Genomic DNA, 288358 nt, shown 5'->3' with positions numbered 1-288358 from the left:
TTGCCCTCAGGGGGCCGGGTGGGTATGGTCAGGGTGGGCGTGGCCTACTGGGTGGGCGTGGCTAGAGTGTGTATGGCCTACTGGGTGGGCGTGGCCAGCTCTACATCGTTGGCATCAAGGGTGCCTATGGGGGCCTGGGCAGGAGTGGGACAGATCTGAGGGTCTCTGGCAGAAGGAGGGTCTCTGGGCCAGGGCCAAGGCAGTGGAGGCCGTTCCCTCACTGTTTCCAGGATGGCTTCGTGGGCCACATGAAACCACTTCGCAGGCCGGATCCGGCCCCCCGGCCTTGTGTTTGACATGTCTGACCTATACCATCTCAGACAGGTGAATGTTCAGTCTCTTCTTAAAAATCTCCAGTGATGGGGTGCCCACGATTTCTGGGGGTAAGCTGTTCCACTGGTTGATTGTCCTCACCGTCAGGAAGTTTCTCCTTAATTCCAGGTTGCTTCTCTCTTTGATCAGTTTCCAACCGATGTTTCTCATCCTTCTCTCTGGTGCTCTGGTGAACAACCTGGCCCCCTCTGTCTTGTGGCAGCCCCTCAGATACTGGAACACTGCTATCATGTCTCCCGTATTTCTTCTTTTCTTTAGACTAGCCAAACCCAAGTCCCACAGCCGTTCTTCGTATGTTTTAGTCTCCAGGCCTTGGATCATCTTAGTTGCTCTTCCCTGATTTTTTTCCCAAACTCTCAGTGTCTTTTGTGTGATATGGTGACCAAACCTGGCTGTAGTATTCCAGGTGGGATCTCACTAGGGTTTTATAAAGTGGTACAAGGAAACAACAGCCAATGATTCAACACCCCAGTGAAGAACAAAAAAAGCCACACACAACCAGGTGCCACGCACAGAATAGCCAAAGCATAAGCTCTACTAGAGAGAGGTTCCCTGAGTATGGGCTGGTGACTGACACAGATTGGATCCTGCAACATTATCTCGGGACCCGTATATCTGCCTTTATTTGTGTATTCAAACCTTCCATCATTTTGAAGTCTTATTCCTGCAAATGTTACACTCTACTTCATTCTGACATCTGCTTCCAAAGCTTCAGAAGAACATCTTTCTAGAACTGGGGTCTTCAAACTTGGCCCTTTTATGACTTGTGGACCTCAACTCCCAGAATTCCTCAGCCAGCATGCCTGGCTGAGGAATTCTGGGAGTTGAAGTCCACAAGTCATAAAAGGGCCAAGTTTGAAGACCCCAATTCTAGAGTGACACCTTTACAATCTTTGACTGAGCCCTAGGTCTGTATAAAATTACAATCTCCCAGGCGGGGGTGGGGGGAGGACGTGTTGGTTTAACACAGACTGACATGATACTGCTATGTATGATGTTTGGAGATTGGCTGGCTGCAAGCTTGCAAACTGCTACATTCCTGATTGTGTATATAAACTGTTCTTTACTGCTGACTAAACAGATTCATGACTAATTATTTCTGATTTTCTCCTCGGAAGTGATCTGCCTGTTTTACATTCATCTGTCGCTGAAACTGCCTGTTGGAAAAGGAACACACTATCCTGGCACGAGGCTGCCCATCGTGGTTTTAATGATGAACATAAAGTATGCATTTATCAGGAAGTAAACAGTTAGGGATTTAAATGACTGCAATTCTGTGCAGGAAATCTGATTTATGAAGCAACTACAGCATTTCAAAGCTATTTGAGCGCACTAATGTATCTTTCTCTTAAATTCCCTTTCAAGGTTAGTTGGGAGCATTTGGTTAACCTTGGATGACCCCAACAATCTGAATCTTGAATCACATGAGAAAGCAGCAAACAAGGAATGGCATGTAAAAGGATTTTAGTACAGATGTTACAACTTAGCAAGGGATGATTAATTCTGTGCAGTAGTTATTGCTTTTACTATAAGCCCAATTAATGCAAGCATAATGATTTCCTAGTTCTGAGTCTACAACAAGGTTTGAATGATAGGAACGCCACGTTTTTAAGTATCGTGAAGCAGCAAATTTTAACTTCACTGTGGAAAAGGAACGTAGAGATGATCGTGGAAAGGAAGGAATAAATTGTTATGGCAGCTCAGCTCCCTAATACAGGCATTCCTTGATTGACGATCACAAATGAGTCCAACATTTCTGTTGCTAAACGAGAAATGTTAAGTGAGTTTTGCCCCATTATCTGATGTTTCTTGCCACAGTTGTTCAAGTGGATCACTCCAGTTGTTCAGTTAGTAACACAGTTGTGAAGTAAATCTGGCTTTCCCATTTGTTGGTTGGAAGGTCGCAAAAGGGGAGCCACATGACCCCGGGACAATGCAACCGTCATAAATACGAGTTAGTTGCCAAGCATCTGAATTTTGATCACAACAACAACAACTTTATTGATTAGCCCTTGGGCCATATCAAAGTGCAAAGTTTCAGCAACAAACTGTCACGAATTTTGATCACGTGAACACGGGGAAGCTGCAAAGCTCATAAGTGTGTAAAACGGCCATTTCCGTGCCCTTGTAACTTCAAGCAGTCACTAAATGACTGCTTGTAAGCCAAGGACTACCTGTAAGTAAAAAAGTGGAAGAGGGACATTAAAACTACCATCACCTTGTCTAGTACAAGTTTGGGCAGAGAAAAAAATGTTCAAGATTTTGTTATTACACCCTCCAGCCATAAGATAGAATTTCTGGAATCCCCGCATTTCTGTCTGTTGGCCTATTTTGAAGAGTTGACAGCTGTGAAGTCTAAGCAGCCTGAGACGGGCATATTGTGAAGATTTCTGATGAACATCCATCTGTTTTGCCCCTCATTTCCAGGTCGCCATTCCGGTCCTGAGAAGGTTTAATAAGAAGATGGATTTCAGCACCGTTCATATCCTGGACCACTCTCAGAATTTGGGGCAGCTGAAGTCCAAATCTGTTGAGCATCAAACTGCCACCTCTTGAAGTAGAAAAAGCTCTGATGCACGAGGAATGGCAAAGGAAAATAGGCAGTGTGCCTGTACGATACAAAGCTTTCGTAAACTCCAGAAAAAGTAAGAAAAACATAAAAATTAAGTAAAACCTTCATTTTACTGGGGCACACCACAGTTAAGCTGTTGAACCGAGGCTGGAGAAAGCCCAGATCAAAACCAACATGTAACAAAATAACAGCGTTGGAAGGAACTTTGGAGGTCTTCTAGTCCAGCCCCCTGCTTAATCAGAAGACCCTGTATCATTTCAGACAAATGGTTGTCCAATCTTTTCTTGAAAGCTGCCAGCATGGGAGCACCCACAACTTCTGAAGGCAAATTGTTCCACGAATTAATTGTTCTAACTGTCAGGAAATTTCTCCTTAGTTCTATTTTTTACTGACTAACTTTGAGATAACGAAGACTCATCAGTTCGCTGATTGATAGCAAGCTAGTCGGGGAATGCTGGGAGTTGTCCACATTCTAGGGAATTCTGAGGAGTTGAAGTGCAGACATGTTAAAGTGGCCAAGTTTGAGAACCATGGGTTAAGAGTGTTCCTCTCTCATAATGACAGTTTAAATCCTACCCCAATCTGGCTTCTCCATGCTATTGATGAAAGATGCTCAGAAAGTCTGCCTTTCAGTCAAATTTGTTATGTGGGTTCCTTGGTGCTCTCTGAACTTGGTGGCTTTCTTGCAGACATTTCACTACCCAAACTAAGTAAGATCATCATCATCATCATCAGATTGTGTTACCTAGTTTGCATTGATGATGTTACCTAGTTGGGTAATGAAATGTCTGCAAGAAAACCACCAAGCTCAGAGAGTACCAAGGATCCCAGAGTCGTCGTTGTCTTCTTCCTCCTCCTCCTCCTCCTCCTCCTCCTCCTCCTCCTCCTCCTCCTCCTCCTCCTCCAACTGCCTTCTAGCACTGATGATGCTACCTAGTTGGGTAATGAAATGTCTGCAAGAAAACAACCAAGCTCAGAGAACACTAAGAAGTCCACAGTCGTCCTCCTCCTCCTCCTCCCTTCTAGCACTGATGATGTTATCAAGTTGGATCATGAAATGTCTGCAAGAACACCACCAAGCTCAGAGAGCACCCAGGACCCCACAGTTCAACTCTGAGCTGCAAATATTCTCCTTTCTTGGTAAAAATGATTAGTCAGGAAAAGGGCTACCAGATTCCTTCTCAAGGATCACTTTGGAACTACACAGAATTGTGGATTGTTCTCAGTCTAATTTTAGGCTTATGTAGCAAAGCTCTCTGTGAAAAGCTCAAGCCAAATCCGCAAGCTGAAATGTAGGCCATCTCACACTATCACAAGCAGAGGAAGTAACAGCAGGAGGGAGACACTACAATGCGGAGCCAAAAAAGTCTTGCCTGCAGCTGTAAAGTCTCCATTTCCTATGGTTGTAGCCCATGAAGGTTGACATCAAGGTTGCAGTTTAGGACGGTCAAACCCAACCACTCAATACTTTCCTCTCCTCAGCAGGTTTGGAAATGTTTTGCCCGAGAAAGGGTATCGCCCCAATCTATATTTTTATTCTGATATTAATTCATTTCATTCAAGCTTTAGGAAGTGTCTGTGGCAGGGTGATAAGATGGTGACTCAGCCACTTAGAATAAAATTAGCCCTGCTTTTCTTTCCTGGTTCTTCTCATACAGGGTGCCAATTGTAAAAAAAGAAAAAGGGAAGAAAAAGAAAAAAGTGTAGGCTTTGGGGAACCTGGATTCTTAGATGTTTTAACTTTCCAAAAGTTTGAAGAGGAGGAGGGGGAGGGGAAGGGGGAAGAATGATGAAGGAGGAGGAGAAGACAAAGGAGGAGGAGGAGGAGGAGGAGGAGGAGGAGGAGGAGGAGGAGGAGGAGGAGGAAGAGGAGGAGGAGGAGAAGAAGAAGAAGAAGAAGAAGAAGAAGAAGAAGAAGAAGAGGAGGAGGAGGAGGAGGAGGAGGAGGAGGAGGAGGAGGAGGAGGAGGAGAAGAGGAGGAGGAGGAGGAGGAGGAGGAGAAGGAGAATATCAGAATACCAGACAACAAGAGAGAATACAGCAGGAGGAGGAGGAGGAGGAGGAGGAGGAGGAGGAGGAAGAGGAAGAGGAGGAGGAGGAGGAGGAGAAAAAGAAGAAGAAGAAGAAGAAGAAGAAGAAGAAGAAGAAGAAGAAGAAGAAGAAGAAGAAGAAGAACAACAACAACAACAACAACAACAACAACAACAACAACAACAACAATTACGGACTGGATGATGGGAATTGGAAGGATGTATATTCCTTGCAAACAGCTGGTCATTTGCCTTCTTTTAGAGAGTCATTGAGGCCACTTGGAGGTTTATCTGTGTCCTCAGTCCACACCCATTTGCACTACTCAGGTGATCTTCCACTCCCCGCCACTAGTCAGAGCTGAAGAAGTTTCTTGGATGAGAAGTGAAATGTCTTCAAAGGAAAAACAAGAAAGTCCAGTTGCCTCCTGAAAAAGCACCTTCGGGAGTTCATTCGGTGACCGTTCAAAGATACAACAGCATTGAAAAAAATGACTTATGACCATTTTTCACACTTTATGACCATTGCACCATCCCCCTGGTCACGTGATCAAAATTCAAAGAGTTGGCAACTGACTCACATTTATGACGGTCGCAGTGCCCCGGGGTCATGTGATCCCCTTTTGTAACCTTCTGACGAGCAAAGTCAATGGGGAAGCCAGATTCACTTAACAACCATGTTACTAACTTCACAACTGCAGTGATTCACTTAACAACTGTGGCAAGAAAGGTCATAAAATGGGGCAAAATTAATTTTGAAAGTCTTAAAATGGGGCAAAACAAATGTCTCGCTTAACAACAACAAGTTTGGACTCAGTTATGGTCATTACGTCAAGGATTATATATATATATATATATATATATATATATATATATATATATATATATATATATATATATATATATATATATATATAAGGGACGCGGTGGCTCAGTGGGTTAGGACGCTGAGCTTGTCGATCGGAAGGTCGGCAGTTTGGCGGGTCGAATCCCGAGTGCCGCGTAACAGAGTGAGCGCCTGTTACTCGTCCCAGCTTCTGCCAACCTAGCAGTTCGAAAGCACGTAAAAATGCAAGTAGAAAAATAGGAACCACTCCGGTGGGAAGGTAACAGCGTTCCGTGCGCCTTTGGCGTCTAGTCATGCCGGCCACATGACCACGGAGATGTCCTCGGACAAGCGCTGGCTCTTCGGCTTTGAAACGGAGATGAGCACCGGCCCCTAGAGTCGGAAACGACTAGCACGCATGTGCGGGGGAACCTTTACCTTTACCTTTTATATATATATATATATATATTGCAGATGATACCACTCTAATGGCAGAAAGTGAAGAGGAACTGAAGAGTCTCTTGTTGCGAGTGAAGAAGGAGAGTGCAAAACTTGGGTTGAAACTAAACATTAAGAAAACCAAGATCATGGCATCCGGCCCTCTCAATTCCTGGCAAATAGATGGGCAAGAAATGGAGGTAGTGACAGATTTCATTTTCCTGGGCTCCAAGATCACTGCAGATGGGGACTGTAGCCAAGAAATTGAAAGACGCTTGCTCCTCGGGAGGAAAGCCATGGCAAATCTAGACAGCACACTAAAAAGCAGAGACATCACCCTGTCAACAAAAGTGCGTATAGTCAAGGCTATGGTCTTCCCAGTTGCAATGTATGGCTGTGAAAGTTGGTCCATAAGAAAGGCTGAGCGCCAAAGAATTGAGGCCTTTGAACTCTGGTGCTGGAGAAGACTCCTGCGAGTCCCTTGGACTGCAAGGCGATCAAACCGGTCAGTCCTAGAGGAGATCAACCCTGACTGCTCTTTAGAAGGCCAGATCCTGAAGCTAAAACTCAAATACTTTGGCCACCTAATGAGAAAGAAGGACTCACTGGAGAAGAGCCTAATGCTGGGAAAGATTGAGGGCAATAGAAAAAGGGGACGACAGAGAATGAGGTGGCTGGATGGACTCACTGAAGCAGGAGGCGTGAGCTTAAATGGACTCCAGAAGATGGTAGAGGACAGGAAAACCTGGAGGAACATTGTCCATAGGGTTGTGATGGGTCGGACACGACTTTGCAACTAACAACAACAACATATACACACACACACACACGCACACGCACACACACACAAATACGTCTTTGGCTGCAACTAAAATATCAGATAATATTTTAGCCGGTAGTCTTCTCTTTCTCTTCAGATACAATATGCCTGACTGTAAATGTGAGGGTTTTGCTACAAGTGAAAAGGCCAACGAATGTGGTAATTATCTGTTTACAATTCCAGAATCAGTGCTGTAAAGCAGAATCAAGTTGTTTAGTCTGCAGGATTATATATTACAAAGAGCAGCACGGAGATATTATCCCATCCAATTTGTACTGTACTTGTACTTTTATGAAACAAACATTCAGACCTTAAAGGATAACACAAAGAAGAAGAAGAAAATTAAAGATGTGTCAGTGAAAAATACAACCTCGTGGAGCAATGTAGATCTTTTAATCATCCACATACCTTATCAGTCTAAATCAATATCTGTGCTGCCAGGATAATAATCTACTATGGGGAAAAAATTATTAACATAGGCAAGGTAGAGCAAACAGATTTGATTGAATGTATCACTGTTGGAAGATCTGCAGAGCAACTAAGATAATCCAAGGCCTGGAGACTAAAACGTATGAAGAATGGCTGCAGGACTTGGGCTTGGCTAGTCTAAAGAAAAGAAGAAACAGGGGTGACATGATAGCAGTGTTCCAGTATCTCAGGGGCTACCACCAAGAAGAGGGGGGTCACATTATTCTCCAAAGCACCAGACGAGAAACAATGGTTGGAAACTGATCAAAGAAAGAAGCAACCTGGAATTAAGGAGAAACTTCCTGACAGTGTGGACAATTAACCAGTGGAACAGCTTGCCACCAGTAATCGTGGGCGCTCCATCACTGGAGGTTTTTAAGAAGAGACTGGATATTCACTTGTCTGAGATGGTATAGGTTCTCCTGCTTGAGTGGTGGGGGCTGGACTAGAAGACCTCCAAGGTCCCTTCCAGCTCTATTCTATTCTAATTTTTTGTCGCTGTGTGAAGTAATTTCCTATGCTATTATAGACCACAATCCTCTTTTGATAACCCTGGAGAGAATGCATGTTACACATTCTACAGCTTGTCCTCAAACTGACGACCTGAATTGGGGCTGGAATTCCAGTTGTAAGTCATTGTGGTCATAAGTCAAAGCAATATATGACCAGAGTTACTGTTACCTACCACTTTTTACAGAAGTTGTTAAGTCAATCTTGCGGTGTTAAGTCCAAATCTACTCTCCTAAAATGGGCGTGTTGATGTTTTTTTGTGTTTTTTTGGCCACTAAACAACTCGTTATAAGCAGAGGACCTGCTGTATTTTGCTCTTTAACCATGAAATAATGAACTGGCACCAAACAATATATTCAGTCCTTAAGTCATTACACTCCAGCTAAGTCATAATTGACAGAGAATAATAGCATCTCTCTTCATGTCTCATGTTCTCCATATACACTTTTAATTCTTTTATATAGCTGCAAATTAAGAACTCCTCAGCGGACACCTCACCAACAAATACCTTTTAAATTACCAATTAGCTATAAACTTCTCTTCCCCAAAATTATACTGAGCTCAGTCATTTTTCTTCTAAATTTCTCTGCCTCCACATACAGTATGTGCACATATATTAAAAGCTCATCTTAATAGATTAATTAGGAGTAAAGTAGAGTATAGTTCCCAAAAGACTTCTGAATCAGATATGTCATCCCAGCCATGCAAATGATACAAAGGGAGACAAATGATGAGTTTTGAGTTATTTGCATAACTGTGCCATTATGCAAATGAGGACCTTCCCTTAATGACATTATTACACAAAATCACAGTAGAATTAGTTCTGTTGCATGTGAAATTCATTTTGATCAAGGTCCAATCTCGTGAGCGTTCCCTACCCTGTATCTGAAATAATTTTTTTTCCCTGGACCTTGCTAAGGTTTATTAAACAAATTAAAATGAACAATAAAACCTGCAATATAAAACCCAGAAAAATTGTATTTCAAGCTAGCATATTATCCTGCCCCAACGCATTTCAGAAAGGTGGCTACTAAAAGGGGGGGGGGAGAACCATGATATTTTAAAGCTTTTATAGACTTTGAGTTTCCTGCAGATTAGGTATAAATTTATTTATTATCTCACCTTTATTATTTTTATAAGGAACTCAAGGTGGTGAATATATACCTAATAGTCCTCCCAAGCCAAATAGACTTTGCTGCCATATTTGTACAGCTAGTCCTTGACTTACAACAGTTCGTTCAGTGTTTGTGGAGATTCTCGCAACTGGACTTTCTTGTTTTTAGAATAGAATAGAGCTGGGAGGGACCTTGGAGGTCTTCTAGTCCAACCTTTTGCTCCAGAAAGAGACCTAATGCCATTTCAGACATATGGCTGTCCAATTTCTTCTTAAAAAGCTCCAGTGATGAAGCGCCCATGATTTTTGGAGGCAAGTTGTTCCACTGGTTAATTGTCCTCACTGTCAGGAAATTTCTCCTTAATTCCAGGTTGCTTCTCTGATGAATTGTTCTGACAGGAAATTTCTCAGTTCTAGCTTGGATCTCTCCTTGATTAGTTTCCATCCATTTCTTCTTGTCCTGTCCTCAAGAGGTTTAGGGTAACATACGAGGATTGTCTCAGTTTTTCTCACAATTATCGAACCAAATATGTTCGGTAGTGAAAGAGTGACTGGCCCAAGGCCAACCAGTGGGCTTCTCTAGCACATGGTGGGCTGGAGTGTGGATCATCTGGTCCTATTCTCATTTTAACCCCTACCCCACAGTGGTTCACCTATCTGATACCTCTTCTGTAGCTTTCATTGGGGGATATTTGTCCACTCTGGCTACATGCATGTGTACCTCCCATCTTAAAAATGATTTATGTGCAAAGGACCTAAAAACAGCCCAGAGGGTTAAATATTAAAACCTGGAGGTTATGAGAGAAAGGTCCAGATGCTGTTTGCTCATAACAAACATTCTCTTCAAATACAAGCAAATTTATCAAGGGCTTTCAGATTATGTTCCTCAGCCTTGTAAGCACCTTTCATGAACTTTTAAACTTAACAAAAACAAACAACCTTCAAACCAACACAACTGTGGGAAGGAGGGAGGGAGGGAGGGAGGGAGAGAGACAGAGAGACAGACAGAAAGATTGAGAGAGAGAAAGAAAAGAAAGGAGAAAGAGAGAAAGAATGAAAGAGAAAGAAAGAAAGTTTGAGAGAGATAGAAAGAAAAGAAAGGAAAGATAGAAAGGAAGGAAGGATGGAAGGTAGGAAGGAAGGAAGGAAGGAAGGAAGGAAGGAAGGAAGGAAGGAAGGAAGGAAGGAAGGAAGGAAGGAAGGAAAAGAGAAAGAAAGACTAAGAGAGAGAAAGAAAGATTGAAAGAAAGAAAGAGAAAGAGAAAGAAAGAAAGAAAGAAAGAAAGAAAGAAAGAAAGAAAGAAAGAAAGAAAGAAAGAAAGAAAGAAAGAAAGAAAGAAAGTAAGAAAGAGGAAGGAAGGAAGGAAGGAAGGAAGGAAGGAAGGAAGGAAGGAAGGAAGGAAGGAAAAAGAAAGAAAGAAAGAAAGAAAGACTAAGAGAGAGAAAGAAAGATTGAGAGAGAGAGAAAGAAAGAAAGAAAGAAAGAAAGAAAGAAAGAAAGAAAGAAAGAAAGAAAGAAAGAAAGAAAGAAAATGAAAGTTAAGCAAACTCTTTGCTCCTAAGGTGTCCAGAATCTAAACACATACATCATAATACAACTTGACTGTTATGCATATTAACTCCGAAAAAAGGGCCATCAGTGTCTTATGGGCCTCATCTTGGTAACTGAACATAGAAAAATTTCCTGAATTAGAATTGCCAAACAGATCTGAAACCATAAAAAAGGGGTTTTTTTTGAAAGCATTTGGGGACACGTGTAACAATCTACATTTTTCATCACAGCCCATTAACTAGCCTCCCTCTGTTAAAGCAAATGCCACCTACTATTATTATGAAAGAAGACACAAACCCAAAGTGTCAGGAACATCCCCAACGGTCTCTTTAGCTAGTCTTTCTCTGTAATTTCAGAGGAAAACAAGTCACAGCGCAAACAATTAAAACTGTTCAAAAGAGCTCCAGGCTTGAAAAGCACTCAATGACATGTTTTGTCTTTTGTCTTTTTTTTAAAAAAAAATTTCAAATAAAATCTTCGGAGAAAGTCTTTGTTCCCAAAACTGCATCTGAACCACTGCAAAACGAAGAGTTTTCCATAATACTTTTCACATATTCCACTTTTTATTAAAGGTATTTCCATAAGATAAAAACAATTCAAATTCTAGAGAATAAAGCAAAGAAAGGGCAACAGTGAATCGACAATGAAAGGAAAGAGAAACGAGAGAGAGAAAGAAGGAAAAAGATTATACAGCAACTCCTCACCATGGAGCCCAAAATTTATGTTGCTAAGCAATAAAGTGTTTAAGTGAGTTTTGCCCTATTTCTTGCCACAGTTGTTAAGTGAATCACTGCAGTTCTTAAGTTAGTAACCGGGTTGTTAAGTGAATCTGGCTTCCCCATTGATTTTGCTTGTCCGAAGGCCGCCAAAGGGGATCACGTGACCCTGGGACATTTTGACCGTCATAAATATGAGTCGGTTGCCAAGAGTCTGAAGGCTGAGCACCAAAGGATTGATGCTTTCAAATTGTGGTGCTGGAGGACAACCCCTTGGACTGCAAGGAGATCAAATCAATCAATCCTAAAGGAAATCAACCATGACTCTCCTTTGAAAGGGACCGTTCCTGAACCTGAAGCCCAAGGACTTTGGCCACCTAATCAGAACAGAGGAAGAAGAACTCCTTGTAAAAGTCCCTCATGTTGGGAAAGATAAAAGGCCAAAGGAGAAGGAGACGGCAGAGGAGGAGATGGTTTAGACAGCATCCTCAATTCAATGAATGTAAAACTGGGCAACACCAGGAGATTGTAGAAGACAAGGGTGCCTGGCAAGGTCCATGGAGAGATGAAGAGAAGTACACAACTCAGTGACTGAACAACAGCAAACAAGGATGGCACCGTTCTCAAATCTATCTGGCCACTCAACATATTAGGTTTCCACGCTCAAAACCTCTTCCACGTGAATGCCCAAATAATTTCTTCCGTTAAATGAATCCAAATCACGTGAAGTCTTAGTAACCACTTTATAAAGCCTTAGTAAGGCCACTCCTGGAATACTGCATCCAGTTTTGGTCACCACATTACAAAAAAAGATATTGAGACTCTGGGGAAAAAAGTGCAGAGAAGCACAACTAAGACGATGAAAGGCCCGGAGACTAAAACATATGAAGAACGGTTGCAGGAACTGGGTTTGGCTAGTCTAGAGGAAAGAAGGAATAGGGGGTGGGGGGGAAGGGACATGATAGCAGTCTTCCAGTATTTCAGGAGCTGCCACAAAGAAGAGCGGGGTCAACTTATTCTCCAAAGCACCTGGAAGCAGGACAAGAAACAATGGATGAAAACTAATCAAGGAGAAGACCTACCTAGAACTAAGGAGAAATTTCCTGACAGTGAGAACAATTAATCAATGGAAAAACTTGCCTCCAGAAGTTGTGGGTGTCTCATCCTTGGAGGTATTTAAGAAAAGACTGGACAGGCACCTGTCTGAAATGGTCTAGGGCAGGGATCTTCAAACTTGGCCCTTTTATGACTTGTGGACTTCAACTCCCAGAATTCCTCATGCCACAGGAACAAGAACAACTCCAAACACAAAAGTCCAAGAAGTTATAAAAACCCACAACTCCCAGCTCCACGTGGTCAGCCACCCCATAAACAAGCTGCTATCACTAACGTTTCTGGCAATTCAATAAACAAGAACCTTCTTTCCTAAAGCAGTCTCCATTTTTTTTATTCTCGGCTTGGACTGGATCCTGATGAAGATTTTTTTTCTTTCAACACCTCTCTTAATGCAACCTGGGATTGCATTGGCTTTTTTGGCTGCTGCCGTACGCTGTTGGCTCATTCTGGCTGAGGAATTCTGGGAGTTGAAGTCCACGAGTCATAAAAGGAGGGCCAAGTTTGAAGACCCCTGGTCTAGGGCAGTGTTCCCCAGCCTTTTGTGCACCACAGACTGGTTCCCTGGAAAGAAATTTTTCTGTGGACTGGAAGGGGTGTGGTTTCATATGCTACCTGCCTTTCACGCATGGGGCTTTGCTTGTTTGCACGGCCCTGTTTGTGGCATGCTGTGGCCTGCTACCGGTCCACGGACTGGGGGTTGGGGACACCTGCTGTAAGGTCTCCTTGAGCGGGGGGTTGGACTAGAAGACCTCTAAGGTCCCTTCCATCTCTATTCTGTTCGATGAATGCCATGAACGCTAACTCTACCTTCCAACTGCATTGTCTGACATGAGCGAAACTGCGTAAATAAAGAAGAACTTACATAAAAAGAGACCTATAAATGATTCCTGTTTACTTCTCTAAAACGGAGCAGTCGTTTCGTGAGTGGGCAGTGATTTTAAGAGAGCGCCCACAATCTGTTCTGAAAAATCTTCAATCGGGCCTCTCAGCCTCCACTAATACTAGCGTTGCCACAAAAAAAAAATTAAGAACTTCTCCGGGAATTTAAGACAGAAGCTCTTGAGATTCTCAAAAAAAAAAAAACTCCAAAAAACTAAACCCATACTTGAGCAGTTTCTCTGGGTGGTGCTAGATATTAATAGCACATTTTTTTTAAAGATAGTAAATTGCACCTCCCCACACCCACCGCCTCTTTGAAATCGTGCTATTCTTCACAAAGATTTTACTCTCCTTGGAAAAGTTGATGAAAAGGTGTTGGGAGACAGACCATCCCTGCGGAATACAACCTCGGATCAGTTTTGCAGCGACGCGACTCAAAATACCAGAGCTGGCAATGATATTTTTTCCCCCACATTGGGTTTTTGCATTATTTTTAATTTGGAGAGAGGAGAAAGAGAACACCCCCACCCCCAGACCATCATTAAAAACCTCCGATGTAAGGAATGACCCATATATGGTAACGTAATGAATGAACCTTTATTGTCAAAGTACTACCATGTATACATTGAGATTGGCTGAGCCTCCCTTCATGCCCCCCCCCACAACTCACAGTGACAACAAATGTAGCAGTTTTATTTATTTGTATCCTGCCTTCAAGGTCCCTTCCAACATCATCATCATCATCATCATCATCATCATTATATAAAACTTTTATTCATAAAACATGAATCTCAGTCAACTGAACACTCAAATTGACTGGCGCTGATGGTTGACACAGGTTGCTGTCAGCATCCTAGGTATCAACCAGGTATCTCCTTAAAATGTAAGATGTTCTGAGTAGCGCAGTTTTTTTGTAGCTTTGCTGGAGTTATTGCAGGAAGCTGCAGTTTCTTGATGTATTTTGCAAAGTTTTTGGACATAGTTCCCAGTATCCCGATGACAATGGGTATCACACGTTTCATCCATAATCGCGGAGTTTCGATGGCCAGGTCACGGTATTTCGTAATTTTATCCAGTTCTTTTTCTTCGACTCTGGCATCTCCCGGTACAGCGATATCAATCAACTGTACGCTTCGGTTCTCTATGACTGCGATATTTGGCGTGTTGTGTTCCAAATGGCGATCTGTCTGTATGCGGAAGTCCCACAAGATCTTCACCCTCTCATTCTCGACAACTTTTTCCACCCTATGTTCCCACAACTTTTCGGACACAGGCAAGTCATATTTTTTACACAATGCCCAGTGGATTAGTTTACTAACTCGGTCATGTCTAGCTTTGTAATCAGTTTGCGCGATTTTGCTGCACTCACATATTAAAATGTGAAACAGTTTCAGCTTTGTCATTGCAAATTATTATTTGATGATGATGATGATAATGATGATGATGTAGCTGTGCAATTTTGGAACAAGGAAAGGCAGGCACCATTTCCTGACTTCACTTGAGTCAGCAGAACTTTTTAGGATGTCCGACTGGGGGAAAGAAACTCACAGGACTGGGTGCTAGAAGTCTTTTTTTTTTTTTTTTTTTTGCAAATGGAGTAAGATGGAGTGGGCAGTGAGCATAGAGGCGTGAAAAGCCCTCGCGACAAGAAAAAGAAATTATCCATGCAAATGTCACTGCTGAATCAGCTGAAGACCAGGAATCAGAAGCGCCCGATCTTTGAAGGAAAGGAAATCAGAAAAAGGCTGAGATGGGAGCGGGGGGAGTTAAATAAAGGACAAATTAGCGTAGGTAGGCCCCATTTTAAGGCCTTTCAGAAGGAGTCTTGCCCCATTTTACGAGCTTTCTTGCCACAGTTGTTAAGTGAATCACTGCCACAGTGGTGAATTTGGCTTCCCTATTGACTTTGCTCGTCAAAAGGTCGCAAAAGGGGATCATGTGACTAACACACACACACACACACACACACACACACGGGACAATACAACCGTCATGAATACATGCCAGTTGCTAAGCCTCCCAATTTTGATCAGGTGACCGTGGGTCGTAAGTGTGAAAAACAGGCATAAGTCAGGGGTTTTTTTCCCCCAGTACCACTGTATCTTTAAACAGACATTAAATGAATGATTGTAAGTAGAGGATATCTATAAGGCAGAATGGGAAAGCCATATAAACCAACTTTTATCAGTTGTCACATCAAGGCCTCCCTCATAACAAGGACAGAAACACATGTTTTTATGGTCTGGGAATAAAAGAGACGGAGAGAAACCCTTAAAATAAGATTAGCCTCGAGAGAATTTGACATTCTCCAAGTTCATTTAGAACAGGAAGTTAAAAATGTAGAACTGAAACTAGAAGCAAGTCTCTTGGTTTTTTTGGGTGGGGAAACAAACACCAAAAATTGATGTACCCACCTCAAAAGAGGACAGATGCTATGGTGCTTCTTTCTGTTTACAAATAATAATTAATTAAAGGGAGAGAAAATATTAAATGTGCCCTTGGCCATATTCCAGGGGCATGTTCCATGGCCAACAAGGCTGTTTGTTGGGAAAACAGAAGAAGGAAAGAGCATTAGGTAACAGTGACAGTTTGTAACAGTAATAGAGTTGGATGGGACCTTCGAGGTCATCTAGTCCAATCCCCCTGATTTTGCAGAAGACCTATGCTATTTCTGATAGATGGCTGTCCAGTCTCTTCTTAAAAACCTCCAGTATTGGGGCATCTACAATTTCTGAAGGCAATTTGTTCCACTGGTTAATTGATCTCACTGTTAGGAATTTTCCCCCTAGTTCTAGGTTGCTTCTCTCCTTGATGAGTTTCCATCCATTGCTTCTCGTCCTGCCTTCAGGTGCTTTGGTGGGCACGTTGACCCCCTCTTCTTTGTGGCAACTGCTTAGATAAAGTATTGGAAGACTGCTATCATGTCAACCCTGGTCTTTCTTTTCACTAGACTAAAAGGTAAAGGTAAAGGTTCTCCCGCACATGCGTGCTAGTCGTTTCCAACTCTAGGGGCCGGTGCTTATCTCCGTTTCAAAGCCGAAGAGCCAGCGCTTGTCCGAGGACGTCTCCGTGGTCATGTGGCTGGCATGACTAGATGCCAAAGGCGCACGAAATGCTGTTACCTTCCCACCGTAGCGGTCCCTATTTTTCTACTTGCATTTTTTACATGCTTTCAAACTGCTAGGTTGGCAGAAGCTGGGATGAGTTAACAGGCGCTCACTCTGTTACGCGGCACTCGGGATTCAACCCGCCAAACTGCCGACCATCTGATTGACCAGCTCAACATCCTAACCCACTGAGCCACCGCCTTCACTAGACTTGTTGTTGTTGTTAGTTGCGAAGTCGTGTCCGACCCATCGCGGCCCTATGGACAATGTTCCTCCAGGCCTCCCTGTCCTCTACCATCTTCTGGAGTCCATTTAAGCTCACGCCTACTGCTTCAGTGACTCCATCCAGCCACCTCATTCTCTGTCGTCCCCTTCTTCTATTGCCCTCAATCTTTCCCAGCATTAGGCTCTTCTCCAGTGAGTCCTTCCTTCTCATTAGGTGGCCAAAGTATTTGAGTTTTAGCTTCAGGATCTGGCCTTCTAAAGAGCAGTCAGGGTTGATCTCCTCTAGGACTGACCGGTTTGATCGCCTTGCAGTCCAAGGGACTCGCAGGAGTCTTCTCCAGCACCATAGTTCAAAGGCCTCCATTCTTTGGCGCTCAGCCTTTCTTATGGTCCAACTTTCACAGCCATACATTGCAACTGGGAAGACCATGGCCTTGACTATACGCACTTTTGTTGACAGGGTGATGTCTCTGCTTTTTAGTGTGCTGTCTAGATTTGCCATGGCTTTCCTCCCCAGGAAGACATACACAATTCCTGCAACCGTTCTTTGTATGTTTTAGCTCCTAGGTCCCGAATCATTTTTGTTGCTCTTCCCCGAAGTTTTTCCAAAGTCTCAACATCTTTTTTGTATTAGGGTGGTTAAAACTGGATGCAGTATTCTAAATCGAGGTCTTACCAAGGCTTTGTAGAACGGTACAAGTACTTCATTCTATCCCGCTCTAGGAAGACAGCCCCCTCCTCCAGAGAAAGAAATATTTTGGGGGGATACTAAAAGGCAGAAACCTCTCCCTCTTCCCCAGCCAGAAACTCAGCAGGCCAGCTCTGTAGAAATGCAGCTCTGATAATCCTTTCAGAAAGACAGGAGCCAAGAAGCTTAGAGCTGATGGGATTAGAAAGACAAAAATCCTTAGAACCAACAAACCCTCACCCCAAAAATTCCAACACAGCACACAGCCGTCAGCCACAGCCCCAGGGAAGCAGAACGTGATCTTTAGGACATAATAGGATTAACCCACCGCCATCAGGATACCAAAAGGGCACACTGAACCTCAGGTCAAAGTTCATGCCACAGGAACAAGAACAACTCCAAACACAAAAGTCCAAGAAGGTATAAAAACCCACCACTCCCAGCTCCACGTGGTCAGCCACCCCATAAACAAGCTGCTATTGCTAACGTTTCTGGCAATTCAATAAACAAGAACCTTCTTTCCTAAAGCAGTCTCCATTTTTTTTATTCCCGGCTTGGACTGGATCCTGATGAAGATTTTTTTCTTTCAACACCTCTCTTAATGCAACCTGGGATTGCATTGGCTTTTTTGGCTGCTGCCGTACGCTGTTGGCTCATTCTGGCTGTTGGCTCATTCACTGTTTTGAGTTACTTATTAAAAATAATAAAGGCGGAATAAAATTCTTAAAACAAAGTTTGAAGAGCTATGCACCTAAACAAGGACGGAAGCCTCGAGTTACAACCTTGGAAAATCAACTCTAATTGTTCTCATGAAGCTCAGCATCTACTTCCAGCTTCTCTTTTAACTGTTTCAAAAAGCACGCAGATAGTTTGATGCAAATCAGAAACTAGGATGTGGTACGTCTCTCTTTAAAAAAAAAAGGAAATCAATTGTAAAGCAGTACAAGTTTTGCATTCGGAAGACATGCGCTGAAAAAACCTCTAAACAACCCTTTGCAAATTCATTTTCCTGGACTTGGAGCACTTCCTGTCCTGTGTGGGACATGAAAATCTTGTTTTTATTGCACAACCACACTTCCCCTTCTGCAGAATTTTAGAAGGGGAACGAGGGGACAGCCTCTTCCATTTGTCAACCTCTCTGTCCTTTCCCACACAAGTCCCCTGTAGTTTTCTTTCCAAGGAACATCCATTATGCTGGAAAACCCTGTGCGTGATTTATTTGCGTGCAAAACCCCTGCACTCAGAAGCCTTCTTAAGGGCAGAAGAACACAGCAATGAGTTCTACCAAAGACCTTCGAACAAAGCGGGGGTCATCATATTAATTGAGCCGGAGGTGAGCCCATGGAGGACAAAAAGCAGTCAGAAATCTAGAGATTTTGCCCATGCTTACAATTTCCCCTTTGTAAATTCTGTTTCCATTTTTTTCCCTTCCAACTATGCTTGGAGACAAGTCAAATATGGATATGGGAAAAGCGGTCAATGGCATTTTCAGAGGAGAAAAGAGAAAACCAAAAACATCAAAGCAGGAGTGTGGGGAGTGCAGTCACATAACCCTAGTAGTTGCATCATATATGTGATTGTTGAAGGGGAGGGCAAGGTAGGAGAAGGAATGGTAAAAACTGGGGGCGGAGTCAAAAGAGGCATCAGCCTAGAATCCTTATGTAGCCACAAGCAAACTAAGTCCAATTGCCCATGAATTCAGCAAACTGAAAGCAGGTGTCTGACCATTAGCTGAGAAGATTCCTGTGTGTAAGCTTTTAGCATTAGAATAGAATAGAATAGAGCTGGAAGGGACCTTGAAGGTCTTCCATGCTACGTTCCACCCCCGCTTAAGCAGGAGAACCTACACTGTCTCAGACAGGTGATTGTCTAGTCTCTTCTTAAAAATCTCCAGTGATGGAGCGTCCACGATTTCTGGAGGCGGGCTGTTCCCCTGGCTGATTGTCCTCACTGTCAGGAAGTTCCTCCTTAAATTAAATCAGTTTAATTGGACCTTCATGCATGAACCTGTTCTTTCCTGCCTGATAGCAATGTGCGCGTGTGCGCACACACACACACACACACACACACACACACACACAGGTCAAACTTTAATTGCAGAGTTGCAGCAACCTCTGTGACTTTTCTGATGTCTCCCCTATCAGAATGCCCTGAATTTTGTTCCCTTGAATTCTTTCTTAGCCAACACATGCTTCTTAATCCAGGGTTTATTTCAACACTGGAAAAGCTTCATGTCAGATCTTATCCTGGCAAAGAAGAGGGAATGGAATAACCTGGGAAATGTTGCAACTTATGGTAGAAACCAACGTCCCCCACGCCAAGTCTCTCTGCCCCAAACAGAAACCAGGTCTGCAGAAATGCAGATGTGATAATCATGTCAGAAAGATTGGAGTCAGGAAGCTGGGTTTAGGAAGACAAAGATCCCTAGAATCAACAATCCCTCACACCAAAAAATCCAACAGTCATCAGCCACAGCTCCAGAGAAGCAGGATAAGACCTTTGGGACATAATAGGATTAACCCACCACCATCAGAATACCAGAAAGGCACACTCAGACTCAGGCCAAAGTTCATGCCACAGGAAGAACTCCACACAAAAGCTCAAGAAGGTATAAAACCCCACCATTCCCAGCTACATGTGGTCAGCTTTCCCACAGCCATCTTTCCATCTGGCTCTCCTCTTCAATAAACTGCAGCCTTGTTTCTAAAGCAGTCTCCATTTTGTTTATTCCCGGCTTGGACTGGACCCTGATGAAGGTTTTTCCTTCAACAGTTCACTTTATGACTGCTGCGTTTGCTTAACAACCACCACTATCAAAGTTGCAAAATTGGGCAGGGTCGTATGGCGACACCCCCTCCCCCCCCCCGTTACGGCCACCATGACCTACAGCCAAAATTGCAGGCTCAATTATAGTCGTAAGTCGAGGAGCGTCCTTTTCCTTTGTTAAGTGACCACTGCCGATGTGATTCATCGCTACTATCTCCTGTCAAGTTCTTATAAAGCCAGGCTAAACTGATTTTTCCAGTTCTTCTGAAAAACTCCTTATGCAAAGCATTGGGGCAAGAAAGCAGGAAAAAAAACCCCACACACAACAAAGCTGACTCTGATAAATTCTTCTGGCAAGAAGGTGTCTGTCACAAAGACTTTTATTTTTTTTTATCAAGGTAACAAAACAAGAAGCTGGAGATTGAAGACAACCAAACAATGTCAGGGGAGGCCTAGAAGCCGTAGTCATCGTTAATCAGCAAGCAGACAGGCAGACAGGAACAGTGAACAAAAATGAAACTGCAAAACGGAGTTAAGCAGCGCTAAAGAGAAAATTATATTTACAATCGCCGCTGGTTGCTTCTCTCTATAATTTCCTTGCCAGCGTTATCCCAGTGACTTCAGCTTCCCCACCGTTTGGGGGGAAAATTGTTCAGCAGGAAACTATATAGACTGAAAAGGAGTAAATTTCCTTGGGGGGAAAAAACGAACTAGACAAGCTTAGCAATTTTCAGCAGTTTGAACTTCAAATCCCAGAATTCTCCAACCACCATTTGGACTGCCCTATTCCAGACACAGGTAATCCTTGACTTATGACCACAGCTGAGTCCAACATTTATGTGGCTAAGTGGGACACTTGTTAAGTGAGTTTTGCCCCATTTTATAAACTTTCTTGCCACGATTGCTAAGGGAATCACTGCAGTTGTTAAGTTAGTTAAGAGCCAGGGTAGCGTAGTGGTTAGAATGCAGGATTGCAGGCTAATTCTGCCAACTGCCAGCAGTTCGATCCTGACTGGCTCAAGGTTGACTCAGCCTTCCATCCTTCCAAGGTTGGCAAAATGTGGACTCAGATTGTTGGGGGGTGCATAGGCTGACTCTGTAAAGCACACAGAGAGGGCTACAAAGCACTATGAAGCGGTATATAAGTCTAAGTGCTATTTCTATCCTTCCTTCCTTCCTTCCTTCCTTCCTTCCTTCCTTCCTTCCTTCCTTCCTTCCTTCCTTCCTTCCTTCCTTCCATTGTATGCAGTGGTTAGAAGGCAGCATTGCAGGCTGACTCACTGCCCACTGCCAGGAGTTCAATCCTGACCGGCTCAAACTTGACTCAGCCTTCCATTCTTCCGAGGTCGCTTAAAGGAGGACCCAGATTGTTGGGGGCAAAATGCTGACTCTGTGTAACCACTTAGAGAGGGCTGTAAAGTAAGTCTAAGTGCTATTGCTATTGCTAGTTACATAGTTGTTAAGTGAATCTGGCTTCCCCATTGACCTTGTCAGAAGGTCACCGAAGGGGTTCACACGACCTCCAGGGACACTGAAACTGTCATAAATATGAGTCAGTAGCCAAGCATCTGAATTTTGATCTCGTGACCATGGGGATGGCTGCGATGACTGTGCATGTGAAAATTGGTCACTTTTTCAGTGTCGTTGAAACTTTGAGTGGTCACTAAACAAACCGTTGTAAGTCAAGGACGGCCTGTATCGCATAGAATTCAGGGGGAAAAAACCCACACAAACCTTTGGGCACCAGGGACCGGTTCCATGGAGGGAGGTTTTCATGTGGAACGGAGGAGGCGTGGTTTTGTGTTCTGCCTGAATCCTGAGGATGGGGCTTTGCTTGTTTGCGCGGCCCGGTTTCTGGCGTGCTGCGGACTGGTCCACAACCCGGGGTTTGGAGACCCCTGGATTGTTGTTGTTAGTTGCGCAGTCTTGTCTGACCCATCGTGACCCCATGGACAACGTTCCTCCAGGCCTTCCTGTCCTCTACCGTCTTCTGGAGACCATTTAAGATCACGCCTACTGCTTCAGTGACTCCATCCAGCCACCTTGTTCTCTGTCGTCCCCTTCTTCTCTTGCCCTCAACCTTTCCCAGCATTAGGCTCTTCTCCAGTGAGTCCTTCCTTCTCATTAAGTGGCCAAAATCAGGGGTAGGCAACCTCGGCTCTTTTATGACTCATGGACTTCAACTCCCAGAATTCCTGAGTCAGCCGAGGTTGCCTACCCCTGTATTAGATGGTAGTAAAGACCCCTGGAAAATTCCTACTCGTTGCTGACATCTAGTGGTGACTGAGATTTCTGCAGCCCGGACTTCTAACCTCCATTACAGCCCACAGTTCTAACCTCCATTACAGCCCACAAAGGGGAGAAGAAGGAAGGAAGGATGATCACAGCCAGAGAAAGGCAGATCTCTAAGTCAGAGGTCCCTGGTGGCAATCTCCCCTTATTAATCTAAGCAACATCATCCTTGAACAAGGCAGCCGTTGACCCATGGAGATTAGTTAAAAATAGTCAGCCAGCCTTGGAGAAAGCCTCTCTAAACCCTTTATGCAACTGAAGATAAAACTCTGACCTAGATGGCCAGACCCGTAAACTACTAAGTATATAATTCAGCCGAGCTTGTCTTCATCTGTTAAAGAAACCTGGCAAATTGCAATCGGTGACTTCTGGCAAGAAATCCCGGTAATAAAGGATAATAAAGGATTCTGTACATTTTCCCCAGGTGACAAGGAACGGCATGCTTCTGCAAAGCGTCGGTTATGAATTTACTGCCTAATCTCTGGGAGACTCGCAAGATTCTTCCAAATCCAAAGTTTAAAATGAAGAAGGTTGTGCAGTTATACTAGTAGCATAGCATACTGAACAAGAGAATAATAATAATAATAATAATAATAATAATAATAATAATAATAATAATAAGAAGAAGAAGAAGAAGAAGAAGAAGAAGAAGAAGAAGAAGAAGAAGAAGAAGAAGAAGAAGAAGAAGAAGAAGAAGAAGAAGAAGAAGAAGAAGAAGAAGAAGAAGAAGAAGACCCCAGGCAGCAATTCAGTAACCCAAGTTAAAAATGTATGTGAGAACAACTAGAAGATGCTGAAACATCAATTTACCAATAAAGGAGAATATTTGTAGCTCAGGATTGAACTGAGGGGTCCTCGGTGCTCTTTGAGCTTGGTGGTTTTCTTACAGACATTTCATGACCCAAGTAGGTAACCTCATCAGTGCTAGAAGGGAGTGGGGTTTGGTCATTTCTAGCACTGATGAGGTTACCTAGTTGGGTCATGAAACGTCTGCAAGAAAACAACCAACATCAATTTAACACGATGGGGACACCGGTGTTATTTCTGAACGTCTAATGACTTAGAAGGCATCCCAACTGTCACCTTCGCAGACAATATAAATGTCAGTGACCTCATTTGCATAACATCTCTACGTTGACATCCCTACAATGAGAATTTCATAACTTGTGTCCAAAATCCATTCATGGTGCCTACACAATGTAACTAGTTGAGTGGCTTCTGACCAGCACATATATATTCGTTTGTCTACTCTAATAAAAAGAAGGACTAAGGGTGACATGATAGCAGCCTTCTAATGTTTGAGGGGCTGCCCCAAGGAAGAGGGAGTCGAGCTATTCTCCAAAGCACCTGAAGGCAGGAAAAGAAGCAAGGGATGGAAACCAATCAAGGAGAGAAGCAACCTGGAACCAAGGAGAAATTTCCTGACAGTGAGAACAATTAACCAGTGGAACAACCTGCCTCCAGAAGCTGTGAATGCTCCAACACTGGAGGTTTTTAAGAAGAGACTGGACAGCCACCAGTCTGAAATGGTATAGGGTCTCCTGCTCAACCAGGGGGTTGGACTAGAAGACCTCCAAGGTCCCTCCCAACTCTGTTATTCTGTTATTCTGTTATTCTGTTATTCTGTTATTCTGTTATTCTGTTATTCTGTTATTTTGTCATTTTGTTATTCTGTTATTCCGTTATCCTTCCTTCCTTCCTTCCTTCCTTCCTTCCTTCCTTCCTTCCTTCCTTCCTTCCTTCCTTCCTTCCTTCCTTATCACTGGAGGCTTTTAAGAAGAGAGTGGACAACCACTTGTCTGAAATAGCATAGGGCTTCCTGCCTGAGTAGGGGGTTGGACTAGAAGACCTCCAAGGTCCCTTCCAACTCTTATTATTCTGTTATTTTTCTCACCATATAAAGAAGTTGGCCCAGAACCTATACAAACGATAATCAGCCCCTTCAAGCTTGCTTTTTGCTTGCCTCTACACACCCAGCTCATAAAATATTTCCATATTGTCCTCTTTCTGCTGGATTAAGTGCTGTATGCTCAGCCCAGATGCAAATGTATTCTAGCAGATTTATTTGAATGGAAAATATTTCCAAATAGAGTCCGTTGCGTATTTTGAATGTCGGCTTATAGAGCTCCAGTTTTAATTCTACCAAGGTAAAAATGCCCCTCTCCGTCAAGCATTGCCTGCTCTATATTATACCGTTAGCCCTCACAAGAGTTTGTTTAGTGACCATTCAAAGTCACAGAAGCACTGAAGAAAAGTAACCTATGACCGTTTTTTGCACACTTACAACTGTTGCAGCATCCTCACAGTCACATGATCAAAATTCAGACGCTTGGCAACTGACTCATATTTATGACGGTTGCCGTGTCCCGGGGTCACAGGACCCCCTTTTGCGACCTTCTGACAAGCAAGGTCACTTAACGACCGTGTGACTAACTTAACCACTGTAACGATTCACTTAACAAGTGTGGCAAGAAAGGGTTGTAAAATGGGGCAAAACGCACTTAACTAATGCCTCACTTACCAAAAGAAATTTGGGGTTCTGCTGTGGTCGTAAGCTGAGGACTGCCTGTACGGTTTTGAGAGAAACAAGCTTTGGAATTATCACCCAAGGTTTGCACAGATTCTCTCTGCCTTCGGTGTTCGGTGTTAAAAACGTATTTCCTGAAGTAATTAATGTCCCTAAAAATGCTAAGGCATAAACAATTCCAACTGCGTAGCATTTTGTTCGACTCAGATTATTCTGTGACAGCAACACACCACCCCAAGCAAATTTTTCAGCGCGCTGCTTACAAACCCCATGCACGGTTAATTTCACTTGTTCTCACTTTACCTTTAATCTGCTTTTCACAACCCTCCCATCAGATTTCAAAACTGCCCTTCTCTTTCAGTACATTGTGACGGGTCCAGTGTACAACCACGTCCATGCAACTGTTGTGATTCAGGGTCAGCCTGTGGGTTCGGCATTTGGGTCGGACGATTCAGAGGAGGAGGAGGAGGGGAGTGTTGGAGAGGTTGCTGAGGGGGTTGGAGAGCTTGCTGATGAGAGCCCTCAGCCAGGCCCCTCCCACCTGGTCACGACGCAGACCCAGCTGTGTGAGCCTGACAGCGTGGATGAAGATGACCCACAGCTGGCCCTGTTCAAGGACGCCCGACGCAGGAGGCAGTCAATCAGGAGTAAACAGAGGAAAGCAATGGGGCACCTCGGAAGGAGGCAGAGAGAAGCCACGCCCTGAACTGTATAAAAGGGGAATGCGTGGGAGGGCTGGTTTGCTGAAGGCTACCGCTTGAATAGCTCCTGTTTCATGGTTCGTTTCTTGTTCTGTTTGCTTTGGTGTCCATAAATTTGGCAGGCTTAGTTCCAGCCTCTTGCCTTCTTGTAAAAGGGGTTGTCCCTGCCTTTTCTGCAGGGCCGGTAGCAGGCTGGTACAGAACAGCAACTAGCTTCAAAATGAGAGTGTCTGTGCGCTGATGCCACCGTTATATTTTGGCGTTTATCTGATGTTATCCCATACGGGTAATCCTCAACTTAACAGCCTCCAGCTGGGTGATTTTGAGCCAGTCCCTCTCTCTCTCAGCATAACCCACCTCATAGGGTTGTTGTAGGGAAAACAGGAGAAGGAAGGGCCATTACGTTTGTTCACCACTTTATTGGTAGAAAAAAATATTTGTCCCCCTTGTGCCATCACTCTGCTGAACACCTGATTCTTACAGAACTATCATGTCTAATATTTTTTAATTTTTAATAATAATAAGAGCTGGAAGGGACCTTGGAGGTCATCTAGTCCAACCCCCTGCTCAGGCAGGAAACCCTATACCATTTCGGACAAATGGCTGTCCAGTCTCTTCTTAAAAACTTCCAGTGTTGGAGCAAGTATATTTACCCATGTTGTATGGCTGTTTTACTATCATCTTTCTTATCTTCTTTACCACCCTCTCTTATTGGCATTATTATGATTATTACTACTCTTGTTTCTTTCATGTACACTGAGAGCTTCAGCACTGGAGATTTATTATATTATTATTATTTCTTTTTTTAAAAAAAAATCATACACTTTGCATTTCCACTGGAGCAATTGGACCTTTCGAACTGCAATTCCCAGCATGCTTAGAAAGCGTGACCGAACGGTGGTATAGATCCGGGGTCTCCAACCTTTGGCAACTTTACAACTTGTGGACTTCAACTCCCAGAATTCCTCAGCCAGCTACATATAACTGGCTGAGGAATTCTGGGAGCTGAAGTCCACAAGTCGTAAAGTTGCCAAGGCTGGAGACCCCTGGCATAGAACCTAGAACTTTGCCTTCCCCTGGACAATAAATTGCAATAATTTCTTTCTCAAGGCTGATGGTTTGGATATTAAATTAATCATACTTCACGTGTGCCGCCCCCAGCTTCTCTGAACAAGAGGGGGTTACACACTCAACCCACAAGAAATGATCATCAGCTAATCTAGGAAACAGACTGATTGTTTAACGGCAGTGTTGAAGATTGCCAGGAGGTCCTCCCATAATCAGATCTTTTCAGATCTTCTGCGGCTGTTTTGGCAAGTCTAGGAAGAGAAGGGAACATATTTCTTTGCCTCCGTTATTTGCAGTTGTCTAGATAACAACAACAACAACAACAACAACAACAACAAGAGGACGTCTCGGTTGATGTATCTGCAGACAAAGGACATCTGTTTCCATTACTTTCCACTCCAGCTTTTATCGTGCTGGATGGGACACACATGGATCTTGTCATCCAGCACCTGTGGCCTGCCAGCTCAGATGACTGAGTCTTGTGTAGCATCATAGCACACCATGCCATGCAAGCCACAGGCCCTGTCTGCCCCTGACAGCTGGAACTCTGTTTGAAGGCAACCCAAATGGTATCTTGGCAACAGCCTCCATTCTGAACATTACTAAATGCTGCAAGAATTGGTGGACCTCATTTATGACCAGACTCTAAATTCTCAAGAATTTAGGCTCAACCCAGCCACCCACACCAGGCTTCAAAAAGGAGCTTCGCTATGGAATGTCTTGTCACTTGATCTGATTGTACTTATCTAGTTTGTCAACATCATGTTCCAATTAAGCAACAGCTAGGAGGTGGAGACGGTCTCTGTTACAATCCCCAACAGAGAGGAGAGAGAAGAAGACACGATGAAGGTCACAGAGCTGACGTAAAGGCAGACTAGAAAGGGCTACCAAGCCGGGATGCCTTTTTCTGCAAGGATTTTCAAATTTAGGAGACGCTTCCCACAAATTTGCCAAGTCAAATAATCCAGGTGTATAAACTGGCGTCTTCTAGATGCACAATTTATACAGTCGGTGGTAGATTATGCTGCTGATATCCAAACATCTGCCAGCTGTCATTTTTCAGAATGTTTCTAAGGAAAGCTGTCAGTTTATTTATTCGTTTTAAGTTATTTTAATTTTAAGTCATTTTAATCCATTTTATTCAGCTGGTCATCTCAGGGCAAGCAATTCTGGGTGGCGTACACAAAAGTTGATCCGGTTGTTAAAACCTTGATCTTAAGCCCCAAAGGTGCTTTTTTTCCAAAAAGGCAACTGGACTATGTTTTTTCCTTGAGGAAGAAGATGTTTCGCTTCTCGTCCCAGAAGCTTCCTCAGTTCTCTTAGATAAGAAGAACTCGATTAGAAATGAAACATCTTTCTCAAGGAAAAAACATCGCCTTTTGAAAAAAAAACAACTTTGAGACAACCCTGACTTGGATGACTGAGAATCTCCACAGACACTGACCTTAAGTCTTAAGTCACAAGCTTAGACTTAACCTGGAAGAGAGGTTACGTAGGTTTGCCCTCTGTTAATCTGCAGATTATTCAGAGGAAATGCTTTGGACCTTGCAAAAGACCTCTCTGATAGTCGTGGAAAAAGACTTCTAAAATAAAATTTCTGGAGAGTTTATTTCTAAGATTGAGCACTGGCCTTACCTATAAAGAACCCCTTCTATTCTATGGCAGTGAGAAGGTGATATATATGTCACGACATGCTCTACTAAGGGTGTCATGGTCTGACTATGGAGTCAACCTATTCTCCAAAGCACCTGAAGGCAGGGCAAGAAGCAACTGACAGAAACTAATCAAGGATTTAGAATTGAATGGAATGGAATGGAATAGAATAGAATAGAATAGAATAGAATAGAATAGAATAGAATAGAATGGAATGGAATAGAATGGAATAGAATAGAATAGAATAGAATAGAATAGAATAGAATAGAATAGAATAGAATAGAATAGAATAGAATAGAATAGAATAGAATAGAATAGAATAGAATAGAATAGAATAGAATAGAATAGAATAGAATAGAAGCTGGAAGGGACCTTGGAGGTCTTCTAGTCTAGCCCCCTGCTCAAGCAGGAGAACCTATACCATCTCGGAGAAGTGATTGTCTAGTCTCTTCTTAAAAATCTCCAGTGTTCCAGTGCCCATGATTTTGTTTGGTTGTTTTACCAGTCTGCATTTTATTCTCTATGATAAAACAATAAACTTATAAAAAATGGAAACTAATCAAGGAGAGAAGCAACCTGGAACTAAGGAGAAATTTCCTGACACTGAGGAGAATTAACCAGTGGAATGGCTTGCCTCCAGAAGTTGTGGGGGCTCCAACACTGGAGGCTTTTAACAAGGGATTGGACAGTCATTTGTCTGCAATGGTCTAGGCAGGTCTCCCGCTTGAGCGGGGGGTTGGACTAGAAGACCTCCAAGGTCCCTCCCAATTCTGTTATTCCATTATTCACCCATATGGAGGCACTTTGAGTTGTAAGCTGAGAACTACTTGAGTACAATATGGGCAATTGAAGGCTGCAAGATCCAAGTTTGATTCCATTTTTTTCAGCATAAGGAGGAAGCAACTGAAGTCTTCTGTGAAAGAGGGAGGAGCAGTTTGTTCCTCTTGGCTTTGTCTGAGGTGTGCTTTGGAGGTGGGGAATGGCTGCTAGGTCTTGTATTCTCTCAAATATTGTTCATCTACTCCAGGGGTCTTCAAACGTGGCCCTTTTATGACTTGTGGACTTCAAGTCCCAGAATTCCTCAGCCAGCGTGCCTGGCTGAGGAATTCTGGGAGTTGAAGTCCACAAGTCATAAAAGGGCCAAGTATGAAGACCTCTGATCTACTGACTCACTTACATCTGCTCTTACCAGCTCTTAGTCTCACCCACCTACTGTGTCTCTGCCCCCTGAGTTGTCTCCGCTGGGTCTGATGAGGTTGGTTGAAGCAGCTGCTCAACGTCAGCCGTTTCCACCCCTCCCAAAAACCTGCCTGGCATCTAGGACATTTAGATGCTGTCAAGATTCCCTTCCTCGGCAACCATTTTCAACTCTGCAGGCGGGCCTCACTGCTGCATTAAAATCCAGTCCCATTTCTGCTTCCAACCGTTTTCAAGGATGAAGAGTTTTGCGTGTGCACTGAAGAGCTGCGAATGTTCTAAGTGACCAGACGTGACCTCCTCTCTCATCCTCGGAGGTGACAAAATCAACGGGTGAGCCTTTCTCAACTTGAAGACAAGCAGAGCCTGCGAAGGGCAACGCAAAAACCAAGGCATTGAAAATTCCTTTCTTCTGCCTCTTGTGTCTACAAGGTGGGGGCTGGTTTTTACTTAGCGTGTGAAACCACCTTTTCACCATGACTGCCAGAAAGGCGAGCCTTTGGGTCCATAGATAATTTAGTCATAATGGGAGAACCTCAGAATAGAGCTGGATGGGGCCTTGGAGGTCTTCTAGCAGTACAAACCCCTGCTCAAGCAGGAGACCCTATCCCATTTCAGACAAGTGGCTGTCCAGTCTCTTCTTAAAAACCTCCAGTGTTGGAGCACCCACAACTTCTGGAGGCAAGTTGTTCCACTGGTTGATTGTTAACAGAATTAACAGAATAATACAGTTGGAAGGGACCTTGGAGGTCTTCTAGTCCAACGTCTTGCTCAAGCAGGAGACCCTATACCATCCTGGACAAATAGCTGTTCAGTCTCTTCTTAAAAGCCTCCAGTGATGGAGCATCTACAACTTTCTGGAGGAAAGTTGTTCCACTGGTTAATGGTCCTCACTGTTAGGAAGTTTCTCCTTAATTCCAGGTTGCTTCTCTCCTTGATTGGTTTCCATCCATTGTTTCTTGTCTTGCTTTCTGGCGTTGTGGAAAATAATAACTTCAAAACTGTTTATCTATTACTCAGGAGGAAGCTCAAATATGCCACTAAGCGCAGGGTGGTAGGGTCCTGATGGACCATTCCAACCATTTGGAAAGATCAACACTGAGAAAGAAAGTTAAGGGAGAGGATCAAAAGACTAGAAGACCTCCGAGGTCCCTTCCAACTCTGTTATTCTATATTCTGAGTGGGAGTTGGACTAAAAGACCTCCAAGGTCCCTTTCAACTCTGTTATTCTGTTAAAATCACATTTATACATGAGAGGAGGGAGGGAACATGCTGAGTTGGGATACAAGAAAAAGTGGAATCCAATTCTCACAAACACATCATCAACCTGTTTAGAAATCAAAGCTGGAACCTTGGTTGGACTGTCTACCATCAGGAAAGATGAAGCTGGTTTATGCATGGCTTATTTCCCATCACACAAAGGAAACAAAGAATAAACTTGGATTGTTCAACAGGGTGCAGAACCTGCTAGGTCAAATACTGGATTGGCTCACAAGCTAATAGTTTTTGGAACATCATGTCCGACGTTCCCAACCACAGCCTTGTGCGGTAGGATACTTGGTGCCTCCTACCAATGAGTAAGCCAAATCACACCAAATAAACTTACTGAATTAAGTGGGACCAAAAATAAATACTTTAATCCCATTACAAGTAAATGCCAGACTATGATATGCAAGCTTTAAACTGGACGTGAAAAATTATCTCACCCCAAGTGTTGTTTAATTCCTGGAAAGCAATTAAGATTAAAATTCACATGACTTGTTACACTGAGGTGTGTTTTTTTTAAGATCGTTCTAAGGTTTGAGTTCAGGCATATTAAGTTTAATCTTAATGAAGATTAATTAATGAATCTTTAATTAAGTCTACGTTTGGCGCACCAGTGGAAAAACACACGAGAATTTTAAATCTGCTATCACGGGAATAAACTCCGACAAATAGTGGGACTTATGTGTGATCAAAGCCACGTAGCAGTTATCTATTGCATTTATATCACTTTAAATAATCCCTGCCATAAATACAGGCTGTCCTCGACTTACAACAATTCATTTAGTGGCCGTTCAAAGTGATAACAGCACTGAAAAAAGTGACAGCACCATTTTTCACACTTACGACCATTGCACCATCCCCAGGGTCACGTGATCAAAATTCAGACACTTAGCAACTGACTCGTACTTATGACGGTTGCAGAGTCCAGCTGTTATGGCATCACTTTTTCTGAATTCTGATTAGCAAAGTCAAGGGGGAAGCCTAATTCAGTTAACAGCTGTGTTACTAACTTAACAACTGCACTGATTCACTTAACGGCTGTGGCAAGAAAGGTCATAAAATGGAGCAAAATTCACTTAACAATTGGCTGGCTTAGCCACAGAAATTTGGGGGTCCCTTGTGGTCGTAAGTTGAGGACTACCTGTATAACTCTTTTAAAAGAGCCCGTCATTCTCATAGGCCAAGGGTAGGCAACCTTGGCTCTTTTATGACTCATGGACTTCAACTCCCAGAATTCCTGAGTCAGACTCAGGAATTCTGGGAGTTGAAGTCCACGAGTCATAAAAGAGCCAAGGTTGCCTACCCGTGTCATAGGCGTATATGAAAGTGATCACACTTAGACAAACCTTTTATTTGTGCCAGTTAACACACCCACAGAGAGGAAAAAATAGAATTTATAACATTCACCCTGTCAATTTGGGACTGCCAACTTGGGTGGGAAGCCAACCTTGGTGCTTTCCCCTTCTACAAAACTGTGAGGATCACAAGTCAAGGTTTTCAGTCATGTCTGAAATACTGACGAGTTATTTTTAATGCCGAAATGCTTCCCGATCTAAGCCTCAACCTCAACCTATCCTGGCTCCCCCGTATCTCATGGTTATTTCTTATAAAGCGTTTCCGCCACATTTTCACTTAATGAGCAGTCTGAAAGATGATTGACATTAAAACCAATTAACAGTTTAATACCCTTGAAACTTCTTTGACGCGGGACAAAAGGTGGGACACTTTTCTTATTGTACTCTTTCGCGTACGGTATAATAATGTTAATCATTTCAGCTGTACCTTCCCGCCAGCATCATATTTATCCACCTATGATTGCACAATATTGTGCTGTGATATAAATGTTGGCTTTCTCGTTAAAACCACTTCTGCTTTCTCTTCCGGCATTTCTGCTTTCTCTTTAACTTCGAGAAAACTAAAATAGAGGGGAGGGGGAGAAGGGGGGAGAAAAGATTTCATGTCTCCTAAAACAGGATCCTTATTCTTGTTTTTAACTGCCATCTACTTTAAAACTGGCTTTCTTCTAAGATCGCCTATGACAAAGTCGCTTAGGTCCGACTTGGATGGCTATGTAAATTTGCTAAATTTTATTTTTATTTTATTTTTTTTTATTTTAATTCCATTTATATCCCGCCCTTCTCCGAAGACTCAGGGCGGCTTGCAAGCTTAGCAGTAGCCTTCATTCTATGTATATGCCTGCTTATTAGGGCTTTCACACACACCCCAGCGGCATTATTACAAAGTCAGCTTAATTGCCCCCAACAATCTGGGTCCTCATTTTACCTACCTCGGAAGGATGGAAGGCTGAGTCAACCTTGAGCCTGGTGGGATGCGAACCTGCACTAATTGCAGGCAGCTGGTGTTACTTAAGGAGGCATTAGCCCACTGCTCCACCAAGGCTCTAAATACATAAATAAATAAATAATTTTGCTGTCCCTACTCACTCAAGGACATGGGATTTTCTGATGCAAGGGCTAAGAACCTCTGACTCTGCTTAAGCAGTTTTGTTTGTTTTAAAAAAAAACACAATACGTTATTGAAATTATTTCCATCTTTGGAATATTTATTTCCCATATGCAAACTGACTACGGATAGTCCTCAACTTACAACTGTTCATTTAGTGACTGTTCAAAGTTACAACAGCACTGAAAAAAGTGACACTTTTTAAAACGTTTTTCACCCTTAGGACCGTTGTAGCCTCCCCATGGTACCTAGAACTAAGGGGAAATTTGCTGACAGTGAGGACAATTAACCAGTGGAACAACCTGCCTCCAGAAATTGTGGGTGCTCCATCACTGGAGGTTTTTAAGAAGAGACTGGACAACCCCATTGTCTGAAATGGTACAAGGGGTTGGACTAGAAGACCTCCAAAGTAGCTTGCCACTCTGTTATTCTGTATTTTGTATGCCAGGGCTTTTCAACCTTTTCACCCATTGTACCACTTTTAGGATAGGGCAACATCCGAGTACCACTAGTCGCCTAGCAAGGTGTCGAAAACTTGAGGACCCCCCCAAAAAAAGTGATAAAGTACAGGTAGTCCTCGACTTACAACAGTTCGCTTAGTGACTGTTTGAAGTTACAATGGCACTGAAAAAAGTGCCCCCCCAAGCCACAGCTGAGCAAGACACTTGCCTGCCCGCCTGGCGGCGCTCTTCCTCCTGTCCGAGGTTTTCATTGTTGTGAGCATTTCTGTTGAGGATTGGCAGCAGGGGTGTGTGGGGGGGGGGTGTTTGGTTTTTATCCCCCTCCCCATCTGCTGGGTGGTTGCAGCAGGTTTTGGTCACTTCACGTGACCCTGGGACACTGTGACCGTCATAAATATGAATCAGTTGCCAAGCATCTGAATGTAAATCACAAGATCCTGGAGATGCTGCAACATTCCAGCTGATCGGCGCTTCTTCTGGGCTCAGCAGAAGAACCGGAATCAGCGCAGAGCTCCATCTGGAGCCTGGCGCTGATCCTGGTGCTTCCGCTGAGCCCTGACAGCCCCGAAGAAGCACTGATCCTGGCGCTTCCGCTGAGCCCTGACAGCCCCGAAGAAGCACTGATCCTGGCGCTTCCGCTGAGCCCTGACAGCCCTGAAGAAGCACTGATCCTGGCGCTTCCGCTGAGCCCTGACAGCCCCGAAGAAGCGCTGATCCTGGCGCTTCCGCTGAGCCCTGACAACCCTGAAGAAGCGCTGATCCTGGCGCTTCCGCTGAGCCCTGACAGCCCTGAAGAAGCACTGATCCTGGCGCTTCCGCTGAGCCCTGACAGCCCTGAAGAAGCACTGATCCTGGCGCTTCCGCTGAGCCCTGACAGCCCCGAAGAAGCACTGATCCTGGCGCTTCCGCTGAGCCCTGACAGCCCTGCAGCTCCAGCCGTCTCTCGCTCAGGCTCATGCGGTGCTGCCACCGGTTCAGCTCATTCCCCTCCCCCGCTACCACTTTTCTACGATGGTCGCGTACCACCTGCCAGGTGCCAATGGACCACAGGTGGTACCCGTACCACTGCTTGAGAAGCCATGTTGTATGCGATCAAAATTCAAATGCTTGGCAACTGACTCGTATTTATGACGGCTGCAGTGTCCCTGAGTCTATACAGCTACTTTCCCGGTGGAACAATGTTTTTGTGCACTTGGAAAGTGAATGCATGAAGAATCAAGCCAACAGACATATTAAGCTATTCCTTTTTATATCTTCACAAGCTTTCTCCAAAGCGTTTGCACGAGCTATTTAGCCGTGACTGGTGCAACATGACAGTGATTGGCTTATCCGACATCTGAACTCCTGTTCCATGAACCAGAAATGGTCGTGTTTATTTACATTTTTTTAAAAAAGTGGGGCCTTTAGAGAACTGTAGCACTTGGACTGAATGAACATTGGAATTTATTATTTGGATGCAGTGGCGTAGCGTGGGGGGTGCAGGGGGGGCGGGCCGCACCGGGCGCAACATCTGGGGGGGGCGCGCTCGCACTGAGCTGCTCAGGGAGCCCCAAGGGCTGCACAGAGTCGGCTTGGCTCCGCTCTCGAGCTGCTCTTTCTTGCAAAGCGAAACGAGTCCGGCAGGTGAGATGGGCGGCCACATAAACTGAATAAAATAAATAGAAGCGCCCAACTCTCCGCCCAGGCTCAGGCCAACCGCAAGCGCCCCGCAGGCGCCCCGGCAGGCTTGGCCGAGCGAAGACGGACCCGCCGGCCGGCTGGCCTAGCTTCGTGCGCATGCGTGGCTTTATTTAGCGGGGCTCACGTGCGAGCTTGAATGCAGCGGCTCTTGCAGGTCGGAGCCCCGCCCAGCCGCCCTCGAGAGGGACCCGGAAGCATCCCGCATGCGCGCGACTCTTCTTGGAAAGTCTACGCCGCTGCAGGGTGCGTCTTTTCGGCGGTGCCATGACGTCACTTGCCTTGCCCCGGGTGCTGACAACCCACGCTACGCCACTGTTTGGATGGCTTAGAAGAGAAGGGGATAAATGGATTGAAACTGAGAAGGAGGTTTGGCTGTTCTGTACGAAGTTCTTAGATTTCTCAACCAAATGGGGAAAAAAATGCAACCAGGGAAATACATAAACCCCTGAACCATGAAACTAATCCCGAATAGTAACAGTAATAGTAATCCCCAGCTTACAATCATTCATCTATTGCCCGTTCAAAGTTACAACGGCACTGATAAAAGCGGCTTATGACCGTTTTTCACACTTATGACCATTGCAGCATCCCCAGGGTCACGTGATCAAAATTTGGAAGCTTGGCAACTGATGTGCACTTATGACGGTTGCAGCGTCCTGGAGTTATGTGATTCCCACCCCACTTCTGATCAGCACAATCAATGGAGGAAACCGTTCATTTTACAACCGTGTCGCTAACTTAAGAACTAGAGTGATTCGCTTAATGACTGCGGCCAGAAAGGTCTCAAAATGGGGCAAAAGTCATTTAACAACCGTCTCACTTAACAAAAGAAATCTGGAGCTCAGTAACGGTCGTTCAGTCGAGGACCACCTGTGTAGGAGAGCTGGAAGCTAGCATAGTTTGGGAGCAGGTACATCACACATGCCACCTGTTCTGTACCAGCCTGCTACCGGCCCTGCAGAAAAGGCAGGGACAACCCCTTTACAAGAAGGCAAGAGGCTGGAACTAAGCCTGCCAAATTTATGGACACAAAACAGAGCAAACAGAGCAAAACAAAACACGAACCATGAAACAGGAGCTATTCAAACGGTTGCCTTCAGCAAACCAGCCCTCCCACACATTCCCCATTTAAACAGTTCAAGGCGTGGCTTCTCTCTGCCTCCTTCCGAGGTGCCCCATTGCCTTCCTCTGTTTACTCCTGATTGACTGCCTCCTGCGTCGGGCGTCCTTGAACAGGGCCAGCTGTGGGTCATCTTCATCCACGCTGTCAGGCTCACACAGCTGGGTCTGCGTTGTAACCAGATGGGAGGGGCCTGGCTGAGGGCTTTGAGAAGCCTCAGGGCTGTCCTCTGCAGGCTCTCCAACACCCCCCTCCTCCTCCTCTGAATCGTCCGACCCAACTGCCGGACCCACAGGCTGACCCTGAATCACAACACCACCTCTTTGATATATAAAACCTGATTTGTGTGATATCCCTGTCAATATTCAGAAAGAGCATCACTCTGCAAGCGGAACAGATCCCTGTACGTTTTCCAAAAGCCCAGGAATACAACATGCTATGAAACAGCCCTGATTAGCAATCCTGCCAAACACATTTTGAGCATTTTGTAAAGGCTCAAAATTGTTCTCTTTTTCTTGACAGTCTATAAGAAATCAAGAGGTCAACGTAGCAATTCGGTCTCATACAGCAATTCAAAGAGGAAAACAATACAGCATTTTGAGCCTTTAAATCAGCATAATGGAACTTTTTAGACTCGGATAGTCTTTCTTTGATGGATGTTGGATGTCTTGAAATGTGACAAGGGGGCTTCAGTGGGAGACAAGAGTTCCTAGGAGAAGTTCACCGTTCACAGTTCCCTCAGGAAAGTGTGTGTCTTCCTCCGGCAAGAACACAACTAGGAGCAATATATTCTGACGATATATTCCGCTATCATACAACAGAATTTGAAGTCTCCTAAAGGTAGTGCTCAAGGGTCGCGGTGGCTCAGTGGGTTAGGACGCTGAGCTTGTCGATCAGAAGGTCGGCAGTTTGGCGGGTCGAATCCCAAGTGCCGCATAGCAGAGTGAGCGCCTGTTACTCGTCCCAGCTTCTGCCAACCTAGCAGTTCAAAAGCACGTAAAAATGCAAGTAGAAAAATAGGGACCACTACGGTGGGAAGGTAACAGCGTTCTGTGCGCCTTTGGCGTCTAGTCATGCCGGCCACATGACCACGGAGACGTCCTCGGACAAGCGCTGGCTCTTCGGCTTTGAAACGGAGATGAGCACCGGCCCCTAGAGTCGGAAACGACTAGCACGCATGTGCGGGGGAACCTTTACCTTTACCTTTAAAGGTAGTGCTCGCCTTACAACAGTTCATTTAGTGACCCTTCAAAAGTTACAAGAGCACTGAAAAAAGTGAGTCCCGGTCATTTTTCACAGTTGCCACCTTTGTAGCATCCCCGTGGTCACGTGAGCAAAATTCAGATGCTTGACAACCAACTCATCCTTTGACTGTTGCTCTTTCCCAAGGTCCCGTCATCCCCTTTAGCGACCTTTTGACAAGCAAAATCTACGGGAAAGCCTGACCAGTTACCAACTTATCAGCCACAGTGTTTCACTGAACAACTGTGGCCGGAAAGGTTGTAAAATGGAGCAGAATTCACTTAAATGTTTCACTTAAGAACAGAAATTTGGGGCTCAGTCGTGTTCCTAAGACGAGAACTACCTGCACGGGAAAGCTTCATGAATGACTCTTTTGGCGTCTCCAGATCTGCAATCGTGTCGTCAGCGCACTTTTTCTCTAACGCACTGCAAACTAAGGCGCTCGTTCCACAATGCAAATTGGTGTGATTGTGAGCTAAACTGTAGAACTCTCTAACTCTCCTCGCACAGATGATCTAACCTAGTTGGGTAATGAAACATCGGCAAGCAAACAGCCAAGCTCAGAACGCATCAAGGACACCAATAGTTGTGTTGTTTTAATCATGCTGTTTAGAACAAGCTTTAATAACCTGATTAAAATATGCATATATATCAAGGGCTCAGTGGGTTAGGACGCTGAGCTTGTCGATCAGAAGGTCGGCAGTTTGGTGGGTCGAATCCCAAGTGCCGCGTAGCAGAGTGAGCGCCTGTTACTCGTCCCAGCTTTTGCCAACCTAGCAGTTCGAAAGCACGTAAAAATGCAAGTAGAAAAATAGGGACCACTACGGTGGGAAGGTAACAGCGTTCCGTGCGCCTTTGGCGTCTAGTCATGCCGGCCACATGACCACGGAGACGTCCTCGGACAAGCGCTGGCTCTTCGGCTTTGAAATGGAGATGAGCACCAGCCCCTAGAGTCGGAAACGACTAGCACACATGTGCGGGGGAACCTTTACCTTTACCTATATATCAAGTATGAAGTTCAGCTATTCATAAAAAGCAAACCTACTCCTTTCTAGTACTGATGATGTTACCTAATTTGGTAACGAAACATCGGCAAGCAAACAACCAAGCTCAGAATGCATCAAGGACAACCAATAGTTGTGTTGTTTTAATCATGACCTTTAGAACAAGCGTTAATAACCTGCTTAAAATATATATTTATAAAGTATGAAGTTCAGCTATCCATAAGAGCAAACCCCACTCCCTTCTAGCACTGTTGATGTTACCTAATTTGGCAATGAAACGTCGGCAAGCAAACAAACAACCAAGCTCAGAAAGCATCAAAGGTTCCATGGTGGAAGCTACTTACAACCCTCTGATGTCACTCACTCTTGGGTTTAGTAGGGAGGTAACATGGATTCAGCTTCTCGTGTCAGGTTCAAATTTACAAGGAACTGAAAGAACCCAGGGAGAGCAAGCAATGTTTGCTTTTTTCCACTGGCTGGGGAATTCTGGGAGTTGTAGTCCACCTGTCTTAAAAGTTGACGAGTTCGAGATGCTCTGTTCCTCAACTTCAGTGTTTCTGAAGTTATCCCATAAGCCTCAGTGACACATACATGTAACCTCAACTGAGGACTATAGTTGAGCCTAGAATTATGGTCAAAAGTTGTTATGGTCATCGGTCAAGGCGTCATAGGACCCAATTCAAAAGAGAGAGAGAGAAAAAAAATGTGTTTTGTAAGTAAACACAGGAACTGCCAGGTAGGCAGAAAATATCAACTTGGAAAACTACTCGGCAAAAGAAGAAGGCTAGAGACTAATTCAAGAGATTTGACTCGCCCTACCAGATGGAGCATTACATGAGCAAACACTTGTTTAAAGTAAAGGTAAAGGTTCCCCCGCACATGCGTACTAGTCGTTTCTGACTCTAGGGGCCGGTGCTCATCTCCGTTTCAAAGCCGAAGAGCCAGCGCTTGTCCGAGGACGTCTCCGTGGTCATGTGGCCGGCATGACTAGACGCCAAAGGCGCACGGAACGCTGTTACCTTCCCACCGTAGTGGTCCCTATTTTTCTACTTGCATTTTTATGTGCTTTCGAACTGCTAGGTTGGCAGAAGCTGGGACGAGTAACAGGCGTTCACTCTGTTACGCGGCACTCGGGATTCGACCCGCCAAACTGCCGACCTTCTGATCAACAAGCTCAACGTCCTAACCCACTGAGCCACCGCGTCCCCAAAACACTTGTTTAAACGTGGTTAAAAGTACAGAGAACTTTGAACATTAAAGAGGGATAATAGATTTAACCAGTATAGTATGCTTTACAACATATGAAATGTAAAAATATTGGGATGATGTCATTTTTATAAACATAAGTGAAATATAAGCTGATCAAAAAGGATGTTATTCGCAGATGCTATAAGACAGATAAGAAATACCGTACTTTTAGAACGTATGAAATATGAAAATATTGGGGTGGTGTGCTTAAATGGAAAAATTTGGATCTTTAGATGACCAACACTGAGAAAATCTTGATTGATCAGAATGGATTGAATATAAAGGGGAAATTAAGCTTAATATAAAAACTACGAAAATAGGATGCACGGTGAACTAATGAGATGATTTCTATAAGAATAATATAAGCTGATAAAAAAAAGATGTTATACCAAGATGTTACCATTAACTGCACAAACATGAAAAGGGGTTTATATTTATTCATTTATACTTTGAAAATATGAAGAATTATATCTGTTTAAGGTTGAAGAAGGAGAATACAATTGGGAGAAGGGAAGATCAAAGAAATATATTATTAATTAACATACTAATTATGGAATTATCAAAATCAATCATTATTGACTATTATTGTCTTTTTTTCCAAATATATAAGCCACGACAACACGCTGTACACCAGGCACTGGGGATTGTTATTGTAAAAAACCAATAAAATATTTGACAGAGAGAGAGAGAGAGAGAGATCATCAGATATTAAAGCAGCAAAAAGCAAGGCCTGCTTTTGAAAGTTCCTTCAACAAAGTTCCCCATAGGAAACTCATTCCATGATCAATATTTAATCTCCAGCCTTCGGATAAATCACTTTTATTTCAAACACCTCCGAAAGAAGGGCCAAAAACTGTCCAGCTGAGAGAGATGAACAAGAAAAATGGTGATCATTTGGCCACTAACTGGAAAAACTATTAATGTTTTCTTAAAAGCACTAAACAAGTCTATAAAGGTCAAATTTCAGAGTAAAGATGCACCATCAGATATACTAAACATACAGATAACCCTAAATTACAACCTAAATCAGGGGTCTTCAAACTTGGCCCTTTTATGACTTGTGGACTTCAACTCCCAGAATTCCACAGCCAGAGTGCCTGGCTGAGGAATTCTGGGAGTTGAAGTCCACAAGTCATAAAAGGGCCAAGTTTGAAGACCCCTGATCTAAATTGAGCCCCTGCTGGTCTATGACAATTCACTAAGGCCAGCTCAGCACAGCCAACTCGCCGCGGGCCAAGGTATTGTGGGGCAACTGCCCCCCCGGGTCCAAGAGTTACACTAATATCAAAGAAATGGTAGAATAGAACCATTAAAGAAAGGATGCAAAAGGAGGGACAGAACGAAACGTGAACGATAAAAAAATTAAAATATTTTTATTTATTTATTTTAAATAATTATGTTGAATTGTTAAATTGTCCTGGGTGAGTTGTCGCAAACTTCAGCAGCAGGATCTCGGGATTTTAAAACAATGTAAACTAAACTTGGAAGTCAAAAACTATCTCTCGCAGGCGTTAGCAAATCACGCAGAAACTGTTTTTATTTAAAGGCTGAGAAGCTTCCTCAAAACTAAGCTTGCCCAAGTCCTATTTCATGCGTTTACTCAGTAAAAGGATAGATAATATACCCAGAATTGTGCAAACGCCAAAACCCATCCCTGCTACGAATTCACCAAACGGCCTTGAGGCAGCCCTTCTTATCCGTCAAGAGTTAGCCTACCTCCATCTTATGAAAACAGCAGTACGCGTAAGGGTACGAAAGAGGGGTCAAAAAAGTCAAGATGGCAGCCACAACCGCAGAACCAAAGCCGGGCCCCATTCTGCGTCAGTGAATTGCATGATTGTAGCCACCATCTTGATATTTTTTCCACCATCTTGGTTTCCACCCACCCCCAATCCACTTGTGGATGACTTCAGTAAGCATCTATCTTGCAGGAATGCTCTAGGAAACGGCTGGATTTTATTTATGGAATGGTAAAGATGATCGTCCCTGCAACATACAGTAAATAGCCACAGGGATATGGTTGAGTAAACTTTGAGACTTATGCTTGTGCTTTCAGTAAGATTAATTGAAATCTGCAGCACAGGACTGTGAGGTCCTCGGTGCTCTCTGAGCAAAATTGTTTTCTCACAGACATTTCATTACCCAACTACGTAACATCATCAATGTAAGAAGACATTAGGGTTTGCTCTCTGTTTAAATATACGTGGTTTGCCCTGTCAGAGTGTTCTTGGGGGTTCCTTGATTAAGAACTACCCCTAACCCTAATACTAACCCTTCATTAGGAGGTAACACCACCCCCCCAGCAATCAATAGCCAGATAAGCAGGGATTAACACCAGGATTAATACCAGATCAACAATCAAGAAGTAAACAATAGCCCAATCAAGGAACTCAACTCAACTTAACTCAAACAAATAATCAAACAATAAACAACAGCATAATCAGTATAAACAAAACAATATCAAGAAGAAATATTCTACCAACGATGATAGGGTAAACCACTGCATATAAACAGAGAGCCACATACACACACTCCTGATGATATTACCTAGTTGGGTCATGGAACGTCTGCAAGGAAACCACCAAGCTCAGAGAGCACCAAAGAACCCATACTCCTCCTCCTCCTCCATTATCTCCTCCACAACCCACCTCCCTTCCAGCACCAATGACGTTACCTAGTTGGGTCATGAAATGTCTGCAAGAAACCCACCAAGCTCAGAGAATACCAAGGATCCCACAGTCCTTCTCCTCCTCCTTCTCCTCCTCCTCCACTCTGCAAACCCCCTTCTTTTTTCTAACACTGATGATGGTACCTAGTTGGGTAGTGAAATGTCTGCAAGAAACCCCCCAACCTCAGAAAGCACCAAGGACCCTACAGTCCAATTTCCTCCTCCTCCTCCTCCTCCTCCTCCTCCTCTTTCTCCACTCACCCCACTCCCTATAATACTGATGATGCTACCCAGTTAGGTAGTGAAACGTCTGCAAGAAAACCACCAACCTCAGAGAGCACCAAGGACCCCACAGTCCAATTTCCTCCTTCTCCTCCTCCTTCTCCTCTTCCTCTTCCTCCTCTTCCTCTTCCTCCTCTTCCTCCTCCACTCACCCCCCTCACTTCTAACACTGATGATGCTACCCAGTTAGGTAGTGAAACGTCTGCAAGAAAACCACCAACCTCAGAGAGCACCAAGGACCCCACAGTCCAACTTCCTCCTTCTCCTCCTCCTCCTCCTCCTCCTCCACTCACCCCACTCCCTTTTACCACTGATGATGCTACCTAGTTGGGTAGTGAAACGTCTGCAAAAAAACCACCAACCTCAGAGAGCACCAAGGACCCTACAGTCCAAATTCCTCCTCCTCCTCTTCCTCCTCCTCCTCCTCCTCCTCCTCCACTAACCCCACTCCCTTCTAACACTGATGATGCTACCTAATTGGGTAGTGAAACATCTGCAAGAAAACCACCAAGCTCAGAGAACACCAAGGGCCCCCACAGCATAACACTGAGCTACAAATATTCTCTTCTATAAGTACAAGACTGTATAGAAGGACTTTTCTGAATCCTTGAAAACCTGGCATTAGTTGAAAAAAACAAAAGGAAATGTGTGAATAATGAAACAATATTCATGTCGGTTTTCATTCAGGACCAAACTGTACTTTTATTAGTCTAGGGAGAGAGACGTGCCTTGCAGTGAGGCTCATATTTTATGCTATCAAGTCTTCTAGAAGCAATTTTGTTGGAAGCAAATGACTGAATAGTGATTGCTGATGAATAACATTGTCCGGTTTTATGACAGGGAAAGCAGCAGAAACGAAATGAAGTGTTTGTGTTGTCTGGGCTGCAAATGGGTTTTGTGAAGAGCCTGCATGAATAATTGTTTTAAGCAACAATGATACACAGTCAGCAGTGGAGGAATCTTCTAAAGCTGGGCGATTCTATTTTTTTTTAATGTGGTCCCTTCACTCGGCTTGCAACAATGAAGGAGTGACTGGAGAAACTTTTCAATGGGTTACATTTGGCTGGAGTGACAAAGCATCCAGGCCTGATCTTGTTGAGTGCAATTTCAATCAAGCAGTCGGGTTTAAGTTTCCTTCCTGCGTAACTTGTACTCAATATCCATGTTAAAAAAAATAATGGCTTTTCACGCTGGTGTGGTGTCCGTCCAGGAATTGCACCTCCCTTGTGTTCTGCAGATAAATCAAGTTCACACGTGCACCATTTTTCTCCTTTGGTGCCTCTTAGTTTTAAGTATATTCTTACTCAACGTTCTGTGAGAAGTTAGCCCCCCAGAGAAGGAAATATTAAAAGGGCAGAAAAATATATTTCCTCAAAGGATCTTAAAGAGGCATGCCCAGTTTTCTTAATAGCCCCAAGTCTCCCTCCCCCAAGCAGAAACCAGCTCTGTAGAAATGCAGATGTAAACCCTCCAGGAAGGTTGGATGCCCCCAGCTAGAAGATTAAGAAGACAAAGACACCTATAATCTACATACCCCACCCAAAGTCTAAAACAAAGGGGCACAGGTCAGAATACATGACACAGGAAATACAAAGCCTCAAAATAAGGAACAGGAAACAACTCCAAACAAAAGGCTCCAGAGGGTATAAAAACCCACTCCCTACATGTGCTCACCCTTTTTTAATTCCAGAGCCATATTTCTGTCTGGCTCTCCTCTTCAATAAACTGTAACCTTCTTTCTAAAGCAGTCGCCATGTTGTTTATTCCCGGCTTGGACTGAACCATGACGAAGACTTTTCCTTCAGCCGTTTAAAAGCATCCACTCAACTGTTGGCCGTCCTGAGCTAGGGTTGTGCCATGCTTCAGGTTTGAAGGTTAAAAAAAAGTATTTTAAAGCACTCGAGGACAGACGCTCAGCCCCTCCCAGTCACTCCTTAATCAAAACCCAACTTTTCTCAAAAAAACAATGCAGGGGCTTTAAGGATTTACCAGACAGACGCTAGAAGAACACTCCGCAGGGCCAAAGCTCAATCTTCTGATCTCAAATCCAATTCTGCAAAGTCTTCTCACCCGATTTATTGCTTATAACTTCCTTCCTTTTTGTTCTTTGCAGATAGATTTCCTAGTCCGTGTTCTGTGCCAGCGCAGCGAGATGATTAAAGTTATGGATTTGGCCTGCGGAAGATTTAATTTAAGCCTATCCTTAGATTGGTTCCCTTTGTGCCAGTCACTCATGCTCAGCCTTCCTCGCAGGGCTGTTCTGGAAAACAAACTGAAAAGAAACTTGAGTCCCTAAAGGAAAGCCAGCTATAATGAGGGGTAGGTAGTATTGTGTATCGGGTTCTGAAGCGTAGTGAAGACGCCAGGCAGACGAGTACAAATGAACAGTTGCTTTATTGGCAATCATAACTGTACTGAGGGGTTAGGGTGTACATGCATTCTTATATACCTTCATACAACCAATCAGATTGAACCCAACAATCCCACCACTTTGACTCCCGCCAGAACTGTTAGAGTTCAGTACAAATGCAGGGGAACTGTTAGTTCCCAATATACATGTGAATAGATGTTTCCCAAACCCCAATACATAACAGGTAGGTAGGTAGGTAGGAAGGTAGGAGGGAAGGTAGGAAGGAAGGAAGAAGGGGAGGAAGAGGGGGAGAAGGAGACGGAGGGAGGGAGGGAGGGAGGGAGGGAGGGAGGAGGAAGAGGGAGGGAGGAAGAAAGAGAAGAAAGGAGGGAGGGAGGGAGGGAGGGAGGGAGGAAGGAAGGAAGGAAGGAGAAAAAGGGAAGGAGGGAGGGAAGGAAGGAAGCAAGGAAGATGACCATCAAAATCACAAATTTAATGAGGTGAACAAAATAATCTTCGGACCAAGCTCGACTCCTGGTGCCTTTTTGGAGAAACCCATGTAGATTTCCACCAGCAATACACAAGCGGTTCTATACGGCCTTCTTCTGAGATTCTTTTTGACTTTCCAATTCAGTCTGCAGCTCCAGAGTTTCCTAGAAGCCTCTCACCCAAATGCTAACCCTACCTGATCCTGCATAACATCTGATCTCAGACGAGGCCAGGCAGACATTTCCACCTGGTCTTCAAGGGGCCGTTTCAAGTCAGGTTCTGAAAAGCTTCTGAAAACTAACTTAAGAGCCGTTGTCTGCCATTCGTCTCTCCATATGGCCAACGCGATGAACTTGAGAAGAACGAACATGTCTCTGGTGGCACCCTGGTGGGCGGACAAAGTGTCAAAAGAGGAGTTGCAGCCCTCACGATGCAAACCTTGTCTCTTTCCTATGTGCGCCATAGCAGCCCACGCATGTAGGGAAAGGCTGAAGGATAACCCGTATAATTCTTTCAGTCCCACCTTGTTTTGCTGAAGATACCTCTGAATCAATCTGGATAGCAAGAAAGAAAATGAGGCTGACTCGTTCTTCAGCGCAGCGTGATTCAGATAACCAATTTTCTTTGAAAAACTCAACTCGGTGCCAATTAAGAGACTCGGTCATCTTCAACGCTCTCTACCACGCAGAGGAGGGTCAAAGTATGAAGAGAAATATTTTTTTTGTATTCTATATTGGTAATAAATGTGACAGTCACCAAATACTTGAAGCACAATTGCCTTGTCCTTCTTTTATCATCATGCAGCACCTTCCCTCACGAAGCATTAGCTAAACTATTATTTCCCAGAGAAGATCAGGAACACACTACAGTTCTTAACCTCCTGGATAGAAAAATCTGAAAAAAATGTCCTTGAAATAAGCATAACCAGAATGAAAGGCAGATGATGAAGCTATACATCAGGGGTCTTCAAACGTGGCCCTTTTATGACTTGTGGACTTCAACTCCTAGAATTTCTTATCCAGGCACACTGGCTGAGGAATGCTGGGAGTTGAAGTCCACAAGTCATAAAAGGGCCACGTTTGAAGACCCCTGCTATACATACATACATACACATACACACTTGGTATAAGGTAAAGGTAAAGGTTCCCCCGCACACGCGTGCTAGTCATCTCCAACTCTAGGGGCCGGTGCTCATCTCCGTTTCAAAGCCAAAGAGGCAGCGCTTGTCCGAGGATGTCTCCGTGGTCATGTGGCCGGCATGACTAGCCGCCAAAGGCGCACGGAACGCTGTTACCTTTACATATACTTATATATATTTATATATACTTTATATATACCTTTATATATACTTATATACAGTATACTTATATATGTTTATACACTTGGTATAAACATAAATACACACAGAGAGAGACACGGACACACACACACACACACACATCATTTCTTCACTGGGTAGGATGGAACCAATTCTTATCCTTGTCTTCCTAAAATGATGCCTTTATCATTCTTTTGAAAGATGTCAAAAGATGAGACATCTGGGCTATTTAAGGAAGGGAATTCCACCTCTCGGGAGATGCCACAGAGAAAAAACTTGGACAGCTAAAATATTTGTGCACATGATGTACAATTTACGACCACAATTGAGCCCCACATTTTTTGTTGCTGAATGAGACATTTGTTAAGTGAGCTTGGCCCCATTTTATAATGTTTCTTCCCATCGTTGTTAAGTGAATCACTGCAGTTGTTAAGTCAGTAACCCGATTGTTAAGTGAATCTGGCTTCCCCTTATCAGAAGGTGGCAAAAGGGGATCACATGGCCCCCTGGGGCACTGCGACCGTCATAAACAGGAGTCAATTGCCAAGCATAAGAATTTTGATTACGTGACCGTGGAAATACTGCAACAGTTGTAAGTGTGAAAAAACGGTCATAAATCACTTTTTTCAGTGCCGTCGTAACTTTGAACAGTCACTAAATGAACCATCAAAATCCCTTCCCTATCTTATTACAGAGAGAAGAGGGTGCAAAGAAAAGATAAGGTTGCATAGGATAATAAAGCAGAGGATTTGTAACTCAGGGTTGAAATGAGGAGTCCTTGGTGCTCTCTGAACAGAACAGAATAGCTGAGTTGGAAGGGACCTTGGAGGTCTTCTAGTCCAACCCCCGGCTCAGGCAGGAGACCCTAAACATTTCAGACAAATGGCTGTCCCGTCTCTTTTTCAAAGCCTCCAGTGTTGGAGCACCCACAATTCCTGGAGGCAAGCCGTTCCACTGAATAATTGTTTTCACCTTAGGAGGTAATAGCACTGATGATGTTACCTAGTTTGGGTAATGAAACTTCTAAAAGAAAACAGTCAGGTTCAGAGAGCATCAAGAGCCCTCATTACACAGGATACTCCAGATAAAAAATCATTCAGCTCTCGATGCTGTGTAAACTCCTAACACAAGAGATTCTTTAAAAAGCAGATCTTAAGAGGATCCAGCACTCAGCGCAACCTTAGCTCTTTTATGACTCGTGGACTTCAACTCCCAGAATTCCTGAACCAGCTTGGCTCAGCTTGCAAACCTCTCTCTTTCCCCTCAGCACGGCTGGCTCAGGAATTCTGGGAGTTGAAGTCCACGAGTCATAAAAGAGCCAAGGTTGCCTACCCCCATTCTAGTCCAACAAAATTTAATCCAGGGGTGTCAAACTCAATTTCATTGAGGGCTGCATCAGCATTGTGGTTGCCCTCAGGGGGCCAGGTGGGTGTGGCCTGGGTGGGCATGGCCTACTGGGTGGGCGTGGCTAGAGTGCATATGGCCTACTGGGTGGGCGTGGCCAACTCTACATCGTTGGCATCAAGGGTGCCTATGGGGGCCTGGGCAGGAGTGGCACAGATCTGAGGGTCTGTGGCAGAAGGAGGGTCTCTGGGCCAGGGCCAAGGCAGTGGAGGCCGGTCCCTCACTGTTTCCAGGATGGCTTCGCGGGCCACACAAAACCACTTCGCGGGCCGGACCCGACCCCCAGGCCTTGTGTTTGACATGTCTGATTTAAGCCATTAATAATAATAATAATAATTATATATATATATATATATATATATATATATATATATATATATATATATATATATATATATATATATATATATATATATATATATAAAACGTTAGTTCTTTGATATCCCCTTGGATGCGTGTTTGTCTCTTCCCAATTCCACAAAGCTGTTTAGAAACTCAAATAGATCAAGACACACCCAAGAATTGGTTCCTATCCATGACCACACCAAATTCATCGCTGGAACATCTCCTTCCTTCGGATTAAAAACAGCTCAACAGGAACACCTACCAGATGCAGCAGCACAGATAGGCAGATCTCCAACTGCACCATCAATTGGTCAGAAAAAAATCACAAAAGAACTCAAAAGGTGGGATTTAGGTGTAGCCGTATCCAATCAGAACCGGCAGGCTGCAAAGCAAATCAGCAACCTCTGACGTTACAGGAGCAGAAATGTGTTAATTTATGGTAGTCCAAAATCAGCTGCAGCCAAGGCCTTTTAATAGCAATTGTTAGTTGGAAAAAGGTGCCATCAAACTCCCTCTGATCTTAGTCTTACAGTCATTCCACTTACAAGAATGCAAGCAAGGCACATAGGACTGTACAGCAAGGGGTTTTAACGGCAAAGGAGAGTCAACTGATATTAGAAAAAGATCTCTAACAAGAAGGGCAGTTTAAAGCGAAGGCTATAACTCGGAAGATGCTGAGACTCTACAAACAAGCAGTTACTTAATGGGAAAAAAATGCCCCTTTAGGAGAGTGAGCTCAGACTTATGACCACGAAATCCGCTTAACAACAGCCATAAAAACTGGTGAAAAAAAATTGGGTCTGCTCGTCTTAAAACCGTATTGATTTATGACTGGAATTCCACTCCCAGCTATGATCCGTTAAGTCAAGGACTACTGTAGTGCTAATAATAATGGAGTCATATAGACCAGGGGTAGGCAACCTTGGCTCTTTTATGACTCATGGACTTCAATTCCCAGAATTCCTGAGCCAGCCACACTGAGGGGAAGGGAGAGGTTTCCATGCCAAGCCATGCCAGCTCAGGAATTCTGGGAGTCATAAAAGAGCCAAGGTTGCCTACCCCTGATATAGACCAATGTTTCCTCAGCTTGGCAATTTTAAGATAGGTGAATTTCAACTTCCAGAATTTCCCAGCCAGTATGACTAGCTGAGGAATTCTGGGAATTGAAGTCCACTCATCTTCCAGTTACCCATTTTGAGAAACACTAACATAAACATTTCCTTGCTTGGCGAAATTGCAGGAGAAACTGAGGAAAAAAAAGGGAATGTGGGGGGAAAAACAAGGATTGACAAAGAGATTGACTTTTAAATCTTAGCTCGTAAAAGAGCCATTATCCCTTCAGTTAAGCAATTTGGGAGTAAGGAGTCCAGAGTCCCACACCAACAGCTTTTCAATTTTACATTGTTTTCATACTCTGTAAAAAAAAATCAAGTGCAAAATTATGTTCCTATTAAATAAACATAAAATTTAACTGTGACTGGCTGAATTCAGTTAAGTGACACTACTAGCAATAACTCAAAGTGCTAGTTACCACCTACAAAGACCTTCATGGTGTAGCTGTTTAAGGGACCTCCTCCCTCGGGTGGGGAAAGGATTCCAACCAGTGAGAATGGGCAGGACAGGTATAATTTGGGTTGTTCATTCAGACAGACAGACAGACAGACAAGACATAATAGAGATTAGATAGATAGATAGATAGATAGATAGATAGATAGATAGATAGATAGATAGATAGATAGATACATACATAGATAGATAGATAGATAGATAGATAGATAGATAGATAGATAGATAGATAGATAGATAGATAGATAGACAGACAGACAGACAGACAGACAGACAGACAGACAGACAGACAGACAGACAAGACATAATAGAGATTAGATAGATAGATAGATAGATAGATAGATAGATAGATAGATAGATAGATAGACAGACAGACAGACAGACAGACAGACAGACAGACAGACAGACAGACAGACAGACAGACAGACAAGACATAATAGAGATTAGATAGATAGATAGATAGATAGATAGATAGATAGATAGATAGATAGATAGATAGATAGATAGATAGATAGACAGACAGACAGACAGACAGACAGACAGACAGACAGACAGACAGACAGACAGACAGACAAGACATAATAGAGATAGGATAGATAGATAGATAGATAGATAGATAGATAGATAGATAGATAGATAGATAGATAGATAGATAATAGATAGATAGATAGATAGATGATAGATAGATAGATAGATAGATAGATAGATAGATAGATAGATAGATAGATAGATAGATAGATAGATAGATAGATAGATAGATAGAGTAGGTGGATGGATGGGTGGGTGGGTGGGAGGGCAGATAGATAGATAGATAGATAGATAGATAGATAGATAGATAGATAGATAGATAGATAGATAGATAGATGATAGATAGATAGATAGATAGATAGATAGATAGATAGATAGATCCCCCCCTTCGCCAATCTTTAAATCGAGTTAAAGTGTTTTAACTACATTGGGTATAAAAGACTTTCTGATAAGGGATTTTGAATAACTTTGTCTTTAAATCCATGAGGACCAAAATAAGCTTCTTATAATATGCAGTAAAAAGGTTTACATGAATTATAAATAAGTAGAGTTGGCCATTTTTAGAGGCCATTGACTTTTGCCAAGACAGCAGCTAGTTTTTGTTCTCCAAAAATGTCCCAGCATCGCAATATTTCCACAGAGAATTCTACACGGAATCAGAAAGAAATCTGCAGACGGAAACCCAGAATTTGGAGTGTTCCATGGCATGACATCGCTCATCAGCAACACCTCCATTTTCTGTCATAACCTGGGGACTACTTTCACCTCCGGACACCTCCGATTTCTTTATTTTCACATTTTCATGTCCTGACAGAAGCTGTTAAGTGGAAAGATGGCAGTCAAGATATCCAGGCTTACTTGAGCAAGGCTAAACTTGTGATTCCCCAGCACAACTGGGTGCCAAAGAAAACACACCAGGAATGTTCCCAAATTTCAGCCCAATATACGCAGAGCCCAGAGACCAAAGTATGAATGAACTTACTAGGGCTCCGATTTCTGTGTGTATAAAATGATAATCCAGCCCAAGACTTTGTTGGTATAACCATCACAAAATTTGGGGAGGGATTAAAAGAACCGTTTCATAACACTCTTCAAACAGATAATAGTTGGAAGAAAATCTTCTACGCTACATGATTATTGTCAATAACAGCATGGTGATTCCAGATATGGTCTCGGCTCTCCCTCTTTTAACAGTCGAAATGAACAGTGAAGAATAGACGTTTTAACCAACATTAACCTGGCTTGAATTCTGGGAGCTGAAGCGCAAACATCTCAAAAGTTCAGAATTGGTGCTTAAGAGCATCCAAGGTACATATAGTCCTCGACTTATGACCACAACTGAGCCTAAAATTTCTGTTGCTAAGTAAGATAGCTGTTAAGTGACTTTTGCTCCATTTTTCGATCTTTCTTGCCGCACTTGTTATGCATTGTTAAATTAGTAACATGGTGGTTAAATGAATCTACCTTCCCCCTTGACATTGCTTGTCAGAAGGTCACAAAAGGCCCCTGAACACTGCAACCGTCATAAGTACGAGTCAGTTGTCAAGCATCCAAGTTTTGATAACGTGACCCTGGGGATGCTGCAACAGTCATAAGTGTGAAAAACGGTCCAAAGTCACTTTTTTCCAGTGCCATTGTAACTTCAAACAGTCACTAAATGAACTGTTGTAAGTCAAGGACTATTTGTACATTACTGAATAGGTAGCACAGCACTTGGTCTCTGGGCTTTGTCAAACAAACTTGCCCCTAGCAATCCTGTAAGTAAGGAATCATCAGAATTCAGATCTAAAGCAAACGAAGGTCGTTCAGATGAATTGTATAAGCTCTTGCTGAAACCAGCCAGCAGTTCTTTAAAGAGTTGTATTCTTTTCTGGACTCACATGTGTAGCTGCACAAGTACAGGGAAATAAGGGTGTCAGGCACAAAAGATCAGGTCCACCCGTGAAGGTTCAATTAATCTGATTTATTGCTACTTATGCCTATGCCAGAGGTGAGCAACATTGGCTCTTTTATGACTTGTGGACTTCAAACCCCAGAATTCCTGAACCAGCCATGTTGACTCAGGAATTCTGGGAGTTGAAGTCCACAAGTCACAAAAAGAGCCAAGGTTGCCTACCCCTGTACACACAGGAATCTTCTCAACTAGCAGCCAGCACCTGGTTAGAGTCAATGGCATGCAATGGGATTTGGACGTAGTATGCTTGTGACTACATAGGTATTCTATGCAGTTTCCTCTTTTGACCCCACCCTTAGGTTCTGCCACTCCTTGCCCTACATTGGGTTTGAGTTGAGAAGAGGGCAACAGGGGAGAAGGCCCACTTCAGTTTTGATGACTGCATACATAGATCTCTTTCGCCATAACTCCCCAGCAGAAGTGAACAGATAGCCATCAAAACTACTAATGGCAGCTTGTTTTATTTTCCCCATTCCCTGCTCACCTCAGATTGAGACACACGTATAAATCCAATCAATTCTGGACAAGGGACAATCTCAGAATTAGAGATCGGATTACTTCAAAAGTTCTTCAGAAGTATTGGCCTCAAGTTTGAGCCTGCTTCTAAATTAGACAAGGGCAGGCATTTCTCCTAAAGCTCATGAGAGTTTACGAACTGTGAAGGCTGAAGTTGTCAAGACAGGAAGAAAGGATGATGGATTCAGATAAGGAGCTTGTGTAAACACAACTATCGACATCCAAGCCTGAGAACATGATGAGAAAGGGCAGGAGAAACAAACCTTGTGGTGACATGTGTTGGTTCTCACAGACATCCATACATATTGTGCACAAAACTTGGCTTTTACAGCTGATCTTATCGTTATAATAATAATACTTCAGGTAGGGTTTCATAATAATAATAAGTTGGAAGGGACCTTGGAGGTCATCTAGTCCAACCCCCTGCTCAGGCAGGAAAACCTATCCCATTTCAGGCAAATGGCTGTCCAGTCTCCTCTTAAAAACTTCCAGTGTTGGAGCATTCACCACTTCTGGAGGCAGGTTGTTCCACTGGTTAATTGTTCTAACTGTAAGGAAGTTTCTCCTTAGTTCTAGGTTGCTTCTCTCCTTGACTAGTTTCCATCCGTTGCTTCTTGTCCTGCTTTCAGGTGCTTTGGAGAATAGCTTGACTCCCTCTTCTTTGTGGCAACCCCTGAGATATTGGAAGACTGCTATCCTGTCCCCCCTCAACCTTCTCTTCGTTAAACTACACATACCCAATTCCAGCAATGGTTCTTCCTATGTTTTAGCCTCCAGTCCCCTAATCATCTTTGTTGCTCTTCTCTGTACCCTTTCTAGAGTCTCAACATCTTTTTTACATTGTGGTGACCAAAACTGGATGCAGTATTCCAGGTGTGGCCTTACCAAGGCATTGTAAAGTGGTATTAGTACTTCACGTGATCTTGATTCTATCCCTCTGTTAATGCAGCCTAGCACTGTGTTGGCTTTTTTTGGCAGCTGCAGCATAATGCTGGCTCATATTGAAGTGATTGTCTACTAGGACTCCGAGATCCCTCTCACAGTTACTACTATTGAGCAAGGTACCACCTATACTATATCTGTGCATTTGATTTTTCCTGCCTAAGTGTAGCACCTTACTTTTTTCACCATTGAATTTCATTTTGTTAGATAGCGCCCAGTATTTGAGTCTGTCCAGATCCTCCTGTATTTTAAGCCTATCTCCTGCAGTATTGGCTATTCCTGCCAGCTTGGTGTCATCTTCAGATTTGATGAGTTCCCCATCTATCCCCTCATCCAAATCGTTGATGAAGATGTTGAAGAGCACTGGGCCCAGAACAGAGCCCTGGGGCACCCCACTACACACTTCCTTCCATGTAGATGCAGTTCCATTGAGGACCACACGCTGAGTACGGCCTGTCAGCCAGCTACGAATCCATCTGGTGGTGATGCTATCTAACCCACATTTTTCTATCTTATCAAGTAGTAGGTTGTGATCTACTTTATCAAATGCCTTACTGACGTCCAAGTAAATTATATCTGCAGCATTCCTCTGGTCCACTAATTTTGTCACTTGGTCAAAGAATGCAATGAGATTTGTCTGGCATGATCTGTTTTTGACAAACCCATGTTGACTTTTAGTGATGACTTTGTTTGCATCAAGGCGTTCGCTGATTTGTTGTTTGATTATCTTTTCCAGAATCTTCCCAGGTATTGAGGTCAGGCTGATATGTCTGTAGTTTCCAGGATCTATTTTTTTCCCTTTTTTGAAGATGGGAACTACATCAGCTCTCTTCCAGTCCTCTGGTAGTTCCCCAGTGCTCCAGGATCTTTGAAAAATATAGTTCAGTGGTTCTGAGATCACGTCTGCAAGTTCCTTGAGAACTTTGGGGTGTAATCCATCTGGTCCTGGTGATTTGAACTCGTCTAGGCTGGACAGGTGCTCACTTACCATTTTATTGCCTATCTTAACTTGCGTTTCTATTCTGTTTTTTATGGCACTGGTTTTGGTAGGTTGGACTGTTTTTTCCCTTTGTGTAAAGACAGATGCAAAAAACTGAGTTAAATAGTTCTGCTTTCTCCCTGTTGCTTGTCACCTTCTTGCCATTTCCCCCCACTAATGCACCAATCATTTCCTTAACTTTTTTCTTGTTTTTTATATGTTGAAAGAAGCTTTTTTTGTTACTTTTGACTTTGGTCGCAAACCTTAGTTCATTTTGAGCCTCAGCTTCCCTCACTTAGGACTAATTCACATCTACGAGGAAGGTTACTTATCCATCTGATTTTTTTTCTTCCTAACCTCTCCATGAATGTCCCAAGGATGCTTTTTCTAAAAGGCAACTGGACTTTCTTGTTTTATGTTGATGGAGATTCTCCGTCATCCAGGTCATGGTTGTCCCAAAAGAGCTTTTTCAAGAGGCAACTGGACTTTCTTTGTTTTGTGTCCGGTGTGTGTGTGTGTGTGTGTGTGTGTGTGTGTGTGTGTGTGAAGGCTCGTTCTCCAAGCTTGTGTGTTGGTTTCCAAACATTTTTTCTTCTTCTTCTTCTTCTTCTTCTTCTTCTTCTTCTTCTTCTTCTTCTTCTTCTTCTTCTTCTTCTTCTTCTTCTTCTTCTTCTTCTTCTTCTTCTTCTTCTTCTTCCAGTGCAAATGGGTGTGGACTGAGGACACACTCCAAGTGGCCTCAATGACTCTCTAAAAGAAGGCAAATGACCAGCTGTCTGCAAGGAATATAAATCCTTCCAATTCCCATCATCCAGTCACTTCTTCTTCTTCTTCTTCTTCTTCTTCTTCTTCTTCTTCTTCTTCTTCTTCTTCTTCTTCTTCTTCTTCTTCTTCTTCTTCTTCTTCTTCTTCCTCTTCTTCTTCTTCTTCTTCTTCTTCTTCTTCTTCTTCTTCTTCTTCTTCTTTCTCTTCTTCTTCCTCTTCTTCTTCCTCTTCCTCTTCTTCTTCTTCTTCTTCTTTGCAAATGGGTGTGGACTGAGGACACAGATAAACCTCCAAGTGGCCTCAATGACTCTCTAAAAGAAGGCAAATGACCAGCTGTCTGCAAGGAATATAAATCCTTCCAATTCCCATCATCCAGTCACTACTTCTTCTTCTTCTTCTTCTTCTTCTTCTTCTTCTTCTTCTTCTTCTTCTTCTTCTTCTTCTTCTTCTTCTTCTTCTTCTTCTTCTTCTTCTTCCTCTTCTTCCTCTTCTCCTCCTCCTCCTCCTCCTCTTTCTCTTTCTCTTTCTCTTTCTCCTTCTTCAGAACTGAAGAAGCTTCTTGGATGAGAAGTGAAACATCTTCAAGGATAAGATGAAGAAAGTCCAGTTGCCTTTTGGAAAAAGCACCTTTGGGACACCCACGACCTGGATAGACTGAGAACTTCCATAGATATTCTCTTTACTCATATTACTCACTTCTTTTCTGTAACCGATCATCTTTTACAGTGGATGATTTTCTTCCTACTAATACTGTAAAACTAAATTTAACGCTACCGAATTTTCCAGCCTCCTTCCATGATCTCCTTTGGAAAAAACCAAACCAAACCAAGAGTTCTAATATTTATTTTTCCAATCCTCGGGAACAAATGCAAATACCTCAAAGAGAAGTTATAACTTTTTCGTCAGCAATTTCCCTTCTTAATTCTTTAAGAGCCATCAGATGGATACCATCTGGACTTCTCTCCCCGTTTCCTCAGTTGGTTGGTTAAGCTTGGAAAATTTATTTCTCTCCGTTCATCTGATACGTCTCCCGAAAAAAGCCAGCTAACGCAGGAGCATCTGTTCTGTATCCTCAGCCGGGAAAATAAAAATAAAGAAGCAATTCAGCTTCGGTGCCGTTTTTCTTACTTTTTGTTAAATGTCCCTTAGAGGGTTCCCATCATAAAATGGTCCAACTGCCTCCCTTATCATTTTCCCCGTTTCAATTAGTATTTTTATTTGTCTTAAGGCTGTGCGCCATATGCTATTTCATTGACCGCCTGGGGTGATCTTCCTTTATGTTCCCTTAGTGTCATAAGACTTCCAAATATTGTTGGAGGAACAACAACAACAACAACAACAACAACAACAACAACAACAACAATAATAATAATAATAATAATAATAATAATAATAATAATAATAATAATAATAGAAATAGAAAGTCGCTAAGAAAGACAAAAAAGTCTGGATAGTGGACGTGGCAGTGCCTGGAGACAGCAGAATAGACGAGAAAGAACTGGAGAAGATAACAAAATACAAAGACCTACAAATAGAAATAGAAAGACTGTGGAAAGGCAAGCAAGGGCAGTACCAATAGTAATAGGCGCCTTGGGTGCAATCCCAAAACAACCGGAGCGCCACTTGAACACCATCATCGGCATTGACAAATTCGCCATCAGTCAATTGCAAAAGGCGGCCTTACTAGGAACTGCTTCCATCCTGCGACGAGATCTGTAATACCATCAAACATCCACATCTCCTATCCCAGGTCCTTGGAAAGGACTCAATAGGTAGACAAAAATGCCAAATCCCGTCTGAACATCTGGCTGACTGTGATAAGAATAGAATAGAATAGAATAGAATAGAATAGAATAGAATAGAATAGAATAGAATAGAATAGAATAGAATAGAATAGAATAGAATAGAATAGAATAGAATAGAATAGAATAGAATAGAATAGAATAGAATAGAATAGAATAGAAAAATAGAATAGAATAGAATAGAATAGAATAGAATAGAATAGAATAGAATAGAATAGAATAGAATAGAATAGAATAGAATAGAATAGAATAGAATAGAATAGAATAGAATAGAATAGAATAGTTGGAAGGGGCCTTGGAGGTCTTCTAGTCCAATCTCTTCCCCTTCCGCGCTCAAGTAGGAGGCCTTATACCATTTCAGACAAATGGCTGTCCAGTCTCTTCTTAAAAACTTCCAGTGTTGGAGCATTCCAACTTCTGGAGGTAAAGTTATTCCACTGGTTAATTGTTCTAACTGTCAGGAAGTTTTTCCTTAGTTCTAGGTTGCTTCTCTCCTTGGTTAGTTTCCATCTGTTGCTTCTTGTCCTGCCTTCGGGCACTTTGGAGAATAGCTTGATTCCCTCTTCTTTGTGGCAGCCCCTGAAATATTGGAAGACTGCTATCATGTCCCCCCTAGTCCTTCTCTTCATTAAACTAGACATACCCAATTCCAGCAACTGCTCTTCATATGTTTCAGCCTCCAGTCCTCTGATCATCTTGGTTGCTCTTCTCTGTACTCTTGCTAGAGTCTCAACATCTTTTTTTTTTACAGCGTGGTGACCAAAACTGGATGCAGTATTCCAAGTGTGGCCTTACCAAGGCCTTGTAAAGTGGTATTAACACTTCACGTGATCTTGATTCTATCCCTATTCTTTTTATATATAGTATTTTATTAAGTGAGAGCTATTCTGACATCCTCTTATATTTCATAGATCTTGTTTTTTAAGACTCGAATAAAGGAATAGAGCAAATGTAGCCTGGGATATGGAAGTTATTTCCAAGATTTTTCTGTTTTTGTTTTTTTTCTTTCATAAGCACTTTTTTCTGCTTTCAATTTGTTTTTCCTGCACAATATAGTTTGCTACCCTGGAAATCCTGGCCTCAAAATGAAATCTCTCTCCCCCTACCCTATCATTTCCTTTACAGTCATAATATTCTTGGAGATCTAGGAATGTAAATATTTGCATCCCGAATTATAAATATTATCTCGTTTCTTTGAAGGACTTGTCTTCTAAAAATGAAATATTGCAAATAGACTTAGGTGAAATACAGACTCCGTCCTTCAGTTGTTCTACAATTTAGCCTGGGTGAAACAAATCACAACTGGAAGCACGTTTTTCAACAACAAAAATCTTTGGATTTCCCCTAACATAAGAGCCCTGGAGAAGACAGCTCCCCATTACTCACCATATTGTGACAACTTTTCCCCAAAGTTTCACAAAATCACCATGGCAATCCCAAAACTTCTAGTGACGTCATGCTAAAAGCTCAACCAAACCCAAATGAAACTGTCAGCTATTCTTAGAATCCTCAACTGTAGTTAACAATAACAAAAAAAGTACGTTCTTTGACCCTTTTTTAAAAACACATACACTTGCTTAGTCCCAGACACGGGACAAATCTTATTTCCTGTTTCAGCCTAGCCCAAGGCCATCTACAGGCAGTAGCCACAGCAATGGCAGCTCATATTTGTGTAAAATTTTTTCGCTTGCTAACAAAGAATCTCCCTTTATTCTTTGTTAGCAAGCCAAAAAAAATTATACACACAGACACATATGTACATATACATATACATATACATACATATACATATACATACATATACATATACATATACATATACATATACATATACATATACATATACATATACATATACATATACATATATATATATATATATATATATATATATATATATATATATATATATATATATACTCTTCACCAGCATTTTTGGACTAATTGCAAAAAAATGCTTACTGTCAAGTAAGCAAGAGTCATTTACAGTTACAAATTTATACACACTGCTTTGTAAGTAGGTGTTGCTCGGGTTTTCTACTACACGTAATTAGACCTAATCTTCCAGCAGTGGTGCGTGCATAAATGTGAATATCACCCTTATGCATGGCTCCACACCCACACACCACAGCAGCGCCAGTCAGGCAGGCAATTGTGAAATGTAGCATGCATTACTTAAAGGAGATCGGCTGGTTCCGACACTATCAGCTGAAAGCAGCAACTTCAATTCACCATTTGATATTTTATTGAGCCACTATTCTTCACAGATTAATTTTTGCAGACACACACACACACACACACACACACACACACCAGTTGTATGTTGACTTATGTTTAATACATTCACCAAAGGAAAAAAAATTGTATTTGGAGAATTAGATGTAGCGGACCACTACATAGATGTTGGCCAACGGATCCCAATAAAGGCAATCGAATGGTGTGTTAAATGTGGTTGGCAGGCATTCAGCAAGCGAAGCATAATTTTCAAGAAGAACCTTTTGCTATAGCCTGAAAGTTTTTCGATCCCTGTGGTTCATGTGATCAGAATTCAGACGCTTGGCAACTGACTCATCTTTATGACGGTGGCCGTGTCCCAAAGGGTCACCTCATCCCCTTTTGCGACCTTCTGACAAGCAAAGTCAATGGGGGCGAGGCAGTTTCGCTAAACAGCCGTTTGACTAATTTAACAACTGCAGTGATTTACTTAAGAACTGCCGCAAGAAAAAGTTGTAAAATGGGGCACTTAATCTATGTTTCACTTAGCAGCAGAAATTTTGGCCTCAATTGTGGTTGCAGGTCGAGGATTACCTATACCTGATGGAAAGGTTTTTGAATCTCAAAAGGGTTCCTAAGCGCAGGCACCATGAATGAAAAATCAGGCACTGATTTGAGCCGGTCCAAAAGTAATTTGACTGCATTTGTTGAGTAACTTAGAACCAACCTAGAACTCAGAAGAAATTTCCTGACAATGAGAACAAGCAACCATGGAACAGCCTGCGTCCAGAAGTTGTGGATGCTCCATCACTGGAGGCTTTTAAGAAGAGACCGGACATCCGTTTGTCTGAAATGGTACTATAGGATCTCCTGGTTGAGCAGGGGGCTGGTCTAGATGACCTCCAAGGTCCCTTCCAGCTCTGTTATTCTGTTAATGAAGGGAAATCCTGAATAAACATGTGGAGCTATTCAACTGGCAATTCTAAGCATGAAATAAGCTGCTCTATATAAATCAATAATAATAATAAAAATCTAAGGAAAATCATTAGGCTGAATTGACATACCGTACGTAATTTCATGGGATCCTTTTCAGAAATCTCAAGTAGATTTTCAAAGGAGCGAAAGAGAGAAGATGTTAACGATAAAGATCCCCTGTTACTGATGGAGTATTTGGGGAGCGTTATAAAAGCCACACGTCCTTTGGACTAGCAAGGAAATCTATTATCTCAGGATTTCCTAGGTGATTTCTGACCTAAATGCTCTTTGGGTCCTCTCTAACTTAATCTGGATTATGAGATGAACCAGGTTGCATGAGTCAACGTGATTTAAAACAGAAATTTCCTTAACTGGGGCTATCAACCAAACTTTCAACCTTCAGTCCTTGCTTTCACCCAAAAGCCTCACTGTGGTATCACAACACATCGTTAAGAACGCAAAACCTCCTCATGGCCAAGTCCTGCCTTTTGGCCACAAAGCATAATGAACAACAGGACTGACCTGGTTTTCTTTGGGACAAGCTACCACAAAGCCCATGCCTCCACTACTACTGGTCTTCAGGAGTTGCTGAGAGCCATTGCCATCGATAACAAAACCAAGAATTCTCTCCCCAAATCCAGTGCTCTCTGGGTGGTCATCTTCACCCACAATCACCTAGGAGGGCTCACCTTATGGACCAGATCAGTGAATAACAGAATAACGGCGCTGGAAGGGATCTTAGAGGTCTTCTAGTCCAACCCCGTGCTCAAGCAGGAGACTCTCTACTATTCCAGACAAGTGGCTGTCCAACGTCTTCTTAAAAGCCTCCATTGATGGAGGTCTATGGAGATTCTCAATCATCCAGCTCATGGTTGTCCCAAAGATGGCTTTGCACAAGGCAACTGTCCCTTTCTTGTTTTTCTTTGAAGACATTTTGCTTCTCATCCAAGAAGCTTCTTCAGATGGTGGGGAATGGAAGGATTTATACTCTTTGCAGACAGCTGGTCATTTGCCTTCTTTTAGAGAGCCTTCTTGGAAATGCAGAAAGGACTGTGTTGTAGACTGGAGATAGATGTTGCATCCCTCCCCCTCTGTTGAGAGAGGGCTGTTCAATTTTGACACAGATGACCTCTTTGCCTCCCCCCCCCACCCTTTCAAACCAACCATATTGCATTATTCACTATTGCTCCACACCCATTTGCACCACTTGGGGAACCCTGAGGACACAGGTAAACCTCCCAAGTGGCCTCAACGACTCTCCAAAAAAGGGGTGTCAAACTCAATTTCATTGAGGGCCGCATCAGCATTGCGGTTGCCCTCAGGGGGCCGGGTGGGTATGGCCAGGGTGGGCGTGGCCTACTGGGTGGGCGTGGCTGGAGTGCATGTGGCCTACTGAGTGGGCGTGGCCAGCTCTGCATCGTTCGCATCAAGGGTGCCTATGGGGGCCTGGGCAGGAGTGGGACAGATCTGAGGGTCTCTGGCAGAAGGAGGGTCTCTGGGCCAGGGCCAAGGCAGTGGGGGCCGTTCCCTCGCTGTTTCCAGGATGGCTTCGCGGGCCGCATGAAACCACTTCGCGGGCCAGATCTGGCCCCCGGGCCTTGTGTTTGACATGTCTGCTCCAAAAGAAGGCCAATGACCAGCTGTCTGCAAGGAGTATAAATCCTTCCATTCCCCCACCATCCGGCCAGAGCTGAAGAAGCTTCTTGGGTGAGAAGCAAAACGTCTTCAAAGAGGGGGAAAAAAGAAAGTCCTGTTGCCTCGTGAAAAAAGCACAGCTTTGGGACTCCAGTGATGTCCCAGCCTTTTTATTACAGAAGGCAGAGAGAACATCCCTGCATAATGAACACAGAGTCATCAGCCTGCCTGATTTCCAAGGAAGTGTGGCATAGTCGCCACAGCAAGACAAAACCTGTGTCTATTACACAAGCGCTGAAAGCTACAGGACCGAACTGCGCCCAAAATATGAGTAATTTAAAAACATGCCCACGTCTAATTGTGTTAGCCGAAGGGTTGGCTGTGCTACTCTACCAGTTTTTTTTCAATCCACAAAGGGTCCAGTCACACAGCAAACACGCCTCTACGTTGAATCTGAGCACAGCCAGCCCTTGACCTACAATTCATTTAGTGGCCATTCAAAGTTACGACGGCACTGAAAAAAGGGATTTATGACCGTTTTTTTTCCACACAACCGTGGCAGCACACCCACACACACCCCATGGTCACGTGATCAAAACTCAGATGCTGGGCAACTGGCCTGTACTTACGACGGTTGCAGTGTCCTGGGGTCAGGCGATCCTCTTGTGCGACCTTCGGACGAACAAAGTCAACGGGGAAGCCAGATTTATTTCACAGCCGTGTTGTTCACCGAATAACTGCGCTGATTCTCTTAACAACTCTGGCAAGAACGTTCGTGTAAGTGGGGCAAAACTCACTCTTAATAACCGTCTTGCTTAGCAACGGAAATTTGGGGCTCCGTCGTGGTCGTAAGTCGAGAACTAGCCGTCAGTAAATCGGAAACGAAAGCTGCGACAAGGGCCTAATTGGCATCACCATCCTAATCTCTGCTATTCGGAACAGGTTTCTGATCTTCCCCTGGTGAATTTCAGTCCCTTAATCCTCTAGTCGTCATATCTGGGGATTATGGGAGATGAAATCCAAGGCCTGGGGAGACTACCACGTTGGGGAAGGTCACCTAGAGAGACAATGCGTGGAAAATGTGCTCGTAGGCCACCTCATCCTCAGCCAAATTAAAATCTAAAACCAGACTAGGAATTTTCAAGTTGACTTTTCCCCAAAGCCCGGCCTTCAGAATATTTTTCCCGGCTTGATCTGAGGTTCCAATCACATCTTAGCCCTCGTGAAGCCGTGTCAGGGTGACGACGGTGCCAGTGAAAGCAGCATGTAAGCCTCCATTTTGCTAATCTTTATACCCAGGCACTATAAATAAAAGGGGAGGGGAAAACCACTCTGGCAACTAGAGTTAAGCACGGTGGATAAAAGAGATCCACTCTCTTCCTATCATTTCGGCTCTTCTTTCTATGAATAGACTCCACTCGCCTGTCAGCTTCAGCAGAGAGCATAGAAGACAATCTGTATTTACCCTTTTAAATTCCAGCTCTATAAATACGGACAGCTGACATCCCTGGATTGTATTAGCCCGCGGGTCCAAGAATCTTGTCTAGACATGTGTTCCAGCAGCAATACACCGAGTCCTCCACTTACGGCCACATTCCTGTTTGCTTAAGCGAGCAATTTGGTCAGCGAGTTTGGCCCCCAGTTTACGACTTTTCTTGCCGCAGTTGCTAAGGGAATCACTGCCGTTCTTAAATTAGTAACCTCATTATTAAGTGAATCCCGGTTCCCGCAATCGTCTTTGCTTGTCAGAAGGTCGCAAAAGGGGGATGATGTGTGAACACACACACCCCCACACACCCCCGGGACACTGCGACCGTCATAAATGCGAGTCAGTTGTGAATCATCCGAATGTGGGGGGGGGGAAAAGGTGACCCTGAGGATGCCGCAACAGTTGTGTGAAAATGGTCACAGGTCACTTTTTTTGCGATGCTATTGTAACTTCGAGCGGACACTAAGTGAAGTAAGGTGAGGACTACCTGTATTTCCACAAGAGGCTCTCCGTGCACCCCACTTGAACATCCGAATCCACTTTTATGTGACCGTTTCCAAAAGCACTTTTGGTCACCAACGCCACACGCCTTCTCTGCACAGAAATCAGGCGGGTGACAAACCAGCAGGGTCTCTCTCACGCCCACACAAAGCAACACAACGGAACACCTACTGCCCACCTGAACAATGCCTACCCACCAGGTCTGCACAAACTGAGGACAGTTCACCCAAACAGATGTGTGGGGTGTGTGTGGGGGGGCATCTTCCCAGCACAAACCCTCCCCATCCTCCGTGTGAAACAACCTTCAGAGATCTGAGTACGCAATCCGGTTCGGGGTGTCGTGGCAGAGACACCCCATCCTTTTTTTTGCCAAAGAGGGGAACCTTTGAAGCGCTTCCAAGCTCAACAACTCCGCCTAAACACCCCCCTCACACACACACCCCGTGGTGGAGTCAAAGGCTACGTTGAGCAGGTTTAAGGCCAGGAGTGGAGTCGGTCCAAGCCCTGATGGGTGGTGAAGCTTCCCAGATGCCTCCTCCATTGGCTTCATGAATAGAAGGTGAAGGATTGGGTGCGTATATAACGTTTTGCTTTGGTTTGTTGTTTTTTTACTTGTGTGTAGTGTGCCCTGTGGACAGCACTCAGATACACAATAAAGGTATTCTATTCTATTCTATTCAGCCAAAAATTTTTTTTTAAAAAAAAGGACCACATCTCCACTCCGGAGCGAAGTTGAAGCTGGGCAGTTCCCAGGTTGGGGAAATGGGGGGGTCAGAGGACGTGGGAAAGGGCGACCAGCCTCCTTCTCCCGAGTCAAGCGTCGGTGGGGTAGGGGGGGTCTCCTTCCCAGGAGGAGGAGGAGGGGGGGCGATTTTTCAATAACTCTAACCCCCCACCACTACCAACACCACCACCGGCCAATCGCTGGTCGGAACAGGGACGCCCTCCACTCCGGCCACTCCACCTCCGTGGCTCGGCCCAGGTTGGCCCCGGCGAGGGGACCCCCCCCAAGCTCAGGACCCCTCCCCACATCTCCGCCGCCTCCCCCCCCCCCCGCGCCCTCCCTCTGTCCCCAGGCCGAGAGAGAGGCTGCCCCACTTACGTGCCCAACGTCTCCTTGAACTCGAAGATGCGGCCGATGTCGGCGGCGGGCTTCTTCCAGGACGAGGCGCGCTCCTCGCCGTTCTCCTGGGCCATGGCAGCGGCGGAGCCGAGGGAGCCGGCGGGCGAGGCGAGCGCCAGCCGGGAAAAGGCGGAGGAGGAGGAGGAGGAGGAGGAGGAGGAGGAGGAGGAGGAGGAGGCGGACGGCGGCTTTTGCTTTCTCTTCTTCGGGCGCCGCTTCCTCCTGGCCCGCGACGGCGCCCCGACTTCCTGGCCGGCGCTCCGGAGCTGCTCTCCGGCTAAAGTTGGAGAGTTTCCCGATCCTTCCTTCCTTCCTTCCTTCCTTCCTTCCTCCCTTCCTCCTTTCCCTTTCTCCTCCTGTCTTCTTTGCTTCGCTTTCTCCTCCTTCCTTCCTTCCTTCTTTCCTTCCCTTTCTCCTCCGCCCTTCTTTCCTTCCTTCCTTGCTTCCCTTTCTCTTCCTTCCTTCCTTCCTTCCTTCCTTCCTTCCTTCCTTCCTTCCTTCCTTCCTTCCTTCCTTCCTTCCTTGCTTCGCTTTCTCCTCCTTCTTTCCTTCCTTCCTTGCTTCCCTTTCTCCTCCTTCCTTCCTTCCTTCCTTCCTTCCTTCCTTCCTTCCTTCCTTCCTTCCTTCCTTCCTTCCTTCCTTCCTTCCTTCCTTCCTTCCTTCGCTTTCTCCTCCGCCTTTCTTTCCTTTCTTCCCCACTTCTGCTTTTTCACGCCATCCTTCCCGCCTTGGCTTCCTCGGGTGCAAAAAAAAAAAAAAGGCGGGTGGGTTGGCGGCGAGGTGGAGAGCCGGGCCCTCTACCCACCCACCCCCACCCCCGAGGCTTGGGGAGGAAGAGGAGGAAGACGAGGAGGAGGAGGAGGAGGAGGAGGAGAAAAGAAAGGGAAAGGGAAGAGAAAGTCCGTGCCAAGCGTCGCTTTTTTTCCCCCTGCCTCCTTCCTCCTCCGCCTGGTTCCGCTTTGCAGCGAGAGTGAACTTTCCCAGGGAAGCGCGCCGAGCTCTCTCGCTGGTGTGTGTGTGTGTGTGTGTCTGTGTGTGTGTGCGTGTGTGTAGGAGAGAAAGTGAGAGCGGCGGAGGGCGATTCTCTCTCCCCCCTGCCCTCCGGCTGCTGCAGCTCCAGTTCACTAAATGGCATTTCAGGGAGACGTTTGGCGAGCGTTAGTTGTTATGGTAATAGAGGAGGGCGGAGACTGCTTCTTCTTTTCTTTTTTTTTAATCCTTTCCCCCCCCCCCCCCACTTCATCTCATCCCCGTTGCAAAGCCATCCAGGGCGATCCCGCCCCCCACCCCCACCCCCCTCGTTCCCCCTTTCGAAGCGGCCCGCCACAAATTCGCATTGCACCAGCCAGCCGGACGCGTGTGGGTCGGGGCGCTTTGGCTCCCTCCCTTCCTTCCTTCCTTCCTTCCTTCCTTCCTTCCTTCCTTCCTTCCTTCCTTCCTTCCTTCCCTTTTGTCCTTTCTTCTTCCCTCTCTTCTTCTCTTCCTTCCCTTTTTTCCTCCCTTTTTCCCCCCTTCTTCTCTTCCTCTCCCCCTTCCGCCCCCTTTTTCCCCCTCCTCCCTCCGCCTTCTTCTCTTCCGCCCTCCCTTCCCCTTTTTTCCTTTCTTCCTCCCACTCTCTTCCTCCCTCCCTTCCCTGTTTCTTCCTCCCTGCTTTCTTCTCTTCCTCCCTTCTCTTTTTTCTCCCTTCTTCCCTTCCTCTCTTCTCTTCCTCCCACCCTTCCTCCCTTCCCCTTTTTTCCTTTCTTCCTCCCTCCCTCCCTTCCCTTTTTCTTCCTCCCTCCCTCCCTTTCTCCTTTCCCTTTTTTCCTTTCTTCCTCCCTCCCACCCTTTCTTCTCTTCCTCCCTTCCCTTCCCTCCCTTCTTCTCTTCCTCCCACCCTTTCTCCCTTCCCCTTTTTTCCTTTCTTCCACCCTCCCTCCCTTCTTCTCTTCCTTCCACCCTTTCTCCTTTCCCTTTCCTGTCTTCCTCCCTCCCTCCCTCCCCTTTTTTTCCTTCCTCCCACCCTTTCTCCTTTCCCTTTTTCCCTTTCTTCCTTTCTTCCTCCCTTCTTCTCTTCCTTCCACCCTTTCTCCTTTCCCTTTCCTGTCTTCCTCCCTCCCTCCCTTCCCTTTTTTCCTTCCTCCCACCCTTTCTCCTTTCCCTTTTTTCCTTTCTTCCTCCCTCCTTTCTTCTCTTCCTTCCACCCTTTCTCCTTTCCCGTTTCCCTTTCTTTCTTCCTCCCTCCCTCCCTTTCCTTTTTCTTCCTCCCTCCCTCCTTTCTTCTCTTCCTCCCTCCCTTCCCTTTTTTCCTCCCTTCCCTCCTTCCTGCCAGTGGAGAGGCGGCAGGGCGCGAAGCGGAGCCAACCATGCGACAAGTCGGCCGGCAGTCGGGATTGCCTCGCCAGGAAGGCGACTCCGATCTGCAACCGTGCGCCCGCGGGGCAGAGCCGGCCTGGGCTCCCACTTGGCCACCGGGAGGGATTGGACGGCCGGGATAGGGATCCGTCGGCCAAGACCCTCCCCACTCCCCAGGCGAACGGAGCTGGGCTGCCCCCAAAGTCATCGAAGGAACAGCTGGGCCGCTCTCAGGCTGAAATAACTAACGTGTGTGTATGTGTGTGTGTGTGTGTGCGCGCGCGTGTTTTACAATTAATCGATAGGAGGTATCTGTGTTCCTACTCAGAGGTCCCCAAATAGAGGAGAAAATGAAGCCCCAATGATCTCAAGAGGTCCCAGACTGAGCCATTGAATAACTAATGTAGTCTTCTCTCTTCTCAGTTATGCACCACAGCTGGCTTCCCACGTGATCTTTTAACCTTGGTTAACTCCCACCCACTTCCCCCCCCTCTCCCACCAACTCTGAATCAGAAGCATAACCACAACCACACTGTTTTGCACAACCTCTTCTGCCACAGGGTGGTTGGGGCTCCAGAGCGTCCTGCAAGAAGCAGATCTGTGCCGTATGTGCTGATCTGAAGTTGTAAGTAAATCGCCTTTGCGAACTACTACGCTGTTACTCATCTTGGTTCAGTACCCATACATTTCTGGCTGGGATTAATTGTGGTTAACTGCGATGATTTTGCTGCAGCTAAGGACATAACCCCCAAAGAAGGACTGCAATGCAGCTCCTGCTCATCCCTCATACGGACAGCCTCATTTGTCTGGATTCGGCTTGGAGTACGGTTGGTGAACCATGGTTTAAAGTTGGGCAGGTGCCAGCCGTGATTCATTTAATAAAGCAGTGTTAAAGGAACACGATGAAGCCCACTGTGTAACTTTTCCGCCGCCCCACTGATCTGAGTCCATGTAATCCTCGAATTACAACACTTCGTTTAGTGACTTTTCAAAGTTACAACGGCAGTGAAAAAAGGGACTTATGACCGTTTTCCACACTGACGACCATTGCAGCCATCCCTGCACAGTCACGTGATCAAAATCCAGAGGCTTGGTAACTGACTCGTATTTACGACGGTTGCAGTGTCCCAGGCTCATGTGAATCCGGCTTGCCCCATTGACATTTAGCAGGAATCGGCTTATCGTTTTAATCAACTCTTATCATTTTTATCAACTTATCTTTGTATACCGCCCTTCTCCCGAAGGACTCAGGGCGGTTAACAGGGCATATATAAATAACAATACAAAAATTAAAAAGGAATTAAACAAGTGCCCAATTAAAAATTACAATAACAATAAAAGACCCATTAAAAACCCTAACGTTCCCCATCAGGCCAGACCAGCTAGTTCAAATAAGTGGGTCTTCAGACCGCGCCGGAAGGAGCGAAGGTCCGATGCCATCCGGAGCTCAACCGGCAGTTGGTTCCATAGCGCCGGTGCGCCCACAGAGAAGGCCCTCCCCCTGGGGGCCACCAGTCGACATTCCCTGACCGGAGGCACCCTGAGGAGGCCCTCTCTGTGGGAGCGCACAGGGCGGAGGGAAGTTGACGCCGGCAGCAGGTGGTCCTCGAGGTACCCCGGACCCATGCCATGTAAGGACTTGAAGATCATAACCAAAACCTTGAATCTCACCCGGAAGACAACTGGTAACCAATGTAGCTCAGATAAAGGGTATGACTGACTGATGAGAACATAAGAAGTTCGAAATGATCATCTCAGCCTCCCAAATTCTTTATTAGCAATTTGAATAATTTACACACACACACACACACACACACACACACACACACACACACACACATATATATATTCAATTTCCCAATCGGATTAGAAGCTCAGGGATTCCCATACAAAGACTGACCAAGCCCAGCCCTGCTTAGCTTTTGAGATGGAGCCATCCAAAGCCCTTGTGGTGCCCGTCAAAGGATTTATTCTAAATACAGGGAGTCAACTCGACTTACAACCGTTCATTTAGTGACCGTTCAAAGTTACAGCGGCACTGGAAAAAGGGACTTCTGACCATTTTTCTCGCTTACCACCTTTGCATCATCCCCACGATCACGCGATGAAAATTTAGACGCTGATTTGTACTTACGACGGTCGCAGTGTCCCGGGGTCACGTGATCCCCCTTTTGTGACCTTCTGACAAGCAAAGTCAAGGGGGAAGCCAGATTCACTTAACAACCGTGTCACTAACTTGTCAACTGCAGTGATTCGCTTAACAACTGTGGCAAGGAAGGTCGTAAAATGGGGCAAAATTCCCTTAACAAATGTCTCACTTAACAGCATAAATTTTGAACCCATGGCCACGGTGTGTGTGTGTGTGTGTGTGTGTGTGTACTGCAATGGTGTGAAAAATAGTCATAAATCCCTTTCTTCAGAGCCACTGTAACTTCAAACAGTCAATAAACAAACTGTTGAAAGTTGAGGACTACCTGTACTAATGGACATTGTTAGTCATTCAAATCTTCCAGGCTCTGGATCAAAATCCATCTTTGTAATTTACTTTCCCTGTAAATTAACTTAAAGCAGGAAGAGAAAGAGTCAAGGGGTTTCTCCAGACAGGTCAGAGGTCGGATTTGAAGCTAAGCAAATAGAAGCACCTCTTAAAGCTGAATTCACAGGAAATTATAACAGAGTTGGAAGGGACCTTAGAGGTCTTCTAGTCCAACCCCCTGCTCAGGCAGGAAACCCTGTATTGTTGCAGAAAAATAATTGTCCAATCTCTTCTTAAAAGTCTCCCGTGATGGAGCACCCACAACTTCTGAAGAATAGATTAGGGTTAGGATTAGGATTAGGATTAGGATTAGGAATAGGAATAGAATAGAATAGAATAGAATAGAATAGAATAGAATAGAATAGAATAGAATAGAATAGAATAGAATAGAATAGAATAGAATAGAATAGAATAGAATAGAATAACAGAGTTGGAAGGGACCTTGGAGGTCTTCTAGTCCAACCCCCTACTCAGGAAATACCATTTCAGACAAATGGCTGTCCAGTCTCTTCTTAAAAACTTCCAGTGTTGGAGCATTCGCAGCTTCTGGAGGCAGGTTGTTCCACTGGTTAATTGTTCCCACTGTCAGGAAATTTCTCCTTAGTTCTAGGTTGCTTCTCTCCTTGATTAGTTTCCATCCGTTACTCCTTGTTCTGTCTTCTGGTGCTTTGCAGACTAGCTTGACCCCCTCTTCTTTGTGGCAGCCCCTGAGATATTGGAATGCTGCTATCATGTCACCCCTGGTTCTTCTCTTCATTAAACTAGACCAGGGGTCTTCAAACTTGGCCCTTTTATGACTTGTGGACTTCAACTCCCAGAATTCCTCAGCCAGGCACGCTGGCTGAGGAATTCTGGGAATTGACGTCCACAAGTCATAAAAGGGCCAAGTTTGAAGACCCCTGAACTAGACATCCCGAACTCCAGCCACCGTTCTTTATATGTTTTGGTCTCCAGTCCCTAGCTTCAAGCACCCCAAACTTCAAGCAGCTTGAATTTGGCTGGTTCCAGTTTCATTATTTTCAAGATGTTCCACATTTCCCATTGTTTGGTGTCTGTAATCCCAGTTTCTGTTTGAGGAAATTGGGCTGTTGTGATTTTTTTCAAAAATTTTAAAAAAACTCAGAAACTGTGTTTATAAGTAAATTCAGTCAGATTTTGTCTGTTGTTAGCGAACACTGCCCTCTGGTGGACGCCAGCTAAGCTTTTAAAAACTTTATCTTCTTGTGCTGGGCTATTAATCAAAAGTGGGTAATAAAAATAATATTGTTGTGCCTGTATTAAAAGTCATTTGGCTATTAATATAATGCTGGGTTAAATACACCAGGGTATTAAATTGTAACATGAATGAATGAATGAATGAATGAATGAATGAATGAATGAATGAATGAATGAATGAATGAATGAATGAATGTCTTTTGCTTGGCTTTATTGATTACAATCTAAGAACCATTGAGTTATAATCAATAACTAATTAAGAGATGCCTTCACCCACCTATGCTAAGACAGAGTAATTATAAGAAAAAGGCTCCCTGTACAATTCCTGCATCCATTCCTCACTTTATTTAGCTTTTCTCTCTGCAGTTTTGAAGCCTGGTCCTTGTTTCAAAAAAATTATTACGGTCAAAGGCCAGCCTATGGTTCTTATTTATCTATATTGCATGGACAATGCCCATTTTTCTTAAAAAAGTTTTGATTGCTTGGTTTTTACCACCATCTAGATTTTTTTTTTGACTCCACTTTGAAGATAGCCCAGTACACAGGATTCCAGATGCAGACATATCACACATGTGCACGTCACGTTGGAATCTTTTCTAATCAAGGAATACATCACAGTTTTGCACTTGCATCTATCAAGGTTTTGGAAGACAGAATATTGTAACAGAAAAATAATATGAAATGTTTAAAGAAGCAGGATGGGGAAGAGCATTGATGCCTTTAAACTTTGAACTCAGGAGAAGGCTCCAGAGAATATCGTGGGCAGCCAAGAAAACAAACTAATGGGGCATCAAACAGAATAGCAGAGTTGGAAGGGCCCTTGGAGGTCTTCTAGTCCAACCCCTTGCTCTAGCAGAAAACCGTATACCATTTCAGACAAACAGCTGTCCAATCTCTTCTTAAAAACCTCCAACAACTTGGAGGCAAGTTGTTCCACTGATTAATTGTTCTGTCAAGATCTTTCTCCTAGATTGGTTCTCTCCTTATTCGGATGCTTTGATGAGTCCATACCTACCAATGTCGGAATAGGAGAAGCCATAATGTGCCCAATGAGACTCTGCAGAAGCAAAAGTCGGACTTGAAAGAGGCAGGATAGGAAGACTCCTCTGAACCTTGATGTTGGAGAAGACTCCCAAGAATACCATGGACAGCCAAGAAAACAAACTGAGGGATCATCCAACTCAGGGGTAGGCAACCTTGGCTCTTTTATGACTCGTGGACTTCAACTCCCAAAATTCCTGAGCCAACCAGGCTGAGGGAAAAGGGAGAGGTTTCCAAGCTGAGCCATGCTGGCTCAGGAATTCTGGGAGTTGAAGTCCACGAGTCATAAAACTAGGCAAACAGCCTAGTTTTAAATATCGGAAAAACCAAAGAGATCATTGTCGATTTCAGAACAGGCAGGCACAGCCACACTTCTCTGTGCATAAATGATTCACCTGTGGAGATGATTACCAGCATCAAATTCCTGGGTGTGCAGCTAACGAGTAGGCTGGCTTGGTCACTCAACAGCAAGACACTGGTGAAGCGGACACAGCAGCACCTGCATTTTCTGCGTCGCATAAGAAAAGCACTTTCTACAGAGGGATGATCGAGAGCATCCTGTCATAGGGCATCACAGTTTGGTTTGGAAGCATCCCTGCTTCAGACAGGAAGGCGGTGCAGAGAGTGGTGAGGACGGCAGAAAAGATCATTGGCAGTTCCCTCCCTTCCATCCAGGACTTAGCACACAAGCGTTGCTTGAGCAGGGTCCGCAGGCTTGTCTGGGACACTACACACTCTCTTCACAACTTGTTTTCCTTGTTATCTTCTGGGAGAAGGAGGCTCCGTGGTATCCAAAGCAGAACATCCAGATTCAGCTATAGTTTCATTCCATACAGCATTAATCTTGTGAACTCACAAGCTTCCTCCTTCCGTTATATATTCAAGATGGGCAGTATTTAATATTTATTTGTTATGTATATGTAGTGGTGTGGGTCTATACATATGTGTATATAGTATGGTTAGGTGTGTGTCATGTGTGTGTTCCACTTTGAGAACGGGCAACTAAATTTCATTTTTGATGTGTACCATTGTGCCCACAGTATAAAAAAAGACAATAAAGGTTATCTTATCTTATTGCCCAGCACACTAAAACTCCCTTTTATGACCCAGTAAATCCCTGAATTTGGGATAGAGTCAGAGCCGAGCATTTACTGGCTGGATGCTCTTCCTGATGCCTATGTGGAGTTCACAGCAGATATTTGTGCCCTAGGAAAGAAACATCTGTCACTACCAAAGATTGAACTCTCAACCTAAGAGCTGTGGTGGCACAGTGATTAGGATGCAGTACTACAGGCTGACTCTGCCAATTGCCAACAGTTCGATCCCGATGGGGCTCAAGGTTGATTAAAGCCTTCCATCCTTCCGAGGTTGGTAAAAATAGAACCCAGATTGTTTGGGGGGAATTGGCTGACTCTGTAAATCGCTTAGAGAGGGATGTAAAGCACTGTGAAGCGGTATACAAGTCTAAGTGTTATTGATACTGCTATTGCTATCTATCTATCTATCTATCTATCTATCTATCTATCTATCTATCTATCTATCTATCTATCTATCTACCTACCTACCTATCTCTGGTAGAGCAGTGGTTAGAATGCAGCATTGCAGGCTAACTCTGCCTACTTCCAGCAGTTCGATCCTGGCTGGCTCAAGGTTGACTCAGCCTTCCATCCTTCCAGAGTCAGTAGAATGAGGACCCAGATTGTTGGGGGCAAGATGCTGACTCTGTAAACCACTTAGAGAGGCCTGTAAAGCACCATGAAGCAGTATACAAGTCTAAGTGCTATTGGTACTGCTATTGCTATCTGTCTGTCTGTCTGTCTGTCTGTCTATCTATCTCTCTCTCTCTGGTGGAGCAGTGGTTAGAATGCAGCATTGCAGGAAAACTCTGCCGACTGCCAGCAGTTCGATCCTGACTGGCTCAAGGTTGACTCAGCCTTCCATCCTTCTGAGGTTGGTAAAATGAGGACCCAGATTGTTGGGGGGGGGGGGCATAGGCTGACTGTAAAACCGCTTAGAGATGGCGGTAAAGCACTGTGAAACAGTATATAAGTCTAAGTGCTCTTGCTAAGTGCTATTCCAAGTGGGAGGCAAGTGTCACAACGCTCAGTGCACTAGAGATCAAAATTCCCAGAGGTGAAGCAGACTATTTCCCTGGCCCGTCATAAGGTCTTGGTAATATTTTGTTCCCAAGACAATGAATTCTTGAGCAAAGCAGAAGAGGAGAACCCTGGAAGGTGGAATAATAACAGTGAGAGGATGGTGGTTCCCTTTCTGACAGGGATTGCCTTGCCACTGATTGCCCTCCTCTTTTTCACCCTTCAGCCTTTCCCAGCGCTAAAGCTTTCTCCAGAGAGCTGGGTCTTCACGTGATGTATCTGAAGTAGGACAATTTGAGCTTGGTCATTCGTGCCTCGAGTGAGAACTCTGGGTTGATGAGTTGGATCAGGGGTAGGCAACCTTGGCTCTTTTATGACTGGTGGACTTCAACTCACTAACCCCTCAACCTCCTTGCGTTAAGCTTACCTACAACAACCATGAAGGTAACGCAAACCTGCCAGAGAGAAGGTTGTTGGGAATATCGCAAGTGCATCCAAACAGCCCCCTCTCCAAATGCCTGCTACAAAAGGTGAGAAATGACAACTTTGTGCTTCCACTTACCCTTCCACCGAAAGACTATATCGGCACTGAGCCAATGGCAACTTGGTGCTAACCTCACCTGCGTTTCAAAGAGTGTGTTAAGAATCTCCGAGGTCCATTAACCCTTGGACAAAGAAGTGCCTGGGACACTCTTGTGAGCAATGTGTCAGCAGCACAATGGAGGTACTGAGTGTTCCTTCTGAGTCATTACAGGTGTATTGAGCTGAGATCCCGAGCTTAATCTGGGTTGATTGTCAGCCTTGCTGAGCTATTGTGGAGCAAGGAACAGTCCTAAAACTCAAGCCTCTTTGCTTAAATATACAGCCTGTGGCCTGCCCACCAGGCTGCCTGTGTAGAACTGTGTTTTATTTATCAAGCATGCTGTGTAAATTGTGAATATAACTTACAGGAGAAAAACTGCTGGGGAAAAATAAAAGGTTTCCAGAACTTTGGCAGATACTTTGGAGGAAGCTGGTGGAAGCAGCTTTTTCTCCCCCAGTCGGCCCTGCTGATAAACTAGCTTGTTTAGGCTTCAGAGCTCATTAATTAAAAAAAACAATTATTATTTATATCCCACCTTTATTGTTTTCACAAATAACTGAAGGTGGTGAACATATCCAAAAAAATATTCCCGCTATTTTCCCCACAACAACAACTGTGTGAGGTGAGTTGGGCTGGGAGAAAGTGACTGACCCAAAGCCACATAGCCGTTTTTCATGCTTCAGGCAGGACTAGAACTCACAGTCTCCTGGTGATTGGCCCAAAGTCATCCAGCTGGCTTTCATGGCTAAGCTGGGACTAGAACTCACAGTCTCCTGGTGATTGGCTTAAAGTCAGCCAGTTGGCTTTCATGCTTCAAGCAGGACTAGAACTCACAGTCTCCTGGTGATTGGCCCAAAGTCATCCAGCTGGCTTTCATGGCTAAGGTGGAACTAGAATTCACTGTCTCCTGGTGTTTGGCCTAAAGTCACCCAGCTGGCTTTCATGGCTAAGGTGGAACTAGAACTCACCATCTCCTGGTGATTAGCTTAAAGTCAGCCAGTTGGCTTTCATGGCTAAGGTGGAACTAGAATTCACTGTCTCCTGGTGTTTGGCCTAAAGTCACCCAGCTGGCTTTCATGGCTAAGGTGGAACTAGAACTCACCGTCTCCTGGTGATTAGCTTAAAGTCAGCCAGTTGGCTTTCATGCCTAAGATAGAACTAGAACTCACTGTCTCCTGGTGATTGGCCCAAAGTCACCCCACTGACTTTTATGGCTAAGCTGGGACTAGAACTCACTGTTTCCTGGTGATTGGCCCAAAGTCACCTAGCTGGCTTTCACAGTTGTTAAGTGAATCACGGCAGTTGTTAAATTAGTCCCACGGTTGTTAAGTGAATCTGGTTTTCCCATGGTCTTAGCTCATCAGAAGGTGGCAAAAGAGGGTCACATGACCATGGGACACTGCAACGGTCATAAACATGAGTCAATTCCCAAGCGTCTGAATTGTGATCACGTAACCACAGAGATGCCGCAATGGTCGTGTGAATAATGGTCCCCGAGTCACTTTCTTCAGTGTGACTTTGAACGGCCACTAAAGGAACGGTGGTAAGTCAAGGACTAGCTGTAGTTTTACAGGCTTATAATTGTCACCGGTACATGGTGATATTTCTAGTTCTCATGTTTATCCTGCAAAGGGGTGTGTGTTTGTGTGTGTGTGTGTGTGTGTGTGAACCCTGCTAGAAGACCAAGCACTGAACAAATTCACTCATTTTCCAGGCTAACTGCTGACGAAGGTCAACTACTGTAGTTCCTTTGCTCCATCTGCTTCCAACTGGACGGATTCTCACCCATGTTGCACAACCGCAGAGCAATGATAAATCACAGGCGTGACCCGAAACTCAAGAGGTATTCTCAAGGGCAAGATCTACCCGAAAAGCTATTTGCTTGCTTGCAAAGCCATCGTTCTCCTGGTAGGAGGAGGACTGCAGCTCTTTGTATTAAAATTCTAATTTCCGTTATCTCCCTATTTCCTTCTCTTCTGTGTTTGGCAAGCAGTGGAAGGACTGTTTGTCTCTTTCTTTTTTTCCCCTCACCTGAAATTAACTTGGCTGGGGCTTTTATTATTCTCACACAGGCCAGAATGCCGTTTTAACGAGAGCAGGCATTTTAATTATTTATTATTTATTATTTATTAATTTAATTTGTATACCGCCCTTCTCCCGAAGGACTCAGGGCGGTGAACAGGGCAATACATATTAAAAAACAAGATACAAAAATTAAAAACGATTAAACAAATGCCCATGAATAAGTTAAAACACATTAAAAATAGATTAAAACAAATTTATAAAACCCAACCCCATCCCATCAGGCCAGGCCAGCTTGTTCAAAAAGGTAGGTTTTGAGATCGCGCCGGAAGGAGCGGAGGTCAGGCGCCATCCGGAGCTCGACCGGAAGATGGTTCCATAAATCCGGCGCGCCCACAGAGAACGCCCTCCCCCTGGGGGCCACCAGCCGGCATTCTTTGACCGGTGGCACCCTGAGGAGGCCCTCTCTGTGGGAGCGTACTGGGCGGAGAGAAGTTGACGCCGGCCGCAGGTGCTCCCCAAGGTATTCCGGACCCATGCCATGTAGGGCTTTGTAGGTCATTACCAACACCTTGAATCTCACCCGGAAGACAACTGGAAGCCAATGCAGCTCGCGGAGCAGAGGTGTAACATGGGAGTGTCGGGAAATTAAGCACCGTAAACCTCGCCGTTCAAGGAAGGAAGGACTGCGCGATTATCAAGCTAGGAGAGCAAAACTGGCAAGCCTTTGTGAGGTTAGGGAGAAAAATGAAAGATTGCGAAGGAAGAGCCGGCATATTCGCTGGTCGTTTGGCATTGGCCTGGAAAGAAGTCTATTCTTCAGCAAAGTACATGTAGTCCTTGATTTACGACCACGCACACAACATTTCTGTTGCTAAGTGAGACAGTTGTTAAGCGTGTTTTGCTCCATTTTTTTCAACCTTTCTTGCCACAGCTATTAGGTGAATGACTGCACTGTTAGGTCATAACCTGGGGCAAAATTGAATGAACAAAACAGAAATGTTTGGCTCACTTGTGGTCATAAGTTGAGGACTACTTGCAAAATTAGTAGTATCAGCTATAAAACAGACAAGGTTCCCCCACACATGCGTGCTAGTCGTTTCCAACTCTAGGGGCCGGTGCTCATCTCCATTTCAAAGCCAAAGAGCCAGCGCTTGTCCGAGGACGTCTCCGTGGTCATGTGGCCGGCATGAATAGACACCAAAGGCGCACGGAACGCTGTTACCTTCCCACCGTAGTGGTCCCTATTTTTCTACTTGCATTTTTACATGCTTTCGAACTGCTAGGTTGGCAGAAGCTGGGATGAGTAACAGGCGCTCACTCTGTTACGCGGCACTCGGGATTTGACCCACCAAACTGCTGACCTTCTGATCGACAAGCTCAGCGTCTTAACCCACTGAGCCACCGCGTTATATTACGTATCCCCAAAACCTTTCTTCAAGCTTTAGTCCTTTCCATAAATGTCAGCTAGACTACCTACTTTGTACCTCCCAGCCCCCACTCAAATGTTAAAGGTGGTCTTGATTCCCTCCCACCCTCCAACCCCATCCCCCCAAAATAGGTTATGCCTTAGAAACGGGTCTTCAAACTTGGCCCTTTTATGACTTGTGGACCTCAACTCCCAGAATTCCTCAGCCAGGCACGCTGGCTGAGGAAGTCTGGGAGTTGCAGTCCACAAGTCATAAAAGGGCCAAATTTGAAGACCCCCTGCCTTATAATATGGAACTTGTTATGTACTGGGCTCATTAGTAATACCACGTGGGTTGCTGGAGCAGCTAACGGCTCTCCAGCAACCCAGACTACAGGTCTCCAGCACTATAATTGGCTATCCCTAGGCGGCAATGGTTGTTTCAAACCTATTGGCTGCCGCCTAGAGGCTAGACTATATATTGCGGCTACTTGCAGCCATTTGCCAGTACAGTTTCTACACGAAAATAAACTACGAGTTTCCCTGTACTCAGTTACCTCGGCTTCATTCCTGCACCAAAGAACTCGCGACTTAACAGAACTGTTCAACATCTACATGAAGCCGCTGGGTGAGGTCATTCGTGGTTTCGGGGTGGGGTATCATCAGTACGCTGATGATACCCAACTTTTTCTTTCCACCCCGAACCAACCCAGCGATGCCCTCGCCGTGATGTCCCGTTGCCTGGAGGCGGTCCAGGTCTGGATGGGGAGAAACAGGCTTCATCTCAATCCTGCCAAGACTGAGTGGCTGTGCATATCGGCATCTCGGACTAACCAGTCCACCCCACCTTTAACGATGGGGGGTGAGGTGTTACCCCCCGTTGATAGGGCTCACAACTTGGGCGTCCTCCTGGACTCACGGCTCAATTTTGAAGACCATATAGGTGCCGTGACCAGGGGGGCTTTTGCCCAGGTTCGCCTGGTGCGCCAGTTGCGACCCTACCTGGACCGAGATGCCCTACGCACAGTCACTCATGCGCTCGTGACCTCCCGTTTAGACTACTGCAACGCTCTCTACATGGGGATGCCCTTGAGCACCACTCGGAGGCTTCAATTGGTGCAGAATGCGGCCGCGCGAGTTGTGATGGGGGCTTCCCGATACTCCCATGTAACACCTCTACTCCGCGAGCTGCATTGGCTTCCGGTTGCCCTCCGGGTGAGATTCAAGGTGCTGGTAATGACCTATAAAGCCCTAAATGGCTTGGGTCCGGGATATTTGAGGGAACACCTGCTGCCGGCATCAAGTTCCCTTCGTCCTGTGCGCTCCCACAGGGAGGGCCTTCTCAGGGTACCGCCGGTAAAAGACTGCTGGCGGATAACACCCAGGGGGAGGGCCTTCTCTGTGGGTGCGCCTGCCCTCTGGAACCAGCTGCCCGTGGAGCTTAGGACTGCCCCTGACCTCCGTTCATTCCGCTGGGACCTGAAGACCTGGCTCTTCGAGCTCTCTGGCCCAGGCTGAGAATTTTTAACTGGGGTTTTTATTTTAAGGGATAATTTAATATTTTTAAATTGTTTTTTAACTTTTGTATTTTGTATTGCTGATTTTAAATTCCCTGTAAACCGCCCTGAGTCCTTCGGGAAAGGGCGGTATATAAATCTAATAAAATTAAAATTAAAATTAAATTAACTCATTTGGTGCTATCAAAATTACAAACAGCTCAGAAGCCAAAAACTGGTAACAGATGCAGGAGATGAATTCTGCACCCACCACCAGCTCAGAAGGAAAGGAAATGATGAAAGCCTGACTGATGATTAATTACCAATTAACACTTTTCTCCCAAGTAGGCCGGAGCCTTGCTGGCTGCAGGCCGTGGTGTTTTCATGCGTATTGACTTAATAATGAATTCTGCCTCCATTAACTGGGTTCGTTTGTGCTTGAGTTTTGCAGCTAGAGTTTAGTTGAATTCTGGAGGAAAGTGGGGTTCAAAAGTGCTTCATAATAATAGGAGAGAATAGAGCTGGAAGGGACCTTGGAGGTCTTCTAGTCCTGCCCCCTGCTCAAGCAGGAGAAGATATACTCTTCTTAAAAATCTCCAGTGATGGAGCGCCCACGATTTCTGACGGCAAGCTGTTCCACTAGTTGTCTTCATTGTCAGGAAGTTTCTCTTTAATTCCAGGTTGCTTCTCTCTTTGATCAGTTTCCAACCATTGTTTCTCATCCTGCCCTCTGGTGCTGTTCTGTACCAGCCTGGTGCTGTTCTGTACCGGCCCTGCAGAAAAGGCAGGGACAACCCCTTTTACAAGAAGGCAAGAGGCTGGAATTAAGCCTGCCAAATTTATTGATACAAAAACAAACAAGACACGAACCAAGAAACAGGAGCTTTTCAAGCGGTTGCCTTCAGCAAACCAGCCCTCCCACGCATTCCCCTTTTATACAGTTTAGGGCGTGGCTTCTCTCTGCCTCCTTCCGAGGTGCCCCATTGCCTTCCTCTGTTTATTCCTGATTGACTGCCTCCTGCGTCGGGCGTCCTTGAACAGGGCCAGCTGTGGGTCATCTTCATCCACGCTGTCAGGCTCACACAGCTGGGTCTCCGTCGTGACCAGGTGGGAGGGGCCTGGCTGAGGGCTCTCATCAGCAAGCTCTTCAACACCCCCCTCCTCCTCTGAGTCATCCGACCCAACTGCCGAACCCACAGGCTGACCCTGAATCACAACAGGTGCTTTGGAGAATAACGTGACCCCCTCCTCTTCTTTGTGGCAGCTCCTCAGATACTGGAACACTGCTATTATGTCTCCCCCATTTCTTCTTTTCTTTGGACTAGCCGAACCCAAGTCCCGCAGCTGTTCTTCGTATGTTTTAGTCTCCAGGCCTTGGACCGTCTTAGTTGCTCTTTTCTCTGAATTTTTTTTCCCAAACTCTCAACGGCTTTTTTGTGGTGACCAAAATAATGCTCGCAATCTCTATGAATTAGACTAAAAAATAATGGTGGGTGCAGCCGACAGATAAGCAGGGAAAAAACATCTCACAAACAAGTAGAAAACTACAGCCTAGTCAAGGAACTATCAAGAGAAAACCATATCCTCACCCACACTGGCAGGGCAAGCCAGGGTATATAGACAGGGAGCAGACCCCATATGCCCTCACACTGATGATGTTATCTAGTAGGGTCATGAAATGTCTGCACCAAGCTCAAGGAGCACCAAGGACCCCACAGTCCCCCCCCCTCCTCCTCCTCCTCCTCCTCCTCTTCTTCTTCTTCTTCTTCTTCTTCTTCTTCTTCTTCTTCTTCTTCTTCTTCTTCTTCTTCTTCTTCTTCTTCTTCTTCCTTCTAGCACTGATGATGTTACTTAGTTGGGTCATGAAACGTCTGCAAGAAAATCACCAAGCTCAGAGAGCACCAAGGACCCCACAATACCACCTCCACCACCTCCTCCTCCTCCTCTTCTTCTTCTTCTTCTTCTTCTTCTTCTTCTTCTTCTTCTTCTTCTTCTTCTTCTTCTTCTTCTTCTTCTTCTTCTTCTTCCTTCTAGCACTGATGATGTTACTTAGTTGGGTCATGAAACGTCTGCAAGAAAATCACCAAGCTCAGAGAGCACCAAGGACCCCACAATACCACCTCCACCACCTCCTCCTCCTCCTCCTCTTCTTCTTCTTCTTCTTCTTCTTCTTCTTCTTCTTCTTCTTCTTCTTCTTCTTCTTCTTCTTCTTCTTCTTCTTCTTCTTCTTCTTCTTCTTCTTCTTCTTCTTCTTCTTCTTCTTCTTCTTCTTCTTCTTCTTCTTCTTCTTCTTCCTTCTAGCACTGATGATGTTACTTAGTTGGGTCATGAAACGTCTGCAAGAAAATCACCAAGCTCAGAGAGCACCAAGGACCCCACAATACTACCTCCACCACCACCTCCTCCTCCTCTTCTTCTTCTTCTTCTTCTTCTTCTTCTTCTTCTTCTTCTTCTTCTTCTTCTTCTTCTTCTTCTTCTTCTTCTTCTTCTTCTTCTTCTTCTTCCTTCTAGCACTGATGATGTTACTTAGTTGGGTCATGAAACGTCTGCAAGAAAATCACCAAGCTCAGAGAGCACCAAGGACGCCACAGTTCAACCCTGAACTACAAATATTCTCTTCTATCAGACGTGAGAATGTTAAGATATTTTTTCAGTGAAGACATTTTTCATACAGGGTTTGGGATGAATACAAAATCTCGGGAACTATCATTGGGGTTTTTCTGTTTTTCTAGCAAGCTAATTAAAGTGGAGCCTCTTGAAGTACAGGCAGTCCTCTACTTACGACAGTTCATTTGGTGACCGTTCAACGTTACAATGGCACTAGGAAAAAAGTGACTTATGGCCGTTTTCCCCACTTACAACCATTGCAGCATCCCCATGATCCAAATTCAGACGTTTGGCAACTGACTCGTATTTATGACGATTGCAGCGTGCCAGGGTCACGTGATCCCCTTTTGCGACCTTCCAACAAGCAAAGTCATGGGGAAGCTAGATTCACTTAACGGCCTGTGGCAAGAAAAGTCATAAGATGGGGCAAAACTCACTGAACAAACATCTCACTGGGCAGCACAAATTTTGGGCTCAAGTTGTAGTCTGAAATCAAGGATTACCCAGTGTTAGCTTTCTGGCCAGATGCAACATGTTCCAAAATTTATGTAGAAGGAAAAAACCAACAACCCACAATTCCTCTCAAACCTTGAAGAGGGTTGCAGACTTCTCTCTTTAACATGCTGGCCTTGTCTTCGCATTCAGGGACAGTCACTCTAATTTCTCTCCTGGACTAAATTCAAGTTACCTTGCAAATACTCTTCTGATCTCAGCGCCAGGATCTGCAGCCCACGGAAGCATTAAGAATGGAGAAACAATCTGTTCTGCTGATTACTACCGAGTGTAAACTGCCCTCCAGGGAAATGGGTTGGAGGGGGCAGCATTAATATTTTTAAGTATCTACTTAAGTAGCTAGATAACAGATAATGTTGTGCTGCCCCTGAAGGGGTCTCACGTACTTGCAATTGTAATCGGCCTAACTAGCCACGTTTAATGAAATTGCCTTTTTCATTGGATCACGCAGTATTGTTAGTCCCAATGAACTCGGTTATGTGGCACTTTTAGATTATGGGTCGCTTCTGTGGGCTGAAGTACAGCTCAGTCTTATGTGAATTTTGCCCCCTTATGTGACTTTTCTTGCCACAGTTGTCAAGTGAATCACCGCAGTGGTTAAGTTAGGAAGGCCGTTGCTAAACGAATCGGGCTTCCCCCATTGATTTTGCTTCTCAGGATGTGGCAGAGGGATCGCGTGAGCCCAGGACTTGGCAACCGTCCTAACCAGTGTTTTTTTTGTAAAAGAAAAAGGTGCCAGAACTCACACGTCATACAACCCGCCTTGCCCATCCTACAAGGTTTCATCCGAAAAAGGTGCTGGAACTGCGTTCTGAGCATTCTATGACAAAAACAGCCCTGGTCCTATGAGTCAGTTGCCAAGCGTCTGAATTTTGATGACGTGACCATGGGGATGCTGCAGTGGTTGTGTGAAAAACAGTCATAAGTCTCTTTTTTCAGTGCCGTTGTTAACTTTAAAACGAATTGTTGTAAATCAAGGACTTTAATACCACCTTATGCCTTGATAAGACCACATTTGGAATCCTGCATCCAATTTTGTTCGCCATGATATAAAAAGGATGGCGAGACTCTGGAAAGAGTATAGAGAAGAGCAACAAGATGATCAGGGGACTGGAGGCTAAAATATACAAAGGATGATTGCAGGAACTGGGTATGTCTAGTTTAATGAAGAGAGTCTATGTTGACATCCCTACAATGAGAATTTCATAACTTGTGTCCAAAATCCATTCATGGTGCCTACACAACGCAACTAGTTGAGTGGCTTCTGACCAGCACATATATATTCGTACGTCTAGTCTAATAAAAAGAAGGACTAAGGGTGACATGATAGCAGCCTTCTAATGTTTGAGGGGCTGCCCCAAGGAAGAGGGAGTCAAGCTATTCTCCAAAGCACCCGAAGGCAGGACAAGAAGCAACGGATGGAAACTAATCAAGGAGAGAAGCAACCTGGAACTAAGGAGAAACTTCCTGACAGTGAGAACAATTAACCAGTGGAACAACCTGCCTCCAGAAGCTGTGAATGCTCCAACACTGGAAGTTTTTAAGAAGAGACTGGACAGCCATATGTCTGAAATGGTATAGGCTTTCCTGTCTGAGCAGGGGGTTGGACTAGATGACCTCCGAAGTCCCTTCCAACTTTATTATTCTATTCTATTCTATTCTATTCTATTCTATTCTATTCTATTCTATTCTATTCTATTCTATTCTATTCTATTCTATTCTATTCTATTCTCTTTCTCTATATTCTGTTCTATTCTATTCTATATTCTATTCTTTATTTCTATTCTATTCTATTCTATTCTATTCTCCATTCCATTCCAATTTCTATTCTACTATCTTTACCTACAAAGATCAAATGATACAGCCAATGGTTTTCCCTATGATAGCCTATGGATGCAGAGAGCTTGGAAAAAGAACAAAGTTTGATGATTTAATTAAGACTATAGAGCTGGCCATCTTATGCAACATAATCCTGGCTGTCTCACAAACAATTAACTCGGAAACAGGTAGCTAAATGCAGATGTTTGGCATGGTAATTGTTAATTTATTCCCAAGCCACAATTTTCCTTCTTAAAAATTTTCCACCAGCATGATGTAATTATCTCTCTCAAATCTCCCTGTGGGCACCTTAGGACCATCTTACCTTGGCTACAAAGCAGCACAGAAATCAATTTTTTTTAAAAAAAAGAGTTTCTTAGTTCAATAATAAATAATAAAGAAGATGCCTGCCCCTGCCAGAAGAACCGGGTTTAAAAAACTGACAATGCTGACATTTGCCAGAGGCAGCAGCCATTTAAATTTATTTTGATTTATGCTTCCTAACAACTGTTCCTACACGAAGGAAAGAAAGAGTTGATCGCAAGTCCTTCAGAAACACACGGGTAAGCCGCGACCGCAACGGGAGGCCAACATTTCTTTTGCTAAGGGAAACATTTGTTAAGCGAGTTTTGCCCCATTGTATGACTTTCTTGCCACGGCTGTGAGGTCAATCACTCCAGCTGCTTCTGACAAGCAAAGTCAGTGGGGAAATCCAGGTTCACTTAACAACCGAGTTACCAGCTTAACAACTGCAACGATACACTTAGCAACTGTGGCAAGACAGGTCGTGAAATGGGGCAAAACTCCCTTAGCGAATGTCTGAGTTAGCGACCTACGTAATTTTGGTCTCAACTGTGGTCGTTCAGTCGGGGGACTACCTGTGTTTGGTTTGGCCAAAGGTATTTTTAATTTCCCGTTATCACTGCAGCTGTCCCTAACCCTGAGGGAAGCGTTTCCCAAGCATTTTGGCCAGGCCGCAAATAGTATCCAGCTATTATTAAATTATATCTGAGGCCCCGGCGTTGGTCTCATTTTATCCGCAACCTTTTGTCGTTTCTTTGGCAGAAATTATAGCCTTTCTAAAGATTCACCGAGTATTATCACCCCACTATAAATATGAAGGGACGCGGTGGCTCAGTGGGTTAGGACGCTGAGCTTGTCAATCAGAAGGTCGGCAGTTTGGCGGGTCGAATCCCGAGTGCCGCGTGACACAGTGGAGCGCCTGTTAATTCATCCCAGCTTCTGCCAACCTAGCAGTTCGAAAGCACGTAAAAATGCAAGTAGAAAAATAGGGACCACTACGGTGGGAAGGTAACAGCGTTTCGTGTGCCTTTGGCATCTAGTCATGCCAGCCACATGACCACGGAGACTTCCTCGGACAAGCGCTGGCTTTGAAACAGAGATGAGCACCGGCCCCTAGAGTTGGAAACGACTAGCACGCGTGTGTGGGGGAACCTTTACCTTTTTATAAATATGAAGCCACTAAGAAACCAAAACCAAACACTCAAGAAACAAAATACACAGTGGGAGAGACCTGGGTCCCGGCGGTATAAACGATGACCTCTATTTCCCAAGCAATTTTTGCCTAGTGCGGTGAAAGCATCTTTATTCCATTAAACGACTATGCAATGTCAGCATCGCTTTTCTTCGGCGACAAAGACGTTCTTAAGTTAGAACTGCTACGGTTAAAATGCTATTTTTTGGAGTTGGCCGCCTTTCCGTTTTCCATTTCATCCTCTTCTTCATGGTTCCTCGTCGTCTGGCTGATTTCTTTTCTGGTTTAAAAAAAAAAAGAACAACACAAAAATTGGAGTGGATATGATTTATTAATAACAAGTGTACTCATTTGTTATTTCAGTTTTTCGCTTTGGCATGAAAGCCGTCTGGGTGACTTTGGGCCAATCATCAGGAGACGGTGAGTTCTAGTTCCAACTTTGGCATGAAAGGCATCTGGGTGAATTTGGGCCAATCATCAGGAGATGGCAAATTCTAGTCTGGGTGACTTTTGGCTAATCATCAGGAGATGGCGAATTCTAGTTCAGCCGTAGGCACGAATGGGTGACTTTGGGCCAATCTCCAAGAGGCTGTGAGTTCTAATCCCACTTTACGCCTGAAAGCCAGGTGGGTGACTTTGGGTCACCCCCTCTCTCTTAGCTGACCCACTTCACAAGGTTGTTGTTAAGGGGAAAATAAGAGGAAGAAGGAGCATTATATTTGCCGCCTTGAGTTACTTATAAAAATAACAAAGGTGGGACCTAAATTAATAAAGCTCAATAAATAAATAAATAAATAACCACCACCACATGAAGTGGGTTGGGCTGAGAGAACATGACTCTCCCCAAAACTGCAGAGGGACCCAGGGGTAGATCTGAACCTTCCTTCTCTTAACTCCATAATCTGAACCATGGCATCATCCTAACAGCTTGGCATAGACCAGGGGTAGCCAACCTTGGCTCTTTTATGACTCGTGGACTTCAATTCCCAGAATTCCTGAGCCAGCCATGCTGAGGGAAAAGGGAGAGGTTTCCAAGCTGAGCCATGCTGGCTCAGGAATTCTGGGAGTTGAAGTCCACAAGTCATAAAAGAGCCAAGGTTCCCTACCCCTGGCGTAGACCAAGAAATGTAACAGATTGGTGGAGACATCGGGGAAAAAAAATACAAAGCAATAGTAAAATTAAGAACCAATAATCATAGTAACCAAAATAATAATTAGAAATCAAATGATATTTTTGACCATGCCATATTTATGGACCAATGCATCGTTTATTATTTTTTTATTTTATATATACATATACATATACATACATACATACATACATACATATATATATATATATATATATATATATATATATATATATATATATATATATATATATATATATACACATATACATATATATATACACATATATACCGTATATACTTGAGTATAAGCCGAATTTTTCAGCCCACTTTTTGGGCTGAGAAATCCACTTCGGCTTATACTCCAGTGAACAAAAAAAAAAGAACTTCCACCCCGCAGTTTGGAGAGCTGCTGCTTTCATCAAACATGGACGAAGGCAGCAGCTCTCCAAACGGGCTGCGGCGGTTTGGAGAGCTGCGCGCGGAGCTCCGCCGCCACCTCTGCAAGCCTCCGCTGAGAGAATGGGGCGGTGGAAGCTTGCCACCCATTTTCTCGGCGAAGACTTCTTTCGGGGGATGCAGCCTCTGTCACCCCCTTCTCTCAGCTGGGCAGCTGAGAGAAAGGGGCGGCAGAGGCTGCATCCCCCGAAAGAAGTCTTCGCCGAGAAAATCTCAGCGCCCATTTTCTCGGCGAAGACTTCTTTCGGGGGATCCAGCCTCTGCCGCCCCCTTCTCTCAGCTGCCCGGGCAGCTGAGAGAAAGGGGCGGCAGAAGCTGCATCCCCCGAAAGAAGTCTTCGCCGAGAAAATGGGCGCTGAGACGCCTCATTCTCTCGCTCAGCGGAGACTTCTTTCGCGAGATCCAGCCTCTGCCGTGCTGCACCGAGAGAAGAGCAAGCCACCCCATTCTCTCGGCGGAGCACTCTACCGCCCCATTCTCCAGCCTCCAGCTGCTGCATTTCCCAGCCTCGGCTTATACTCGAGTCAATAACTTTTTTCAGTTTTGGGGGGTAAAATTAGGGGTCTCGGCTTATGCTCGAGTCGGCTTATACTCAAGTATATACGATATATATATGTGTGTGTGTAATTTTTTTTTATATACATATATATACACACACACACGCACACACACACACAGAATCTGCACACAACACAAACTAAATACTATAAAAAGATAAAACCCTCAATCCTAACTTTAGGGTCCTAACGTTATGGAGTCCTGTGTGACCACAGGATGACCGATCAGTTTTGGTAAAGGAACAGTTTATTATAGTAGAAAGAATTGGTAATTTTCCCGCTGTGGTCCTTTCACTAAAAAGCACCATAAAGCCTCAGTAGGGAAGCTTACAGCTTACTTGGATAACATTCCAGGCCACCTCGGCAGGCTTTAAATTTTAAATATCTATAGGTTAAATAATTAGCTCCACCCTCAAGAGGTTGTTTGCAAAATTTGTAAGCGTTTGCTGCTCTTTGATCAGAATTGGGGCTGTATAAATACACAAGACACCCTGTGTGATCGCAAGTAATGGATGTTCTTTCACAGCAAAGGTTTTAGATGGGATTTGTTTAAGGTTTTAGCCTATTCATCATGGACTAAACAACATACAAAGAGTTCAATGAAAACTTTTCCGCCAGATTTCAATCTTTGCAATTCCAAGCCTCACTTAGCCATTTTAAAAGCAAAACAGCTCAGAAAGTCAGTCAGGAGACTAAGGAAACATTCTGTGGTTTTCCATTACGCTCGATTTCCTGAAAACAAGTTTCTAAGCTCTTATCAGAGGGATACACAAACAGGTATTTTGGAGAACTGAAAATGATTTGTGAAAAGATGTGCATATCCACCCTTACTTTCTCTTTAAGATGCATCCAAAAACATAAATTTTGCAACTGTTTGAAAGGTAAGTTGTTCCTCCGAAAAAGTACTCAACTTACCTTAAAGTTAATGCAGAGATGTTCTACTTTTTTCTAAAATGCCAAGTTCTAAACGTTTAGATTGTGACAGGAACTTGCAAGGAAACTGATATAAATATATATTTCCATCACAAAGTACAAATCTTATACATTATATCAGTGTTTCTCAATCTTGGCAACTTTCAATTGGATTTCAACTCCCAGAATTACCCGGACAGTATGCTGGGAGTTGAAGTGCACGCAAGCTGACTGGGGAATTCTGGGGGTTGAAGTCCACAAAAGGTGCCAAGGATGAGAAACATTGGAATGTAGACAAGGGGAGAGAATGAGGTCTTTATCCTTCAGGATTGAGATTTCTAGAGTAGAGAAGAGAGCCGGAAGGGACCTTGGAGGTCTTCTAGTCCAGCCCCCCGCTCAAGCAGGAGAACCTATACCATCTCAGACAAGTGACTGTCTAGCCTTTTCTTAAAAACCTCCAGTGATGGAGCGCCCACGATTTCTGGAGGCAAATTTCTGTGCCACTGGTTAATTGTCCTCACTGTCAGGAAGTTTCTCCTTAATTCTAGGTTGCTTCTCTCTTTGATCAGTTTCCAACCATTGTTTCTCGTCCTTCCCTCTGGTGCTATTACAAACAATATTACAGTTGTGTTGTGGACGATGGGTTCCAATCACCTGTGACTACATGCTCATTACCTCCTTCACTGCAATGCGTTTTAAGACAACCTCTTTATATATTCCACTCAACTGTCTAGAACTTGGGTAAGGGAAAAAAAATCTAATGGTAGGTTAAGTCTGCATGTATGAACACACACTCAATGTTCTGAAAACAAGGGTTTCAACCTTTCCTGGCACAATGACTTTTTAAGGTCAAAATAAAATCCTCTGCGTAACTCTCTGCAAATCTGCTTACCAGTTTGAGCAAGTCAATTAATTTGTGAACGTCTTCTCCCGTGGAAAGATCAACAAAATCTTTGGGCAACCTGTAGCTCAGATACGGACTTGGCTGGACCGTGAGGTTGCTGTTTGTGCAACGGAATGACGGAGAGTCCTAATTTGGAACAGAAGAGCAAACCAAGAAAGATGCACTCAATTATTTCCTTTGCAAGTTTTTTTTTGGTATTCATTAGTTTAATCGATGCATTCTGAAACACTCGTGTATTGCAGCTTCTCTTAAATGGTGAACGGCTTCAAAATATCTAACAGTACTTTCATACTCTGGGGGGGGGAGAGAAAAACTGGGGATTCTGCAAAACGTGGATCGAGATCAGGATTTCCTCGGAGACCTCTAGAGATGAGAATAACTCAAGGTGCTGAAAGATTCCATCGATATTAGAGCGACTTCTTCCACACCCATTAATTGCTAGTTTGCAAGTTGGAGAAAGGAGAAGTGAATGGACGGAGGACAAGGGCCTATCCCACTGTTTCCCAGTCTCAGCAAGTTTAAGATATATGGACTTCAACTCCCAGAATTCCTCAGCTCACTCCCTTCTTGATAAGGTCACAAGACTACTCAATTAATAAACTATTCTACTCCATCGCCTGGTTGTGAGTCACAAGCCTAAAATTCTTACTGTCCATGAAGCTTTTATTCCTTTCATAGTTAATTTACAGTTACATTATAGAACTATAATTTAGACTTCATTTCCAACAAAGCAAAATTGCAGCAATGGGTATTTTTAAAAAAGTAAAATGTCCATGCCTAGCAAAATCAGGAAAGTTGGCTTAAGTGCATGTATGTATGCCTTTATGTAGATTTATATTGTACTTTTTTTTTTAATGAATCCGTTCTGTTCTCCTACCTCTTCCATGGCTGCACCTTCGGTCTGGTCATTTTTCAAACTGTTTCCGGATCTTATTTCTTCCCAGGTAAACAGTAGAGAATCCGTCACTTCCCCAAATGGATTAAAATCAATGAGCCACACTCTGCCCTGAGGGAGGGCGGTTAAGAGTCAAAATGGAACAAGCCGTAGTATGTGACAACATAAAATAAAAGACAAAATAAAATAAAAGGCAACATAAAAATGTTCAAATGCCACACGGATGCAGTTCTTTTATTTCTAAACTCTTAAGTTATTGTTCATTTGTGTTCTCAATCTGCTTTTTCACTTCTTTTATTAGAAGCTCACTAATTCTTCTTCCAGATGGACTTTAAAAAAAATCACGTTTTAGAACGTTTTTTTTCCTTCAAATGCCAGAATTTTATCATGATGAACTGCTAGGTTTCCATCTACATAAATGTGCAGAGGGGAAGGTTAGGGCAGGATTGATAACATTCAAGGCTCATTTATAACCAAGTGGCCTTAGACAATCTTCTTAGTCAAATTTAAGGTCTGTTTTAACCGTAAAACAATTGTGGAATGTCAGACCAACATCAGGATGATTTTGACAGAGCTACAGAGGGATTTCTTCAACTCTTAAACAGTGTTGCAAGATCACAAGTGTTTAAGCACTGCCATCGCTACATCTGGTGTGGACTCCAGTGAGTGAAAATGCTGGACAGACAACACTTTTTTGAAGTCCTATCTACTGGGATTTTCCGTAATCTTAAATTAAAATGAGAAAATGCTTTGGGTCCATGCCAAGAATTCTATAAAGCCAAGATTAGCTCACCATTTTTTAGCAATATGAGCCAGAAATATATGTTACTCAGCAAGAGCAGAATAAAACATTAAAGGTTTTCACTGCTGCCATTCTCTAAACACCCATTGATGTATACAGAAAGTAGAAATAAATAAATACTTTTAAGCAAATGAAGTTATACGTTCTGCCTGCTTGGAAGAAAGCAATGTTGTTAATAGCCAGATGATTCTGGATTCGCGCAAAGAATACATGACATTGCAGAATAAGGTATACAACTCATCACCAGGCATTATCATCCAATTGGTGCAAACTTTCTATTTTAACGTGTGTAAAATCATATTGAACTTGACTGTTTTTAATAGAGTGCAGGAATAAAACAAAACAAAGCAATTAAAACGATCCGAAATAAAATACAGCCTTGCCATTGAGAAAGTAATGACTTCCTTGAGTTAGGTTTAATTCTGGTAAACTATCTGGATTTATCCACGAAGCAGTGTCAACCCAATAACATAGACCAGACATGTCAAACACAAGGCCTGGGGGCCAGATCCGGCCCGCGGAGTGGTTTCATGTGGCCTGCAAAGCCATCCTGGAAAGAGTGAGGGACCGGCCACCACTGCCTTGGCCCTGGCCCAGAGACCCTCCTCCTGCCAGAGACCCTCAGATCTGTCCCACTCCTGCCCAGGCCCCCATAGGCACCCTTGATGCCAACGATGTAGAGCTGGCCACGCCCACCCAGTAGGCCATATGCACTCTAGCCACGCCCACCCAGTAGGCCACACCCACCCAGGCCACACCCACCCAGCCCCCTGAGGGCAACCGCAATGCTGATGCGGCCGTCAATGACATTGAGTTTGACACCCCTGACATAGACACAGACTAAAACGCCAATTCCATGTCAGTCTGGATTACTACTATTGTGACAGCACTTTAGATCAGGGGTCTTCAAACTTGGCCCTTTTATGACTTGTGGACTTCAACTCCCAAAATTCCTCAGACAGCTGATCTAGATAATCCAGATGGCTTATCTTCCTGGGAACTTGTGAGGGATTGTCTTAAGATGTTTTCTCAAGAGCCTTAAGATGTTTTCTCAAGAGCCTTGGTGGAGCAGTGGGCTAATGCCTCCTTAAGTAACACCAGCTGCCTGCAATTAGTGCAGGTTCGAGTCCCACCAGGCTCAAGGTTGACTCAGCCTTCCATCCTTCCGAGGTAGGTAAAATGAGGACCCAGATTGTTGGGGGCAATAAGCTGACTTTGTAGTAATGCCGCTTGGGGGTGTGTGTGTGAAAGCCCTAATAAGCAGGCATATACATAGAATGAAGGCTACCGCTAAGCTTGTAAGCCGCCCTGAGTCTTCGGAGAAGGGCGGGATATAAATGGAATTTTTTTTAAAAAAAGTTGCTTCATTTATCTGGGTACAAGCCCTGCTTATCTGACCACTGCCTTAGCAGAAATTCTTCCTCCTGTCTTCGAGGGCCTCCCTTTATTCCCTCTGTACTATGGCTTTGCTATTGATTTCTTCTGAGATGCGTTTTTGGACTGCCTGACTTTCCCCCCCCCTTCTCCTCCACTTAGTGACCAATTTTGAAGATCAGGCCAGGTTGGCTAGAGGCTGCCAATCTTTTGGGAGAAAATCAAGATCCTTAACTGCATACCTTCCCAACCACTGGCGTGGGTATAGGAAAAAAAACAACTCACTTACCATACTGTCCTTGTAGACATCAAATACAACTAAAAAGGGAGAGGAAAAAAGCATAAAGTAGGAAAAGTGAGTATCTTGGTGATGGTTAGCCATTAGATGCAAAAACTGAAAGACTCTTCATTAACAGGCTCAGTTTCAGGTCCAGAATTTGAAACAGGAATTTTCCATAGAGTTACTGATATTTTGCTTAGCTAGGGGGATAACACAAGACACAAAACATAGCGTATTTTTGACCAAAACTAAGAGATGGAAGAGAAGTAGGGGAACGAAATAATAACAATGAATGCCTTATTTTCTTTCTGATATTATTTTTTTTGCTCTCTCTCTCTCTCTCTCTCATTTTTCTGAAATGGTATAGGGTTTCCTGCCTTAGCAGGGGGTTGGACTAGATGACCTCCAAGGTCCCTTCCAACTACTACTTCTTCTTCTTCTTCTTCTTCTTCTTCTTCTTCTTCTTCTTCTTCTTCTTCTTCTTCTTCTTCTTCTTCTTCTTATTATTATTATTATTATTATTATTATTATTATTATTATTATTATTATTATTATTATTATTATTATTATTATTATTATTTTCTTCCTTGTTATGCCTTCTTTCTCGTCCTCTCCAACTGAAGGGAAGGCACAAGTATTTCCTATCAGAGGCCAAGGGATGGATGGATAGGTAACATTTTAAGAAGAAGTGTGTAAATTGAAAATGAGTAAGCAAAAAAAAAGGGGGTAAAAGCTTCAAGTAAGTTTAAAGTTATCTTTTAACTTATTTTAAATTTCTAAAACGATTTTAAATTTTAACTATCTTTAAATTAAAACTGATTACAGGCAGTCCTTGACTTAACAACTGCAACTGGGCCCAAAAATTTATATTGTCAAATGAAACGACTTTTCTTGCCGCACTTGCTAAGGGAATCACTGCAGTTGTTAAGTTAGCAACACGGTTGTTAAGTGAATCTGGCTCCCCCATGGACTATGCTAGTCAGAAGGCCGCAAAAGGGGATCACACGACCCCCCAGGATGCTGCAACGGTCATAAGTATGAGTCAGTAGCCAAGCATCTGAATTTTGATCTCGTGATCATGGGGATGCTGCAAAGGCCGTAAGTGTGAAAAACAATCATAAGTCACATTTTTCAGTGCCGTTGCAACTTTGAACCAGGGGTAGGCAACCTTGGCTCTTTTATGAGTCGTGGACTTCAACTCCCAGAATTCCTGAGCCAGCACGGCTCAGCTTGGAATCCTCTCCCTTTCCCCTCAGCGTGGCTGGCTCAGGAATTCTGGGAGTTGAAGTCCACGAGTCATAAAATGGCATAGGTCTAGGCCAGGGGTAGGCAACCTTGGCTCTTTTATGACTCGTGGACTTCAACTCCCAGAATTCCTGAGCCAGCACGGCTCAGCTTGGAATCCTCTCCCTTTCCCCTCAGCGTGGCTGGCTCAGGAATTCTGGGAGTTGAAGTCCACAAGTCATAAAATGGCATAGGTCTAGGCCAGGGGTAGGCAACCTTGGCTCTTTTATGACTCGTGGACTTCAACTCCCAGAATTCCTGAGCCAGCACGGCTCAGCTTGGAATCCTCTCCCTTTCCCCTCAGCGTGGCTGGCTCAGGAATTCTGGGAGTTGAAGTCCACGAGTCATAAAATGGCATAGGTCTAGGCCAGGGGTAGGCAACCTTGGCTCTTTTATGACTCGTGGACTTCAACTCCCAGAATTCCTGAGCCAGCACGGCTCAGCTTGGAATCCTCTCCCTTTCCCCTCAGCGTGGCTGGCTCAGGAATTCTGGGAGTTGAAGTCCACGAGTCATAACAGAGCCAAGGTTGCCTACCCCTTCATGAAACAAACTGCTGTAGGTCAAGTTCAAAGTTACAACGGCACTGAAAAATGTGACCTATGACGTTTTTTTACAGTTACGACCTTTGCAGCAGCCCCCCCCCTCAAAAAAAAAAACTTGTTCTAGATTGAGGACTACCTGTAATTTAAATTGTAAACTGTTTAAATTAAAATTACTTGCATCGTCAAAAGGTTAACCGAGTAAATCGCTCTTCTGTCTTAATAGCATAACGTCTTCTGGTTCGTTTTAATGTTAAGAAATTCTGAATGTAAATTTTACTTTTCAAAAATGAACAGGGCTTTTTTTTCCCCTCCTCCCTGAATGGAATGTAAGACCCCCTAGAATGCTTGGCCCCAGACCATTACACTTAGAACAATAGAGAATAATAAGAGTTGGTAGGGACCTCAGAGGTCTTCTAGTCCAGCCCTCTGCTCAAGCAGGAGACCCTGTACCACTTCACATAAATAGTGACTAACTTGGTGAAGCCTACCGGATTTCCTGAGTCTAGGGCTAGACACAGATAGGTTTCTCACCCGAGAATGGGGTGTCAATCAAACGTATCAAGATCTGATCTGTCTACATTTATTTGTTCAATTGGTTACATTCATTTGCTGTCTACCTTGGCCTAGGGCTGCTCTAGGCTACTCTAGAAACATGAAAGGCAGGCAAACAGAAGTAAAATAACAGAACAATAAAATAAACGATGACAAAGGAACACAATGAATATAAATACATCAATATGATAACCAATATCGTATTGGAATTTCTCCTCCCCAAATTAGGGTGGAACAGTCAGTTCCTCCTAAGGCTGATTCAATACCCTTCTCAAGGCCAAGAAGTGAACAGGAAAAAAAGAGAGCAGAGATGATGTAGCCCGTATTGTGATATTTTCCCCCCTCAAAAGCCCCTGAAGGCCGGACAAGAAGCAATGGATGGAAACTCATCAAGGAGAGAAGCAACCTAGAACTAAGGAGAAATTTCCTGAAAGTTAGAACAATTAATCAGTGGAATGGCTTCCCACCAGAGGTTACGGGTGCTCCAATAATGGAAGTTTTGAAGAAGAGATTGAACAGCCCTTTGTCTGAAATAGGGCTTCCTGCTTCAGCAGGGGGTTGGACTAGAGGACCTCCAAGGTCCCTTCCAACTTAGTTATTCTGTGATGATTTTAGCTTCTATCCTCAGCTGCTTGGGTGTCCGTGGATAAAAATAATTCCCAACTAAATGAGCTATTTACTGTATGTGGTTCGACTTCCATTCATGCTTCTGCTTTTGCAGGACTTCAGCAGAAAACAACCAGCCAAATTGGCAAGGGGCGAGTGGATAAATTGACGAAGGGCATTGCTTGAAAGAGAAGCTTGCAGTTATTAGAAAGTACCGGCCTCTTATTCAAATTAAAAGGATACTCACAATCTTCATCCAAAAACTTATACTGTATGTGTTTATTGAAAAAATCCTGTATGCATCTGCAAATCTCCTCTTTCTGTTTAGCGATGTGTTCATAGTACTGAGTGTAGTCCCGCTGAGATATCCCTGGATGAAAAATTGTATTCGTTGTAATTTTTACTACAGTGGCATTATAATAAAATTGGAATTAAAGCATAGTGAGAGAACAACGGCCCCAATGGTACTTACTGCACTGCTTTTGTTGATAAATAAATAAAAAAAAACCCTGAACCTGCTTAGATCTTATTTATTCTAATTAATTACATTTTGAAAGGCGCCAAACATTCCCCTTACAAGCATGGTAACGAATAGGCATTTCAGATTACTTGCGAAGGCAAACGAACCCTGCTAAACACAAAGTCAAAAGGAAAAACAGCCCAATTAAGGAAAAGAAGACTTTCTCCAATTAAAAAATACGGCTGGCCCTCAGCTTCGTTTAGTGACCGTTCGGAGTTACAACGGCACTGAGTGACTTATGACCGTTTTTCACACTTACGACCGTTGCAGCCTCCCCACGGTCATGTGATCAGAATCCAGTCGCTTGGCAATTAAGTCGTATTTATGATGGTTGCAGAGTCCCGGGGTCATGTGATCCCCTTTTGCAGCCTTTTGACCAGCAAAATCAATGGGGAAGCCAAATTCACTTAATAAATGTGTTGCTAACTTAATGACTGCAGTGACAGAACAACTGGTGAGGAAGGTTGTAAAATGGGGCTAAACTCACTTAAGAATTGTCTTGCTTAGCAACAGAAATTTGGGGTTCAATTGTGGTCATAAGTCTAAGACTATGATAAGGCTATGATAAAGCTAAGATGTGATAAGGCTGTGATAAGGCTGTGATAAGGCTATGATAAGGCTTTGATAAGGCTTTGATAAGGCTGTGATAAGGCTATGATAAGGCTGTGATATGGCTGTGATAAGGCTGTGATAAGGCTTTGATAAGGCTGTGATAAGGTTATGATAAAACTATAAAGACTACGGTATGATAAGACTACCTGCACCATGCTTAATTGCGTAAATGGCCCAGTTATTAATATAGTATAAAACACTAATTTTATTTCAATGAATCAAAGGATATTAAAATGCAACTTGTAACTTAATAGATAACTTCTTGATCCAATCTGGGTTGGTCACTGGAACCAATGGTGACTGACCCAGATTGGATCCTGCAACATTATCCTGGGATACATATATTCGCTTTCATTCATAACTTCTTGAATTTCATTTATCTTACAATACTGACCGCACGTCTCCATCATATGTGCATATTATTATGTGGTTGTTGTTTCTTTCATACATCTTTACTGCTGCTATCCATGTATTTCATGCCGTGTGCTAAGTAAATAAATAAGCCAGGCATATCTGGGTAGAAAATATGTTGAAGTCACCTCTGTCCTATTTGAAATCTTGATAAGTAACAATATTTTAGGACAGAAACTGCTATAAGTTAGCAGTTTCAGGGTGCAAGCTCTGCAGATATTTCAAATCAGAGGTCTTTTGACAAGACCCAGGAATGTTAGGAAAACTAAATTTCTTTCTGTTATGCCAGAAGCAACCGTGCAAACTCCAGATTTCAAAGCTGAACTAGTGAGCCGTGAGCCAAAAAAGCAGGCAACTTGTAACTTAAAAAAAAACAGATGTAGAAAAGAACATATATTAAGTCCTCAGATAATGCATAAATATTAAGATCCAATGAGATTCCAGGATGGTATTTCACGTTATTAATTTTTTGAGCTGTTTGGACCGTTGTGGGAAAAACTCGATGGAAATAAAATGATTATGACTTATTAACAGGACACGGACAAAAAGAATCATGGCCAAAATTTAATATGCAGTCTTACCTGTGAAATGCAGGAGAGTTACAATAAAAATGTCTAGAAAAGCTTTAGACACAGCAGAGGATGAATGAGCTTTTACTGATAAACTCACCAATAAGTTTGTTTTCCTTCACAAAGCACCTGAATTCTGCCCCTGGAATCAATTCACACCATTTTCGGAGGACAAGCTAAGGGAAGGGAGACAAAATTCTGATTAGCTGGCATGGAAAAAAACAACCCATTTTCATCTCAAGGGGTAATTAAGAAATTGCAAAATGTTGAAAACAAAGAAGCTCTCTTAAGGCTGACCTTGTGATCTTCAACTTCTGAAAAAACCCTTGATGAGGTCACGCATGGAATGAAGCTACCAAGCAAATGATATGAATTGTGGAATGCATTTAACTTCCACTTATTTATTTTACTAGGCTTACAGGCTGGTCTAATCTAGTAGTGAATCTGAGAGGTTTGCAATCCTATTATACTTAAGCAAAGTTAAAATTATGAGGATAACAAAACCAATAATAATGACATCAACAAACTCCCAATAATCACGGTGTGATGGGCAGTCTCCAATTTTCATCTCTCTCTCTCTCCCTCTCTCTCTCTCTCCATCCATCCATCTCTCTAGCTATTATAGCTATTCTCTCTCCATCCATCCATCTCTCTATAGCTATTCTCTCTCCATCCATCCCTCTAGCTATTATAGCTATTCTCTCTCCATCCATCCATCTCTCTATTATAGCTATTCTCTATCCATCCATCCATCTCTCTAGCTTAGCTATTCTATTCATCCATCCATTATAGCTATTCTCTTTCCATCCATCCATCCCTCTAGCTATTATAGCTATTCTCTTTCCATCCATCTTATCCATCTATACATCCCTCTAGCTATTATAGCTATCTCTATTCATCCATCCATCCATCCATCCATCTAGCTATTATAGCTATTCTCTCTCCATCCATCTTATCCATCTATACATCCCTCTAGCTATTATAGCTATCTCTATTCATCCATCCATCCATCCATCTAGCTATTATAGCTATTCTCTCTCCATCCATCCATCTCTCTAGCTATTATAGCTATTCTCTCTCTATTCATCCATCCATCTAGCTATTATAGCTATTCTCTTTCCATCCATCTTATCCATCTATACATCCCTCTAGCTATTATAGCTATCTCTATTCATCCATCCATCCATCCATCTAGCTATTATAGCTATTCTCTTTCCATCCATCTATCCATCCATCCATCTCTCTAGCTATTGTAGCTATTCTCTCTCTCCATCCATCCACCTTTCAAGCTATTATAGCTATTCTCTCTCCCCTCCATACTGGTCATCCAGAAAATCCTTCTAACTAATCCACTCCCCCAAAATCCAACGTTCCCAACTGCTCAAGATCAAACTCAAGTTGATTTTCTCTCAAATATCTTCCCTCCATTTGACCAAGTTAAAACAAAACAACAACAACAAAACAACCCACCAGATGTTTGCTTAGATGTTTTACATGGAACTAGCAAAGTCAGAGAACCGAACCGATTTGTGTGCATTTAATTTATTTTTGTCCTGTGGAACTTGACATGGAAGGGACGTTTTTGTGCTGGGTTCAAAATGCGAGCCTAAGAGGAGTAGCTGTCACTTACTTACTTCATAATCCAAAGAAGGGTCAGGGGAATCATCGTTGCAATGGATAAACCTAGAGAGGAAGAAACAGACCTGATAAGATTTGCAAATTTGTCTTTAACAGCAACAGGTACGAGCAACCCATCCTGAGAGGATCCTCAGTGACTCAACCAGCACTTGCTCACAGTGTCAATAAGTAAACAATCAAATCAGCTGATGAGAACAAACCCCACCCTCCCCTTCTAGCACTGACGATGTTCCTTAGTTCGATAATGAAACGTCTGCAAGAAAACAACCAGGCACAGAGAGTTCCTCCTCCTCACCGCAAACTCCCTTCCTTTCTACCACTGATGATGTTCCCTAGTTGGGTCATGAAATGTCTGCAAGGAAACAACCAAGCTCAGAGAGAATTAAAGACCCCCACAGTCCTACTCCTCTCCACACACTCTAAAATTGAAGATGTTATCTAGTCAGGTAATGAAAGGCTTGGAAGAAAACAACCAAGCTCAGAGAGCACCCAGGACGCCCCCACAGTTCTCCTCCTCCTCCTCTCCGCAAACCCCACTCTCTTCTAGGACTGATGAGGTTCCCTAGTTAGGTAACGAAATGTCTCAGAGAGCACCAAGGACCCCACAGTTCAAATCTCTGAGCAAACCCCCACCCTCCCTTCTAGCACTGATGATGTTCCCTAGTTGGGTCATGAAACGTCTGCAAGGAAACAACCAAGGTCAGAAAGCACCAAGGACCCCTCATTTCAACTCCGACCTACAAATATTCTTTTCCATCAGACCTACTCCATCAAGTGTCTTGCCTCTTGCAAAAACAATTTAATCGATTTATTGGCTAACATTTATAGCCCACCAAACTGCAGACACACCACAGCTGACTCTCCCTGGGGAGGAGCATCAAAACATAAATACAGGGAGGAGGGGGAAAACAGGGTCTAAGAGCTAGAGGCGATCCACAGTTGCAGATCCTAATCTCCAAATGCTCCTTTGAAGTGGAGAGGACTGGAGGGTATTTGTGATGGGTTCCCGATGAATTTATGGGGCAGAATATTACAACAGTGTGGGTCAGCTGTCCCCAAAGCCTGCTTCTTCTTGGTTCAATCTCCCTTAATTTGCTGAGGAGGCACAAAGCCATTCCTTTGTGGTCCAAGTAGAGAAGAATAGAATAGAGCTGGAAGGGACCTTGGAGGTCTTCTAGTCCAGCCCCCTGCTCAAGCAGGAGAACCTATAGTACCATCTCAGACAGGTGACTGTCTAGTCTTTTCTTAAAGATCTCCAGTGATCTCCCACGATTTCTGAAGGCAAAGCTGTTCCACTGGTTGATTGTCCTCACCGTCAGGAAGTTTCTCCTTAATTCCAGGTTGCTTCTTTATATACATTAGATTTGAAATAAACGGTAAAGGGTATCCTATTTGAGCAGGGGGTCGGACTAGAAGACCAAGATCCCTTCCAACTCTGTCATTTTGTTATTCTGTTAAATATCTTTTAAACAGTGGAAGAATAAAGACTCACACTTCTGTTCTGAACCAGCCTGCTACCGGCCTTGCAGAAAGGCAACCCCTGTACAAACGGCAGAGGCTGGAGAGCGTCTGAAGCTGGAAGGCGTCTGCCAAGATTTATTACACAAACAACAGAACAAGAAACAAAACACTGGAACTGTGATCCTCAAATGGAGCGGTTGCTTTCAGCAACCAGCCCTTCCCCAAACACTCCCTTTATTAGAGTTCAGGGCGTGGCCTCCCTGTGCCTCCTTCCGAGGAGTCCCACAGCCTTTCTCTGCTTGCTCCTGCTTGACTGCCTCCTGCGTCCTTGAACAGGGCCAGCTGTGGGTCATCATCATCCGCACTGTCGGGCTCGCACAGCTGAGAAGAGGGCCCTGGCTGGGGGCTCTGCGAAGCCTCCAAGCCATCATCAGCAAGTTCGTCTTCAACACCCTCCTCCTCCCCCTCGTCTGAGTCATCCGAGACATCCGAGCCGGCTGCCGGACCCACAGGCTGGCCCTGAATCACAACAACTTCTCAGCTTCCAATCTGGTGCTACTTAACTTGACATTGTTAAAGGGAAAACTTTGCTCTTTTTATGCTGTACAGGCAAACCTTGATTTATGACAATGGAACCCAACACGCTAAGCAAGACATTTGTTAAGCGATTTTTGCTCCATTTTACGACCTTTCCCGCCACAGTTCTTAAGTGAATCCCTGAAGTTGTTAAGTTAACAACACGGCTGTTGAGAGTGAAACTGGATTCCCCCCCCACCCCACCCCCGTTGACATTGCTTGTCAGGAGGTCACAAAAGGGGATCACGTGACCCTGGCACACTGCGACTGTCATGAATACGAGCCAGTTGCCAATTATCCGAATGTTGATCCCGTGATTGCAACGGTCGTCTGTGTGAAAAACGGTCACAAGTCCCTTTTTTTCATTGCCGTGGTGACTTCGAACGGTCACTAAACAAATGATGGTAAATTGAGGAGTATAATCTCTCCCAGTTTTCCATTTCCATCGTATTTTATTGGCGCTATTAAATTATCGAAAGTTTACCCTGTAGAATGAACAAAGCCTGTGGGCTTTTCCTTCTATCGTTTTAATCTATAAACCTATTTGAGGAACTGAATAAAGAATGAAGGCAATTTTCACCTGTTCAGCACTTTCCTTCCTTGTGCCCAATTAACATTTACCATTTTCACTTCCTGGGGTTTATTCAGCATTTAATCAATACCAAAAATAATGAATGGTTAACCGGATCAGGATGTCTGTTTATTTCAGTGCTCCATCACTGGAGATTTTTTTTTAAAGAAGAGACTGGACAGTCACTTGTCTGAAATGCCACAGGGTCTCCCTGCTTGTGCAGGGGGATGGACTAGAAGACCTCCAGGGTCCCTTTCCAGCTCTATTCTGATTGACTGAATCTCCCACTGTCTAATTTCCCATTTATAGTTTAATTTTCTTTTTGCCAGTAACCAGTGTTAACTTCCAGTTTCTGGCAAGAAAAAGAAAAAAAAAGGAAAAAAAAAACCCAGTGTGGACAATAGATTCACTTAACTTATTAAGGGTCTTCTCTTAATAACCTGCAGCTTTTGTTTTATGGCTGCCACAAAAAAATATATATGCTAAAATCAGGTCAATCACCTGGATGCCTCAACTTGTGACTATCATGCTGTAAAGCAGAAAGGCCAGAGTCCGTTACTGTCGTAAGTCAAGGACCACCTGTAGGAACGTTTTGCATTTAGGAAGAGAGACCATTTTGGGGGGATAATACCAAACCACTCAACCTAGCAAGGAAGGTTTGCCCACGCAATTGCATCTGCCAACCTGACTTTTTAACATGTCCCTCTACAAGCTGCCATGGGATAAACAGGGAAATAACCTACAGGGCAAACAACTGATAACAACAAATTCAGATTGAATCCAATTTTTCAGAGCTTGGGACACAAGAAGAAAACCTCCCTCTTCAAAGGGCAATGTTCTGTACCAGCCTGCTACCGGCCCTGCAGAAAAGGCAGGGACAACCCCTTTTACAAGAAGGCAAGAGGCTGGAATTAAGCCTGCCAAATTTATTAATACAAAAACAAACGGAACAAAACACGAACCAAGAAACAGGAGCTTTTCAAGCGGTTGCCTTCAGCAAACCAGCCCTCCCACGCATTCCCCTTTTATACAGTTCAGGGCGTGGCTTCTCTCTGCCTCCTTCTGAGGTGCCCCATTGCCTTCCTCTGTTTACTCCTGATTGACTGCCTCCTGCGTCGGGCGTCCTTGAACAGGGCCAGCTGTGGGTCATCTTCATCCACGCTGTCAGGCTCACACAGCTGGGTCTCTGTCGTGACCAGGTGGGAGGGGCCTGGCTGAGGGCTCTCATCAGCAAGATCTTCAACCCCCTCAGCAAGCTCTTCAACACCCCCCTCCTCCTCCTCTGAGTCGTCCGACCCAACTGCCGAACCCACAGGCTGACCCTGAATCACAACAGGCAAATCCATTGCCACTACTTACGGCTGAGTGAAGTCACGAGTGATGAAATCCGAACTCTTGAAAAGCAGGAAGATATCGCTGAGGCTGTTGCACTTCAGGGAATTATTCATAGCGATCCAGTAGGCATCCTAAAGAAAACAGATTTATTCCAGACACGCATTTAACGGTCTATTTCAGGCTAGTATTTCCACAGGTAAAAACACCACGAAATCGGAGCTTTGCGGTCCAATTTCCAAAAACTGCTTTGGAGTGTGCGAGAGTGCAAGCAACACTTGTGGGTGCAAGCAACACTGAAAGGAACTGTGCCTTTTTCTCTTTGTGGGAACTGGGTGATTACAGGCAGTCCTCAACTTACTACTGTTCGTTTAATGACCGTTCAAAGTCACATCACTGAAAAAGGGACTTATGACCGTTTTTCACACGTACGGCCATGACAGCCTCCCCCATCATCACGTGATCATAATTCAGACTCTTAGCAAGCAACTCATATCTATCACCGTTGCAATGTCCTGGGGTCATGTGATCCCCTTTTGCAAGTCAATGGGGAAGCCAGATTCACTTAGCGGCTGTGTTACTAATTTAATAACTGCAGTGGTTCGACTTCTGACCATTCGTTTAGCAACCATTCAGAGATACAACACTGCAAATGACTAACACCCAGCTGGCAGGAATAGCCAACACTCCAGAAGACAGGCTTAAGATACAGGAGGATCTGGACAGACTTGAACACTGGGCGCTATCTAACAAAATGAATTCAATGGTGAAAAAAGTAAGCTTCTACGTTTAGGCAAGAAAAACCAAATGCACAGGTACAATATAAGTGGTACCGTGCTCAATAGTAGTAACTGTGAGAGAGATCTCGGAGTCCTAGTGGACAATCACTTAAATATGAGCCAGCCGTGTGCTGCAGCTGCCAAAAAAGCCAACTCAGTGCTAGGCTGCATTAACAGAGGGATAGAATCCAGATCACGTGAAGTGTTACTACCACTTTACAAGGCCTTGGTAAGGCCACACTTGGAATACTGCATCCAGTTTTGGTCACCACGATGTAAAAAAGATGTTGAGACTCTGGAAAGAGTACAGAGAAGAGCAACAAAGATGATTAGGGGACTGGAGACTAAAACCTATAAGGAACAGCTGCTGGAATTGGGTATGTCTAGTTTAATGAAGAGAAGGACGAGGGGGGACATGATAGCAGTCTTCCAATATCTCAGGGGCTGCCCCTAAGAAGAGGGAGTCAAGCTATTCTCCAAAGCACCTGAAGGCAGGACAAGAAGCAATGGATGGAAACTAACCAAAGAGAGAAGCAACCTAGAACTAAGGAGAAACTTCCTGACAGTTAGAACAATTAACCAGTGGAACAACCTACCTCCAGAAGCGGTGAATGCTCCAACACTGGAAGTTTTTAAGAAGAGACTGGACAGCCATTTGTCTGAAATGGTATAGGTCGGTGGTGGCGAACCTTTGGCACGCGTCCCAGAGGCGGCTCTCAGAGCCCTCCCTGTTGGCACATGCGCCACTGCCACCAGCAGCAAGTCCATCAGGCCGTCACCGAAACCTGGAGCAGGAGCCCCGCCCAGCACAAAGGAGGTGAAGCTCGAGTAGAGGTGGTAGAGCAGAGGTCACCAACCATTGTCAATTGGTGAACTGGAAGCATTTTACATGCGTGCATGCGCACATGGGGCCGCGAGCACGCACACGCTGCAAATAGGGCAGGGCTAGTGCCTGTCTCTTGAGAAACCTATATGCAGATCAAGAAGCAACAGTGAGAACTGGACACGGAACCACTGATTGGTTCAAAATTGGGAAAGGAGTCCGGCAAGGCTGTATACTGTCGCCCTGCCTATTTAACTTATATGCAGAGCACATCATGAGAAAGGCAGGGCTAGATGAATCAAAAGTTGGAATTAAGATTGCCGGAAGAAATATCAACAACCTAAGATACGCAGATGATACCACTCTAATGGCAGAAAGTGAAGAAGAACTAAAGAGCCTCTTGTTGCGGGTGAAGAAGGAGAGTGCAAAACTTGGGTTGAAACTTAACATTAAGAAAACCAAGATCATGGCATCTGGCCCTCTCAATTCCTGGCAAATAGATGGGGAAGAAATGGAGGTAGTGACAGATTTTATTTTCCTGGGCTCCAAGATCACTGCAGATGGGGACTGTAGCCAAGAAATTAAAAGACGCTTGCTCCTGGGGAGGAAAGCCATGGCAAATCTAGACAGCACACTAAAAAGCAGAGACATCACCCTGTCAACAAAAGTGCGTATAGTCAAGGCTATGGTCTTCCCAGTTGCAATGTATGGCAGTGAAAGTTGGACCATAAGAAAGGCTGAGCGCCAAAGAATTGAGGCCTTTGAACTGTGGTGCTGGAGAAGACTCCTGCGAGTCCCTTGGACTGCAAGGCGATCAAACCGGTCAGTCCTAGAGGAGATCAACCCTGACTGCTCTTTAGAAGGCCAGATCCTGAAGCTAAAACTCAAGTACTTTGGCCACCTAATGAGAAGGAAGGACTCACTGGAGAAGAGCCTAATGCTGGGAAAGATCGAGGGCAATAGAAGAAGGGGACGACAGAGAATGAGGTGGCTGGATGGAGTCACTGAAGCAGTAGGCGTGAGCTTAAATGGACTCCAGAAGATGGTAGAGGACAGGAAGGCCTGGAGGAATGTTGTCCATAGGGTCGCGATGGGTCGGACACGACTTCGCAGCTAACAACAACAAGTGCCTGCGTGATACTCACTAGCCCTGCCCCGTTCTTGCATGGTGCAGTGCCTTGTATCTGCACCCCGTGGCGCGGCAGCAGCCATTTTGGCGCCTTGCAGCACGGTGGGCCATTTTGGCGCCCCCAGTTTTTGAGTGCCAGAGGTGGCACTCAGAGGTGCCTCCCTGCCCACCCCCCCCGAGGGCACCACAATGTTGATGCGGCCCTGGCACTTTGTGATAAATAAGTGGGTTTGGGGTTGTGGTTTGGGCACTTGGTCTCTAAAAGTTTCGCCATCACTGGTATAGGTTCTCCTGCTTGAGCAGGGGGTTGGACTAGATGACTTCCAAGGTCCCTTCCAACATCATCATCATCATCATCACCAATCCTCGCACTTATGACCGTTGCAGCATCCCCATAGTCATGGGATCAAAATTCAGACGCTTGGCAAGTGACTCATTTTTATGACGGTTGCAATGTCCCGGGGTCACGTGCAGGATTCACCTAAGAACTGCAGTGATTCGCTTAACAACCGTGGCATAGAAGGTTGCCAAACTGGGTATAATTCATTTAACAACTTCCTTGATTGGCCACAGAAATTCAGCTCATTACTGTAGTTGTTAAGTCAAAGGATTTACCTACGCTGGAAGTTCATATCTAGATTTGTCTGCAAGAGAAACAGAGCGATGTGTCCTTGTTCAAGGCTTAACAAAATTCACCCCGAGCAACTTCAGTGAAAAACAGAGAGTTCAAACGCATTAAAAAAAAAAACTAGAGGAGATTGGATTAAAATATGATGGTATTGGATTCTTTGGAAGCAGCTCTCATTACCGCTTTTGCAAGGAACAGCACTTGATGTAGTGCAATAAAGCTAACAATTTAAAGAGCAAAGAAAAAGCAACCTGCTTGTTTATAGACATTACCAAAAACTCATCAAGTGCCCACTTAGTCCTTTCAAGGCCCGATGTTATTTGTGCTCTCTCAAAATTTATTCCCCCTGAAGGCAATCAGGCTCCCATCTAAAGGAGCTTTGGACGGTACCCTTCAGGCCAAATTAATTGCCCAATTTCTTTAGAAGTCTCTGTTCTACATGGCAATAACTCATTTGGGAGGCTGTTAAAGAGGCCAAACTTTTCGGCTTGCCCCTAAAGCTCATTAATGCCGCTGAGAATGTACAAGGCTTTCTTCAAGACCAGCTGATTTATGCTTGCCTCTATGGTAAATTGAGATTGCGGCAGATTAGCGCAGCTGGGTCCTTTTGAACGACACAAGGGATAGCACCATTGTGGCATAATCCATCTGACGTTAAGTTTCTTTTAATGTGGGGCAGAGGGAGAATTTTCCCAAAGGAAAGGCCTACAGGGATAGGCAACCTTGGCTCTTTTATGACTCGTGGACTTCAATTCCCAGAATTCCTGAGCCAGCCACGCTGAGGCGAAAGGGAGAGGTTTCCATGCTGGCTCAGGAATTCTGGGAGTTGAAGTCCACTAGTCATAAAAGAGCCAAGGTTGCCTACCCCTGGCCTAGGCCTAGGCCGCTTTATGACTCGTGGACTTCAACTCCCAGAATTCCTGAGGCAGCCACGCTGAGGGGAAAGGGAGAGGTTTCCAAGCTGAGCCATGCTGGCTCAGGAATTCTGGGAGTTGAAGTCCACGAGTCCTAAAAGAGCCAAGGTTGCCTACCCCTGGCCTAGGCCTAGGCCGCTTTATGACTCGTGGACTTCAACTCCCAGAATTCCTGAGCCAGCCACGCTGAGAGGAAAGGGAGAGGTTTCCAAGCTGAGCCATGCTGGCTCAGGAATTCTGGGAGTTGAAGTCCACGAGTCATAAAAGAGCCAAGGTTGCCTAACCCTGGCCTAAAACTTTTTTTTTTCTTTTTAAAAGTCTGCTTCAAAATTCAGAACATTCTTTCCTGAGGAACTTTCTTGAACAGTTGAAATGCATCTTGTACATTTAAGCACGGGTAATCCTAGACTTACAATCACAGCTGAGCCCAAAACGTTTGCTGGTGAGGCATTTGTTAAGTGAGTTTTGCCCCATTTTACCCCCTTTCACGCCACGGATTGTTGTTAAGGGAAACACTGCGGTTGCTTAAGTTGGTAGTAAGGTTGTTAAATGAATCCAGCTTCCCCACTGACTTTGCTCGCCAGAAGGTCGCAAAAGGGGGATCACGTGACCCTGGGACCCTGCAGACCATCATAAGTACGAGTCAGTTGCCAAGCTTCTGAATTTTGATCACGTGACCCCAGGACTCTGTGACAGTCATAAATAGGAGTCAGTTGCCAAGCGTCTGAATTTTGATCATGTGACCCTGGGACGTTGTGACCGTCATAACTACGAGACAGTTGCCGAGCGCCTGAATTTTGATCATGTGACCTTGGGACGCTGTGACCGTCATAAGTATGAGTCAGTTGGCAAGCGTCTGAATTTTGATCACGTGACCCCAGGACGCTGCGACCGTCATAACTACGAGTCAGTTGCCAAGCATCTGAATTTTGATCACATGACCATGGGGAAGCTGCAATGGTCTTACGTGTGAAAATGGTCATAAGTCGCTTTTTTTCATAAGTCGCCACTGTAACTTTGAAGGGTCACTAAACAAACTGTTGGAAGTCAAGGACTATCTGTACCATCTAAAAATGAAGTCTCCTATTGGATCCTCTATCATCCCCATGAAAAATTAATATATTGATATGGACAGGCTGGTAGGTTTTTCTTCTCAAGGCCTGAATAAATCTTGACTGAGAATCTGAACAGAACTTGCAATGCAATATTTCATTCCATCTTCCTCAATTCTCAAAGACATGAGAAACGAAGTGTTCTTATATTTTCCTTCTAAAACTGCAGAAGGAATTAAATAACGTTTTTTTTAAAAAAATGCCCAGGGATGTTTACCGCCATAAAGGTCAAAACTGAAGAAGCTTCTTGGACCAGAAGTGAAATGTTTTCAAGGGAAAAAACCAAGAAAGTCCAGTTGCCTTTTGGAAAAGCATCCCTTGGGACAAGCGTCATCTGGATGACTGAGAACCTCCACAGACATAAAAGTGAAATTGAATCTTTATACCAATTTGCACTTTAATTAAATTCACATTACCCTTGGAGCACTCCAGTTAAGCTTTGGAAAAACGTTGCCTCCCAAGGAATGGATCGCCTCTTCAACTTTAAGGGAAAATTCAGGAAATTCTGGTGCCTGGAAAACCACAAAAGAGAAACGTCTCTAGAAATAAAAACTAACACAAACAGTATTCCAGGAGAAATAACTTTGTATTGCAATTGTTGTATATAAGCCAAATGTTTATAACAACCATCTCCAGAGCAAGCTCAGCAGAGATACATTAAACAATTTAGGATCTCAAGAAATACCCCCCCCACACACCCTCAATTACTTTATTTTGTAATATTTGGATTTGAAAGTTCCGGATTTTCAAATGGTTAGCAAATTGTTAACATGCAATTAATCTGACTGAGAGATCCTTGGTGCTCTCTGAGCTTGGTTGTTTTCTTGCAGACGTTTCATTGACTCAGCCTTCCATCCTTCCGAGGTAGGTAAAATGAGGACCCAGATTGTTGGGGGCAATAAGCTGACTTTGTAATAATGCCGCTTGGGGTGTGTGTGAAAGCCCTAATAAGCAGGCATATACATAGAATGAAGGCTATTGCTAAGCACATTGGTTTGTGCTTAAATTGTAAGCCGCCCTGAGTCTTCGGAGAAGGGCGGGATATAATTTTTTTTTATTTTTTTTTAAATTCCATTTATATCCCGCCCTTTTCCGAAGACTCAGGGCGGCTTACAAGCTTAGCAGTAGCCTTCATTCTGTGTATATGCCTGCTTATTAGGGCTTTCACACACACCCCAAGCGGCATTATTACAAAGTCAGCTTAATTGCCCCCAACAATCTGGGTCCTCATCTTACCTACCTCAGAAGGATGGAAGGCTGAGTCAACCTTGAGCCTGGTGGGATGCGAACCTGCACTAATTGCAGGCAGCTGGTGTTACTTAAGGAGGCATTAGCCCACTGCTCCACCAAGGCTCCTAAGAATGGGATTAAAATAAATAAAAATAAATAAAAAATTATCCAAACACCGATGATGTTATTATCCAGCACTGATGATGTTACCTAGTTGGGTATTGAAACGTCTGCAAGAAAACAACCAAACTCAAACACACACACACACCCCCATTTCAACTCAGAGCTACAAATTAACCTGATTGCTAAACAAGTCATTTTAGACATTGGATGGTGCGAGATAAGTGAATGGATTTTTCACAGTGTTCTAAATACAGTACTATTCGCTTTGATCAATACGTCTGATGTCTATTTCACATTTTCTTTTAGGTACACTTGTCTGCTTTAGGAACAAGTTGCAAGCTCCTCTTTAACTGCTAACTTAGGCAAACATTCGCGGCCCGATAAAACCCAAGGAAAAGGTTTGGCATGTGCTCTTATATAACTCAGAACTTCTTAGGGCTATTGGATCTCTCGCAATGAAAAAAATAATTGAATACGGAGGGACTTACTGTGAGCGTTGCAGTATTTTCATCATCAGACCACTGAAAAAAGGAGACCAGAAGCAAGTTTATTTTCGATGGGGAATGTGACAACTGACGGCCGCTTAATTGTGGTGCACCGATAAACGTAGTTGTGAATTAAGTTCAAATCTTCACAGAGATTCTCAAGTCAACCAGGTCCCAAAGGTGCTTTTCCCAAAAGGCAACTGGACCTTTCTTTTGTTTGTTTTTTTCCCTTGAAGATTTCGCTGCTCGTCACAGAAGCTTCTTCCATTCTGAACGGTGTGGGGAAACGGATGGATTTGTATTCCTTGAACTCATCTGGTCGTTAGCACTCTCTCTCTCTGAGCTCTCTGTGTTCAGATGACTGCAAGGAAGAATACAAATCCTCCCATTTTCTCCCCCACCGTTCCGTCAGAGCCGAAGAAGCTTCTCGGATGAGAAGCGAAACGTCTTCAAGGGGGAAAAAACCAAGAAAAGTCCTGCTGCTTTTTTGGGAAAAGCTCCTTTGGGAACAGGTTCAAAGCTCAAATCGTCTAATCCACAAATTAGGGTTTACAAATCACAAGGGCTGAGTCGAGTTCGTGCTGATCCACCCCCTTTAAAAAAGGGAGTCCCTCTCTAACAATCTACAATTTTGCAAACTGGAAGCCCTTTCGTTGCACTTCTTAATTTCAGGACAACTGGGATCGAATTCAACCTGTAGGTAGAAATTCCCAACATAAAGGGAAAAAAAACAAACAAACACCCATCTCCCTAGATATCCCAACTGAGAGTGCCTCTTCTCCTTCCTTCCTTGTGGATGCTCTGGGTCCCCTTCCGCTTGGTTGACAAAAGTTTGAAAGAGATGGCCAAAAGTCAGAACTAGCCCAGGTCAAAAACATGGAGCAATGGAAAAGAGGTAAGCTGAAGACTTCCTACTGAAAAATGGGGGCTGGTGTTTCCTATCAACCAAGACCCTCCACTTGTGTAGACAGAAACCAAATTCCACAGATCTTGCAAAAGAACTCAGATCAAATCGTTTTGGAGTCAACCTTAACTTCTAGTGACCTACAGAGACTCATCCGTGAAGTCTCATGACACATCATCATAAGAACGATTTTTCCATTGTAATCTTGTGTGATTTGTTATTTTTCCTAGTTTAGACTACAGTCTTAAGAAGTGCTGGTGATCTCCTTGCTAAGTGCTACCTGGGCCAAACTTGCTTAGCTTTCTAGATCACACAAGGTTGTTCCAGTAGGGAAGGACCAAGAGAGTGTCCGCTTGGAAAAAAAAAGTCTACCTTTTTTATAATTCAGCCATAACTTTAATACTTATGGAAAAGGTAAGGAATTCCAGAATGAGGGCTGATATATCAGAGACAAAGAACAGTTAGTGCAAGGGTCTTCAAACTTGGCCCTTTTATGACTTGTGGACTTCAACGCCCAGAATTCCTCAGCCAGGTAGACTGGCTGAGGAATTCTGGGAGTTGAAGTCTGCAAGTCATAAAGGGGCCATAGTTCCCCCATGCTGGATGAGGAATTCTGGGAGTTGAAGTCCACAAGTCATAAAAGGGCCAAGTTTGAAGACCCCTGAGTTAGAGTATCACAGTTTCTACAAACCACAGCTTCTTCTGCCTCTTCTTCATCGCCACCATCTTCTTGGGTTATTGTTTGGGGATCTTCTCTAAATAAGAAACCAGAAGGTGAAATCTTTGGATAATCAAATCCTAAAGTTTTAATTTTTATTAAGGTAGCCTTTATAAAATGTAATGTCCGAAAAACGTCTTTAAAGCAAACAATTCAGGAAAACCCCAAAAGGAAAGCGATCTTTTTGGCCAATTAATAGTATTTTTCCCCCCAATAAAAACTATGATGTTTGTATTAAGCAGGGAATTGTTATTGTAGGAAAACACTCAGTAAGATGATCTGTATGTTTGAAATTGTGGCTTCGTCAAAGCATTTGTTCGGAAGCTGTTTCTTTCTGCCAAAGAGGTGTTGTAAACTACAGGTAGTCCTCGACTTACAATCACAACTGAGCCCAACATTTATGTTGCTGAGTGAAGCAGTCGTTAAGTGAGTTTGTCCCATTTTAGGACCTTTCTGGCCACAGTTGTTAAGTGAATCACTGCAGTTGATAAGTTAGTAAAAAGTGGGTGTTAAGTGAATCTGCCTTCCTCCATTGACTTTATTTATTTATTTATTTATTTAATAAGATTTATATACCGCCCTTCTCCCGGAGGACTCAGGGCGGTGAACAGGGCAAGCATAAAAATACCAGATTAAAAAAGTTAAAAGAAGATTAAATATATGCCCACTAAAAACAATCAATACATTATTAAAACCCCAATAAAACAAACAGTAAAAAACCCACCAATCCCCCATCAGGCCAGGCCGGCTTGTTCAAATAAAAATGTTTTTAGATCGTGGCAAAAGGAGCGAAGATCGGGCGCCATCCGGAGCTCAACCGGCAACCGATTCCATAGCTCCGGGGCACCCACAGAGAAGGATCTCCCCTGGGGGCCACCAATCGACATTCTCTGATCGGTGGCACCCTGAGGAGGCCCTCTCTGTGGGAACGCACAGGGCGAAGGGAGGTTGATGCCGGCAGCAGGTGTTCCCTAAGGTACTCCGGACCCCTGCCATGTAAGGCTTTAAACACCATTACTAGTACCTTGCTTGTCAGAAGGTCACAAAAGGGGATCACGTGACCCTCGGGACACCGCAACCGTCGTAAGTATGAACCAGTTGCCAAGCGTCTAAATTTTGATCACGTGACCGCGGGGAGGCTACAACGGTCCTAAGTGTGAAAAACAGTTGTCAGTCACTTTTTTTTCAGTGCCGTTATAACTTGAAATGGTCACTAAAATGGAGGACAACCTGTACTGATGATAGGTTTAAAAACCTTTGCGCACATTCAAATGTGCACTGCAGGTTTGAAAAATACGGGATGCTTCTCTTTGCACCTTAGAGAAGAGGTCACCGACCTTTTCACGCTGGCGGCCCGGAGGAAAAGGAAGCAGCTGGAAATTTGTGCGCACGTGCACGGGGCTGCGTGCAACCACAGGGTGCTAGCGGCCCCGTTTGCGCAGGCACGCAGGAGCTACCCGTGGCCACTGGCAACCACGCGCATGTTGCAAACTGGCTGTACAACTCCCGTGTCAACGCAGCTCACATCGAATGCTTTTGCTTTGACAAGAGTTAAGAGATGCAACCGTTTTCTTCTTATGTTTTACTTTTAGAGTAGATGTTGCTGGGGTGAGGAACGTGCATGAGAGTTTAGTTAGACATAACTAACTAGCGTGAGAACCAAGGTTAATGAAATAAGAGATGGTAAGAATTGGTGGGCTGGAGAACTGGAGGGAGAGCCTGCATTTCAAACTAATTGGGGAATGTGATTTATGACTGTTAACTGGAGGAGGGAATTGTGCTTTGATACTATGTGCTCAGGGGAGGGGAAATCCAGTTTTTGGCTTCGATTGTGTTAGTGCCAATGCTATGCTACTCAAATAAAGATTCTTTAAGGTAAAGAAGGCCTCAAAGTTCTTTGAAGAGTTTCATCTGTCGGAACCATGGCATCCCGCATGCGCTAGCAGCCCTGTTTGCGCAGGCCCTAGCCCCCACGTGCATGCGCGAACGGGTCTGCGGGCGCAAGTGGGAGCAGGGGTGAGTGCGCGCACTGACCAGCCTGTCCCACGGCCCGGTGGCCAGTAGGCCACAGCCCGGTAGTGGGCCACAGCCTAGGTTGGGGACCCCTGCCTTAGAGGGGTCAGCTTCCATTTCCTCAGAGATTTATTGCGACACAACATTTGACCAGCGCTGCTTCGAAAAGAATTGTATACAGTATTCATACTTTACTCCGTCATTAAAGCCGCAAGGCTCCTCGAAAAGAAGACAGAAAAGCTGCCGCTGTATTTAGAAAGGTCAGCCGTACATCACTGTTTTAAAAATACATCTAAATCTTTAAGGGAGTTTTCTTACCTGCCAGAAACCACCAGCGTTCCGTCATCTAGCAAGTAATCCTTTACATTCTGTGGTATTGGAAGAATGACACTAATAGGGAAAAGGATTTAAAAATAAAAGTTTTAGAAACCCCGTAATTCGGAAGGCAAGGAGAGCTACTATTTTACACTTCATGCCAATATCTGCTGCGAGGGTAGTTCAGTTATACAGGTAGTGCTCGACTTAACATTTTGTTTAGTGACCGTTCAAAGTTACAACGGCCCTGAAAAAAAGTGACGTATGACCGTTTTTCCACAGTGATGACTTTTGCAGCCTCCCCATGGTCAAAATTCAGACGCTTGGCGACTGACTCATCTTTAGGATGGTCGCAGTGTCCCGGGGTCATGTGATGAGTCCTTCTGACAAGCAAAGTCAATGGGGGAAGCCAGATTCATGTAACAACCAGGTTCTAACTTATAAATGGCTGTGATACACTTTAACAACTGTGGCCAGAAAGGTCATAAAATGGGGCAAAACGCACTGAAGAAATGTCTCACTTAGCAACAGAAATTCTGGGCTCAATTGTGGTTGTAAATTGAGAACTACTTGTATTAACTGTGTTGATACTGGTAATAAATCCTCATTCCAATCCTCCCCCCCCCAAAAAAAAATTGAAAATGTGAGAGGAAAAAATAATAAAGGTGTTCAAAATGTAAAACACTACCAAAAGGGGGTTGGACTAGAAGACCTCCAAGGTCCCTTCCAACTCTGTTATTTTGTTATTCTGTTATCATTAATCACAATTTCTCACTCTTTTTTTTAAAAAGATCAGCATTTCTTTTCTTAAAGACTCAAACAACATACAGGTAGTCCTTGCTTTATGACTGCTTGCTTAGTAACTGTTCAAATTATGACAGACTGACCGGGGAGCCAATTACGACCCAGATTCAAAGTTCCAATGAATTTTGGTTGCTCGGCAACCAGGCCACATTTACAGCCATTTGAAAATGATGGCCTGTGGTCACATGACTGCATTTCATGAAAATTTTGCCCCAAATTGGCAGTTACTTTCAGTTTTCAGCAAAACCACACTCGTAACAAACCACTGGTTTCCTTAATACTATGATATTCTCATAACGGCTGCAGCATTCGCTTAACGGCTGCTGCGCGACAAGACGGTCGTGACCTACGACCGTCTTGGATATGCTCCATTATGGCCGTAAATCGAGGACTACCTGCATTAGGTGGCTAATTCTGCTTAATTCAGCTTCATTATGAGAAGGCTTCACTTCTTCCATGTTGTTTTAAGCAAAATAACAAACAAGGCCTCTAATCTGTCCCTAAAGACTGGCTGGTTCTGTCTTGCATACAGAAACCTTATATACAGACTATTAGAAACCTCTAAGGAATTCCCATAAGGTGTTTCAGCAGAGAATCCTATAGAAATAAGCCTCTGTCTGTGGACTCAGTCATCCAGGTCATGGTTGTCCCAGAAGCTTCTTCAGCTCTGAGTTCAGCTCAGCTCCTTCTATTCCCCACCATGCAGTCAGAGCTGAAGAAGCTTCTGGGAGGAGAAGCAAAAAATCTTCAAAGAAAAACAAGGAAGTCCAGTTGCCTCCTGAAAAAGCACCTTTGGGGACAAGCTTTCGATCTAATTCAAGGTAGAAATCAGTCTCGGGTACCTGCGGATTGTCTGCCTCTTGAAACGAGGATACCAGGAAGAGAACTGACAATTGAGTATCTGTTCTTTCTTCATCTTTATATTCCAAATACGGCTGGCAGTTCTGCATGAAAGAAAACAACGCAACTTAACATTTGAAGACGAGTGCAGGCAACCATTTTACCCTGTTCATTAAAGGCAGAAGGACTCAATAGTGACACTTCGTTTCTTTAACATTTTTACTAAATACTAAATATTTTACTCTGCATTGCAGGTTATCTATGGGAAGGATATATTTTAAGAAGGTCAAAGAGATAAATTGTTCTTTGTGCTGAGATTTGATTTCCCTAACTAAACAGAGAAATATCCTCAGCTTTCAGTTTTGAACATGTGTATTTAAAAATGTCAGGAATTCTTAGGCTTAAGATTCCAGCTGGGGAATTCTGGGAGTTGAAGTCCACCCTTGTTCTACAATTACAAAATGACTTGTCTCAATCCCAACCTGTCTTTCAATCCCTGCCACTATGTCAAAGCCATTCACCTAACAACTTCTTCTTCTTCTTCTTCTTCTTCTTCTTCTTCTTCTTCTTCTTCTTCTTCTTCTTCTTCTTCTTCTTCTTCTTCTTCTTCTTCTTCTTCTTCTTCTTCTTCTTCTTCTTCCCCCCTCCTCCTCCTTTCCATTCATCCCAGAATTATGGACTTCTCAAAAAACTAGGTCTTCACACAATAGGTCCAAAATATAATTTGAGCCCAGTCATTTCTGCCTTGTCAGAATTATGATTTAATGTGTTCTATGAGCCATTTGTATGAGGGGTTTTGGCTATCCATGGTTTTTCTCAGGAACCTACTCCAATATCAGTGTTCGAAAGGATCAACCCTTCTTCATTCAGACCATCATGTTGTCCCACAGATTGAGTATAAATTGGTATAAAACCCAGATTGATCAGAAGACTTCCTAGTTCTGCAAACAGATTATACCTAGTTTTTCTATGTTTAATTTTTCCAAAGCTCATCAACCTTTGACTCCTGAGGTGATACCTTAACTGGAGATTCTCCAAAGCCTCAGCTCATCTTTGGAATTATACTATTATTTCTCCAGCTTGGAGAAACACCTGAGAGAAACCTAACTAAGGACTTTCTTGGTGGCTAAATGGAGGTCAAAATAGCTCAATTTCAAAGTGGTCTTTTTTCCTGAAAGGTCTTAAAACATCTGATATGATCTGCTGCTTAGGTCAACTTTGAACATACAGATGTCACTTAGTTGTAATTTTTTTCTTGTCCATAACTGATGCACAGCCCCCAAATTCACAGGAAGACAAACAGCTATTAATGAGCATATTATTATTTTTTTGCCATTTTAATAAGCATCCTTCACATTAGTCTCAAACAATTTTCAGAACTGCCAAAAGAAATTGGCTGGTGGATTTATATCGCACAATATTAAATGTAGCGGCTCTCAGTCACATCAAAACAAGATGGGTGGCAAATAAATTTAATAATAAAATACATAAATAAGCAAGCAAGGTAAAGCACCGAGGACTATCTGAAATTATACACACATACATATATACCTATACACACACATACACAGTATATATACGTAAGGTAAAGGTTCCCCCGAACATGCGTGCTAGTCGTTTCCGACTCTAGGGGCCGGTGCTCATCTCCGTTTCAAAGCCGAAGAGCCAGCACTTGTCCGAGGACGTCTCCGTGGTCATGTGGCCGGCATGAGTAGACGCCAAAGGCGCACGGAACGCTGTTACCTTCCCACCGTAGTGGTCCCTATTTTTCTACTTGCATTTTTACGTGCTTTTGAACTGCTAGGTTGGCAGAAGCTGGGATGAGTAACAGGCGCTCACTCTGTTACGCGGCACTCGGGATTCGACCTGCCAAACTGCCGACCTTCTGATTGACAAGCTCAGCGTCCTAACCCACTGCGTCCCTCTTATATATACCTACACACATATATTTTATAATTGTGTGTGTGTGTGTGTATGTATGTATAAATTGCTTGTGTGTGTGTCCAATCATGCTTGGACAATAAAAAATTCTATTTATATACATAGTCACCATCAGCTGCTTATTCACATATAATTGGCAAACCTAACACACCCCAGCACCCAACAGCAACAAGCTCTGTAATGTAGAGACGTGTACGTAGGAACACACGTGTATCCCTATGCATTCACACACTTCCAGCAGCTTCCCCAGCCCCGCACCCGGGTTTGCTCTTCCAGCTCGCTTATTTTACCTTCTACACCATCGTCCCAGCTGCTCCTGGAGGAGCCGACCAATCAACGAGCGCAGCAGGCGGGACCTCACATATTCTCGTTTCTATTGGCTAACGGATTGTTCTTCGACTAATGAAAAGCCTGCGTGGTTAGCACTGCCCTCCAAGGAAAGCCGAAAGACTAGCTTTGTTTGGAGCTGGTAAGTGACAGGCATTTCTATTAACCAATCTGCGATTAAAAAAGGAAAATCTGTAGGAGGATCTCGGTTAGGCATGTAGAGATAAGTTTACAAGCGAAACCTCAGGCTTATTTAACACTGAATGATTTGTTTCTGTTTTGAAACAGAACAAGAACATTATTTTAAGCTTTAATTCAACCAGATCTGGACACATATCTTATTTAAGTTAAAAACCGAAATGATAATTACAATAAATAGCCTCAAGCAGACTTGAGGACGACTCTTAATTTTCCTATCTCTAGGAGCCTCGCGCTTCCAAGCGAATGAAAGTGCGGCAGGCGTCCAACATCGCTGGTAATGCGCATGCGTGACAGAATCGGTCACCTATAGGGCCCAACCATCGGACGGTCTCTGCTGGCTAATCGGGCGCGCGAGGGTTCGGCGAGCTTCCTGCTGCTTTCAGCCAATCAGCGGAGCGGAACTAAACGGAACGGCGCGGAGAGACTCTTAGGCTCCTGTCCGGGAAAACGGCGAGCAGAGAAGGGTAGAGGCGTCCTCCTGCCGCCAACCTGCGAGTATCGCAAGAGGAGGTGGCAGCTGTTGGGCTGATGGGGGGAGCAGAGAGAAATTGCGCATGTGCAGAGTGCTTGTGCTGAGCTCCTGACTTGCACTGCATGCATGTTGTTAGAGTGGGTTGCAAAGTGCAGAGTCTACTCTAACCCATATTATTCAAGCTCAGCAACTTTAAAATAAGTGGATTTCATCTCCCAGAATTCCCCAGCCAACTGGCCAGGGAATTCTGGGACTTGAAGTCCACTTAAAAGTTGCTGAGCTTGAGAAACATGGATTTCTAATGGCACTAGGTAGTTACAGTCTGGCTCATTTTCCTTTTATCTTCTATTTTGCAAAATCTACCCGCTATCTGCACTCTTTAATAATTAACAAAATAACATTCCTACCAATTAACAAAATAACATTCCCACCATCAATGTTCCTTGATCTAATTTAATTCCAGCTGGATGAAAAACACTCTTACTTCCCCAATAATCCTTCAAAATAACTATCCTCTTTATCGGTTTTAAACTTTTTACATCCAATTTTTTTTGCCAAAAGTTTTTAAATCTTTATAAAGTTTTTTCCCCCCTTTATAGTATTAAAGGAACAGGAAGCAAAGGAGAAAGGAAAAGATGGGAAGTTTTTCTTTTTCCCTTGTTTGAGACATTAATCATGCAAATGAAATGAAATGTAATTAATCCATGCATTGATCCATGAATTAATAATATAGACGTAAAAATTAGAAATTCCAAACAATACTGTGTAAAAGGAAAGTACTTCTTTTTGACTGACAAGCTTAATTAAAGTAATATTTTTAAAAATTCCATTAAAAAAGTCAGATGAACACCCACTGACAGTTTACAGCTTGGTGGCTTTAAAAAAGATTTTAAAAACAAGAAATAGAGATAAATTGGCATCTTTCCTTTAAAAACTACTTGCTCTGAACAAGCTATTTAATTTGCAGTTTGTGCTTCATACAAAGCATTAGGAAATTGCTTTTTTATTATTTAATTTGATACTAATTATATCAGTCCCTTGTAACCTATGAAATGTTGTTATCAGGTATTGTTACCTAACATATCCTGTTGATTTCGGTTGAAGTGATGTGTGGCTAATTTGGTTCAAATCAGAGCTTCTACAATCAGCAGGACTTGCAAATTTTCCACTTGCAGAAAGTGTCATTGTCTAGCAGAAATGATAAACTATCCTGATGCTTAATTTAAACCTGTAATTTATTTCTAACAGTTGTCCGTGCCAAAGATTGCCATTAAAGGTTAAACTGACCATATACCGTTGATTGATTCATCAAAAAGGACAGTCCTTTATTTCAGAAAGCTGCCCTTTCAAGGATCAATAGATTTATTTTTCAAAAAGTGAGTTTTATCCTTTGTTTTGTTCATTTAACTTATACGAGTATTACCATGTAATATATAGTCTGACTGCAGAATGTCCTTTTTAATACTTGCTTCTTAGAACTTCATAGCTTCTTATGCTTTATAGACATTTTTATTAGACTATGTCCTTTTGCAAAGTTTTTCTCGGATTTGCTCTCGAAATTTCTTCTGCGCAGTGATAGACCTAATCACCTTTTCCCCTCTATCCTTACAAACCTCTTTCAGGTTTGCCCTGTTATTCAGCTGCGTTCTTGGTGTTTTGCAAGAAAATGTGGTCACCATAGCTGTGTCATTGTCAGAAAAGATTGCTTTGCAGCATTAATGTGTGCTAAGTGAGTAATCACTTCCAATAAACAATGGCTACGCAAAAAAATAAAAATAAACCAAGGATATGAATGACCCTGCTAAACTCAAAACGTCCTAACAAACTTGTAAAATTGATATGAATCATGGGATAGTTTTCACTGATTAAATCTGGAGCATTCTGAGATTACCTTTGGCTGGAAAAACTGTGCAGGACTTTGTCCTAATGGAAGGTTATTGCACTCTCAATTGTTGTCCAAGAGAGCAGACTGTCCTCTGAAGACCTTAGTTAGTTACCTTTAGCCTGTCTAGAGTTCCAGTCGATTTTATACAGAGCTGATATTTCTGATTAACCTTGATTTGCCAATCTCCAAACCCTCTTATTTTTAATACAGGTAGTCCTCGACTTACAACCTTAATTGAGCCCAAAATTTCTATGGCTAAATGAGGCCTTTGTAAAGTGAGTTTTGCCCCGTTTTGCAACCTTTCTTGCCACAGTTGTTAAGTGAATCCCTGCAGATGATAAGTTAGTAACCCGGTTGTTAAGTGAATCTGGCTTCCCCATTGACTTTGCTTGCCAGAAAGTCGCAAAAGGGGATCACGTGACCCCAGGATGTTGCAACCGTCAGTTTGACTCTGTCTGAATTTTGATCACGTGACCATGGAGATGCTGCAAAGGTCGTAAGTGTGAAAAATGGTCAGAAGTCACCTTTTCCAGTGCTGTTGTAACTTTGAACAGTCAGTCACTCAATAAACAGTTGTACGTCGACAAGCTGTACTAGCTTTCCCTGATTGCTCATAAAAAAATATGGCATAATTTCCTGACATTCTGAAGGAAAACATGTAAGAACAATTGGGGAAGTCCTAAAATAGACATAATATATGATACATAATGATAATAAGGCAATAGAATAGAATAGAATAGAATAGAATAGAATAGAATAGAATAGAATAGAATAGAATAGAATAGAATAGAATAGAATAGGATAGGATAGGATATTGGAATATAGAATAGAATAGAATAGAATAGAATAGAATAGAATAGAATAGAATAGAATAGAATAGAATAGAATAGAATAGAATAGAATAGAATAGAATAGAACAGAGTTGGAAGGGACCTTAGAGGTCTTCTAGTCGAGCCCCCACCACTCAAGCAGGAGAATCTATACCATCTCAGACAAGTGACTGTCCAATATCTTCTCAAAAAACCTCCAGTGATGGAGCACCCACGATTTCTGGAGGCAAGCTGTTCCACTGGTTAATTGTCCTCACTGCTAGGAACTTTCTCCTTAATTCCAGGCTGCTTATGTCTTTGGTCAGTTTAGAACCATTGTTTCTTGTCCTGCCCTCTGGTACTTTGGAGAATAGTTTGACGCCCTCTTCTTTGTGGCAGCCTCTCAAATACTGGAACATTGCTATCCTGTCACCCCTATTTCTTCTTTTCTTTAGACTAGCCAAACCCAACTCCCGCAGCCGTTCTTCATTATATACAGCCCCTCTTTATATTCCATCCTCTTCCATGTCATTAAAGTACCATATGTGAAATTTTCTTTTTGAAAATAATTTAAAAACTTATCCAGTGCATGAAAAGGTCCTCATCCCTAATTTAGCAACAAGTGCACATTTGAATTTTAGGTAAATTAAGATGTTCACGACCGATGACAGAAACCCTCTTCTTAAAAATTACATCTTGCGGCTGTTAACTTCTACATACCGGTATATATATTTTTTTAAAAAAAAACCAGAATGGGAAGGGTCTCTTTTTTCAATGGATCAAACGGTGTTGAAATTCATTAACTCGTCAAACTGATTGCAATCCCAGCTTCTGATTTTGCATGTGAATTGCGCGTGTCAAAGTTCTTTGCTCTGATTTCTGACTTTAGCCACATATTTGCTTGTATCGATCCACTTCCTTTAGGATAATGACAGGATTGGGCCAAATTGGCTGACGATTTCCCCCTATCCGTCCAACCAGCATGTTCCTTACTTGACTTAAGGCTACAGTTTGTTAATGTTTGTTAATATTTGCTGAAGAGACGGTTTGTCAACTGAGCATGAAAAAGATGAATGGCCAGACGTGATGCCGAATTGACAAATATTGATTCTGGTTGGTTTGTAGAAAAGTGAACTTTGTCCTGAGGAGAAGAAACCAACATTCCTGAAAATGGAAAAAGAAGCATCGGTTGAAGCTCTAAAATCTGCCCAGGAAACCATCATCAAAGAAGAGGTATGTGGGATTTAACTGGCATCATTTTACTCCAGGGCAACTTAACTGTGATCAATGTTAGGTTCAAGAGCACCAGAGTCGTTTTGTTTCTTGATTGTTGTTTTTTGTTTTTTTACAAATGTGTTACAGATAACAACCGCAACTGAGCCCAAAATTTCTGTTGCTAAGTGAGACATTGGTTAAATGAATTTTGCCCCCTTTTATGACTTTTCTTGCCATAGTTGTTAAGTGAATCACTGTACTTATTAAATTAGCAACACGGTTGTTACGTGAAGCTGGCTTCCTTGCTCGTCAGAAAGTCGCAGAAGGGGATCACATCATTCTCCCCCCCCTCCCCCGGGACACCGGGACAGTCATAAATATGAACAAGTGACCAAGCATCTGAATTTTGATCACGTGACCCTGGGGGATGCTGCGACGGTCGTAAGTGTGAAAAACGGCCACTTTTTTCAGTGCTGTTCTAATTTTGAATTGTCACTAAATGAACTTGTAAGCCGAGGACTGCCTCTGCTTCCCCACCGTGAAATTGGCCCTTTCGATGATGCAGCAGAAATATTTCTCTACCTTCAGTTGCCTACTTTTTGTCAGAATATGAGTTTGGACCTCCGAAGATGTCTTTGTAACGCACAGTCTGGAGGTTACGAGATGAGTGGGCTCCATTGCAGAAGTCCTAATGCAAGGGTAGGCAACCTCGGCTCTTTTATGACTCATGGACTTCAACTCCCAGAATTCCTGAGCCAGCACGGCTCAGTTTGGAAACCTCTCCCTTTCCCCTCAGCCTGGCTGGCTCAGGAATTCTGGGAGTTGAAGTCCACAAGTCATAAAGCGGCCTAGGCTTAGGCCAGGGGTAGGCAACCTTGGCTCTTTTATGACTCGTGGGCTTCAACTCCCAGAATTCCTGAGCCAGCTATGCTGAGGGAAAAGGGAGAGGTTTCCAAACTGAGCCGTGCTGGCTCAGGAATTCTGGGAGTTGAAGTCCACGAGTCATAAAAGAGCCAAGGTTGCCTACACCTGGCCTAGGCCTAGCCCGCTTTATGACTTGTGGACTCCCAGAATTCCTGAGCCAGCCACGCTGAGAAAAAAGGGAGGGCTTTCCAAGCTGAGCCACGCTGGCTGAGGAATTCTGGGAGTTGAAGTCCATGAGTCATAAAAGAGCCGAGGTTGCCTACCCCTGTCCTAATGAAAGGAAACCCTGTGTGGCCTTGGCTGAAATGACTGAACATTGATGAAAGCAGCATTCTACCCATGTCAGAGAGTAACTCTTATTGAATATATGACCTCCTCCTTTGTAAGCAAGCGTAAAGATCCTTTTCAGTCCATGGCTTGGCTCGCATTGAAGACGGGATATACTTACATTAGGCGAGTTTTGGATATTAGCAATGAAGTGTCTATTGGCTTGTAAGGAATATGGGAAAGTGCTAATACAAGGATAATATTTTGTTTTATTTAGTTTGCTCTTTCTCCACAATGCTCATAATCAAATTTGTGTAGAAGAAGAGCTGTGTAACCAATGGATGGAAACTAATCTAGGAGAGAAGCAACCTAGAACTAAGGAGAAATTTCCTGACAGTGGGAACAATGAATCAGTGGAACGACTTGCCTCCAGAAGCTGTGGGTGCTCCAACACTGTTTTAAAGAAGAGTTTGGACAACCATTTGTCTGAAATGGTATAGGGTTTCCTGCTTGAGCAGGGGGTTAGACTAGAAGACCTCCAAGGTCCCTTCCAACTGTTATTCTGTACCTATCCAAATATCCTCAGGAAAATTTATCAGTGCCATATAAAAACACTGGGTGTTTTTTTTCCTCAGTAACAAATCTTCCTTACATTGTGATCTTTCGGGCTTTTTTTTTTGTCTTTTAACCTCACCCCAGGTAATTAAAAAAATTTGGGTGCCAGGATAAACCTGCTCTAACTTGAAAGACAATATTTGTAATTGTGTCCCAGCCAATTTCTGATCCTTGGTAGGCTTAATGAAAACTTTTAAATCCTTCTTCACCACAATGTTGTAAGTCCCGACCGAATTAACCAGATGATATCAAAGGTATATACTGTATATAGGTTGAGCTCCAACGTTGTACAATACGAGTCATGAAGACGTTTTGAGTTTCATGACACCATGGCGCAAACGATGCCATTTTGACACGTGCTGCTACTGATGATAATTGTGTATTTTGCAACCTTTGTGCAAATGCATGATGTCCCTTTTCCCCCTTAATTCAGCGGTCCCTGCAAGTCCTGATCATAAGCCTTACTCTCGTGTAAGTGAGCCTAAAGTTGCAGTTCCCTCCTTTGATAGATCACATGGCTTTGGACCATATGAACATAACTTATAAACGGGGTTTTTGTTGTATTTGTTCTGAGGCCAACTGGCATAATTCCTTATGCCAGTTTGCCGCAAGTAATTTTTCCTTCATTTCATGATTTGTGTGTTGTCCTTCGGATAGGAGCCCCACCATTTTTCTTGTCCTGGGCAAGGATGCATCATTTTTGAAAGTCAAGGCCTTCGTCAGAGCTTTGAACTATCATTATTTGAGCAGGGTACGGTCAAGGCAAAAAAAACCACATATGATTTACTTCACATTTAGTTAATATTATTCCTCCCCAGTTATATATTTAACATTTTGTCTGTTTATTAGAGCATATTAAAAATTATTATAGGTTACACAGTTGGATCTCTCTGGAGTTTGTTTCCTTCCAATTGAGTTGTTGTTAGCCACACATTGGTGATTTAAACCAAGATTTAATTGAGGTTTTTTTCCCCCCCAGACCATTACTCAAAGAAAATGGGTGAAGCTTGACCAAACCACTTATGTTGATCCAACAGGTCAAACAAGGTACCCATCCTAACTTTTATTCGGTCTATAAACTAAGAAGAGACTGGACAGCCACTTGTATGAAATGGTATAGGGTTTCCTGCCTGAGCAGGGGGTTGGACTAGATGACCTCCAAGGTCCCTTCCAACATTATTGTTGTTGTTATTTTTTTTGTTGTTATTATCATCTATTGGGTAAATCAGTAATTATCAGACCAATTTGTACTCAGTATCTGAGTTCCCACACTGTGCTCAACCATGGTTTGTTTAAAACATAGGTTATACCAGAAGCCACGGTGGCATGGCTCACATATAATGCTGAATGAAAGAATTTGCAGGCCACATACATGATTTAGCTTGCAGCTCCACACCACGTCATCAGGGTAACCTATCAAAACTGAGTGGCCAAATGTTTCATTTTTGGCAGCACCATATTACAGTTTCCCCTCCCCCCAAAAGTAAAAATTTAATTGTCTTAACTCCTTCAAAAATAGAGTCCTGAAGCTTTATCTTGGTGCTTCCTGTGCCTAGATAAAGTAATGGAAAATATCTAAAAAAGCTACATAAATAACTAAAAAGATAATAAATAATTAAGAGATAGATAGATAGATAGATAGATAGATAGATAGATAGATAGATAGATAGATAGATAGATAGATAGATAGATAGATAGATAGATAGATAGATAAGACAGACAGACAGACAGACAGACAGACAGACAGACAGATAATGGATGGATGGGCGGGCAGATAGATAGATTAGAAAACTTGATATAGTAAAGCAAACTTTTCAAAGAAAAAAAGCGCAATCGATTTGGTCAAAATGGCATTATCCATCACAGCTTTTGAAACTCGGGCTTTGACATTTATCTTCTTTTCCACCCTTGTATTTTTTAAAACAGAATATGGGAATCGGTTAAACGTACCACCAGAAAAGAAGGGGTTTCTGCTGATGGTAAGCCAACTTTCCTTACTACGCATGTCAAAAAAATAATAATAATCCCCTTGCCCAATAACTGCTGTATGAGCAAACTGGACAAGGTGTATTACACACGTAAGGAAGAACAAATCGGTCCTAGCACTGATGATATTGGGTAATGAAACGTCTGCAAGTAAACAACCAAGCTCAGAGAGCACCAAGGACCCCACAAAGCACCAATCAAGGCAAATGGGAACATTTACTCTGTGGACATTCCTGTTCAGTGCATACTGGTTAAATGTTAGGTTTGTGATAGACTCTACTCTCAATTCACCTGAGAAGGTTCTTCCAAGTCTTTTCCAGCATTCGGGAATGTGGAAATGGCTACTGGGGGCTAGAAACTTGAAAAAGCAGTGTTTCAAACCAAGGAAGCAATAGAGGGTACTACTGCAGTGCAATTTGACACTGTGGAGGCTGTGGTTCAAATCTACTTTCCTTTTAGAAGCCCCTTGGGCTATTCACACACACACACACACACACACACACACAGACACACACACAAACTTCTGGCTATACCTACGCCACAAGAGTGTGGGAAAGTGGGAGAACATCATCCTAAGTGGTTTTGAGTTCCTTCAACAAAAGAAGGGATACAATCCATTGTGTTTTTTTTAAAAAATGTGGATTTGTCTTGTAAATGAAAGCATATTTATTTTTGCGCTGATTTCTCCCCTTTTCACCGGGGGGGGGCTCCAGAAAGCTAACTTTTCCTGCCAACTAGGTGAAATGTAAAGAGAACAACTGGTCACCACCAAGTGACCTTTGCCAGCCAAGACCAATAAGGCGACTGCTGCACTACACAAGTTCTCCAGACATCTCGGGTTATCGATGGGTATTGAATCTTCAGCTGTTTTCATCCTTGCAGTCATGTTTTTTTTGCCTGTTTCTCCTCCCGGCTGGTAGGTGTGGCAGTTATTCCCGTGCTGCAACGAACTCTCCACTATGATTGCATTGTCCTAGTGAAACAGTTTAGGCCTCCCCTAGGAGCCTATTGCTTGGAGTTCCCTGCAGGTAGGTGATTAGACTTTCGGCTTAGTCACTGTGATGAGAACTTTCCTTTTCCATTTATTTATTTATTTATTTATTTATTTATTTATTTATTATTTTTTATTTTTTATTCATTTATTTATTTATGGGACTTATATCCCTCCCTATCTCCCGAAGGACTCAGGGCGGCTAAGAACAATAATATACAACAAATACAGAAATTAAGATAAAATTAAAATTAAAGGCCTCTGTGCAATAAATTAAAATTAAACATTAAAAATAAATTAAAAATTAAAAATAAATTAAAAATTGTAAACATAATTAAGATCCCTGTCAGTCCAGGTCAGCCAGGTGAAAAAAGGAGTGTTTTGAGGCCGCGGCGAAAGGACTGGAGATCTTAGGCCATCCGAAGCTCAGGGGGGAGCTGATTCCATAGGGCTGGCGCTCCCACAGAGAAGGCCCTTCCCCTGGGGGTCACCAGCCGACATTGTCTAGCCGACGTTACCCTGAGGAGGCCTTCTCTGTGTGAGCGTACTGGGCGATGGGAATTTGTTCCCGGCAGCAGATGGTCCTGCAAGTATCCCGGGCCTAAGCCATGTAGGGCTTTAAAGGTAAGTACCAGCACCTTAAATCTCACCCGGAGGACAACCAGTAACCAATGCAGCTCACGCAGGAGGGGTGTAATATGGGAGTATCGGAGTGCTCCCATCACTACCCGTGCAGCCGCACTCTGCACCAGCTGAAGCCTCCGGGTGGTTTTCAAGGGCAGCCCCATGTAGAGAGCATTGCAGTAGTCTATACGGGAGGTAACGAGTGCGTGGGTGACTGTGCGTAGGGCATCTCGGTCCAGAAAGGGGCACAATTGGTATATTAGGCGAATCTGGGCAAATGCCCCTCTAGCCACGACTCCAATATGATTTTCAAAACTGAGTCGTGAATCCAGGAGGACGCCCAGATTGCGTGCTCTATCAATTGGACGTAACATCTCTCCTCCTATAGTCAAAGATGGAACCTCTTGGACTAAACGAGATGACGGTACGTAGAGCCACTCAGTCTTGGCCGGGTTGAGTCGAAGCTTGTTCTTTCCCATCCAGATCTGTACCGCTTCCAGGCAACGGGACATCACATTGAGGGCATCACTGGGTTGGTTCGGGGTGGAGATGAATAGCTGGGTATCATCAGCATATTGGTGATACCTCACCTTTTCCTTCCCTTTCCTTTCCTTTTCCCCTTTCCTTTTCTTCTTTCCTTTTCCTTTTCCCCTTTCCTTTTCCCTTTTCCTTTCCTTTTCCCCTTTCCTTTTCCCTTTCCCTTTTCCTTTTCCTTTCCTTTCCCCCTTTCCTTTTCCTTTTCCCCTTTCCTTTCTTTTCCTTTTCCTTTCCTTTTCCCTTCCTTTTCCTTTTCCCCTTTCCTTTTCCTTTCCTTTCCCTTTTCCTTTTCCCCTTTCCTTTTCCCCTTTCCTTTTCCTTTCCTTTCCCTTTTCCTTTTCCCCTTTCCTTTCCCTTTTCCTTTCCCTTTTCCTTTTCCCCTTTCCTTTTCCTTTTCCCCTTTACTTTTCCTTTTCCCCTTTCCTTTTCCTTTCCTTTCCCTTTTCCTTTTCCCCTTTCCTTTTCCCCTTTCCTTTTCCTTTCCTTTCCCTTTTCCTTTTCCCCTTTCCTTTCCCTTTTCCTTTCCCTTTTCCTTTTCCCCTTTCCTTTTCCTTTTCCCCTTTACTTTTCCTTTTCCCCTTTCCTTTTCCTTTCCTTTCCCTTTTCCTTTTCCCCTTTCCTTTTCCCCTTTCCTTTCCCTTTTCCTTTCCCCTTTCCTTTTCCTTTTCCCCTTTTCCTTTTCCCCTTCCCTTCCCTTCCCTTTCCTCCTTTCCTTTTCCTTTTCCCCTTTCCTTTCCTTTCCTCTATCTTCCTTTCCTTTCCTTCTCTTCCCTTTCCCTTCCCTTCTTTCCCTTTCCCTTTCCTTTTCCTTCCCCTCCCTTCTTTTCCTTTCCTTTTCTTCCCTTCCCCTCCCCTCCCCTTCCCCTTTCCCATTCCTTTCCTTCTCTTCCCCTCCCCTTCCTTTTCCTCTCCTCCCCTCCCCTCCCCTCCCTTGCCTTTTCCTTTTCCTGCCCTGTCCTATCCTGTCCTTCCCCCCCCCCCAAGGAATGGATGCTTAGGACCGCTCTTAATGTCAGGGCTCAATCTTGCTACTTTGAGTTTGAACAAAAGTCAGGTTCCATAATTGGAAAACATTCATGTGAGTGCTGAGGCTTGGGAGAATGTTTTCACCACTTGTATATATTCCGCAGTCCCAAGAATAACAGAGATTTATTACAAGAGTATCGGTAAGGGTAATTAGCAAGTAGAGCCGGGGCAGTGCTGAATTTGCTTCGCTGGCTGCGCGTGTCTGCAACGAAGGATTGAATTCACGGGCTCCAGGTTATAGGTACTGCGTAACTGATGAAGGGGGGAAAGGCCACCTCGATTTTTGCAAGAAAGCTGCTGAGTCAGTGTCTTCCTCCTTGAGCATGGAAAAGGAAATTTGCCCTATTCTATTTAGCTAAACCAGTATGGCTGATAATTCAAACATCACAAACCATGGTTGAGGAAAGCAGCAATAAGGAATCGGGCTGAGCGGTCCGTTCGCCCCCTCATCCTAAAGGCCCTCAGCTTCAGAAAATAAATCGGGAACAGAACATTTTTATAAAGTTTCCCATGGAAGTGTTAGCAGGAGATTGTAGCTTCAGATCATTAGGATATCTAGGATAACAATCGGGAATTACAGAGCTTCCAGGTAGGCGAGAGAGGGCTGCAAACTGGGTTTCTTGCTTGGAAGGTTTTTCAGATTTTTTGTTTTCCATCTTTAGAGCCTTCTCTAAGGTTAGTAAATTCTAAAGACGAAAGCGTTGTTTGAAGCAAAGATCAGAATCGCACGAGGTAGCTGGAATAGCATCGCTGATAGCGTTTCATCATGTTGTTTCATGCTAAAATAAATAAATAGATATCAAGACATTCTTTGAGGAGCCAACATTTTTCAGGGTCTCTGGGATCACCTAGGATAGCTTGTGAGATTTCTACCATGCTTATTGTAATATTGCTAACCACACACACACACACACACCTCCATCTTGTGACACTGCACAAAATACCACCGAAGGCACCATGTAGGGGTCGGGAAAAAGTTGCCGAGCACATCTGATCAGGATCCGAGAGTCCAGATTTCCCAAGAAGGTTGTGTGTCTTCCCTTGAATAATGTGTATGTGGTAATTTTGGGACAAGAAAATCTTTCGAGGCATAAGAGGTGATGTATTTCTCTTGAAGCTAAGAAACCCCAAGTTTTCTTTAAGCTCTGGTGGTCTCGTTGTACCCCCTAAATTCTTTTTGACAGAGCTGCCTGTAAGTCAAGTTGTATATTTGCACCGCAGGTCTGATTGATAGCAATGAAACTCCCGAGACCGCTGCTTTACGGGAACTGGAAGAAGAAACAGGCTATAAAGGAGATATCCTTGAATGTTCTCCAGGTAATTTTGGGGCTTTGCCATAACTGTTGAAAAAGAAGGGGTGTCAAGGTAATAATTTAACAGCTAACCAGCTTGTATAATGTGAGATGTACGATGTAATGTAATGTAAGGTGGATGGTGCAATGATAGGAATGACTCAGCAGGGTCTGTGTCTCTTTAAGAGCCTGAATATAAAAGGGAAAGCTTTTACTGGCATGTTTCTCTCTCATCCATTTCTTGCTGTAATAGCTGTGTATGTATATTGTTTCTAGTGTATATTGTTGATAGCGTAATATAAGCCACCATTTAATACATACCATTGTGTACTGTATTTACTCCTGGGTTACCTCAGCGCAATAAGACTGTGTATGCTCTGACAAGGAAAGAACGACTTGAGGATCCTGAGCTTGGTTGTTTTCTTGCAGACGTTTCATTACCCAATGAGGTAACACCATCAGGTCCTGAGGATGTTTGGGTAATGAAACGTCTGCAAGAAAACAACCAAGCTCTGGGAGCATCAAGGACCCTCCATTTCATTCCTGAGCCACAAATACAGGTCGTCCTCGACTTACAACAGTTCATTTAGTGACCATTCGAAGTTACAACGGGATTGAAACAAGTGACTTATGACTGTTTTTCATACTTAACAACCGTTGCAGCGTCCCCAGGGTCACATGATCAAAATTCAAGACGCTTGGCAACTGACTCGTACTTACGATGGTTGCAGCATCCCAAGATCCCGTGATCACTTTTTGGTGACCTCACAAGCAAAGTCAATGGGGGAAGCCAGACTCACTTAGCAACCGTGTCACTAACTTAACAATTTCAGTGATTCCCTTAACAACTGGGGCAAGAAAAGTCATAAAATGGGGCGAAACTCCCTTAGCAAACGCCTCACTTCACCAGAAAAACGTTGGGCTCGATCGTGGTCGTAAGTCGAGGACTGCCTCTGTTCTGCTTTAAAGAATGACTTGTAACCTTTTTGTGTGGTATGTTTGAACATTCAGAGACCTTTGTAAAATCCAGGGTTTCTTTTAACAGCCACCCTCATGAGGCTCCCAATGAAAAAGAATTGGGATAACCCAAAAAATAAATAAATCATAAATAACTCACCTACAGGAAATACCATAAAACCCTGAAATAATAACAAGCAGGGCTGGATGGGGAATTCTGGGGGCTGAGGTCCACAGCTCTTAAAGTTGCCACGGCTGGACACCCCTGGCCTGTTCTGTCCCAGCCTGTGTGAGCCCTTGTTAATTCACAAGGACAAACCCCTCTTTTAACAAGTAGGCCGGAACTGCAGGAAAATTAAACCCCTTTTATTATTATTTACAGACCTGCCAAGTGTCCCAAAAGCAAAGGCAAACAAAACACGATTCAAATGGAGAATTGTCCAAAGGCAAACAAAACACGATTCAAACAGAGAATTGTCCACAGGCAAGGCAAACAGAACATGATTCCAGAAAACTTGATTCCTTCACAAACGGTTGCCTTCAGCAACCAGCACCGCCCACACCTTCCCTTTTTATTATGCAGCCCCAAGGCGTGGCTTCTTGACGCCTTCTCCTCTGCCTTTGGAGCCGCCCCATGGCCTCCCTCTGTCTAGCTCACATTGCCTGTCGGCATTTGCGAGCGCCTATGATGACTTCCAGCTGTGAGTCCTCAGAGTCTGACTCAGCTTCCCAGCACAGCTGGGACTTAGCCTGAGCATGAGTGAAGGGGCCAGGCTCCTCATCAGATTGTAAGTCCTGGAGCTCATCAGAGCCTTCCTCTGACTCTGATGGCTCTCCCTCCCCTCCTCTGATTCCCCAGACTCAGCTGCCAGGTCCGCTGGCTGGCAAGGAATCACAACCCAGCCAAAAGCTTGGCAGAAGAGCATTTTTATCTCTTCTTTTGAAAGTTAAAACAGGGGCCGTTTTTGGACCATCTTGGTAGACAGGCTATTCCATGAATCAGAGCAGACCCCACAAAAGCTTGATTCCTGGCCCCTAATTTCCTGGGCAGAGGGAGCCTGTAGCATATCTTGGGTTGAATGTGTAGGACAGCTTAATGCTGTGCTGGTCCTAAAGATCAAAAGGACCTGAACCATCTGGGATTTTTTTAAGCAATCACAAGCACTTTGAACTATCCCTGGAAGCCTAGAGCACACGAAAATGTTCTTTTCCTGAACTGTTTCCCAACCCCCATCAAATTGCCCCGTTCTGTGCCGATTGTAGTTTCAAAATGGTCTTCAGGAGTAGCCTCAAGCAAACCATGTTGCAGCAATCTAAAGGCAAGCTAGGAAGAGCACCAGTGACTTGGCTGTTCCACAACAGGCTGTCCTGATGTTCTGTCCCAGCCTGCATACATCCTTGTTACTTCACAAGGCAACCCCTCTTTTAACAGTAATCTGGAAAAATAAACCCCCCTTTTTTTATAAGTTACAGACCTTGTCCACAAACAAAACGGAGCACGAGCCAAAACAGGAAGTAACTCACTGCTGAAATAAACAGACCATTATCTCTTGACACAGAAGTTCTTTGCAAATGGTTGCCTCCAGCAACCAGCCCCGTCCACGCATTCCCTTTTTGTTACGGAACCCCCCAAGGCGTGGCTTCTCACTGCTTTCTCCTTCTCCCCTGGAGTCGTCCCATTGCTTCCCTCTGACCTACTCGTGTGACCTGTCTGCGTTTACGAGCGTCTCTGAGGTCTTCCAGCTGTGCTTCCTCCGAGTCTGACTCATCCTCCCAGCACAGCTGGCTTTCAGCTCGATCACGAGTGGAGGGGCCAGGTTCTTCCTCACTTTGTAACTCATCAGAGCCTTCCTCCGACTCTGCTGGCTCCCTAGGCCCTTCCTCCTCCTCCTCCTCCTCCTCCTCCTCCTCCTCCTCCTCCTCCTCCTCCTCCTCCTCTGATTCTCCGGACAGAGCTGTCGGGATCACAGGCTGGCACGGTATCATAACAGCTGATAGCAAAGGGGTTTCTTCCTGTCCTCTCCTTGGGTTATCCAAACAGGAGAGCTGTTGGCTCATGGACCTTCTGAGGGGTACAACCCCATTCAGGGTGAACATTTGAATTTATATGGAGCCAGGCACTTTCTTGATCAACAGCCATCCAGGGTTATAAATTGGGCAAGATGGCGAGGGTGGCATTGCCATCTAAGCTCTGACCTATTTGTCCGTGCCTCAGCGTAGCATACAAATACAAGGAGCGAGGCCTCAGTCACAATGCCTCTTGATGGTTTTGACCTCTCCTCAAGGCCTCCTCTGTCAGCATGATTTGAGTTGGTCCCTTCCAGTCCTTAAGAGTTGAAATCTCCAATGCATTTTCCTTTTTCGACCCAGGATGGAATTGCATAATTTGGTATCATCAGCACATTGATGTACCTCACTTGGAACAGTAGATGACCTGACCTGGCTGCTTCATATAATTGCTAAATAAAATGAAAGAGGTGGTGAGATCCATCATAAGAACTGGAAAATTTGACCTCACATTCTTGTTGAATAGAAGCACCCCTTAAAACTAGTAGCAGACCCATTGCACCGTAATACAGAATCCCCAGTCCTTGGCCCTCTTATGACTTGTGGACTTCAACTCCCAGAATTCATCAGCCTGCCTGCCTGCCTGGCTGAGGAATTCTGGGAGTTGAAGTCCACAAGTCATAAAAGGGCCAAGTTTGAAGACCCCTGTTGTAGGCCATCCCAAAGGATACTATGCTACTGAGAAGTCCAGCAGGATTAGAAGCAGATCTCCTGGAGAAACTCTCTCTGTTGTGACTCAGGGCCAGCCTGTGGGTCCGACAGCCGGGTCCGATGTATCGGAGGACTCAGATGTGGGGGAGGAGGGAAACGAACCGGCTGATGATGATTTGGAGGCTTTGCAGAGTCCTCAGCCGGGGACCTCTTCTCAGCTGTGTGAGCCCGAGAGTGCGGAGGATGATGACCCACAGCTGGCCCTGTTCAAGGACGCCCGACGCAGGAGGCAGACGAGCAGGGACAAACAAAGAAAGACTATGGGACTCCTCGGGAGGAGGCACAGGGAGACCACGCCCTGAGCTCTCTATAAAAGAAGTGTTTGGGGAGGGGCTGGTTGCTGAAAGCAACTTTTCCGCTTGAGAAGACAAGCTCTTGTGTTTTTGTTAACTGCGTAATTAAATCTTGGCAGAAGCCTTTTAGCCTTGGACGCTTTCCAGACTCTTCTCTTAATTAGGGGTTGCGAGGAGAGGGCTGGTTCAGAACAGTTTGCTTTCAGCCACCCACCCCTTAATACTACGATGGAGCAGCTTCTTGCCAAGAATGCCCAGCTCAACCAGCAACTCACCCTGCTGGCCACTCAGGTGGCACAACTGCAGGCTCAGGTACATGCTGCCCCCCCACCCAGGAGGAAATGTCAGTTAGCTATGCCGGATAAATTTGCTGGTAAACCAGAACTGTTTCCTGCCTTCCTGGGACAATGCCAGCTTTATATCAGCGTGAGAGCAGCTGATTTCCCCACTGACCGTGATAAGGTGGGATTCGTGTTGAGCCTTCTGTCGGGAGATGCAGCTCGTTGGGGCACGCCTCTGTTGGCACAGCCTAGCCCTTTGTTGGATAACTTTTGGGGGTTTTGTGACCATATGCGCCTCATGTACGAGGACCCGATTAAGGCGCAGACCGCCACCCGACGTCTGAAAGCTTTGAGGCAGGGTCAGCGCCCCCTACAGGCCTATATCAGCGATTTCCGGCTGCTTAGCCAGGATTCCGCCTGGAATGAGGCTGCGCTCGTGGATGCCTTTCAGGATGGCTTGTCAGAGGAGATGTTGGATGAGCTGGCCCGCGTGGACATTCCCTCAGATCTGAATGGGCTGATCCATCTTTGTCTGCGGATCGATGCCCGGCTGCAGCAGCGTAAGAGTCGCCGTGCCACCCCACAGACCCCTGCCGCCCCTGTTGTGCGTGAGCCCCCAGTCCAGAGGGAGGAGCCAATGGAGCTGGGTGCCGCCAGGTCCCGTCTATCGGTGTCGGAAATGGACAGACGACGATCGGAGGGGTTGTGTTTTTACTGTGGGGACCCTGGACATTTGGCTGCTTCTTGCCCAAAGAAGCGTCAGCGGGCGTCAGTGACCAAGCCTGCTCCGAGAAAGTCCCCTGCTTTGCTATCGGGAATACGGCCCGAGCCCGATCTAGACAGTGTGAAAGATCGGGCGACCCACAACGATCACGCCGAGCGACGCCGTTCCGACGGTGCCTGTGAACCTCCACGGCATTTGATTTTGGAGGCACGACTGATCCTTCCTGGCAAGCCAGAGGGGATTCCGGTCCATGCCTTAATTGACTCTGGGGCTACCACTAACTTTATGGATTCGGCCTTTGTGGCCAAATGGGCTGTTCCCCAGTGTCCGGTGGATCCGCCCATGCTTGTGGAGACCATCGATGGTCGAGTGCTCCTGTCCGGGCCTATCACGGCCGCCACGCAACCCGTGTGTATGGCCATCAGTACCCATGTGGAGGCCATTCAGTTTTACGTCACTTCGGATCTGCACTTCCCCGTGGTCTTGGGACTGGCGTGGCTCCGGGCGCATGATCCACAGATCTATTGGTCTCAGAACTTGGTCACCTTCCCAAGTTTGCAGTGCGTGGACCACACCCGCCATATCTGTGCCGGCCAGGTGGAGGGTTCCTCAGGGGTTTCCTTGCCTCCCGTACTGTCCGACTTTGCTGACGTGTTCAGCGAGTCAGAGGCGGACCAATTACCCCCGCACAGGCCCTACGACTGCTCCATTGACCTAGTCCCTGATGCGCCTCTCCCAGTGGGGCGTTTGTACTCCATGTCGGAGCCCGAGTTGGCCGCATTGCGGGACTTCCTGACAAAGAACTTGGCTCGTGGATTCATCCGGCCCTCGTCCTCGCCAGTGTCTGCGCCCGTGCTCTTCGTCAAAAAGAAGTCGGGCGAGTTACGGCTTTGCTGTGACTACCGGAAACTCAACGCTATCACGGTGCGTAACCGCTACCCGCTGCCCCTCATCCCCGAGCTCTTGGACCGACTCCGGGAGGCTAAGATCTTCACGAAACTGGACCTGCGTGGAGCTTACAACCTCGTCAGGGTTCGGCCGGGTGATGAGTGGAAGACAGCGTTTGGTACTCGCTATGGACATTTCGAGTACACGGTGATGCCGTTTGGCCTGACCAACGCCCCTGCTGTGTTTCAGCATTTTATGAATGACATCTTTCGGGATCTGTTGGACCAGTTTGTTGTGATTTACCTGGACGACATCCTGATTTACTCCCCGTCGCGTGAAGCGCATCATCAGCATCTCCGTCAGGTCCTGCAGCGCCTCCGGAAACATCGGCTGTTTGCCAAGTTGGAGAAGTGCCAGTTCTACCAGGTGACCATTGATTTCTTGGGCCACCGCATTTCTCCTGAGGGCATCGCCATGGATCCAAGTAAAGTTGAGTCGTTGCAGAGTTGGCAACCCCCGCGTCGCGTGAAGGATGTTCAGCGACTTCTTGGATTTGCCAACTACTATCGGACATTCATCCCTGGCTTTGCTGCCTTGACAGCCCCCCTCACCCGGCTCCTGCAGAAGAAGACTCGGTTCCAGTGGAACGCCCCCGAACAACAGGCGTTCCAAGCTTTGAAGGACGCCTTCATGAAGGAGCCCATCTTGAAGCATCCTGACCCGCAACGGCCGTTTGTCGTGGAGGCGGACGCCTCCGACATTGCCATTGGGGCCGTGTTACTCCAGGCAGCGACGCCCAACGGTACCCTTTTCCCTTGCGCGTATCACTCTCGGAAATTGAATCCCTCGGAGCGCAACTATACCATCTGGGAGAAGGAGCTGCTGGCCATCAAGGCGGCGTTCGAGGCTTGGAGGCATCATCTGGAGGGGGCGCGGCATCAAATCGAGGTCCGGACGGACCACAAGAATCTGGAAAGCCTGCAGACCGCTCGGAATTTGAACCAACGCCAGATCCGGTGGTCCCTCTTCTTTGCGAGGTTTGACTTCCGGGTGCGGTACATACCAAGCGGGCACAACCAGAGAGCGGATGCTCTGTCCAGGAAGCCCGAGTACACCCGAGTGGAAGACAAGCTTCCGCCCAGGACAGTGATCCCCGTCGAGTCTTTTGCTGCGGTACGGGAGCCGGTGGATATACGGGCTCGGATCCGGGAGGCGCAGCAGCAGGAGGCGTGGGTGGCTCAGCGGAAGGAAGAGGTGGGGCCAGATTCGCCTTGGTCGGTCACGGATGGACTCCTGTATTATCGTGACCGGCTCTATGTTCCAGGAGGGCCACTCAGGGGACTCGTCCTCAGCCAATGTCATGATAACCCGGCTGCGGGGCATTTTGGCCTGTTCAAGACTCTGAACCTGGTCTCCCGTACTTTCTGGTGGCCCCGAGTCCGACACGATGTCCAGTCTTATGTCACCTCCTGCGTCCCATGCAGGCAGGCCAAGTCAGCGACAGGGGCCCCGCCTGGTTTACTGCAGCCTTTGCCAACGCCCAAGAGACCCTGGGGGGCTGTGTCCATGGACTTTCTGACGGATCTACCCCCATCCTCCGGCTTCACGACAGTGTTTGTGGTGGTGGACATGTTGACCAAGATGGCGCACTTCATCCCCTGTCGCGGCTTACCGTCAGCTCGCGCCACTAGTCGCATGTTCATCCAACAGGTGTTCCGGCTGCACGGCCTTCCCGATAGGGTCGTCTCCGATAGGGGGGCCCAGTTTACAGCCCGCTTCTGGCAGGAGTTGATGCGGGCGTTGGACATTAAGGTTTGCCTCTCGTCCGCGCATCATCCTCAGACCGACGGGGGTACCGAGAAGGTCATCGGCATCTTAGAGCAGTATCTGCGCTGCTATGTTAACCTGCAGCAGGACAACTGGGTGGACTATTTGGCCATAGCCGAGTTTGCCTTTAATAACTCGCAACACACCTCCACGCAGATGACACCGTTCTTGGCCAACGTGGGTTATCACCCCAGGTTTTTTCCCCTTTCGCCCGTGGACTCACCGGAGCCGGCAGCGAACGAATTCATGGCGGAGTTACAGGCGATCCATCGGTTGGTGCGACGGCAGCTGGAGAAGGCCAAGGCCGACTACAAGAGGTTCGCCGATCGGTCGAGAAGGGATACGCCTCCACTATCGGTGGGGGATCGGGTCTGGCTGTCCACCAGGAACCTACCATCCACTCGGCCGGCGAGGAAGCTGGACCACCGTTACCTTGGACCGTTCCCAGTCGAGGCCGTCATCAACCCGGTCGCCTATCGTTTAACTCTGCCACGTTCCCTGCGCGTGCACCCCGTCTTCCATCGGTCCTTGTTGGTCCCCGAACAACCGGCCTGTCCACTTCGCCAAGCGGAACCTCCCCCATCAGGAACTCGTGATGGAGGCAGCACCCCCGAGTACGAGGTCGCCAGCATCAGGGATTCCCGCTGGCTGAAAGGTCGCTTCCAGTACCTGATCGAGTGGAAAGGGTACGGGCCGGAGGACTTCACATGGGAAGACGCGACCGCCGTTCATGCCCCTGCGTTGGTAACTGCTTTTCACGAACAGTTCCCATCCCGACCGCATCCGGATCGGCAGACCCGAGGGAAGGGCCCTGCGGTGCGGGATAGTGTTGTGACTCAGGGCCAGCCTGTGGGTCCGACAGCCGGGTCCGATGTATCGGAGGACTCAGATGTGGGGGAGGAGGGAAACGAACCGGCTGATGATGATTTGGAGGCTTTGCAGAGTCCTCAGCCGGGGACCTCTTCTCAGCTGTGTGAGCCCGAGAGTGCGGAGGATGATGACCCACAGCTGGCCCTGTTCAAGGACGCCCGACGCAGGAGGCAGACGAGCAGGGACAAACAAAGAAAGACTATGGGACTCCTCGGGAGGAGGCACAGGGAGACCACGCCCTGAGCTCTCTATAAAAGAAGTGTTTGGGGAGGGGCTGGTTGCTGAAAGCAACTTTTCCGCTTGAGAAGACAAGCTCTTGTGTTTTTGTTAACTGCGTAATTAAATCTTGGCAGAAGCCTTTTAGCCTTGGACGCTTTCCAGACTCTTCTCTTAATTAGGGGTTGCGAGGAGAGGGCTGGTTCAGAACACTCTCCATGCAGTTGCTAAGGGTCACCACCCACTTGATAGCATATAATTAGTCCAATTAAATCTGGGTGTTTATGTTGCTAAATCTGGAAACTGATATTGTTGACAGAAGAAAGCTGATGATTGCATGCTAGAAATGTTTAAGAGGTAGCAATAACAGTTTTCGGAATCGGAATCATAATAGAGCTGGAAGGGACCTTGGAGGTCTTCTAGTCCAACCCCCTGCTCAAGCAGGAGACCCTGTACCATTTCACATAGGTGGTTATCCAATCTCTTCTTAAAAACCTCCAGTGTTGGAGCATCTACAAGTTCTGGAGGCAAATTGTCCCACTAGTTAATTGTTCTCACTGTTGGGAAGTTTCTCCTTAATTCCTGGTTGCTCCTCTCCTTGATTAGTTTCCATCCGTTGCTTCTCGTCCTGCCTTCAGGTGCTTTGGAGAATAGCTTGACTCCTTCTTCTTTGTGGCAGCCCCTGAGATATTGGAAGGCTGCTATCATGTCCCCCCTACTCCGTATGCAAATCCTGCAACCGTTCCTCATATGTTTTGGTCTCCGGGCCTTAAATTGTCTTACCGTACTTGTTCTTCTCTGCCCTTTTTCCAAAGTCTCAGCATCTTTTTTGTAAAGTGGCCACCAAAACTGGATGCAGCATTCCAGGTGTAATCTTACTAAGGCTTTACTAGAGCAGTCCTAATGCTTCACGTGATTTTGATTCTGTGCCTCTATTTATACAACCGAGGATTGTATTTGCTGTTTTGGCTGCTGCTGTATACTGCTGGCTCCTGTTTTAAGTGATTGTCCACTAGGACTCCAAGATCTCTTACTACGTTTTGCTGATCTTCAGGATGCCTTTTAGGGAGGATATCAGTTTGAGGATCTTCATATGAGGATGTAGATGCTTGCCTTAATTAGTAACAGGTTCCGTTATTTTCACAACGGTGCTGTAAAGATTATTGACAACCACAATGATCTGATATTCAGAAAGGCAAATTCATTTTCACTTAGCCATGAAGCTCACCACGTGATCCTGGGACTGTCACGTTCTTAATAATTGAAGTTACACAAACGAATGTCGTCAGGCACAAAAGATCAAGTTCACACGTGAAGGTCCAACGAAACAGATTTATTGCTCCTCACGCCTGTGCACTGCTAGGAATCTTCTCAACTAACACTTAGCACCTGCTTGGAGTCAACTGATTTCAAGAGAGGTGGGACTTAGCTTGTGGCTACATAGGGATTCTAGGCTGAACCCTCTTTTGACTCCACCCCAAGGTTCTTGTACTCCTTCCCCTGCAAATATGCAGATAAAATAAGGGAGTGGCTATGTGTACCTTCTCAAGGACCTGTGCCAAAAATTGTGTAATTTTTTTTTTCTTCAATGGGGGCAGATCCATTCTTTTCTTTTCTGTGTAACTGAGTGTTGATGCTTTCCATAGCTTTATGCTTAGATCCCGGGCTGACAAACTGTGCGTCCCACATTGCAACCGTCACCATCAACGGAGACCTACCTGTCAATCTGAAGCCAAAACAAAAGCCCGGTGAGTGTTTTGTTAACTTCTTTCCTTTTTTCCCTTCCGACAAATTAACGTTTCCAAGGCTGAAGCTCCGTGAAGGTCCAATGGATTTTTATTAAATTTGGGGGGATGTTTATTAGAGCTCTCTAGAGCAGGGGAGTCTTCAGACTTGGCCCTTTTATGACTTGTGGACTTCAACTCCCAGAATTCCTCAGCCAGGCACTGGCTGAGGAATTCTGGGAGTTGAAGTCCACAAGTCATAAAAGGGCCAAGTCTGAAGATTCCCCCTGCTCTAGATAAAGGCCAGGCATCTTACAGTTCTCAAGGCCCTAAACATCTACAGATAACTTGATGGCAGCAGAGATACAGAATAAGCTTAATCTCTGCTGCCATCTACTGGACGATCACCTTTTTGCATTCTCGTTCAGCAGTGTTTAATGTCTTGAATCCTTTGGCGGACAGGTAGCCCTTGACTTACGACAATTTGTTTAGTGACCGTTCAGAGTTACAGTGGCACTGAAACAAGTGACTTATGACTGTTTTTCACACTTACGACCTGTTGCAGCATCCCCCGTGGTCACCTGATCAAAATTCAGATGCTCGACAACCGAATCATATTGATGACGGTCGCAGCGTCCCGTGTGTGTGTGTGTGTCACGTGATCCCCTTTTGCGACCTTCTGATGAGCAAAGTCATCAGGGGAAGCCAGATTCACTTAACAGCCGTGCTACTCACTTAACCTCTGCAGTGATTCACTTAACAACGGTGGCAAGAAAGGCCGTAAAACGGGAGAAAAACTCACTTAATAAATGTCTCACTTAGCCACAGAGATTGTGGTCGTAACTCGAGGACTAGCTGTTGAGATGATGGCATGACATCTGTGCAATGGTGAGGGTCGCAAAACTGGGATGATGGTTAAGGCTTAGTTACGATAAGTCCGCACATCTTCAAAGTTAACTTAAGGCCCTTAATTTATCTCTAGGACCCTTCGCTACGCAGCCCCCCCCCAAAAATTTTTTGATTTCACTCCTTTTAGGAATACCTGTGGGCTACAGCCTGGTGTGGGGGGGGTGGGGACACCATTATTACTTACCTACCATGAGTGACCCCCGATAGAGGCAGTTATCCTTAAACCTGCTGCAAGAAAAGGCATCAAACCATTCAGGGTTGTGTTGAGTGTCACCATTGTGCAGATAACACACAATTCGAACCCACTGAGATCTGGTTTTTGTGACATTTCTCTTCTTGTTTCTCCCCTACAGAGGAAGGAGGTACGTTACCTGCTTACGTTCATTTTGCCTGGATGATCCGAGATGAGTATTCTCAATTTCCTTTGGAATTCCAACTTCTGGGTTGGATCGGCTCTTCTTTTTTCATTCCCTAAAATCCTTCATCGTCAGATATTGTATGGGTTGTTTTTTGTTTTTTTTTTGAGGTCATGCTGCACGTTGGCCTTTGTTAGTAATTGGCACGTCCAGGCCGTCCTCAACTTAGGAGAATTCATTTAGTGACGGTGCAACAGTACTGAAAAAAGTGAGCTGTGACCGTTTTTCACCTTTACGACGGTGATCAAAATTTGGATGCTTGGCAACTGGCTCACACTTATGACGGTTGCTGTGTCCCGGGGTCACGTGATCCCCTTTTGCGACCTTCTGACAAGAAAGGTCAATAGATCAACCAGATTGACTTAACAATCGTGTTATTAACAACTTTATTTTTTTTATTTTAATTCCATTTATATCCCGCCCTTCTCCGAAGACTCAGGGCGGCTTACAAGCTTAGCAGTGATTCTGCAGTGATTCTCTTAACAACAGTGGCAAAAAGGTTGTAAAACGGGGCACAACTCACTTAACAATTGTTTTGCTTAGCAACAGAAATTTTGAGCTCAGTTGTGGTCGAGGACTACCAATATGTAGGGATCAGGGGAATGCAATTTTTTTTAAAAAAATGCTTCCAACCTAGAAATCTGTTTCTCCCTGGTTTGGGAAGATCCAGTTTCCTGCAGATGTTTTTTTTGCTTTGCTAATGAAACATCTGCAAGAAAACCACCCAGCTCAGAGAGCACCAAGTTCAACCCTGAGCTACAAATATTCTCCTTTATTGGTACTACTTCATGGAGGGGACTGAAAGAGGCCATTTGTGGTGATGGATAATGGCGCCAGCTCCATAAACTCCGCTTTTCTTCTTTTTCCCTCCTCAGAGTTTGTGGAAGTTGTTACGCTACCAAAGAACGACTTAATGCAGAGAATTGAAGGTAAGGAAGTATGGATGGAAAGCTTGTTTTGAGTTGTGGAACTGATGTTTCCTTGCAAGAATGAACCTAAAAGAGATCGGACAACCATCTGTCTGGAATGGTGTTGAGTTTCCGGCTTGAGCAGGGGGTTGGACTAGAAGACCTCCAAGGTCCCTTCCAACTCTGTTCTTCCTTCCTTCCTTCCTTCCTTCCTTCCTTCCTTCCTTCCTTCCTTCCTTCCTTCCTTCCTTCCTTCCTTCCTTCCTTCCTTCCCCATCACTGGAGGTTAGGGGGTGGGTGGGAGTTGGACTAGGGGACCTCCAAGGTCTTCTAACTCTGTTATTCTGTTATTCTACTATTCTTTTTTCCTTCCTTCCTTCCTTCCTTCCTTCCTTCCTGCCTGCCTGCCTGCCTGCCTTCCTGCCTTCCCCTCCCTTCTTTCTTTCCCTCTCTCCCTTTCTCTCCCTTTTCCTTCCTTCCTTCCTTCCTTCCTTCCTTCCTTCCTTCCTTCCTTCCTTCCTTCCTTCCTTCCTTCCTTCCTTCCTTCCTTCCTTCCTTCCTTCCTTCTTTCCTTCCTTCCTTCCCCATCACTGGAGGTTAGGGGGTGGGTGGGTGTTGGACTAGGAGACCTCCAAGGTTCCTTCCAAATCCGTTATTCTGTTATTTCTGTTAACTTCGTTAGTTATCATAGAGTTTGTATACACTGAGATTTGAATTCAGTACCTGTTGAAAGCGATAGGTTAAGTCCTTCTGAATTAATATATGGAGGAAGATTGAGGAACTTGTGGAACATTTGCTCTCTTGAGAGCCTGGGTGGGTACAAACCCTACCGTGGTGGCAATCCTTAGAAGACCTGCAGGAGAATATTTTCCATCTTTAAAAAAGGGTTTTTTGTCAAGAGTGAGAAGTGGAATATTCTCTTTAGCTTGGAACAGCCTTCACTGAATTCAGTGGGATTTTGCAGGAGGTGTGCAAAGGATTGCACTTAGCAACACCACGTGTAACCCCCACGTGTGTCACACCCTGCAAGCTCGCGATTGTTGAAATTTGAGTTCACCGCCTCCCATCGACTTGCAGAACAGGACAGAATAGGAAATTCTCAACACGTCTTCAGGCAACGAAACATCTCTGCCAAGTCCGGCTGGAGCCGCCAGAGCTTCTCAAAATAATCTGAAATGCAAATCTGGAAATGTTTCTCAACGACTGCAAACCTGTTGAGGCCGCAGCTTAGGAAAAACAGGAAAACGGTTCGATTTAGAACCAATTCGTTTAGTGACCGTTCCAAACTTACGACGACACCAAAAAAGGGGGCTCGTGACAGTTTTTCACACTTAACGGCCGTTGCAGCATCCCCACGATCATGTGGTCAAAATTAGGACTCTTGCCAACTGACTCACATTTATGACGGTCGCAGCGGCCCGGGGTCACGTGATCCGCTTGTTGTGACCTTCTGACCAGCAAAGTCAATGGAGAAGCCAGATTCACTTCACGACCGTGTGTCTAACTTAACAACCGCAGGGATTCGCTTCACAACTTTGGCGAGAAACGTCATGAAATGGGGCAAAACTCACCTAACAAATGGACACTTTGGGCTCGATTACAGTCGTAAGCTGAGGACTACCTGTTGTTTTTTTTTACAAGAACATCCTTCTCTTCCCAAACCTTGCAAGTTAATACAAGAATATTTGCATGGTCTATCTCAGGGGTCTCCAACCTTGGCAACTTTAAGACTTGTGGACTTCAAGTCCCAGAATTCCTCAGACAGCAAAGCTGGCTGAGGAATTCTGGGAGTTGAAGTCCCCAAGTCTTAAAAGTTACCAACGTTGGAGACCCCTGGTCTATCTGATGCAGTGAAGTTTCCCCATCATTTGACTGAAGGAGCTGTAGCCCCAGTGAGATCTCTTCTCTCACATCTGGGACACGTGTGTGAAAAAAATCCAGATGCATTTTTCTAGAAAGCGGACCTAATGCATACAGGCCCACATGCCTCCACAGGTAGTCCTTGACTGCCCAGCCCAATCTTTCTGTTGCTAAGTGAAACATTTGTTAAGTGAGATTGGCCCCATGTTACGACCTGCCTGGCCAGGTTTGTTAAGGGAATCACTGCAGTGGTTAAATTAGTAACCCGGTTGTTCAATGAATCTGGCTTCCCCATTGGCTTTGCTTATAAAGTCGCCCAAGGGGATCACGTGAGCCCAGGACGCTGCGACCGTCATAAATACGAGTCACCAAACGGCTGAATTTTGATCACGTCACTGTGGAGATGCTGCAACGGTCGGTAAGTGTGAAAAACGGTCGTAAAGTTACACAATTCAGTGCCGCTGACTTTGGTCATTAAACAAACTACTGTTAAGTCGAGGACCACATGAAAACCATCATCCATGGCCCTTTGAATGGAAGACCGCCCCTGGATGTCCTTTAAAGCATGTGTGTGTGTGTTTGTGTGTGTTTTCTGCAGAACTGGTGGCCGAGGAACACCTGATTGTGGATGCCAAGCTGTACGCTTACGCGCTCGCCCTGCGGCACGCGACAGACCAGCCCTTCCAGGTGCCCTTCATGAAGTTCTAAAACTCAAGCGTTCTAGACCTTCCGAGAAATTTTGCTCCGAATAATATAATCGAGCGGTTTCCTGCATTTTTTTTTTTACTTAATTCAACTTCGCTGGAATAGTTGGCAGAAAAAATAAAAAGTCTTCTTACTCTCTTTTCCAGCCTATGGTTTTTTGAACCGCCAGTTTGGTGGGTTGAGTAGCTGGCAGCCAAGACTGTGGACTGGGTCTTGTTTTGGCAAGGGCTTGGCCAACTATTGTTGTTTTTTTAATCAAAAGTGAAGCTCTTGGAACTTCCATCAAGCTTCTCTTCTCCTTAATGGGCAAAGCATGGAACCGGTCCCATCTTCCGTAAGTGGTTGATCAACCAAGAGGCAGAACTTCCAGAGCTTTGGAGAGCTGCAGGTTGTCAGAGGCTGCCCGTAATCTTCTCCCTGCTTCTAGCAAGGAATTCTGGGAGTTGAAGTCCACAAGTTTTTTTTAAAAAAAAGTTGCCAGGTTTGAGAAACCCTGGTGTGGTGGGCAATGGGTGGGTCCAAGGCTGAGGTCTTCTTCAGCCATGGAAGTTCTCAGGAGGACTTTGAGCCCATACCCTTTCCCAGCCCAGCCTACCTCACAGAATTGCTCACTGGGGGAAAACTGGAAGAAGGGGCGGTGTGTACAGGTAGTCCTTGACTTATGACCGCAATTGAGCCCAACGTTTCTGTCGCTGAGCTCCGCCCTGTTTTAAGACCTGCCTTGCCACGGTTGCTGAGTGAATCACTGCAGTTGATAAGTTAGTAAGTCGATCTGGCCTCCCCGTTGACTTTGCTCAACAGAAGGCTGCCAAAGGGGATCCTCACGTGACCCCGGGAGGCTGCGACCGTCGTAAATATGAGCCAATTGCCAAGTGCCTGCATTTTCATCAACCGGTTGTGGGGAACGTTACAACAGCGTGTGAAAAACGGTCCCTTTTTCCAGTGCCGGTGTAACTTTGGTCACTAAACACACCGTAGTTAAGTCGAGGACTATCTGTACACGCCGCCTTTTACCTCCAGGAGTGATGAGGGAAGCCATCTTGTGTAAAAAAAAAAGCAGCAAGGATGAGCTTTTAATTAAATAACTTTTAATGTCTATAATGTTTTACACGGGCTACGTTGCTGCAAAGAAGCTTGACCAAGGCTCAAGTTTCTTATCAGCCCAAACCATTCCCCCTTGAAGACCAACAATTTTGCTTGGCTGTGGGTTTTGTTTTAATTTACTTTGGAAAGGGCAGACGTGAGGGCCAAGTTTCAAGCAGCTCAGGGCCTTTCTTCCCTGCTTCCCCCCCCCAAGTCTGAAAAGACACCCCAGGCCAGGGGTAGGCAACCTTGGCTCTTTTATGACTCATGGACTTCAACTCCCAGAATTCCTGAGCCAGCACGGCTCAGCTTGGAAACCTCTCCCTTTCCCCTCAGCGTGGCTGACTCAGGAATTCTGGGAGTTGAAGTCCACGAGTCATAAAAGAGCCAAGGTTGCCTACCCCTGGCCTAGGCTGCTTTATGACTTGTGGACTTCAACTCCCAGAATTCCTGAGCCAGCCACGCTGAGGGGAAAGGGAGAGGTTTCCAAGCTGAGCCATGGTGGCTCAGGAATTCTGGGAGTTGAAGTCCACGAATCATAAAAGAGCCAAGGTTGCCTAACCCTGCCCCAGGCTCACAGCGTGACGGTCTCCAAGGGGCTGGCCCATACCTGAAGCCCCCCTCATCCAGGTTCTACCATCCCTCACTTTTCGGTGGGAGCGAAGTCACAAATGTGACGGTGGACAGGATCTCCTGCCTTGGTCTTAAGTTCTGAGTCTGGGGGCTGAGAGGCCTGCTTCAAAGAGGGCCTTAAGGTGCAAGGGAGGGAGGACGTGTGCGTGTGTGCGTTTGTTTTCTTGGAATATATAAAAGTAAATTCATGTAAAATATAGATTTCAAGGAACAAAGGGACATACGCTTTTGAAATGAGCTGAAGTGTTGCCATCTGGAGCCACCCGCAACTCTTCGCAACGGGCGCCAGATGTGTGTAGGGATCTTGAATCCCACCACGGGGTGTGCAAAAGTGTAACAAAATGGGCGCCCAACCATTCCTTCACTCGAGGCTTGGAGGAGAGACGGGTTTTCCAACGTTATAGGCCACACCAGAGAGAGAGAGAGAGATTTTTGGATTTTCTTTTTTAAACCAAGACAATGTAAACTTTGATTCTTTTAAGGCAGCCGGTTCCGAAGCTGCGCACAAGCCCATTGTGAGCAAATGGGGTGACAGAGCACTTGTTTCAAATGGAGGAAAAAAATTTTTTAAATGGCATTATTGGATTCAAGTGACGTCAAAGGAGGTCTCCCCCTTTCTCACAAGCCAGGCGATCCCGGCCCGTTTAGAAAAACAAAGCACCCACGCCTCCAACTTCGGCCTGTTCTTTGACAAAGATCTCGAAGTATTGATAAATAATGGTGACCGCAAGCAGAATGCCGGTGCCGGAGCCGATGGCGCCAAGGAAATCAGCCAGGACCGACAGAGCGCCGATGCACAAACCTCCAAAGGCAGCTGCCGTCGGGATGTACCTAAATGGAAAAGAGAAACAAAACCTGCTTTAATTCAAATCTACTCACGTTTGTGTCATTGTGCCTAGTGCTAGAAGGGAGGAGGAGGACCGTGGGGTCCTTGGTGCTCTCTGAGCTTGGTGGGTTTCTTGCAGACATTTCATGACCCAACTAGGTAACATCATCAGTGTTAGAAGGGAGTTGGGTTTGTGGAGAGGAGGAGGTGGAGGACCGTGGGGTCCTTGGTGCTCTCTGAGCTTGGTGACTGCCTTGCAGACGTTTCATTACCCAACTAGGTGACATCATCAGTGCTAGAAGGGTGTGGAGGTGGTGGTGATAGACTGTGGGGTTCTTGGTGCTCTCTGAGCTTGGTGGGTTTCTTGCAGACATTTCATGACCCAACTAGGTAACATCATCAGTGTTAGAAGGGAGTTGGGTTTGTGGAGAGGAGGAGGTGGAGGACTGTGGGGTCCTTGGTGCTCTCTGAGCTTGGTGGGTTTCTTGCAGACATTTCATGACCCAACTAGGTAACATCATCAGTGTTAGAAGAGAATGGGGTTTGCAGAGTGGAGCAGGAGGAGGAGGTGGTGGTGGATGGTAAGGTTCTTAGTGATCTCTTAATAGTCTTGGTGGAGCAGTGGGCTAATGCCTCCTTAAGTAACACCAGTTGGGTTTGTGGAGAGGAGGTGGAGGACTGTGGGGTCCTTGGTGCTCTCTGAGCTTGGTGAATGTCTTGCAGACGTTTCATTACCCAACTAAGTGATATCATCAGTGCTAGAAGGGAGAGGGGCTTGCAGGAAAAGAGGAGGACTGTGGGGTCCTTGGTACTTTCTGAGCTTGGTTGTTTTCTTGCAGACGTTTCATTAACCATCTAGGTGACATCATCAGTGCTAGAAGGGAGAGGGGTTTGCAGGAAAAGAGGAAGAGGAAGAGGAGGCAGCGGCGAAGGTGGTGATAATATCATCAGTGCTAGATGTTACCTAGTTTGGGTCATGAAACGTCTGCAAGGAAACAAGCCAGCTCAGAGAGCACCGAGGGCCCCTCAAGTTGAAATATTTCGGATCTCCTTACCGGTTTAATTCATGAACCATGGATGTATCTCGGTGGCCTCTCATTACCATCTGCTGCTCTTTCAGTTGCTTGGCGACCTACAAAAATACCCAGGTGTCAAATGGATGCCAGGCTTGGCGTCCACAAGGGAGAATCCGGGGACCCAGGTGCCAGAGAGAGTAGAAGGGATGCGGGCAGGGGGTGGGGAGAAAGAGAGAGAGAGACAGAAAACCACCTACGTCTTTTGCAGACGATCCGGATACTTCAATCCACGTTTTCGAGAAAAAGGCACAAGAGCCCAGCATAAATATAATGTACACAATCACGTGGACCGGATCCTCGAAGATGGCCCCCATGGATTCCGGCGGGGAGAGGTAATAGCAGAGACCCCCGACCGGATAGGAGCGCGCTGGGCCACCCCCGCTAACGTCCTAGAACGGAGGAAATGAAAACGTGACCCCTCTCTTTGCAGACCCCCAAAGTAAAACGCTGCGACTTTGAAGGCGATACAGGTAAGTCCTCGACTTAGGACTACCACAGAGCCCAAACTTTACGCCGCTAAGCGAGGCGCTTGTTAAGTGATGTTTGCCCCATTTTACGACCCCTTTTGCCGTGGTCGTTTTGAACCAATGCCATCGTTCAGCGAACCACGCGGTCGGTAAGCGGATCCGGGTTCCTCCATTGACGTTTGCTTGTCAGGAGGTCCCAAAAGGGGATCGCGTGGATACTGTGACCGTCATAAATGTGAGTCAGTTACTAAAAGCCCAAATCCGGATCACGTGACCACAGGGATGCTGCAATGGTCGTGTGAAAACCGGTCCTAAGTCCACTTTTTTCTGTGTAACTGTTATAACTTCGAACGGCCACTAAACAAACTGTTGTAAGTTGAGGACTACCGTTTTTATTTGTCTTCCAGCTCATAGTGGCAGGGAGTCATTGGCTGGGTCCACACCTCACCCAGCCATCCTTGGCGTGGTTCGCTTTTTCAATTTGGCAATTTTGCCTCACTTTTAACTTTCTAACTTTAGTCAATAAACAGCATTCCAGTATATATTTTATTACAGATAATCCTCGACCGTTTGTTTAGTGACTGTTCAAAGTTACGGCAGACCTGAAAAAAAAAAGAAGTGACTTATGACCATTTTCCACACTTGTGACCGCTGCAGCATCCCCAGGGTAACATGATCAAAATTCGGACGCTCGGCCACTGACTCGTATTTATAACGGTCGCAGTGTCCCAGGATCATGTGATTCCCCTCTTGGGACCTTCTGACAAGCAAAAGTCAGTGGGGGAAGCCAGACTCACTTAACAACCGTGCTGCTAACTTAAAAACCTGCAGCGATCCACTTAACCACCGTGGCAAGAAAGGTGGTAAAATGGGGGAAATCCTCACTTAACAACTGTCTCCCTCAACCAACATAAGTCTTGGGTTCAACTGTGGTCGTAAGTCGAGGACTGCCTGTGTGGTAGAGGAAGAGCTGGATACTTACCGCCCATTGCCCAAGCAGGTTGACTAAAAAGTTGCCGCTGAACCGCACGGACAACATCTGGGAAATGACGTAGAGGTTGGAGACTAAAGCGGACTGAAGGATGATGGGGATGTTGGACGTATAAAAGAGCTTGATGGGGTAGCTGCTGTACTGACCCCGGTAGCGAGCAGACTTGATCGGGAGATCCACTCGGAATCCCTGCGGGGAGAGGAGCAAAGGTGACCGCCGGCTGGCAAAGCGGATCCCTCCCTCTTCCAAAGCTGCAGAAGCTGAGGTGGTCTTCAGGACTTGGGACCCGTTTGCTTGTTCTCCTGTTACCGTTAAGCGGGACGGAGCGCGGATGGTCCCGCAACTAAGCTGCAAACTTTTACCATCAAATGTAAGAACTAGAATCCAAGGGGGGGGGGGAGAAACACTGAAATCTTGAGTAGTTTTTATCTTTCCCCAGCCAGCTACCGTTCCCTCCTGAGGATCCAGGCAACTTAAGATTTCAGATGACCAATTTCTCCAGACCTTCCAGCTTCTTTTGGCTTCGTCCTATCTATATGCTCTCTAAGGAAGAGAGATCTCGTTGACTTTTTCCTCCCACCTGCCAGTTTGACCATGAACTATTTTATTTTTATTTATTTATTTTATTACATTTATATACCGCCCTTTCCCAAAGGACTCAGGGCGGTTTACAGGGTGATTAAAAAACCAAGATACAAAAGTTAAAAACAAATTTAAAAAAAAATTTATTTGTCCCTGCATAAATAAACTAGAAAGGCAACTAAGTCAGCACACATCCAAAGCTTCTGCTTCTCCCATCTTGATGCGATATTCTGTTACTCAAAGAAACACCAAGCGCATTTTGTGCAAAGGACCGCAGCTTAGTTCTGACAAAGGTGAAATAGTGACAGAAGGAAATATCTTTAGCTCAGGGTCGAACTGTGGGGTCCCTGGTGCTCTCTCAGCTTGCTGGTTTTCAAGCACTGCCTTTGAACTGGTGCATGGCCCATTCATGGTCTCTACGCTACAGTGCAAAAATAAAAAAAGCTTGCTTATAACTGGTGTTGCTCAGCTTAAACCTGAGTGATTCTTTTGAAGACAAGTTACAATCCATCTCATGCTTAATGTTAAAATATGTAAGTGCCTCAAAAAACTGCAGTGAATATTCAGAGGCTTGATCATCTGGAAAGAGTATTACGTGGGAGCGCTTCAATTTTATCTTTGCTAGAATATCTGAAGATAACATGAATTAAAGGAGGAAAGATTGGCTTGTTAAAAAAAAAAAGAAAGCTTGGTGGTTTTCTTGCAGAGATTTCACTGACCGAACTAAGTAACATCATCAGTGCTAAAAAAAGGAGGAGGGAGGAGGAGGAGGAGGAGGAGGATTTTCTTGCAGACATTTCACTACCCAACTAGGCGACATCATCAGTGCTAGCACCAAGCTCAGAAAACACCAAGCACTCCACAAAGCTAAAACTAGAAAGAATTTTCGAATTAGAAAAATCAGAATTAGAAAGAAACCAATTTATAGCCAGGAGTGTGAATTTGGGATCGCTCTTCCTAAAGGTGACCCCTCATTTCCACATCCGAGAAAATCTAAAGGGCATTCTCTGATTTTAGGCCGGCTGAAACTTTTCACTGCATTTCCTCTGGTTGTATAAAACACCAGTCTCTTCAGCCCCCCCCCACACACACACAGGTGCAGACGTCCCTTACCTGAAAGTATATGACTACAGCAAACACAAACACAGTTGCGATCAGATTCATCAGATTGGGCAGGTTCTGGCGGTAAAAGGCTTCCCGCAGAGCGCGGACTTTGTCGGTTCGCGTGGCCAAGAGGTGGAACAAGGCAATGACGGCGCCCTCAAATTCCGTACCTAGATGGACCCAAAACCACAAACCCAGGTCACTTTGGCATATGAGGGACAACAACTTTGGCGTAGGAGCACCGCGAAAGCAGCCGAACGGAACTCATGCAGGAGTCAAAGAAAAGGAGGAATTACAGGCAGTCCTCGACTTACAGCAGTTCACTTAATGACCGAAGTTACCACGGCACTGAAAGAAGTGACTTATGACTGTTTTTCACGCTTACGACCATTGCGGCATCCCCAGGGTCATGTGATCAACATTCGGACCCTTGGCAACTGATTCACATTTATGACGGTCGCAGTGTCCCGAGATCCCCTTTTGCGACCTTCCAACCGGCAAAGTCAATGGAGGAAGCCGGATTCGCTTAATAACTGGGCCACTAACTTAACAACTACAATGATTCGCTTAACGGTGGTGGCAAGAAAAGTTGCAAAACGGGGGCAAAACTCACCTAACAACTGTTTCGCTTAGCAACAGAAACGTGGTCGTAAGTCGAGGACTTGCCTGTAACAGGGTGCTGCAATTATTCAATGATACGAATGTGGTAGGCTTAAAACGAATTGTGCTAAGGTCTTACACCAGTGGTAGGCAAAACCTGGCTCTTTTATGACCCGTGGACTTCAACCCCCAGAATTCCTGAGCCAGCATGGCTCAGCTTGGAAACCTCTCCTTTTCCCCTCAGCGTGGCTGGCTCAGGAATTCTGGGAGTTGATGTCCACGAGTCATAAAGCGGCCTAGGCCTAAGCCAGGGGTAGGCAACCTTGGCTCTTTTAGGACTCGTGGACTTCAACTCCCAGAACTCCTGAGCCAGCCACGCTGAGGGAAAAGGGAGAGGTTTCCAAGCGGAGCCATGCTGGCTCAGGAATTATGGGAGTTGAAGTCCACGGGTCATAAAAGAGCCAAGGTTGCCTAGCCCTGTCTTACACAAACTCTCTTTTTCCGAGACTTATCAAGCAAAGTTCCGTGCAAGCCAAACACTCACGAGGCTGGACATGCATGCACTCTCTCCCAGGACATTGGACAAATAATCACGACGAGCACCGAGGTACAGAAAAGGGTGTCAAGACAGGGTCTCAGGAATATTTCATGGGGGAGGCCCTAACTCCGTCCCCAATTCCTCAGCCTCATCAAGAGGAGCCCTCTAATCAACAGGAAGGGCTCCCTCCCCTTCAGCAGAGTGATGGTTTACTTGGAGAATGGTCTATATGGGAATATAGTTGAGTGACGGGGCAACGGGCAGAGAAAAGACATCTCAGGTCTCAGAAGGAACAGGGGTGTAGAAGGGAACAACCCTGGTTCCCTGGAGAATAAAAGTGAGGGGGGGGGGGAAGAGATGTTAGGTGCTTTGAGATTTCCAAGATTTAAGAGTCCGACGAGTGCAGAGAAGAGCAAAAATAAATAAATAAAAATGATTAGGGGACTGGAGGCTAAAAGACATGATGAACCGTTGCGGAAATTGGCTATGGCTAATCTAGAGAAAAGAAGGACTAGGGGGGGACATGATAGCAGCATTCCAGTATCTAAAAGGTTGCCACAGAGAAGAGGGCGGGGGGACGGTCAACCTAGTCTCCAAAGCACCTGAAGGCAGGACAAGAAGCAAGGGATGAAGATCATTAAAGAGAGAAGCAACCTCGAACTAAAAAAAAAAAGAAATTTCCTGATAGTGAGAACAGTTAATCAGTGGAACGGCTTGCCTTCAGAAGTTGTGGGCGCTCCAACGCTGGAGGCTTTTGAGAAGAGATTGGAGAGCCATTTGTCTGATAAGGTCTCCTGCTTGAACAGAGGGTTGGACTAGAAGACCTCCAAGGTCCCTTCCAACTCTTGTTGTTCTATAAACCCTGATCAGTTAGTTGGTGGAATGGCTTGTCTCCAGAAGTTGTGGGTGCTCCATCACTGGAGGAAATGTCTATGGAGATCCTCAGCCACCCAGGTCATGGTTGTCCCGAAGGTGCTTTTTCAAGAGGCAACTGGACTTTCTTGTTTTTCTTTGAAGACGTTGCGCTTCTTCAGCTTCTTGGATGAGAAACTAGACGTCTTCAAAGGAAAACAAGAAATTTCAGTTGCCTCTTGAAAAAGCTCCATCGCTGGAGGTTTTCGAAAAGAGACTGGACAACCATTTTTCTGAAATGGTATAGGGCTGGGGTAGGGGCAACCTTGGCTCTTTTATGACTTGTGGACTTCAACTCCCAGAATTCCTGAGCCAGCCATGCTGAGGGAAAAGGGAGAGGTTTCCAAGCTGAGCCGTGCTGGCTCAGGAATTCTGGGAGTTGAAGTCCACGAGTCATAAAAGAGCCAAGGTTGCCTACACCTGGCCTAGGCCTAGGCCGCTTTATGACTTGTGGACTCCCAGAATTACTGAGTCAGCCATGCTGAGGGAAAAGGGAGGGGTTTCCAAGCTGAGCCACGCTGGCTGAGGAATTCTGGGAGTTGAAGTCCACAAGTCATAAAAGAGCCAAGGTTGCCTTCTCCTGGTATAGAGTCTCCTGCTGAAGCAGGGGGCTGGACTAGAAGTCCTCTAAGGTCCCTTCCAACTCTGTTGTTTTGTTCTGTCCAGGCTTGTAAGACTGTGCAATACAGTACAACACACATAGTGTTAATATTCAGGGTTCTGGTTTCTTATCTGGACTACCTTGAATGGCTGGCAATAGTCCTAGAACATTGGACATAATAAAGCGAAGGATGCCTTCGTTCTGTCAACAAGCGCAACGACAAAAGTGCACTGGCTCTCAGAAGTCTCGGAAACAAAATACACGAAGAGAAACGAACAAGGAGGCAGAAAAAAAAATGCGCTGCACAGAAGACGCAACGACAGGAAATATATCATAAATGAGAGAAAGAGAAACTCACTCAGAGAGAGGAAGGAGCCTTAGAATTTGGACAAGCTTATCCTGAAGTTTGTAAGGTAGCTACTGAGGTCAAGATGACCGATCTAGGCCCAATTAGCACCAGGTCCGCAGCTCCAGATTTTGAAAATAATCCTGATTTTGGGGCCCAATGCTTCAGCTACCTTAAATAAAGCCAACATTTCTATACAAGCAGTCTTCAACTTACAACGGTCCATTTTAGTGACTGTTCAAAGTCACTACGTCACTGAAAAAAGTGACTTATGACCATTTTTTGTGTGTGGCATATTCACAGTCATGTGATCAAAATTTGGACACTTGACAACTCGTATTTATGACGGTTGCAGGGTCCTGGGGTCACGTGATTCCCCCTTTTGCGACCTTCTGACCAGCAAAATCAATGGGGGAAGCCGGATTCGTTTAACAACCGTGTTACTAACTTAACAACTGCAGGGATTCACTTAACAACGGTGGCAAGAAAGGTCGTAAAATGGGGCAAATCTCACTTAGCAATAAATATTTTGGGCTCAGTTGTGGTCGTAAGTTGAGGGCTGCCTGTATGGTGAAGATTACGGACATGCTTCGGATCCACCATCTGAGACGATTCATCTACAGAAGGTTTTTGGCGATTGTGATGGCTGTTGAAGCAGTTATTGTCCACTGTGCCATGGTGTTTCCTTCTGGGATGACAGCAACATGACAAAGAGACCGACAAGATAAATTAAGGGGCATTTCCAGATTTCCTATCTGGATTCTTCAGGATTCTAGAGTGTGACATGATTTAAGGTTTCCAAAATTTTTGGGTTCACGCCATCCTTAAGTGTTTCAGTAAGAGGGTTTTTTCATGACACCCCTAAGTTTGTAGTTTGTGCAGTGTCTGACAGATGTTGAGTGTCGTGTGTTATCTGGTGGTACCCTGGGATATCCCGGTTTGGGAAGTTTCTGGAATGGGGAAAGCTCCTACACCCAAATCCACCTTGCCACCTTCTGCCCAGGTACAAAGTAAAGATGGCCAACGTGTTCTCCAGATCCCTGAATTTTTTTCCCCCAACACACAGTGATCTAGACCAGGTTTTTCAAACTTTTCCAGGCTGTGGACCTTGTTTGAGGAAAAACAAAAAGTCCTGGCATTCCTGATTCGAGAGACAAAACTTTAGTGATAGAAAATGAGTTGTGTCTGAGTGATCCCTGGTGGGATTTTTTTTGACCTTAGCTTCTCATGGAACCCTCTTGAGTTCTGCTGGAAGCATTGGATCCTCTGGAACAGTTTGTAGGGTCCTCTAGAAAGCAGTTTGAGGAGTCCTCTAGAAAACGATTTGTAGAGTACTCCAAAAGCAGTTTGTAGCGTTCTCTAGAACAATTTGTAGGGTCCTCTAGAACACGGATTGTAGGGCCCTCTAAATGGTTTGTAGAGTCCCCTAGAACACACTCTGTAGAGTCCTCTAGAACAGTTTGTAGGGTCCTCTAGAACACGGATTGTAGGGCCCTCTAAATGGTTTGTAGAGTCCCCTAGAACACACTCTGTAGAGTCCTCTAGAACAGTTTGTAGGGTTCTCTAAAGGCAGTTTGTAGGGTCCCCTAGAACAGAATTTGTAGGGTCCTCTAGAACACAGGGTAGGGTCCTCTAAACGCAGTTTGTCGAGTCCCCTAGAACAGAGTTTGTAGGGTCCTCTAGAACACAGTTTGAAAAACCCAATCTAGGGCTGCCTCTCCTGTCTGATTCTAGGCCACGGCTGCTCTCCACCAAGAGGCTGACAAAGCATGCAACTGATCAAGACATCAGCTGTGAGAAATGGTACTATACCTCTGCCAGTGTTAATGGTAGTAGGGCTAAAAGCCTTCCAAACAATGGTTTCACAGATGTTGGTGGCAATGAAGAGGGAAATGCCGGATCCCAAACCATAGCCTTTTTGCAGAAGCTCATCAAGCAGCAGGACTATCAAGCCAGCAACAAACAACTGTGGGGGGGAATTCCAAGAGGTCCATAACTCTGGGCTCAAACCCCCCCCCCCGCCTCCCTTCGTACTTTGCTCAGAAGTGAAGCATACTCGCCGTCTGTGCTGCAGTGGCTGGGGGCTTTACTTGCCTTGCTAACTTTTTTTTTGGGGGGGAGGGGTAGCTACCGGTACCAAAATCCTGTGGATGCCAATAGGCCAGGGGTGGGGAACCTTGGCTCTTTTATGACTTGAGGACTTCAACTCCCAGAATTCCTGAGCCAGCCATAGCCCTTAGCTGGGCTAAGAACCGAGAAAAGTCAAATCTTGACTTGACTTGAATACTTTACTTGGCCAAGTGAGATTGGACACACACAAGGAATTTGCCTCTTGGCTTATAGCAGGGGTCTTCAAACTTGGCCCTTTGATGACTTGTGGACTTCAACTCCCAGAATTCCTCAGCCAGGCATGCTGGCTGAGGAATTCTGGGAGTTGAAGTCCACAAGTCACCAAAGGGCCAAGTTTGAAGACTCCTGTTCTAACTGGATGGAGTTTTTGCTTTTGTGGAAAAGGAAGAAAGTGGTTCATTGATATTGCAGCACCAGGCAATGCACGAATGGAAGAGAAACAGCTACAAAAAAACAAAAATATATATATCATGGATTAGAGGACCTACAACAGGGGTCTTCAAACTTGGCCCTTTGATGACTTGTGGACGCTGGCTGAGGAATTCTGGGAGTTGAAGTCCACAAGTCATCAAAGGGCCAAGTTTGAAGACCCCTGGCTTGTAGCAATAGTCACAGGTTAGCAATAGGGACAGGTCTGATTTTGTTGTTTTTCTAAGGTTGTTTTTCTAAGGTTGTTTTTTTTACCGTTTCCCATCTTTATCTCCCATCTAAGCACTAGTCAGATCTGCTTGGCTTCTGAGAACAGAGCATATCAGCCAGCAGGCCAGATATTGATAGTCAGATCAATTCTGAAAAGGTGATTCTGAAAACCAACTTTTCTTAATTCTGGCAGTTCCTTGGGAAAATAAAAAAAAAATTTTGGGGTAGGGTGGGGTGGGGGGTGGCAAAACAACTTGTTAACTATCTCTCTTTTCTAAGCGCTTTTGTTTTTGGTGGAGATCTAATCCTATTTCTTCAGTAGCACATAACAAATCGTAAATTATAGCAGAGAGAATAATTTCAAGCTACTCTTAAGGATTCCCGTAACACATCGCCATAAACAAAATTCTGATGCGTTTCTAGGTTGAGTGAATATATATTCAAAGGTTAGGTTACTTAGAAACAATTTTTATGCCACTGGTCTTTCAGCTGATACCTTCCTTACAAGTGACTTCATAAAATTTAATTTTGTATGGCCCGCGGGAGAAAACCCAATTCATTCATTCAAAAGAACAACACGGTCCTTCCGTCGTTATACTGCAAATGACAAATTGGCAACCGTTTTACAGAGAAGATTCAGGCACAGAGGTAAAACTGAGCAACTGTGTTAAATCAAATTCGAATTCAGGAAACATGACGCATATTTGAAGATGATCTGATAAACTGACTTGCCTAGAAAGTATTTTGCGGAGCAACTGAAGGAGGAAAAAAAAAATCATTCACGTGCCTTTAATAGGACGAGCAAAGCCTTCGCCTAAATGTCAACCTTCCTCACTTCCTTCAGTCTCACCAACAAGGTCACATTTGATTTGGGTATTTCATTATTTTAAGGATTAAAAGGTTAAGATCGAGCATCCCAAAGCTTCTTTTATCAAGAAATTCAGAAAAGTAGAAACGTTAAGAGTGGAGGGAGACACACGACACCTTGGTTGGGTAGGAGAACTCGACCGAGTTGAAACTTTTTTTTTCTACTTTGAAACGTGACTGGCTAGAGAAGAACAGACAATTTAAGAATGGTGCCATCCGGAGTTTGGGATATACAGGTAGTCCTTGACTTACAACAGTTCGTTTAGTGACCGTTCAGAGCAGCGGTTTTCAAACTGGGGCCTTTTATGACTGGCGGACTTCAACTCCCAGAATTCCTCAGCCAGGTATGCTGGCTGAGGAATTCTGGGAGTTGAAGTCCGCCAGTCATAAAAGGGCCAAGTTTGAAGACCCCTGGTTTAGAGTTACAAAAGCACCCAAAAAAAGTGACATGACCATTTTTCACACTTACGACCGTTGCAGCATCCCCATGGTCACGTGACCAAAACTCAAAGAGGCTTGGCAACTGACTCATATTTATGACAGTCGCAGTGTCCCAGGGTCACGTGATCCCCTTTTGCGACCTTCTGACAAGCAAAGGCAATGAGGAAGCTAGATTTATTTAACGACCTTGTTACTAACTTAACAACAGCAGTGGTTCACTTAACAACGGTAGCAAGAAAGGTCATAAAATGGGACACTTAACAAGTGTTTCGCTTAGCAACAGAAATTCTGGGCTCAATTGTGGTCGTAAGTCGAGGACTGCCTGTATTCAGTTCTTGCCTAAGCGACTGTAAATAAGACAGGGAATCAATTTGGTGTTTTGATCGGCAAGGAAAGGGCAGAATTGTCCAGCGTTTGACACTGCACCATCTTGTTCAGATTTCTTCTGGAAGACGAGAGGCTTCCTGAGGAGATTTTAGTTGCAGGGGGTCTTCAAACTAGGCCCTTTGATGACTTGTGGACTTCAACTCCCAGAATTCCTCAGCCAGACTGCCTGGCTGAGGAATTCTGGGAGTTGAAGTCCACAAGTCATCAAAGGGCCTAATTTGAAGACCCCTGTTTTAGTGAACATGGGAAATTACAGGAGGCCGTTATCGCTTATCTTCGCCCGACACCCACACTGACAGAGAAGGTGTCCATCGCTGCATGAAACGACTTGAACTCATCGCGAAGAAAACAGAAGAACCCACAACGGCTTAGTTTCACTGAAGCTTTCTGCGATGAAGGAATGTCTCCAACCTTTGGCAACTTTACGACTTGTGGACTTCAACTCAGCCATGCTGGCTGAGGAATTCTGGGAGTTGAAGTCCACAAGTCGTAAAGTTGCCAAGGTTGGAGACTCCTGCCCTAAAGGATCAACAAGCCCTCAAAAAAATAGTTAAGCCTTCCATACAGAGAAGCGTGGTAGGCCTTGCAATATGTATCTGTCGCTTTCAAACTGTCTGATCTGCCACATATGGCATTAAACCCTCCCGGCCTCATCCCACGTAGACATTGGAAGCTGCGCAAACAAGGGCCAGCAATGAAAAAATTAGTGCTATTTATGTTATTTAAGAACATACCTGAATTATAATCAGAAGACAGATCCCCGCCCCCATCTCGGAAGGATCCCCATACATCCCCGTCATGACATATACGATAGCCTGCCCAATAGTAATAATCATTCCGAACACTGAAACAAGACAACAAACAATCATGTACACATAGAAGAGAATATCTGTAGCTCAAGGTTGGTCTGTGTGGAGTCCTTGGTGCTCTCTGAGCTTGGTGGTTTCCTTGCAGATGTTTCATGACCCAACTAGGTAACATTATCGGTGCTAGAAGGGAGTGGGGTTTGTGGAGAGGAGGAGGAGAAAGGGAGGAAGAGGAGGAGGAAGAGGATTGGAGGATCCTTGGTGCTCTTTGAGCTTGGTGGTTTCCTTGCAGATGTTTCATGACCCAATTAGGTAACATCATAAGTGCTAGAAGGGAGTGGGGTTTGTGGAGAGGAGGAGGAGGAAGAGGATTGGAGGATCCTTGGTGCTCTCTGAGCTTGGTGGTTTCCTTGCAGATGTTTCATGACCCAACTAGGTAACATCATCAGTGCTAGAAGGGAGTGGGGTTTGTGGAGTAAAGGAGGAGAAAGGGATGAGGTGGCGGTGGTGGTGGTGGAGGAGGTCCTTGGTGCTAAGTTTGGTGGGTTTCTTGCAGACATTTCATGACCCAACTAGGTAAATTCATGAGTGCTAGAAAGGAATGGAGTTTGCAGAGGAGAAGGAAGAGGATTGTGCGATCCATGGTGGTTTTCGTGCAGACATTTTATCACCCAACTAGATAAAATCATCAGTTCTAGAAGGGAGGGGGACTTGTGGAGTGGAGGAGGGGGAGGAAGAGGAGGGGGAGAAGGATGTCCTTAGTCCTCTCTGAGCTTGGTGGTTTTCTTGCAGATCTTTCAAGACCCAACTAGGTAACATCATCAGTGCTAGAAGAGAATGGGGTTTGCAGAGTGGAGCAGGAGGAGGAGGTGGTGGTGGATGGTAAGGTTCTTAGTGATCTCTTAATAGTCTTGGTGGAGCAGTGGGCTAATGCCTCCTTAAGTAACACCAGCTGCCTGCAATTAGTGCAGGTTCGCATCCCACCAGGCTCAAGGTTGACTCAGCCTTCCATCCTTCCGAGGTAGGTAAAATGAGGACCCAGATTGTTGGGGGCAATTAAGCTGACTTTGTAATAATGCCACTTGGGGTGTGTGTGAAAGCCCTAATAAGCAGGCATATACATAGAATGAAGGCTACTTCTAAGCTTGTAAGCCGCCCTGAGTCTTCGGAGAAGGGCGAGATATAAATGGAATTAAAATAAAAATAAATAAAAAAAATCTCTCAGCTTGGTGTTTTCGTGCAGACCTCTCATGACCCAACTAGGTAACATCTTCAGTGCTAGAAAGGAGTGGTTTTATATTGTATATAAACAGAGAGCAAACCCTTCTCCCTTCTAGCACTGAAGACGTCACACAGTTGGATCGTGAAACGTCTGCAAGGAAACCACCCAGCTCAGAGAGCACCAATCACACGCCCACCCCCACCCCTTGCTAAAACCATGCAGGCGTAAGCAGTTAACTGCTACATTTCCCAAGGGGGGCAAAAAAATGAAAGTTCTATTAAGGAACTGAAATTAATGCTCACACTTCTGAGCACCATTGAACAGGGCCCGGTCTTTCGGCGTATCGCCCACTTCAATGATTTTGGCTCCAGCCAGGAGTTGCATAATGAGGCCCGAAGTCACAATAGGGGAGATACCCAACTCCATTAAAGTGCCTGGAGAAGTAGAATGGAAGGAAGACCAAGAAGAAGAAAACAGATCTTTAACAGCGGTGTTCTGTGTGGAAAAATTCTTAATCGTGTCCTGAAACATCCCAAGGGGCCAATTCATCGTCTCGCTTTCCAATGATGCTGTTTCTACACCGGTGTTTCTCAACCTTGGGGATGTTAAGAGGTGTGGACTTCAAATCCCAGAATTCTCCAGGCTGGGGAATTCTGGGAATTGAAGTCCACACCTCTCAACGTTGCCAAGGTTCAGACAACACTGCTCTAGATTTTGGTTCTCCTTGCTCAAGACACACATTCATGGTTACTAGACTTGAAAGATCAAATTCCACGTATTTACAACAATTTTGGGGTAACTACAGTATGCATTTTCACACAGTCGCCATTTTTATTACCAAGCATCACCTTTTGTGAGCTGCAGGTCATTTTACTTGATGCCTAGAACGGCTTGGCCAGCGTAAACGGGAACGAGGCCGAGAGGGGAAGACAGATGGGTGGGACAGCCTGTGAGTACCTTATCAATGATTGATTGCAAATTGTAAAAAAAAAAAACACAAAAAAACCCCGGCTGCATTTGTTGAGACCTTCTGAGATGACTTGAAACCTTGCGAGGTGCGTGTTCCGGGCCATTCCAAAAGGTCTCAACCAACATGGAGACCTACAGCACAGGTGGCGGTTTACCTCTGCAACGTTGGAATGTTGTTTTCCGAATCGTAAAGTGTTAATTCTTATTTTTAGGCTCCACGCTACGCTTCCTGATTGTTTACTGTTTTGTGGAAGCTGCTCAGAGCCTCAGCAATGGGACAAGCTACAAATGCTAGTAATTAAACTTTTAAGTATGGCCCTTGGCTGAAAAATTTTGCCCTCCCATAACCTCAAATCGAAGGCAGGCACCAATACACTGGAGAACCGAAGGGCAAATGAGTGTTTCCCCGCCCCCCCCACCAGAGATCTAAGCTAGTTTCCTATCATATTTGGTAGGCAAAGGAGACGGTGGCAGATGAGAACAGGAGTCAAGCCCACCAACCTCTGTTCGATGCCAGGATGACTCTCATCCAGTAGAAGGGATCTGCCGAGTCCGAGGACATTATTCCGAATAACGGTATCTACAAGAGCCATAACAATATTAAGCATGAATAAAAACAGAAGACAAAAGGTAATTTTTCAGAAAGGTGCATACAAATACGGAATCATTTCAGACAAAAAAAGTCCACACAATTTCTGATGGAGACTGTTTAAGGGTGTGTAAGTCAGTCCTTTGCGCCAAAGGAGCCCAGAATTTCAGTCGTAATTCGTCTTTGGCATCCTTAAGGACTACCTGAATTGACCATACATGCACTCCCTTGAAGAGTCTCCATCCAAAATTGCAGACTCAATTTTACAACCACTTTCAACAGCAGCGTCTACGCAAATCACAGTGGTTAAGCAAACCGGGTGGTGGTTAAAACGGGTACGTTCTTCCCAGTGGGCATTTTTTGCTGGCAATCGTAATTTTGAACTGTCATTAAGCAACTGGATATATCTGTATTTTATTTACTTCCATGGTTCACGCGGTATCTGGCAACTGCTCAAAGACATGAGTGTTTGACATGCTATAATGTAGTAAGAACCTCCAGAACAGAGGTTCCAAAACGCTCTGAGATTTTTTTTAAAGCCCTACATTATTTTTAAATCAATGCCATAATCCTTTATACTGTTGACCCGGACATAGGGGACAGTAACAATCATGAATATGTGCACATGGCCCCCGCTATCTCTGGCCACTTGCAGAACCATGAATGCAAGGTCATAACAGGAAAAGCAAAGGAAACACCCAACATCCTAACCCACCGGGAACATATGGTGTCTTGGGGGAAACACCCCAAAGGGAACATTTTTAGCTACTTCTGCTTTCTCCCTTCTTATTTACAATGTACCAGACTTAAAGGGCAAAGTCTTTATCTTATGTGTGTCAGCTTTGCTGGGTGAATTGCTTATGTAATCAAAGAAGGTATAAAAATAAGGCTTTTCTGATATTTGGGGCTTTTTCTCTCTTTTAGAGAAGCCCGCCTTTGTTCAGCTGAATAAAAATGTAAAGCTTGAAGGCAACCTCTGGTTTCCTGTATTTTTTATCAAGCAAAACCTCAGAACCTGCACATCAATACAATAAGTGTAATAAAAATAAATACATCATAATGTCTTTTTTTTCAAGTTAGCGTTCATTACGAAGATTGTCAACAATGCCCAAATATCTGGAAGAGTCAGCGTCTCTTTCAGCTCACCAAAGTTAACGTGAATATTGCATTATGAGCCAGAGTTATGATTTCATTATTGAAAAACGTCTATATGCAATAAACTGTGCTAGCATTTCAGTGCGGCTTGCAAAAATGCAGGCAGTCCTCGAATTATGACCACAACTGAGCCCAATTTTTTTTCAGTTGCCAAGTGGGACATTTGTTAAGTGAGTTTTGCTAACTTTTACGACTTTTCTTGCCACGGCAGTGAAGCGAATCACAGCGCTTGTTAAATTAGTAACACGGCTGTTAAGAGGATCTGGCCTCCCCATTCGAGTTTGCTGGTCAGAAAGTCGCAAAAGGGGATCACGTGACCCTGGGACACTGCAGCCGTCGTAAATACGAGTCAGTTGCCAAGTGTATGAATGTTGACCACAGGGATGCTGTAACGGTTATAAAGGCGAAAAACAGTCACAAATCAACTGTTTCAGCGATGTCGTAACTTCAAACGGTCACTAAATTGACGGTTGTAAGTCGAGGACTACCTGCACGTCAACAGCAGCAAGCAGGAGACTCGGCCTAAACCATTTCAGACAAGGGATCGTCCAGTCTCTTGGAAACCTCCAGTGGTGGAGCTTTTTCAAGAGGCAACTGGACTTTCTTGTTTTTCCTCTGAAGATGTTTCGCTTCTCATCCACTCAGAGCTGAAGAAGCTTCTTGGATGAGGAGCGAAACGTCTTCAGAGATAAACAAAGACGGTCTAGTTGCCTCTTGGAAAAGCACCAACAGCAGAGAAGAAATACAGAATGCAAAAACTAACAGGACGTTCTTAATCTTAACGCACTTAGTCCTCCCTAAATTGGAAGAAGACGGGATGTGTCTTTCGACGTGAGGCCCAACTTCTTTTACCTTAAAAACAGCAGAAAGAACTATTATTTAAGGTCAAAGGGCTTCTGTAGCAGAATCTACAATCCTAAGGTAAAGGTAAAGGTTCCCCCGCACATGCGTGCTAGTCGTTTCCGACTCTAGGGGCCAGTGCTCATCTCCGTTTCAAAGCCGAAGAGCCAGCGCTTGTCCGAGGACGTCTCCGTGGTCATGTGGCCGGCACGACTAGACGCCAAAGGCGCACGGAACGCTGTTACCTTCCCACCGTAGTGGTCCCTATTTTTCTACTTGCATTTTTACATGCTTTCGAACTGCTAGGTTGGCAGAAGCTGGGACAAGTAACAGGCGCTCACTCTGTTACGCGGCACTCGGGATTCGACCCGCCAAACTGCCGACCTTCTGATCAACAGGCTCAGCGTCCTAACCCACTGAGCCGCCACGTCCCTCTACAATCCTACCGATTACCTAAAAGCATCGGTGGGCTGCTCTCACAGAAGGTGAACAAATAAAGAAGCTTGCCAGTAATGAAGTCAGTTCTTACCTGGCAGCATACTAAAAAAATGAAGAGGGTGATAGCTGTCCATAAAACCTTCTCTCTAAACTGAATCTGTAAAGCACAACGAACAAAACCACGTTAACCAACAGAGAATGTTTCGGAGAGCAAGATTAAAAAAAACAACAACCCATAACCCAATATTATAATATTAATAAAATAAACTTGTACTTAATTATATGGAATTATCAGATACAGCAGAGCTCTCCAACTTTTCCAGACTCGCAGCCCAGAGGGGAGAGCAGCTTCCAAATTACTGCGTGTGCACGCACGCACATCGGGCCACGCCCACTGGTGCAGCACTAGTGGCTGTTTGTGCATGTGCCATGCGCTAGCACCGTGCGCGGATGGCCACATCCCTCTGCACCGGCTAGCACCTGATAGCACCCACGTGCTAGTGACCCATTCACGCATGCGCAAATGGGATGCGCACCCTCCGCGCTAGCGGCCCTTCACGTATGCGCAAATGGGGCCCCCCACACCCCTGCGGGCTAGTGGCCTGTTCGTGCATGCGCCAACGGGGCGTGCACGCTCATCCCGCGCTAGCGTTCCCGCTCGCACTCATGCGCAAACAGGGCCATGGGCACTAGGGCGAGTGTGTGTGGGGCAATGCATGCGTCCGTGCCCTGGCCAGACATGTTCTGAACCAGCCTGCTACCGGCCTTGCAGAAAGGCAACCCCTGTACAAACGGCAGAGGCTGGAGAGCGTCTGAAGCTGGAAGGCGTCTGCCAAGATTTATTACACAAACAACAGAACAAGAAACAAAACACTGGAACTGTGATCCTCAAACGGAGCGGTTGCTTTCAGCAACCAGCCCTTCCCCAAACACTCCCTTTATTAGAGTTCAGGGCGTGGCCTCCCTGTGCCTCCTTCCGAGGAGTCCCACAGCCTTTCTCTGCTTGTTCCTGCTTGACTGCCTCCTGCGTCGGGCGTCCTTGAACAGGGCCAGCTGTGGGTCATCATCATCCGCACTGTCGGGCTTGCGCAGCTGAGAAGAGGGCCCTGGCTGGGGGCTCTGCGAAACCTCCAAGCCATCATCAGCAAGTTCGTCTTCAACACCCTCCTCCTCCCCCTCGTCTGAGTCATCCGAGACATCCGAGCCGGCTGCCGGACCCACAGGCTGGCCCTGAATCACAACAAGACATTTCTGTGGCCTGCTGGCCAAGAGCCCATGGCTCAGTACTGGGCCGCGGCCCATAGGTTGGGGACCCCTGAGATACAGTATAGAGAACAAGTAGGTTCAAAGAGTAAGACCTTTCATTACCCAACTAGGTACCGTCATCAGTGCTAGAAGAGAATGGGTTTTGCTCTCATTTGGGCTTGCTCATCCCTTTTGCACTGATGACCGTACCTTAGTTTGGTAATGAAACACCTGCAAGAATACAAGTTCAGAGAACGCCAAGGATTTCAAAAGAAAATATTAAGAGCTTCCCAGTCTTGCTGCTGGTTAAGTCTTCAGTCTATTTCCATGCATGACTAAAGGGAACTACTTCCTCCAGGGGGTCGTAATGGAGGCTTATTGAAATCCGATGCACACAGACTCGGAAATAAGTCCCAGCCAAATCAGCAGAATTTGCTTTCAGAGATAAACACAATGTACCTAAACGTCCATAATGTCATTTTGATCTCTGAAAATTGCAGATACTATGCAAATTTCCCCATGTCTCCTTTTTCACAAACTGATTTCCTAGAACAGGGGTAGGCCACCTTGGCTCTTTTATGACTCGTGGACTTCAACTCCCAGAATTCCTGAGCCAGCACGGCTCAGTTTGGAAACCTCTCTCTTTCCCCTCAGCCTGGCTGGCTCAGGAATTCTGGGAGTTGAAGTCCACCAGTCATAAAGCGGCCTAGGCTTAGGCCAGGGGTAGGCAACCTTGGCTCTTTTATGACTCGTGGACTTCAACTCCCAGAATTCCTGAGCCAGCCACGCTGAGGGGAAAGGGAGAGGTTTCCAAGATGAGCCGTGCTGGCTCAGGGATTCTGGGAGTTGAAGTCCACGAGTCACAAAAGAGCCAAGGTTGCCTACCCCTGGCCTAAGCCTAGGCCGCTTTATGACTTGTGGACTTCAACTCCCAGAATTCCTGAGCCAGCACGGCTCAGCTTGGAAACCTCTCTCTTTCCCCTCAGCATGGCTGGTTCAGGAATTCTGGGAGTTGAAGTCCACCAGTCATAAAGCGGCCTAGGCTTAGGCCAGGGGTAGGCAACCTTGGCTCTTTTATGACTCGTGGACTTCAACTCCCAGAATTCCTGAGCCAGCACGGCTCAGTTTGGAAACCTCTCTCTTTCCCCTCAGCATGGCTGGTTCAGGAATTCTGGGAGTTGAAGTCCACGAGTCATAAAAGAGCCAAGGTTGCCTACCCCTGTCCTAGAACTTTAGGCTTAAAATGCCTTCCCGTGAAAGTGGCAGGAGCAGAAACAAAAAGGCACTTACTTTCCTTTCAGGCTTCTGGATTTCGGGCAAAACAGCGCAGAAGGGCTTAATGAGTTCCAGAAATTTGACTGTTAAAGAAACAAAGACATACAAGCAACTTTACAGCGATAATAAAAAAATGAGAATAAAAGTATCGAACCTTAACTGCCTGCTAATATTTGTCTCGTTTTAACACCTAAGGCACGGAACAGAGCTGCGTCAAAATTGGGACATGATTTGGAAGAACGGTTTTAGATCTCACAGATAGTCCTCAACGTACGACCACAACGGAGCCCCAAATGTCTGTTGCTAAGCAAGGCAGTTGTTAAGATAGTTTTGCTACATTTTATGACCCTTCTTGCCACGGCTGTTAAGTGAACCACTGCAATTGTTAAGGTAGTCACACGGTTGTGGCTTCCCCGGTTGACTTTGCTTGCCAGAAGGTCGCAAAAGGGGATCACGTGACCCCGGGACACACCGCAACCGTCATACATGCCAATTGCAAAGCCTACAAGTCTTGATCACGTGACCGTGGGGATGCTGCAGTGATCATAAGTGTCATAACTCACTTTTTCCAGTGCCATTGTAACTTTGAACAGTCACTAAACATGTGGTTATAAGTTGAGGACCACTTGTAGACAGAACCCCTATATTTTCAAGCTTCTCAGCCTGACACAAAAAGAAGATGCGAAGATGTGATTAATATAGGTAGTCCTCAACGTATGACCACAATTGAGCCCCAAATTAATGTTGCTGAGCGAGAAATTTGTTAAGTGAGTTTTGTGCCATTTTATGACCCTTCTTGCCATAGTTGTTAAGCGAATCACTAGGGCTGTTAAGGTAGTAACACGGTTGTTAAATGAATTTGGCTTCCCGCTTGATTTTGCTTGGGACACATTACCCTGATATCAACTGGGAGACAAACTCTGCACCAAGTGGAAGATCAAACAGATTCCTGACAAACCTAGCAGACATCTTTCTCTCCCAAAAAGTAGAGAAGGGAACTAGGGGATTAGCCACATTGGATTTAATTCTCACTAACAGAGATGAAATGATAGTGTCGAAGCCACAGGAACCTTGGGGGGAAGTGATCATGCAATATTGGAATTCAACATTCTGGAAGCACAAGCAATAGAAAACAGCCAAACTAGAGTCTTCGACTTTAAAAGAGCTAATTTCAATAAACTTAGAGAGACCTTGGGAAGAATTCCATGGATGAGAATCCTAAAGGGGAAAACAACTCAAGCAGCTTGGGAAATTTTGAAAAGTGTGATAATAAAGGCCCAGTCTAGCACAATACTAACAAAGAAGAAAAATACGGTAACAGCTCTCAAAAGAAACCAGCATGGCTGCATAAAGAACTCTCTGATAAATTGAAAGATAAAAAGGACAAGTATAAGAAGTGGAAAGAGGGGCACATAACTAAGGCAGAATATCAGCAAATAGTCTGTGCCTGCAAAGATGAAGTGAGGGAAGCCAAGGCTCAAAATGAACTACGGTTTGCAACCAAAGTCAAAAATAACAAAAAAAGCTTCTTTCAACATATAAAAAACAAGAAAAAAGTTAAGGAAATGATTGGTCCATTAGTGGGGGAAAATGGCAAGAAGGTGACAAGCAACAGGGAGAAAGCAGAACTATTTAACTCGTTTTTTGCATCTGTGTCTTTACACAAAGGGAAAAAACAGTCCAACCTACCAAAACCAGTGCCATAAAAAACAGAATAGAAACGCAAGTTAAGATAGGCAAGAAAATGGTAAGTGAGCACCTGTCCAGCCTAGACGAGTTCAAATCACCAGGACCAGATGGATTACACCCCAAAGTTCTGAAGGAACTGGCAGACGTGATCTCAGAACCACTGAACTATATTTTTCAAAGATCCTGGAGCTCTGGGGAACTACCAGAGGACTGGAAGAGAGCTGATGTAGTTCCCATCTTCAAAAAAGGGGGAAAAATAGATCCAGGAAACTACAGACCTATCAGCCTGACCTCAATACCTGGAAAGATTCTGGAAAAGATAATCAAACAACAAATCAGCGAACGCCTTGATGCAAACAAAGTCATCACTAAAAGTCATCATGGGTTTGTCAAAAACAGATCATGCCAGACAAATCTCATTGCATTCTTTGACCAAGTGACAAAATTAGTGGACCAGAGGAATGCTGTAGGTATAATTTACTTGGACTTCAGTAAAGCATTTGATGAAGTAGATCACAACCTACTACTTGATAAGATAGAAAAATGTGGTTTAGATAGCATCACCACCAGATGGATTCATAGCTGGCTGACAGGCCGTACTCAGCGTGTGGTCCTCAATGGAACCGCATCTACATGGAAGGAAGTGTGTAGTGGGGTGCCCCAGGGCTCTGTTCTGGGCCCAGTGATCTTCAACATCTTCATCAACAATTTGGATGAGGGGATAGATGGGGAACTCATCAAATTTGCAAACGACACCAAGCTGGCAGGAATAGCCAATACTCCAGAAGATAGGCTTAAAATACAGGAGGATCTGGACAGACTCGAATACTGGGCCCTATCTAACAAAATGAAATTCAATGGTGAAAAAAGCAAGGTTCTACACTTAAGCAGGAAAAATCAAATGCACAGATATAGTATAGGTGGTACCTTGCTCAATAGTAGTAACTGTGAGAGGGATCTCGGAGTCCTAGTAGACAATCACTTCAATATGAGCCAGCAGTGTGCTGCAGCTGCCAAAAAAGCCAACACAGTGCTAGGCTGCATTAACAGAGGGATAGAATCAAGATCACGTGAAGTACTAATACCACTTTACAATGCCTTGGTAAGGCCACACTTGGAATACTGCATCCAGTTTTGGTCACCATGATGTAAAAAAGATGTCGAGACTCTAGAAAGGGTACAGAGAAGGGCAACAAAGATGATTGGGGGACTGGAGGCTAAAACATATAGGGAACGGTTGCTGGAATTGGATATGTTTAGTTTAACGAAGAGAAGGGTGAGGGGGTGACATGATAGCAGTCTTCCAATATCTCAGGGGCTGCCACAAAGAAGAGGGAGTCAAGCAACCTAGAACTAAGGAGAAACTTCCTGACAAGTTAGAACAAGTTAGGGCCTTCTCTGTGGGCGCTCCGGCTTTGTGGAATCAGCTGCCGGTTGAGCTCCGGATGGCACCGGATCTCCGCTCCTTCCGGCGCGGGTTAAAGACCCATTTATTTGAACAAGCTGGCCTGGCCTGATGGGGAATTACTTAGGGTTTTAATATTTATATATATATTTTATTGTTTTTATTGTGGGCAATAATTTAATTCTTTTTTAACTTTTGTACTTTTGTAGTTTTAAGATATGCCCTGTTCACCGCCCTGAGTCCTTCGGGAGAAGGGCGGTATAAAAATTTAATTAAAAAAATAAAAAAAAATTAACCAGTGGAATAACCTGCCTCCAGAAACGGTGAATGCTCTAATGCTGGAAGTTTTTAAGAGGAGACTGGACAGCCATTTGCCTGAAATGGTATAGGGTTTCCTGCCTGAGCAGGGGGTTGGACTAGATGACCTCCAAGGTCCCTTCCAACTTATTATTACTATTACTATTGTTCCTGTCACCCAAACAATTACATATAGCTGTATGGATTGTGATTCATGAAAGCTTATGAGCCAAAGTATGTTAGCCATACAGTAAGCAACAAATACTTAAATGCAATCTTATTGTTACGGTTATGAAAAAGCAGTTTTCCTAACCTTATTTCAGCTTTGGGGGAAAATGAAACAAACACAGACTGTTTTCTGTTAAGAATTGTGGGGCCCATCAAAGGCTGGAAATTAACACTCCTAGAATCCATGATTGTTGGTTGCAGTTTATTGTATTATAGTTAAATCCAGAAGACCCCATTTTACCTCCCAGTGCTGAACTGGCCTTCATAGACATGCATTTAACAAGCACCTATTCTCTCCAGATAGATCCTGCAACAAATTCACGTTTAAAAGCAGGTATATTTCCTAAGACCACTGGTGCAAGTACCAATCTGGGCCACCACTCGATTTGCATTTTACAATGAGTTGTGAAATCTATACAAGACACCTGACATATTTCTCACTGACAAAAAGTTCTCTCAAACTTGACACCTGGTACAGCCATGTTTACCGTGCCCAGAAACTGAGCCAATGAGAGCGCAGCTTGTACTTCCTTCATATTTTGCATTCCTCTAGGAGCCTAGCAACAGCACAGAAAGCAGCCTAGCAGCCTAACAACGTGCAGGTGTGAGTGGAGGGAAAGGCAAACAAGCAACAAGGTCTATTGCAGGGGTAGGCAACCTTGCCTCTTTTATGACTTGTGGACTTCGACTCCCAGAATTCCTGAGCCAGCTGTGCTGGCTCAGGAATTCTGGGAATTGAAGTCCACGAGTCATAAAAGAGCCAAGGTTGCCTACCCGTGGTCTATTGGGTTTTTGAGAACGGGTTTTTTGGAGGCAGTAACCTTAATATCGGGCCTGGGCGGGTTTGTAACAGCACCAATACAGGGGTGACAGTTTAAGTGCATCAGGAAGGAGGGAGGGAGGGGAAAGGAAGATGGAAGGGAGGAAGGAATAAAGGAGGGAACGAAGAAGATTGGAAAGGAGGAGGGTTGGCAAGAGGGAGGAGAAAGGAAGGAGGGAAGGAAGATTGGAAGGAAGGAAGGAGGAAGGGAGTGAGGAAGAAGGAAGAAAGAAGGTTGTAAATAAGGAAAGAGGGAGGAGAAAGGAAGGAGGGAGGGAGGGAAGATTGCAAGGAAGGAAGGAGGGAGGGAGGAAGAAGGAAGAAGGAAGGAAGAAAGATTGTAAATAAGGAAAGAGGGAGGAGAAAGGAAGGAGGGAGGGAGGGAAGATTGCAAGGAAGGAAGGAGGGAGGGAGGAAGGAAGAAGGAAGGAAGAAAGATTGCAAATAAGGAAAGAGGGAGGAGAAAGGAAGGAAGGAAAGGAGGGAGGAAGAAGGGAAGGAAGGAAGGAAGGTTGGAAAGGAGGGAAGGCAGGGGAGCGACTTCCTTTTTCCCCCAGCCCACCGGGCCCATGCCAGGGACTTGGGCAACCCCAAATCGTACTTTGGGGAGGGGGGGGTACCAAGCAGCCCTCCGACGAGGGTGTGTCTTGGGGGGGGCGGGGCAAATATCAGCAACACCCTTGCATGATGCCTGGGGTGGGGTGGGGGGGTGCCACTGGGGAGGGAAGGAGGGAGGGGGGCTTCAGCTTTGCAACCGCCTCCCCCCGTAAGCAACCCCCGGGTCCACCCCTGCAACGTCCCGTGGGTTCGCCCGCCCCACCCCGGAGAGAGCGGGGTCTTGCATGGGTGGGGGGGTGGGCTCCAGCCGGAAGAGACCCCCCCTCCAGCTGGGGCCATATCATAAGTAAGAACAACTATAGGGAGAAGGGGGCGACCCAATGCTGCGACCTCCGCCCAGCCCGGCCCCCTCCACTCACTCCCCATGCTGGCGGAGGTCGGAGCCGGCCGGGCTCGGCGCCTTCGGGCGGGCTGGCGGCTGCAGCGGCTCCCCTTCCCCGCCTCCTCCTCGCCGCTGCGGAGGATGCCGGCCTCCGCCCACGTGACCAGTGACGTCCTACGCGCCGCGACGAGCAGGGGAGGGTCGCGGCTCTCCGCTCCCGCTAGAGGAGGGCGGCTGGACCGAACCAACGCCGTCCAAGCGCGGGGGGGGGGTTGGTGGTGCGGCTGGACCGAACCAACGCCGTCCAAGCGCGGGGGGGGGTTGGTGGTGCGGCTGGACCGAACCAACGCCGTCCAAGCGCGGGGTGGTGGTGGTAGGGGACGGACGATTTATTTTAATCCCATATCCCGCCCTTCTCCGAAGACTCAGGGCGGCTTGCAATCTAAGAAGCACAAATCAATGTGCTTAGCAGTAGCCTTCATTCTATGAATATGCCTGCTTATTAGGGCTTTCGCCCCCCCCCCCCAAGCGGCATTATTACAAAGTCAGCTTAATTGCCCCCAACAATCTGGGTCCTCATTTTACCTACCTGGGAAGGATGGAAGGCTGAGTCAACCTTGAGCCTGGTGGGACTCGAACCTGCACTAATTGCAGGCAGCTGGTGTTACTTAAGGAGGCATTAGCCCAGTGCTCCACCAAGGCTCTATATCAGGGGTCTTCAAACTTGGCCCTTTTATGACTTGCGGACTTCAACTCCCAGAATTCCTCAGCCAGCATGGGGGAACTATGGCCCCTTCATGACTCGTGGACTTCAACTCCCAGAATTCCTCAGCCAGCGTGCCTAGCTGAGGAATTCTGGGAGTTGAAGTCCACAAGTCATAAGAGGGCTAAGTTTGAAGACCCCTGCTCTATATCTTATCAATGTGCGCACACACACACACACACACACACACCCTTTCCCGCTTTGGATGGGCGGTTTCCTCTGCCGGGGAAAGGCAGGGCGCGCGCCAGCCTTTCGGCCAGGAGGTAAGCGGGTTCCAGCTGGTCCTCGGTTTACAACGTTTCGTTTAGTGACCCGTTCAGAGTTACAAAGGGCGCGCAAGCCCTTTGCAAGCAGGCAAGCCCCTACCGGTGTCCTCGACTCGCAACAGTTCGCTTAGTGACCCGTTGGGCGTTACAGTGGCACTGAAAAAAAATGTGACCGTTTTTTCACGCTTGCAACCGTTGCGGCATCCCCATGGTCATGTGATCGAAATTCGTAGTTATGACGGTTGCAGCGTCCTTGGGTCATAGGATCCCTTTTGCGACCTTCTGATAAGCACAGTCAATGCGGGAACTGGGCGACTACTTATCTCCTGCAGTGATTCACTTAACACCTGTGGCATGAGAAGTCGCAAAACGGGGCAAAACTCCCTTAAGAAACGTCTCACGTAGCAATGCAAATTTGGGGCTCAACTGTGGTCGTAAGTCCAGGACTACCTGCCTTGTGCCTGGCTGGGGATGATGGGAAGGGGTGTCCAGCCCCTTTGGAGGCTGCAAGGAGTGCATTGTCTTTCTTAAGGAGGGAAGATCAATCGATCAATCAGAACAGACCTTGGAGGACTTCTAGTCCAACCCCCTGCTCAAGTAATAATAATAATAAAACTTTATTGTCAAAGTACAACATGTGTACATTGAGATTAGCTGAGCCTTCCCCCCCTGCTCTCTCCCCCCAACACACAGTGACAACAAACCCTCCATCCCACCACACCATGTGAACCAACTACACCACACACCGGCCTCCCAAGTCAATTCTGCATAAGATTATATCCCATTTAAAAGCCTAACAGCCCACGGATAAAAGCTATTTTTCAGCCTGTTGGTACGGCTGGCTATATTCCTATATCTCCTACCGGATGGTAGGAGAGTAAAGAGATACTGTCCAGGGTGTGAGTCATCCCTGACAATCTTCCTCACTCTTCCAAGGCTGCGAGCCCTGGCGATGTCATCCAGTGGGGTCAGGGAACAGCCCACAATGTCTTGTGCTGTGCTCACCACCCTCTGTAATACTTTCCTATCCGCGGCTGTCAGACCAGCATACCAAACCACAATACCATACGAGAGGACGCTCTCTATGGTAGACCGGTAAAAGAGGGTCATTAGCTGTTGTTCTACCCTGTTCTTCCGCAAGACCCTAAGAAAGTGAAGCCTCTGTTGGGCCTTTCTAGCCACCTGAGTTGTGTTAACTTTCCAGGTCAGATCTTCACAGAGGTAGACTCCCAGAAATTTAAAGGAGGGAAACTCTCTCCACACAGTTCTCTCCGATGTGAAGTGGGGCAGGTTCCTCCTTTTTTCTCCGGAAGTCTAACACCATATAGGAGATCCTATACCATTTCAGACAAGTGACTGTCCTATCTCTTTTTCAAACCCTCCAGGGATGACCCACCCACAACACAACACCCACAACTTCTGAAGGCAAGCTTCACCGTTAAGAAGTTTGTCCTTAATCCCAGGTTGCTTTTCTCCTTGATCAGTTTCCATTCATCGTTTCTTGTCTTGCCTTCTGGTGCTTTGGAAAATGACTCCTGTCCTTTTTGTGGCAGCCCCTCAAATACTGGAAAATTGCTCTCATGTATGTAGCATGAATCCAAAAGCTCGAAAGACAAAACCTGTGGCCTCAGTGACCAACCCAGATGAGATCCTGCAACTTCATCCTGGGACAAGTAGATTCGCCTTCACTGCTATCCTGTGTCCCCTAGTCCTTCTTTTCTTTAAACTAGACCAGGGGTAGGCAACCTCGGCTTTTTTATGACTCGTGGACTTCAACTCCCAGAATTGCTGAGTCAGCTGACTCAGGAATTCTGGGAGTTGAAGTCCACGAGTCATAAAAGAGCCGAGGTTGCCTACCCCTGAACTAGACGTACTCAAGTCCTGCAACCGTCCCTCATGTTTCTGCTGAACGAGAGGAAGCAATGGGACTGGCTGCATCAGATGAAACAAGGATACCCCTGTTTTGTGCAGCATCAAATGCATTTTTTTTTCCAAAATAAAAATTTGCAAAGAGGGTCTTGGTCGGGGTCTTCCTGCCCATTTGCAAATTCTTCATCCCATCGCATCCCGTTTTTACAGTAATTTTATTTTCTCAGCATACAACTGGCAGCTATGTTTCATCCATCCATCCATCCATCCATCCATTCATTCAATACATCTCACTTGGAGGATGGGGGGCTCACAAAGTTAAAAATGCATATAAACAAACAGCAAAAAACAACAACAGTAACAAAATCCAGGGGAAACACATTACATCAAATTGAAAAGCAAACTGTAACCATAAGATAAAATGTATCTCTAGAAAGTCTCTCTTAAGTCTACACTGTTCTGCTCTGAATTATAATGTCTTTGTGATCTGGTGGCCCTGCCTTCCTCCGTGGCATTAAGCTTCTCCTCCTTTATTTATAAAGGGGGGAAAAAAGACTTTTATCTGTTTCTGAGTCCGAGAAAAAAAAAACTACCTAGCAAATCAACTTTTTTTAACCCTCGGGCTGCAAGTTCAGTAGGCAGAATGGCATTGCCTTAACTTTGATATTTATAACCTTCCTGGTATTTACGGCTTGGTGCCTAAAGCAGGAATCCGGGAAAGATAAAAAGACTTGAGTCTGAAATATAAATCAGCAAAACTGGGAAGAAAAATGGTCTTCTGGCTTTTTTTTTTTTTTGCAAGGTGGGGTTGGGAGGCCGTAAATAAATAAGTTCAGGAAGGGGACCATCAATCTGACTTTCTATTTTGGAAGCAAACAAATAATGCCAGCATGGCAGATTTTGTTTTCCTCCACTATGTGTTTAGACTGAAGACAGTCCTCTATTTACAGCCACTTGTTTAGTGTCTGAGGTTACAACAGCACCTCGTATATCTTATGCCTGGGACAAAAAAAAAGAGAGAGAGACAGAGTCAGCTGTAGGGCAGGTTTTCTGCTTATCAGACAGCTTTTTATTATTAAAACAAGAGAAAGATTCAAGGCTCCAGGTAACTTTGATATTTCAGTTTTATTACAGTGGCGTACCTTGATATTCAAGTCCATCTCTTTGCTTCCCTTCTCAAAAACAGTTGCACCACCAACAACAGTAAAACTATTTTTTCTTCAAGCAGAAAACAGAGCCCTTTGTCAAGGATGCTTTAACTTGGAACTTTTTTTGTTGTTGTTGTTAAGCAGGAGCTGGATTTAGTGGCAATTTTCAATTCAAGAACACTGTCCCAATCGCATTTTACTCTGCAGATAGTTTTCTGTGCCCTGGTGGCCCTTCCTTCCTATCCAAACTTAAGTCATCCTTGAAAAATTCCTTTTAGCCCCAAATCAGTAAAGTTACAAGGATTTCCGGGATCAGATCTTTCAAGGCAATAAAGAAACATAAAATGCATTTGGACAGTGCTATAAAAGTTACTTTGGAAACATAAAAAGACTTGAAAAGAAGTCAGTGTCACAGCTCTTAAAACATTTTGGCTGCAGGAACAGAAAGGGCAGTTAAGGCATTCAAAGCAAATCGAATAAAAGAGAAGTGATATTTTACACCCCCATCATTTCATAAAACAGAATATCAATTCATAGATGTGAGAACAGAACCTACTATTATTCATTAAACAATTGCAGTTTTCAATTTATTTTCCCTCTATTTCAAATCTTCTCAAAAAAAATAATCTGGGTACGTGATTGATAAGACTCAACATCGACTGGATGGCAAAAAAAATCTTTCATAATTTCAAACTCAAAGGAATTAGCAAAGAAAATGCTGAAAATGTTTCTGCTTTTGGATCATTGATGGAAAATGTATGGCTTCATACTTAAGTATATAATAAAATAAATTTAAGGCTGGCACATAGCACTTAGATCTATAGAAGACTTTAATTTGTACACACAAAAAATTTTTTTTGGGGTGAGAATTGTTTAGCAACATTCTTCCACTGTCTAGAATCCAAAATGACATAGCCCAGATTTTTTATTTTTTATTTTCATAAAGTAGGCCTATGTAGCTTTTAGAAGATGGTTAAAGTGCACACAAATAACAGGATTTGTTTTAGTAATAAGAGCTATATGTACAACAATCCCTGCATTTAATGTTTCCCTGATTTACTATGGTTTACAAATACCGAGCATTGTTGTGAAAAGTAAATAAACTGTAATAAATACTTTATTCTGCAGTCTCAGAAAAAGCTACTTTAATTTGAGAAAGTCATCCTGGGATATATTTTTTTATGGTGATGATGACTAGTGGAAAATACTAACTCCTGCAGTTTGGCTTGTAATGCCACAGGCAAGGAAACAGGAGACCTCTCTTGTTGCATTGTAATACAATTTAAGAACTTCCATAACAATCATTGTATTGATTAAAAATGTTGGTCTGTTCCTCACACTCACCTATCGGTGAGAACCAGAGAAATGTCAACGCGTTTAAATCCCACAAATTTGGATTGGCAGAATTTTAGGCAATTGCTTACATCTGTAGGAAAAGGAAGAGGAAACTCCCATTTTCACTCTGGTCCGGCCAAATTCGTTTCAGCAGCATACCTCAAGAGCAAAGATTCTTTCGAGTTTTGGACTCTTTTGTTTTCCTGGCCTCGTCGTAACGCCAAAAGTCCCCACGGCAGGTAAGTCTCAAGCAAATGTTTCGGTAAGGAGATTTTGCTGCTGTTGCTGATGCAGAACACCGATGCCCACGGCGGGAGCTGGCAAGGCAGGTCGACTGACAAGGCAGAGCTGGGAAGAGGTCAAAAGAGGCAGCGTTAGACCCTGGGCCCATTTTTCAATGGGATTAAAAAGTTGCTGAAGATTCAAGGCTTGCAATTCTGCAGCCAGCTCCTCAGATTCACGTGCTAAGCTGGGCATGCATCACAATTCTGCACAGTAAGTGGGTGCAAAATTCATCCTTTATGTTTCAGCTTCTCTGCCACTTGAGTACAGTAGCTGTGCATGGAAGAGCGCAACAGCCAAACTGAATGCAGGATTCCAACACCATACAGATAGTCCTCGCCTTACAACAGTTCCTTTAGTGATCATTCATAGTTGCAACGGTGCTGAAAAACGCGATTTGGGACTGTTTTTATACTTAACGACCGTGGCAGCAGACACTTGGCAACTTGATTCATGTTTATGACGGTCGCAGTGTCCCGGGGTCACGTGATCTCCTTTTGTAACCTTCTGACAAGCAAAGTCAATGGGCAAGCCAGATTCACTTAACAACCGTACTATTAACTTAACAACTGTAGTTGTTGTTAACAACTGTAGCAAGAAAGGTCATAAAATGGGGCCAAGCTGACTCAAGAAAAGTCTCGCGTAGCAAGATAAATTTTGGGCTCAATTGTGCTTGTAAGTCAAGGACTACCTGTAACTTAACAACTGCAGCGACTCGCTTAGAAAGGTTGTAAAATGGGGCAAAACTCACTTAGCAACGCAAATTTTGGGCTCAGTTGGGGTTGTAAGTCAAGGACTACCTGTAGTGCATTAAAAAAACCTAGGCAACCTTGGCTCTTTTATGACTCGTGGACTTCTCCCAGAATCCCTGAGCCAGCATGGCTCAGCTTGGAAACCTTTCCCTTTCCCCTCAGCGTGGCTGGCTCAGGAATTCTGGGAGTTGAAGTCCACGAGTCATAAAGCGGCCTAGGGCAGGGGTAGGCAACCTTGGCTCTTTTATGACTCGTGGACTTCAACTCCCAGAATTCCTGAGCCAGCATGGCTCACCTTGGAAACCTCTCCCTTTCCCCTCAGCGTGGCTGGCTCAGGAATTCTGGGAGTTGAAGTCCACGAGTCATAAAAGAGCCAAGGTTGCCTACCCCTGAACTATACTAAAAGGGGCTTACTCACAATTATCAGTTTTTGGACCAATTATGCTTTTATTAACAAACTGGATACAAATCCTAGACATGCATCCTATAGACGCAACACTAATGTGAAGTCGTGACTGTGGCTTCCATCTTTTTCTCCTCAAAAGAAACGGAGGCAGCATAGATGGTGTCTCTCAAATTAGATGTTAGCATTTTTAAGCTTCAACCAAATGACAGGGTCCAACACCTTCATATCGTATCAGAGACTAATCTTGCTGCTGCTCCAGTGACTTCTCACTAATTGCCCATTTCAAGAAATCCTGAAATTTTTACCTTACAAGCCAGCTGTTTTTCAAACCTTGGGGACACAAAGGTCCACGGCCCCATGTTCTGAGGTTCTTCCTGGCTCCAGATGAAAGCTGCAAAACAAGAAAGGCATTGAAAGTTCACCTAGAACCACAGAATCCTAAGGCTGGAAGGGTCCTTGGAGGTCTTCTAGCCCACCCCTCCCTGCTCAAGACAGGAGTCTTTAATTTCTATCCTGGACGGTTGTCCAATCTTTTCTTTCCTGGAGAAAGTTTATGAATTCAAAGGCATTTACACTTTTTGATAGATAGAAGACACTCTCAATCAATCAGAATAAAAGCTGGAAGGGACCTGGGAGGTCTTCTAGTTCAACCCCCTGCTCAAGCAGGAGACCCTGTACCATTTCAGACAAGTGACTGGCCAATCTGTTGTTATAAACCTCCAAGTGATGGAGCACCCACAACTTCGCGAGGCAAGCTGTTCCACTGGTTAATTGTCCTCACTGTTAGGAAGTTTCTCCTTAGCTCCAGGTTGCTTCTCTCCTTGATTAGTTTCCATCCATTGTTTCTTGTCCTATCCTCTGGTTTGGAGAATAATTTGACCCCCTCCTCTTTGTGGCAACCTCTCAACTACTGGAATACTGCTATCATATCCCCCCCCACCCCGGTCCTTCTTTTCTCTAGACTGGCCATACCCAATTCCTGCAAGCGTTCTTCACATGTTTTAGTCTCCAGGCCTTTAAATCACCTTAGTTACTCTTCTTTGCACAAACTCTAATGAGTTTGACTTACCACTGAAGTATGGAACCAGTAATTACAGGGAATTATTTTAAATTGGACATTTTTTCCTCTCCCTCTTGATTGTATTGCACAAAAAATATTGCTGAGATCAGTAATGTTTCTTAAGTGAAAAAAAACATGTATCTTTCCACTGTAAGTCATAAATGTCTAAACAGAATGAGACACTGCTATTTTAGGAAATGGTAAACTAGAGAAGGCATGGGAGAAGATACACAGACAAGTTGAGTTGTTTACAACAACCTCATTTTCACTCCATAAAGGTAAAGGTAAAGGTTCCCCTGTTTTTACCAGCATCCTTGCCACATTTGTTAAAGTGAATCACTGCCGTTGTTAAATCAGTAACACCGTTGTTAAGCTAATCTGGCTTTCCCATTAACTTTGCTTGCCAGAAGGTCGCAAAAGGGGATCACATGATCCCAGGACACTGCGACCGTCATAAATACGGGGGAGTTGTCAAGCATCCGAATGTAAATGTAAGTTGTGTCACTTTTTTCAAGTGCTGTTGTAACTTCCAAAGGTCACTAAGTGAACTGTTGTACGTTGAGGACTACCTGTACGGCAATACACTTAAATCTCTAATGAACTGTACCTTTCTTAAGAAATGGAACCAAAGGTGGGTTTTATTTAGAGGTTTAAGTTATGGCAGGTCCGACTTACTAGAGTCCACTAACCTTTGGCCTTAGTGAACTTATTCATCTCTTCTCGCAGAGCTTCCAGGGGGAAAGGACACAATTCTTCTAATCTCACAATGGCAGTACTGTACTTCTTTTCTTCAAGCAGCTCACGGTGTTTGGCCAAAGTGTAATAATGTTTGCCAGAACAGAGAATAACCTTGCTGACACTAGGGAGAAAGAAGAAGAAGAAAAAACGGAATAATTTCAAACACACCAAGGAAACAGGAATCATACAAATTTTAACTGTTCAGGAAAGGCAGTTCCTAAAATATATTAAATATATTAAACCTCATTTCAGAGGTTTGTTTCTTTATCTCTCTCTCTCTCTCTCTCTCTCTCTCTCTCTCTCTCTCTCTCTCTCTCTCTCTCTCGTCAATTACTTTTGATCTATAAGTAGTCCTTGACTTATAACCGTCGTGGAACCTGCTTGTTCTGGTTATAAGTTGCGACGATGGTAAAGAGGGTCTTCGCATGTCCCACCTGATTTTACAATTGTGTTTTTTTTGTGGCGGTCCTTAAGAGAACACGGTTGTTGAATGAATTCACAGCTGTTAAAGTGAATGAAGTCATTAAGTGAACCCGTTGTTCACTGCTTTATTGGGGCTTGCATTGGGGTTTCATTTCTATATGCCGCCCAGAGACATTGTGAGTTGGGCGGCCGTATAGCTATTCCTAATACATAAATAAATACTACACGCATAAAGAACCAAGTTACCTTTTAGGATCCACTGTTGAATCACCAATGACAGGTCTGAAGGTGGTTCCGGGAGCCATTTCTAGTAAGCTTGACACTGCAGTCTAGGCAATGGAGAAAAAAGGGAAAATATGCAGGTAGAATATTTTGAGTGTTTGGAAACAAATGGAGGATGCTGGCCAACTCCAACTGGTTTACTAAACATCAATCTACCCTATTATTTATACGTGTGTCTGTGTGTATAATATTATATTTATATCTCTACATCTGTATCTATACATCTACCCATCTCTTTTTCTCTCTCCATATCTCTATCTATTTATCTATCTATCTATCTATCTATCTATCTATCTATCTATCTATCTATCTATCTATCTATCTATCTATCTATCTATCCATCCATCCATCCATCCATCCATCCATCCATCCATCCATCTTCTATCTCTATCTCTTTTATCCTCTCTCCCCCCCCCCCGTCTGTCTCTCACTCCATCTATAATAAATTGTATATAATCATTATTATCCCATGTAAGCTGGGGGTTCAGTAGCTGATTTTAAGTTGTCCCATCTGACGGTTATGAGAAGCTTCAAAGCGATTCTGAGAAAATATGTGAGGCAGGATGGGAAAAACAGAAAAACGTCAAGGTTGAGAAATGCCTCCTTCTAATGTTCTATTCCAGGGGTGTCAAACTCAATTTCATCGAGGGCCACATCAGCATTGTGGTTGCCCTCAGGGGGCCGGGTGGGCGTGGCCTACTGGGTGGGCGTGGCTAGAGTGTGTATGGCCTACTGGGTGGGCGTGGCCAGCTCTACATCGTTCGCATCAAGAGTGCCTATGGGGGCCTGGGCAGGAGTGGGACAGATCTGAGGGTCTCTGGCAGGAGGAGGGTCTCTGGGCCAGGGCCAAGGCAGTGGGGGCCGTTCCCTCACTGTTTCCAGGATGGCTTCGCGGGCCGCATGAAACCACTTCGCGGGCCGGATCCGGGCCCCGGGCCTTGTGTTTGACATGTCTGTTCTATTCGAAGTGGAAACTCAAATACTTTGGCTACCTGATGAGAAGGAAGGACTCACTGGAGAAGAGCCTAATGCTGGGAAAGGTTGAGGGCAAGAGAAGAACGGGACGACAGAGAATGAGGTGGCTGGATGGAGTCACTGAAGCAGTAGGAGTGAGTCTAAATGGACTCCAGAAGATGGCAGAGGACAGGAAGGCCTGGAGGAACGTTGTCCATGGAGTCACGATGGGTTCGACACGACTTCGCAACTAACAACAACAACACAATGTTCTATTTATCGTGTTTGGTCCCCAGAGAGCCCTCTCTCTTACTTTAGTAATGGCCCTTCTCTCTCTTATTGTCAAGGTCATCCTCTTTATTCTCAACATGAGTTCTGTGCAATAAAACTCAATGGTAATTCAACTATCATGGTCGTAAAGTGAACAACATGGTCGTTACGTTGAACCCATTGTCCTCAATAGACTTGTTTTGTCCAGATTTTGACCCAAAAAACTATTATAAAGGCTGGCTGCCAAGCACTCAAATTATGTGACCTCATGGGGAGGGAAAATCACAGCTGTCAGAACTTCAAATTTGGATCATAAGTACTTTTGAGGGAGCCTGTTGTAACTTTAAACGGTTGCTAAGCAACCTGCCTAAGTCAAGGGCAGCCCGTAAAGCAGTCTGGCTGAGGAATTCTGGGAACTGAAGTCCACAAGTCTTAAAATCGCCAAGTTTGGAGACCCCTGCCATAAAGAAATGAAAGATGAATGGTAACATCCAAACCAGGACGTCTTTCTACGCACAGGTAAGCGAAGGAGAGTTTTGGGTGACACCACAATGAGGGGTTTCCGGAAGTTTCGAACCATCTGTCTCCGAAGTAAATGGAAATATTGTGCCGGGGTGGTTGGATGGACCACAGACATATTTATGTGGTCACCATCGACCCCCTCTTCTGAGCTATCACACATCTGTGGAAAAAAGAAAACCACAACATTTCACACAAAGTGTAGCCCTAATTGGTTGACCAATTCTTTAAAACACTTTAAGACTTGTGGATTTCAACTCCAGAATTCTGGCTGAATTTTCCCAGACACACACACACACACACACACACACACACACCCACCCCAGATAGATTTCTGGCTTCTCCCAGGCTGGCTGAGGAATTCTGGGAGTCGAAGTCCACAAGTCTTAAAATGGCCAAGGTTGGAGACCCCTGCCTTAAAACCTGTCCTTCAAGGAGTTCAGTATACAAAACATAAACACAAGCATGGGAGATAAATTTAAGGAGGGTTTTCTTTGCAGGAGACACAGATTTGAAGGAAGATTATCACAAATTCTGGATGAAGTTGCATCTGGCTACCTGCAAGAATCGTTCAATCCTGCAAGAAGAATGTTCTGGGCCAGCCCCATCATAGCCGTGTGGAAGGAGAACCACCAATCCACTCTGCAGGAGCCACTTGGCTTCTCCTGTGGAGGAGAAATTACTCCATATCAAGAATGATACACTATCAAGGTCTACCAAATAACATACAGGCAGTCCTTGACTTACAACCAGTGCTTTTTTTGTAACTCACACATGTCATACAACCCGCCTTGCCTACTCTACAAGGTTTCATCCAAAAAAGGTGCCGGAACTCCGTTCTGAGCGTTCTATGAGAAAAAAAGCCCTGCTTACAACTATTTGTTTAGCTACCATTTGAACATCATCTGAACAACCCCCCCACCCCTTCCTTCTAGCACTGATGATGTTCCCTTGTTGGGTCATGAAACGTCTGCGAGAAAACAACCAAGCTCAGATAGCACCAAGGACTTCCCCCTCCCCCTTTTCTTCTTTTCTTCCTCTTCCCCCTCCTCATCTTCCTCCTCCTCCTCCCTGCTAACCCTCCTCCCTTCCAGCACTAATGATGTTCCCTAGTTGGGTCATGAAACATCTGCACGAAAACTACCAAGCTCAGAGAGCACCAAGGACCCCACAGTCCTCCTCCTCCCCCCTTCTAGTACTAATGATGTTCCCTAGTTGGGTCATGAAACATCTGCACGAAAACTACCAAGCTCAGAGAGCACCAAGGACCCCACAGTCCTCCTCCTCCCCCCTTCTAGTACTAATGATGTTCCCTAGTTGGGTCATGAAACATCTGCATGAAAACTACCAAGCTCAGAGAGCACCAAGGACCCCACAGTTCTCCTCCACCACAACTACCCAACTGGGCTTGGTAGTTTCCATGTGGACATTTCATGACCCAACATGGGAACATCATCGGTGCTAGAAGGGAGGAGGAGGAGGAGGAGGAGAACTGTGGGGTCCTTTTGTTCTCTCTGAGCTTGGTAGTTTCCTTGTAGATGTTCCCTTGTTGGGTCATGAAATGTCCACATGGAAACTACCAAGCCCAGAGAGCACCAAGAACCCCAGAGTTTCAACTCTGAACTGCAAAATCGTCTCCTTGGTCAGTGGTAAATGTATTTTCTATCAGAAGAGATATCCCAGTCTCACCTCCAGAGACGAATGTATCAAATATTATCTGAGCTCCGTTGAAGAAATCCCCAAACTGAGCCTCCCAAACGGGCAGCAGATTGGGGCTGTCGATACTCATTCCGTACTCAAAGCCGAGTACCGCTTCTTCCGACAGAGGGCTGTTGCTCACCTAAATGGGGAACGGGAGACACAGCGGAATGGGAAACGGCATATTTGCAGGAAATATTTATTTATTTATTTATTAATATTTCTATACTGCCCTTCTCCCGAAGGACTCAGGGCGGTGTACAGGGCAAGAATAAAACACAGAATTACAAAAGTTAAAAAGTAATTAAATAAATGCCCATTAAAAAACAGTTAATACATAATAAAAACCCCAATAAAATAACAGTAAAAACCCCACCAATCCCCCCTCAGGCCAGGCCGGCTTGTTCAAACAAGTATGTTTTTAGATCGCGGCGAAAGGAGCGAAGATCGGGCGCCGTCCGGAGCTCAACCGGTAGCTGATTCCATAGCTCCGGGGCGCCCACAGAGAAGGATCTCCCCCTGGGGGCCACCAATCGACATTCTCTGACCGGTGGCACCCTGAGGAGGCCCTCTCTGTGGGAACGCACAGGGCGGAGGGAAGTTGATGCCGGCAGCAAATATGCCTCTTTGGGCGTGCATTCTTAAAGCTAAATAATTGTGGAAGCTAATGGAGGAAGGGAGGGAGGGAGGGGGGGATAGATGGAGAAAGGAAAGAAAGAAGGAAGGTCAGAGATGAATGGATGGAAACTGATGGGTGGATTGAAGGAAGGACACGGATGGAAAGAAAGACGCGGATGGATGGACAGGCAGATGGACGGAGAATGATTGATTGAGGGATGGAATGGCATGGATGGAAGGAAGGATGGGAGGGAGGGAGGGAGGAAGGAAGGAAGGAAGGAAGGAAGCAAGCAAGCTTACTGAGAAAGAGTGAGGATTTAATCAGATATACATTTATCTGGAAGGTTCACATGAGACTTAAAACCTATATATATGAAATTTAATTCTCAGTCTCCCCATTGCTTTAATTCACATGTTCACCCTAGGAACAATGCTTCAATAACTGTGGTTTTCATGTGGGGTTTTAAGAATGTAACTCCTATATATGTCAAGGATGGAGTATAAGTATGAATCTCTTTATCTCTCTCTCTCTCTCTCTCTGTGTATGTGTGTTTGCGTATCATCTGAAACTTTGTAGAATGCAAGTTGTGTGAGGAGTGTGAAAAGCAAATTACAATACAACATTCTCCCTTTCTCTCACGGAGCGAGCTAACGTGTGATGACTTAGAAATAAATCCTTCCGGGTTAGGGAGTTTTGTTCCCTAAAATGTTCCTTTGGGAAGTGTTGTGAAGTCATCTCGGTTCAACCTTCCCTTCTCACCTCAAAGAAGCCCTTCTGATCTGCAGACATGTGGTTCAAAGGGATGTAGGTTTCTCCCGTCTCTTGACAAACCAGCATGGCATGCCTCTGGCTGAAGGTCCCTCGGCCGACGTCTTGCCCGCTCAGACGAATGTTAAAACCTCGGTGGAAAGCAAATCTATTGTGTGAATTGTTGACAATTGGAAATAATCGGGAGGTGGAAGACCTCGCTTCTTCCTAAGGACTTCCTTAAATTAAGGCTGTCTTTTAAAATTAATCTCAGGATCTGTGGTGCTTCTCCTTCTTGCTAAAATAAGTGTTTTGTCTATTTCTTTTAACCCCGGGTACTTCTAAATCTTTCCCCCCCACCTAAGTTCTCCTATTTATATGCCTATTTAATGCCAATACAGGGGGTCCTTGTTTAATGACTGCAGGTAGTCCTTGACTTACGACAACTGAGCCTGTTTCTGTTGTTAAGTGAGACATCTGGTAAGTGAGCTTTGCCTCATTTCACCGCTTTTCTTGATACAGCGGTTAAGTCAAATCACTTCAGCTGTTAAGTTAGTAACACGGTCGCTGAGTGGATCTGGCTTCCCAGATTTGCTTGTCAGGAAGTCGCAAAAGGCGATCACACGACTCCAGGATACTGCAATGGTCTTAAGTATGAGTCGGTTGCCAAGCACCTGAATTTTGATCATGTAACCCTGGGGATCCTCCAACGATTGTTAAGTGTGAAAAACGATCATAAGTCACTTTTTTCAGTGCCGTTGTTAACTCTGAATGGTCACTAAATGAACTGTTGTAAGCTGAGGACTCAGGCTGACCAGGCAGGAAATATGACCAGATGAGCTAATTCTACTTTATTGTGGAATACTACATCAACAGAATTTGGCAAATCTGAAAGTACGAATCTCGCGTTGTCTCTTTCACAGCTTGAGAAGTTCAGTCCATTAGGAGAGTGTGACAATTCCTTGGATAGCTGGACATCATGGATCACTACTGTCTTCTCTTTAGGTCAGGGGTAGGCAACCTTGGCTCTTTTATGACTTGTGGACTTCAACTCCCAGAATTCCTGAGCCAGCCACGCTGAGGGGAAAGGGAGAGGTTTCCAAGCTGAGCCATGCTGGCTCAGGAATTCTGGGAGTTGAAGTCCACGAGTCATAAAAGAGCCAAGGTTGCCTACCCCTGGCCTAGGTCTAGGCTGCTTTATGACTTGTGGACTTCAACTCCCAGAATTCCTGAGCCAGCCATGCTGGGGGAAAAGGGAGAGGTTTCTAAGCTGAGCCATGCTGGCTCAGGAATTCTGGGAGTTGAAGTCCACGAGTCATAAAAGAGCCAAGGTTGCCTACCCCTGCTCTAGGTTAAACCCTCTCCCTGCTTCCAACGGCTCCTCAGAAGGAACATGCTTCTTAATAATTGATATTAAATATCTATCTAGCTGGGATATATGGTGGACCAGCTACCCAGAAGTTGACAGGACACTAGCAAAACCAGATCAGAACTGAATCCATTTTTTGGGGTGGGGGGGTAATCTGGGTCTCTGGTTCTTCAGATTGCCTAATACTGGGGCTCGTCCCACCAACTGAATTTGGCAGGACACCGGAGTGAGATTAGTACTTTCCAAAGGGCTGGAAAGATGTTTAAGCTCTCCGCAAGTTGCATAAAGTTCTCGCTTCTAATTAACTTAACAATGCAATCACGAAGGATAAAATTGCCAAGCCCAGTTGTCTTTTTCATATACATTTTTCTGTTTATATTTATTTTCCTGGCTTAATAGCAGTTGCAGCATTTGTATGTTTAAAGACCTACCTTGACACAGCAGAGAGCCAAAAGCTAAGGCTTCAGCAGTGGCCCAGTCCAATTTTACTCCTTCTTGCATCTTCAGCACTCTTGACTGCAAACCCAATACAGAACAGAACAGGAACAGAACAGGAAGAGGAAGGAACAGGAGCAAGAACAGAACAGGAATGGAACAGGAACAGAACAGGAAAGGAACCGGAAAGGAACAGAATAGAATAGGAACAGAACAGAAATAAACAAAAATCATCATTTTGTTACTTCAACTTCTGAAAGGTTTAGAATTTTTCTGTTTAGTTTTTGTGGAAAAACTAAACCATAGCACATGACTGCAAGGTGGGGGAACAAGTGACATTGCACCCACAACTTCATTGTGTATTACACACACACTATAATCCGGGTACATAATCTCTGCCGTTTGCACTGTGAAGTAAGCTGCGTTGACTTGAATGGGACTTCCGTGCTCGAATGTAGCTCTAATTGCTTTCAAAGCTGGTCAGTTATAATAAATTGCCCTTGAAAAACCTGCTTATTTTTTTTAAAGCTAGTTCACTTTTAATACAAGGGCAATTGAAACAGACATTGTTCAAGGCGACTGAATATCTGTGGAGATGCTTTATTCACGCCTACTGTTTGCTCCTTCTTTTCATGCTGTTAGTTTAGACAAGCAACTTATTTTTTAATTTAATTTAATTTAATTTTTGCATTTATATACCGCCCTTTCCCTGAGGACTCAGGGCGGTTTACAGGGAGTTAAAAATCAAACATACAAAAGTTAAAAACCAAGTTAAAAAATTAAATCAACCCTGTACTATTAAAAACCCCAATTAAAATAATTTTCTCCTCAGCCTGGGCCCGAGAGCTCAAAGAGCCAGGTCTTCAGGCCCCGGCGGAATGATCGGAGGTCGGGGGCAGTCCTCAGCTCCACCGGCAGCTGGTTAATGATATTTTTAGGATAAACATAATGCCTAACATAACGTCTGCATGAAAGCCATAAAATTTAGGGCTGGGAAACACTCCAAACTCAAAGGCCAAAAGGTCCTTTGGCAGTGGTGGGATTCAAATACGTGAACAACCGGTTCTCGTGTGGATGCCATTTCCGGAAGTCCATTCTGGGCCTGGGCAACAAAAAAATTAGCTACCGGTTCTGCCGAAGTGGTGCGAACCGGATGAATCCCACCACTGGATGCCTATTACCATTTTATTATCTTTTGTATCTCCCAATCAGATCAAGCATCATTTGCCAAAATCTATCATCTGTTGGCTGATTTGATTTACACCCCGTCTGTCTGTTCTATTTCAGCTCTCCATGCTTAAGCCATCCCCTCCCGTTAGAAATTTCATTTCATGGAGAGATAAAGGAAATTTGGGTTACCTGAAAGTTAAATACTATGGATATTAAAGGTTACTTTGGAATACTGTAGTTAAAAATTGGTTAAAATTTTATAACAGGACATTGATTTGTCTATCGAGATCTATTAAGATACGTATAAGCAAAAAGAAAAAACTGTATTTATAAATGTGATAATGAATTTTTTTTTGCTGAATTTTGATATAATTAAGAAGTTATTAGTATAAATATGACGTAGCAAATGTAAAGGAAACCGAGAAGAAATATTTGATGGTGTAACCTGAGATACTCACTAATGATTGTATTACTGACCTATTGTTTAACCCAAATGTTATTCTTAACCCTATAAAATCTAATAAATTCTTTTTTAAAAAAAGAAATTTCATTCCATGGGTCATTTCTCCTTGAAAGGAAACAATTTCATGATTTTATTTCAGGCAATTAATTCCTGCTTCCTTACCCACCCTGGTTGCAATCCCCAGAGGGGCTAAATTTGAGCCAGCTTGCAAAGATGCCTTTTCAGTTCCCCAACATCAAGGAGGTCCACAGCCGTGTCTGTGCAAGGCAGTCCTCGACTTACGACCACAACGGAGCCCTAAATTTCTGTGGCTAAGGGAGACGGTTGCTCAGTGGGTTTTGCTCCCTTTTACGACCTCCCTTGCCACGGTTGTTCAGTGAATCACTGCGGTTAAGTTAGCGACACCGTTGTTAAGTGAATTCAGCTTCCCCCCATTGTCAGAAAGTCACAAAAGGGACACTGCGACCCTCATTTACGAGTCAGTTGACCGAATTTTGATCACGTTGTGGAAAATAACTGGAAGTAGCGAGGAAATTTATATATATATATATATATATATATATATATATAATTATTATTATTATTATTATTATTAATTCGGTTTATATACTGCCCTACTCCCAAAGGACTCAGGGCGGTTTACAAGGCAAAATTTAAAAACAATACAATATAAAATTAAAATAAAATTAAATTAAGTCTAGCCCCAAAAAATTAAAATCACAATTTAAAAACATTAAAACCCCTCAGTCCAGACCAGATAGCTCAAAGAGCCAGGTTTTTAGGTCCCGGCGAAATGAACAAAGGTCAGGGGCAGTCCGGAGTTCCGTTGGCAGTTGATTCCATAGGGCAGGCGCACCCACAGAGAACGCCCTCCCCCTGGGGATCGCCCGTCGGCAATCCTTGACCGGCGGCACCCTGAGGAGGCCCTCCCTGTGGGAGCGCACAGGACGATGGGAAATTGATATATATATGCTTTTAGTATTATCATGTAATCATATTTTGTATTTTATAATTATCATTTTATAATCAATTGCCTGAGTAGATGCTTTGAGTATATGGGGAAAAATACAAGCCTCAAGTGGAGGTCGGGGGGGGGGGGGAAAGAAGTTACCATGGGGCCAAGTGTGAGTCACCATCTAAGAATTGTTTTTAAGTACCTTCTGGTGCCTGGTACCCCTACTTGATCTGAGAGGTGTAGAAGATGGGAGACATCTCTCCTTTAGAATTGATAAGCATGTACATATATGGTCTGAGTAAACAGGATAGTGTAAGCAAACAGGGGCGGAGATAATGTATTCTGTTTAGGCGCTTCTGATAGATAAAGGTAAAGGTAAAGGTTCCCCCGCACATGCGTGCTAGTCGTTTCCGACTCTAGGAGCCAGTGCTCATCTCCGTTTCAAAGCCGAAGAGCCAGCGCTTGTCCGAGGACGTCTCCGTGGTCATGTGGCCGGCATGACTAGATACTAAAGGTGCACAGAACGCTGTTACCTTCCCACCGTAGTGGTCCCTATTTTTCTACTTGTATTTTTACGTGCTTTCGAACTGCTAGGTTGGCAGAAGCTGGGACGAGTAACAGGCACTCACTCTGCTACGCAGCACTCGGGATTTGACCTGCCAAACTGCCGATCTTCTGATCGACAAGCTCAGTGTCCTAACCCACTGAGCCACCGCGTCCCTTCTGATAGATAGCCTAAGCCAATGGGGCCATGGGGGAGGGAATGGGGCGTCGCGATAGGATGTATAATAATATGTGATTTTGAAATTTGGGGGTGTGGTTCAGAGCTTGGCTACATTGCATTGTTTGCCTTCCTGAATCCACCACGCTTTGCAAACTGTTACTTTTTAGACTTTTGTTGTGAAGCCTAATAAACTTCTTTTCTATTTGCAACTCAAACAGAGTGGATTTCAATTTGTGTCTATTTTTGTGTCTAACAACGTGACCGTGGGGGAGGCTGCAACGAAGGCAGGTGTGAAAAAACCGTCGCAAGTCACTTTTTCCCAGCGCCGTTGTTAACTTCGAGCAGTCACTAAATGAACTCTTCTTGTTCATACCCGTACTTAGCCGTACAGGTAATCCTCGACTTATAACCATTTGTTCAACGACTGTTCGAACTTACAATGGCACTGGAAAAAAGTGATTTGCTACTAGTCCTCACACTTACGACCATCGCAGTGTCCCCATCGTCATGTGAGCCAAATTCAGGTGTTTGGCTGCAGACATGTATTTATGACGTTTTCAGCATCCTGGGGTCTCTTGATTGGCATTTGTGACCTTCCCAGCAGGCTTCTGACAGGCAAAGTCAAAGGTGAAAGCTGGATTCGCTTGATGACCCTGTGATTCACTTAATAACCATAACAGAAAATAAGCCTAAAATCAGGCACGGCCCCTTTAGCCACCGTCTTGCTTAGCAGCAGAAATTTAGGCTCCAATTATATCCATAAGTTGAGGACTACCTGTGTCAAAAAAGTCTGGAAAATAGTTTCAAATGGCATCTTGACCTTTTTGTACCCTCCCTAAGGACGCCCCTGTGCAGGTAGTCCTCGACGTACGACAGTTGATTTAGTGACCATTCAAAGTTGCAACGGCATTGGGAAAAAATTGACTTATGACCGGTTTTCCCACTTATGACCGTTGCAGCATCCCCGCGGTCAGGTGACCACAATTCGGCTCTTATTTATGACGGTTGCAGTGTCCCGGGTTCACGTGATCCTCTTTTTACGACCTTCTGATAAGCGAAGTCAATGGGGAAGCCAGATTCACTTAACAACCGGGGTTACTAACTTATCAACTGCAGTGATTCACTTAACCACCGTGGCAAGAAAAGTCGTACAAGGGGGCAAAAATCACTCAACAAATGTCCAACTGAACAACGGAAATGGGGGGCTCAATTGCGTCGTACGTTGAGGACTACACCTACCATCTTCGGCATGTCTAAGAGCTGGATTTGAGGATCTCAAACCTGAGCATGCGTCTTCAGGATGTGGTTGTGTAGTTGCAATTCTTCAGGCACCTCCACTGACTTGAGCCCAACAAACTGGAGGAGTGGTCCAGGAACACCTGTGTCCCACGTTGTGACCCTCGGCGTGGGCTCCACCAGGCCGGTCCAGTGGGTCTGTAGATTAGGGCATGCAGGCGTGTACATAGCCATGGTGGAGAGATGTTCGTTGAGCTTTGAGTAATAGGAAGTTTTGATCTCGGATATCTCCTCCTTGGTTGTAAGTCCCTCTGCCACCAGGCCCTCTGCGTAGGTATCTGGGATGCTTTTCCTGGATCTAATCCGGGAAAATGAGATACAAAAATGCATGAAGTGAGCTTTTATTTCTCAACCTCAGCCATTTTAAGATGTGTGGACCTCAACTCCCAGAATTCCTAGCCAGCGTTTCTCAACCTCAGCCATTTTAAGATGTGTGGACCGCAACTCCCAGAATTCCTAGCCAGCGTTTCTCAACCTCAGCCATTTTCAGATGTGTGGACCTCAACTCCCAGAATTCCTAGCCAGCGTTTCTCAACCTCAGCCATTTTCAGATGTGTGGACCTCAACTCCCAGAATTCCTAGCCAGCGTTTCTCAACCTCAGCCATTTTCAGATGTGTGGACTTCAACTCCCAGAATTCCTAGCCAGCGTTTCTCAACCTCAGCCATTTTCAGATGTGTGGACCTCAACTCCCAGAATTCCTAGCCAGCGTTTCTCAACCTCAGCCATTTTAAGATGTGTGGACCGCAACTCCCAGAATTCCTAGCTAGCATTTCTCAACTTCAGCCATTTTCAGATGTGTGGACTTCAACTCCCAGAATTCCTAGCCAGCGTTTCTCAACCTCAGCCATTTTCAGATGTGTGGACCTCAACTCCCAGAATTCCTAGCCAGCGTTTCTCAACCTCAGCCATTTTCAGATGTGTGGACTTCAACTCCCAGAATTCCTAGCCAGCGTTTCTCAACCTCAGCCATTTTCAGATGTGTGGACCTCAACTCCCAGAATTCCTAGCCAGCGTTTCTCAACCTCAGCCATTTTAAGATGTGTGGACCTCAACTCCCAGAATTCCTAGCCAGAGTTTCTCAACCTCAGCCATTTTAAGGTGTGTGGACCTCAACTCCCAGAATTCCTAGCCAGCGTTTCTCAACCTTAGCCATTTTCAGATGAACTGTTTTAAGTTAAGTTGAGGACTACCTGTATAGAATGCTTATCATTTAATGTTTTTTTTTAAAAAACTGAGGGTAATATCTAAAATATTTCTAAAGTTAGGGTGCAAAATAAAGGAAAAATAAGGCTCAAGAAATAAATTTATAGTTAAGCAACGAGGCCAGAATTAGATGGCTTTGAAAGGGTTGGACTGGGCTACCAGGACCATCAAATATCTCTTTAAAAAGGTTAAATCATGCCCAGATTTTATTAAATTGAGACGTTTTGTTACTCATCCACGATTTAACCTTTTTAGATACTTTTGGCCTGAATGAGTCTTCATGTACGTATTGCAATACATTTTGGGGAGAAACCCCTGCAATTGATATGGCAAGAGTTGGTGCATTGCAATGACGCTCTGCCTAGCTTAAATTTTTCATTTTAACTGAAGAAGCTAATTAGATGAGTAATGAAAACGTCTCAAGTTTAATAAACTTTGGTCCAGTTGCCATGATTTATCCTTTTCATATACTTTTGGCCTGGATGATCGAGTCTTCATTTACAAGAGACCATCAAAATCATATTACCATCATATTACATATTACCATTATATTAAAAAAAAAGATGTTGAGACTTTGGAAAAAGCGCAAAGAAAAGCAACTAAGGGCCAGGAGGAAAAAAACAACATATGAAGAACAATTGCAGGATTTGGTTATGACTAGTCTAGAGAAAAGAACGATTGGGGGGACGTGATAGCGGTCTTCCAATATTTGAGAGGCTGCCCCAAAGAGGAGGGGGTCAACTTAGTCTCCGAAGCACCAGAAGGCAAGGCAACAAACAAAGGATGGAAACTAATCAAGGAGAGAAGCAACCTGGAATTAAGGAGAAACTTCCTAACGACGAGGACAATTAACCTTGTGCCTTCAGACGTTGTGGGTGCTCCATCACTGGAGGCTTTCAAAAAGAGACTGGACAACCATTTATCTGAAATGGTATAGGGTGTCCCGCTTGAGCCGAAGCTGGACTAGAACAGGGCTTTTCAACCAGTAGTACGGGTACCACCTGTGGTACATTGGCACCTGGCAGCTGGTACGTGACCATCCTAGAAAAGTGGTAGCGGGGGAGGGGAACGAGCTGAACAGCACCGCACAAGCCTGAGCGAGAGACGGCTGGAGCTGCAGGGCTGTCAGGGCTCAGCGGAAGCGCCAGGATCAGCGTTTCTTTGGGGCTGTCAGGGCTCAGCGGAAGCACCAGGATCAGCGCCAGGCTCCAGCTGGAGCTCGGTGCTGATCCCGGCACTTCAGCTGAGCCCAGAAGAAGCGCTGATCAGCTGGAATGTTGCAGCATCTCCAGGGTCTTGTGATTTACATTCAGATGCTTGGCGACTGATTCATATTTATGACGGTCACAGTGTCCCAGGGTCATGTGAAGTGACCAAAACCTGCTGCAACCACCCAGCAGACGGGGGGGGGGGAATAGAAACCAAACACCCCCCACCCCACCCCCGCTGCCAATCCTCAACAGAAATGCTCACAAGGAAAACCTTGGACGGGAGGAAGAGCGCCGCCGGGCAGGCAGGCAGGTGTCTTGCTCGGCTGTGGCTTGGGGGGCACTTTTTTCAGTGCCATTGTAACTTCGAACAGTCACCAAGCGAACTGTTGTAAGTCGAGGACTACCTGTACTTCCATTACTTTTTTTCCCTTTTTTTGGTCATTAGGTTTTTGACACCTTGCTAGGCGACTGGTGGTCCTCGGATGTTGCCCTATCCTAAAAGTGGTACAATGGGTGAAAAGGTTGAAAAGCCCTGGATTGGAAGACCTCCAAGGTCCCTTCTATTCTGATTGGTTGACATCTTACTTCCACCTACATGCAGGAATTGAAATCCAAGCATCCCCGACAGATGGGTCTCTCCCTTCTTCTCAAACACATCCAGTAAGGATGAACCCACCACCCTTTTGGGAGCTCCTTCTATTGTCAACAGCTCTTCCGGCTGGAACTAAGCACTACCTGATTATTTTATACATGGTGGGGTTGGTGAAAGAGGGCTCATCGAGTTCATTGTGACCCCACTGCCGATAGCAGAGCAGGTCCACAATCACATCCTTCCGGAAAAGTCGCTGGTACTCCACCGCCAGCCGTGCAGCTCGGAGGACTTCCTCCGGGTCGTCTCCATTCACGTGGATAACAGCACAGCCGACTATCTTACCTAAAACGGGGAGACGCAGAGAAGAGGGTGAAGATGTCACCAGAGAGGACTCCGTGAAAGAGAAGAATTCTCTAGGAATGTATGGTCCATTTTTTTGCCGGGGGGGGGGGGAGTTCCATCTTTTCAATACCAGAAGGATGAAAGAAACAAAGCAATTTTCAAAATCAAGCGTAACCACTGCAAAAGGGTTCTAGGTGGGACAGACATACATACCGATATCGCTACAGTACAAAGAGGACCTTCCTCGCTCGGCTGGGGTGGTGTAGCCCAGTTGGTTATTAACGATGAGGTGAATGCTTCCCCCTATTCTAAAATGGGGCAGATTGGAAAGGGTAAAAGTTTCTGGAACTATGCCTTGGCCAGAGAATGAAGCATCTCCGTGAACCTGCATTGCAGAGAAAAATGCCACCAGTCATAAAATTGATTGCGACCAGCCTTCTTCCAAGGAGACTATTTGTGTGGGGAAAGAAAAATGTGGTACCGCTATATTTTAACCCGAGGAGCTCCAATTTAAAAGAAAATCTTCTCTGTATAATGAGCCAACTGGATACAGTAGTCCTTGAGTTACGACTGTTCATTAATTAATTGATTAATTAATTAATTAATTATTGGGACTTATATGCCGCCCTATCTCCCGAAGGACTCAGGGCGGCTAACAACAATAAAATACAATAATACAAAAGTTAAAAAGAAATTAAATTAATAGCCCCAGTAGAATAAATTGAAATTAAAATTAAGTTAAAAATTAAAAACATAATTAAAATCCCTGTCAGTCCAGGCCAGCCTGATGGAAAAGGAGTGTTTTGAGGCCGCGGCGAAAGGACCGGAGATCCGGGGCCATCCGAAGCTCAAGGGGGAGTTGGTTCCATAGGGCTGGCACTCCCACAGAGAAGGCCCTCCCCCTGGGGGTCGCCAGCCGACATTGTCTAGCCGACGGCACCCTGAGGAGGCCCTCTCTGTGTGAGCGCACTGGGCGATGGACCGTTCAGAGTTACAACGGCACTGGAAAAAAGTGACTTATGGCCGCTCTTCACGCTTACGACTGCTGCAGCCTCCCCGTGGTCATGTGATCAAAACTGAGATGCTTGGCAACTGACTCGTACTTATGTCTGTTGCAGAGCCCCGGATCGTATGATCCCCTTTCGCGACCTTCTGACAAGCCAAGTCAGTGGGGAAGCCAGATTCGTTTAACAGCCACGTTACTAACTTAACGACCGCAGTGGTTCACTTCACAATTGTGGCAAGAAAGTTCGTAAAATGGGATGAAGTTCACTTAACTGTCTCATTTAGCAACATAAATTGTGGTCATAAGTTCAAGGGCTACCTGTAATCTGTTTGCTCAGTTCTGAATGATCAGGATTGATCCACTTTGGGGGCGGCATGCTCCCAAATGCAGCTGCCGAAGAATAACTTGGAGAGAAGGGCTGGTTTACAGTTTCTTTTCTTTTTCTTTATTAAGCAAATTTATAGTTTAGAATTGGAGGAGGCCTGCAGACTTTCTCACCCTTCCTTCTCTAAAGTAGGAAGATCACAGATAAAGCCTAACAGTTGAGCATCTTCCAAAAGGTTGCTTTCAAACTAGTTCCAGCAATTTAAAATGTCTGGCGAAGCACAGAGCATCAATTGCCTCCGTTATCATTTTAACCATCAGCAAAGCAACGTAATTGGTTTAATTCATCTGACAACCCTTCCTCTGTCTCTCATGAGCAAAGGCAAGACCAGGCAGAGCCTAGCTTTCCTAACGGCTCCAGTCTTTTACGCCCTTAAGGCACAGTTGGCTCAGGAGCTTTAGATGATTATCTCCCTTCTACCCATCTCACGCTCCCCGTTTTCAACATACCTGCAGACAAATGACTTTATCTCCTGGCTGGGCCGAACTGGCTAAGGAGTAATCCCCATCCAGCAACGTTTGCTGTCTCCCTCTGGTTTTGCCAACCGCCACGGGGTTGATGGCTTCGAGGTGCGAAGGGTTCGGCAACAAGATGGCGTGAATTGGGCGGTGAGACCCGAAGTCCAGATCCACTGAGGCCGTGAGATGGGAGAGGACGTCTCCGATGGCAGGCGACTTCTCCGGGAATTCGCTCAAGCCTTGCATTTTGCGGAACATCAGCTTCGCAGGAAAGCAAGACAACGACACGTAAATCACCTCTGCAATTTTGAATTAAGGAAAAACGGCGAGAGTTTGGCAAGCATTTGCCCAAACGGCTTTTCCTCCCATCCTTGGAGGTTCGGCTGTAAGCAAGGCTCTTCTGCTCTTTCTGCACCTCTTTTCTGGTTTTTGAGGCCTGGCTCTCCTTCCTTCTGAACTTCTTCCATGACAGCTGTTATCTTTTCTAAGGATAGGCGTACCAAATCTGCTTGACCCAACTTTAAATCTGACCTGTGGAAGTTGTAGCTATCACGTGACCTGGCCTTAGAGGGGTTCATTCAGTGGTGGAATGCAGCCAGTTCGCACCACTTCGGCAGAACCGGTAGCTAATTTCTTTTGTTGCCCAGGCCCAGAATGGCGGCATCCACGCAGAGAACCGGTTGTTCACGTATTTGAATCTCACCACTGGATTCATCCTTACTGAACACTATCTCACAACATCATTGTGCAATTTAGCAATAGCAGAAATTGCACTTACACTTATTTACCCTTTCACAGTGCTTCACAGCCCTCTCTAAGCAGTTTACGGTCAGCATATTGTCCTCAACAATCTGGGTGCTTATTTTACCGACCTCAGAAGGATGGAAAGATGAGTCAAAGTGCATTCTAACCCCTGCACCACCAGGAATAGAATAGAATAGAATAGAATAGAATGGAATGGAAAGGAATGGAATGGAATGGAACGGAATAGAATATGGAATATGGAATATGGAATATGGAATATGGAATATGGAATATGGAATAGAATGGAATGGAATGGAGTGGAGTGGAACGGAACATGGAACATGGAACATGGAACATGGAACAGAATAGAATAGAATAGAATAGAATAGAATAGAATAGAATAGAATAGGAATAGGAATGCAATGCAATGCACCTTTATTGTCAAAGTACAACCATGTATACATTGAGATTGGCTGAGCCTCTCTTCGTACCCCACCCACCCCAACTCACAGTGACAACAAACGCACCTTCTTGTTACACCATGTGAGCTAACTGCACAACATGGAATGGAACGGAATAGAACTTAGACTTACCGTTTCACGCTGCTTTATAGCCCCTCTGTAAGCAGTTTACAGTCAACATATTTACCTCAACAATCTGGGTGCTCATTTTACTGACCTCGGAAGGATGGAAGGCTGAATCAACTTTGAGCCGGTCAGGATCAAACTCCTGGCAGTCAGCAGAATTAGCCTGCAATACTTCATTCTACCCACAGCGCCACCACAGCTCTTTATTTATTCCCAAAATATAGTACTACAAGCTGTCCACAAATCATCCCAAAGGTGCTTTTTCAAGAGTCAACTGGACTTTCTAGGTTTCTCCTTGAAGACGTTTCACTTCTCATCCAAGAAGCTTCTTCAGCTCTTCTTGGATGACAAGCGAAACGACTTCAAGGAAAAACCAAGAAAGTCCAGTTGGCTCTTGAAAAAGCATCTTTGGGACAACCATCACCTGGATGACAGAATCTCCATTGACACGTCCACAAATCATAACTTGCTACCCATTAGAGATGGGCTGAACGCAAAGCTAAACAAGTTGTGACATGGAGACATGATGTACAAACCTGAACTAAGAAGCTTCGATGGGCCCCAAACATGAGCTTCAAAGCCAACAGGGAAAGCAGAGATAATTTCAACAACACTTCTTTTTTTTCCAGGGACTTAATTTAATTTACTTTATTTAGTGATGTTCTCATTGTCTATGGCTCCAAAAGAACCAAAAGAATCTTGATTACTGCCCTGACACCTGGTAAAGCAATTTCTAGGTGACTTCTGTACACAAACCCAGAGAATTATATTACTACTACTACTACTACTACTACTACTACTATTATTATTATTATTATTATTATTATTATTATTATTATTATTATTATTATTATTATTATTATTATTATTATTTTATTTGCCGCTCATGTCACCCAAGGACTAATCTAGTTGGCTTACAACAATTTAAAATGAAGACATAAAAAGAAAGTTTAAGCAAAGTGAAAGTAAAGTCATAAAAAAATAATAGAACAATAAAATACATCAAGAAAATACATCAATAAGACTGACCAGCTAGGTTATTTATTTCTTAGAGATATTTCTAAGATGACTGAAGTTTGAGTCACGGCAATGGACTTATTTTCCTTGTTAGTTTGAGACAGAATAACAGAGCTGGAAGGGACCTTGGAGGTCTTATAGTCCAGCCCTCTGCTCAGGCAGGAAACCCTACACCATTCTGAACAACTGACTATCCAATTTCTTCTTAAAAACCTCCAGTGAGGAAGCACCCACAACCTCTAGAGACAGGCTGTTCCACTGATTAATTGTTCTGTCAGGAAATTTCTCCTTAGTTCTAGGTTGCTTCTCTCCTTGATTAGTTTCTTGTCCTACCTTGAGGTGCTTTGGAAAAGGAATTGATCCCCTCTTTTTTGTGGCAGCCCCTCAAATATTGGAACACTGCTATCATGTCACTTCTAGTCTTCTTTTCATTAAACTAGATATACCCAATTCCTTCAACCATTCTTCATATGTTTTAGCCCAGGGCTCTTCAAACTTGGCCCTTTTATGACTTGTGGACTTCAACTCCCAGAATTCCCCAGCCAGCGTGCCCAGCTGAGGAATTCTGGGAGTTGAAGTCCACACGTCACAAGAGGGCCAAGTTTTGAATACCCCTGGTTCAGCCTCTGGCCCCCTAATCATCTTTGTTGCTCTTCTCGGCACTCTTTCCAGACTCTCAACATCTTTTTTACCTCAGGGCGACCAAAGTTAGATGCAATATTCCAAATGTAGTCTTAGTAAGGCACTATAAAGCGGCATTTAACACTTCACGAGATCTTGATTCTATCGTTCCACTGCTCATCTAAGCAGGTCCGTCAGTCAGAGGTGCTTGGATGGGCAGCGAAACATCTCACGCAAGAAAAATACATTCAGTTGCCGTGACTCAATCTTCAGACAATTTTACGTGGATGACAGAGAATCTGCGTCGACGTATTTCTTAAGATGAGTTCTGGATGGCCCAGATCAGCTCCCAAGGTCACCAAGAGGATAATCTTGCCAACACAAATCATTCACGAAACTTTGTCGTCCCACCTCAAACTTAAGCCAGCCTGGAGGAAATTGTTTAAAAACCCGTTCCTTCCCTTACCTCGGGGGGAAAGTGAAGAAGACCTGTGAGGAGATTAAGTCTTCCCCGATGAGGCATCCCAAGAACGATGTCTGTCACTCCGCTATACGAGCACATCTTCAATAGTTCATGGAAGAATCCCATCATGCTCTCGGCACCTTCGCCGCCATAGCGTTTCACCGTGGCAAACTTGGTGGCTAAGAAGCGATCAAATTCCTGTGGAAGATAAAATGTTGGAGTTGTGGATTCCATTTGCTTTATTACTTACCCCGAGCTTTTAATACAGGTCGTCCTCGACTTACGAAAGTTCATTTAGCAACCATTCAAAGTGACGACGGCACTGGAAAAAGGGACTTGTGACCGTTTTTCACACTTACGACCGTTGCAGCATCCACCCCTGGTCACGTGATCAAAACTCATGATGCAATTGACTCATATTTATGACGGCTGCGATGTCCCTGGGGTCATGTGATCACTTTTTTGCGACCAGCAAAATCAATGAGGAAAGCCAGATTCACTTAATAACCGTGTTACTAACTTAACAACTGCAGTGATTCACCTCACAACTGTGGCAAGAAAGGTCATAAAGTGGGGCAAAACTCACTGAAAAATATGTCTCGCTTAGCAACAGAAATTTTGGGCTCAATTGCGGTCCTAAGTCGAGGACCACCTGTGTTCACTGCTGAAAATGAATACCTGCAGCCTATCAGCTGTCAATTTGAAAATAAAATAATAAAAATAGCATAGACTGAATAAAGTCTAAGAGTAGTTGCTGTAAGTCTCTTTCTCCCCTCTTTAAATCTAATCCTATATACAATTACACGATGTCTCACATTTATACTAGCCTGGTTACAGATAACAAATACTATCCGTAGGACACTCAACCTTAATATGCTCTGTGGAAATCAGGTGTTTTTTCTGACCAACGTCCTTAGTTCCTCCTCATTATGGAGATATTTATTCACTGGACTTTGTACGCTGTTCCCTCAGTCACCAACAGGTCAGAATGAAAACACAGTGGGCTAATTTGAATCTCAAACAAACTTTTGGGGCTTATCTTCTGCATTTCTATAATAAGGCTTAGATCAGCACGGACTATTTATTTTGTTCTACAAACACCAAGATATATATATTTGTTTTCTTCCTACGCTCAACTGTACAATCCATTACAATTTGAGTAATGGATATTGTCAGAGCATCTCTTATTGCGCTGAGATAACCCAGGAGTAAACACAGTAAACAGTGGTCTATATTAAATGGTGGTTTATCTTACATTATCTACAATATCATACACCTGGAACAATATACATACATGTGGTAATACAGCAAACTCCAACATACAGCAGTTACAGCAGGAAACGGACGAGACACACACCAGCAAAAGCCTTCCCTTTTATACTCAGGCTCTTAAATAGACACAGACCCTGCTGAATCATTCCTATCATTGCATCATCCACCTTATATTCTATTACATCATTACATAAGCTATTTAGCTATTAAATTATTACCCTGACAGATATTTTTCTTCTTCCAGTGAGGCTTCAAATCAACACAATAAAGTCCCTGGAAAATACATTAGTGTCTCTATTAGCCAATAAGGAATGCTTGACTTACAGGCACAATTGAGCCCAAGATTTATGTTGCTAAGGGAGACATTTGTTAAGTGGGTTTTGCCGCACTTTATGACTTTCCTTATCACATCCCTGCTAAATTAGCTACCCGGTCGTTAAGTGAATCTGGATCCCCCCATTAACTTTACTGAAGGTGGCAAAAGGGGATCACAAGGCCCCAGGACATTGCAACTGTCTTAAGTATGAACCAGTGGCTAATTCTGAATTTTGATCACGCGACCGTGGGGATGCTGCAAAGGTGGTAAGTGTGAAAAACTGTCAATAAGTCCCTTTTTTCAGTCATTATAACTTTGAACGGTCACCAAACTGTTGTAAGTCGAGGACTAACTGTACTTGAATACATATAACTTTGCAAGGACAGATACTATGGTAGCTCTAGCCAGTGGTGGGATTCAGCCAGTTCGCATCACTTCGACAGAACTAGTACCTATGTTTTTGTTGCCCAGGCCCAGAATGGACTTCTGGAAGCGGCATCCATGCAGAGAACCGGTTGTTCACATATTTGAATCCCACCACTGGCTCTAGCACACCTTTAAAACCCTGACTCCAACAAGACATAGCCTTCCCTACAAAGAGACTTCATGTACAAATCAGGTAGTTTCACAGAATGAGGCTATCAATTAAATTAAGTCAAGGTAAAAAAAAATGCCCTTCAAAATATCAGTTGCATTTATTACAGGTAGTCCTTGAGTTACAACCATGATTGGGACCAGTTGCTAAGCAACGAGCTTGTTAAATGAAACACGCCTGATTTAACTGCCTTTTTTTTGTCATGGTCGTTAAGCAAATCACTGCGTTTGTTGAGGGAATCATGAGGTTGTTAAGTGAATCTGGCTTCCCCCACTGACTTTGCTTGTTGGAAAACAGCTGGGAAGGTCGCAAATGGAGATCATGTGACCACGGGATGTTGCAACCATCATAAACAGAAACTGGTTGAGATTCAAAGACGCTGAGACTCTGGAAAGAGTGCATAGAAGAGCAACAAAGATGATTAAGGAGTTGGAGGCTAAAACATATAAGGAACGGTTGCTGGAATTGGATTTGTCTAGTCTAGTGACAAGAAGGACGAGGGGGGATAAGATAGCAGTGTTCCAATATCTCAGGGGCTGCCCCAAAGAAGAGGGAGTCAAGCTATTCTCCAAAGCACCAAGACAGGACAAGAAGCAACGGATGGAAACTAACCAAAGAGAGAAGCAACCTAGAACTAAGGAGAAATTTCCTGACAGAACAATTAACTAGTGGAACAACCTGCCTCCAAAAAGTTGTGGGTGCTCCAACACTGGAGGTTTTTAAAAAGAGATTGGACAACCATTTGTCTGGATAGTAAAGGGGCAGGGGTAGGCAACCTTGGCTCTTTTGTGACTCGTGGATTTCAATTCCCAGAATTCCTGAGCCAGCCACGCTGAGGGGAAAGGGAGAGGTTTCCAAGCTGAGCCATGCTGGCTCAGGAATTCTGGGAGTTGAAGTCCACGAGTCATAAAAGAGCCAAGGTTGCCTACCCTGGTATAGGGTTTCCTTCCAACTGTGTTACATAGTACAGTACAGTACAATACAATACAATACAATAATATATGTGGAGACTCTGGAAAGAGTGCAGAGAAGAGCGACAAAGATGATCAGGGGACTGGAGGCTAAAACATACGAAGAACGGTTGCAGGAATTGGGTATGTCTAATTCAGGGGAAAAAAAGACTAGGTCTGACATGATAGCAGTGTTCCAATATTTGAGGGGCTTACACAAAGAACAGGGGGTTGACCTATTCTCCAGAGCACCTGAAAGCGGGACAAGAAGTAATGGATGGAAACTAATCAAGGAGAGAAACAACTTAGAATTAAGGAGAAATTTCTTGACAGTTAGAACAGTTAACCAGTGGAACAACCTGCTGTGAATGCTCCAATGCTGGAAGTTTTTAAGAAGAGACTGGACAGCCATTTAGTCTGAAATGGTATAGGGTTTCCAGCCAGAGTAGGGGGTTGGACTAGAAGACCTCCAAGGTCCCTTCCAACTCTGTTACTCTGTTCTGATCATGTGACGGTGGGAATGCTACAAGGGACTTCAGTGTGGGGGCCAGTCATAAGTCACTTTTTCCCGGTGTCATTGTAGCTTGAGATGATTACAAATGGCTGTAACTCGAGGACCACCTCAATCAAACACAACCGTCCCTTTTCATCAATCAGTTTTGCTTCTTGCATCTCTCAAGAACATTATTTTCTTGCATGCATGCGCAGACATTTCTACAATGCACCTGAGATTCTAGCATGAGCTTGGACAAATACTTTTTCTCTTCGGTAGTAAAAGCTTCTTGCTTCAGCTCCTCAAACCGTTTAGCAATCCATTCCTTTTCTTGCATACTTGATAGCTGGCTGGTCTCTATGGAGATGTGTCCACAGAAGATGTGCCCCAGATAAGACACGACATCTTCAAGAGAAGCTTCATCCTTTCCCATGTTCAAAAGCCCTGAAGTGGAAAGAATACAGTAACATAATAGGTCATCTCTGGTCAGTAACCGTCCAAGATTCCCAGAATGATACAAATGTTCTCCTTGCAATATTTTCTGCTCAGTTTGACTCTTGTGGAGTTTATAGCCCTATTCATGGCAACCTAAGAGAGCCAGTTTGGGCTAGTGGTCAAGGCACCAAGCTAGAAACTAGGAGACTGTGAGTTCTAGTTCCAGTTTGGCATGAAAGCCAGCTGGATGTCTTTGGGCCAATCACCAGGAGAGGATGAGTTCTAGTCCCACCTTCGGCATAAAAACTGTCTGGGTGACTTTGCGCCAATCACCAGGAGACAGCGAGTTCTAGTCCTGCTTTAGGCATGAAAGTTGGTTGGGTAACTTTGGGCCAATCACCAGGAGACAGTGAGTTCTAGTCCTACCGTAGCCATGAAAGCCAGCTGAATGATCTTGGGCCAGTCATACTCGTTTAGCCTAACCCACCTCACAGGGATGTTGTTGTAGGGAAATTAGGAGGAAGGTGTTTGGGATATATTCACCACCTTGTTTATAAAACAGTAACAAAGATGGGATATAAATAGAATAATATACAATATGGAATACAGTTTGCCCTTACTCTATTTCGGGATTTTTTTTTCCTGTTTAAAAATTCTCAATCTAGTTTCCAGCTTTAGGGTTTCCTGGTGGACTTCAGTCAGGGCCCACTCTGCTTAACATCTGCCTTCTACGATCTTCCACCACTGCAGTAAATGCTATTTCTGAGTTGACGTGAGTTAGACACAACTGTAAAAAAGACACCCACAAGGATTATTTGACATCACCTGCTGTATTGAAAGGGCCTTGTAAGGTTTCCGTCAAAATCTGAATTTCTGGCACCCCATCCATCACAGCCTGGCCAGCAAAGAGCGGATTGATTTTGGCTGCTTTGTGCCCATGTTCATGATAGGCAGTCACTAAGCGAGCTAATCTGTGGTCAGCTGCAAATTAAGAGAACAATTTTAGCTCATTTCCAAAATATAACGTACGATGAGAAAGCATAGGAAGAATCCACATTTCTTTGATTAAGTCTAGCGCAAGTAAAAAACATAAGAGGTAGTCCTTGACTTATGGTCACAACTGGACGCCAAATTTTTCTTGCTGAGTGAGACAGTTGCCAAGTGAGTTTGGCTCCATTTTACGACTTTTCTTGCCATGGTTAAGTAAATCACTTCAGTTGTTAAGTGAATCTGACTTCCCCATTGACTTTGCTTGTCAGCAAAAGGGGAATCACGTGACGCCGGGACATTGCAACCATCATAAATACCAGTCCTTTAGAATGGGACTCCTTCCTTCATCTTCTTCCTTTGTTCCTCATCTCCTTCCTTCCTTCCTTCCTTCCTTCACACATCTCCTTAGTTCATCTCCTTCCTTCGTTCCTCATCTCCTTCCTTCCTTCCTTCCTTCCTTCATCTCTCTCCTTCCTTCCTTCCTCATTTCCTTCCTTCCCTCATCTCTCTCCTTCCTTCCTTCATTTCCTTCCTTCCTTCATCTCTCTCCTTCCTTCCTTCCTTCATCTCTCTCCTTCCTTCCTTCCTTCCTTCCTTCCCTCATCTCTCTCCTTCCTTCCTTCCTTCCCTCATCTCTCCTTCCTTCCTTCCTTCCCTCATCTCCTTCCTTCCTTCCTCATTTCCTTCCTTCCTTCCCTCATCTCTCTCCTTCCTTCCTTCTTTCCTTCCTTCCTTCCTCATTTCCTTCCTTCCTTCCTTCATCTCTCTCCTTCCTTCCTTCCTTCCTTCCTTCCCTCATCTCTCTCCTTCCTTCCTTCCTTCCTTCCCTCATCTCTCTCCTTCCTTCCTTCTTTCCTTCCTTCCTTCCTCATTTCCTTCCTTCCTTCCTTCCTTCCTTCCTTCCTTCCTTCCTTCCCTCATCTCTCTCCTTCCTTCCTTCCTTCCTTCCCTCATCTCTCTCCTTCCTTCCTTCTTTCCTTCCTTCCTTCCTCATTTCCTTCCTTCCTTCCTTCCTTCCTTCCTTCCTTCCTTCCTTCCCTCATCTCTCTCCTTCCTTCCTTCCTTCCTTCCCTCATCTCTCTCCTTCCTTCCTTCTTTCCTTCCTTCCTTCCTCATTTCCTTCCTTCCTTCCTTCCTTCCTTCCTTCCTTCCCTCATCTCTCTCCTTCCTTCCTTCCTTCCTTCCTTCCTTCCTTCCTTCCTTCCTTCCTTCCTTCCTTCCTTCCTTCCTTCCTTCCTTCCTTTCTCGGAGTGACTGCAAGACCCGCTCCTGCCTCCCCACTCGCGTGCTTGCAGGCAAGCCCCACATCCGCCAGCTCGCCCACCCGCCCACCCGCCCCCAGCCCGCTTCTCCGGGGCACCCCCCACCTGCTCGCCGGCAGGGCTCCGCTCGCTCCGCGCCCCGGCCGGGTTCCTCCGCCTGGCGGCTGGGCTTGTAGCCGTAGACGCCGCGCTCGGTGTGGTAGCCCCGGGGCCAGCGGGCGAGCAGCGGCCTCCAGCCGCCCGCAGCAGCCCCGCCACGCAGCCCGGCCAAGCAGCGCGCAGCAGCCATCGCCTCCACTCGCTCGGCTGGCCCCGGGCCAAGAGCGGCGGGGCTCCGCCTCCCCCGACAACGCCCCCGGTGCTGATTGGGGGAGCCGGAGAGAGGGGGGCAGAGGACACGCCCACGGGGGGCGGCGGCTCTGGATGTTACAGGTGGGTGGGCAGCCCCGGTGGATGGAGCCGGCTCTTCGCTGCTGTCGCCAATTGCAAACCGTGCAAAGGCAACATTTGTCGCACGGTGAAGTTTGCAGACAATTTGGATCAACCAGCCTTATCCCATTACACATGTTGCCTTTTACGTACAGGTACCCCCTGATTACAAAGGAGCCCAATATTTATGTTGCTAAGCAAGACAGTTGTTAAATGAATCCCTAATCCTAATTTGAAGAATAGAATAGAATAGAATAGAATAGAATAGAATAGAATAGAATAGAATAGAATAGAATAGAATAGAATACAATAGAATAGAATAGAATAGATGTTACAGGTGGGTGGGCAGCCCCGGTGGATGGAGCCGGCTCTTCGCTGCTGTCGCCAATTGCAAACCGTGCAAAGGCAACATTTGTCGCACGGTGAAGTTTGCAAACAATTTGGATCAACCAGCCTTATCCCATTACACATGTTGCCTTTTACGTACAGGTACCCCCTGATTACAAAGGAGCCCAATATTTATGTTGCTAAGCAAGACAGTTGTTAAATGAATCCCTAATCCTAATTTGAAGAATAGAATAGAATAGAATAGAATAGAATAGAATAGAATAGAATAGAATAGAATAGAAGAATGAAACAATGGAATGGAATGGAGTAGAGTAGAGTAGAGTAGAGTAGAGTAGAGTAGAATAGAATAGAATAGAATAGAATAATGAAACAATAGAATAGAATAGAATAGAATAGAATAGAATAGAATAGAATAGAATAGAATAGAATAGAATAGAATAGAATAGAATAGAATAGAATAGAATAGAATAGAATAGAATAGAATAGAATAGATGTTACAGGTGGGTGGGCAGCCCCGGTGGATGGAGCCGGCTCTTCGCTGCTGTCGCCAATTGCAAACCGTGCAAAGGCAACATTTGTCGCACGGTGAAGTTTGCAAACAATTTGGATCAACCAGCCTTATCCCACAACACATGTTGCCTTTTACGTACAGGTACCCCCTGATTACAAAGGAGCCCAATATTTATGTTGCTAAGCAAGACAGTTGTTAAATGAATCCCTAATCCTAATTTGAAGAATAGAATAGAATAGAATAGAATAGAATAGAATAGAATAGAATAGAATAGAATAATGAAACAATGGAATGGAATGGAGTAGAGTAGAGTAGAGTAGAGTAGAGTAGAGTAGAGTAGAGTAGAATAGAATAGAATAATGAAACAATAGAATAGAATAGAATAGAATAGAATAGAATAGAATAGAATAGAATAGAATAGAATAGAATAGAATAGAATAGAATAGAATAGAATAGAATAGATGTTACAGGTGGGTGGGCAGCCCCGGTGGATGGAGCCGGCTCTTCGCTGCTGTCGCCAATTGCAAACCGTGCAAAGGCAACATTTGTCGCACGGTGAAGTTTGCAAACAATTTGGATCAACCAGCCTTATCCCATTACACATGTTGCCTTTTACGTACAGGTACCCCCTGATTACAAAGGAGCCCAATATTTATGTTGCTAAGCAAGACAGTTGTTAAATGAATCCCTAATCCTAATTTGAAGAATAGAATAGAATAGAATAGAATAGAATAGAATAGAATAGAATAGAATAGAATAGAATAGAATAGAATAGAATAGAATAGAAGAATGAAACAATGGAATGGAATGGAGTAGAGTAGAGTAGAGTAGAGTAGAGTAGAGTAGAATAGAATAGAATAGAATAATGAAACAATAGAATAGAATAGAATAGAATAGAATAGAATAGAATAGAATAGAATAGAATAGAATAGAATAGAATAGAATAGAATAGAATAGAATAGAATAGAATAGAATAGATGTTACAGGTGGGTGGGCAGCCCCGGTGGATGGAGCCGGCTCTTCGCTGCTGTCGCCAATTGCAAACCGTGCAAAGGCAACATTTGTCGCACGGTGAAGTTTGCAAACAATTTGGATCAACCAGCCTTATCCCACAACACATGTTGCCTTTTACGTACAGGTACCCCCTGATTACAAAGGAGCCCAATATTTATGTTGCTAAGCAAGACAGTTGTTAAATGAATCCCTAATCCTAATTTGAAGAATAGAATAGAATAGAATAGAATAGAATAGAATAGAATAGAATAGAATAGAATAGAATAGAATAGAATAATGAAACAATGGAATGGAATGGAGTAGAGTAGAGTAGAGTAGAGTAGAGTAGAGTAGAGTAGAGTAGAGTAGAATAGAATAGAATAATGAAACAATAGAATAGAATAGAATAGAATAGAATAGAATAGAATAGAATAGAATAGAATAGAATAGAATAGAATAGAATAGAATAGAATAGAATAGAATAGATGTTACAGGTGGGTGGGCAGCCCCGGTGGATGGAGCCGGCTCTTCGCTGCTGTCGCCAATTGCAAACCGTGCAAAGGCAACATTTGTCGCACGGTGAAGTTTGCAAACAATTTGGATCAACCAGCCTTATCCCATTACACATGTTGCCTTTTACGTACAGGTACCCCCTGATTACAAAGGAGCCCAATATTTATGTTGCTAAGCAAGACAGTTGTTAAATGAATCCCTAATCCTAATTTGAAGAATAGAATAGAATAGAATAGAATAGAATAGAATAGAATAGAATAGAATAGAATAGAATAGAATAGAAGAATGAAACAATGGAATGGAATGGAGTAGAGTAGAGTAGAGTAGAGTAGAGTAGAGTAGAGTAGAATAGAATAGAATAGAATAATGAAACAATAGAATAGAATAGAATAGAATAGAATAGAATAGAATAGAATAGAATAGAATAGAATAGAATAGAATAGAATAGAATAGAATAGAATAGAATAGAATAGAATAGATGTTACAGGTGGGTGGGCAGCCCCGGTGGATGGAGCCGGCTCTTCACTGCTGTCGCCAATTGCAAACCGTGCAAAGGCAACATTTGTCGCACGGTGAAGTTTGCAAACAATTTGGATCAACCAGCCTTATCCCATTACACATGTTGCCTTTTACGTACAGGTACCCCCTGATTACAAAGGAGCCCAATATTTATGTTGCTAAGCAAGACAGTTGTTAAATGAATCCCTAATCCTAATTTGAAGAATAGAATAGAATAGAATAGAATAGAATAGAATAGAATAGAATAGAATAGAATAGAATAGAAGAATGAAACAATGGAATGGAATGGAGTAGAGTAGAGTAGAGTAGAGTAGAATAGAATAGAATAGAATAGAATAGAATAGAATAGAATAGAATAGAATAGAATAATGAAACAATAGAATAGAATAGAATAGAATAGAATAGAATAGAATAGAATAGAATAGAATAGAATAGAATAGAATAGAATAGAATAGAATAGAATAGAATAGATGTTACAGGTGGGTGGGCGGCCCCGGTGGATGGAGCCGGCTCTTCGCTGCTGTCGCCAATTGCAAACCGTGCAAAGGCAACATTTGTCGCACGGTGAAGTTTGCAAACAATTTGGATCAACCAGCCTTATCCCACAACACATGTTGCCTTTTACGTACAGGTACCCCCTGATTACAAAGGAGCCCAATATTTATGTTGCTAAGCAAGACAGTTGTTAAATGAATCCCTAATCCTAATTTGAAGAATAGAATAGAATAGAATAGAATAGAATAGAATAGAATAGAATAGAATAGAATAGAATAGAATAGAATACAATAGAATAGAATAGAATAGATGTTACAGGTGGGTGGGCAGCCCCGGTGGATGGAGCCGGCTCTTCGCTGCTGTCGCCAATTGCAAACCGTGCAAAGGCAACATTTGTCGCACGGTGAAGTTTGCAAACAATTTGGATCAACCAGCCTTATCCCATTACACATGTTGCCTTTTACGTACAGGTACCCCCTGATTACAAAGGAGCCCAATATTTATGTTGCTAAGCAAGACAGTTGTTAAATGAATCCCTAATCCTAATTTGAAGAATAGAATAGAATAGAATAGAATAGAATAGAATAGAATAGAATAGAATAGAATAGAAGAATGAAACAATGGAATGGAATGGAGTAGAGTAGAGTAGAGTAGAGTAGAGTAGAGTAGAATAGAATAGAATAGAATAGAATAATGAAACAATAGAATAGAATAGAATAGAATAGAATAGAATAGAATAGAATAGAATAGAATAGAATAGAATAGAATAGAATAGAATAGAATAGAATAGAATAGATGTTACAGGTGGGTGGGCAGCCCCGGTGGATGGAGCCGGCTCTTCGCTGCTGTCGCCAATTGCAAACCGTGCAAAGGCAACATTTGTCGCACGGTGAAGTTTGCAAACAATTTGGATCAACCAGCCTTATCCCATTACACATGTTGCCTTTTACGTACAGGTACCCCCTGATTACAAAGGAGCCCAATATTTATGTTGCTAAGCAAGACAGTTGTTAAATGAATCCCTAATCCTAATTTGAAGAATAGAATAGAATAGAATAGAATAGAATAGAATAGAATAGAATAGAATAGAATAGAATAGAATAGAATAGAATAGAATAGAATAGAAGAATGAAACAATGGAATGGAATGGAGTAGAGTAGAGTAGAGTAGAGTAGAGTAGAGTAGAGTAGAATAGAATAGAATAGAATAATGAAACAATAGAATAGAATAGAATAGAATAGAATAGAATAGAATAGAATAGAATAGAATAGAATAGAATAGAATAGAATAGAATAGATGTTACAGGTGGGTGGGCAGCCCCGGTGGATGGAGCCGGCTCTTCACTGCTGTCGCCAATTGCAAACCGTGCAAAGGCAACATTTGTCGCACGGTGAAGTTTGCAAACAATTTGGATCAACCAGCCTTATCCCATTACACATGTTGCCTTTTACGTACAGGTACCCCCTGATTACAAAGGAGCCCAATATTTATGTTGCTAAGCAAGACAGTTGTTAAATGAATCCCTAATCCTAATTTGAAGAATAGAATAGAATAGAATAGAATAGAATAGAATAGAATAGAATAGAAGAATGAAACAATGGAATGGAATGGAGTAGAGTAGAGTAGAGTAGAGTAGAATAGAATAGAATAGAATAGAATAGAATAGAATAGAATAGAATAGAATAGAATAGAATAGAATAATGAAACAATAGAATAGAATAGAATAGAATAGAATAGAATAGAATAGAATAGAATAGAATAGAATAGAATAGATGTTACAGGTGGGTGGGCGGCCCCGGTGGATGGAGCCGGCTCTTCGCTGCTGTCGCCAATTGCAAACCGTGCAAAGGCAACATTTGTCGGGTGAAGTTTACAAACAATTTGGATCAACCAGCCTTATCCCACTACACATGTTGCCTTTTACGTACAGGTACCCCCTGATTACAAAGGAGCCCAATATTTATGTTGCTAAGCAAGACAGTTGTTAAATGAATCCCTAATCCTAATTTGAAGAATAGAATAGAATAGAATAGAATAGAATAGAATAGAATAGAATAGAATAGAATAGAATAGAATAGAATAGAATAGAAGAATGAAACAATGGAATGGAATGGAGTAGAGTAGAGTAGAGTAGAGTAGAGTAGAGTAGAGTAGAGTAGAATAGAATAGAATAATGAAACAATAGAATAGAATAGAATAGAATAGAATAGAATAGAATAGAATAGAATAGAATAGAATAGAATAGAATAGAATAGAATAGAATAGAATAGATGTTACAGGTGGGTGGGCAGCCCCGGTGGATGGAGCCGGCTCTTCTCTGCTATTGCGAACTGCAAACCGTGCAAAGGAAACATTTGTTGCACGATGAAGTTTGCAAACAATTTGGATCAACCAGCCTTATCCCACAACACATGTTGCCTTTTACGTACAGGTACCCCCTGATTACAAAGGAGCCCAATATTTATGTTGCTAAGCAAGACAGTTGTTAAATGAATCCCTAATCCTAATTTGAAGAATAGAGCATAGTAGAGTAGAGTAGAGTAGAGTAGAGTAGAGTAGAGTAGAGTAGAATAGAATAGAGTAGAATAGAGTAGAATAGAATAGAATAGAATAGAATAGAATAGAATAGAATAGAATAGAATAGAATAGAATAGAATAGAATAGAATAGAATAGAATAGAATAGAATAGATATTGGAAAATAGAATAGAACAGAACAACTTTATTGTCACTTTGTATGCACACTAATCAGCATAAGTTAAAATGAGATTTCATTGTGTACAGCTCTCAAAGGGTAACCACCTCCAATATGCACTGCATAAATACAACAAAAATAAATAAATTATGCATATACCCACATACACACACCTATGTGGCCCAGAGAAACAACACAGCCTAGTTCGGATGTATAAATATGCATGGCGAAAAAAACATATCTTGCGAGTTTACCAGACGGACTGCATAGGGAACAAAGCTGTTACAGAATCTGGTAGTCCTGCTAGAAATACTCCTCCCACAGTGGTATCTCACAACTTGCATCCAGCTCAGCTGGGAAAGTGGAGAGGGTCTGTATCAAAGACACCCCTTTAGATTCCACGGCTGGAGGTCAACATCAAGAATCTAGATTTTCTTGCTCCAAGCAAAACCTTTGCAGTTATGATATCATACAGGTATTCCTCAACTTACAATAGTTCATTTACTGACGGTTCAAAGTTGCAAGGGCCCTGGAAAAAAAGAGGACTTATGACCGTTTTTCGCCCTTAACGGCCTTTGTAACATCTCCATGATCACGGGATCAAAATTCAGATTCTTGGCAACTGACTCATACTTACGACCATTGCTGTGTCCTGGGGTCACACGATCCCCTTTTGCAACCTTTTCGACAAGCCAAAATCAACGGGGAAAACAGATTCACTTGATAACTCTCTTCCCAACTTATCAGGTTTGGTGATTCGCTTAACAGCCGTGGCAAGAAAGGTCGTAAAGTGGGGCAAATCTGACTTAACAAATGTATCAGCAACAGAAAGTTTGGGCTCAGTTGTGGTCATAAGTCAAGGACTACCTGTATTCTAGAAGGCGACTCTTCCTTTCTTTACTTGTACTTTCATTCGATTTGTGGCAACTTGGTTGGATACTTACAATTGCAGGCCTACCCCAAGCATAATTTTATTTCATTATTTTTTCACATCTCCGAACCGTCCATCTCCCTCAAAGAAGGCCTCTTGTTGATGGCTGCTTTGTCTCCACACTGTCAACTCCAAAACATAGTACAGCCTTCTCACTCATCTTTCTAGTAAGCACAGGGCCCCTCTCCCCACTTCGTCTATCCTTAGGCACCAAATATTTCCGGTTGCGATCTGTAAAATAGAAGAATTTTTGCACTCTCCAAGAAGTCTGTTGCATGACACAATCAGACTAATATTTTCAAGTTCTTAACACGTGGGCTAACAATGGCTAACATCCCTAAGCCAATTTAGCCAGATTGATGGATAATTTTCGGATTTAGGATGGAGCAGATGATTCACAGCAATTAAAAGCTGGTGTACTTATCTTTTTGCAAAGACAGAGTCTTTACCCCACTGACAGAATCCCAGCTTCCTTCACTTGCTGGCTGCCTTTTGCTCACGGATGTAACCTTTTTCTCGACCGCAACTGGCATCAGAGATATTGTCTTTGGAAGTGGCCTGCAGATTCTTCCTGAACAGAAAGACAGTGCATTAATTTTTAAAAAATAATTTCATGGTTCAGTCTTTAATCTATTGTGTAAACCCATGATTCTGCTAAAAAGGGAGTAAAAAGAGAGGAACAAAGAATCATAGATAGAGGGTCTAGGACAGGGGTATCAAACTGCCGGCCTGCAGGTCAGACGCGTCATGAGGAAGCCGCACCCACCCCGTTGCTGGTAATGGCAAAACTGTCCCGATACGTTGCGTTTGACATGTCTGGTCTAGGCCTACCAAATTCTGAATCTAGAAAATCCACAAAACTATTTGAAAGCAGAAGAGATCTATATGTAGCTTCCTTTGCAGCCATATAGTGGTGGTCCTTGACTTACAACCATAAATGAGCCCAAAATTTATGTTGCTAGGTGAGACATTTATTAAGTGAGTTTTGCCCCATTTGGTGATCTCTCTTGCCTCAGTTGTTAAATGAATGAGTTGTTAAGTTAGTAACATAGTTGTTAAGTGAATCTGGCTTCTCCCATTGATTTTGCTTGTCAGAAGGTCGCAAAAGGGGATCACGTGACCCCAGGATGCTGTGACCGTCATAAATAGGAGTCATTTGCCAAGATTGTTGTCTGGATTCACAATTGACAATCAGTTGTCTGGATTTTGATCAGGTGACCATGGGGATGCTGCCAAGGTCGTGTGAAAAACAGTCATAAGTCACTTTTTCCAGTACTGTTGTAACTACAAATGGTCACTAAACAAAGTCTTGAAGTAGAGGATTTTCTCTATAGTCATCCAGATTTTGCAGCTAATTAATTTACATTCATGTTACATTACCACTACCACCTGCAATTACATTTTTATTGTAATGCTAGCAGCATTCCAGGATATCTGGGTTTTCTTTTGCGAGGTGACAGAATTTTTCTATCCTCATTTCTTTTTTGTTCTACACTCTATCAAAACATTCAACAATTGTTGTAAACTCTACAAGCTACACAGAACCATTGGTGAGAATTGAAGTGATCCATCCATCCTCCTTTTTTCAGAGAGTAAACTGTTATTCTAATATAGCTTGTCGATATTCTGACTTGGCAGTGACCAAGTTGTTCATTTTGTACAACATGCAATAAAAGACACTATTAAGCATGTTATGTGAACAGCTTCATCAAACCAGCCTGAAGAAATGCAACTACCTACAACAAATCCTTTTGTGATTAGTATCTTAATCCAGAATTTGCATCAAAGGATATGTTTAATGTCATGTTCATGCAAAGATGATCAGGGCACTGGAGGCTAAAACATATAAGGAACGGTTGCTGGAATTGGGTATGTCTAGTCAAATGAAGAGAAGGACAAGGGGGGACATGATAGCAGTGTTCCAATATCTCAGGGGTTGCCACAAAGAAGAGGGAGTCAAGCTATTCTCCAAAGCACCTGAAGGCAGGACGGGAAGCAACGGATGGAAACTTATCAAGGAGAGAAGCAACCTAGAACTAAGGAGAAATTTCATGACAATTAGAACAATTAACAAGTGGAACAACCTGCCTCCAGAAGTTGTGAATGCTCCAACACTGGAAGTTTTTAAGAAGAGACTGGACAGCCATTTGTCTGAAATGGTATAGGGTTTCTTGCCTGAGCAGGGGGTTGGACTAGTTGACCTCCAAGATCCCTTCCAACTTTTTTATATTATTACTATTACTACTACTACTATTACTACTACATTATGTCATAGTTTGTATAACTGATCTGTCAAAAGAGTCAGACTTGCTGACTTTAGTTAAGATGCCAAGCCTTTATAACTTAAGAGTGCTGTGTGGATGTGGCTTGTAGTTTTACGTATTTACCATTAAATCAAGATTCAGGTGGTGACTTTACCACAATAGCCAAATTAAGACTGTAGATTGAGCCTCAGAAAAAGCAAACCAGGGCTTAACACAGCACACTGTTAATTGAAAAAAAAGCTTTCATTGTTTTCTTCATACCCCAAATTAATACATGATTTAGTTTGCATTTCCGATAGGATTACCATAGAGCAAGAATTGCAAATGACAGTGAGATCACTGCTTTGCTCCTCAGATTGAACACTATAAACAGCTGAGCCCCCTAATTGACAAAATATTCCATTTAATTAAGAGTTTCAAGGCAATGTTCCCAGGGAGTTTTGCACATCAAGTTTTCCATTTTCTGGAAAAAGTACTCCAGCCCCAAACAGTTATATATCTCTCAAGCTCTGAAATCTGATTTTGGTTCCAGATGTGGATGTATTATTGTTTGCCTATGGCCTCGCACTTGTTTTTCTTCTTTGCAAGATTATTGCAGTGTAGGTTTTGCATTTGGTTTTCCCCCCCAATCTTTTATTTTCTAGTTTTGTACACCACCCAGAATCCATTGGGATTGGGTGGTTTTTAAATTCAAGTAAATAGAAGTAGAGTCCGGTGAAAAAAGCAAACTATATCAGAATTACAAGCCAGTTGCCCTCTAAGACAAGTAAATGTTTATGTGGTAACTACAGCAATACCATATCTTAACTTTAATAACATCAAAATTTCTCATTTCTTTCTTCCTTGTTTGTATTGCGGATGTACAAGCCACATGTTTCAAAGGCTTTCTTTCAGCAATAAAAAAATTATGCTTAAGCACAATTCCAGTTGGGTTTCATTACAACCAAGACAGGGAAGAAACTACAGTATGTATCGCCTGATCCTTATCCAGAAGTAGTCAATTTCTCTAAGTCTATTGAAATCTATGAAAATATAAACTTTGGTTTGCTTAAGACCTGTCAGCTCATTCATTCATTCATTGGTTTTGGAACAGCGCGAAGAACTAATCAGGAAAACCTAATAAAATTATTAGATAGATATTTAGATAAACTTTTAAACACTAGTTTAACGTTAGTTAAGTGTAAACGTTACTTAAATACTAAATATGCATGTTGTTTGAATCTCTAATTAGGGTTGGGAGTAAATTTTGTTTTAAAGATTTCTTTGACAGGCATAATTCAGCACTAGGGTGCATATTTTGCATTCCTTTCTCCCTCTCAAAAAAGAATTGAGCAGGGATTCAATTCTAGTAACTTTCCCCCCCCTTTGTAATATTATTCCCAAACGGGCAGCAAATTCGAAAGAAATGGCTTTCAAAAGCTGCAGCTTGGAGACTGAGCTCCACCCACTTCCAGAAGAAAGCCACGCCCCCTCGGCCACTTCCGCCTCCCCTGGTAACCAAAGCACGGGGTTGCCCAGCTCTCTCACCTCCTTCAGGACCCGGAGGAGCGAAGGCTGTCTAAAACACTGCCTGACGGGCTTGAGGCCTCGGTCCCGCCCGCCCGCCGCGCGGAAGGCTCCGATTCCTTCCAGCCGAGCGCTGCACGCTACTCTTCCCTGACCTCTTTCCTTGTGGCGGGGGAAGGCTCGAGGCGGGGGCTGGAGCAGCCCGGCTAGGATCAGGCGTCCCGCGGGGCAGCCTGGGGGGCGGGGTCCTCGCCCTGGCAGAAAGTGAGGGGGGGAGAGAAGAGCCTGACGGAGCTGGAGCTGCAGAAGCTGGAACCGATGTTTACGGCGGGCCGAGGTAACCGCCCCCTCGGCGTCCTCCGCGCCTTCGGCCCGGTCGGGAGCGCGGCTTGAGGGGAGAGGCTGGGCCGCGGGGGGAGGAGGGCCCGGGCGGTGGGCGGGAGGGCCCGTTTCCCTCCGCCGACGCTCCGGGGGTGGCCTACCTCGCGGGGGTGTTGTGGCGGGGAGGGCGCCGAGAGCCCCTCCAGGCGACGCGGGGGGGGGGAAGGCGCGGCTGGGCCGGGGCCGTCCTGGGGAGGGGTCGCTGGAGCCGCGGGGCCCTGTGAGGGAGTGGGGGGGGGCTCAGGCTGGGGGGGGGCTCGGTTGGGGCTGGGCCGTTCGCGACCTTTGGAAGGGGCTGCGTGGGGGGGGGAAGAGCCGGGTTTGGTGGGGGAAGGAGGGGCGTTGTGTTGGGGGAGGGGGCGAGAAAGCCGGGGCTAAAAACTGAGCTGGGGAAGTCGGAGGTTCTGCTGGGCTGGTTGTCTCTGTCTTGTCTGTCTATCGCTCCCTCTGCCTGTCTGTCATTTATATCTAGTCTACCTACCTTATCATCTATCTCTACCAATCTCGTCTATCTCTTATACCATTATCTCTCTCCCTCTCTCTCTCTCTCCCTCTCTCTCTCTCTCTCTCTCTCTCTATCTATCTATATATATATATATATATATATTTCATCTATCTCTTATCTATCTATCTATCTATCTCATCTATCTGTTATATCATTATCTATCTACCTACCTACCTACCTCTACCTATATCATCTATCTCTTATATCATCTATCTATCTCTATCTGTACCTATCTCATCTATCTTTTATATCATCTCTATCTATCTATCTATCTATCTATCTATCTATCTATCTCTATGTACCTATTTCATCTATCTCTTCTATCATCTATCTATCTTTATCTACATATCTCATCTATCTTATGTCATCTCTATCTATCTATCTATCTATCTATCTATCTCATCTATCTCATCTATCTCTTATATCATCTATCTCATCTATCTCTTATATCATTATCTATCTCTATCTCTTATATCATTATCTCTCTCTCCCCCTCTCCCTATCTTGTCTATTATGTCTGTCTGTCTCTCTCCCTATCTTGTCTATCATATCTATCTATCCTACCTCTTGTCTATCATCTATCTCTCTATTTCTCCCGTTCTCCATCAGTCTCTTATCTCCCCATCTCCATCAACCCATCTATCCATCATCTATCTCTATCACTTATCATCTATATATCTAGTCTATCATCCATCCATTGTCTGTCATCTTATGCATCATCTTATCATGTATCTATTGTGTATCTTTCATCTATCTCATCTATCTATTGTTTATCATCTATTTATCTCATCTATTGTCTATCATCCAGCGATCTAGCTATCTAGATCTTTCATCTGTCTGTGTGGATCTCTCATCTGTGTCATCTATCATCTGTAATTCTATCTCTATTCTGTATCTGTGTGTCTGTTTATCATCTGTCTGCCCATCTTATCACCAACTCTAGTTTGTTTAGTTTGTCCCATCTTCCTGTAATCTATACTCGTTGAGGCCTTGGTGCCCCCCTCAGTTTGTGAGTTTTGTGCATTCAGACTTGGCGGCAGGTTTGTACATTTTGATTAAAATACTAGTGGTTCAGTGGACATTGTTTCCCTCTCTGATGCACCTGCCATCATTTGGTGATGTGTCTGTATACATGTCTATATGGATGGATAGATAGATATAGAGAGATACATAAAGGTCAGGTAGAAACTGCTCTCCACTATATAGCTACAAATAAAGAGAATTTTAGCTCCCAAACCCAGCTTCAAACCCATAAAAAATGTTGAGCCCTACATTCAGGACAGCTTTTAACTCCTGCCCTTTTAATTCTCTCCCTATAGCTCAAGGGTCTCCAAACTTGGCCCTTTTATGACTTGTGGACTTCAACTCCTGAGCCAGGCATGCCTGGCTGAGGAATTCTGGGAATTGAAGTCCACAAGTCATAAAAGGGCCAAGTTTGAAGACCCCCTGCTATAGCTGTTTTGGAAGGGAGATATAAGAGAATTCCTTTTGAACCATGTTAGTGTTCCTTCCATAAGTGTGATTGCAGCCATGGTTGCAGTTTTGTAGGGAGGTGGTGGCTCAGTGGGTTAGGACACTGAGCTTGTTGATCAGAAGGTCGGCAGTTTGGCAGGTCGAATCCCGAGTGCCGCGTAACAGAGTGAGCGCCTGTTACTCGTCCCAGCTTCTGCCAACCTAGCAGTTTTAAAGCACGTAAAAATGCAAGTAGAAAAATAGGGACCACTACGGTGGGAAGGTAACAGCGTTCCGTGCGCCTTTGGCGTCTAGTCATGCCGGCTACATGACCACAGAGATGTCTTCGGACAAACGCTGGCTCTTCGGCTTTGAAACGGAGATGAGTTGGAAACGACTAGCACACATGTGCGGGGGAACCTTTACCTTTACCCAGTGCTTTTTTTGTAAAAGAAAAAGGTGCCAGAACTCACACATGTCATACCACCCACCTTGCCTACCCTACAAGGTTCCATCCAGAAAAGGTGCCAGAACTCCGTTCTGAATGTTCTATGAGAAAAAAAGCCCTGCCTTTACCTTTAGGGATTCTTATCAACTGGTTACTTCTTTTTTTAGCTACCGTAAGTTTCCAGGAATATTTCGGTAATTTCTATTTACATTATCTGATATTTTTATCAAAATTATCTTTTTCAATGTAGAAATACGGTGACATTTTATATGTATATATAAACGCCACCCGCAAATGGCCAATAACAGTAATTGACACTGTTGGGTGCTAATTTTACTTATTAAAAATGTTAATCAGAGAGAGAGAGATGGGTGATTAAGAAATATGAAATATAAATAAATATGCTGGTCCATGACTAATAAAGATTTGCTATTTTTGCAAACACTTGAAAGCATCAGAATTGTTCAAGTGTACTCTGAAGCACAGTCAATTCCTTTTTGCTTTCGCTGTGGTTTGGGGGCTGCATCACCCTTTCCTTAATGCAATTTGTCATATTCTTTCAGTCTTGGCAGTGACAATTATGTGCATAAGAGAGTAGGTGAGTGTCTAATTTCAGTATCTTTCTGAGATCACTCAGAAGTGTCACAAACTCCTGTTCAGCCTTCAAGAAATACTCATAACTTCCATCTAACGGAAGTGTTTCAGGATCTGTGTAAGATTGCTATAGTTACCAGTTTAATTATCTCACAACTTGTTATAAATTCATGAGGGAATGGAAGAAGATTCTGCCCATGCATTTAAAGAGGAGAGTTTCTTTTTTTAATATATAGAAAGAGCTAGTTTGGTCTAGCTCCGTGGTGGCGAACCTACGGCACGCGTGCCACAGGTGGCACGCAGAACCCTCTCTGTGGGCACGCGCGCCGTTACCCCAGTCCTAGGCCTTCAGCTGGGTTTTATAAAACCTTTTCGCTTTAGGCTGCCACCTCCGTGTGGAAAAAAAAGGTTCAATCAATTTCAACTTCTCGTGGGGAAAAAAACATCTTGCAAAGTTGGAATTGATTGAACATTTTAATCCCACCCAGCCTGCCGTTACCACCACAGCCACCCAACGGGCCATGCCCACCCGGCACCCGACGATACATAAGTGGGTTTTGGGTTGCAGTTTGGGCACGTGGTCTCTAAAAGGTTCGCCATCACTGGTCTAGCTAGTGGCTAAGGCATCAAACTAGAGACCACGAGTTCAAATACCGTCTTAGCCACCAAAGCCGACTGGATGACTCTGGGCCAGTCCCTCGCTCTCAGCCAACTCGCTTCACAGGGGGGTGGTTGTGGAGAAAATAGGAGGAGGGGTGTTGATATGCTTTGCCGCCTTATTTGTAAAAATAATAAAGACAGGATACAACAAATAAATCTAGTATAAGCCACAGTACTGCAGTCGGAATATACTTGGCCAGTTGGTCAAATGATAGAATTTGAGAATTTCTGCTTTAAAAACTAAAACAAAGGTATTTGAAAATGCATATAGCAGGGGGTCACGAAAGTAATTTGGCTTTTAAAAGTGATAGTAGGCATGTTCTCCTTGCTTAGTAAGCAGCAGCGGCAAGATTTCACATTTCAATGGAGCTCTTAGGGCAGGGTGTGTCTACTCCTGACTGAAGTAGTCTATTTCTGCAGCTTTGAAGAACTACAAACATCTTGTCATATCATACAGTAATACCGTTTAAAATATAGGATTCCATTTGCACCAACAGATGTGGCTTTGTTCAATGTGCATTACAATCAGTAAGGCAGTAATTGAGCAATAGCTTGATGCTGTCCTCATTGTATGTACTTTGTGGCTTTGGAAGTGCAGAGACTTTGAAAGGATAACAAATGTTCTTTTAAGTCAGACTTTGAAAAAAAGGATGACAAATGATCTTACAGGTAATAAATACAGTACTCACTTTTTTACATTGACTTGGTGATACATAATGAAATAAAGACGAAATGCAAAGCACATTCAAATCAATTTCTGTAACAAACGAAACTTTAAAACCCATGCAGAATATGAGGTGAATTTAGATTCCTAAGTTCTGGGAAAATGTCACTTGAAAATTAGGAAATTCCTCTAAAGATATTCTAAGATGCTTTCAATATTAATCCCTGACTAGTCTCATGAAAGACCACCGTAAAATATTTGTTTTTCTTCTCCCTGTTTGGGAAGAAGTCCTGATAATCCCATGGCCATAAATCAGAATATTGAAAGTATTAGTTAATAAACTACTTAAAAGTTTCATTTTTAAGTACATGGTATGAAAGAGATTGCTATCTGTCTTCCATTCATGTTTGCTACATCTTCTTTATCCATCAGATAGCCTTGGCTGGTTCTAATCATTAGAATATTTTTAATAGAACTGACATCTTTAGTTCCCTCTAGTGTCTAGTTTTTAAAATCTTATTTTTATGTTTTGATTTTTTTTAATCAAAACAAAAGCATTTTCCCACAGTAAGGATACTTTGCAATTAATTCCAAAATCTTACTTGAAATTTATCTAGACTGCTAGCCCATTTGTAGCTTTCTGAAAGAAAAGTTTTAATCACTACATATACATATACATCCACATACATACATACATACATACATTCATATAATCTTAAGCTTCTAGTTCAAATTCTCTTTAAGGATTAAACATAGACCCATCAGGTGTTTTTGACTAACCTGGTTCCATGCCATAGCAGAGTTTAAAGGTGACAACCAGAATCTTGACTTGCAGAAAGCCTACTGGGAACCAGTGCAGCTCACAAAACAGGGGTGTTTGTTTCATGAGGATGCAGTGATATACCTACAAAAACCCCTGGTGCTGCCATCTGAACTAGCTGTGGCTATGGAATGCCCATGTAGAGCTTGTTTCAGGAGACTATTTGGGTGTGACTCATTTAACAACTGCCTCCAAGCAATGGTCGTAATTGTGGCCATGAGTCAAGGGCTATCTAAATTTGCAACACTCCTTTCATTTTAATAAAGCTTATGAATGAGGTGGGAAAAAGTTTTACTTTTTCCATAAGCAGATACTAGCAGCCAAAAGCACGGGGTATTCCTTAAGGAGCATGTCCTAAAACGAGTAGCCTTGAAAGACTTTAGTCTTGGGTCTATGTAGACTCTCAGTCATCCAGGTCATGGTTGTCCCAAAGGTGCTTTTTCAGGAGGCAACTGGACTTCCTTGTTTTTCTTTGAAGATATTTCGCTTCTCATCCAAGAAGCTTCTTCAGCTCTGACTGGATGGTGGGGAATGGAAGGAGCTGAGCTGAAGTCAGAGCCGAAGACGCTTCTTGGATGAGAAGCGAAACGCCTTCAGAGAACCGAAGAAGCTTCTGGGATGAGAAGTGAAACGCCCTCGGAGAAGAGCCGAAGAAGCTTCTGGGATGAGAAGCAAAACGGCTTCGGAGAAGAGCCGAAGAAGCTTCTTGGAGGAGAAGCGAAATGCCTTCGGAGAAGAGCCGAAGAAGCTTCTTGGAGGAGAAGCGAAACGCCTTCGGAGAAGAGCCGAAGAAGCTTCTTGGATGAGAAGCGAAACGTCTTCGAAGAGCCGAAGAAGCTTCTTGGAGGAGAAGCGAAACGCCTTCGGAGAAGAGCCGAAGAAGCTTCTTGGATGAGAAGTGAAACGCCTTCGGAGAAGAGCCGAAGAAGCTTCTTGGATGAGAAGTGAAACGCCTTCGGAGAAGAGCCGAAGAAGCTTCTGGGATGAGAAGCGAAATGCCTTCGGAGAAGAGCCGAAGAAGCTTCTGGGATGAGAAGCGAAACGCCTTTGGAGAAGAGCCGAAGAAGCTTCTTGGATGAGAAATGAAACACCTTCGGAGAAGAGCCGAAGAAGCTTCTTGGATGAGAAGTGAAACGCCTTCGGAGAAGAGCCGAAGAAGCTTCTTGGATGAGAAATGAAACGCCTTCGGAGGAGAGCCGAAGAAGCTTCTTGGATGAGAAGTGAAACGCCTTCGGAGGAGAGCCGAAGAAGCTTCTGGGATGAGAAGCGAAACGCCTTCGGAGAAGAGCCGAAGAAGCTTCTTGGATGAGAAGTGAAACGCCTTCGGAGAAGAGCTGAAGAAGCTTCTGGGATGAGAAGCGAAACGCCTTCGGAGAAGAGCCGAAGAAGCTTCTTGGAGGAGAAGTGAAACGCCTTCGGAGAAGAATCGAAAAAGCTTCTTGGAGGAGAAGCGAAATCCCTTCGGAGAAGAGCTGAAGAAGCTTCTGGGATGAGAAGCGAAACGCCTTAGGAGAAGAGCCAAAGACGCTTCTTGGATGAGGAGCGAAACGCCTTCGGAGAAGAGCCGAAGAAGCTTCTTGGATGAGAAGTGAAACGCCTTCGGAGGAGAGCCGAAGAAGCTTCTGGGATGAGAAGTAAAACACCTTCGGAGAAGAGCTGAAGAAGCTTCTTGGAGGAGAAGCGAAACGCCTTTGGAGAAGAGCCGAAGAAGCTTCTTGGATGAGAAGTGAAACGCCTTCGGAGAAGAGCTGAAGAAGCTTCTGGGATGAGAAGCGAAACGCCTTCGGAGGAGAGCCGAAGAAGCTTCTTGGATGAGAAGTGAAACGCCTTCGGAGGAGAGCCGAAGAAGCTTCTGGGATGAGAAGCGAAACGCCTTCGGAGAAGAGCCGAAGAAGCTTCTTGGATGAGAAGTGAAACGCCTTCGGAGAAGAGCTGAAGAAGCTTCTGGGATGAGAAGCGAAACGCCTTCGGAGGAGAGCCGAAGAAGCTTCTTGGATGAGAAGTGAAACGCCTTCGGAGGAGAGCCGAAGAAGCTTCTGGGATGAGAAGCGAAACGCCTTCGGAGAAGAGCCGAAGAAGCTTCTTGGATGAGAAGTGAAACGCCTTCGGAGGAGAGCCGAAGAAGCTTCTTGGATGAGAAGTGAAACGCCTTCGGAGGAGAGCCGAAGAAGCTTCTGGGATGAGAAGCGAAACGCCTTCGGAGAAGAGCCGAAGAAGCTTCTTGGATGAGAAGTGAAACGCCTTCGGAGAAGAGCTGAAGAAGCTTCTGGGATGAGAAGCGAAACGCCTTCGGAGGAGAGCCGAAGAAGCTTCTTGGATGAGAAGTGAAACGCCTTCGGAGGAGAGCCGAAGAAGCTTCTGGGATGAGAAGCGAAACGCCTTCGGAGAAGAGCCGAAGAAGCTTCTTGGATGAGAAGTGAAACGCCTTCGGAGAAGAGCCGAAGAAGCTTCTGGGATGAGAAGCGAAACGCCTTCGGAGAAGAGCCGAAGAAGCTTCTTGGAGGAGAAGTGAAACGCCTTCGGAGAAGAATCGAAAAAGCTTCTTGGAGGAGAAGCGAAATCCCTTCGGAGAAGAGCTGAAGAAGCTTCTGGGATGAGAAGCGAAACGCCTTAGGAGAAGAGCCAAAGACGCTTCTTGGATGAGGAGCGAAACGTCTTCGGAGAAGAGCTGAAGAAGCTTCTGGGATGAGAAGCGAAACGCCTTCGCAGGGCCTTCTCCCCAAGCCTTCTGCAGCTTTACTTGTTCCCTCCTTGAGAAGCGCGCCTGCCTGTGTTTCAAAACAACCCCGCCTGCTTGTGCTGCACAGCCGCCGTGTAATAAACCCATTATGCCTGTAGTCAAACCAGAGCCAATTTCATCTGGCCGGTTAAGCTGCCGGGTTTTTAAAAAAAGAGTAACCGGAGTTCTACTTCGGCTATTGGCGTGAAAGCCAGCAGGGTGACCTTGTGCCGGTCACTTTTGTCAGTCCTGGGAAGAAAGCAAGGGGCAAACAAAGCACTTCCGAAAACCACGCCAAGGTAACAACAATCTGGTCCTGTCCATGTAGTTGCTAGGAGTCAAGTCTGTCTTGAAGGCAAACAAAGAAATCAAAAAGCCCTTCTTCGGACACGTAGCACGCTATTACTGTGTCTAATGCAGTTCAATTTCGGTTTTTACAGACAGTCCTTGACTTACAACAGTTCATTCTGTGACCGTTCAAAGCTCACGGCACTGAAAAAAGCGACTTGCAACCATTTTTCGCCCTTACGACCGTCGCAGGTCTCCGGAGTCACGTGATCAAAATTCAGATGCTTGGCAACTGACTCACATTTATGACGGTTGCAGCGTTCCAGGGGTCACGTGTTCCCCTTCTTGCGACCTTTTGGCAAGCGAGGCCAGGGAGGCAGCCAGATTCAATTAACAGCGGTTTTGCTAATTTTAACAAGTGCAGTGATTCACTTAACAGTTGTGGCAAGGAGAGTCATAAAATGGGGCTACGTTTACTTAACAACTGCCTCACTTGGCAACAGAAATTTTGGGCTCAGTTACGGTCATAAGTCGAGGACTAACTGTATAGTGCAGGAAAAGTAAGTGGACGTTCCCAAAACTGATAGTCCAGGTGTCTCTCTTTCTCCAGTTTGTACCACAAAACCCACTTGGTGCTTTTATCTTTCCGTGTTATTATGTAACGTATCATTTGTAATATACTGCTATGTTGGATGTTTTATCTTTTTGTAAATTAAATTGTTGGCCTTTGAACTGAGATGGAATTAATTCTAAATTATCTGAATATTTTTATTTTTTATTTTTTTTTTTATTTTAATTCCATTTATATCCCGCCCTTCTCCGAAGACTCAGGGCAGCTTACAAGCTTAGCAGTAGCCTTCATTCTATGTATATGCCTGCTTATTAGGGCTTTCACACCCCCCCCCCCCTAAGCGGCATTATTACAAAGTCAGCTTATTGCCCCCAACAATCTGGGTCTTCATTTTACCTACCTTGGAAGGATGGAAAGCTGAGTCAACCTTGAGCCTGGTGGGACGCGAACCTGCACTAATTGCAGGCAGCTGGTGTAACTTAAGGAGGCATTAGCCCACTGCTCCTACCTTAAAGCTTTGAGTTTTGGAATTCAAATCTTTGAAAATTTTTAAGCAAGTGCTCATTGAACATGTAGCTTTTACCGCTCTATTTATTAACTGTTCAGGGTGAAATAATTGATACTATCCTTGGACTGAAATAAAAGATAGCAGCTGAACATTGTATGGCTTTTGGGGAACAATGCAACCTGCTACTGGGTTTGCTTAGGCCAGGGGTAGGCAACCTTGGCTCTTTTAAGACTTGTGGACTTCAACTCCCAGAATTCCCGAGCTAACCACGCTGAGGGAAAAGGGAGAGGTTTCCAAGCTGAGCCATGCTGGCTCAGGAATTCTGGGAGTTGAAGTCCACGCATCATAAAAGAGCCAAGGTTGCCTACCCCTGGCTTAAGCTGTTGCCTTCTTTGCAGACCACTCTTTTCTTCAGGTCTGAGCAACTTTTTAAAATCTGTCTGTCTGTCTTATCTATCTATCTATCTATCTATCTATCTATCTATCTATCTATCTATCTATCTATCTATCTATCTATCTATACACACACACACACACACACACACACACCCCTACATTTTGGGGGCCAGGGACCGGTTCCATGGAGAGAGGTTTTTCTCCAGACCGGAGGGTGTGTGGTTTTGTATGCTGCCCGCATCCCACTTGATGGGACTTTGCTTGTTTGTGCGGACCGGTTGCTGGCATTTTGCGGCCCGGTACTGGTCCACGGCCCGGGTGTTGGGGACCCCTCCTCTATATGTTTTGGCTCTCAGGGGAGTTTTTAGCACACCTGCAGAGTGTCTTGAGGGAAAGAGGCCAATGTATATCTTTTTAAATTAATATATATGGGTAGCCCTCCACTTACGGCCACAATTGAGGCCAAAATTTCAGTTGCGAAGCCAGACGGTTATTAAGTGAGTTTTGCCGCATCTTGCGGCCTTTCTTGCCAGAGTTGATAAGTGAATCACTGCAGTTGTTAAGCTACTAACACGGTTGCGAAGTGAATCTGGCTCTCCCATTGACCTTGCTTGTCAGAAGGTCGCAAAAGGGGAACTTTTCTGAGGATACTGCAAATGCTCACAAAAACGAGTTGGTGGCCAGCTGTCCTAATTTTGATCAGGTGACCGTGGGAATGCTGCAGCGGTCATCAGGGTGAAGATGGCCACAGCTCACCATTTTCAGCGCCGTTGTAACTTCCAGTTGCCATTAAACGAATTGTTGTAAGTTGAGGACTGTCTGTATTCAGCGTACTGACGTGGAAAGCTATCTTGACGTCGTGTCCCAAAGGACTTTTTCAAAAGGGAACTGAACTTCCTTAGTTTTTTCTTTTCTTTTCTTCAAAGCATTTCGATTCTCATCCAAGAGGTTTCTTCAGCTTCTTTTGAAAGTCCAGTTTAACTTTTCCCATAAGCAGATACCGGCAGCCAAACGCACGGGGGGTGTTCCTTAAGGAGCATCTCCTAAAACGAGCAGCCTCGAATGACTTTAGTCTTGGGTCTATGGCAGGGATGGCGAACCTTTTAGAGACCGAGTGCCCAAACTGCAACCCAAAACCCACTTATTTATCACCGGGTGCCAGGTGGGAGGTGGCCCGCTGGGTGGGCGTGGCTGTGGGGGGGGGTCATGGAAGACTGGGTGGGTGTGACCAAAGTGGGCACGGTCACCTCAACGTTGCTCGTTGGGAGGGACGCCGGGCAGGGTCGGGGGAGATCCAGGGGGTTCATTGGCAGGTGGGGTGGTGGGCAGGAGGCTCCTCCTGTGTGGTGAAGTGAGGCGAGGCAGGGCGGGGGTGCCATTCCCACAGGGCAAGATTAGGCAGGGGCTGGGCCAGCTGCTGCCTGACACCATCGTCCCCCGCGCACAGAGGCCAGCGAGCGCATGGGGGCCGTTGGTGTCCATCAGAAGCTTCTTGGGTGGTTCTTTTGAAAAGCCCTTTTGGGACAACCACGACCTGGGTGATTGAGGATCTCCGTAGACAGCCTGACGCCATGTAGCTTTGAAGGCTGAGGGTGGGGAATGTATTGGTCAATGTCATTTTGGGGGGAAAAAAACCCAATGAAAGGCTTTGAGTGATCCCTTGCGAATGTAATGACACTTGGATGCTAACAACCTTTCAGATCTTCCTGGATAACATAATGCCAGCTGAGCGTAAGAAGTCAGCCAGCATGGAAGAAAAAGAAACATCGTTAAGTAACAAAGAAAAGGAATTTGGAGAGAGGCGGTCAGCGAGCAGCCGGGAGAGAGCCAAGGACGACGTCAGGCTGGGCATGAAGAGAGAGATGCTAAAGCCAGCCGAAGATAAAAAGAAAAAAGTGGAGGAGGAGAAGCGGAAGAAGGACGACAAGGAATGGAAGAAGAAAGACGACGAGAAAATAAAATTGGAAGAGGAACAAAAGAGGAAGGAGGAAGAGGAGAAGCAAAAACTGGAAGAGGAAGAGGAGAAGAAGAAGCAAGAAGAAGAGATGAAGCTGCAGCAGGAGGAAGCAGCTGCTAAGCTGAAGTAAGTCCTCCTTTGTTTCTGGTTACCTGTATTTTTGGGAGGAAAAAGGGGAAGGTCCTGGGAGAAATGTTTAGGCCCCCCCCCCGCACCCCTGTCGTTCAAACATTTTACCTCCACATTCATGTTTTCCACCATTCAACCTGAAAAGGTAATGTGTATAGGTTTAAAACATTTGTTAAAAAGTTTAAAACTCAAAAGGTTGAGTTTAAAACAATAATATATATGTCGTACTAGATATTACCTTGGGGGAAAAAAAAACTCTTCCCAGACGAGGGAACTGAGGTTGATTTTTCCGAATGATGTCCTACCATTTTTTAGTTTAGGGCAGCAGGCTAGAAAGCAGGAGACAGTGAGTTCTAGTTCCGCCTTAGCAATGAAAGCCTGCTGGGGGAACTTTAGGCCAATCACCAGGAGATGGTGAGTTCTAGTTCCACCGTAGGCACGAAAGCCAGCCGGGTGACTTTGGGCTAATCACCAGGAGATGGTGAATTCTAGCTATGAAAGCCAGCTGGGTGATTTTGGGCCAATCACCAGGAGACTGAAAGTTCTAGTCCCACCTTAGGCATGAAAGCCAGTTGGGTGGCTTTGGGTCAATCACCAGGAAACAGAGTTCTAGTCCTCCCTTAGGCATGAAAGCCAGCTGGATGATTTTCAGCCAATCACCAGGAGATGGTGAGTTCTAGTCCTGCTTTAGGCATGAAAGCCAGCTGGGTGACTTTGGGCCAATTACCAGGGGATGGTGAGTTCTAGTTCCACCATAGGCACGAAAGCCAGCCGGGTGACTTTGGACTAATCACCAGGAGATGGTGAATTCTAGGTATGAAAGCCAGCTGGGTGATTTTGGGCCAATCACCAGGAAACAGAGTTGTAGTCCTGCCTTAGGCATGATAGCCAGTTGGGTGACCTTAGGCCAGTCACCAGGAGACTGAGAGTTCTAGTCCTGCCTTAGGCCTGAAAGCCAGCTGGACGATTTTCAGCCAATCACCAGGAGATGGTGAGTTCTAGTCCTGCCTTAGGTGTGAAAGCTGGCTGGGTGACTTTGGGCCAATTACCAGGATATGGTGAGTTCTAGTTCCCCCTTAGCCATGAAAGCTTGGACCAGTCCCCCTCTCTTAGCCCACCTTGCAGGGTTGTCATTGTGGGGGAAATAGGAGGAATGTGTGTTGAACATGTCCACTGCCTTGGGTTACTTGTAAAAATAATGCAGGTGGGATGCCTATAAAGAAATGTAAAGTAAAAACACTATTTTTTAACCAACGTTAAGTCCCAGTGTCCCTGTTGGCCTTTACAGAAGGTTTTCTAAAGGCGGAAGACCGACTTAAAACACACGAGATTGCCCGTTTGTGTACTTTTTTTTTCCAGAGAGAAGGAAGAAGCCCACCAGCTGCATCAGGAGGCTTGGGAGCGCCACCAAGCCAGGAAGGAACTCCGCGGCAAAAACCAGAACGCCTCAGAAAACCGCCCAGAAGACAATTTCTTCAGCAGGCTGGACTCCAGCCTCAAGAAGAACACGGCCTTCGTGAAGAAGCTGAAGACCATCACCGAGCAGCAGCGGGACTCCTTATCCCATGACTTCAACGGCCTCAACCTGAGCAAGTACATCGCGGAGGCCGTGGCCTCCATCGTGGAAGCCAAGCTGAAAATCTCCGACGTGAACTGCGCGGTGCACCTGTGCTCGCTCTTTCACCAGCGGTACGCCGACTTCGCCCCCTCGCTGCTCCAGGTCTGGAAGAAGCATTTTGAAGCCAGGAAAGAAGAGAAGACGCCCAACATCACCAAACTCAGGACGGACCTGCGCTTCATTGCCGAGCTGACGATCGTGGGGATTTTCACCGACAAGGAGGGCCTGTCTCTGATCTACGAGCAGCTGAAAAACATTATTAATGCCGACCGCGAGTCGCACACCCACGTTTCAGTGGTGATCAGCTTCTGCCGCCACTGCGGCGACGACATCGCTGGTTTGGTCCCCAGGAAGGTGAAAAGCGCGGCGGACAAATTTAACCTGAGCTTTCCACCCAGTGAGATCATCAGCTCAGAGAAGCAACAGCCGTTTCAGAATCTGCTGAAAGAATACTTTACGTCTTTGACCAAACATCTGAAAAGGGACCACAGGGAACTGCAAAACATTGAAAGACAAAACAGGTGAAATTTTGTACGATCTTGATGGCGAGAGTTCCCAGAGGTTTTTTTTTTTAAAAAAAAAAATAGATTGGGTAAGAATCCTATTTTATTTTTCAGAGGCAGTGTTAGTTCTCAGGTCCTGCATTTCCAGTCACAGATTGGGGGAATGGGGGGGGGGGCGGAATAGAGAAATGACCTAATGCAGGGGTAGGCAACCTTGGCTCTTTTATGACTCGTGGACTTCAACTCCCAGAATTCCTGAGCCAGCCACGCTGAGGAAAAAGGGAGAGGTTTCCAAGCTGAGCCATGCTGGCTCAGGAATTCTGGGAGTTGAAGTCCACGAGTCATAAAGTGGCCTAGGCCTAGGGCAGGGGTAGGAACCTTGGCTCTTTTATGACTCGTGGACTTCAACTCTCAGAATTCCTGAGCCAGCCACGCTGAGGAGGAATGGAGAGGTTTCCAAGCTGAGCCATGCTGGCTCAGGAATTCTGGGAGTTGAAGTCCACAAGTCATAAAAGAGCCAAGGTTGCCTACCTCTGGCCTAATGACAACATGCCAGCAACTGGTTCGCACAAACAAGCAAAGAAGCCCCATCCATGGGATGCAGACACTGCACAAAACCACACACCCTTTGGTCCACGGAAAAACCTCTCTCCATGGAACTGGTCCCTGGTGCCCAAAAGGTTGGGGACCTCTGATCTAGAGGCCAACTATATATAATTTAAAAAAGTTGCTCAGACCTGAGGAAAAGAGAGAAGTCTGCAAATACAGGCAATAGCTTAAGCCAGGGGTAGGCAACCTTGGCTCTTTTATGACTGGTGGACTTCAACTCCCAGAATTCCTGAGCCAGCATGGCTCAGCTTGGAAACCTCTCCCTTTCCCTTCAGCTTGGCTGGCTCAGGAATTCTGGGAGTTGAAGTCCACGAGTCATAAAGCGGCCTAGGCCTAGGGCAGGCAACCTTGGCTCTTTAATGCCTTGTGGACTTGAACTCCCAGAATTCCTGAGCCAGCACAGCTCAGCTTGGAAACCTTTCCCTTTCCCTTCAATATGGCTGGCTCAGGAATTCTGGGAGTTGAAGTCACAAAAGGGCCAAGGTTGCCTACCCTTGGCCTAATGGCAGAAGCCTCCCTGGGTCTTCTCAGCAGTAAGTCCCATTGAATGCAATGCCCCTTGCTCCTGAGTCAGTTGTTGGAAGACTGATCTTTCCTTCATCGTCCAACGGCTTAAATCCATTTAGGTATTACCGTCCTCAAGCGGAGCTACCTGTATACACACAGTCCGTTGCTAAACGAGACCTTTGTTAAGGGAGCTTCGCCTCATTTCACAACCTTTCTTGCCCCAACTGTCAGGTGAACGGCTGCCGTTGTTAAGGTAGCGACCCGGTTGTTAAGTGAATCTGGCTTCCCCCATTGACTTTGCTTGTCAGAAGGTCACAAGAGGGGATCACATGACCCCGGGACACGGCAACCCTCATAAATATGAATCAAGTGGCCAAGAGTGAATGTTGATCACAGGACCATGGGGGATGCTGCAACGGTCGTAAGTGTGAAAAACTGTGATATGTTACTTTTTTTAGCGCTTCTAGTAACTTTGAATGGGCACTAGACAAACTTGTAAGTTGAGGACTAGCTTGTGGACTTCAACTCCCAGAATTCCCGAGCTAGCCACGCTGAGGGAAAAGGGAGAGGTTTCCAAGCTGAGCCGTGCTGGCTCAGGAATTCTGGGAATTGAAGTCCACGAGTCATAAAAGGGCCAAGGTTGCCTACCGCTGGTCTAGGCCTAGGCCGCTTTATGACTTGTGGACTTCAACTCCCAGAATTCCTGAGGCAGCCACGCTGAGGGAAAAGGGAGGGGTTTCCAAGCTGAGCCATGCTGGCTGAGGAATTCTGGGAGTTGAAGTCCACGAGTCATAAAAGCGCCAAGGTTGCCTACCGCTGATATAGGGTGTTCTCTTTCTCTCTCTTTTTTTTTAAATTGCCGATCCTGATGCCAAACAGATGAATTCTGTAACTGATAAAAGTTTCTATTTACCGGCCCTAAATAAGGTTAATCTTGCTGACAGCAACAGAGCTTAACATCGGTTACCTTCATTTGCCTTTCCACTTTTTTTGCTTGAAACGTGAGGGCGCATTATTTTTATACACCTTCAGTTGGCCTAGTAAAAAGTACAGTATAGTTTTCATGGGCGTTTAGTATTCTTTTTTTTTGTTTAACAAGACTTTTTCATTTTTTTTATTTTTTTCCTCTTTGGAATTTGCCCGTTAGGTTTCTCTTGAGATTAATGTCGGTTTTGCGTTGGTGGTATTTGCTTTCATAAAGAAGGTGCAGCTTGAGCCCTTTTCGTATCGAAACATATTCACTCCGTTGATAAACACAAAGCATGGAACCAAACAGCCTTTTGCTCTTTGTTTCGAGGCCTAAGCCCCACATATGGAGCCTGGTCTATTTTAATACGTTGTCTTTTCGAAGAGACTCTCCTTTTGCGTCTGCCAACAGATTGCTTTTTTGTTGGAAAGTTCTGTTGACACTCAGGCAGCATCTGCCAACTTCTTCCCAGTCAGTTTATTCTCATTTCCCCCCCACAACAAGCTGCGGTAGACAGATTGGTCCTTCTTTTGCACTAACAGCAAAAGAATCTGGATTTGAACTCTGCTGCTTTTAAAAAAAATACCGACGTTGGAATTTCAATCAAGATACCTCAACTAATTTTAGAATGACTCCACCGGCCTGATAAGAGCTTTTCGATGTTGAATCGTTCCCCGAAGAAAAAAAAAAGACGTAGAGAGTCGGCTCCAGGTTGATTTCAGCGTGGGCTATTGACTTTACCTGACGTAGATACATCTCGGGCCAAAATTGCGGTGGAGGGTGCCCGTCAATTCCGCAACGTTTCCTTTCGATGGGAAACTTCTGCAAAAGGGCGGGAATTTTTTTTTTTTTTGCTGCCGGTTGGGTCGAAGGAAATCAAGTGTGGTTGTACTCCGAAGCGTAGAGGGTTTCAAGAGGCAACCGGTGGCGTTGTGGTTGTCGTTCAGATCAGCTGCCTTGTCACTGGATCTCTCGTCGTCTGAAACACTAGAAGGCCTGTGATGTGTGCAGCCAATATGCAGTTTTCAATCCTTTTCCTTCCGGCTCCCGAATGCTCGTCTTCTTTTTTTTTATTGAAAAGTTTTACAGTACATTTTAAACATATACTCCTTCCCTCCCCCTCCCCCCCTCCCTCCCCCCCTCCTCCCCCCCCCCCCGACTTCCCAGAGCTGAATACAGGGTATTGCCTCTTAACAAAGTTAAGCTAAAATGTGCTAACCAACTATAAATACGCTTTAAATCCTATCGCACTTTAACTCCCCTTAAACATAAGTAAATAATAATACATCTTATAATTCTAATATTCATTCATATGCTAGGTGAAATTTTTTAGTCCCATATTTATTCTGAATATAATCAATCCATCTTCTCCATTCCGAGATATATCTGTTGCGATTGTTCTTTCAAATATGCCGAAATTTTTGCCATTTCTGCCAAGTTTGAAACTTTTAGAGTCCACTCTTCTATAGTAGGCAGTTCCTCCTTCTTCCAATATTGCGAAACCAAAAGTCTTGCTGCCGTTATTAAATTCAACATCAATTTAGTTTCTATAACAGCACAATCAGTAATAATACCCAGTAGAAATAACTGTGGAGTAAAGCTTATCTTTTTCTTAAATATCTTCTGCATATTCCACCAAATTTTAATCCAGAAAGCTTTCAACTTTTTTACAAGTCCACCACATGTACGTTGCGTCCTCACAACCACACTTCCAACATTTAGGCTGATAATTTGGATACATACATGCTAATTTTTTAGGATCTAAGTGCCATCTATAAAACATGTTATAAAAATTCTCTCTTTAGTTTTGTGCCTGGGTAAATTTTACATTTCTGACCCAAATTTTCCCCCAAACATCCATCGTTATTGGCTCTTGAGTATTCTGGGCCCATTTTATCATACAATCTTTAACAAGTTCCGTTTCTGAATCTATTTCTATCAATGCATTATATATCCTTCTTATCTGTGCTTGACTTTGATCTCTAATTTGTTTTACCAGATTTTCATCTGTTGTTGAAATGCCAGTTTTCTGATCTTCTTTTTATCTAGCTTGTATCTGGCCATACGGAAACCAAGTTTGTACTATTTTCCCTTCTTTTAAAGTATTAAATGGCTTTAATTGCCATACATTCCTTTCCAGTTTGAGAATATCTTTATATGTAGTCACATCATGTTTAAATCCCAGACTTATATTTTCTATCGCATGTTTAGGTATTGCCCAAATTGGTATTTTATAATTTAACTTGTATCGGTATTTTTTCCAAACTCGCAACAGGGCATACCTTAATATATGTGTCTTAAAGATATTATCCACCTTTTTATCATACAATAAATATGCATGCCAACCATATAATAAATCACATCCCTCAATATTCAATAATCTTCCTTCTGTTAAATTAAACCAATTACTAATTGACGATAAAGCCGCAGCCTCATCATATAATTTAAAGTTGGGCAATTTAAGACCCCCTCTTTCACGTATATCTTGCATTATCTTAAGTTTTACTCTCGGTCTTTTCCCTGCCCAAATGAATTTATTAATACCTTTCTGCCATTCCTCCAAATTTGAATCTTTTTTAAGTATAGGTATCATTTGAAACAAAAATAAAAATTTTGGTAAAACATTCATTTTAACTGCCGCATTTCTTCCCAATAAAGACAGTTGTCATTTTTTCCAAGTATCTTAATTCTTTTTGTATTTTTAACCATAACAATTCATAATTATTTTTGTGTAATTTCACAGTTGAATCTGAAAGATATACCCCCAAACATTTAATCTTTTTAGAATGCTCGTCTTCTGTGACTTGACGGGGGGGGGGGGCTAGGCCTTCAATTAAACAGAAGGCAGTACAGCTGCTCTTGATTTGCAACAGTTCGTTTAGTGACTGTTCAAAGTTACAACGGCGCTGAAAAGAAGGGACTTGGGACCGTTTTTCACACTTAGGACTATCGCCGCATCCCCGCGGTCACGTGATCGAGGTGCAGGCGCTTGGCAACTGACTTGCATTTATGACGGTTGCAGTGTCCCGGGGTCACGTGATCCCCTTTTGCGACCTTCTGACGAGCAAAGTCAAGGGGGAAGCCGGATTTCATTTTAAACGACTGTGCGGCTAACTTACCACCTGCCGTGGTAACAGCTGTGTCGAGACAAGTTGTAAAATGGGGTAAAACGGACTTCAAAACTGTTTCGCTTAGCCACAGAAAATATGGGCTCAGTTGTGGTCGTACGTCGAGGACTACCTGGAATAGGTGGTTAGCTTCCCATGAAGGACAACAACTGGATACCCATTTTATTTCCGTAAACATTGACTGCATCTGTGCTCTTAATTTTTTCAGGGGTCTTCAAACTCGGCCCTTTTATGACTCATGGACTTCAACTCCCAGAATTCCTCAGCCAGGCATGCCTGGCTGAGGAATTCTGGGAGTTGAAGTCCATGAGTCATAAAAGGGCCGAGTTTGAAGACCCCTGCTCTAGATACTACCTTTGCATTTTATTAATCCGCCCTTTTCAATATTTTCTGATTGAAGCCCTGCTGTAATTTTTCATTCCAGATATTTTAACCTATTGAGTTCCACAACGGTGAATTACTTCTATTTAGGAATAGAATAGAATAGAGAAGAAATAGAAATAGAACAGAATGTAGAATATAGGACAGGATAGGATAGAGCTGGAAGGGACCTTGGAGGTCTTCTAGTCCAGCCCCCCGCTCAAGCAGGAAAACCTATACCATCTCAGACAAGCGATTGTCTAGCCTCTTCTTAAAAATCTCCATGATTTCTGGAGTCAAGCTGTTCCACTGGTTAATTGTCCTCACTGTCAGGAAGTTTCTCCTTAATTCCAGGTTGCTTCTCTCCTTGATTAGTTTCCATCCATTGTTTCTCTTTCTTCCCCCTGGTGCTTTGGAGAATAATTTGATCCCCTCTGCCTTGTGGCAGCCCCTCAAATGCTGGAACACTGCTATCATGTCACCCCCCCCCCCAATTTCTTCTTTTCTTTAGACTAGTGAAGCCCAATTTGCCACTTCAATTATGTCTAGTATTGCTATACAAGCAATCTTCGCCTCACAACCATAAGGTTACTACTCATAGTGATAATATTTGTATGGTCACGTGTATAAACTGCCTTTATAATATGAGTTATTTCATGCATTCATTCGGTTCTAGTTTGGAGGTGCTTTTGTTCTTTGCAATAACTTAACCCAGGGGTGTCCAACTCAATTTCATTGAGGGCCGCATCAGCATTGCGGTTAGCCTTCAGGGGGCCGGGTGGGTGTGGCCAGGGTGGGCGTGGCCTACTGGGTGGGCGTGGCTAGAGTGCGTATGGCCTACTGGATGGGCGTGGCCAGCTCTAGGTCATTCGCATCAAGGGTGCCTATGGGGGCCTGGGCAGGAGTGGGACAGATCTGAGGGTCTCTGGCAGAAGGAAGGTCTCTGGGCCAGGGCCAAGGCAGTGGGGGCCGTTCCCTCACTGTTTCCAGGATGGCTTTGTGGGCCACATGAAACCACTTCGCGGGCCGGATCCGGCCCCCGGGCCTTGTGTTTGACATGTCTGACTTAACCAATAGCTTTGAAACAAACTGGAGGAGAAAACAAAAGATATTGTACGCTTTTATATTGCAAGACTATAAGATTAGAAGCATTTCTTTTTTTTTTCAACGGGTTGAATAACTCATTTATATCTGAACCAGCATTTTACTTCTAGAAATTATGTTTGAGAACTGTTTAGAGATTTGGGCTGCATTTACTAGTTTGTTTGTTTTTTCTCTGCATGAACTGGCATGAATATTATTAATGAAATTGTATAAAGTATGTGTGTGTGTATGTATGTGTGTGTATGTGTATATATATGTATGTGTGTGTGTGTATATATATAAATATGCATGCACATGCATAGACAAATGTACATCTACAGACAGTCCTCGACTTACAACCACAAGGGAGCCCAGAATTTTTGTTGCTAAGCAGGATATTTGTTCAGTGAGTTTTGCCCCATTTTACGACCTTTCTTGCCACAGTTGTTAAGTAAATCACTGCGGTTGGTAAGTTAGTTAAGTGAATCTGGCCTTCCCCATTGACTTTGCTTGTCAGAAGGTCAGAAAAGGAGATCACATGACCCCGGGACACTGCAACCGTCATAAATATGAGTCAGTTGCCAAGCATCTGAATTTTGATCATGTGACCAGGGGGATGCTGCAACGGTTGTATGAAAACGGTCGTTTTTTTCACTACCGTTGTAACTTTGAACAGTTGTTAAACGAATGGTTGTAAGTCAATTCCCTATAGTTTGTTTGAAATGGAAAAAAACAATATTTGTCCTATAAAGACTGAATATATTTTGGTATGTGTTCTGTATTTTGTAGTTGAATATTTATTGGCCAATGTTTTTTATGCATTTTGTTCTTCTTCTTCTCCTCCTCCTCCTCCTCCACCTCCTCCTCCTCCTCCTCCTCGCTTGTTTACAGTTAGCTTTGGGATTAAACGTTGGCAAAGTCCTTTCATCTTGCTTTTTTTTGGATTGCATGTGCTTTTCTAGGCGCATTCTGCATTCGAAAGGGGAATTGAGTGAAGATCGGCATAAACAATATGAAGAATTTGCTATGTCTTATCAGAAGCTATTGGCGAACTCTCAATCTTTAGCCGATCTCCTCGACGAAAATATGCCCGATCTCCCTCAAGACAAACCGGTGCCAGAAGGTATGTAAATAAGGCAGTTTTAAAATTCAGAAAAAAGTCTGTATTGCTTTTCTTTCAAATAGTAAATCCTTGCTTGACTCTTCACGTTTCCCCCGCTGATTTTGTTCCCAGTTTATATCTTTTCGCATTGGAAGTAGGAAGGTTGTGTTTGTGCGTCTCTGTGTGTGTGTGTGTGTCTGTGTGTGTGTAAACAAGTTCATAACTGAAATTCCAAACTTCATTGAAATATTTGATGCTTTTTGTATGTTTCCATTGCAGAACATGGTCCCGGAATTGATATTTTTACCCCTGGCAAACCCGGCGAATACGACCTAGAGGGTGGAATTTGGGAAGACGAAGACGCCAGGAATTTCTACGAGAACCTTATTGATTTAAAAGCATTTGTGCCGGCCATCTTGTTTAAAGACAATGAAAAATGTTCTCAGACCAAAGATTCTGGGAGAGACGACTCTAGAGGTGCAGTATTTGGTTTTATCGAACTGAGATTACGTCATGGAGATGATGGAGGTGGATTTTTATTCTGAGCTGATTAGGGTTAGAATGGCTAGGCTAGCATGTTTTCTAACTTTATTAACTATGACTTTTATTAGTATACCGTAATGAATGATAGAAGGGACGCGGTGGCTCAGTGGGTTAGGACGCTGAGCTTGTCGATCAGAAGGTTGGCAGTTTGGCGGGTCGAATCCCGAGTGCCGTGTAACAGAGTGAGCGCCTGTTACTCGTCCCAGCTTCTGCCAACCTAGCAATTCGAAAGCATGTAAAAAATGCAAGTAGAAAAATAGGGACCACTCCGGTGGGGAGGTAACAGCGTTCCGTGCGCCTTTGGCGTCTAGTCATGCCGGCCACATGACCACGGAGATGTCCTCGGACAAGCGCTGGCTCTTCAGCTTTGAAATGGAGATGGGCACCGGCCCCTAGAGTCGGAAACGACTAGCATGCATGTGCGGGGGAACCTTTACCTTTACCTTTAATGAATGATAGACTACGTTAACAGTGGCTCAGTGTGCAATAAGACATCATAGGTACTTTAATGCTGGCTGGCATTCAACTAAGAAACCATGACTTCTTTGCCGTTCCTTGCCAACTTGTAATAGCTCTTGCAAGTCATGGCACCTGCTTGCAGCCATGGAACTTATTGTAAGAAATGGGTTTTGAAAAACGCTGCAGGAATTCTTTGCAAATTTGGGAATGTTGTTGTTAGTTGCAAAGTCATGTCCGACCCACCGCGACCCCATGGACAACGTTCCTCCAGGCCTTCCTGTTCTAATCTGGGAATATTTTGAGCCAAAGTAAAGAAGGTGAATTTCCTAACCATTTTTTCCCCTCCCCCTTTGTTTTTTTGGCTGTCCAGTTCAATGATATGCAGAAACAAATCAAAGATAAATAAAAATATACAAGATAAATAACACTGTAAGCAAGCCAGATTCCGTAAACCAACATTAGGCTCGTGGCATATACCTAAGTAGAGGTAATTTTGAATGGATTTGAACAAACTACAGTGTAGCTTAATGCTATGAATAGGCGTGATCTTTGCCAATGTTCAATTGTTATGTTAAAACAGTAACAGGTTTTTAATCTTCTGGCAAGAGTAGGAAAAATGCTTCAAACTTCTTTTAAAAAAATGAAAATGTCTAAGCAATTAGAGACCAGATAACTAGTTCTATTATTTCATCTATACCTCACTGCTTTTATGCTTTCATCAGAAAAATAAGAGATGGATATATGTTATTTGAAGGGCAGCGTAATATGTGGATCTAATTCTTTTTGAAATAGAAGTAAAAGAAACGAAGGAAAATAAAGATATATCCAGCACTGAAGATCTAGAACTGGATCTAGAAAATTTGGATATTAACGATGAGACCCTTGATTTAGATTGTGGGGATGAAGCAGAAGATCTCACAAAAAAACTTCTTGACGAACAAGGTAAAAAGGATGTGGAAAAGTTTGCTATTCTTATTAATTTGTAGAAATGGATCTAAACAGTAGGCATATCTTTTTAATAACATGGATAGCCTTGTGGATGTGTTATATATACTTACTACATATATATACTTCTAGGTTGCTTCCAAGGTTAAGTTGCACTTTCTCTCTCTCTCTCTCTCTCTCTCTCTCTCTCTCTCTCTCTCTCTCTGTGTGTGTGTGTGTGTGTGTGTGTGTGTGTGTGTGTGTGTGTGTGTATGTATGTATGTATGTATGTATGTATGTATGTTTGTATGTCAGTAATACAACAACAATACAATTTAACCTTGGAAGCAACCTTCAAGTAAGGAGACATTACCTAACAGTGAGAACAATTAAGAAGTGGAACGGCTTGCCTCCAGAAATTGTAGGTGCTTCATCACTGGAGGTTTTTAAGAAAAGACTGGACTTTGTTGTTAGTTGCAAAGTCATGTCGGACCCATCACGACCCCATGGACAACGTTCCTCCAGGCCTTCCTGTCCTCTACCGTCTTCTGGAGTCCCTTTAAGCTCACGCCTCCTGCTTCAGTGACTCCATCCATCCACCTCATTCTCTGTCATCCCCTTCTTCTCTTGCCCTCAATCTTTCCCAGCATTAAGCTCTTCTCCAGTGAGTCCTTCCTTCTCATTAGGTGGCCAAAGGATTTGAGTTTTAGCTTCAGGATCTGGCCTTCTAAAGAGCAGTCAGGGTTGATCTCCTCTAGGACTGACCGGTTTGATCGCCTTGCAGTCCAAGGGACTCGCAGGAGTCCTCTCCAGCACCATAGTTAAGACGACTACATTTGTCTAAAATGGCATAGGGTCTCCTGCTTGAGCCGAGGGTTGGACTAGAAGACCCCCCCCACCCCCACAAGGTCCCTTCCAGCACAGTTATTCTGTTAACAATTCTACTGTATGTGGGACCAGTAAATATCCTCTTGACAAGAGTTAGATCATGATGAAAAGGTAACATCTCTTCTGCTTTGTGTGGGAGTGGACACCTGTTTGACGATTGTATCATAGAACAGTAAGTCATTTTTCCATTGAAAACATTGGCCAATCATTGTTTCCGACCAATTTCAAGCAATAGGGAAAACAAACCTTGTTTGTTTGCTTTCGCTGAAACAATATCACTTTGTCCTATTGAGATAACTGGTTGCTCACACCCAGTGGATTTAGTATCAGATTCCTGATGTCTGTACGCATCACACATAACACTGGCCCGTTGAAGAAAGTAAATGTGATATTTTAGGCATAGCTAGCTATTTAATAAAATCACTATTGACATTTTTAGCCAAGACAGATATCAGCCCTTGATCAGCCCGTTGGAGGATTAGTCATGGTGGACTAAGTTTCTAACCTTGTTTCAATCACCTTCTTTAAAAGAGGAATATGAAACGCGTGGCCACTTACCTCACAGGATTATTAGGGTGAATGAGATGGCTTGTAAAGCACTTTGTATGGTTAAAGGCACCGTAATGGGACACATGTCTGCTTGTGGGAAAGATGAGTCATTTATATGAACATGAGAAGCGTTATCTGTTTTTGCAATTGTAAGCCAGCCTGAAGTTGAATAAGAAGTGTAAATACTTCCCATGTCCGTGGTGAGATCAATGATTCTAATTTGACAGAACAATTAATCAGTGGAATGACTTGCCTCCAGAAGTTGTGGGTGTTCCAACACTGGAGGCTTTTAAGAACAGACTCGATGGCCATTTGTCCAGAATTGGTATAGGGTTTCCTGCCTGAGGTTGGACTAGAAGATCTTGCAAGGTCCCTTCCAACTCCGCTATTCTGTTAATTTCTTTCTCTCGTGATTCACTTTACGAATATGCTTTTTCTTTTTATCTAGTTTAGAGTGGCATCAAATATAGATATTACAGTGGCACCCAATACACACATTCTTCCTGCCCTCCCCCCCCAGTAGCATTTAAAATAGCCACTGCATACTTCTGTCATAATAAGAGAGCTAACGTGTACCAAAAAGGCAAAACAGGCAATTAAGTACTAAGTTGTTCATAATGAAGGTTTGCTTCCGTGCAATGTGTAAAAATATTTTTCTATTTTTAACACGATTAGGCAAGAAACAGGGAGCAGATAGCACCGGAGCTGAAAATAGTGACGGAAAGCAAGCTGCAAGAAGTGAGTTTTGAGGTGGTACTAAGAAGAAGAAAGTGTTTTGAAGTAGATAAGCTTATAAGGGGCAGGGACTAGAGAGAAATTCCAGGAAGAAAACAATATTATCCGTAACCCGAAAAGTTGCAGTCCATAGGACTTTTCTAGGAACACAAAGATACAAGGTGGATATTCTTTGCACTCGTTTCCTCAGTAGGTGATAGGGGGAAAAAATAATAATAATTTAGCTCGATGAGTTCCAGCTCAGCGGTGAGCTTAAATTTTTAGGTTTTCTGCTTGAACTTTTAAATACGTGTATGGATGTATTTCTCTGAGCTGGCATCGTAACTAAATTAGAACACAGAGTAATAATAGCACATTAGCCAACATGTAGAAAAAGTGTTCTTCAGTTTCTGGAACATTTATTTGTTCCTGAAACTGATTTCTCAGATATCTTCAGAAAGTAATGAAAACAAGTGATGCTAACTGTATTTAACTTGCCGTTTAGTTGCAGTTGTTTTAAATTTTTGAGTTCATCGTTGCGGTCACTTCAACGCAGTGGCGCTCTCTTGAGTTAGGAAAATATTTTCACCACTGTTGAGTCAGTGTAGGCTGCACGACGTCTCTGGAGATTCTCAAACATCCAGATCATGGTGGCCCCCAAAGGTGCTTTTTCAAAAACAGTTAGAACAATTAACCAGTGGAACAACCTGCCTCCAGAGGTGGTGAATGCTCCAACACTGGAGGTTTTTAAGAAGAGACTGGACAGCCATTTGCCTGAAATGGTATAAGGTTTCCTGCCTGAGCAGGGGGTTGGACTAGATGACCTCCAAGGTCCCGTCCAACTTTAATAATAATAATAATAATAATAATAATAATAATAATAATAATAATAATAATAATAATAATAATAATAATAATAATAATAATAATGCCACTGGACTTTGTTTTTCTTCATCCAAGAAGCTTCTTCAGCTCTGATTGAACGGTGGATGGAACGATTTATATTCCTTGCAATCATCTGGTCGTTAGCACTCTCTCTGAGAGTCGTAGAGGCCACTTGGAGGTCTATCTGTGCCCTCAGGGTCATCTGAATAGTGCCAACCTTCTTGGAACACGGTCCTTTCAGCAGTTCCAAGAAGGTACCACACCCATTTGCACTATTCAGGTGTCCCTGAGGGCTCAGCTAACCCCGCAAGTGGCCTCAACAACTCTTAGAAAGAGTACTAACAGCCAGATGACTGCAAGGAATATAAATCCTTCCACCCCCACCCCCACTATTCAGTCAGAACTGAAGAGGCTTCCTGGATGAGAAGTGAAACATCTTCAAGGGGAAAAAAAGTTCAGTTGCCTTTTGAAAAAGCACTTGTATGAATACTTTTGATATGAAAGAGATGACGAAGAGCTGCAGGGTTTCTCTGAAACCTTGAGGAATTTGGGGTGTGTGTGTGTGTGTGTGTGTGACCCTTTCATCAGGGCTAGAATGGGAAATAGGGGATAAAAAGTAAAATTGGGATCCTGTCCTAAAACAATGTCAGCATTAACAGACACACTTTCCTCTACCAGTACGCGCTTCAAATACTGAAGTGCATGCATTGTCTTATTTCATTGGTTGGCAAACGGAAGTGTGACTTGATATTACTAGATCATGTTGCATCAATAGAATCGGCGCAATAGATCAACCTGAAATTATGGAATCAAGTAATGCTTCCTGAAATGAGTATCTAGCCATCTTCCCTTGGTATAAATTTATGCTAGCTAGCTGTGTAGTATATATATCTATATATCTATATCTATATCTATATATATCTATATATATGTTAAATGTTTGTTAAGCATTCAGAATACACTTGCTTAGTCCCAGACATGGGACAAATCTTATTTCCTGTTTCAGCCTAGCCCAAGGCCATCCACAGGCAGTAGCCACAGCAGTGGCAGCTCATATTTGTGTAAATTTTTTGGCTTGCTAACAAAGTCTCCCTTTATTCTTTGTTAGCAAGCCAAAAAATTTACACATCTATATATATCTATATATATCAGTGAGAATCAACTCTGTGGCTAGTGTACTGCGAGTACAAATTGGTATCTAAACAAAGAGTGTGAAACACATTCTCTCTTCATTGGCTATAAAATGCTGCACGGACAGCCTTAAGTAATTGGAATTTATTGATTTGGCATGTGGCATACAACGTCAGGGAGATCTACACATGCTAGACACAACGCAGCCTAAACTGTTAGTTCATTCTGTTCAGCACTTGTGTGTGCTTGGTGCATCGCAGGAGGGTGAGCTAGCTTTAAACCAGTTAGCAGCCAGTTGCGTTGCTGGCTATTCCGGCCTCCTCCGCCGGTCTCCCCTCGCCTTGTGTTGCGTTGCTTCGTGTCCAGCGTCCCCTTCGCCAGATCTAGCAGCATCTTCCACTCGCTGGTTTTTTTTGCTACCCATTTATCTACTCGCAGTGTTGCATGCTTTCAGGAGCAGCGAGCGGCAGGAGCTCACCCCGTCTCACAGAGCCGGACTCGAACCGCTGGAGTGCAGATCATATCTGGCTGGCGGTTCCAGCATCCTTAAGCCGCTGCACCACCGCATCCCCTGCGTGGTTGGGAATACGCCAGCCACATTGCAAATTAAAAGATTTAGCAGGAGAAACGACCTACTACAAAGTCGTCAAAATATATGCAAGGAAAAAAAAAAAAGGAGAAATCCGAGGGTAACATCCAGGGCGAAGAAAGGGAAATAATGACCTTATTTATTGTTTGATGTAGCCCTTTTAAAGTGCAAAGTGCTTTACGGTTGTTAACTTGCAAATCCACTTGCGAATAACCCTGGGGATGACATATACAAGGAATTTGATGAATGTGAGAATATTCTCCTTGTGGAGCATCAACCAAGCAGTGGATGAAGACACTAAACTGGGGATTTAAGAAGGAATCCACAAGTCTTATCGTATAGAGTCCCTAAAATGTTCGTGTTATATCCTTGATTTCTCCTACAAGAGGGAAAAAAAAGAACCCAATCCAGAGTCGGTTTCTCTTCGTCTGTCAGTTCCATTCAAGCTACATTTACACGCGTGTTTTGCCCTACGTCTCTTCTTAGGGGACCATTGCATTAATTTTCCATCCTCTCTTACTAATGTCCTATCGGTTTCTCTGTTTTGTTTTCTCCACTCGCTTTTAAGGCTGTACTAGGTGTTAACTGGTTTTTTTCCCCTGCTGAAAAAGAAAAAAAAAAGATTCACTTGCTTAATGGGGATTATGTCCTTCTTGGAGAACATATTTTTTAAAAAATGTTACATTTTAGTTGTTTGTCTGGTTTTGGCTTATCTCTCTCTCTCTCTCTCTCTCTTTTTTTTTTAATGCTTGATTAGAACAAGAAGATGAAGAAACCAGCACCGGATCACACCTAAAACTTATAGTAGATGCTTTTCTCCAACAGCTCCCAAATTGTGTAAATAGAGACCTAATAGACAAGGTAAAATTGCTATCTAACATTTCCAATTGCTATTTCTGGGCAACAAAATTTTTCTTGATGTAGGTAGTCCTTGACTTACAGCCGGAATTCAGCCCAACATTTCTGTTGCTAAGTGAGACATGGGTTAAATGAATTTTGCCCCATTTTACGACTTTTCTTGCCACAGTTGTTAAGTGAATCACTGTACTTATTAAATTAGCCACACGGTCGTTAAACGAATCTGGCTCTCTCCTCCCCCCCTGGTTGACTTTGCTTGTCAGAAGGTCGCAAAAGCAGATCACGTGACCCCTCCCCCGGGACACTGCGACCGTCATAAATCATAAATGTGAGTCAGTTGCCCTGGGTCTGAATTTTGATCAGGTGACCCTGGGGTGGCTGCGAGGGTCTCAAGTGTGAAAAACGGTCATCAAGTCACTTTTTTTTCAGTGCCATCGTAACTTTGAACGGTCACTAAACGAACTGTTGTAAGTGGAGGACTAGCTGCATTGCATTCCGACCCATTTGATCTCCTCCAAATGCAGGAAACTTGGAGGCTTGTTAAAGCTGGTCTAACAGTGAATTTAAATGGGTTTTAAGATCTACGAATGTGAAATTTGGGTGGAAAAAAGGCATCTAAGATTTGTTTGGATCACTAACAGCTGAAAAAATATATATCATTCTGTCAGCTGCTCTCAGCCAGAAATCCCTTGTTCTTCTCCAACACATAACTGGAATGTGATAGCAATGATCAGAAACTGAAATATATTACTAGTTTTGCTTGGTTCCTTGCTTCAAATTCGAATTTCAAGCCTTCTCTTCCTTCCACAGGCAGCAATGGATTTTTGCATGAATATGAACACCAAGGCTAACAGAAGGAAGTTAGTCCGTGCCCTTTTCATAGTTCCTCGGCAGAGGTAGGCATCAACGCAAACGTTGCATTTAAAGTTGGGTCTGAGATCTGAAGAGACACGTGGGCAGGCATTGGGCCTAGACAGCAAATTTTTCCCCCTCAGCTTTCTTCAGATTTTAAAATCCATTAATATGCAAAAATGGGAGATTTATTTATTTACTTCCTACACCGTCCATCTCACCTACCTGACTCTGGATGGTTTACAACCTCATCCTAAAACCATATAAATACACGATATAAAAGCATATATATTTTTATTTAAAAAAAATAACGTTTTGTTTTGGGATTGTGGTTTGCGACAGACTTGTCTAAAACTTTGTTACAGATAAATTTGAAACAGCCATTGGATTGTTTAGATCCTGGAATATCGAAACTTAGTTGCTGAGTATATTATATTATATATATACATATATATATATATATATATATATATATACATATATACACGTTAATACTACGTAGTATACTAATGTTATACTACGTTAATATTTCTTATTATCCATGGTATTAATATCCATGATCATAAGATAGGGATGGCCACCGATAACTAGGACTTCCTCTCTATAGGAAGTTCTCGACTTACAACAGTTTGTTTAGGGATTGTTTAGACTTACGGCCACACTGCTGCTGCATCCCCGTGGTCACGTGATTCACATTCGGATGCTTGACAACTGACTCATATTTATGACAGTGGCAGTGTCCAGGGGCTCATGTGATCAGCCGTTTGCGACCTTTTTAACAAGCAAAGTTCATGAAGAAGCCAGATTCACTTCACAGCCGTGACACTAGCTTAACAACTGCAGTGATTCATTTAACAAATGTGGCAAGAAAGGTGGGGCAAAACTCACAACCAATTTCTTACTTAGAAACATAAATTTTGGGGTCAGTTGTGGTCGTAAGTTGAGGAATACCTGTATAGCTATTGCTGTCAAGTGTGTCTGCCTGATTTTGCTTGGAATTGGAAGTTAAATCAGATCAAACTTGATTGGCGCTTGGGGGGGACACCACCATAGAATTCCAGCAGCGTAGCATAAATTACAAATTAAGAATCTTCCCAGAAAATGGAATGAGCAAACCATTTCTCTATAGTTTCCAAGCAACGCAAATACGCGGCACTCGGGATTCGACCTGCCAAACTGCCGACCATTTGATCGACCAGCTCAACGTCCTAACCCACTGAGCCACCACGTCCCGTGTGTGTGTGTGTGTGTGTGTGTGTGTACAGGGCTTTTTTTCTCATAGTACGCTCAGAACGGAGTTCCGGCACCTTTTTTGGATGGAACCTTGTAGGGTAGGCAAGGCGGGTTGTATGACATGTGTGAGTTACAAAAAAAGCACTGTGTGTGTGTGTGTGTGTGTGTGTAGTGCTTTTTTAGTGTGTGTGTGTATGTATATATGTATGTGTACATATATATATACACACACACATTCATACATATACATACACACGTACACACACACACACGGGACGTGGTGGCTCAGTGGGTTAGGACGCTCAGATGGTTGGCAGTTTGGCGGGTCGAATCCCGAGTGCCGCGTAACAGAGCGAGCCGCCTGTTACTCGTCCCAGCTTCTGCCAACCTAGCAGTTCGAAAGCACGTAAAAATGCAAGTAGAAAAATAGGGACCACTACGGTGGGAAGGAAACAGTGTTCCGTGCGCCTTTGGCGTCTAGTCATGCCGGCCACATGACCACGGAGACGTCCTCGGACAAGCGCTGGCTATTCGGCTTTGAAACAGAGATGAGCACCAGCCCCTAGAGTTGGAAACGACTAGCACGCATGTCCGGGGAACCTTTACCTTTATACACACACACACACAGACGCACACACACACACACACACACACTTTCCATACAAGCAGTAGATTTTTAAGTATTTTCAAATTCTTGGTGAAATGTTTGGAATAACTCATTGGAAGATCTGGGCAATTTGTAACATAGCTCCTGTCCAAACATTAATCTTTACTTGTTTTTGTAATGGTTTTGATTGCCTTTTCTTATATTGGTCCTTGGGACTTAAGCCATAATAAATTACTCAGAAAAAAGTATGGTTAACTCATTCTCAATACAAGATTAATTCAGGCTTTCATCAAGATGGTAAGATCCTGTGTAATTGGTTACATTTTGACAGGAAAAGCTCATATTTCAGTCAGTTCTTAGCCATGGAAACACACTAGGTGACTCCGAGTCCATTTTGTTTCTCAGCCTTAAATGACTCAAAATGGTTTTTGTGGGGATAAAGTTGGAAGTGTGTTATGTGTATTGCCTTGAACTTTTTGGAAGAAAAGTGAGCTATTCAAATAATGATTATTTAATGAAAGAAGTAAATACAGCCGTGGTGGCGCAGTGGTTAGAATGCAAGATTGCAGGCAAACTGCCCACTGCCAGGAGTTTGATCCTGACCAGTTCAAGTTTGACTCAGCCTTCCATCCTTCCGAGGTTGGTAAAATGAGGACCCAGATTGTTGGGGGCAAGATGCTGACTCTGAACTGGTCAGAGAGTGCTGTAAAGCACTGTGAAGCATTATATAAGTCTAAGTGCTATTGCTCTTGTTCCTTCCTTCCTCCCTCCCTCCCTCCCTCCCTCCCACCTGTGGTGGCGCAGTGGTTAACATGCAGTATTGTAGGCTAATTCTGCCGACTGTCAGCAGTTTGATCCTGATTGGCTCAAGGTTGACTCAGCCTTCCATCCTTCCGAGGTCGATAAAATGAGGACCCAGATTGTTGGGGGCAAGACGCTGACTCTGTAAACCGCTTAGAGAGCAGTGTGAAGCGGTATATAAGTCTAAATGCTATTTTATATTGTTAAATAACACAGTAGGTGCACCTTTTTTTGACTACTTCCCAGTAATATTTATAATTATATAATAAGTTCCCTTATATTCCTGTTATAATTAATACATAATATATGTAATAACAGTTTGGTACTTATATTGGCAATATCTAAAAATTACATTACAAATCAGGAACCCCTAATTGTTATTTGAAATAGTACTTCACTGATGTGTTATCCTTTATTTTTGCAGGCTAGATTTGCTACCTTTTTATGCCCGACTGGTTGGTACATTGCATCCCTGTATGTCCGACGTAGCAGAAGATCTGTGTTCCATGCTGAAGGGGGACTTCAGATTTCATGTATGTTTCCACTGGTTTTCCATAGATTCAAGTTGCCCCCGTTTCAAAATGTCCGGCACAATAACAGGGAAACCCACAGCGCAAGGCCAGTGCTGTAACAGAATTTTATTTTTTTTTAAATTTTTTTTACATTTCATAAATTAGAATGCAAAATACTATGACGTAATCTTAAAAGTTTGACCTCGCACGTATTCGCAAACAGACTTATTTCTAAATCTTTAACGTGAAAGGACTTGTTTGAAAATACTGATTTTTTTCAGAGAATACCAAACTCTTGCCAGCCCCCACAAAGACTGCCGCACATGGCACCCTTCCTTAAATTGCAGACTTTGAATAAACGAGGGGTGAACAGCAATTGAAAAACTTCAAAAGATTTCTTTGGGTTTGTCCTAAGCAGAACTGGCAGCTGGTTTAAATTTTAGAGGCTTGCCTTTTCAGCATGTCCACTGACCTCAACCGTAAAAGGCTCAATGCAGCAGCCGCTTTTTAAATTTGGAATCTTAAGTGCTTTCTTGTATGGTACCCGTAAACGAAAAGCCAAAAATGGAGGAAGGGGAGACCAACTATTGTTTCAAAACCTCATCATCAGTTGACTTGTGAATTCCTTTTCTTTGTGTTGTAAGTCAGAAGGAGAATTGTATAACAAGCCACTTCGATAAATTAAATTCTTTAATTAAAACCAGAGCTGCCGTATATTACGTATTTTAAAAAACATTTATTAATTGCAAACCTATATAGCAATGAAATAGATTATACTTGCTATCAAGGAAATATTGGAAGCAGGAAAAAAATCAGTTTTAATCTCAGGCTTTCACTTAGGTAATGAATTTTGTAAACTTTTGAGTTCCTTTTTCTAAAGACAAAGTGTTAGCTTTCTTTGTGGATGCAGCTATATTCTTCGACTCCAAGGGCTGTTTTATAGACGCCTGGTTTTAAACTGCAGCTCAGTACAATAAATTTTAATTATTGTTTCCGCGTCAATTTTAATGTGTATTCTCTGGAACAACGTGGATTTTAAACGATTTAAACCCCTGTTAAATCACAAGGTGCATTTAAAGGTGAATCTCTCTGAGCAGCTGTTTTTGGATCCTTTAAATATTATTTAGCTGATAGTACCAGGGAACTAACTTTACATAAACCTGAATGGAGAGACAGAAATATTTTGCTACCATAGTGTTGGTCTTTCATTGTGAAAGCAGCTTCCAACTCAAAGCTTGTTCTGCAAACAACTATGCTCCCGTTTAGTGCATTCCAAATTAGCTGACCGAACTTGTGGCTGTTTGCGTGTAACGAAATATACATTGTCACATCTCGAAAATAAACCATGATCTTGTCTTCAGGTGAGAAAGAAGGACCAGATCAACATTGAGACGAAGAACAAAACAGTGAGATTCATTGGAGAGCTAACTAAGTTTAAGATGTTCTCCAAAAGTGATACGCTGCATTGCTTAAAGGTTAGTGTTTATTGATCGGGTCCTGTCCCTTCATCATGACTAACTAGAGGTGATTACGCTTCAAAAATAAGGCTTGCAAAAGAGGATGCGCGTAATTAGAACTGTCTGTAATGATGCTTTATCATTTAAACATTTCTGGTTTTTTTTAAAATATATATTAAGGTTTAGTATTACAGATTGGAATAGATAGAATAATATGCAAATACATTGCAGGACCACATTTTACTTGTGTCCCAAAATAAGCTTTCTTGAGATGTAAGAGAAAGACGGAGTATGAAGTACGCTGACAGCACACGATTGTTTCATCACGCAATACCTTTAAACGGTGATGCAAATTCTTCAACAGATGCTTCTGTCTGACTTCTCCCATCACCATATTGAAATGGCGTGCACTTTGTTAGAGACTTGCGGGAGATTCCTCTTCAGGTCTCCAGATTCCCATTTGAGGACCAGCGTTCTTTTGGTAAGAATTATATTGTATGTAACTTTGTTCTAAGGGTAAACATTCTTGAGGTGTGTTATTTTTTTTCACGGAAGAAGAATATTCTTGACGGAAAGGCATAGGGTCTTGGGATTTATTTAGGGAATTTGCAGTGAGTCAGCCCCACCAATAAGATCTCTTCAGGTACAGGTCTTTCCTTCCTTCCTTCCTTCCTTCCTTCCTTCCTTCCTTCCTTCCTTCCTTCCTTCCTTCCTTCCTTCCTTCCTTCCTTCTCTCTCTCTCTCTCTCTCTCTCTCTCTCTCTCTCTCTTTCTTTCATATGATGGATCATTCTGGTGAATACAGAAACTAATTCTACAGCTAGAGTGAAATATTATAATTGGATAGTTGTTTTGAGGGCACGTGAAATAAGTCATCTTGGAAGTAAAAATGGCAGATGCCTCTTCTTCCTATATTATCAGCCCTCTGGCTGAGTTCATAAGAGTTGCACTTTTATTGACAGTTGGCAGGCAGCAGGTTAAGAAATTAATTGTTGTTCAGTTGCTGCATTGAGTCTGACCCTTCGCGACCCCATGGACCACACCACGCCAGGTACCCCCTGTCTTCCACTGTCTCCCAGAGTTTTCCCAGACCCACCATCATTTTGTCAGTGTTCCTATCTAACCATCTCCTCCTCCTCTGCCGTCCCCTTCTCCTGTTGCCTGCTGTCTTTCCCAACATCAAGGTCTTTTCCAAGGAATCCTCTCTTCTCTTTAGGTGGCCAAAGTCTGAGCTTCAGCTTCAGGATCTGAAAGAATTAATACTTCTTAGTAAATTAGTGAGGGGGTGCAATGGCTCAGTGGTTAAAAGATGCTGAGCTTGTTAGCTGGAAAGCTGACAGCCCGGGTTCGAGACCTGAGTGTCACATAATGGGGGAGAGTTCCTGTGGTGACCCAGGGCACAGCACAGAGGCAATGCAGTCAGCTGGCAATTCAAACCACCCTTTAGTTGCTCCAATTTTTCCCCCAATGCTCCCACGTTTCTGGCAAGCCTCCAAACAAAGGAAGAGACACACACACCTTCCGTGGCCTCTGGCTGCAAGTAGTTTCCCATACAGTCTGATTAGGAGAGGAATTTACTCAAGGCCACGGAGATAACAAGGAACGACACACACATCATAAACCTAACGAGTCTGTGGGAATACAGGCTTGCCTGAGCAGTTTCAGAAGAGAAGCCAAAATACAGTCCGAGATCTTTGAACATCCAAGCAACGTTGTCAGTCAGTCCAACGGTCAGAGTTTCTGGGCTTCCAAGCAGAAGTCACAGAACAAGAGATCAGCCACAACACACATAACTCCAAGGAATCGGCGTTTGTTCCTGACAAATGTCTCTCCCCACAGTGTCTTCTTAAGTCTCAGTCTCCAGGTGGGCCTTGTGGAGAGGGGCGGGGCGCTCTCCTCCCGAGTAGTTGAGCCTGCCTGCGTTTTTCCCTCCTTCCCTCCGCTCTCCATGCTCTAGGCCAGGGGTAGGCAACCTTGGCTCTTTTATGACTCGTGGACTTCAATTCCCAGAATTCCTGAGCCAGCCATGCTGAGGGAAAAGGGAGAGCTTTCCAAGCTGAGCCATGCTGGCTCAGGAATTCTGGGAGTTGAAGTCCACGAGTCATAAAAGAGCCAAGATTGCCTACCCCTGCTCTAGGATCAGGTGGGTGTGGCCCCTTGCTCATAACCTGAACTCTTGTCTCTCCTGTTCATCCTGTCCCAACCCTGAAGGGCCCTGGCCTGCCTCGGCCTGCTCTTCCCCACGTTGGTCCGAAGCCACAGACACTTATCCCTCGACCTCCATAGGGTCCCGTTCCAGCTCCTTTTCCTCCGCAGATTCAGGCTTCCACGGAGGCATGACAGTTCCCGTTCCTTGCCTCTGCTCCTGCCCATTTAGCAATTCGAAAGCAGGAAAATGCAAATAGATTAACAGGTACCACTTCGGACAAAGCTGGCTCCCTCGGCTAAGAAACGAAGATGAGCGCCGCGCCCTAGAGTCAGACAAAAGCGGACGGGGAATCCTTTACCTTCACCTTAATAAATTGTTAATCCGTACTCTGAAGTTTCTGACTCGGTTAGAGAGGAATGGCCGTGAAGCTTTATCAAAAACCAGGGTCTCATTCAGGTTTTCTTTATTTAGCGCATCCGATTTGAAAACCCACCCGTCTCACTCGCCGAGCGACACGACATTGAATGATTTCCCCTCTTGTTCCCAGGAGCAAATGATGCGGAAGAAACAGGCCATGCACCTCGACGCGCGCTATGTCACGATGGTGGAAAATGCCTACTATTACTGTAACCCTCCTCCCGCGGAGAAAACGGTCAAAAGGAAACGCCCTCCGCTCCAGGAATATATCCGGAAGCTGCTCTATAAGGATCTCTCCAAAGTCACCACTGAAAAGGTTCCTTGCATTTCTTCTTCTGCAGTCGTGAGCGATGTTGGGAGAGATTAGCCCTTATTTTGGGGAAGGATGAAAGTAGGCAGTGGGTTAAATCAGTGGTCCTCAAACGTGGCCACTTTTAAGACTTGTGGACTTCAACTCCCAGAATTCCCCAGCCAGCGCTGGCTGGCTGGGGAATTCTGGGAGCTGAAGTCCACAAGTCTTAAAAGTGGCCACGTTTGAGGACCCCTGGGCTAAACGCATTATTTTAGCATTTTTTTATTTCTCGCTGTTTTGTAATCCTTAAAGGACGGCCCATTCTGTAAAGGAAGAACCAAGGTGGAAACCAGTGATTTAAAATTCAACAATGGCAGTTGAATTTGTTCAACTGGTACTTAAAATGGCAATGTTGAACCAATATTGGATTCAGAGACCAAACAACCTTTCTCAGATTTCTTAATAGATAATTAACTTCTTCTGAATAGTTTTTCTGCATTACGTTCAATGTGTATCTTCTCCAGAACAACATGGTTATTCAGTAAATAGTTTAAACCAAAATTTCTTAAGCTGTGACTACAGATAAGCTTACAACTATCACTAAAGTGCAACTAAAGTGGTGAGTGGTAAGCCGGCTTGTTTGTTACACCATTTGTTTGTGGCACCTTAAAAAGAGTTTCTCTTGTGGAAAGTTCATACCTGTCACAAGCTGGTAACAACCATTGTTCCATCTTTTTTTTAAAAAAAAAAAATCTTATGTTTTCCTTGAAAGGTTTTTGAATTTTGAGAGTTGAACTGGTTGCCTGTAGCTAGCAGGATGTGCCAACAGATCTGGAATTTATTGTGGTAACAAGTCATGAAGAGAATATGAGTATCAAAAACAGTGTGGTTGTTTTGGAATATTATCGAAAATGTTCAAACATAATTCTCTAGAACAGGGCTTTTCAACCTTTTCACCCATTGTACCACTTTTAGGATATGGCAACATCCGAGTACCACCAGTTGCCTAGCAAGGGGTCAAAAACTTAATGACAAAAAAAAGGAAAAAAGTGATGAAGTACAGGTAGTCCTCGACTTACAACAGTTCACTTAGTGACTGTTCGAAGTTACAGTGGCATTGAAAAAAGTGCCCCCCAAGCCATTGGCAGTAGGGGTGGGGTGGGGGGTGTTTGGTTTTTATTCCCCCTGTCTGCTGGGTGGTTGCAGCAGGTTTTGGTCACTTCACATGACCCTGGGACACTGTGACCATCATAAATATGAATCAGTTGCCAAGCATCTGAATGTAAATCAGAAGACCCTGGAGATGCTGCAACATTCCAGCTGATCGGCGCTTCTTCTGGGCTCAGCTGAAGTGCCAGGATCAGCGCCGAGCTCCAGCTGGAGCCTGGCGCTGATCCTGGCGCTTCCACTGAGCCCTGACAGCCCTGAAGCTCCAGCCGTCTCTCGCTCAGGCTTGTGCAGTGCTGCCACCGGTTCAGCTCATTCCCCTCCCCCGCTACCACTTCTCTAGGATGGTCGCGTACCACCTGCCAGGTGCCAATGTACCACAGGTGGTACCTGTACCACTGGTTGAAAAGCCCTGATCTAGACCTCTGTTCAGCAGATGTTAGGTGCACAGGACAAAATTTACTCCTGAATAGATCAGGAGCATTGATACAATTTACTTCATTTGTGGCAAACATACCTCATGATGTAAACTGACATAAATCATGCCAAACAATTCAGATATTTGGTTACACAGCTTATTTTAGCATCTATATTATTTCATAATATTACTTACAGTGCCCTTGAGTTAGGATTACTCTCAGAGGGTCCATGAAATTTACAGTACTCTAGCACAGGGGTCCCCAACCCCCGATCCGTGGACCGTACTGGGATGCCAGCAACCGGTCCGCACAAACAAGCAAAGCCCCATCCGTGGGATGCAGGCAGCACACAAAACCACACACCCTCTGCGGTCCGTGGAAAAACCTCTCTCTACAGAACCGGTCTCTGGTGCCCAAAAAGTTGGGGACCTCCACTCTTAAGAACCAATTAAATTTATGTCTCCAACCTTTTGAGAAATGCCCTTGAGTCATTGAAAGTTCTTCAAAACTTTGCTTAGGTCCTGAGGCAAATGCGCAAACTGCCTTGGCACGACCACGAGGTGAAAGATTACGTGATATGCTGTATGATCAACATTTGGAACGTGAAATATAATAGCATTCACTGCGTAGCCAACCTCCTCGCCGGACTGGTCCTGTATCAAGAGGATGTTGGAATTCACGTGGTGGACGGAGTTCTAGAGGATATTCGATTAGGAATGGAGGTAAAATCACTTTTTTTAAAAAGTCGCTCTGACCATGAAAATAAAGCTAAAGTATGTTTAACTTGAATGCTCCTGTGGTATTATGTCCTCTTTGTTAACGATAACGTTGAAGTGCTTTTCAGAAGGAGAGATTTAAACTTGGAGCTAAATAGCTGCATCCTAGGTGTTGTAGCATCCCAGCCAAGTTCTTCTGTAGTGCTGAAACATAATTTTCTGCTATGTGAATAAACAGAAAACCAGAAAAGATTTGATCTTGCGTTCTCCCTGGTGGCTCCCATACATTAAGGAAGGGGGAAAAATATGTTTTATGTCACCTATTGTTGTTTCACTTAGTCGAGTCCTCGTTTGGAACTTTGCAGTGAGACCAATTGCTTATAAACATACTCCAAGCTCTCCAATTCCATATAAACCTAGAGGTATATAAACAGACAGCAAAACCCAACTCCCTTCTAGCACTGATGATGTTCCCTAGTTGGGTCATGACATGTCTGCAAGAAAATATCCAAGCTCAAGAGAGCCTCAAGGACCCCACAGTCGTTATCCTCCTCCTCTTCCTCCTCCATGCTGCAACCCCCCCTCCCCTTCTAGCACTGATGATGTTACCTAGTTGGGACATGAAACGTCTGCAAGAAAACAACCAAGCCCAGAGAGCACCAAGGACCCCTCCTTTCAATCCTGAGCTGCAAACACTCTCTTTTATCGGAAGGAGAGAATGCTAACTGTTCTCTAACTGCGGTTGCTGTTTTGTCCCTTTGAAGGTCAACCAGCCAAAATTTAATCAGCGGAGGATCAGCAGCGCGAAGTTCCTTGGCGAGCTGTACAATTACAGAATGGTAGAATCGGCGGTGATATTTCGAACTCTGTACTCGTTCACATCGTTTGGGATAAACTCGGACGGTACACCGAGTCTCCTTGATCCTCCAGAGCATCTTTTCCGAATTAGACTGGTTTGCACCATCCTTGACACTTGCGGACAGTATTTTGACAGAGGATCTAGCAAGCGAAAACTCGATTGCTTCTTAGTCTATTTTCAGGTAGGATAACCTTTAACCCCGCGATCAGCTGCATCTTTACAAGCTACGCATTATTATTCTCTCTTACCACGCCGCGTAAAATTGACAAAAAAGACCTGGATAAGAATGGCGCAATTAAATCAGGTGGTCCAAAGGAAAAGAGGGGAAGGGAGGGAGGGAGAAAGAAGATGGATTAAGCCAAGGGAATAAGAGAGCATTCAATAAAATTTCCTCCCAACCATTAGAGGATTTCCCGTCGACTTGGCATCAGCAAAAAGGGTTTCTTAGAAGTAGGGAATGATAAGGAAAGTAAGTTGGTAAAAGACCTAAAAATACACACTGAATATTTGACCAAAGGAATAGTATCTTCCACAGTATCAGTAATGGTGGAAGTGGGTTATCTTTTTTTTTTTAATCTCCTTTTCACTTTACATGTCCAGGGAGGCAAATCAGATTGTATGCTTAGAGAAAGTCTTGAGGGTCAAATCCATTAAAATAATAATAATAATGTCACATGCTATTGACATTACAGTGATTTAACTACACAAATGTGGTTTCTAATAGCCAGATTTTGATGGCTTTCCTACATCCCCAAAATATTTGGGGCAAAACAAATCTTTGGGGTGGGGCAGTTATTGAGATTACATTCAAGACATGGGGTAGCATGAATAGAATAGAATAGAATAGAATAGAATAGAATAGAATAGAATAGAATAGAATAGAATAGAATAGAGCAGAGCAGAGCAGAGCAGAGCAGAGCAGAATAGAATAAGTAGAATAGTACAGAATAGAACAGAACAGTATAATAGAATAGAATAGAGTAGAGTAGAACAGTAGAGTAGAATAGAATAGAACAGAATAGAGTAGAGTAGAACAAATAGAATAGAACAGAAAAGAGTAGAATAGAATAGAGATTACGGATGGAATGGAATAGAAATAGAAATAATAGAATAGAATAGAGCAGAGCAGAGCAGAGCAGAATAGAATAGAATAAGTAGAATAGTACAGAATAGAACAGAACAGTATAATAGAATAGGAGTAGAGTAGAACAGTAGAGTAGAATAGCATAAAGTAGAATAGAATAGAACAGAATAGAGTAGAGTAGAATAAATAGAATAGAATAGAATAGAATATAATAGAGATTAGGGATGGAATGGAATGGAATAGAAATAGAATAGAATAGAAATAGAAATAGAATAGAATAGAATAGAATAGAATAGAATAGAATAGAATAGAATAGAATAGAGAATAACAGACTTGAGAGGGACCTTGGAGGTCTTCTAGTCCAACCCCCTGCTCAGGCAGGAAACCCTGGCCTATACCATTTCAGACTGGTGGCTGTCCAGTCTCTTCTTAAAAGCCTCCAGTGATGGAGCACCCACCACTCCTGGAGGCAAAGCCGTTCCGCTGGTTGACTATTCCCACTGCCAGAATCCGGGAAAGGGAAGTGAAACGTATTTGGCATTAGCTCTTTTTCTTAGCCAGCGGCCACTGGTAAGTTTGATGTGATCGGTTGTTTTGCACAAGGCGTTTTGAAATATTAACTAACTTGCTGGGACGAGTCCCTAACTGATTCGACTAACTAGAGAAGCTGGGCATTTACTCTACAGCGGTGGGGTTTTTTTTTGGTGTGTTTTTTTTGTTTTTTCCAGAGGTATGTTTGGTGGAAGAAAAGCCTGGAAGTGTGGACAAAGGATCACCTCTTCCCTATAGACATTGACTATATGATCAGTGATACATTAGAACTGCTGAGACCAAAAATAAAACTCTGCAATTCTCTGGAAGAATCCGTCAGGCAAGTGCAAGAACTGGAAAGGGAATTCTTAATCAAACTAGGTAAGACGGCTATATCAAGGCCAGAGGGAGCCGAAATCCCCACTTCGGTATTTTTACTTCTTTATAGCACTGTTTATTATTTTTTTTGAATTATTTTATTTTAATTCCATTTATATCCCGCCCTTCTCCGAAGACTCAGGGCGGCTTACAAGCTTAGCAGTAGCCTTCATTCTATGTATATGCCTGCTTATTAGGGCTTTCACACACACACCCCCAAAGCGGCATTATTACAAAGTCAGCTTAATTGCCCCCAACAATCTGGGTCCTCATTTTACCTACCTGGGAAGGATGGAAGGCTGAGTCAACCTTGAGCCTGGTGGGATGCGAACCTGCACTAATTGCAGGCAGCTGGTGTTACTTAAGGAGGCATTAGCCCACTGCTCCACCAAGGCTCTTATAATTTGGAGATGTCTCTGGGCAAGTGAGTACGAATGTTTCTCCTGTCTCCATAGGGTGGGAGAAAGTGCTTCACTGATGCCAATACAAGCTATTGTAAAACTATATAGAGCAGACATGTCAAACACAAGGCCCGGGGGCCCGGATCCGGCTCGCGAAGTGGTTTCATGCGGCCCGCGAAGCGATCCTGGAAACAGTGAGGGAACGGCCCCCACTGCCTTGGCCCTGGCCCAGAGACCCTCCTTCTGCCAGAGACCCTCAGATCTGTCCCACTCCTGCCCAGGCCCCCATAGGCACCCTTGATGCGAACGATGCAGAGCTGGCCACGCCCACCCAGTAGGCCATACGCACTTTAGCCACACCCACCCAGTAGGCCACGCCCACCCAGGCCACACCCACCCGGCCCCTTGAGGGCAACCACAATGCTGATGCGGCCCTCAATGAAATTGAGTTTGACACCCCTGACATAGAGCTTGCCGCATACTAGCTCGATTAATTACGGCCCTCAATCCAGTTTCCCGTTCGGGGCCAGCCTCTTCCTCAAGAAGACGAATACAGCTAGTCCTTGACTTGCAACCGCAGTTGAGCCTAAAATGTACGTTGGCCTAAGCGAGACGTTTGTTAAGTGAGGTTTGCTCCATTCTACGACTTTTCTTGCTTACTGTTTGTTAAGTGACAGCAGCAGCAGTTGTTAAGTTAGCAAGAAGGTGGTTAAGTCAATCCAGCTTCCCCATTGGCTTTGTTCGTCAGAAGGTCGCAAAAGGGGATCACGTGACACACACACACACACACACTCCCTCCCCCCCCGGGACACGGCAACTGTCCTAAACGTGAGTCAGTTGCCAGGCATCTGAGTTGTGATCACGTAACCGTGGGAATGCTGCAGTGGCCGTAAGTATGAAAAATGGTCAAAAGTCCCCTTTTTCAGTGCCGTTGTAACTTTGAACGGTCGCTAAATGAACTGTGGTAAATCGAGGACTACCTGTGTTTCACTATGGGATTGTGGAAGGCGAACAGAACTAAAAGATGAGACAACAAGAGACATCTTAGGAAATACCTCTTTACTTTGATTCAGTTTGAATCTCCAGAGGCAGAGAAGCCAGGCAAAGCTTTATGAATTTCCTTTGAGAAATCTTAAAAGAACTAAAGAAGGAAGAGGGGAATTGTTTTGATTTTCCAAAACGAGGGTCCCGAAGTTTGGCATAATCCTTGGGAAGGTTCTAGATAATATTAGAAAGCAGTTAATTCATTAGCAGCCTGAAAAAAAATGACATGGCAATCACCAGAAATCAGACTGAATTAATCTAGAATTCCTTCGTAGATTGTGGGAATAGGATTACCGTAATGAATCAAGGAACTTGAGGAGACTAGGATATTACAAGGGTATCACATATTATTTTACACATAATATTGATATTTGTCTCAGGATGCAAAATGGTGGATTTGAATTACAAGAAGGCAAATGGTGGTTGTAGATAAAAACAGATTCTCAGTGATAACATTTCTTTCTTGTTGATCCTTATTCATTTGCCCTCTTCAAACGCACACTACCAAATACTCAGTATGGCGGTGATGTCAACCTAAACAATTTGCAGCTTGGTGTATCTCAGGATATGTCCCATCGATTGCAACACTGCCAACCTCCTTGTAGTTGAGCCAGATCATAAGTGTAGGATTTTTCCAAATGTCTGCCTTCATCGTTGTTTCTTGTTCTTACAACTGAAACCAGGGGCTTTTCTTTGGTGACTAAGGACAGGCAACTATTAATATGCTCAGAAGTGGCAAGGTTTGACACTACGGTGGAATGGTTAGTGAAGATGATGGAGTTTACAGAGAGGGTTAAATTAATATCTAAATTTATGGCTGACTGAAAACCCATGGTAGACTTTATGATTTGTGGGAATAGGATGATGGGGGGGGCGGGGAAACTTGGATAAATAGAAAAAAGTGAGCTTTTTTGTAATCATAGAGTAAGAAATTATTTTGTAATTGTACTTATATTTGCTGCAAAGTAGATTGGAAACTTTTTTAATTTCTTTCTTTCTTTCTTTCTTTCTTTCTTTCTTTCTTTCTTTCTTTCTTTCTTTCTTTCTTTCTTTCTTTCTTCCTTCCTTCCTTCCTTCCTTCCTTCCTTCCTTCCTTCCTTCCTTCCTTCCTTCCTTCCTTCCTTTCTTTCTTTCTTTCTTTCTTTCTTTCTTTCTTTCTTTCTTTCTTTCTTTCTTTCTTCATCTCTTCATTGTTCTGTGTTTGTTTTTCTGTTCTGTTCAGCTTTTAATAAGAAATTACTTACTTGCTTCTTCTTCCTTCCCCCCTTTAGGTCTTATGAATGACAAAGACTCTAAGGATTCCATGACTGAAGGAGAGAACCTGGAGGAGGATGAGGACGAAGAGGAAGGCAGAGTAGAGATTGAAGAACAATCTGGAAATGAAAGTGAAATAAATGAAGCAGAGGAGGAGGTGATTCTGCTCTTAGCTTTCTTAAATACAGTTTGGAAGAGTGGCTGATAGACCTGCTGGCCAGTTGCTCCCAGTTCACAAACAAATACCTGCCATGCTTGAAGCCTACCACAACAATGGAGATGTACTATACATAATTTGGGCAAGCAAGGGTGACAGGCCAAATTTATCCCCCCCCCCCCGAATATTCACAGGATATAGTTAAAAAATGTCCAGGAGCACTTAAACAAAAAAGGTGAAAATTTGTTTGCATCACACAGCTGCCATCTTGACATCTGTAACCATATCCTGTGGAGACTCTGCTCCCAGCTACGAAAATTTACTAAATAGGATATTGTCGAAGGGTAGTTTCTGAAATCCAGTTGAGAATATTGGTAATTTTGTGAACTGCAATCTATTGTACGCAGACTTCATCAGGATCCCACCCCTTTTGATTTTTTTTCCTGTTAGGAACAGTTGGGCTGGGTAATTAAGTTTAGAGTGAATTTTGAAACAGCCCTGGCACGATTGCTAAACTATCATAAAACTTAAGTTGGGCAAAGTTTTTTGCACAACAGCTTTGAAACCCACATTAAAACAAGACTTTGGGCTGTACGTTAAAGCTCTTGATTTTTCAGGAGGGGTCTGAGAATGATGACGACGAAGGAGAAGAGGAGGAAGAAGAAAACACCGATTATCTCACTGACTCTAATAAGGAGAATGAAACCGATGAAGAGAACACGGTATGTTCCTTTAAAAAAAAAAGACAACATTTAGTGCTAAAAAAGGCTGCATATAGATCAAGCTAGTTTTGGTGGGTAAATGAGTTTCCTTTGGTTTCTCGTAAACGTGAAAAACGCCTGCAAACATCATATCTTATCAATAATTTTAGTTTCAGTACAACATGTACAGGTAGACAGAGTGCCATAATCATTAATCTCCAGACAAGCTGACCTCAGGAAGCAGAGAGAGCAAAATTACAGGCCTCTTTTGCACCAACCACTTGGTGATGTGATTGAAGATCAGATATTAATATTGACCATATTGACTCTTTGGGCAGAGTTGGGAGAGAGAATAGTCAAATAGACTTTACCTTATTTGATGTGGATAAGATGCCCCCACTGAAAGTTACCTGTTAGTAAACTAGTAGGAAGCCAACCACCAGATTGCAAGAACACAAGTGAGTGTCCAGACAAGGAGATCCAAACTCATTGGTAGCCTCACATTGCAGTGAACATTGACATACGTTCAATTTTGCAGCTACTAAGATTGTTGGCTGAGCAGGTACAAAAACAGCCAGGGAAATTATTGAAGCCTGGGAAATGGGCCCCTTGTCAGTTGACAGGAGTGCTGATTTACTACCAGCTTATCAAGTACTTAGGAGCTGAAGGCTTGGCAGCATAAGGAAACAACAGCCAGTCGCCAGCCATCAACACACCAATCAGCCAGCAGGAAAGCACTACATAAATATGACGCGTAGATTAGCCCAAAGCACACATTCCGGTAGAGAGAAGTTCCCTGAAGTTGGGCTCCGGCACAAGTCCGAAAGCTCGGAAGACGAAACCTCTGGTCCCAGTGACCGACCCAGATTGGATCTTACCTGCTAGTGATTGATTGGAAGAATAAAAAGAAAGGAACAGTACTCCACACAATTAATCACATTGCTTTGAAATGACATTTAAAGGAATTGGCCATAGAAGCTGGGATGTTGGCGTATGAGCTATGCTATATATATATCAAAAGGAAGACTGTCTTAAAACGGCAAGATGAACAGTGGGTGTTTTTCTAAGGCTTTCTGGCACAAAGTGTTCTTTGAAGAAGGAAGGGTCAGCGTGTCCCAAACCAGAGAAGAGAGCTGAGCTAGAGAACTAACCTGCGTAGGGACATAAAAGAGTGCTGCAATTTTAATTCAGAAAATCCAAGGCAGTTTTATGTTCTTGCCTGACAACTAGGTTAAAAACAAGTGGAGCATCAGTACAGTGTCTTCTGCACGGCCACCGTACAGCTAATAGTTGTGGATTTCAGGAGAACAAAATATATTCAAGGTGTGCATTCTTTACAGAAGGCACAGAAGCGTGCTTGCCTGAACTGGATTTTTTTTTATTAAAAAAATAATTATAGCCCATGGAAAGGAAATCAATCCTCAGTGCTTTCCCCCCCCCATCTCAAAATTATAAGCTGGTGTTTCTCAACCTCAAGAACGTTTGTGTGGACTTCAACTCCCAGAATTCCCCAGCCGGCCATGGGAATTGAAGCCCACGCATCTTAAAATTGCTGAAGTCGAGAGAGACTGCTGTAAGCTGTCTTGTCACATTCAGCCATTTCTTTCTAATGAATCATATTGGGTCGATCTGCTTCGGGCTACTTTTAAAAAGAAAAATGCAAAAAAATGTTCCTTTTTCACAGTAAGCAAAATACGTATCTTTGTATCAAATGCTGATCAGGATTAGCCATAGCTAGTTCCTCTATTACTTGGGGATGACATCGTGTTGTCACACATGTAACCTCTTTCTGCTTTTTTGTTGTTGTTATAAAAAACAGAAAGAAACACGTACTAGAGAACACCTTTTAGTTATAAGACCCTCAACGTAGTCATTACTTGAGAAACTCAAGCATTAAAATAAATTCTTGGATCTGTTTTGAAAACATAGCCCCATGAATGAGACCAGTTTCTTTAAGGCAGGAATCCAATCTGTTGGCTACCCCCCAGTTGGCAGAAAACATGCGTCAACTGAAATGGTGCTGTGTTTTTTTCCTTTTTATCTTCTCTCTCTCTCTCTCTCTTTTTTTTTAACATATATCAGGAAGTCATGATTAAAGGAGGTGGGCTGAAACGGGTGCCGTGCGCTGAAGATGAAGATTTTATTCAGGCATTGGATAAAATGATGCTGGAAAATTTACAGGTACCGATTGATTTTTTTTTTAGTACAATTGTACAGTTGTGTTCTGTTTTTACGAAACTCCCCTACCTCTTGAAACAGCAGTGAACTGGGCGGTGTCCAATGTTTTGAAGCTTGACCGCATTTGCTAAGTGACAGGGCGTAAGCCGAGAACTATGGGAGGAAGGCAGATAAACCGGCGTTTTCCACACCCGGCGACTTTTGAGAAGGTTTCAGAAGTTAAAGGTGAAGAAGACGGGCTTCAGCTCTTGTAAGAAGGAGCTTTGAACGGAAGGCTGCGCTCCTTCATTCTGCTTCTGTTCTCGTGGCTTGCAAACATCTCACCAGGTCCGTTTTTGTGCCCTCGCAGCAAAGAAGCGGAGAGTCGGTGAAAGTGCACCAGTTGGACGTGGCCATCCCTTTGCATCTCAAGAGCCAGCTGAAGAAAGGACCACCACTCGGGGGTGGGGAGGGGGAGTCTGAATCCGGAGACACCATGCCTTTTGTCATGCTAACCCGGAAAGGCAACAAGCAGCAGGTAAGCTTATGCCTGGTTGCAAAGGTGGCCCTTTTTGTGCTCTTGACATTTCTGATTAGTTGTGTTAGGTGGATACCTAATACCGAGGGGTCCTTGGTTGCTCTCTGAGCTTGGTCTGTTTCCTTGCAGACGTTTCATGACCCAACTAGGGAGGAACATCATCAGCGCTACACTAATGTTGTTACCTACTATCATTCTGGACAAATGGCTGTCTTCTTGAAATCCTCTAGTGATGGTCTCCGAGCGTGGTTGTTTTCTTGCAGATGTTTCATGACCTAAACTAGGTAACAACATCAGCACTGATGATGTTATTTAGTTGGGTAATGAAACGTCTGCAAGAAAACCGCCGAGTCTCAGAAAGCACCAAGGATGGTCACCGTCACCACCACCACAAACCCCACTTCTAGCACTGATGAAGTTATTTAGTTTGGGTCATGAAATGTTTGCAAGAACCACCATGCTCAGAAAGCATCAAGGACGATCACCACCACCACCTCCTCCTCCTCCTCCACAAACCCCGGTCCCTTCTAACACTGATGATGTTACCTACAGTAGTTGGGTAATGAAACATCTGCAAAAAAACAACCAAGCTCAGAGAGCACCAAGGACCCCTCATTTCAATCCTGAGCTACAAATATTCTGCTTTATTGATACTAAATACTTTAGTTTTTGGACAACAAGAAAGTGGCCTTCCCCCTCTCCCCATCTGTCTGTCTGTCGATCGATCGATCGATCGAGATAGATTCATCTTATCAGTGGAAAGCAGATATTGATTGGTTTTCCCAGATGAGTCTCTGTTTCATGAAATTAGGTGGAATTAAAGAGACTGATTTTTGTACTCTTATTCACACATTCAATTTCTTCTTCTTCTTCTTGCGACCCTGTACTCCAGACATGTCAAACACAAGGCCCGGGGGCCAGATCCGGCCCGCGAAGTGGTTTCATGCGGCCCGCGAAGCCATCCTGGAAACAGTGAGGGAATGGCCCCCATTGCCTTGGCCCTGGCCCAGAGACCCTCCTTCTGCCAGAGACCCTCAGATCTGTCCCACTCCTGCCCAGGCCCCCATAGGCACCCTTGATGCGAACAATGTAGAGCTGGCCATGCCCACCCAGTAGGCCACGCCCACCTGGCCCCTTGAGGGCAACCGCAATGCTGATGCGGCCCTCAATGAAATTGAGTTTGACACCCCTGCTGTAATCCCTTACTTCAGGGTACGGTTGGGGCGACTGGATGGAGCTGAGTATTTACCGGCCGGATGCCCTTCCTGACGCCTACACGGAGTTCACAGCAGAATTTTTCTCTTTGCGCCCTGACATCTGCCACTGTCTCGAACTCTCAGCGTCTTCACCTCTGGGCCCCCACACATTCCAAATACAGTTCTCAAAAATACCCTGGACCTGTAACAGGCCAAGCAGTGGTTCCAATTACAGAACAATACTTGGGTGCCTTCCCTTGTACTTAGGTTTCCCTTTCTTTGGGATTTTAGACGGGCTTCTTTTCTTTCAGTTTAAAATCCTAAACGTGCCGATGTCCTCTCAACTGGCTGCCAATCACTGGAACCAACAGCAGGCCGAGCAGGAAGAACGCATGCGGATGAAAAAGCTAACCTTGGACATCAACGAACGGCAGGAACAGGAGGACTATCAAGGTAGGGGCCTACTGTTAAAAAAGTTTCATACCGGTAGTCCTCGGCTTGCAACCAACCATTTAGCAACCACTCAAAATTACAAAGGAAAAAGTGACTTATCCTGGCGAATAGACTAGACTAGACTAGACTAAAACAGAACAGGAATAGAATTAGAATTAGAATTATTAGAATTAGAATAAGAATAGAGCTGGAAGGGACCTTGGAGGTCTTCTAGTCCAGCCTCCTGCTCAAGCAAGAGAACCGAGACCATCTCAGACAGGTGATTGTCCAGTCTCTTCTTAAAAATCTCCAGTGATGGGGCGCCCACGATTTCTGGGGGTAAACTGTTCCACTGGTTGATTGTCCTCGCCGTCAGGAAGTTTCTCCTTAATTCCAGGTTGCTTCTCTCCTTGATGAGTTTCCAACCATTGTTTCTCGTCCTTCCCTCTGGTGCTCTGGTGAACAACCTGGCCCCCTCTGCCTTGTGGCAGCCCCTCAGATACTGGAACACTGCTATCATGTCTCCCGTATTTCTTCTTTTCTTTAGACTAGCCAAACCCAAGTCCCGCAGCCGTTCTTCGTATGTTTTAGTCTCCAGGCCTTTGATCATCTTTGTTGCTCTTCTCTGAATTTTTTTTTCCAAACTCTCCATATCTTTTTTGTGATATGGTGACCAAAATTGGCTGCAGTATTCCAGGTGTGGTCTTACTAGGGCTTACAACCATGCAGGGTTCCCCACAGTCATGTGAACAAGAATTCAAGCGCTGGGCAACCAACATGTGTTTATGACAGTTGCAGCAGCATCCCATGGTCATATGACCTCCGTTTGTGACCTTCCCAGGCGGCTTCTGACATCAAAGTTGAGGGGGGAAGCCAGGTTCGTTTAACAATCATGTGATTCACCTAACAGCGGCAGTGGTGTAACGACCGTGGCCAAAAAAAAAAGGTCATAAAACCAGGCACGGGTGACTTAACAACTGCCTTGCTTAGCGCCAGAAATTCTCAATTTCCCAATCGTGGTTGTAAATTGAGGATTACAACCCCATCCAAACTCTTAATGCGCTTGGGTGGGTTTTATTCCCGCGTTCAGATGTATGCACGACTGCTCTAAATCGTACGAGAAAAATAGCACCTCAGGATCAATACGATCAAAGGACATGCTTCCAATAGAAATCAAACAGATCATTATAATTTGCAGGTAACATAACTGAAGGGCATTTTCAGAATCTTGTGCGCCCTCCACCCCTTTGAGATACCTGCAGTTGGTTGCCAAGGTGGTTGAAGTTTCTGGCAAGTTCTGTGGAACATCGTTTTGCCCATAACCTAAATTTATTTAGGTTCTGCTAAGCAGCAGAAATAGGCATGCAACTTCCCAATAGAGACGCGCTCTGGTTTTCTCCTCAAAATTTACCTTTTGCTGATCCAGCATGAAAACGGTTTTATTAGTCATTGCTGTTTCAAACGCGGCTGAGGTATTTGTCCTCTCCAACTGCCAAATATTGCAAATTTCCATCCAGGAAGTCTTAATTCTTCGTCAAATGACAGGATTCATTAGCTGAGGAATTTGGGGCCTTCTGATACTTGCTAGAAACATCTCCGGCGTTCTTCTTTTTTTTTTTTTAACCTAAGAGTGCTCAGTGCTCTCCCTCACCGTTCAGTTTATTTCTTAAAACGTTTTAATCCGCAGAAATGATGCAGTCCTTGGCTCAGAGGCCCGCTCCAGCGAACACAAACCGAGAACGGCGGCCTCGTTACCAGCATCCCAAGGGGGCTCCTAATGCTGATCTCATCTTTAAAACTGGTGGAAGGTAAGAAGTGGGATTATTCTGTGGTTTCCCGTTTTCCCGCCAATTCTGGTTTCAGAACTTGGAAAGACTTATCATTTTTGAAAGGATAGTATCCTTGAGCGAGAAGACACTTTTTTTGGCTGGATCCGCCTTGAAACACCTCAGAGCGGAAATCACGTCAAACGTTGAGATCACTTCCTTTGGAAATAATCTTATACGAGGCCAATTCGGAAATAAAACCTCCATTTGAGCACGTGCGAGAAACAACCCATCCTGCGGCTCCGTGCGCAATAGTAGTTCAGGAGTGGAAGGAGAAAGTTGTGTCGCCGTTGAAAATGAACCATGCCGTAGAAAATCCCACCAAATGTGACGTGCGTGCAGGAATACGATTCCTGCGTGCAAAAAAAAACTTTCTCCAGCTGCGACTCGTCACGAACGGTGTAATGTTTACGGCCCAAACGTGATGAGTGGTGGTGTCGTACGTCAAAGGTGTCTCGTGTTTAAAGATGGACGAACCGACGTGCACGATGAGGCAAGAAGTGGCCGTCCATCTCTTAAGTCAGCGATGAACTCGTGCAGGAAATCGACAAAAAGGTCCAGGAAGTCCGCCAGTTGACAATATCTGCCCGTTCTTTACGCTTTCCCCAAATTTCTCGAGACTCGTTTTCTACGAGGCAGTGACGGAAAATTTGGGATCCCGCAGGTTGTGTGCTCGTTGGGTACCAAAACTCCTTTCTGAGGAGCACAAAACACACTGAATGGGTTCACGATGCTGTTACAGGGTGGCTTCATTCCCGGGCTTTCCAACCTCGTAAGATGTTATGACAAGTGCCTCAATTTGAATGGCGCTTATGTCGAAAAGTAATGTCACGTTGTAGTTTTCTAATGTGTATAATAAAAGTTCTGTATCTGCAAGTGTCATTGATAACCAAATGGAGGTTTATTTCCGAATTGCCCTTGTACAAAACCCCTATAGGGGTGGATGTCCCATTCAGCAATCCAGGTAACCTCCTCTGGCGTTGCTTCATGCGGATCTTCTAAGAAACCAAAGAACGCGCAATACATATAGGTAGTCCTTGACTTACAACAGTTCGTTTAGTGACGTTTGAAGTTAAAACGGCACTGGAAAAAGTGACTTGTGAGCACTTTTCACACTTACGAACGTTACAGCATCCCCATGGTCACGTGACTTACATTTAGGCGCTTGACAACTGACTCGCATTTATGACGGTTGCAGCGTCCTGGGGTCACGTGACCTTCTGTCAAGCGAAGTCCATGGGGAAACCAGATTCCCTTAACAACCGTGTAGCTAACTTAACCACCGCCGTGATTCGCTTAACCCAGGGGTAGGCAACCTTGGCTCTTTTATGACTCGTGGACTTCAACTCCCAGAATTCCTGAGCCAGCATGGCTCAGCTTGGAAACTTCTCCCTTTCCCCTCAGCACGGCTGGCTCAGGAATATTGGGAGTTGAAGTCCACAAGTCATAAAGCGGCCTAGGCCTAGGGCAGGGGTAGGCAACCTTGGCTCTTTTATGACTCGTGGACTTCAACTCCCAGAATTCCTGAGCCAGCATGGCTCAGCTTGGAAACTTCTCCCTTTCCCCTCAGCATGGCTGGCTCAGGAATACTGGGAGTTGAAGTCCACAAGTCATAAAGCGGCCTAGGCCTAGGGCAGGGGTAGGCAACCTTGGCTCTTTTATGACTCATGGACTTCAACTCTCAGAATTCCTGAGCCAGCATGGCTCAGCTTGGAAACCTCTCCCTTTCCCCTCAGCACGGCTGGCTCAGGAATTCTGGGAGTTGAAGTCCACGAGTCATAAAAGAGCCAAGGTTGCCTTCCCGTGGGTTAACCAATGTGGCAAGAAAGGTCATAAAATGGAGGGGGGGAGCTCACTTCACAAATTTCTCACTGAACAGCAGACAGTTTGGGTTCAATTGTGGTCGTAAGTCGAGGACTACCTGTAATGTGTTTTGTTAGTGTTGTATATCGGGGCGTAGACGCCATAGGCTAAATAAGCAGATAAGTTTCAGCGCTCGATTCTTCCCGCATCTGACTTTTTTTCCTTCTTCCCTCCGCCAGGAGACGTTGATCCAGCCGCAAGCGTCATCTCATTAGGTCCCGTATCTCCAATGTTGTGGATTAGTGGAGTCCTCCAGCAATTAAAACGAGAGCAGCGGACACATCGGAGCATGTCAGTCTCAAGAGAGTTCAGAAACCGACAGGCTGGGGCCGTAGAGCAGATCCACCAGCCTCTATTAAAAACAGAAATAGTGGAAGCTTCCAGTCATGACCTATCAAAACCAAAAGCATCTTGTTATGGAAAACATGCGAGGGTTAATCTTCTCATGAGAATGGAAGTCAATAAATGAGACGGTTAACTTGACTGGTGAGCAGTTCAGTTACAACAAGAACAAAAAAAAGAGCAACTTAAAAATAAGATGGATTATGCTGGAACAGAGACAGGTTTTGGTGTGGCTAGGTCAGGGGGAGAAAGGAATCAAATGGAAAAGAGTGGCATTTTCACTGAATGACGCGGGACGGTAGCGCCAGCAGAAAGTTCTTTGGCAGGCCTGCAGGCCTGCTTTCTAGAGAAGTGATACAACAAGACGTAAGGACTGATTAGTCAGCCCCACCACCGCCCAGGATAAGCGAAACAGCAACTAATTTACCAAAACGCGAGATGCTTTCCTGGACGACGACGTTCGGAGAGGAAACCAGTCAGTTCCAGATTGCGTGTGTTTGAGCGAGAGAGGGAAGGAGTCAAAGAGGCAAGGAAGTGGCAAGGTCTCCAGATAGATGGGGAGGGGAGAGAAAGAGAGAGAGAGGGAGAGAGAGAAAGAAAGAGAGAAAGAGCATTGACCAAAAGTTGCTTTGAACAGCCTGACACCAGCCTAAGTCCAAGGGTCTAAGAGGAGCATCATTAAAGCATCATTGAAAACCAAAATGTGCCAGTCAGCACGACAGACAGATGCCAGGAAAGTGGAGCTGAATGTTCTGTTGACTTTCATGGGTTGATAAGCCTCTGTGTCTACATATTTAAAAAAAAAAAGGAAAAAAAAATATAGTTGGCAGAAGTAGAAATTTTATTTTTCTAAATTGAGATAAATCTTTCTCTGGGCAGTTTCTGACAATCTTGTTTGTTAGTATAGTTGTGGGGGATATATTTCTTCTTTTTTTTTCTCCCCCTCCCCTTTTTTTCCTTCCTCCCCCCCCCTCCCCTTCTTCTCATTTGCTTTCATGTAAGCGTAGTACATTCGGTTTTAAGAAGACACCTGTAGGCTACTCTTGTTTCGTTTTGTTTTTTTTCCTCGCTGCTTTAAAAATTCTTTTTTTTTTTGACCGCCGTTGAGTTCTTGCATGTAGGCTTTTAAAATGAGATTGTACGACTTGTAACATTTCACATTGGCATATAGGACGCGCGCCGTCACCAAGGCCACACCCGGTCATCACCAGCTTCAGAAATCTGATCTTTGCCGATGCTGCAATAAAGTGTTATAATTTAGAAACGGCTTTTTTTGTCTTTCTGTCTCCCAGTTCGGGGGTGGGTGGGGGGGCGTTAAGGCCTGGACGCGCAAGTCTTGGGTTGTGTAAAAGCGGGGAAAAAAATGGGGATTTCTTTGAACAGGGGAAATAAAGCTATTTTGCATTTGAGGTTTCTGAGCTGAATTTCCTATCTTCTCTCCTGCCTCTTGTAAATACTCATGGGGGAACTGCTGTCTTTGATACGTCTTGAGCCTTGGTGGAGCAGTGGGCTAATGCCTCCTTAAGTAACACCAGCTGCCTGCAATTAGTGCAGGTTCGAGTCCCACCAGGCTCAAGGTTGACTCAGCCTTCCATCCTTCCCAGGTAGGTAAAATGAGGACCCAGATTGTTGGGGGCAATTAAGCTGACTTTGTAATAATGCCGCTTGGGGTGTGTATGTGTGAAAGCCCTAACAAGCAGGCATATACATAAGAATGAAGGCTACTGCTAAGCTTGTAAGCCGCCCTGAGTCTTCGGAGAAGGGCGAGATATAAATGGAATTAAAATAAAAATAAAATAAAAACGTGAAGGGCGACACAGCTATATATACAACAGTTTGCTTGGTGACTGTTCAAAATTACAGTGGCACTGGAAAAAGTGACTTACGACCGTTTTCCACGCTTATGACCGTTGCAGCATCCCCGATGGTCACGTGATTTACATTTGGGTGCTTGGCAACTGGCTCGTATTTGTGACGGACGTAAAATTTGGGCTCAATTGTGGTCGTAAGCCGAGGGCTACCTGTGCTTTATAGTTTTTGATAAACTGCCCCAAGATACCTATGTACGAGTTGAGCAGCTGTGTAAATTGGTTAAATAAATTACATAAATAAACTGCACTTCGTTTCACCGTAAGAACTATTCAGACAAAATATTTCCTAACTTAAAATGGAAAGCAGGTAGTCCTGGACTAAATAGCGGTTCACTTAGTGACCATTCGAACTTAACAGCACTGGAAAAAGATGACTTAGGACCGTTTTTCACACTTAACGACCGTTGCAGCACCCCCAGGGTCACGTGATCAAAATTCAGAAGCTGGGCAAGTGACTCACATTTATGACAGGTTGCAGGGTCCCAGGGTCACGTGATCCCCTTCTGCGACCTGACCAGCAAAGTCCATGGGGAAGCCAGATTCATTTAACGACCGGGTTACTAACTGAACAACTGCAGTGATTTACTTAACTGTAGCAAGAAAGGTCATAAAACGGGGCAAGGCTCACTTAACAACAGAAAAATGTTGGCTCAATTGTGGTCGTAAGTCAAGGATTGTTTGTTTTTTGGTCAAATTATTGCACAGTTTTCCAGTCCTGGCACATTTTGCATTGTGCAGCACGGGGCTTTTATTTTTGAATCCACTTTTTTTTTAAAGGATCCAATGTTAGCATGTGCCAGATTCACTTGAATTTAGACCTTTTCCCTGATTTTTTTGGGTGGGGACACAGGGAAAAAAAGGCAGCTGCTTTAAGGAATTGCTGGCACGCCTTTTTGCCTTTCAACCCCAATAGCTGTGGAGTTTTAAATACCGTTAGGAAATTTAAACGACGTGAAGCATAAAAGCCGTGCGTAGGATTTATTTCTAGAATTCAAAATTTGAGGCTAAGAGAGACACGAGCTACAATTTCACAATACTTTTCTGTTAAAAGAAACATTGGGGAATGTTAGTGCTATAATTCAACGATTGCTTATTAAAACAAAAAAAGAGAGAGAAATGTCTAGTTTTCAGTGAATGGAAAGAGCTGTTCGGTCCCTGTATTTCCTGCCTGAATATAGTAGTCAGAATCAAATTTCCGAGTCCGGCCTTTGCGTGTCGTTTATTTAATTTAATCCAGCATGGCCATGAGAAGCCGGCGCTGGGATCATCCTTGCCAGATGGTTCTCCTTGCAAAGCCAGGACTTCAAGATCCTTCAGGACACCCCCCCCCCAAACCAGGAAGTCTTGCTTTCCAGCTTCTGCAACTCCCAAGCAACCTCTTATTAAAAGCAGTTCTGTTGTATGCCCAGAACTGGCCTTTTGCTGAATATGTATAATTCCCTTTCGTTAAGCCAGCTGAGCGGCTAATGCGTCATAACGTGTCAGGTGTTGTTCCAAGCTGTCGTCTTGAACTCAGCCTTGGCAACCCAGAGCGCTTGGCTCGTGTTTCGTAACTGGCCAATTTGCTCAGAGCAACCTGGAAAGGAAGTGTTGCATAAAAGCCTTCTGGAGGTTGAATTCAAACACGGCCGATTGGCAGTCAAAAGAAAGGGTTGGGAGGTGCTGAGACCTGGTAAAAAATGGGGAGAGAGATGGCAGAAGTTTTCAGAGGCGCCATCCAGAACTGCTATATGCTCCAGAGGCTTTTCCATCCGGATAATAACGTGCGTAAATGTAGCCACGGAAATCGTGAATCTTTGCGAGAACTACTAGATCCTCAACCCTTGCTTCTGAGACCCAGTTCGCCAGTTCAGTGAGAGTAAGTTTGCAAGTGAAGTAGAAGTCCTGCAGAATAAAGGTGACGGGGCCCTGGTGACACAGTGGTTAGAATGCAGTACTGCCGGCCAACTCTGCCGACTGCCAGCAGCTCGATTCCCACCAGCTCAAGGCTGAGACAGCCTTTACCGAGGTCGGTAAAATGAGGACCCAGATTGTTGAGGGCCACATGCTCATTCTGTAAACTGCTTACAGAGGACTGTAAAGCACTATGAAACAGTATATAAGTCTGAATTCTATTCTATTCTATTCTATTCTATTCTATTCTATTCTATTCTATTCTATTCTATTCTATTCTATTCTATTCTATTCTATTCTATTCTATTCTATTCTATTCTATTCTATTCTATTCTATTCTATTCTATTCTATTCTATTCTATTCTATTCTATTCTATCCCGGTGGTGCAGGGGTTACATTGCAGTATTGTAAGCTAAGTCTGCCCATTGCCAGCAGTTCGATCCTGACCGGTTCAAGGTTGACTCAGCGTTCCTACTTTCCGAGGTCGGAAAAATGAGGACCCAGATTGTTTAACATGCTCATTCTGTAAACTGCTTCCACAGGACTGTAAAGCACTATGAAACAGTATATAAGTCTAACTTCTCTTCTCTTCTCTTCTCTTCTCTTCTCTTCTCTTCTCTTCTCTTCTCTTCTCTTCTCTTCTCTTCTCTTCTCCTATCCTATCCTATCCTATCCTATCCTATCCTATCCTATCCTATCCTATCCTATCCTATCCTATCCTATCCTATCCTATCCTATCCTATCCTATCCTATCCTATCCCGGTGGCGCAGGGGTTAGATTGCAATAGTGTAGCCTAAGTCTGCCCATTGCCAGCAGTGCGATCCTGACCGGTTCAAGGTTGCCTCAGCCTTCCTTCTTTCCGAGGTCAGTAAAATGAGGACCCCAGATTGTTGGGGGCAACATGCTGACTCTGTATACCGCTTAGAGAGGGCTGCAATGCACTGCGAAGTGATGTATAAGTCTAAGTGCTATTGCTATTGGCCGGTGCAAAGGATTTCTACATTTTGAAAACATACGGTGATTCTTCCTAAACAGATGGAAACTAAATTCAGCTACAGCATGGAGTGGTTATTAGAAGAAGAGGAAAGGGCAGATCCGATTGTAATGTTTAATGGAAATGATTTGCTAAAAGGAAAAATCACTTCCTTAAAATCTTACAGGGGGCACAATTTGGTTGCATAGAGAATAGAATGATAGGGCCGGAAGGGACCTCGGAGGTCTTCTAGCCCATCCCTCTGCTCCACGCAGAAACCTATACCATCCCAGTCAAATGGTTTTCCAATCTACTTTTGAAAACCTCCAGTGATGGAGCGCCCACAGCTCCAGGAGGCAAGCTATTCCATTAATTAATTGTTCTTATTGTCAGAAAGTTACTCCTCCTAAGTTGGAACTCTCTTCGACAATCTTCCAGCCATCACTTCTTCTCCTGCCCTTTGGTGCTTTGGGTCATCCGTTATGAAATGTAACAGGACTGTCAAAAAAGAGAGAAAAAAAACAACCCTCCAAGCTTCACATTCTAAATATACCATTCCTTCTCTTAATGGTCACCGTGCCCTGTCCTTTGAGCATTTATTTACTTTTTACAATTCTACGCTGTCCGTCTCTCCATCTAGGGCGATTCTGGGTGTGACATACGGAGTTTAACCTGGGCTGTTTTATTGGGATTAATAGGTCTTTCCTCACCCTGCCCCACTATTTCTCTCTCTCTCTCTCTCTCTCTCTCTCTCTCTCTCTCTCTCTCTCTCTCTCTCTGTGTGTGTGTGTGTGTGTGCGTGTATGTGCTGTTCCAACTACAACTGAATTTTTTGAACTTTGTGCACAAATACTACTAACCAATGCGAAATGGGACAAGCTGATCCAGCCAATTCACTGCTGGGTAACTCGCAACACTGACCGTTCAGCCATTCAATTTAAATATTTAAAATAATTTAAAAATTATTTTTTGTCATTCACATTTTAATTTGTCCCTTCTTTAATGATTCCAGCCCAACATTTCTTTGATATTAGTGTAACTCTTATCCTGCAGTGGGTTGACTTGCAGCATGTTGTCCACGGTGAGTTGGACACGGCGAGTTGGACATGTTGAGTTGTCCTAGACCAGGGTTAGACTCGTGGACTTCAACTCCCAGAATTCCTGAGTCAGCATGGCTTAACTTGGAAACCTCTCTCTTTTCCCTCAGCATGGCTAGCTCAGGAATTCTGGGAGTTGAAGTCCACGAGTCATAAAAGAGCCAAGGTTGCCTACCCCTGTCCTAGACCCATTTAAATAGCGTAAGATTTCAGGATGAATCTGATGATCTGCAGCTCCCAAAAATTGATTCCTTTTAATGATATTTGCTAGTCCAAAAAAAGCAAATTACTTACGTACTACCAGACTTGGTATTTTGTGCGTGGATAGCAGGGATTTAATAACCTGTGTTATATAAAGATTGGCATTTGGACAACTGAGATTATCGTTAACTGCCAATGTTACTGTGTCTAATTCTTTTTTTAAAAAAAAGAAGAGAAAAGGCATGGTCAGATCACGAGATACACACCTTCACATTTAACTTCTTGAAAAAGGATTTAAAGGCAGGTTCTCCGTGACAAACGAGTTTTGCTTGGTGGTGCAGATAACAACTTTTCATTCTGAATTTTCTACACCTTATGTGAGACCTTTTGTTTCAAGGGAAAATGGAAAGAACTGTGCAGAATGAAAATTAAATTCAACGCAACCCCAAGTAAAGGGCAGAACATCTGAACTGCAATAGCTTCTACCTACATATAAAGAACGCTTGCTGGAATTGGGTATGTCTAGTCTAGTGAAGAGAAGGATGAGGGGGGAACATGATAGTAGTGTTCCAATATCTCAGGGGATGCCCCAAAGAAGAGGGGGTCAACCTATTCTCCAAAGCAACCAAAGGCAGGACAAGAAGCAACGGATGGAAACTAATCAAGGAGAGAAGCAACCTAGATCTAAGGAGAAACTTCCTGACAATCAGAACAATTAATCAGTGGAACAACCTGCCTCCAGAAGTGGTGAATGCTCCAACACTGGAAGTTTTTAAGAAGAGACTGGACAACCACTTTTCTGAAATGGTATAAGGTTTCCTGCCTGAGCAGGGGGTTGGACTAGATGACCTCCAAGGTCCCTCCTACCTCTGCTATTTTGTTATTCTACTAATTGAGAAGATACCCAAGCTACAGATATTCACCACTATTGCAAACGATACCTGAGTGTTTCATACTTACCATTAAACTGATGGTTTGGGGGCAGTGGTGGGATTCAGCCAGTTTGCACCAGTTCGGCAGAATTTTTTAGCTAATTCTTTTGTTGCCCAGGCCCAGAATGGACTTCCGGAAGTGGCATCCACACACAGAGACCCGGTTGTTCACCTGTTTGAATCCCACCACTGGTTGGGGGCACATATGTCTTTACAACAGAGAGGCTACGTGAATTTGTAAAAGAGGAATAACGACAACTAAATTCAAAGCAAACTCATGTTAGGGCAGGACCTCTAAACCAGAGGTCCCCAACCCCCCAGTTCGTGGACCGGTACCAGGCCGCAGCATGCCAGCAACTGGTCCGCACAAACAAGCAAAGCCCCATCAGTGGGATGCAGGCAGCACACAAAATCCCGCGCTCTCCGGTCCATGGAAAAGCCTCTTTCCATGGAACACTCGTCAAAGTTTTAAAAGTTTGTGATTTTTGCTGAGATTTTCTCTCCCTCTTCTCAGATCTCAGTTTACACTAACGAAAGAAGGAAGCAAGGATTGGTGCCCTTTTTAGACAAGAGAATGGCTTCTCAAACATTTACCCAGATGTTAGGCTATGACGTTAGCTGATGTTCAGAACAAATGCTTTCTGATGAGGTAATTTTTTTTAAAAATCCCATTTATATCCCGCCCTTCTCCGAAGACTCAGGGCGGCTTACAATCTAAGCACAAATCAATGTGCTTAGAAATAGCCTTCATTCTATGTATATGCCTGCTTATTAGGGCTTTCGGGCCCCCCACAAGCGGCATTATTACAAAGTCAGCTTAATTGCCCCCCAACAATCTGGGTCCTCATTTTACCTACCTCGGAAGGATGGAAGGCTGAGTCAACCTTGAGCCTGGTGGGACTCGAACCTGCACTAATTGCAGGCAGCTGGTGTTACTTAAGGAGGCATTAGCCCACTGCTCCACCAATTTTTCCCGTTCCCTCACTCACCAAATTATAAATCTTGACACAAGCTGAAGACATAAACGTTTTCCCTCTTCTTTCAGCAGAGAGAGGACAGATCGAGATGAAAATGGGACTATAAAAATCAGTTTTATTTCCTTTGAGATGTTCCACTGTCTAGCCACCAGGGGGCAGCCTTGATAGAGCTATAATAATCAGATGCTATTTCTGCATCTAAAATTCATAATACTGGGAATGAATGCGAGACCTAGACAACAGTTGTAAAACTACAACGCTGATATTGTGCCCTGTCTTCTCTATTGTATTCTAAATTTTCCCTTCTCTTCTTGCAACACCACGCACTCGTGTTATTGTTTTTCATAGTTCTGCTTCTGCGTCTCCTCTCAGTTCTTTATTCGTGAATGCGGAAGATCTTATTTAAGGTAATTAGTTCCTGCGAGCAATGGTGAAACAGACATAAAGATTAAAATTAAGACAAAGAAAAATCCTTTAAGTAATCGCCCATCCACTCAGATCATTCAGATATTAGTTATGCAAACAAGTGTTTATAATGGGATTCAAACATGAGCAAGGCATGGAAAAATATTTCTGAAACACCTTCATTATCTGGGTTAATACAGGTGATCACAACTGAGCCCAAAATAGTGTTGCATATTTTTTTTTAAAAAAACCATTTCATTAGCTGACTTGAAAATGTGTTATAGAAAAGAAGCATGGTATATAAGGAAATAAATGTGAAAAATAAAATGTAAGCACAACCCTGTTATTTAGAATATGTGGCACATCAACTGGCTGATTGATTGATTGATTGATTGATTATAGATACCCTGTGTCATTTCACTGATTTTTCCATCCTTCTGATAATGCAGGACATTGTAATAATAATAATAATAATAATAATAATAATAATAATAATAATAATAATAATAATAATAATAATAATAATAATAATAATAATAATAAAGTTGGAAGGGACCTTGGAGATCATCTAGTCCAACCCCCTGCTCAGGCAGGAAATCCTATAGCATTTCAGACAAATGGCTGTCCAGTTTTTTCTTAGAAACTTCCAGTGTTGGAGCATTCACTGCTTCTGGAGGCAGGTTGTTCCACTGGTTAATTGTTCTCACTGTCAGAAAGTTTCTCCTTAGTTCTAGGTTGCTTATCATGTCCCCCCTCATCCTTCTCTTCATTAGACTAGACATACCCAATTCCAGCAACCGTTCCTTATATGTTTTAGTCTACAGTCCCCTTATCATCTTTGTTGCTCTTCTCTGTACCCTTTCTAGAGTCTCAACATCTTTTTTACATTGTGGTGACCAAAACTGGATGCAGTATTCCAAGTGTGGCCTTACTGTGTTGGCTTTTTTGGCAGCTGCAGCACACTGCTGGCTCATATCTAAGTGATTGTCCACTAGGACTTCGAGATCCCTCTCGCAGTTGCTACTATTGAGCAAGGTACCACCTATACTGTACCTGTGCATTTGGTTTTTCCTGCCTAAATGTAGAACCTTACTTTTTTCACCATTCAATTTCATTTTGTTAGTTAGCGCCCAGTGTTGGAGTCTGTCCAGATCCTCCCGTATCTTAAGCCTGTCTTCTGGAGTATTGGCTATTCCTGCCAGCTTGGTGTCATCTGCAAATTTGATGAGTTCCCCATCTATCCCCTCGTCCAAATCGTTGATGCATTTTTCTATCTTATCAAGTAGTAGGTTGTGATCTACTTTATCAAATGCCTCACTGAAGTCCAAGTAAATTATTGATTTACTTGACATTGATTATAGAGGAGTATTTATTTATGACTGCCCCATAATTGTAATATGCATTTTTTTTCCCTTGTTGGCCTTGTCAGTTCTTTCCCTCCCTCAGTTAAAGAAAGATTGTAACATATGTAGAAGGAAAAATGCTGATTTCGCCTAAGTGTATTTTATTTGCCCTCTTCCAGATAGCAAGTGCACAATATGAAAAAGACAGCAAAGCCTACAATGTTATTTTAACAGATTTCCATACACAGCATCCCATCAACAGCAGAAAGCATGACAAGATATACCATCAGTGGCCACAGGAAAGGTGTAAGAAAAGAACACCCCCCTCAAGATGGTATTCTCCAACTACAGATTTGAAGCTCCGCCTTTTTTTGAATGAACTGGGCACCTAAAGAGTGTGTGTGTGTGTGTGTGTGTGTGTGTGTGTGTGTGTGTGTGTGTCTGTCTGTGTGTGTGTGTGTGTGAGAGTGAGTGAGAGAGAGAGAGAGAGAGAGAGTGGCAGAAAGGTAGAAAGAGAGAAAAAAGAAAGAGGAAAGAGAGAGAAAGAAAAAGCAGGGGAGAGAAAGAGAAATAAAGAGAG

General features: G+C 44.2%; 6 protein-coding genes across 19 annotated transcripts in view; 2 read left to right on the top strand and 4 right to left on the bottom strand.

Moving 5' to 3' along the window:
- CAMK1D (calcium/calmodulin dependent protein kinase ID) overlaps positions 1 to 66651 on the bottom strand; it is a 187401-nt gene extending 120750 nt beyond the window's left edge. For both annotated transcript variants that reach the window (XM_081330845.1, XM_081330846.1), the window contains exon 1: positions 65904 to 66651. In XM_081330845.1, coding sequence (XP_081186971.1) covers positions 65904 to 65998 — 95 coding nt within the window. In that variant the 5' untranslated portion in view covers positions 65999 to 66651. The remainder of the gene's footprint in view (positions 1 to 65903) is intronic.
- Positions 66652 to 87130: 20479 nt separating this feature from the next.
- Positions 87131 to 120153, bottom strand: CDC123 (cell division cycle 123). 3 transcript variants are annotated; one of them, XM_081330848.1, is made up of 14 exons: positions 118415 to 118651; positions 117896 to 117997; positions 116253 to 116324; positions 113895 to 113958; positions 112303 to 112335; positions 110878 to 110973; positions 105104 to 105210; positions 101133 to 101181; positions 99599 to 99674; positions 97634 to 97756; positions 94411 to 94439; positions 91928 to 92056; positions 91039 to 91176; positions 87131 to 87368 (listed from the first exon to the last, which is right to left on the bottom strand). In XM_081330848.1, exons 1-14 carry the CDS (start codon positions 118552 to 118554, stop codon positions 87336 to 87338), a joined length of 1191 nt encoding a protein of 396 aa, XP_081186974.1. In that variant the 5' UTR covers positions 118555 to 118651; the 3' UTR covers positions 87131 to 87335. The 3 variants fall into 3 exon arrangements, with proteins under 3 accessions (XP_081186974.1, XP_081186975.1, XP_081186976.1); XM_081330849.1 differs by lacking the exon at positions 118415 to 118651 and adding an exon at positions 120125 to 120153 and having other exon boundaries at positions 87136 to 87368; XM_081330850.1 differs by lacking the exon at positions 118415 to 118651 and adding an exon at positions 119986 to 120006 and having other exon boundaries at positions 87136 to 87368.
- A 508-nt stretch (positions 120154 to 120661) lies between these two features.
- On the top strand, positions 120662 to 148499 carry NUDT5 (nudix hydrolase 5). Of its 7 annotated transcripts, none has more exons than XM_081330854.1 (11): positions 120662 to 120826; positions 122083 to 122210; positions 122930 to 122994; positions 124654 to 124761; positions 127529 to 127596; positions 128476 to 128528; positions 129456 to 129563; positions 132935 to 133030; positions 143486 to 143598; positions 145766 to 145817; positions 148255 to 148499. In XM_081330854.1, exons 4-11 carry the CDS (start codon positions 124699 to 124701, stop codon positions 148362 to 148364), a joined length of 663 nt encoding a protein of 220 aa, XP_081186980.1. In that variant the 5' UTR covers positions 120662 to 120826; positions 122083 to 122210; positions 122930 to 122994; positions 124654 to 124698; the 3' UTR covers positions 148365 to 148499. The 7 variants fall into 7 exon arrangements, with proteins under 7 accessions (XP_081186980.1, XP_081186977.1, XP_081186979.1 ...); XM_081330856.1 differs by having other exon boundaries at positions 120774 to 120872; XM_081330855.1 differs by having other exon boundaries at positions 120821 to 120918.
- Positions 148500 to 149908: 1409 nt separating this feature from the next.
- SEC61A2 (SEC61 translocon subunit alpha 2) lies at positions 149909 to 176668 on the bottom strand. 2 transcript variants are annotated; one of them, XM_081330842.1, is made up of 12 exons: positions 176540 to 176668; positions 171139 to 171206; positions 168695 to 168760; positions 166083 to 166161; positions 164915 to 165046; positions 163319 to 163428; positions 159933 to 160086; positions 155133 to 155293; positions 153429 to 153626; positions 152177 to 152368; positions 151959 to 152035; positions 149909 to 150908 (listed from the first exon to the last, which is right to left on the bottom strand). In XM_081330842.1, the coding sequence occupies exons 1-12, from the start codon at positions 176544 to 176546 to the stop codon at positions 150722 to 150724; spliced, it is 1431 nt and encodes a 476-aa protein (XP_081186968.1). In that variant the 5' UTR covers positions 176547 to 176668; the 3' UTR covers positions 149909 to 150721. The 2 variants fall into 2 exon arrangements, with proteins under 2 accessions (XP_081186968.1, XP_081186969.1); XM_081330843.1 differs by lacking the exons at positions 159933 to 160086; positions 163319 to 163428.
- A 3777-nt stretch (positions 176669 to 180445) lies between these two features.
- DHTKD1 (dehydrogenase E1 and transketolase domain containing 1) lies at positions 180446 to 212288 on the bottom strand. Of its 2 annotated transcripts, XR_014026953.1 has the most exons (18): positions 212095 to 212288; positions 210563 to 210718; positions 209535 to 209746; positions 205680 to 205874; positions 202236 to 202505; positions 200609 to 200780; positions 200197 to 200395; positions 197031 to 197343; positions 192434 to 192518; positions 190646 to 190785; positions 189259 to 189409; positions 188128 to 188234; positions 187568 to 187732; positions 185791 to 185873; positions 185073 to 185242; positions 183629 to 183714; positions 181893 to 182231; positions 180446 to 180866 (listed from the first exon to the last, which is right to left on the bottom strand). XR_014026953.1 is itself a non-coding variant. In XM_081331366.1 (17 exons), exons 1-17 carry the CDS (start codon positions 212276 to 212278, stop codon positions 182130 to 182132), a joined length of 2790 nt encoding a protein of 929 aa, XP_081187492.1. In that variant the 5' UTR covers positions 212279 to 212288; the 3' UTR covers positions 181361 to 182129. The 2 variants fall into 2 exon arrangements, 1 of the variants encoding a protein (XP_081187492.1); XM_081331366.1 differs by lacking the exon at positions 180446 to 180866 and having other exon boundaries at positions 181361 to 182231.
- An 11126-nt stretch (positions 212289 to 223414) lies between these two features.
- Positions 223415 to 278694, top strand: UPF2 (UPF2 regulator of nonsense mediated mRNA decay; the record flags this gene model as incomplete). Of its 3 annotated transcripts, XM_081331088.1 has the most annotated exons (23): positions 223415 to 223528; positions 234898 to 235280; positions 236643 to 237422; positions 245021 to 245181; positions 245440 to 245637; positions 246955 to 247104; positions 249199 to 249261; positions 252600 to 252703; positions 253511 to 253596; positions 256618 to 256726; positions 258067 to 258180; positions 258527 to 258643; positions 260858 to 261043; positions 263124 to 263327; positions 264086 to 264361; positions 265993 to 266176; positions 268890 to 269029; positions 269647 to 269751; positions 271813 to 271911; positions 272258 to 272425; positions 273933 to 274074; positions 275741 to 275861; positions 277922 to 278694. In XM_081331088.1, exons 2-23 carry the CDS (start codon positions 234916 to 234918, stop codon positions 277929 to 277931), a joined length of 3882 nt encoding a protein of 1293 aa, XP_081187214.1. In that variant the 5' UTR covers positions 223415 to 223528; positions 234898 to 234915. The 3 variants fall into 3 exon arrangements, with proteins under 3 accessions (XP_081187214.1, XP_081187215.1, XP_081187216.1); XM_081331089.1 differs by lacking the exon at positions 249199 to 249261; XM_081331090.1 differs by lacking the exons at positions 249199 to 249261; positions 277922 to 278694 and having other exon boundaries at positions 275741 to 275865.
- Between the last annotated feature and the right edge of the window lie 9664 nt (positions 278695 to 288358).

The sequence above is a fragment of the Vipera berus genome (assembly GCF_964194415.1).
Source record: "Vipera berus genome assembly, chromosome: 6".
NCBI classification, from domain to species: Eukaryota; Metazoa; Chordata; class Lepidosauria; order Squamata; family Viperidae; genus Vipera; species Vipera berus.
The sequence above is the reverse complement of the archived record's forward strand: the minus strand, read 5'-3'. Positions and strand labels throughout refer to the sequence as shown.

Coding starts and splice junctions, on each gene's coding strand:
- CDC123 (XM_081330848.1), bottom strand. CDS start 118,554: ATGGAAAGGAGGAGGAGGGGGGAAGAAGAAGAAGAAGAAGAAGAAGAA. Junction 99,675..101,132: donor ACCCTTCTTTGGATTATGAA/GTAAGTAAGTGA, acceptor CCCTTCCCTTAG/CTTGTCCTCCGAAAATGGTG. Junction 91,177..91,927: donor AAGGTGCAGCCATGGAAGAG/GTAGGAGAACAG, acceptor GTTCCAAATTAG/GACTCTCCGTCATTCCGTTG.
- NUDT5 (XM_081330851.1), top strand. CDS start 124,699: ATGGAAAAAGAAGCATCGGTTGAAGCTCTAAAATCTGCCCAGGAAACC. Junction 127,597..128,475: donor GATCCAACAGGTCAAACAAG/GTACCCATCCTA, acceptor TTTTTAAAACAG/AATATGGGAATCGGTTAAAC. Junction 129,564..132,934: donor TTGCTTGGAGTTCCCTGCAG/GTAGGTGATTAG, acceptor TTTGCACCGCAG/GTCTGATTGATAGCAATGAA.
- SEC61A2 (XM_081330842.1), bottom strand. Junction 168,761..171,138: donor TCCAGAAGCCTGAAAGGAAA/GTAAGTGCCTTT, acceptor TGTGCTTTACAG/ATTCAGTTTAGAGAGAAGGT. Junction 163,429..164,914: donor GTTCAATGGTGCTCAGAAGT/GTGAGCATTAAT, acceptor GTCTTGTTTCAG/TGTTCGGAATGATTATTACT.
- DHTKD1 (XM_081331366.1), bottom strand. CDS start 212,278: ATGGCTGCTGCGCGCTGCTTGGCCGGGCTGCGTGGCGGGGCTGCTGCG. Junction 210,719..212,094: donor GGAGCCCTGCCGGCGAGCAG/GTGGGGGGTGCC, acceptor CTTAATTTGCAG/CTGACCACAGATTAGCTCGC. Junction 200,396..200,608: donor TTTGTACTGTAGCGATATCG/GTATGTATGTCT, acceptor TCCCCGTTTTAG/GTAAGATAGTCGGCTGTGCT.